This window comes from Talpa europaea (assembly GCF_964194135.1).
Source record: "Talpa europaea genome assembly, chromosome: 12".
In the NCBI taxonomy this organism is placed as follows: Eukaryota; Metazoa; Chordata; class Mammalia; order Eulipotyphla; family Talpidae; genus Talpa; species Talpa europaea.
The window spans coordinates 88626256-88870048 of NC_140079.1; the positions used below are offsets into that span (position 1 = coordinate 88626256).

Below are 243793 nucleotides of genomic sequence, written 5' to 3' on the forward strand. Positions count from 1 at the left end.
CTCATTATGGCAATCAATCTAATTTCTCTGGGTCTTCTTTCCTATTTCTAGCAAAAGTCCCCTAAGATCCTCCAGAATAATTGGGGCTTCCACTGTATATGGGATTGAGATTAGTGCTGGTTCCACTCTATACTCTTCACTCTGCTGTATGCCCAGAGAGGGTAACAGAGTCCACAGATGCAGTCACCAGGTTTTCCTCCACCCTCGCCTATTGGATGGGAGCTGCTAACAGGAGGTGACATCTAGGACTCAGGTGGTGGGAGGAGAGAGCCAAGTGAGGTATTTATTCCTGGCCCCGACCTGTGTTCTGGTTTGGCCACCTTCCACTGCCTCTCTAATACTGCTTCTCCCTTCCTACCCTTACCCCTCATGCGTAAGAGCAGTAAGGACTCCCCAGGCTATTCCTGGGTGCTTGACAAACTTCAGTTGGCTCCTTAATCCTTCTTACACCTTTATAAAAAGGGGATGTCTTCCTTTTCTGCTAGAACTCTGATGTTCACAAAGATAACACCAACTTCATTTAAATTTCTCTGTGAAACTAGGGTGCCAAAGGCCTTAGGAACACCCAGGCAGCTGACATCTGGAATACAAATAATTACTTCAAAATATTGTTATGAACAGGCCCGGAATATAGGAATTATGCTACACATATGGATCTGAATCTGAAAGAAATAAAACTTTTGTTTCAATGAGACATCCCAGCACTTCACATCTGTCCATTTTACACTTACTTTGAAGGAGCTGACTGTCTTGAGTTGAATTAGGCCATAAATCAAGGGTACTGAGGCACATTTTGAAAGAACTATCTTGTGGATTTCTTCTTGGCTCTAAAATAAGCTGAGGTTGAAGGGAATTTGATGTTACACTAAACTCCTCAGTATGTTCTTTTTACTTCCCTTAGAAGGCCTCCAAAATGGAGAGGGAGGTATCTGCGAAGGCCCTTCCCTCCCTGCAGAAACCTCATATTAGAGCACAGAGAATCACAGGATGTAGGAATCTAATCCTTCTTTTCTTCCCTCACTTCTGTCCCTTTGTCAGCATAAGTGAGATACCCAGACCTGTTTGATAAGATAAAAGCAGACTTGAGGAGCTAATCATTATCAAGTTAACGCAAGAAGTGATGCCAAATATTGACAGAAAGACTCAAGTCCACAGGAAAATGGGAAACTGATGCTAATGGGTGACAATGCGATATGTCAGGACACATAGCGACTCCAGAGGCACCATTCAAATAGAATACAATGTGAGTGGTGCCCCCTGGAGCCATGCAGTGCAGCGCAGTGTTCCTTTGTCCAGAGACCAGAGGCCAGCTCAGCAGAGATGACCCTGTGCAGCTCTTTGGAAAACCCTTGTGGCTACCCCCTCACCTCTCACCGCCATCCTCTTGTTTGATTTTAGAGGCATGGCCTTCTAGGCCAGGCTTGTGATGGGTTGGATTCTCCTGCAACATGGGGAATCCTAAGAGAAGCTGCCACACATTCAGATGGGCCATCTTGCCAGGGCACTTTGGCAGAATTTGCTCAAACTTGAGGCTCCCAATGTGGCCAGAGAAAGCAAAAGATTAGAAACTCTTCTCCTTATTGAGATAAGTGACTTTGTGATAGAATTTACCAACATATAATCTGATGTCTAGAATAACTCAGAGTTCTCTTTAGATGCAGGACTCAGACTGTTAACTGGCGATTAAAATCAAGAGATAAAATAATTTAAATTCAAAAAGTAACTTAATATTAATCCTAAGAGCCCAGGGGCTTTGGTCCCAGGTGCACAGCCCACAATTAGAGTCATACAAGTGTTTCTTATTCTTATCTCCATCATACACAAGCACACTCATGTAATCAAAATGAAACTCATCATTTCCTTTAAAACACACAAACACACTGTGTTACTAATCTTTTAAGTAACACCACCATTTTCCCAAGGACCAAAATCAGTCTCTTAAGACCTCTCTCTCCTCTTGTCCCCCACAACTGGTTACCAATATAGCTAATTCTGACTTAGAGACCTCTTTTTCCTGTCCCTTCTACTCTGTAGTCCTCACCTCAGACCCTGAACTGGATAACAGAAGTAACTTCAGAATTCATAGCCTTATTTTCAGCCCCATCCTATGTCCTCATTCCCAGTTTCTTCACACTACTGCCAAGATGATCTCCCTAAATCACAGATCTAACTTTGCACGTGCATGCACATGAGGGAGGTTAAGCTAGATGCTGCTATATAACAAATTCCAAACTTTGGGGTCTTAACACAATAAATAACACAATTTATTTCTCATTTATAATAGCCCACTGTGAGTTGGATGGCTCTTCCCTGCTGCTCCCCTCTACCACAGGGATGCAGGCTGCTCCCCTATGTTTATCTATGTACAGCTATTCTATCTGCAGCTCAAGGCCAGGTGGACTACAGTTTGACCTCATGAGGTGTTATCAAACTTTGATCTCCAGGCCTTGATAATCTTAAAGAAATCAGTTCATATGAATTAGCACTAGCAAATTTTACTATATTAGAAATTTTTTTTTTAAGATTTTATTTTATTTATATAAGAGCTAGGGTACAGTGCGGATGTGTGGGAGGGTGAGAGGATTCACCACAGACAGAGCAGGGAACAGAACAGGCAGACTGACAAAGTTCAGATTCAATGCTATTCCAATAAAAATTTCAATGAGGGCCTCCCTGGTGGCGCAGTGGTTGAGCACTGGGTTGCGAAGCTGCCCACAGCCTCTGCACACCGGTTCGATACCCGGCCACCGGCAAAGAGTCTCACATGGCATGCCGACCTCTCCTGCCACCTGCTGCTCCCCTTTGCAGTGTACTTCGGTCCTTCTGCCTGTTCAGCTCCTCACTCTGGCTCTGGTGAATTCTATCACCTTCCCACACTTCTGACTGTACCCAGTGCTTGTGTAAATAAATAAATCTTTAAAAAAAATTTCAATGACATTCTTCAAAGAAATAGAACAAATATTGATGAAATTCATATGGAGCCACCAAAAACCCTGAATAGCCAAAGCTCTCTTGAAAAAAAAAGAAGGAAATGGAGGTATCACAATCCCAGATTTCATTTTTTTTTATTTTTTTAAGATTTATTTATTTTTATACAAGAGCTGGGGTACAGGCCAGAGGCGCGGGAGAGTGAGAGGATTCACCAGAGACAGAGAGAGGAGCAGAACATGCAGACAACCAAAATATACTGCAGAGGGGAGCAGCAGGTGCGACAGGAGAGATCTGCCACACCATGTGAGAATCTCCCTGGCTGGCCAGGAATTGAACCCGCACTGCAGAGGCTGCAGACAGCTTCACAGTGCTGCACTTAACCCATTGTAACACCAGGCAGGCCCCAGATTTCAAACTATACCACAAAGCCATAATAATCAAAACTGCATGGTTTTGGAACAAGAACAGACACACAGACCAATGGAACTGATAGAAAATCCAGAAATAAACCCACAGATTTATGGTCAACTAATCTTTGACAAAGGAGCAAAGAATATGCAATGGAGCAAAGAATATTTGTTCAATAAATGGTACAGGGAAAACTGGGTCATTACATGCAAAAGAATGAAGCTTGACTACTACCACACACCATGCACAAAAAACAACTCAAAATGGATTAAAGAACTAAACATAAGGGGCCTCCCCGGTTGCACAGCGGGTTGAGCACCGCGCGGTGAAGCTGTCCACAGCCTCTGCAGTACCAGTTCAATCCCTGCCGGCTGGCAAGAATCTCACATGGTGTGGCAGACCTTTCCTGTCGTGCCCACTGCTCCCCTCAGCAGTGTATTTCTGCCATCTGCCTGTTCTGCTCCCCGCTCTGTCTCTGGTGAATCCTCTCGCCCTTCTGTGACTCTGGCCTGTATCCCAGCTCTTGCATAAAAATAAATAAATCTTAAAAAAAAAAAAAAAAGAACTAGACATAAGACCTGAAACCATAAAATATATAGAAGGAAATACAGGCAAAACACTACATGACATGCACCTCAAAAACATCAACCAAAGCAGTGATAGTGAAGACAAAGATAAACAGCTGGGACTACATCAAATTAAAGAGATTCTGTACAGCAAAAGAAACAATAACCAAAACAAAGAGAAACCTCACCAAGTGGGAGAAAATTTTTGCACACAACACTAATGATAAAGGACTGATCATAAAAATCTACAAAGAGCTGATGAGACTCAACAAAAACAAAGTAAATAATCCAGTCAAAAAAAGGGCAGAAGAGCAAAAAAGAAACTTCTCCAGAGGAAATGCAAATGGCCAACAGGCATATGAAAAAATGTTCAACATCACTTGTAATCAAGGAAATGCAAATCAAAACTACAATGAGATACCATCTTACACCAGTGAGAATGGCACATAATAAAAAAAAAAAAAACTAGCAACAACAAATGTTGGCAAGGATGTGGAGAAAAAAGAACTCTCCTGAACTGCTGGTGGGAGTGCAAACTGGTCCAACCACTATGGAAAACTGTGTGGAGATTCCTCAACCTGTTAAAGATAGAGCTTCCATATGATCCAGCAATTCCACTCCTAGGTATTTACCCAAAGGACATAGAAATATTAATTACAAAGGGCACCTGCACCCCTATGTTTCTAGCAGCACTATTTACAATAGCTAAGCTATGGAAACAACCCAAATGCCCAAAGATAGATGACTGGATCAAGAAGATGTGGTATATATACACAATGGAATATTACTCAGCAATCAAAAAAGATAAACTCATGCAATTTGCAGCAACATGGATGGAGCTGGAAGGGATCATGTTCAGTGAAATAAGCCAGAGGGAAAAAGAAAAATACTGGATGGTTTCACTCATAGCAGGAATTTAGAAAATCAGGAAAAAGACTAATTATAATAAAGAAAAAATCAAAATCAACAAGCAACTCTAAGCCAGAGACACACTGGGGGGGGGGAGACTAGGGTCATAATAAGGGGGGTGGGATTTGTATGGGGAATATAATCAAAATGAAAATGCATACATTGTACAAAAATGACAAATGACGTAAGAATTATATAAAATAAAAATTTTTTAAAAAAGAAACTATACCAAAACTTGACAAGTGTTTATTGTCTTAGAAGTTATTTGCAATGTAGAATATGAAAATCTAACAATGAACTATTTTTATGCTGCTACATTAAAATGCACTGATCAATCATATAGTTTGATGGATATTTTACCTGCATGATTTTGCACATCATGCTTTGGTCATTTGGATAATGTTGGCTCACTGAGTTATTCAGGTCTTCTAAATGTTGACACATTTCATTAGACAACATTTAAAAATCACATCAACTAATATCACCAATTTCATCAGAAATGTCTTTAAGAATTGGAAAGCTGTCAAGCTCAAACTGGCATATACAAGTTTTTCAACTCTAATTTTCTCCCAGAAGATGAACTTTATTATCTGCAACAAACACTGTCAGTTGCTTTCCTTAAAGTGATAGCCCCTTTCATTCAGTCTCAAGAAATTTCCACCCATATTGTTATACCCATAATCTAATTAACCATACTTCGTCAGTCAGTTGTTCTTTCAAGAAAAGATAGTGCTACATTTTAATAGCAGGCCAAATATCAAAAATAAGTATATTTTCCAAAACAAAAGGAATGGCATTGCCTTACATTTTAAAAAATCTCCTTGATGTTCAGCTTGCAACTCAATTGTTTAAGAGTCTAGTACCCCACACTCAGAACTAGCTAGTGTGTTTGGGAGTGGGGATCACAGTTTTCTGTGGTGTTTGGCTATTGTAGAGTAGTTATTACCCAAAGTCTTATCTCTTGCTAGGTTGTTCTTTCCTAATCCTTTAACGAGAGAGATCAGGCTTATATTGGGACTCTTGTGTCTGCTCCCATTGGCCTTTCTTGATTTTTGGCTTCCTCAGTTCCAAGTCTTAGATATGAGGTGAAAACAAAACCAAGTGAACTTACCAGTATGTAGTTCTCTAGTCCCGAGTCAGTGTGTCTTCTTCTCTCCACCATTCAGAGTCTTCCTAGGTTTGTCTTATATAAAACATCCAGGAGTTTTAGCTTTACTTAGCAGGAAACTAAGGGAAAGTACATCTATTCCATTTTCCCCAAAACAGAAAATTTAAAACCAGCTTTTAAGAGGAAAAATTTCTAAAAGTTCCTCTTATCCACCCCTTTACTACCTTCTTCCCACTAAAATTATTGTTAACAACCTTTTAATTTTTGCTAGTCTTCTAGGGGTGAAATAGTATCTCATCTTGATAAATATAAATTTGTTGGTTACTTAGATAATCCTATTCATACCTTATTCCATTTTTCTGCTGGGTGATAGCATATTGCTCATCAGTTTGTGACAGCTCATTGTACAGTTTTATCTGTCATATATATTGCAAATATTTTCTCTGTCTAAGTCCAAGTTATTGCCAGAGTATTTTGTGAACATTTCCCTTATCATATTTACCATATTGCATTGTGCTTTGCTGACAATTGCTGTCTCTGCTAAGATTATGTCCCTCAAGCTAAGGATCATTGACCCACTCTGTAAACCCCTTCCTAAGCAATAATTTGTACATAGTAGGTACTCAAAGGCTACTTAAATTGATGTTGAATTTCCATCTCAATAAAAAAGTCCCTCAATGTTCCCTTTCCTTCGTACCATCCTGACTGACATTAATTACAGATGCTCCATCAGGTGTCAAGCTAAACTCAAAATTACATTCAAGCAAAGCCACCAGTCAATGACAGCACCCTCCTCCCCAGAGCTGTGCTTTGGGCATAAGGAAAGTCAAGAAAACTGCACCATATGCTTGAATCTAGGTGGAAAGTCTTGAAGAGAGGGAGTGTTTGTGATTCCAGGCTACAAAGCCTATTTTCATGTTATGTGTCATTTGTGGAACAATCTGATGTTACAGATGGCTCAAAGCTTTTATGCTGAGTGATCTGCTGCAAGGAGAGGGAATGAGATAAAGAAGGAACAAGTTTGTCCTCAATCTACGGTCTGTCCCTCACTGTGGGGAACTGGGGAGCCTCATGGTCAGCCAAAGTCAAAAAAATAAAATATGACAGATAGTGGAGGGGGTGGGTAAATGATGAAAGGAAGGGTGGGGTGTGTGGAGGACAAGCAATGTATGAGGGTATTGAGGAAATAGGAAATAAGTGTGTATCGGGGACCGAACAGACAGAGGTATCTGGGAATCACCCAGACATAAGAAAAAGAACCCAGTCTCTGACATTAGACAAACATCAGTTCTAAACTTGCCTCTTACTTTCCTCTTACATTGTCTAAACTGACTGGTCACCTTCATGGCTTGAACACACAGATGTAGGTACCAACCTTTTACCATTTACCTTTCTGTAGTATTGCTATGCAAAATCTCCCTGGGTTCCATTCCACACCTGGTTGCTTCTGTGTGCTGCACTGCTATTACTGAGTGGAAGTTTTCTGCTAGGATGGTCTCTTACATACAAGAAGATTCATCCCTTGTCTCTGGAGGTCACCCTAACCTACGTGGGATGATAAGACTACTTCCCTGAATCCATTTCCATAGTTGATCCTTGCTTCTGAGATTCCAATGTCAAAAGCATGTCAATGTCTACATAATGCTGCCAGTCCAAGGGAGGTCACACCTGGTCATACAAGGCCTTCTCCCTTTGCCACATTAAATGCTCCCACGTAGCAAGATCATGTGGCCCTCATATGGCAGCTCCTGCAATGACCTTTGGTGTGGCAGGCAAACAGGGAAATGGCACTGAGCAGAATCACTGTTCAACAAGAATGTGTGTAGTAGCTCATGGAAAGCAAATTAAGGAGCTACCTCTACAATATATGTTACCTAGTAAAATGTTTCATTAAAAAAATGAAAAAACTATATAAAGAAAATATCAAAAGACAAAAAAGAAAACCTGAGCAAACTGAAATGAATGCCATTCTTCCAATTAAGAAAAGTCATATTTTGAAGCAATGTCATGCCTCCCTGCTGCAGACCAGATGCTTGTGTCACCCACACCAAAATATGTATGTTGAAGCTTTAATCCCTAATGTGATGACATTTGGAGATAGGATCTTTGAAAGCTAGTAAGGATTAAATGAGCCATGAGGTGGGCCTTCAGGATGGAATTAGTGCCTTTATAAAATGAAAAAGAAACATGGGCGCTCTCTGTCTCTCCATCACATGATGATCCAACAGGAAAGTGGTCATCTCAAGTCAAGAACACAGCCCCCCTGTCCAGCACCCCACCATGTCAGTAGTTTGCTAGTCTTCATAAATATAAAAAAATAAAATTTCTACTGTTTAAACTATCCACTATATGGCATTTTGTTATAGCAGCCCAAGCTGACTAAGCTATTCTGTAAGCCCATATAGCATTAAGCTATATGTAAGCCCATATAGCATTACAGACCATCAGAATTTACTTCCAATATTTTTGGAAGTTAGGAACTTGATCACTTCCTAAGGGGACAACTAAGGGAAGAGAGAGGTACACATGTCTAAGAACAGTCAAAAAAAATCTTGAAGGTGTAGAAACACAGATTCAGAGATATCAAGCATCTTACCTTAGGTCACACAAGGTCACACACCAACAGTTCATAAGAGGATCAAATACTTTGTTCCCCAAATGCCCCTTTTAGGTGAATTTAACTTAATTGTTCTCTTTCAACACAGTTTATCATTAAGCAAACTGTGAACTCCACATCTAGTCCCAAGACAGAATTCAAAGGAACCAATGAGGCTTTAAGTTTCAAAGAAAATCCAGGTAGAGACATCTAGTCTCACAATCTGGGACTCACTCCTAGGGAGTGTCATGCATTCCCTCAGCAGATGACATGGGAAAGTCCATTTGGGGAAATTCAAATAAAATCAGAATTACTGATCTTCTGGCATTTCAACAGCCAGGCTTAGTAACACAGTAGAGATATTCTGTGGAAGTCTGAACAGGTAGGTACCTCCTAGAGAAAACAGAAAGACCTTGCACACCAGCTCATTCCTTCTTAGCAAAGTTTCTCCCTAGGCAGTGGAGGCTCAGTCATTGTACACTCTTCCCAACCACATTCCAGATGGAGAGAGGAACTCACAGACTACAGGGGGCAAGAGACACAGCATTCAGAACCCACTGAGTATCAGTGTCTCCATTGGGTGCCACAGAAAACAGCTGCTCTTCCTAACTCTAACCTCTGCTGCCTTCCAGTTACCTCTAGTCCCATGGAATTCTTTTCCTCTATCCCCTCACATCTGCTGTAAAATCCTCCAAGTCTAAGTCTATGGCTCCCCTAGTCTCCTCCAGACCTCCCTATTTTCCCAGTGCCTTCCAATTCCCTGTTTCTCTTATTTGTCTCCTAGTTTCTGATTACCCCCAAGCTGCTCTGTTTCTTTCTCATACACACAGTTGGCCCCAGTCACTCCCCCTGTGTTTCACATCCTAAACAATCCCCTCACATCTCTTCCATCACCCTATGTAATTCATGAAAGAGAGAGTCCCTTTGGGAAGGATTAGAAAAACATGTATGAGTTTTCCAGGCAAAACTGACTTGAAGAGAATAGGGTGGCATCTATGAACAGTAAAACCTTCAGAGTGACCTGAGCAAAATGTACAGTGGCATAGAGTGATAGAAGTGGATGCTGGAGAGGGAGAAACTTCCAAACAGTGAAAAATCCGGTATTCTACACTAAAAATGTTGGACTTAACCCAATAGGAAATGGATATTCATTTAAAAGAAGAGTCCAGAAGGTACTAGTGCTCCTTTGTACTGGATTTATAAGATGCAATGGAAATCCATACCAACAGCCTCCGATCTTGAAGAGCCCACAATCTTCAATCACAGGTAACATCAAGTGATATAATAGTCACCCCTCTTGTCTGCAATTTCACTTTCCATGGTTTCAGTTACCCATAGTCAACCACAGTACAAAAATGTTAGATAAAACGAGATATTTTGAGAGAAAGATACCGCATTCACATAACCTTTATTAAAATATTTTGCTATAATTGTTCTATTTTATTTGGAGTTATTTTTCATCTCTTTCTATGCCTAATTTATAAATTAGACTTTATCATAGGTATACCTGTAAATGAAACACAGTATATAGAGAGGGCTTGGTATTTTTCTGTGGATTCATCCATTCACTGGGTGTTTTGGGACATCGCCCCACTGGATGGGGGCATTATGACATTGGTTATGTTACCAGAAATGTGTAAGGTTGCTGTTGCTTAGTTATCTCTGTTTTTGTAATAAATCTGGAGAGTCATAACTGGCAAGCAATGCCTTGCATGCTGCTTTCTAGATATTCTTGCTGGTTTTGACACTTCTTCCAGTCTCCTCCCTAAGGCTAATGAGGACCTCAGCTCCTGCTCTTCTCAGGAAAACTTTACTCTCAAAGCTACTTGATAATAAACATTGCTCTCATATCTTGACATATTGACCCCAAGGACATTTAAACTCTCACATACACCTGAGAGTTTGGTAATCAATGTCTCTCTCTTTCTCTCCCCACTTTCCTCTCCTTTTTTTTTTCTTTCTCTCTTTTAAACACACACAAACACAAATTTTTTCAATGTCCCATTTGTAAAAAAATACAAGGCATCCCTATTTTAATTCAATTAATAATGGATTTATTTTTAAATTACTGGCATACTGATAACATCTAAAACTGCACACAGCAAATTTTGCTATTGACTACAAATTGAAAATTCAAGCTTTATTTTTTGAAGTTCGATCCCTGACCAGCCAGGGAGCTACCTACATAGTGTAGCAGACCTCTCCTGTCTCGCCCACTGCTCCCCTCAGCAGTGCATTTCAATAGATCTACCTGTTTTGCTCCCCACTCTGTCTCTGGTGAATCCTCTCACCCCAGTTCTTATATGCATAAATAAATAAATCTTTAAAAAATAATAAAATAAAAATAAATTAAAAATTTAGATCTGCAAATTTTGACCCAGAAAAAAAAAAATGGACTTGATGGAAATAATGACTATCACATAAAGTCATAGCCAGGACCATTTAAATTTGATACAAGCAATAACTAATTAACATATCAAATTTTGTTTCAAATTTTACATGAAAAAGTTTTGATCCAAATGAAAATAATTTCAGTAGAGTTAACATTTTTGGAAATGGTTTAACTGTGCTATGGGGAAAACTGATCAAGGGATTAAATGGGCTTAATGGAATTCACTCCAGAAAACACTTTCTGGATGGAAAGTCCATCAGACTTGATATAATTCTAATTTAAAAAGTCTTGGATTCAAAGTGATCTCAAGGTAAATGAAGAAGCATGAATGTTTTTATTTTTTTTAAGATTTATTTATTTATATAAGAACTGGGGTATAGTCAGAGGTGCGGGAGGGCAAGAGAATTCACCAGAGACAGAGCAGAGAGCAGAACAGTCAGACGGAGCGAAGACACTGCTGAGGGGAGGCCACACCATGTAGGTTTCTCCCTGGCCAGCCAGGAATTGAACCCACGCTGCAGAGGCTGCAGACAGTTTCACAGCGTGGTGCTCAACCCGCTGCGCCACTGGGGAGGCCTGCCTGAGTGTTTTTAAAATCAAAACAGAGGTCAAAATGGTTAGGTCAAAAAGTTCAGTCCAATAACAAGTGTAAAGTGAACACCATGCTGGATGACTTCAGTTTGTCTTAAGGCAGAGGTTTTGATCTTAGGTGGGAAAAGAACTGTATGATGCTAAAACAATCAACAAGTCACACGGGAACATATGAGTCTCTTAGGTACCTATGATATTAGCAAGAACAGAAAGTAACATGTGAAAATATGTAGAACAACATTTCTAAAATTAGGATAGTAGTAAACCTATTCAGAGATGTTTTGAGACTTACTCCTAAAATACATTTAGCTCCCAACATAGAGTGCACCAAATGTGAGCGCTGTAGTAGTGGGAGTAGTGCTGATAGTAGCAGTAGTAGTTGAGAAGCTATGCAAAACATTAACGTGAGTCATGAAACTAGGTTAGACTTTGAGAAACTTTGTATATTTCCTGCTCTCTTCCTCAAAAATCAACTCCACTGGCTATCTATATGTCTTCTGTGGAGAAATGTTTGTTCAAGTCTTCTGCCCATTTTTTAATTGGGTTCTGTATCATTTTGTTCTTAGAATGTGTGCATTCTTTGTATTTTTTGGATAATAACCCATTGTCAGTTGTATGATTTGCAAATATCTTCTCCTATTGTGTTTTGTTTTGCTATGCAGAGCTTTTTCGTTTGATGCAGTCCTATTTGCTTATTTCACTTTTATTTCTGTTACTGTTGAACTGTTGCTGTTCCTTCTGTTACTGTTCTCTTACTATTGAAGCCACAAATATATATCACAAGATCACTGTCAAATAGTTTACTGTATATATCCATATATGTTATAGTTCTGGTCTTATATTTTGAACAAAAGATACTAACCACCACTTCTTACTAAGGAAATGCAAATCAAAACCTTTTAGAATGGCTGTTATCAAAAGACAAGAAACAAATGTTGTGGTAAAGATATGGAGGAAAGTGGACCCTCATACACTGTTGGTGTGCATTTCAACTGGTACAATCACAAATAGTGTACACATACAAACAATATAGAGGTTTCTCAAAAAAATTAGGAATAGCAATACCACACATGATCCAGTTATTCCACTTATGGCTATTTATCCAAAGAACATGAAAATATTACTTCAATATGATATATGTACCTCTATGTTCATTCAATTTACAATAGAATTATTTATAATAGCCAAGAACTTTGGAAACAACCTAAGTGTCCATTAACAGCAGGATGGACAAAGAAGATGTGGACTACTACTTGGCTAGTAAAAAGATGAACTCTTTCCATCTGCACAATATGTCTAGAACTAGAAAGTATTATGCTAAGTAAAGTCAGATGGAGAAAAACAAGTAACATATATTTTCATTCCTGTGTAGAATATTAAAAAACCAAGCTAGTAAATAAATAAAACAAAGCAAACACAAGCTCTTAGATGCAGAGAACAGATGGTGATTGTCAGATAAAGGAATTGAGGAGTGGGTGAAACCAGTAAAAGGGGCCAATTTTATGGTGATGGAAATCATAATATTGTATAATTCAAACTTATACAATGTTATAAAGCAACATTACCACAATAAATTGTTTTAAATATCACCCTGACCAGCTCCTACCCTTTGTCCAATGCATGCACTGATGCACACAAACACACACCCTACAAGAAAGGATGCGCCTTTGCTCCTGCTGTTCCTCTTCCTGGAATGTCCTCTTTCACTCACTCCCACCTAGAAAATATTTATGTGTCCTTCACAACACAAATTAAATGTCATTTTTTCTATGAATTTTCTATTGGCTCTTCTGCTATGCTCCAAGAGTCTTTTATCCATATTTTATCACCTTATATTATTAAAGTTTGTGACTATTTCTCTCTGAGAATTCCTTGAGAACCTTTTTCTCCTTGAGTCCTCAGTACATGGCACCCGGTAGATGTTTTTTCAGACCAGATTTCCTAATGACACTCATATTACGATAAATCTCCCTCTTGAGAAGCACACCAGTATGACCTGGCATACTTTGCAGAGAAAATTAGATTGTATTGCTTTTGAATAGGAACACTTCTGACTAGTAAAAAATGTTCCGATGAAATGGCAATTTAATGCCAAAAGAAAAGGTTTAGAACATTCCACAGAGCTGTAGAGACATTTACCTCCAAAGCTGTGTGGCTAATATTTTTATAAGTTTTCCTGATCAGCAGAGCACTCCTTACTGATACAGTCAAGGGATTGAGGAACTCTCACCCTGTAGCCACAGGAGTCTTGGGGAGGTACACATTGACTTCCAGAATGGTTTGGTGCCAGGAGATACATTCTATTCCAATTTACCAGTGTGGCAGAGTAACTTCTTGAAATATTGACATGCTGAAGAATTATAAGAACAAGAGTGCACTTTGTGCATTGCAATCTGTCTCCCCCTTTCAGTCTGAGAGAGTAGCCAGGCATTTCTCTTCTCTTTCTTCAAAGAGCAGAAAATCAAAATTCCTGAAACACGACATCTCTTTCTGGCTTTTATGAAGACCTAAGATCGCCAAAAAGATGACGCTAGTCATCCTGGAAGGGGGTGGGAGACTGGTGCTTGCCCAAGGATGGCGTGTGAAAGGAGGAAACACTAGGGGGAGAGAGCACCTACCACAACAGGGAAGAGAAGAGATTCTCAGTAACAGGACAACAAGCCCTCCCCCATAAAAGTTTGAAAGACTTGGCAGGGCTTTTGGGGAAATGATAATGTGGTACACATTATCCAAGGAGGCTGGATTTGGGCACACCCAAACTCCAAACCCCAGGGGAAATATTCATGCCCAAGAGCAGGAAAGCTGAGTGCCCCCATTTCAAAGTGTTGTGTGCTTATCACAGGTAAGGGGTGTGGACTAAGACTAGAAGGGACCACCCTTCTCAAAGGACTATGGTGGTGGACTGTGGTGCTTTTGTGGTGGGAGCACTGGAATAATGGCACAGAAAGGGGGGGAAGGGATCCTATTCTTCCAAACAGTATAAAACAGCATTACCTCAGTAAAGTAAATAATGGAAGAAGGGACCTCCCCTAGTATGTTACCCCACCTAAAACCCCACACCCACAGGGTGGGTTGGCAGAGTAGAGAGACTCCTGACAAAGATAATAGAGGGTTTCCCATTAGCTTGGCAGGTTGCTGGTTCAATCAGCTGTCTTTAAAAACATCCCAGGAGATAGTAATGTAAGTTCCAGCTGAGAACCACTGTCTGACGTAGATTTCCCTGTCCATTCTTTTCTCTCCAAAAGGGCTACTGCCAGTGCCCACCTCCAAGGGCTACCTTCTCATTGCAATCAATGTAACTGGTGCCCACTGGAGGTTCCTGGGGCAGCGCACTGGGTGGACTATCTCTGCTCAAGAAACTGCTCTCCAAAAAGCAGGAAACATCAATCCTGTCTCTTCCCTATTAAACACTTAAATGTCTTACCATTACATCAAAATGAAAATCCAAGCTCTTTCTCAAGGCTGAAGGTCTATTCCACCTAGCCCCTACCTATTTCACCTCCCCTTCAGCACCATCCTCTCCCCAAATTGACTTTATTCAGTTCCTCAGACCTGCGAAGCCCTTTCCTATCTCAGTGCTTCAAGCAATTTGCTCTCTCTATCCAAAAAGTACTTTCTCCATGGATCATGAAGCTGACACATCATCCCTTGGTTCTCAGCTCCAGTTATCTTTTCAGAGTCTCTATCTTTGGCCACATGATCCACTGTGGCATCTCCCTCCCCAGTTATGCTTTACCCCTTCCAATGGTTCTTGTCTTCAAAGTTCTTGTCATGACTTGAAATTCTTTCCCTGTCTGTTTACTCATTTCCTCTCAGCCTATCTCTCCTCCTCCTCCAACCCAGACTAGATTAGAAGCTCTATGGAGTCAGTTAAAACTTTCATTTTTTTTCCACCTTAACATAATACCTAGCACATCATATATAATAAAAAATTTGTTGAGCAATTTAATTATTCACAGGTCCAAGAATGGTAAAACATTCAAACAAGTCTCTAAGTCTTGTCCTCCACAACAAACACGTCTTGCAAATAAAGACATTAAGGCAATCAACGCAAAAGAGATTGGCCCAAGACTACGAAACCCTTTCATGGGGCTAGGATTTAGAATCAGGTCTCCAGTCTTAGAGAGGAAAATAAAACCCTAAATAGTCCAAGAAGAAATGTAGGAAGAAGGACCATAGTAAAATTCTAATCTTGTCAACTAGGGCTAGGAAAATAAGGCTTGATATTTTGGATACTGAACCTTACTGATAGAAAAATTGCAGAGGAGAACAAGGAAGCACAGCAACCTAGGGGACCACAGAGGCAACTGCAGGTATCCCTTTAGTACATGCCACAGGGACTTAAGCAACATTATCTCCTCATAACAGGAACTGTCTATGTCCCGGGATTGGTCCGGACGTCAAGGAGGTTACTAAGAACTGCTGTCCTACTGAGTTTCCCTTATATATATATTTACATTGAGCAACTTCTTCTACTTGCCAGGCACTGAGCTAAATACTGAGTTAACAGTGATGAAGAAAACAGGCAGCAAATGAGCTTAGAGTCTAACAGGAGAGTCAGAATAAACAAGGAAGTTGAGCAAAGCAAATTCAAGTTCTGTGGGACTCAAAGCTTGTATGATTTGGGGGGCAGGGAGAATGGTTAGGGAATATCTCCTTAAAACATGAAATTAAAAATACAAAATTAGATGCAAAAGTAAATGTCTATGATTAGTAAAACTCACAGAACTAAGCAACCCCAGATAGTATATGTACATTAAAAACTAAATTATAAAGCTAGCAAAAGTCAGGGTCTAGCACAGAAGTAATCATTTAACAAATGTTACATTGCATTATTATCACCAAAGCTCAAAGCAAATCTATATTTAAAAAAAATTGAGCATTCAAGATAACACCACAAAACACCACAAAATAAAAACAGACAATTATAAATCAGAGACATCCTGCAGGGGAAGAGGAGGGAGAGGAATCAGAGGGAGGGAGGGAGAGAGGAGCACAGGGGACTGAGGTGATGGTACACGGGGGCACTGGTGAAGGAAACTCTATGGGGACTACACCTGATGGGGAGGGAAGCAAATACTGTTTAAAAAATGAACAATGGTGTAAAAAATAAATTTAAAAATGAGTAAAGCAATCAACAAATTACGGTTTTAAAAACTGACAAATACCTTTGGTGGGGGGAAACAGACAAATATCACAAGCCACAAAATTCAGGAAAATATACTGTAATACTTGTATTTCTTTCCCCAAATATTTGGTTGCATATCCTTTGGTTGCCTCTTCATGTGGTGGCAATTCATAATACAATGATCCCTCCAATGCTACTGAACATGAAGGACATACAATGGAAAGAAAGGGGAAGTCAGAGTGAAAACTAACATCAATCTTAATGGATTGCACTTAAAATATAATACAACGGGCCTATGCAAGCAAGGGGCCTTGAAGCATTAAGCTTCATTAGCTTCATTGTATATAAAGAAAATAGGAAGTATAAGGTCTAATGGAAACAGATACTGCTGTTTGCTATGTTCAGCATCAGTCCCCACCCCCTTCCTTCTTTGGACAAAAGGACAATTCAGACAATAAAACATTCTTCCATGCTATTTGGAGCAAACACATGTCTTTGCAAACTCTAGACACAGGCAATCCAAGTGTACTCCATTCCCTGGGTTACAGCGATTGGCTTGGGCATGGGCACTTATGAGAAAGGTCAATTACAGTCTTCCCTGGAATGTGATGGATCTTGGAGAATGGTGACCTTGTTGCCTCGATGATTGTGGGTATAAAATTAATTAACTAGAAGGAGAACTTCAGTCATACAAAATGCTAAAAATTTTTAAAAGGAAGGAAAAAAAGAGAGGGAAGAAGGGAGGGATGGGAGAAGAGAAGGAGAGAAGGAAGAGTAAATGGAGGTGGTAGAAGAGGAGACAGCAGCAAAAGTAGGAAGAGACAAGCACTAGACAAGCTTCAAAACATAAATTCAGATCCTGTATCCATCAGGGCTCTATCCATTAAAGCTACATGGTCTTCTCAATTAACATGACTCAGGAAATTTCCTTTCTGCTTAAACAAGTTTGATTTGAGCACGTGCCTCACACAAGAGAAAGAGTCCTGATGAATTCAGAGAGTGTGCTGCAAGGGGATTTAACCTAGTCTGTGGAATTAGGAGGCAGGCCCTTAAAGAAATTACCCTTAAGCTGAGACTAGAAGAGAAAATGGGCAGTAACCAAATCATTTATAATTCTGAGAAGCCCTGAGCTATCTGGATGGTATCAGAGTAGAAGACATGTATGATTTAAAGAGACCTCTGCTCCTTTCCAGAGTAAGAGGCCCCATGATGGGCCAGGAGTTTTTCTTCTCCATATGTGAATCCTGGACAGGGGTTATTCACTAAGCCTGAGAAGTAGGAGAGAGAATGTACATCCCCCAAAGGTCAGGCTTGTGGTTCAATGTGACTTCTACGCTTCTCTGAGTCTCTGGCTTCCACCCTCAGGCACTGGGGAATCTTGGTCCTGAATCTGATATCAGATGCTCCAATTCAAGGAACATCACAGAGAATCATAAATGAATTGTACTACCACAGAAATAAACATGATACATACTTTATAACATCCTCATGCTATTCACAAGATTTCTCTTAAGTTATTTTTATTCTCTGAAAATTAATAACCCTATATATAGTTCTCATATTGAATTTGTATATAGATTTTGCATACAATTGTACCTCTGGAGGAAGAACTCAGGACCCTACCAAGATACCAAAATCCAGGGACATTCAATTCCCTTATATAAAGTAGTATTTGCACATAACTTATGCACATCCTGTCATATACTTTAAATACTCTTTAAATTACTTGTAGGGCCTCCCCCAGTGGCACAATGGTTGAGGGCTGGGCTGCGAAGTGCCCCCAGCCTCTGCAGTGCCGGTTCGATCCCAGCCGCTAGTGAAGGTCCCACATGGTGTGCAGACCTCTCCTGCTGCACCCACTGCTTCCCTCAGCAGTGTATTTCGTCTACCTGTCTATTCTGCTCCCTGCTCTTGCTCTGCTGAATTCTCTCACCCTCCTGTGCTTCTGACTGTACCCAGCACTTGTATAAATAAATAAATAAATAAATAAATAAATAGATAAATAGATAAATAGATAAATAGATAAATAGATAAATAGATAAATAGATAAATAGATAAATAAATAAATAGAAAGTTAATTTAAAAAATAAATAAATAAATTGCTTATAATACCTAATGCAATGTAAATGCTATGTAAATAGTCGTCCCATTGTATTATTTAGAGAATAATCACCAAAAAAATCTGCACATGTCTGATACAGGCATAACCACTGTAGACCTAAATACCAATAGTAGTATTTTCAATCTATGGTTGACTGAATCTGTAAATCTATGGATACAAACACCAACTAAAAAAAAAAAAAAAAAAAAAAAACAAGAATTATACTTCTGAGACACTTCCCTGTGACATAGTATCCCCCATTTTATTGATAATAAAGTGAAGGTACAAAACAAAACAGAAAATATGAAAAAGTTCATTATGAGACAGGAAATATCTGGCCTGTCATGGGAATCATTATCATTCAGAAGCTGGAAATACTCTTCGTCAGAATCACACTTAACAAAATTATACTTTTTAAGTAAATTTCAAAAATGGAGACAAGCTCAGGATTCAAAATGGAAACCAGATTAACCTCAATCCTCCCACATCCCACGCCTTCTAAGAGATCATGGAGGAGAGGACATACTACATAAATAAACTCAGTAATGATTTAATGGAGAGAGTGGGAAAGCATGAACACATGACAAAGGAACATTATGTGTCTGACACAAGTAAAGGAACAGTTAGAAACTCCAGGCTTAAAAAATGATAAAGAAAAGTGTGGTCTAAATATAAAGAAAGTAAATGTGATACAATTTTAAGCAACTGATGTAAAATGTAAAAATCTTTTAACCTTGATGCTTTTGACATTCTATCTTGAATGACCCAAGTGTTGTGACTTTAGACCTATAGAAAAGAAAATAATTCTAACTCAAATCTTGGTGAGGTGTGAATGATAGTTATATTATCATAATAACAAGAATACTGGTATGTATTCAACTTTTAGTATCAAACTATTGACTGTATTTGAAAAACAGAATGTTAAGCATGAAAATGAAAAACAGAATGTTAGCTGTTAAGCATCTTGGCAATATTAAAATAAAGGGATTGGGCCTCCCCTGGTGGCGCAGCGGTTGAGCGCTGGGCTGTGAAGCTGCCCACAGCCTCTGCAGCACCGGTTGGATCCCCTGCCGCTGGCGAGGGTCCCACATGGCGCACAGACCTCTCCTGCCATGCCCGCTGCTTCCCTCAGCAGTATATTTCGTAAGTCTGCCTGTTCTGTTCCCCGCTCTGGCTATGGTGAATTCTCTCACCCTCCCGAGCTTCTGACTGTACCTAGTGCTTATATAAATAAATAAGTCTTTTTTAAAAAAATAAATAAATAAAGGGGTTGCAGTCAGAAAAGGGAAGCTAGAAAGGTTAGTGCAAGCAGAAGGAAAAATGAAACATTCCTGTCCTAATCTTTCAACAAATGTAAAAAAATAATAATAATAACATTTACAAAATAAGAAATGGGGGGGCAGGGCAGGAATAGTATTTAAGCTATGTTGTATAAATCTCGAAAGATAATTTTAAAGAACTAAAAATAAAATGTACCAACTACTGGGAAGAGAATGACAGAGGGAAAGGCTTAGTATACTGAACTATTGATAAATCCTCATGTTTCATAGAAAATAAGAAATGAAAATTGCCTGCAGTAGATAAACCAAAAAAAATAGAACTTTAAGTATGTTATTCAGAGTTCCAGTGGAAATAAACAGAAATAGTTAAAAAGAAGTTGCCTCTGGATGAAGACTGCAGGTGGGTGAAAGTCTGTTGCTTTTTGTCAATAACTTGTGTCAATATTATATTACTTGTTACCATGTATATCCTTTTGATAAAAAAATAATTTTAACAGATAAAATTCTGAAAATAGATTCTCTGAATCAATGACAATGATGTGACAATATTTTTTGATGGTGTTGAAAAAGAATGGACCTGATTTAATAGTGCCTTGTGAAGTAATGGTATCCCACACAATTCAAATTTGTTAACATCTATTGAGCACACAGATTCTCGTGACAGGACCTCTGTTAAGCCATGGGGAGGACATGGTTCCTGCCTCCAGGAACTTATAGGAAAGTAAGAAAAAAAAACATGAACACACAAGACAAGGCAAGCTATATACTAAAGGCAGATAGTGCCACCAAGTCACAGTGGCAGCGAGAAGGAAGAGCTGGCTATAGGCATTCTGAGGTAATGAGGACACAGAGCCGATGCTGTAAGTGCCCCACCCAAAGCGCCTCCAGTCTCTCAATCCCAGTACACAGACGGCATCATAGTCAAACACCTGTAACTCTTCCCATGGGGTGGAGAACACCTCGGTAGAAACACCAACATCTTGAGTACTCTGGCGGTCAGCATCTCCTGAGCACCGACGGGTTAATACAGAGATCCCTTGCGATCACAAGATTTAGGTCTTTTAAATAATCTCCTGAGTAGAGAGGCCCTGAAGACTGGGTAAAACTTGGGGAAGCAAAGATCAAAGAGAAGAATACTGCAAACAAAAATAGAAAGCACAGAGGTAGGGAATGGGAACACAGTTTGTTTCTCTTTGGAATTTCCCTTGGCCTCCGAATTTCCCTTTTAAAGGATTCATCTATCAGTATTCTGTCTGCCTTCACTACTTGGGTAAACTGATGAAACTAGGAATTAACTTATTTTTTAATTGCATTCATTATTTACACGGCTGTATAACTTTGGAGTTCCATTTTTACTTCTGTATATGTGCACATGCCTCACACACTGCCACCAAACCTCCTTTTTCAGTGCCCTATCCTCTTTATTAACTTATCCCAAATAATATCTAACATCTAGGAGTTATTCAACAAGTCCAAGAAATGAGAAATCACAAAATAAGGGGAAAGATGGGATGATGGCCTAATGTACCAACCTACTCTTTCCAGCTACTCCCTACCAATAGAAACGGCATCTGGCATCCTCTAAGAGGCATCCTCTTCCAAATCTTTTGTCTTCAGTCATTTCTCCACCACCCTCTCCCCACAATCTGTTTCTGTTGGCACTGAATCTATTTCTACCCATCACTTCACATTTGATATATAAGACTGTCTCCGGCTGTAGGCTTACCTGTGATCTAAACTCAGATTTATCCATTTGATTGAAATATATTAATTGAGTGCTTATTGTGTACCAGGCACTGGGACATAATGAACAACTATATGGACATAATTTCTGCTCTCTCTGAATCTGAACCTATATTCCTGTGATAAGTAGATAACACACTCAAAAAAAAATATTACAGATATATGATGGAAAGGAAATGGTGTTATGACAAAGAATAATAGAAAGATAAGGCAGGGGAAGTTGTACCAAATCATTAAATCACTCAGAGCCTTACAGACAATATTAAGTTTTGCTGTAGTAATAAATATCAGTGGCTTACAACAGCAATCTATTTCCAATTCGTGTTATATGTCCATTGTGGGTCTTGTCTCCACATTGCCTTCATGCCTGATAGATCAGCCTTTATCTGGGCCAATGCCAATCTTATAAGAGGAAAAAGGAGAAATGAGGAGCCATATATCTAACTCTTAAAGCTCCTGTTTAGAAGTAACACATCTCACTTTGGCCTACATTCCATTAACCAGAGCAACTCATGTGGCCACTTTTAGACTCAACAGGGTAGGAATACATAATCCCCCTACATGGAGGATCCCTGCAAGTCATATTACCAAGGCTGACACTGGCAAGATAGGGAAATAGGATCAAATATTTTGAACACTAGCACAATTCCCTACATAGATTTTATCCTAATGGCAATGGAAAGCCATTAAAGGATCTTTAGTAGTGACAAGATTAATAATTTTAAAACTACCACTCTGTTTACAGTGTGGAGAATGGTTTGAAGAAGGTGAAAGTGGATGTTGGTTATCATAGTGGAAAATATGGCTTGGACTAGGGGAATGGAATTGGACATAGAAATAAATAGACAAAGAAGTTAAAACTTTGGAATGGATTTTGTAAGACCTGGTAATTCGTTGGGTATGGACTTTGGGGAAGAGAGAGGAACCAAAAATGATGCCCAGATTTGACTCTACCTTCACATCAGTTACCCACTCATTCCTGGCAAACCTCTTCTTTCACTAAATACTCCAGGCCCTTTGGTATACCATTTTTCCTCTCCATTCCAATTCTTGTCACTATCCCAGTGACTTCAGTATCCACTTGAGCAACCATCCACTACCTGTGCCTTCAAATCTTTTGCCTCCTCAGCTCCACGTTTCACCTCTATTTCTCTTTGTCCCTGCTCTGTCATAACCAAACCATAGACCAGGTATCCAACAAGAAAGGCCATGCCTCCAAGATCTTAAATTCTAAGCTTCTCTTTGATAGCAACTAATAATCCCAGCTTTTCTTTCGTATCTTTCAAATCTCTGTACCAATACTAATTTTACATCTAACTTTACTAACCTAGAAAAGTGCCATCCTGCATCAATCCAGCATTTACCTCTCATGCATCTTCACTAGTCCATGAACTCCTCTGGAAGAAATCACATCATCACAAAGAACAAAATCAAAAGGCCCCTAAAGCTGCTCCAAATTATCTTCCAGATTTCCTTTTTCTATGAATATTTTAGTTATACAGTCTCCTAAATTTTGCTTTCCACCTCTTCGCTGCTCACCGTCTAGTTAAAAACTCACCTTCGGGCCTCCCCGGTGGTGCAGCTGTTGAGCGCTGGGTTGCGAAGCTGCCCGCAGCCTCTGCAGCGCCAGTTCGATCCCCGGCTGCTCCCCGGCCACCAGAGGAGGGTCCCACATGGCGCGCAGACCTCTCCTGCCGCCCGCTGCTCCCCTCAGCAGTGTACTTGGGTCCTTCTGCCTGCTCTGCTCCCCGCTCTGGCTCTGGTGAATCCTCTCACCCTCCCGTGCTTCTGACTGTACCCAGTGCTTGTATAAATAAATAAATAAATCTTTAAATAAAAAAAAAAAAAACCTCACCTTCCACTTCCCCAAAATTCCACATGCCCTCCTCCCCAGAGTTCCTGCACAGGGAACCTTCCCCTCACAGTTCCTGCTCTAAGGGTGTGGGTTAAGACTCTGATCACATGATCCCATCCACTGTCCAAACAAGCTTGGATCATCTACTGGCTAGCCAGTGACCAATAATTTGTAAGCCTGGCTCAAAAAAGTATCAAATATATTTTCCTGAATTGGGAACTAAAAAACTGAAGCAGCTGAACAAAAGGGAGCTGGGCAGCCAGTATAATCTGTTGGTAAACAAGTTATCGAGTAGAAGCAAAATGTAAACAGAAGAAGCTGATCAGCAGAGAAAGGCAAACAGAACAGAGATGCACAAAGAGGATAACAATTCGCCACCCATTTTAAGGAAGAATTTTAGTTCCAAGTTCCAAACTCTAGAGGGTCTGCTCTGATATTTTCCTTGTATTCTTTCAAGAAAAAAAGGACTTTAAAAAAGTTTTATTGAGTTTTAATTGGTATACAAAAAACCTGCACAATTTAATGCATACAATTAAATAAGTTTGGACATATGCATACACCCACGAAACTATCACCACAATCAAGCTCATAGACATGTTTCCTTGTGTCCCTTCGGTGGTTGGAGTTTGTTTTTTTTTTTTTTCCTTTCATTTGGGTTTGCGTTTTGGTGTGAGAGAGAGAGAGGAGTCGGTTATAAACATGTACTCTGAGTCCCTCTCCATCTATCTCCCTGTCTCCCTGTCTTCCTTCCCCCTCCCTCTCTTCTAGAAACTACCAAGATTCTCTTTTTTTTTACTTAGCTTCATGGTTCTATAGAATAAAATTCAGCAAGTCTTGGAGACAATGCCCTTCATGGAATGTTTCACTAGCTCCAGGATACTTCATCAAACCAGGGCTCATTTTACTTTTCCACCAGTAAGTAGCTGCAAGCAAGGATTGCTCTCTGCTTCTCCAATAAGTACTGGTCCTCTGGGAGACTTGACATTCTCCATTTAATTACCAGTAACAGAGTCAGATTATTTCCCCTGGGCTTTACCCCATCCAAGCTGGGAAAGTCACTCACACAAGCTGAGGCTGGGGTGTGTTCCCTGCCACCACTGCTGCCCATTCCCACCCTCAAAAAAATAAAAGGAACTTTACTCTCAGTCTTCTTCCTCTCTCATGCCATTTCATTTTCTCAAATAAATGTTTCAGCTCTTTGGCTCCAGGTTACTTCGAAGAATAAGCCCTTTTTCAGCCTGTGGATAGATAGCAAGGAAACAGCCGCAAATTTAAAACAAGGTATTTACCTGCTTCAGGTCTTTCCAAACCTTGTCAGGAATGCAACACCATAGTGAATTTGCGAGGAGATATAGGGCAGTACCTCTGGGCTACCGGGGAAAAAATTGATGAGAATCATGGGTTATAATCTTCCAAGGTCCTGTCCTCTCCTTGGAGCTTCAAACAGCCCCTTTCATAGTGTGGTAGGATTTTCTGTCTATTAATCTTCCTCAGCTGCTGAGAAGACACCAGGCCCGGTTCTTGGTATGCTCCCAGATGATTAGTCAACAACTGACTCACTCTGGCTCCTTAGGAATGTAAGGTGCTATTCACCATAATTTGGTTTCTGTGAAATAGGACTAATTTCCTTATCTCTTATCTTTTTTCAGAGCAATGATTTAAGAGAAAAATTCAGTAAGATGTAGAATTGGTAATATTTCCAAAGGCTATCAAGTCCAGTCCCTCATCTCTAAGCTTTATTGCTCTAGGATTATAAAATTTTAGGATCATTGTTCATTTTTTAAGGGAGAAAACTAAGACCGAGTGGGGGGAGGGGGTGACTTTGTAACGACAATGTGTTAGGCACAAAATAGGATCCAGTGAGTCTCAGGAAACTCCATACTGGGCATGGACTCAGGCTGAAGCTAAGTCATAATAAAATAGAAAACAGCATTTTCTACACTGAACAGGTGAGGCAAGGTTACCTACCTACACTCTGCTAGTGACTGTCCCTGTCTCTATGAAGTACCCTTCCCCAATGCATACTTTAGATGATACAATGTTTTTATCACTCACAAACACTTTAGGACAACCACCCCTTAGGCAGATGATATCAAATCCATCATGAAGAGGTTTTGGGCACAAGGAGATCACGAGCTCAAGAGATGAAATGACCTCTTGGAAAGGAGACCAGATTACGGACACCAGATTATGCTTTGATTATGCTAGGTTGAAGCTGCTGAAATAAAGCTTCCACATGTGTTTTGCAGAGCAGCATACAGACCCCGTCCCTGATGCTGACTCCCTTCTGCTGAATTGCATAAGCTTTAATAAATTATTACTTGGTACCTGCAGGACTAGACTCTGTTATTTCTTTCTTGGAGAGTTCTATAGGCCAGAATCTGGTAATATTTCCAACAGTTTATAGGTTATCTCTTCTTGTATAGCTAGTGGGTTTATCACATCTAGCATGTCCTAGAGAAACTCTGGGTTTCTCCCATTATTCCCAAACTCCCTCCCCATGTAGATTTTCAGCTCCAGCATCCACCTGCCCAATTACTCGGGCCACACCAGAAAGAATGCTTGATTCCTCTCATTCATTCAGGTCCCACATTCAATCCAGCAGCAAATCTGGTCACTGCTACCTTCCAAATCCTTCCATTTCTCTCTATCTCCACTGTACTCCCTTAAACCAAAGTAACATCTCCATTCACCTGGAAAACTTACTGACACTATTACTACAAAAAAAAAAAAAACCTCATTCAGGGCCTCCCTGGTGGTGCAAGGGGTTAAGTACCGCACTATCAGGCGATCCACAGCCTCTGCAGTGCGAGTTAGATCCCCGGCCGGCCAGGGAGCAACCCGCATGGTGCAGCAGACCTCTCCTGTCTCCCCCACTACTCCCCTCAGCAACATACTTCAGTCAATCTGCCTGTTCTGCTCCCCGCTCTGTCTCTGGTGAATCCTCTCACCCCCTCCCCCCCACACCTCTGGCCTCTACCCCAGCTCTTAACCAAAATAAATAAATAAATAAAAATTTTTAAATTAAAAATCAATTCATTTTTCTCTCTGCTTCTACTCTTAATCTGCTACAACATAGTTTCCATTCAGCAGTCATGTTCTCTTCTGAAATGTAAATTCCATCAAGACACTCCATGGTTTCATCTGATAAGACTCTCTTTCATTTAGACTAGGCCTATCTCCTTTCCTTGGCCTATTACGCTATAGTCTTTTACACAGAGATCACGGTTTGTATATAGAGATCAAGGTTTCTCAACCTTGGCACTTTGAACTTCTGGATGATTCTTCTGGCTTTGGGTGTTATATGCACTGTCAGTTGTTTGGCAGCATCCATGGCCCTTACCTCCAGATGCAAGTAGTATATACCCTCCCCACTCTCAAGTGGTGATCTACCTTTCATTCCATAGTCTCCAAACTCATCAGAAGCCACACCTGACCTCCAACCCCTACTACACCCTGTTTTACTATATCCTACCCCACTTTCAAGTCTATTCTCAAATTTACACTTGCTGCTCTTCTGCCTGGAAGATTCTCCTGCACATGGCTGACTCCATCCCACCATCCAGGTGTCAATTCAAATTGTCACTGCCTCAGAAAGGTCTTCCCCAACCACCCTGTCAAAAGCAGTCCACCCTCCAACTACCCACTCTTATTCTCTGTCTCATTGCTCAGCTTTCTTTCCTTCATAGCACTTAAGAGAGTTAAAATTATAATATTCATTTATTTGTTTCCGTGTGTCCCTTTCCTAGACTATAAATTCTCCACTGTTTCCTCAGTACTTGGCTAGCAATTGCCTATAGTAGATATTCAATAAATAGTTGTTAAAGAATCACTCAATGATTGAATCATTGTGATTAGAACTCAGGTCTGGTAGTGCTTTACCCAGGACCCCTTTAATGTCTCCAATACAACTGGAACCATTTCAAAAGAGTGATTATCATGAGAAGCTGTCAGTGGTTTGGAACAGACTTCCTGGGTTCAATTCCCAGTTCTGCCATTCATCAGCCGTGTGATCTTTAGCAGGTTACTAAACACCAAACCTCAGCTTTCTTGTTTGTAAAATGAGAATAGTAATGTTATTTTCCTCATAGGATTGGTATAAAGATTGAGATACTAAGTATAAAACACTGGAAGTAGAACTTGACACAAAGTAAGTACCTTGTACCTGTCTGTGGCTGTGTTATGGTATGCTGCTTCACTGAAAAAGAACTTTTGGGGGGATATGACAAGCACTGCAGGATGTAAAACTCCAGAGCCTACTCATCAATCTACCCTGAGAAAGAAGAGCAGTCTCACAGAACTTTCTATCAGGGACTTTTTCTCCCTAAAGCTATTTCCCTCCAGTTAAAATAAATTTGATTTTATCTTGGGCCCAAGCAGAGAACTACTTATGTAGTAGTAACCTTTAATAGCCCAGAACAATATAATTGCCACCTCTTAGCATTCTCTTCTCCAGGGTAAATAATTCTAATGCCTTGAATGCCTACTTGCTTTTCCCATTTTCTGATCTTTTACATTCATTGTTCTCAGTTTGGAAATAGATCCAAATGAAGAAGGAGGAGAGCTGCTGTTGTCATAGCAACTGAAAAGGGATAGACAACTCAGTTCGAATGAAATAAGAAAAGTTGAGTTTGGAGCTTTTATTTTTTTTTCCCTTTTTCTTTCTGGTTGAAAACATTTCACTGCTTTGAAAAGGAGACATGTGGCTGACACTGCCATTCTTACACATTGCCTCCTGATTCTCCCTCCTCAACCCAGCTGTGGAGGGGGGATAGTCAGCATATGGTAAGAGGTGCTTGGTGACACGTCTCTTGAAAAGCAACCCCCATTTTAGCACCATTTTTAAAGCTTACTGTTGTATTCATTCAACACAGTGCACAGTTGCTCCCCCTAGTTTCTTTCTTGGTTTGGGCACCTGCCTATTCCCCAGCTAGACTGATAACCTCCTAAGATCAGAGATGATACTTATTTCTTATATTACAAAAAAAAAAAAACCTATTTCAATTACACAAATAAAATAGCATTATACAGTAACTTAAGCCATCTAAGTAAATATCCTCTTCATTCCTTGTGAACTGTTCTCAAAATTGTCTTATTTACATCAGGTAATAGATACTAATGCCACTTTTTATTTTTGCTACCATTTTCCTAGTAAATCAGTTTCCCACCCATTATTTTCAGATTTTATGTATTTTTTGCCTTGGATTATCTCATACAAATAACATTTTTTAGCCAAAGATTTAATAAGCATTGAAGAGTCTGGGCTTGAGTCAGGCTTCTAGACTTTAAGCAAGTGGTTTAATTTCTCATAAGCTTCAGTTTTCTTATTTTTAACAGAAGAGTAAAAATAGAACCTATCTTTCACAGTTTATCCTTAGCTTTTAATATATTATCTATTTAAAGTGCTTAGTACAATGCTTAAAACATAGTTAATATGCACTAAGTGGTAGCTAGAGTTTCTTCTTTTTTAAATTTTTTTATTTTTTTAATTTTATATATTTTTTACATCATTTTTCATTTTTGCACAATGTATGCATTTTCATCTTGGTATAGTCCCCATACAGTTGCCACCCACCCTTGTTTTGATCCCACTCTCTCCTCGCCCCCGTAGTGTGTCTCTGGTTTATAGTTGCTGGTTGATTTTGATTTTCACTTTATTATAATTAGTCTTTTTCCTGGTCCCTTATTTAGGTTTTCTAAATTTCTGCTATGAGTCCAGCAATTCCACTCCTAGATATTTACCCAAAGGACACAGAAACATTAATTCAAAAGGGCACCTGCACCCCTATGTTTATAGCAGCACTATTTACAATAGCTAAGCTTTGGAAACAGTCCAAATGCCCAAAAATGGATGACTGGATCAAGAAGATGTGGTACATATACACAATGGAATATTACTCAGTAATCAAAAAAGATAAACTCATGCAATTTAAAGCAACATGGATGGAGCTAGAAGGGATCATGCTCAGCAAAATAAGACAGAAAGAAAAAGAAAAATACCAGATGGTCTCACTCATAGCAGGAATTTAGAAAACCTAAATAAGGGTCCAGGAAAAAGACTAATTATAATAGAGTTTCTTCTTTTTTATAGAGAAGTTTAACTCATTTATATTTCATCTGTATACTAATATTTCAGTTTATTTTTGCCACAATATTTCATGTTATTTACTGTTTTACTTTCTTGAGTTTTTTTTCTTGACTTTTTATAACTTTTGTACAATTTATGAAATTTCCTTTATTCAATTGTTTCTAAATGTTTTGGAAATATATATCCAAACATATTTATTTTTATATACACAAATTAATTATATAAAAAATATGTATATATAAATATGATGGTTATCCTTAAGTTGACACAAGTTTAAATTGTATTTTCTTTGACAGTCAATCAATAGTTTCACAGTAATCAACATCTATCTCTTCCCTCTAATAAGACCCTCAGCCTGCTTCCACTCTCTCCCAACTCCTACTTTCTATATTGAAAGCAGCTAGAGTTCTTACTCTAAATTTTTCTTTTTTTGCATTATGCATCAAAAGTCTTCATGCTTAATTATGTGATTTCCTGGCTTATTGTGTAATCACTATAGGTTTCTTATTTATTTTTTCCAGGCCCCAGATATTTCTTTTTTTTTTTATTTACCATTTTGACTTTGCTGGAGTACATCCTTACATAATACTTTCAGAGAAGGACTCTCTGAGTCATAAAATTCTTAAATAATTGCATATATGAAAATGTCTTTATATTCCCCTGCTTAACAAAGAGTTTAACTAAATATTTCAGTACAACTTAACTTTCAGATTTTGAACTCTGTTTTCTCCTAGCATCCCAGGTTGCTACTGAGAAATCAGATAACAATCTAATTTTCTTTTCTTTCTTGAAACTCTGTTTCTTCTCTCGGGAAATAAATACAGGAAGCCATAAAAGAAAAGATTAAATAAAGTTAAATAAATTGACCTCATTAAAAAAAAAAAGGTTAATGTCTACATAGTATACCATCTTAATTTGTTTTTTTTTTTTCCTGTTTCATTTGTCCCTGTTCTATTCTTACTAACTTGAGCTATCTTTTTTACTTGGGCTTATTTGGATTTTGTTTTCTTACCCACTGCTGCTAAAGTATAGTTCAAGATTTCAAGTGGAAATTTAGCAGTATTTAAAAAAAAGTACATACTTTCTGATCCATAAATTTCACATCTCAGAATATACCCTAGAAAAGGACTTAAACATTTGTCCAAAAATGCTGTAAAATTTTTTCTTTGCACACTTCTGTTTAAAAGAGTGAAAGAAAAAAATCTAAAAGTACCTCAATATGAATACAGTTAACTCTGCTATGCTGAAACTATGAAACAATATATAGCAGATAAAAAAAGACATTGAAGTTGCACTTTGTGGATGTCACATTATTTCTTGTTTTTCTCCAAAATGCTATCCAGCTGTCTTTAAACCTTTTGTTGAATAGTCTGTCTTTTCTCCCGCCACTTACATATGTTCTCCCTGTAATGTACTAAATTCTCATTTTCTCTTGGACCTATTTCTATACTTTATTCCATGATATTATGCTATCAATCTACTTCTCTGTCTATATTCTGCTGCTATAAATTTTGTTGTTTTATTATATTTTAATATGTGATGGAACAGTTTATTTCTCGTTACTCTTCTTTTTAGAGACTGTCCCTGGTAATTGTTGCAAGTTCCAAGAAAAAATACTATGAAATTTTGATTGAAATTGCATTGAATTTTTACATTTATTTAGTGAAAATTGACATCTTTACAATTTTGAGTTTTCCTACCCAGGTGCAAAGTTTGACATATCATTGATTCAAATCTTCTTTATGTTCCTCAATAGTGGTTTATAGTTTTATTCACATAGATCCTTCATATTGCTTGTTAAGTTTATCCCTAGATATTTTATGAATATTGTCTTATAAGTTTATGGAAATCAGTAGATCCAAAACTAAACTTTTAATTTAACTCTTCAAATCTGTTTCTTTGCCAGGTTCTTCCTAGTAAACTAGGGTACCTATATTCACCTAGTGTAATTGTCAAGAATCTGAAGCATTTCTGAACCTTTCCCCAATCTTACATCTAACTCATTACCAAGTTTAACTACTGTCTCTAAAATACATATTTCAAACCCATTGACTTGTCTTCATGATCACTGCCATTTGTCTTGTCCAACTATTGCAATAACTATACATCTGCTCTTCTCATGTCCTCTCTTTTCTTCCTCGTGATCTACATCATAGCATCTTTTTTTAAAAGGTAAATTGGTCATATCACGCTCATACTGAAAAGACCCCAATGGGCATGCATCACATTTAGATGCAATCAACATCTTTAGCAAAACCAACAGGCCCCTAAATGATCTGGTCCTTATCTATATCTTCAAATTACTGAGTATGGTTAATTAGATTATTGTTTCTATTTCTTAACTTCCAGCATGTAATAGAATTATATATACATTTGTCTCACTGATACTGAATTTTGTCATGTAGTTTGTTTTGGTCAATGGAACAAAAGCCAATGATGCAAACAAGCTTTAAGTGCGCTGACATGGTTTGGTGTGACCTCCCCCCATCAGGCAGCAGAAAAGCATAGTATAAGTAGCTGCTGTTTCAAACTAAGACACAAGTGGAACAGACCTGAGTCTACCCCACAAGCTAAAATAGTGTTGTCCTAGGCAACCTGAACACTCTTAAGCAGAACAATACAAGGCAATATTGTATATACATTACCTCTCCTCCTTGCACACACTGTGAACAACTAAGAGAAGAAATTGTTTCAGTGTCTGTAGTACTCACAAACTTAGTACATGCACTTGGCCCAAACTAGGTACTCAATAAATATTTGTGAAATGGGTCTTAATTATTTAATAAACACTGCATGGTACATACAGTGTAAGTGGAACTATTTTCAGCTCTTTATAAATACACATGAATTTAATCATGGATTAGCTCAAGAAGGCCCCTTGTCTTAAAGATGACAAGAACAGCAAGATAAGTAACATGTCCAGAATAATACGATCATAAGTGATAGAGCTGATATTTGAACTTGGGCATGCATTTGACATGCACTTGGCACCTGTGATGCTGTCGCTCAGTTATGAATGCTGCCCTCACCCAACCCCCAGATATTCTTGTGGGAGTTGCTGCCAGTGCACCTTGTAAATGAGGGCAGGGGTTCAGCTTCACTGAGGGAAACTCAGGAAGAAGTATCTGCCAGAGACAACTGCTAAGTGCCAAGGCAGCAGCCAAGAAGGAGAGAGTAGAGAACCAAGAGTTATAAAGAGAACATCATATACAGCAAATCCAAAGGAACCAGGGGTAAGAACTGTTGCAGAACAGGTTAAGAATTCTAACCAGGAATAAGGAAGAGAGAAAAAGGTAAATGTTGAGGTAAAGAAATTAACAAAAGAAAAATATCAGAAAAATATCAAGGGGGTGGAGCTTTGAGTGTAAAGCACATGCTTCTGGCTCATATGACCTCTGAGTGCTGCTGTACACACTTCTCCCCAGAGCCACCTTCAATAATATCCCACTGGTAGCTTGAAATCAGCCACAGGGGGAGAACTTACATCAGGGAAATCGGAAAACTCTAGAGTCAGATTTTTTTTTTTTTTCTCAGCAAGCAAACATTTGCTCACACACTATCTGGGTCTAGCCCAAGTGATCAGCTGGTCTTTTAAACATCAAAATCTGAGTCATCTTTTTCAGTAGGCAGGTTCATAGTGCATAGATAGAGCAGGCCTGCTCAAACAGCTGCGAGGAGAGGGAATGAATGCATGCATGCATGCATGAATGCATGAATGAATTTCCTGGAGGGATTCCTAATGTGATCTCCTAAAGAGAGGCATTATAAGCAATTTTGGTAATTGCAGCTTTTCAGGTGGCAAATGAGAGCGGCATCCCCTACAGACTGCAGTCAAGAACTCAAGCATCATTATTCAATCATAGACATCTCTTCGTGAAGCACAGTAAATAGACATTTTCAGGGAATTTGGCAACAAGCCAATTTTTGCAACATCCTTCCCCTTTTAGCAAGGAGAGTGGGAAAGTTTGTGATGGGAGAGTCTCTGCTGAAAGAAACTCATGAACAAACGTGGATGGAACTTCCCCAGCTCGCCTGTTATACCAAGGTCAAATACACAAGCAGGAAGCTGCCACATCTCAGATCTCTGCAACCTCTGCATGTTATGTCTCCACCAAACCATCTCAGTTGGCTCAACCCAGGAATGTGTTATTAATTTTTAACATTTCAATAAGAGGAATAGATGCTGAGAACCAGAATAGCAGATGTCTAAAGGAAAGCTAGTTGGAAAAATCTTCTCTTCCACAGCAGTTTTCTTTGGGTGATTAGAGTATGTGATGACCCTAGTAAGGTTAAGGAGTAAAAAAGGATTATAAACATAAACAGGACAGATGTTGACTGAGGACATATTTCCCACCTATATGTGCATTTTGCTTAAACCACTCTGTTCCACCTAACTTCTGCAAGGTGATTATAACACCTGGCCTTCCTCAATGGCCATTGTCATTCTGATCTCTGTTTTTATTTAGCAGAATGATTGAGGAGGAAAGGAAATTAAATTCAGCAATTCTTGAGACTGGAGTAAGTATGGAAATAGAGGGCACTTGTGAAGTTATGCATGTGCTTGAACACAGGAGTCTCCTCCTCCTGTGCCCTCACTGTAGAGTTTCATAATGGGAGTGCCCACCCTTAGGTGATCACTCTAAGAGAAGAGAAATTATTACACTATGTGCAGGGAGACTGAATAAGAAGACTTGCCATCCTCCCTATATTATGTGGCAGGGAAAGGGGGAATGTTAGGGGGAAAGAACTGGGGTGGACCCAGCTCAGACTCTAGACAAAAATAGTGTTGGAAGTTGGTTGAATAAAGCAGGAGCTAGAGCAGCAGCTCCCAACCCAGGCTACACAGGTCATGGGACAGATCTAAGATGAAAGAAACATAAACCTAACTAATAACTAGCATACCAAGAGAAGGTGAATAGAAATAAATCCATTGCAGGAAGCAACATGGGTTCCACGGGCATTAATCCAGTTGTTTTTAAAACTAAAAACAGGGCCTCCCTGGTGGCGCAGGCAGTTGAGCGCAGCACTGTGAAGCAGTCCACGGCCTCTGCAGTTACGGTTCGATCCCCGCCGGCCTCGGAGCAATCCACATGGCAAACAGACCTCTCCTGTTTCGCCCGCTGCTCCCCTCAGCAGTGTATTTCGTCAGTCTGTTCTGTTCCCTGCTCTGTCTCTGGTGAATCCTCTCACCCTCCCGCGCATCTAGCCAATACCCTGGCTCTTGTACAAATAAAATAAATCTAAAAAAAAAAAAAAAAAACTAAAAACCAGGTGTGGCAAATGTGAGAGTCAGTCCCTATAGGTACTCCACACTCAAAGATAGAGGAATTAGCAAGAAGAGAATACACAGTGGAAGCTCAGTGGGTACATAGATGGACTCATTTAGATAATAATGGAACTCTGAATTAAGTCCAAGGTCATGATGCTTGCACATTGTTTCATAAATCTTAAAGATGTAGCCTTTTAAGTTCAACATCTGATAACCAATAACATGTTCCAAAACCTTCCTAAGTCCTACTCTTCTGGGGCCAACTTTATAGCCTGGTGTTGAAATAGTGTTTTTCAATGAATTCTTTATTAAACGTGTTTCATGACTTATGGCCTGTCAACAAAGTGGGTTGCTGTCTCCTAAAATATAGATCCAGCTTTTCAAAGGCCCACACCTTGACTGGGCACTCCTTCAGGAAAGGTTTCTCTTTGATGAATATTTTTTTCACTGAAATATACCATCAATTCTTTTAGTCTGTGTTCTTGTCATGCCTGAAGCATTTATGCCTTACTTAAGCCTTTCATTATAATCAGCTGCCCTTAACTTGCTAGGCCCTGCAAGGGCTTTGCCTCAATCATATATGCATTAGAACAATTGCCCTTTTAGCTGTGGATCAAGTCATCTTTGGGGTGCCCTATGTAAATGAGAACACTTCAAAATGCTAATTTATAATGAGCCAAAAGTTGAATAACAGAGTAATAATAATACTAATAGGAGTGGACTGTTGAGAAGGCCACCAAATAGCTGAGAGAGACATAGCTGAGGAAAAAAAATAAGCTGGCCAAAACCCTGGACAGAGAAAAAGAAAGAGGAGAGAAAAACACAAACAAGTAATAATTGCCATTTGGGGAGAGGGGTGGAATTGGCTGGAAGAGAAAGGCAAAAAGACTAATCTTTTTGTAACTGTCTGACACCCTTGCGACAGAAAACAGTGGAAGACTTGGAAGTCTCCGGGAGGAAAAAAAGTAGATTTGATTGAGCAACTGATAGGATGAAACACTTGGAAAAACTGTTGTATAGGAGAAAGGTGAGCAGTACAAGGGAAGGTGATAAGGAAATCTTTCTAGAAAAGTACAATATTCTATTGTACAAAAATACAATATTCTAAAAAAGTAAGCAATATTCTCTACTGGTATAAATAGCAATATCATTATCATATAAGGATGGAGATAGGGAGTATAAGAGAGCTAAATTTTCAGTCATTATTTCAGGAAGTAAATAGGTGATACCTAAAGTTCGTACATAAAGAAATAGGTAACGGAATTTGCTATCTAGAAAACAGCTCAAAGAGTGAAAAATGATTATATCCAGAGAATAGAAAAAGGGTGGAGTGGGAAACTGTTGCTTTTCAATATGAGTCCTTCAGTGCTACTTAATCATTTTTAGTAGCATGGGGCTTAGTGTCAGAAATAGTTTCATAGAGCATCACCCTATGCTTGGTATTAAACACATATTATTTCATTTAAATATCACAACAGTTCTCTAGTGCTTACTGTGTACAAGGTACTAAGCATTGACATTTATTAACTCATTCGATCCTTGCAACACCCTTAGGAAGTATTTGTTCTTATTTTACCCATTTAATGGACAAAACACAAAGTGTCTTTATGTTCTACAGAAACTGAGGCACAGAGAATGAGAAATTTATCCAAGGTCACAAAATTGGGAGTGGTGGGTGTGATCTAAGCTCAAATAACCCAGCTGCTAACCTCCTATTGGGAGTGGTGGGTGTGATCTAAGCTCAAATAACCCAGCTCCTAACCCCCTAACTTTACCACGCTCTCTAACTAACTCAAAGCATAAGTACACTCTCAACTTTGGAAATGAGGGAACATGGAGAAACATGAAGTCACTTTTCTAAGATCACACAAATAGTACCTTGTAGAATCTGGTTTGATTATGGGTTAGAATGACTCTAACATCCGTGCTCAATCTTTCCATTTCATCCTGCAAACTCGTGTTTAAAGTGATGAGCTAACTACATCTATTTGCTGGTACTACTTATAGGTCAAAATCATTCAAATTTTACTAATATTTGAATAATGAATACTTAACATTTGTTTATAACCCCTTTCCCTCTTTTTCAAAACTGTTAGAGTCACTATTATCATGTCCATTGACTTGAAGGCAGTTTAAATTAGTTGTTTTCTTGTTAGACTTGATTTATATAATTTATTAACTATTTTTACTGTATCAAAAGATATAACTAATACTAAGCCAGAGAGCAATATGCCATTTGTGCATTCTCATTAATTCTATAGTAAAATGAATCATGGGCCATATTAAAGTACATTGGCATTTCAAATAAAAAAAGTATGACTTAGCTGAGAACAAAGCAATGACATCCATCCTCATCACTGTTAGTCAATATAGGACTGGGGTTTCTAACCCACACAATAAAGTAAGAAAAGAAAAGGCATACTAATCAGAAAGGAAGAAATAAAATGATTCGTATTCACAGATGACATCATGGTCTACATACTAACAATTTATGAATTAGAAGATTCAATATAGTAAAAATGTCGATTGTTCCCAAATTGACATACAAATTTAATGTAATTTTTGTTTAGTCTTTTGTGTCATCTGCTTTGCGGAATCTGATAACACAGTAGTCCCTGCCCTCATGGAATTTATTATATAAGTAGTTAAAGGAGAAAACAACAAGTCTTCACGTCACAAAACAATAAAGTGTTTCTACGATAAAGATTATCGGTAAATGAATTTAGCTAAGGAAAGTCAGAAATGGCCTCTATGACAAGGTGTTATTTACATGCAACTACGTGAAAACTAAGGAGCTACATAAGACTGCAGTAAGAGTGATCAAAGCAAAAGATGCAGCAAGTGCTCTGATGTGGGGAGGTGGGGGGGATGTGTCTGGAGTGTTCCCAAAAATAAAAAGAAGGTCAGAGCAGTTGAAGCAAAGTGAGAAAGACAGAAAAATAGACTGAAGAGTGTTTAAAGGGAGAGAAGTAGGAGGTAAACCACAGGACCTTGATGAGGCATACTAAGGCATTCTATACCCTAGTATAAGGGGAGAGGAAATGATCTGATTCACATTTTTTGAAAATATCATTATGGACACTATAGAGAATGCTTTGGAGAGGTGCAGGATGATGGCAAGAAAACTGAGTGGGAGACCACTGCAGTAAATAATCCAGAAGAGAGAGAACAGTGGTGACTTTGGCCAAGGTGGTAATAAAAAAATTGAAAGAAATACAGGATCTTCTGTGAAACTGAAAAAAAGGGACAAGGGAAAGGGAGTGAGCATCTCATCTCATCACTGTTATTTAACATTGGAAGTCTTGGTCAGAACAATTAAGCAAGACAAAGAAATAAAATGTATCTGTATTGGAAAGAAAAAGCAAAACTGTCACTATATGCAGATGACATGATAGTATAAAGACTCCAGTGAAAACTATTAATATAATAAACAAATACAGTAAAGTTACATTGTTATATTTCTATACACAATGAACTAGCAGAAAGAGAAATGATGAAAATAATACCATCATAATAACAGCAAAAAGTGTAAAATACCAAAGAATAAATTTAACCAAGGAAGCAAAGGTCCTGTACATTGAAAACTAAAACTCAGTTGAAATAAGTTGAAGAAATTACAAAGAAATAGAATGACAGTCCATATTCATGGATCAGAACAATCAATATTGCCATTCTCAAAATGCCCCTCTACCTAAAGCTATAATAGATTCAATATAATCCCTATTAAGTTCCCAATGGCATTCTTCACAGAAATAGACAAAAATCCTAAAATTTGTATGGAACCACAAAAGACATTTAATAGAGAAAAAATAATAAGAATGAAAGCATCATGCTCCCTGACTTCAAACTATCCTACAGTAATCAAAACAGTATGTACTAGAATAAAAACAGGCACACAATCAATTTTATAGAATTGAGTGCCCAAAAATAAAATCACACAATACACTGGCAACTCACTTAGGACAAAATAGCCTCTACAATACCAAAAGGAAAATCTCTTCACTAAGTGGTGCTGGGAAAACTGGACAGCCACATGAAACCTAATAAAATTAGACTACTATATTATACCATATACGAATATCAACTCAAAATGGATGAAAGTCTTGAACATAAGACCTGAAACCATAGAAGAAAACATAGATTAAAAAGTTCTTTGAGGGGCCATCCCGGCGCAGCGGTTGAGCGCTGGGTTGCGAAGCTACCCTCAGCCTCTGCAGCGCTGGCTCCATCCCCAGCTGCTCCCTGGCCACCTGAGGAGGGTCCCACATGGCGCGCAGACCTCTCCTGCTGCCCGCTGCTCCCCTCAGCAGTGTACTTCGGTTCTTCTGCCTGCTCTGCTCCCCGCTCTGGCTCTGGTGCTCTGGTGAATTCTCTCACCCTCCCACACTTCTGACTGTACCCAGTGCTTGCATAAATACATACATACATACATACATACATACATACATACATACATAGTAAATAAACACAGAACTTATTAAAAAATTAAAAAATAAAAAGTTCTTTGACATCAGTCTTAGTGGTGTTTTTTGGATTAGTCTCTAACAGCAAGAGAAACAAAAGCAAAAATAAACAAACAGGACTGCATCAAACTAAAAAGCTTTTGCATGTCAAAAAAAACCCCATCGTTTAAATGAAAAGGCAGCCTAATGAATGGGAGAAGATATTTGACAAGGGGTTAATATGCAAAATATTAACCAAAGTGTATATCCACACAACTCAACAGCACCAAAATATACAACCTGATTTTAAAATGGGCAAATAAGCCAAATAAACATTTCACCAAGATATACAGATGGCCAACAGACATGTGCAAAGATTTTCTATTTCGCTTGCCATCAGGGAAATACAGATCAAAACAACAAGGAGGTTTCACTCCACACTGGTTAGAATGACTATTATCAAAAAGTCAAGAAATAATATTGACAAGGCTGTGGGTAAAAAAGAACCTTTGTCCACTGTTGGTGGGAATGTAAATTGGTACAGCCACTGTGGACTATTCAGTCATGAAAAAAAAATAAAGTCTCACCACTTGCAACAAATGGACAAACCATGAAGGGATTACAGTAAGTGAAATAAGTCAGCAGAGAGACAAATACTTTATGATTTAACTAATTTGTGCAATATTAAGAAAACAAAAGCAAACGTGTAGGTTCTGACAACAGAGAAGGAAGGAATAAATAGGTGCAAGAGGCTCTTTGGTTGGTGGTAGTTGATGAATGATGGTGGGTATGGCGAGAAAATGAAATTTGAGAATCTATGCAGTGTTGTGAACAAATACAACTTCAATTTCAAAATATTTTTAAAAAATAACCTCTATGAGAGAGTCATATTTGAGTAAAGATTTGAAGGAGGTGAAGGAATGAAACTTGTTGATATCTATAGAAGAGCCTTCTAGGAGAGGGAACAACAAGTGCAAACAACAAGAGCTTTCCAGGGTGGGCTGGAACCAGGGGAGAGTGTAGCATTGGCGGTCAGAGAGGTAAAAAGGGGATCAAGCTATGGGGAGAGAGGTGGGGTGTAATCCCTAAGCGGAGTAGGGGAGCCTTGTGGGCCACTATAAGCAGTCTTCTGTAAACTCTTATAGATTCTAACCTTTTTCCAACCAAGTGTATGTGACCCTTTCAAAGCAATACTTTTTTTTTTTTTTAAATGGGAAGGAACTTTAATACAATTAGTAAACAATACAGAAAAGACAAAGAATACAGTTTCTAGATCAAGCACCCAAAGTTACCCATCCCCTCATGGGTAAAAGTCCACCCAAATGGGATTGGCCCAGAGCAAGGCCCCAAAGCCTGCCACAAGTCTAAAACACCTTCTGGTGGGGACCCACAGAAAATAATCAGATACAACCAGACAAGTCTGGGAGGAAAAGAGCAAAATCAAAATCAAGACAAAAGCCACCATTGTCACCTCCCCATGGGTCTCTCACCCACATCTGTGTCACCCAGGCCATGACCAAAAGGCAAGTGCAGTTTCTTCACTTGTCTCTCTATTCCATCCATGTGCCTCCTCCAGGTCTCCTTCTGGCTCCATCCTGCTTCCTTCCTTTTCCAGTCTCCTCTCCAGCTTCTTCTCCTGCCTGCTCAGCTCCACCATCCTCAAAGCAATACTTTTAAATAAATATTTAGAGCAAAAACAATGAAAATCCTGAGCTACTCTCCCAGATTCCAACATTAATGTGTTCTACAAGCATCTTACCCTAACCGCTGTCTTCTTGGAGCTTGCTAGAGCCTGAAAGAGAGTTCTGTCATTTTTGAGCACAGGCTGCCCTCTGCTGTTAGCTCTTGGATTAGCACTGACTAGCATTAAAGGAGCAAGGTTACAGCCCCACTGAAAAGCAGATTAACTGGTACCACCAAAATGCCGTTTCCTTGTCAATAAACGTGAATGTCTCAGGAGGCCCTTGAAGGACAGGCTGGGAGAAGACACTTCCTGAATTTTCATACATTCATTTTCCCTCTGTACATTGCACTTTTAAAAATATTTACTCACTTGCTCATATGAGCCTCCTCAAACCCCTGTGGAGCAAGTCACATGGGCAGTTAGCCCATTTTGCAGGCTAGAGAATTGAGACTTTGGGAGGTTGTGAAGCTTTCACTCAATGTCATTAATCATGCATAGTAAAACCATAAGAGTTGGGAACCTTCCAGGCCCTGTTCCATTTCAGCTGAAGCACAAAAACAGGGAGATGACTTACTCCAAGGCACACAAATGTTATGCAGCAAATGCCAGACAAAAAGCCATGACTTCTCATCACTCCAGTCCAGACTCCTTCTCATGATCCCTCCTGCCCACCCCTGGGGCTTATCACAAACCCATAAGTAATTCTCTGGTTTTGTTGCCTTTTATTATTATGTTTTATTGCAGTAACATTAATTTACAGCACTGTATGTTTCGGGGCACAGATTCACACCTCTACAAATGTATGTTATCACCCCACACTCACCACCAAAGCACCAAAAATTCCACCATAGAATGCCAGGCCCCCTCGCCCCTTAGCTTCCTACCCTTCGCTCTCCCTCTCCCTCTGGTAGCCTCAGTTCTATAGTCAGATTTCAAGGGTTTGATTTGGTTAGTTTTTGTTCCTGTGTTTTGCTTCTGTATATTCTACATCTGAGTGAAATCATATTTGTCTTCCTCCTTCAGACTTATTTCACTTAGCACCATCCCCTTAGTTCCATCCATGTTGTCACAAATGGCAATAGTCTCTGGATGTGGATGTGCAGGCTTTGTGCTGGAGAATGGGATGGGACCAGTATCCTGTGTGGGCCCCCATCACTCTGCACATGCTGCATAGCATTTTCCTTTTTTTTTTAAGATTTTTAAAATTAATTTATGCAGAGAAGAACTGGGGTTCAGTCCAGAAGTGTGGGGGTGAGTGGATTCACAAGAGATAGAGTGGGGAGCAGAATAGGCGGATCTACTGAAATACACTGCTGAGGGGGGCAGTGGACGAGATAGGAAAGGTCTGCTGTGCCATGTGTGTCAATTCCCTGGCTGGGGATTGAACTATGCTTCAGTGGCTGGTGATGGCATAATAGAGCTGAGACTTTAACCCCTGCACCACCAGGGAGGCCCCCCGGGTAGCATTTTCTAATTTTAAGCTATGACTCTTTCCTCAGGGTCTCCTGCTCCACTATCCATCTTCCCCATTTAGAAAGCAGCAAAAGCTTTCTATACCCATGCCCTCGGGGTAGAGTTATTAAAGCAGAAATGCAAAGAGAAAGAAGAGCAGGGATGTTCAGCTTTTCAGTTTTAAAAATAGGCTTTTGAAACTCACAGCAGAGGAACTCATTTGACAGAAAGGGTTTCTGAGTCTCCCAAGTGCGGCTGTGGATATATCAATGGCCATGGCCCTAAAGAATTCAGGACATCAAGTTTAGGAGTAGACAATAACATTGGAGTAAGGTCTGTGTTCCTACCCTTAAGGAAAGACAAAGATCCTCTGCACTGAGAGAGGAGAGTGTAAAGTCAGAGAAAACTAGAGTTACTAATTCTTGTCCTAAAAGAAAGTGACTGTTCCTCCCCAACCTGTCCCGAGCTGAGCCTTGAGGAGAAAGGAGAAGGAAAATAGAAATCCTAGGGCAAGTGGGAAAACCAAAATAAACTATATGAGGCCTCTGTCCCTACTTTGTGGGTGAAGTCCAGGATGACAGTAAGCCTCCACAGTGGCTATACCCCAGTTCCATCACCACCCCACCAACATAACCAGTCTCATGAAGCAGCGCTACAATAGAAATGGTGGGAAGTCATCCTAGACAAAAGGGGTCAGAGATTTTCAAGCCCTAATGGGTTAAGACCCTTGAAAGTTTCAAGAGCCTGGCAGGCAGGTGCAAAGATCTGCTCTTCTTGTGGCCACTCAAGACAAGCCATATGTGTAAATGTAAAAACTGCCACTCACCAATCTGGAGCAGTCTGCCTTTTTCTTTGGTCTCTCCTTGTTCTCTGTATGTGGGAGTCAGATGCAGATTTCACCCAGGAAGCTCGTAAGGGTGCAAACCAACAGGCTCTGCAATGAAAGATAATTATATTATAACATTGTAGGTGGTGTTTCTCCATTTTCAATTTCTATACAAAACCTATTAGCAAAATGTAAACATTATAAATCTTGCAATGTACAGAAGTTGGGAGGCAGAGAGAAGCAGACAAATGGATCATGGATAAAAATGTAGGAGTATTGTTTTCCACATCTTTGATAGCATCAAGAGGTAATGTCTAACAGACGTTTAAGATGAAGAGATTAAAGTTCAAAGGTCATATTTAATCTATAGGAATTATAGGGTTTCTTTATTAAATTATAGGAATAATTTCTAGGACTACTAAAAATAGCAAATAATAAAGTAATTAGCTTGAAATATGGGGGTGAAATTTTAAGTAAGACTATTCTTTAATTTTCAAAATAGGGCATCAGTACACTGTCATATATGATAAATAAAAAATATATATATATAAGGCTTTAGTCTTATTTAAGCTGTGGCAGTAACCACTAAATAATTAAAAAGAGAAATGGTTAAAAACTACATTAGTCTAGAAAGTAGGAGAGGTGAGAAATCTGATTTTGAAAGACTTGTTTTTCATGTCATGTCTTTCTGTATTGTTTAACTTTTTTCATATTTGTGCTCTAATTTAATAACGGTTTTTTAATGTGTTAAAATATTAGGGCAACCACTGAAGAATAGAATCTATAACTTCCAAAGCCCAATATAGAAAAAATGAACCAAAGAAACTCAATCCATGCAACAACATGCAGGAGAAGGGGGCAGGGAGGCAGGAGGGAGAACAAGGGTGGTAAACAGAAGACATAAAATGTAATAGGGGGGAAGGCAGAAAACTCTTAAAAGGCAAATTAATAAGAAGGTAAATCTATTGTATTAGAGGAGAGAAACATTAAGAAATAGATTTATAGGGCCTCCCTGGTGGTGCAGTGGGTTGAGCTGCAGTGCTGTGAAGCTGTCCGCAGCCTCTGCAGTGCGGGTTCTATCCCTGCCAGCCACGGAGCAGCCCACGTGGCGCGGCACACCTCTCCTGTCTCGCCCCCCTCAGCAGTGTATTTCAGTAGATCTGCCTGTTCTGCTCCCCACTCTGTCTCTGATGAATCCTCTCAGCCCCCGCATGTCTGGCCTGGACCCCGGTTCTTGTATAAATAAAATAAATCTTTTTTAAAAAATAAAGAAATAGATTTACAAAGGGTTTGGATGTATTATGTATGTCATGTAATAGCAATTAAATTATATTGTGAATTCAGGGAGGGCCTTAGGAGAAAAAGAATTGAGCAAAATAAGAGACAACAGAGAGTTGTATATTCTTGGGGCCACAGGAGTGTCATGAGCCAAAACCACAGCCGAGTATAGCAGAGTCCAGCTGTGGCCAAATGCCCCCCCCCATTTATATGCCCAAGTCCTAAACTTCAGTACATCAGAAGTGACTGTACTTAGAGATAGGCTATTTAAAGAGATAATTAAGCTAACATGAGGTCATTAGGGTAAGCTCTAATCCAATATGACTAGTATCCTTCTACAATGAAGAAATTCAGACTCAGACATGTGCAGGAGGAAGACGATGTGAAGGCACAGGGAGAAGACAGCCATCTGTAAGTCAAAGATTGAGGCCTCAGAAGAAACCAACCCTGCTGACACCTTCATCTTGAACTTCTAGCTTCCAGACCTGTGCAAAAATAAAATTTTTTAACCCCTGGCCTGCGCTAGTTTGTTACAGCAGCCCTATCATAAAGGAACCATAGGTCTCCTGCCCATAGTGTTGGGCTCCTTTTTTAAAAGATTTATTCATTTATACAAGAGCTGGGGTACAGGTCAGAGGCGCGTAGGAGGGTAAGAGGATTCACCAGAGACAGAGCAGGGGGCAGAACAGGCAGACAGACCGAAGACACTGCTGAGAGGAGCAGCAGGCGAGGCAGGAGAGGTCTCCCACACCATGTGGGTTTCTCCCTGGCCAGCCAGGAATCGAACCCACACTGCAGAGGCTGTGGACAGCTTCACAGCTCAACACTCAACCTGCTGCGCCACCAGGGAGGCCTGGGCTCCTTTTCTTGATAATGATATTATAATTAGAACAACCACATGCAACTGAAGTAGACAGAATAAATAATAATTGTAGGCAGAAGAGCATATGGTCTAACCAGTTCCACTTTGGCAAAAGGTCTGGGGAGTAGTTTGGGAGGTTTTTGAGCAGCGAGCAGAGGATAAGAGTGGGAGATAGGTTTGAAACGAGAATTCAAGAAATTGAGCTGAAACTGAGAGTTCAAAAAATCCTTGGCTACCGCTTTCCTATTCTACCTTCACCGACATGGTCATAGCTTAGCTAGAAAATGTTGATTAATCCATGTTGCCTAATACTTTTATCTAACCACCATTGACACGTGGAAGGAAACCCCACACAAGTCAAAGCAAGGCTTGTTCTAAGGACTATGTGAATTGGCTTACTCACAGTCAGATAGCGCTCTGCCTTGTCTGCCTTTATTACCCCTTGCTGTAACCAAGAACGATTGAGCCTGATTAAAGATTGAGCCTGAAATTAGGCTACATAGAAGAAAGCCAACAAGCTACATCAATAATCTCCCATTAAAAGACAAAGACTCAAAGTAAGGGTAGGCAAATAGATCAATGGAACACAATAGGGTCCAGGAATAGATTTACACATACTCAATCCACTTATTTTCAACAAAGGTACCAAGTCAATGGAGAAAGAGAAAAAAATTAACTAATGATGTTGGAACAACTGGACATCCATACAGGAAAAAATACAGAAGTCTCTCCACCTCGGCTTCACTCTATATAGAAAATTAATTTGAAATGGTTCACAGACCAAAATGCCAAAGGCACAAAGCTTTTTTTAAAAGCACAAAACACTTGAATAGAAATGTCATGTGCTAATAAACAAATACAAAGGGACTCAACATCATTCGTCATTAGGGAAATGAAAAAGACAAATACTCTTTGTTTTTAAGTCCTGTCACCTGGTGATGGGCTATCTATTCCTAAAATGAAAATACCACCCTAAAAAAAGTGAGAAATAAGAAGTATAGAAGACAAATACTCATCAATCATTGTTAAGAATGCTAATTGGCACAGCTTTTTTGTAAGGCAATTAGGCAGGATTTAATATCACTTTACATGCAATAACCTTTGACCCAGTGATGTCAATGGAAGGAATAACCTAAAGAAAATCCACTCCTCTGCTCAAAGATGCATGTAGATGCAGATTTGTTTGGAAGAGTGGAAATTCAGATACTCTCTAAAATACCCACTGAATGGGCCTCCCGGTGGGGCAGCGGGTTGAGCGCAGTGCTGTGATGCTGTCTACAGCCTCTGTAGTGTGGGTTCCGATTCCCTGCCAGCCAGACAGACCCAGCAGACCTCTCCTGTCCTGCCTGCTGCTGCCCTCAGCAGGGTTTTCAGTCCACCTGCCTGTTCTGCTCCCCGCTCTGTCTCTGGTGAATTCTCTCACCCTCCCGCACCTCTGGCCTGTATCCCAGTTCTTGTATAAATATATAAAATCTGTAAAAAAAAAAAAATTAAATACCCACTAATATGGGGAGTGGTTGAGTAAGATATAGTGTACTCATTATTCATAAGATAAATGCAATTATAAAAATGATAAGGTAGATTTGTATTTAATGACATGGAGAGATTTCCAAGACACATAGACCTATTGATAAAAAAATGGGAAGTTACTGAACAATGTCATTGGTTCTAATTATATCGTTAAAGACTTATGTGAAGACACATATCTTTGTGAAGATAAATTTCTGGAAGGACACATGGGAATGTAAGTGTTTACAACCCTGTGCACATGAAGGAGCCAGGTTGCCCCTCATCACTTTTTATTCTGTGTTATTTGAATTTTGTGTAACTAGGATGAACTTACTTGTTAGCCATACAATTAAAAGAAAATAATAAGAGCTGCTGCTTAACGTATAGATATTATTACTGGAAGTAACAAGTGCGGGGTTATGGCCCACACTCCTGTAAAATTACAGTTCCTGTAATTTGTCAAAACTCCTGAAGGTGATTCTAAGGTGCAGCCAGGGTTGAGTACCACTAGTTGGCCTTGATGCTCATTGCTAGGTCACACTGCTAGTAAACAGGAGAGCAGATGCTGAAATTCAAGGTCCCACTGTCACTTCACATAGATGATACAGATGTAGACATAGATATACTTATTGAATACATGTTTTTGCAGCTATTGGTAAAGGACACTTCAAGGAAAAAAATGAAACTCTGAACTCTTTCCTCTTTTTGCTCTTTTCAATATGCCCATGTTTTTTCTGCAGTGGCCATGAAACTCCTAAGGGGTGATATCCCAAATATTGAGTAGCCAGACAGTAAAGACAATGACTTGGTGCTGAGTAAGACTAAGGCTTTAAGCCCTCTGATCCTGTAGAGTGAGGGGCTGTTCTCCAGGGAAAGCAGCCGTGGGGTCCATTCAGCGGGCTCAAGACAGTAGCTGCTTACTAGGTGGTGTGGAAATAACTCAATACAGTAGTGCCAGTGTCTGCCTGTGCCTAGACTGAGGCCTGAGCTTTGGTTTTGTGTTTTTAGTGTTTGTTAAAGGCTTCTCTAAGACAATCTGCATATCAGGCAACCCTTTCATGTCCTCACCAATAGACTGCTTCGTGGATGTTGGAGGAGGAGGTGGAGGAGGCTGGCAAGCAGTCTGTGATCCACACAGGGCCACCCCATCAGCCGCGGTGTGTTTAGCATGGCCCCCTCCCAGGCCCGCTCATTCCTGGCTCTGAGAGGGTTTGTCACTTTGCTGGTTGTTGCCACATTTCCATCCTGAAGTGGCAGCTCCAGTTGTGTTTCCCAGATAATTTCTAGGATGTTAATTGCCACCTGCTGATTTCTCGTAAACACTGTACTTTACACATGTGATTAATCAGAGAGCTGTGGACTGTTCTGAGGAAGCTGTGTGTGTATATGAGTGTGTGTGTGTGTGTGTGTGTGCATTTATTACTGTGGGGGATTTAAATCATAGGCAATGTTTGCTCACAGCTGCATTAGCAAATAGCAATAAAAACAAAACTACAAAATACAATAAACTGCAAGTTCACAGACCAGATAATCAACAACTCGAGTCAAGAATTCACTAAGTCAACCCTATGAATGTTAACCCAAGAATTTTTGCTGGAACTATTGAGTGCGGGGGAGGAGGTGGTGGGAGATACTCACTTTCAAAAGACCAGCAGCGACCATATGATGGAAAGAACCTTACTGAGAATTAGGCCAATTCCGAAGAAAACAGGGCAAAATGAAGGAAGGAGTCAGATGCCTACCTAATGACATCTGGCATGATCTGGATCTCTGGATATGGTTATCCCTGAATCTAAACTTTCCTTAGACATTTCAGTTATATTAAAAAATAAATTCCCCTCATCATTTTTCAATGAATATTTATTGAAGGTCTACTGAGTTCCAGGCATTGCAGACACAAGAATATATCAAATAACACCATTTTTAAAGACTTAATATGGTGTAAACTAGATTTTTTTCATCTGTAACTGCAATGGTCCTGGCCAATCAAGGCCTCATGTTGCTGATTCTTATTTTGTTACAATTTATTAATTGTAACAAAAAAAAATCCTTCATGTGGCTAGCTCTTAAAGTAAAACATAAATTTACTAATAATAGAGAACATAGATTTCTCAGTGCCACCAACTGTGATATGTACATAGTGAATAATTATATATTAAGGCAATAAAGGCTATGTGTATTGGGAATTGATACTGGTGGTGTTGATTCAAATGGCATAGTTCAGAATCATCCAAGGAGATTTGCTAGTGAATTCCGATTAAAATACAAACATGATATGATGATGAAATCAATATTAATCCACAAAAAAAGGAATATAACCATGACTGATTCAAGATATAAGAACATATGTCTGTGCCTGTCTTTGCTCTCAATTCAAATTCCTAGAAATGACCCAAGAAAATGCATTGTTAAAACACAGCAGACCTCTCCTGGCTCGCTGCTCCCCTCAGCAGTGTATTTCAGTCAATCTGCCTGTTCTGTTCCCCACTCTGTCTCTGGTGAATCCTCTCACCCCCCACACCTCTGGCCTGTACCCCAGTTCTTGTATGCATAAATAAATAAATATTTTTTAAAAAGAAAGAAAATGCATTGTTAAATAATAAATTCATAGTACTGATGACAACCAAGAAAAGGTACAGCAATGATCCATAAACTCCCAACAAAAATGCTAAAAATAGATGTGGGGGCAGGAGGTAGACTGGAAGATGGAATTGGTTCTGGATGTGGTCCAGAGTTAGAACAGGAAGTAGTGGGTAGTGAATGGAGTGAATGGAGAACTGAGTTCAGAGCAATTGAGTGGTCAACTCATTCACTGAGACACTTGCTGCTGGTGAGTAGGCAGCAACCAACCATCTTTTCTACAGAATATAGTGGTGTCATGGATACAAAGGAGAAAGACTCAGGACCCTGGAACAAGATCTTACAACTCCCAGGAGAGAAGGGGAACATTCAAACCAGAAAAGTAACTGTAATAGCTCACTCTACCTGTCAGCACACCCATCCCTTCTAACAGTTGAAGGTAAGATGTTATCATCAAAATCATCGATATGTGAATATTGAATGTCAATTTAAAATATGATAGATGGAAGGGAAAGAATTTTCAAATGTATTGCAAAACCTAATCTAATGGCTCTTTCTCTGTCCTGTTACTTCATCTCTCATCAGCCAAAATGAAAAATATGGCCACTTTCTTCTTGCAACTTTTTTTCAGCTGCCATGACATCAGAAGCTGGTAGTTTCACTTTTTTCCTGACTTCTACTTAGATTTTTCTAGTTTGCTAGTGCCGCTGTAACAGAACATCACAAACTGAGCAGCTAAACAGGAATTTATCACAGTCCTCAGTTCTGGATGCCAGAAGTTTAAAATCAAGGCGTCAACAGGGCCATGCTCCCTCTATAGGCCCTGGGGAAGGACCTGTCTCAGAACTCTTTCCTCGCTCCTGGTAAATCTTTGGCTGGTGGTGCCATAACTCCAATATTCACATGGAGTCCCACCCTTTGTGTGTGCTTATTTCCAAGTTTCCCCGTTTTAAAGGAAAACTGGTCATAATGGATTAGGGACCCACCCTATTCTAGTATGACTCCAGCTTAACTAATTACATCTGCAACAAACCTATTTCCAAATAAAATCCCATCATGAAGTAATAGGGATTGATTAGGATTTAAACATCCTTCAACACATAAATTGGGTGGGGGAGAACAATTTTTGCTCAGTGATGGGGTATTTCAGAGCATGAGTCTACCTTCTCGTCCCTTCTCTATACTCTTTCCTTCTATGTTTTTATCAAAACTAATGGCTTTAAATATATGCTGATTTACACTCTATCCTTGATCTCTCTCTTGTGGGATACCCAACCATCTACTTGACTCTAATATATCTAATGAGAAATATCAAAATTATTGCATCCAATGCAGAATTAACGATTTCCCACTACACCACTCCAACACACAGGCTTCTACCAATTATCCCCTTATCAAAAATTTCAGTGCCGTCAACCCAGTTGCTCAAATAAAAAAAACAAAAAAGCAAAAACCTGGAAACCATCCTTGATTCCTCCCTTTCTCTTATGCTTCATAGCCAAGCTATTGCGAGTCCTGACAGTTTTACATTCAAAATGCATAGAACACATCTGTTTCTCATCCCTTCTATTACCACATCCTTTGCACAGTTATTATCACAACCAAATCCATAGGTCCAGATCTGGCATCTGGCACTCTTTTTTCACTCTTGCCCCCTCTCAATCCATTGTCAACATCATCCAGAGCGATTGCATTAAAGCAAATCAGATCATGTCACTTGCGAGCTTAAATCCTACATGCCAATAATTGGAATCCATTATAAGGAGCCCACAAGACACATTCAACATGGTCTGGCCCCCACCTACCTCTGTGAATTACTCTGGTGCCATCCTCTCCCTTGTTTATTCTGCCTTAACCACACTGGTCCTCTATCAGTTTGTATAACATTTCACACTATTTCCCAATTTCAGTCCTTCATATACACTAGCTGTATCTCCCTCCCAGGAATGCTCTTCCACAAACTCTGCACATCTATGGCTGCTGCACTGTATCTTTCAGACTGCAGCTCAAATATCAAACCTTAGAGAAAACTTTCCTGGATCAAACTGTCTAAAGTAACACCTGCTACAGTTACCGTCTGTTCCATCATCCTATTTATTTTCTTCTAAATATCTACAACTGGAAATTATCCTATTCGCCTATATGTTTAATTGTACATAACTTGTCTCCTTAATGAATGTAAGCTCATTAAGGAGCTTACAGCTCATGTCTGACTTTCACCACTGTGTGCTCAGTATTTTACATTTTGCATGAAACATAGTTACTGGATGAAGCTAAAAATTAATTGACCTTAGAAATTATTTTGCTCAAATCCCTGCATGTTTCAAGGACTCTCTCAGCATACTATTTCCATAAGAGCTCTAAGTCCAAAGGTCTAGAAGGGAGATAACTTTATCTCAGAGACAGAGAGATACCCTCACTTTCCTACAGCATGTTCCATGGCCTTCGTCATAAAGTCCAAATTCCCTCCAACCTGTGTGAACAACCTCACCTTCCTCCATTTCCTTCCCCCATATGTTTGCACACACCCAATTTCATATCACTACACAACAATAAAACTAATTCCATGATATCACCTCTCTTTGGAAAGTCCTTCTTTCATGTTCCTGCTAAACATCCTGCAAGATTTCCTCTATGAAACTTTACCTGCTAGTCAGAGGGATTATTACTCTTTACTGTCACTTCATGCATACATCTACCACATTTATTTTAACATGACAATTCTATGCCTAATTTGGCCATTTTACTGCCATTTTACTGCCTTTTTAATTTGAGTAAAAGGGGCATATCCATTTTTCATCTCCCTACCATGATGCTTCATAGACATATGCAGCAAAAATTGTTGTCTCCTATATATGTATGTCAAGAAATAGTTAAGAATTTTTCATCATTTATATTGCTCTATGGAATGAAAAAAATTGGAACATTGTAAAAGTTGTTATTCTGTCACCTATTTGACCATTGGGGAAGCAATGGGAAAGGCAAGTTTTAATTTTGAAATGGATATTCATTTTAGTTATAGCTTGGTTAAGAAATAATATTTGAAAATATGTATACTATATCCAAAATGACAAATACACATCTATCGAAACTTTCCATTTTTACTTTTTAATTTTTAAAGAAGTGGATTGGTTTTTCAGGACACAAAAGAAAGGTAAATGGAATTACAAGGAAATTCTATAATTTGGATTTTTTTTTTAACTTAGCATAGGCATAGGTAGCACTTCCTGGGACTATGTAATGGATATTTAATGATTACTTTTATAGTGACCCTGCATTAAATCCTATTGGCCAAAAGCAAGTTACAGCTCCTCTTATTGGAGGATCAAATGGTTGATGGATCAGCACCATGGACAGAACACTGTAGAGCAGTCACTGTGAGGCTGCCTGAAAAATGACAACTGGGATATCATTAGACCTACTACCAAGGAAAGACTAGTGAGAATGTTCCTCTGGGGACCATGGGCTTGGGTCAACTCAAAAGACAGGGTCTTAAGAAACCAACTACTCCTCCAAGATGTTTCAGAGTAGCATGATCCGCTTCACTTACTGTTACACTACTCTTTCAACAATCTGCTCTTCTGTTCCCAAGGCATCAATATTTTCACACTAAAAAGAAATGTGGACTATAGTTTCTCCTTGTACCTGTCTACCATTTATAATCTTTTGCTAACTATATTTCAAATTAATAAGCTTTTTATAAAAGATGAGACTTAGAAATTGCTGATGCTATTGGGTAGGCTGTATGACAATATTGAAATTATACTTAAAACGGGAGACGTTAGCTTTTAGCAATACATTCTGATGGTTACAACCGAAATAATATGTCTAGGATTTGCTTCCAAAGGACCCATGATCAGGAAAAATGGATAGAGGTAAAAGGAACACAGAATTGGTCATGAATTATAATTGTTAAAGGTGGAGGATGAGAACATGAGTTAACTCTCTCTTCAATGTATTTTTATATTTTTGAAATTTTCCATTAAAATATATATATATAAAATATTTGTGTGATAGAGGCCACCAAAAAAAAATTCCTGAAGATCTTATTAGCCTACAGCTAAAGAATAATAAAGAGCAAGCTCTTGTAACCCCCTGCTCTAAGAGGAGCTATACACACCCTATGTAGATCTAAGATGTTTTCTAGCTCAAGACTGTGATGAAATAGGAACTGCAGATGTCTATGGATGCCTGGGTTATGTTCTGGAGCAAGAGGTCCCAGGAGTGCAGTTAAACTTGTCATGTATCTCCCCTGGCAAGCAGCAGCTGGGGGCAGCCTGGAGTTGCAGGGGATAGGCTGAGTACAAGGAGGAGGGCCTGCTTGTGATGGCAGGCCTAAGATCAGCATACTAAGGTTCTCTGTCAGAACCAATAACAACAAAAACCTGTTTAAATATAAAATAGGCTAGATAAATATAAGGAACCAAGTTATGATGCCACCTACATTGGGTTGGAAAGGAACTAAAATGAGAAGAGGGTGGATGGTAACAAAAATAATACATCTAAATATGTGGGGAGTCTATTGGAAAATGGGGGGCACTATTGGGGACTCTTCATGCAACAGATATGTCAGAAGCAAATAAAGAGCCAACAGAGAGACTGGTGGGCAAAATATGAAAATGAAAAATGCTTTCAAATCTGAAACTGTGCACACAGGGAAGAGCTGTTCAGAGGCTGTGGACAGCACAGTAGGTTGAGTGCCTACTAGGTGTGAGGCACTGACAGAAAGCCACCCCACCCTCTGCACTGAGCTAACATTATGTAGAGAATGCAGGTAAATGTTTTTTAAGTGTGTTCATTTCACCTGGTTTTTCCTTTAGACCAAAAATGTGGCTTTAGTTCACTACAGTCCCCATCATTCCCTACAGGTTTATGCTCTGCCACTTCACTCATTTATGGTATTTCCCTGAGCCCTGTAGGCTTTTGAGTTTGTGAACCCTGCTCGATAACATCCCCAAATTGCTTGTGACACTTGCTTCTCCTAAAACCTCCAAATAGCCCAAGGCGCCTACTCTTATTTGAACCTGAATCCTAAAATACCACTCATCTAAAGTAACTTCAAGCAGTTTAATCACCTGGCTGAGGTCTCAATGTCCTCAACTCCCCAATGGAGGCCATCGTATCTGCTTTGTAGGGTTTCTGTGTGAGGACTTGACTTTGCCTAGACAGCTCTTACTCCTGCTTAGATATCTCATCCCTGGCATCCCTTCTTCAGAGACTCCGTGTGAGACCCCCCAATTCCTAATTGCATCAAATCCCTCTAAAATACATAGATCCTCAGACTATATTCCCCTTCTTGGCAGTAACTGTCGTAGTTACCACTGTACATGGATTACGTAAGTGATGCCCGACTCCCACCAGCCTGAAAGCTCGGGGGTGGCTGGAGGGCCCATTTTTGCTCACCACTTCACACCGTGTCGGGAGCAAAACAGATACTCAGTAAATACTATTTTAGGAGGGGGTTATAAGTGAACGTTAAGTAAGTAAGCTGTGGAAGACAACCCTTGACACACCAGGTGCCCAAGTCTCTCTGCTCCTCCTTCATCTCGCCGGCTGTGCAACCGGTGCTCCTGAGACTGGCTCTGAGAAAGGGAGTCCCTAAACTGCTTTCCAACAGGCCGTCTACCCCTTGGCACAGGGGTTTTTGTTCTGCCCACTGACTTACCACGTGCCTAGAACACTGCCTGGCACCTCAGCAAAGGGAGGAGCGCACGGTAAAGATCTGGGCTTCACAAAAGCGAAGATGTGGAGATGTGGGCAGTTCCCCTCTCCACACACCTCCCAGGCAGCACACCCAGAGGGAGCAGGTGGGCTGGCGTATTGGCCTCCCTGCCTGAGGGTCTCCCCGCCTGAGGGTCTCCCCGCCTGAGGGTCTCCCAGCCTGAGGGTCTCCCCCGCCTGAGGGTCTCCCCCGCCTGAGGGTCTCCCCCGCCTGAGGGTCTCCCCGCCTGAGGGTCTCCCCCGCCTGAGGGTCTCCCCCGCCTGAGGGTCTCCCCCGCTTGAGGGTCTCCCCCGCCTGAGGGTCTCCCCGCCTGAGGGTCTCCCAGCCTGAGGGTCTCCCCCGCTTGAGGGTCTCTCCGCCTGAGGGTCTCCCCGCCTGAGGGTCTCCCCCGCCTGAGGGTCTCCCCCGCCTGAGGGTCTCCCCCGCTTGAGGGTCTCCCCTGCTTGAGGGTCTCCCCGCCTGAGGGTCTCCCCCGACTGAGGGTCTCCCCCGCTGGAGGGTCTCCCCGCCTGAGGGTCTCCCCGCCTGAGGGTCTCCCCCGCCTGAGGGTCTCCCCGCCTAGAGTCTCCCCAGCACATTCAGCCACGCCGGCTTCCCCGGGCCCCGGGCCACCAGAAGCCCCAGGGCGAAGAAGGGCGTCCCGCGCAGCCCCTTGGGAAGGAAGGGCCCATTGACTGAGGCGCCCGCGGGGGCAGACGCAGCGCTGCGCCCGGCACCCCCGCGAGGGAGCGGGTCCCTGAGGCCGCCCCCGCAGGACGCCCGCCCGTGGCCACGACCGCGCACTCGGCGGCCACCAGAACCCTCCGCTTGTCCCTCCGCGAGGCAAAGGAGTTCCCCTCCCGTTCCCCGTCAGAAAGGACTTGGCGCCTACTCCCCAGCAGGGCTTCTTCCTCCTCAAAGACGTCTCCCCGCCTCCCAGACGCCCTGGCTGGGGAGGACGCCCACTCCCCTTTCTCGTACTTTTGCACCGTCCCCGGCACAATGCTGCGGCTCCGCTGTGTCCCTACGCCCCGGGAACGCTCCTTCCTCAGCGAGCGTCCTCACGCCTCAGGACCCCCGGCGCGAGTCCCCCCCCCGCGCGCTCTCGCGAGAGCCCGCCACGCAGCCCTCCCCCGCCCGCCCCGCAGCCACCGACAGCCACCCCGGCCCCTCGCCGGCGACGAAGCCTCGGCCTCAGACCCCGAGGCGCGCGGTCGCGGCGGCGCATGCGTGACCGCGGCTCCCAGCGCCCCCCGCGCAGTCCGCGGGCGGAGCGGACGAGGCCGCGCGCGGGGACCCGGCGGCCGCCCCCCGTGAGGCCTGGCTTCCTCCCCGCGGCTTGTCTCCCCTCAGGGGCAGGACGACCGCGCGGCCGTCCCTTGGCGGGCGGAGGCTTCCTGAGGAAGCCGGGGACCGGGAAGAGCCCGGCGCGGGCCTCGAACACCGCCGGCCCCCTCAGCCCCCCGCGGCGGCCTGGGCGCGCCGGCGTGCCCCGAGCCTCGAACCCGGCCGGGCGGCGCCGGCACCTCCGGCCGCGCCCTCGCCGAGCCGCGCCGCGGCCGGGTGGCCCCGGTCCCTGCCACACCCCCTCCCGGCCCCGCCGTCCGCCCCCCGCCCTCCTGTCCTCAGTCCCGGGGATCTTCTCCCGGTCCGCTGGCCTCGCCGCTGCCGACATTGCACTAAAAGAGATGCACCCCGGAAAGGCAAATCGCGGGGGCGCAGCTTGTTTGGAGGCGAGGCCGGGTGTGTGGACCTTAGCGTGCCCAGCCACCTTGTCGAGGGCCTGGGATAGATCCGATTCATCAGCCTCGGAGTGCCCCTTTCCTGCCAAGTCTACCGATTTTTGCCTCCCTGTCTTCTCACACTTCCAAAAACGATAAGCGGGGAGCTCCCCGGAGATTTGTTTTATCTGAGTCTGCTTCGAGCTAGACGTGAGGGCGACCCCTCACATGCTGTTCAGAGCATGGCTGTGTCCCCTCAGATCGATACCCCCCTGGAAGTGGAGGGATGCCTAATAATGAAAGTGGAAAAAGACGCCGACTGGCCCTCGGAGCCCATTCTGGAGAGATCAGACAGCTCCGAGGCGGAGACCTTTCGCCAAGGCTTCAGGCAGTTCTGTTACTCGGATGTGGCTGGACCCCACGAAGCTTTCAGTAAACTCTGGGAACTTTGCTGCCGGTGGCTGAAGCCAGAAATGCGTTCCAAGGAGCAGATCCTGGAGCTGCTGGTGATTGAGCAGTTTCTCACCATTTTACCCGAGAAGATTCAGGCTTGGGCGCAGAAGCAGTGCCCCGAGAGTGGAGAGGAGGCGGTGGCGCTGGTCGTACACTGGGAGAAGGAGACAGGACGGCTAAGACAGCAGGTGAGAGGATTTTTTAATTTCGGAGGAAAAGAATGGGGAGGAACGCGCTGTAGGGTGTGCATTAGCCTTCGTTATGGAAATACATGGCGCGAATGAAAAACCTCTAAGGGAATCCACTTGAAAGGGGTCAGAATTTCATGATAAATAGAAAAAAAAACAGCTTTGGTTGAAATAGTATCTTGCAAATGAAACTATTATGTATCTAAGTGTTTGTTTTAAATCCTTGGTATAAAGCTCCCCCCCAAAAAAAAAAATTATATGAGAGAACAATATATTATTTGTTTCATGGGATTTGACTTTTGCAGGATGAGCCGTTCCCCAACCACCACCTCCCCCCAAAAAGAAAGAAAAGGACAGAATATCATCAGTTATCCCAGGGGCCTCTCTAATCCTTTAATAGTCCATCCCATGCTCTGAAGTGCCCTCAGTGCCAGCATCCTTGTCGCTCTTCTCCAGTTCAACTAAAAATGACTCTGCATGGTCTTCTAGTTCTTTGATTTCCAAGGGCCCTTCCATTAACCTCATGAAATCCTGCACAGGATTTCCATCTGTGTGAGGATCCAACTATCTGTGGGTTGCTGTGTTGGTCAAGGATAGACACTAGATGTGGAGATTATTTTTTAAGTTTTTTAACTGTCTGGTGTATTTGTGTTCTGATAACTTTTATTTCTTTGTGAACCTAAGAGATGTGAGAACTCAAATGTCTGTTCTAATAACAAAGAGGCTCTGTATTTCCCTGCTGACAGATTTTTCCCCTGCTGTATATTAATAAGGATCACTCTTCTATTTTCTTACACCCAGACTTATGGACAGTACCATTAACCCAACGACCTAAAAGACTCCATTGGGACTGGAGTCAAATTTCATACTTTCTCACATGTTCTGGCCTTCCTAGATATCTTTGTCAGGGGAATGTAGCCCGATCTGGCCTTCTTTTTTCCTCCTTTCCATTATGGCATTGATTTTCCCAGGTTAGCAGTCCTGTGCACTCAGAGAAGCAAGTCCCACTTGGAGCAGCATGGGAAATGGCAGATTTTCAGCTAGAGCAGGTGGAGACCCAGCCCAGAGTGGTGTCTCGCAATGAAGCTGGAAGCCTGCACTCGGGACACCAGGAGTTGCTGAACCAAAAGCGAGACCATCAGCCCTTACTCAGGAATGGTAAGAACAGAGCTCAAAGCATGTCCAGTGCAGAGATCATGACAGATATATTTTGGAGCCCAAATTCCATCACTTGCTCTGGGTAGAGCCCCTTGAGTGTATATATATATATATATATATATAGAGAGAGAGAGAGAGAGAGAGAGAGAGAAAATTGCATATTTGGGGAGAGAGACTTCATTTGCTTCAAGAGTTGGAAATATGTTTGTCATAAGTCAAAGGGTTTTTAAAGATGGGATCTAGGAAAATTTAGATTGCCCACGCTGACCTCAAGGTTTCGCAATGTTATTTAAAATCTTAATTCTGTCGGCTTATATATGCATTTTTGACTGATTATAAACAACTCAAGAAGATGTTGAAAAGGAAAAACATTGATTTTCAAAAATTGACTCAAAAATAAGGCATCACAGAAGTGAAATATGAGAGTGATAAATAATAAGACATCATAGAGAAGGAACCACTGATGTTCATAGCTGCCCTTGACGTTAGTGAATGAAGTCAAATATAAGGAAATAAACACCCTAACCTTCCCAGTCCACAGTGATCTCTCCATCCCCAGAGTGTCGTGTCAGACTAAAGAGAGGAATGAAAGATCACTGAACCTTCAGTAAAAAGACTTGAGTTTATACACAATGGAATATTACTCAGCAATCAAAAAAGATAAACTCATGCAATTTGCAGCAACATGGATGGAGCTGGAAGGGATCATGCTCAGGGAAATAAGCCAGAAAGAAAAAGAAAAATACTGGATGGTCTCACTCATAGCAGGAATTTAGAAAACCTAGATAAGGGACCAGGAAAAAGACTAATTATAATAAAGTAAAAATCAAAATCAACAAGCAACTATAAACCAGAGACACACTGGTGGGGGGAGGAAGGATTAGGGTCATAATAGGAGAGTAGGAATTGTATGGCGAATATAATCAAGATGAAAATGCATACATGGTGCAAAAATGAAAAATAATGTAAAATATATATAAAATGAAAAAATTAATAAAGTCTAGCAAAGTTAAAAAAAAAAGACTTGAGTTTATATCCAGTTTCTGCCCCTCTATTTAATCTTGGGAAAGTAATACAAAAAGGGACATGAATGCAAAGAGGAAGAGATTAGGCTTTAGAGGCAGACAACCTAGGCTCAAAACCTAGCTCTGCCATTTTTTGTCTGTGTGGCCTTGGTCAGGTTACCTAGCTTCTCAAACTTTCCATTCTCTTATCTGTAAATGGAAAATAGTAAGATTGTTAGTGTAGATTAAGAGAGGCATAGTAAAAGGGCCAATCATGCTCAGTAAATGTTAGTTTCCTTTCTCCCATAAGGGACTTTGATCTTTTAAATTCCAAAACTATTTAACCCCTCATCAAAAGGCAGGATTCACTACTAGGCACCCCTGCCTCCTTATCCCCCTTGAAATCCATAACATGGTAAGATACTTTGCAAATATTTATAGTTTCTGATTTTTCAGTGTGTGTTCATCATCAAGATTTCCTTTTACACATTGATTAGAGGCACACACTTTAGCAGTAAGCTTAGTTGGATAAATTCATGGTATTAAGGAATTCCCAGGGTGTTAAGGAATTCCTAAAGTAGAAAAGTTTGTTGAGGTATTTACTGGGGGAATGAAGGATAGAAAATGTGTGGAATGGCTATCTCATAAAAGTGAATTTATTCTAAAAAAGGACCAATAATTTCAGCTGGTGAGCCTAAAGGGAGATTATGTTTCCAAGGAAGTGGTTCCATTTGCTGCTGTAGAAAGCAGTGGATACGCTTTTGAATTCTCAGTCCACAGTAATATTTATTCTTGAAGTTTCCTCTAGATAGTGAGTTCTAGAGTAGGGGTTAGATTTGCTTCATCTAAATTTACATAGCTACTTTTCACCTTTTGAGGGGTGTATTTGCCCAGAGTATTCAGTACTGTGTCTCTGTGTATGCCATCCTCTTTAGAACAGTATACACTCAGAGCAGACTAATGTGAGAGGTTGCAAAGTGGTAATTTACATGCCAAATCATGCTTGTTTTATTTCACCTTGGTATAGCTGCTATACCAAAGCCATAGTCTCACAATGACACATCAGCTGGAGCTGAGCATTGGCTGTACACTCTCAATAGAATATGTGCACTTTAAGTTCCCCGTAGCCTATACCTGACCATTTAATGATGTCCTTACTTACTCCCAAAAAGCATCTGTTTATGAACCCTGCCTTAGGGTACTGTGGTTTTAGGCATTGTTCTGAACACATTGAGAAAAGATAAATTCATATTTATTAGTTTTTATACATGTTTATTTCTTAAAAGGAGAAGCAGCATGAATTAAAGGATCAGAGCCTGGAGCGCTGACTGTTTCTTTCTCTTCTTACAGCTCGGTCTTCTCCCTGGGTTCCTGCTTCTGCTGACGATTGGAACACTGTAGATCAGGAAGTAACAACCACGCTTCTTCCTGTTGTGTCCCAGGTTAGTTGTACTTGTTCTCTCTGGCCTTTCTTCTTAGGGTCACAAATATTTCCTTTGCCTTCTCTGTCCTCAAACTTGTAAAAGTCCAAGAGATGTTTTCCCCCTTGTTCCTTTTTTAGAAAAGATTAGACCCAGCCATCTGAGTAATGGGACTCCTCGTTGGATCACTTCCCTTAGGATTCTTTATAGTGTCTTCTGCCTCATTGACACATAACATACACTTGCTTCCTTAATTTTAATTCTTCTTTGGGGCCCATCTGTGCTTCGTACATAATCATTCAAAGACCTGTATGATTATCTTGGTAGTCACTGCTATTACTGTTGTTACAGGGGCCGATGAAAGATGTACACATGGCAAGAGGTTTTTCCTACAAGAAGAGTGTGCATCAGGTTCCTGCTCACAGAGACCTCTACTATGATACTAGGAAGGACAGTGTTGGGAATGTGGTCTCCCTGGGTAAGTATTCTTCACCTTTGCAAATAAAAACCATGGGGATTTCTAATATATTCATATCTGCTGATGATAAAATGGTTTTAAATGTTAATACTTTAAAGACCTCCTTAGGTTGTTCAGTCATTTCTGTGGTCATACCAGACATAATAATCACTTATCCATGTTCTTTTACCTCACTCATTCCTTTCTTCCAGTTTAAAAATATTTTTTCTTGTAATTTAGTGATTAAAACATTGGACAGGTGTTTTTATATTTATATTGCTTATCTGAAAACATGCACACTTCCACTATACTAAAAGTCACATTATGTTTTTAGGATATATTTTTACTTAACACAGTACCCTAATACTTTGTGCAGTGCCCAACATATGCATCCAGAAAATATTTGTTGGGATGGATATAAATCTTATAAATGGAGGAAAAGACGTAATTTCAATACAGTGCTTAAAATCATGTTGTGAATTATTTAAATAGCTACAATTTACATAACCACTGAAATGTCACTTTACAAGCAAATTTTTGAAGAATTTTATCATCCACATTAGTAGGGATAAATGTGCTTCACATGTGAGCTATAAATCAAAAACTACTTATGAATAAAATTATGACCCTAAAATGTGCATTAAGGCTTACTAAACATACTACAAACTTGTGCTGCTGTATTAATAGGGTTAGCCAGTAAATAACATTAAAAATTCCCTGGTGGCAGTAGCACATTTAAGAGATTCAGTAGCTGTACTGGACAGAACAATAATAGAACATTTCTTTCCTTGCAAAAAGTTCTGTTGAACAACACTGTATGTAGACGCTAAAGTATAGAGATGACAAAATAGACCATGTTAAATTGAATGAATAAACCAACATTTATATATAATTTTTTTAAAGATTTATCCACTTACGCATACAAGAGCTGGGGTACAGGCCAGAGATGTGGGGGTGAGAGGATTCACCAGAGACAGAGTGGGGAACAGAACAGGCAGATCTACTGAAATACACTGCTGAGGGGAGCAGTGGGCGAGTCAGGAGAGGTCTCCTGCACCATGTGGCCTGCTCCCTGGCCAGCTGGGGATCGAACTCGTGCTGCAGAGGCTGTGGACAGCTTCACAGGTTGTGTCTTAAACCCTGTGCCACCAGGGAGGCCCCAACAATTATATATAATTAGAAAACAATTTAAGCAGTTGGAGAAAACAACCAACTTAAGATAACACCGATGACATTCTGCCGGTAACAAAGCGTTCTTCTCAAGGTAGCAGACATCCCAGCCATCTGCCTAGCTGTGTGCATGATAGATGTTCCCTAGTGTGCCTTGAATCACTAGTAAAATGCTGCATTGGAGTCTTTAGTAAAATCTTCCACAAATGGGATGGGGACCATATTTGGCGATTTCAGCCTAGCCCCTTCATGTATAATTAGTTATGGAAAGACACATGTCCAGAATCACCTGTCCCAGTCTTTCATCATAGATTTTACAACAAACCTGTTGGGCACTGGACACCAGATGACCATCTATTTAATAGATAACCATCTTCTTAGTAGTCCCAGCACCTCTTTGAATAAAGGGTATTATTCTCCCAGAGAGATTAAGAAACTTCCCCTGGTTAGAAAGTTAATTAAGTGTAGAACTAGGATTAAAATCTAAGACATGTTGGTCTCTACAATGTTATAAGATAACAGAAATTCAATTTTCTTCCCTATTCTTACATCTCTTCCCTATTAACTTTGCCAGATGTATCCAAAACATCTTGATTTCACATCTCTCATAGCTTCAGTGTCTATACGTGTGTTAGAGCATGAGGGATCATGGAGAACATACATAAGTACATTTTATTTTATAAGTAACAAATATTGGTTAGGAGCACACTATGAATCTAATAAAATGTTAGATAGTGAGGGTAACTAACAGGTAACAAACTATTTCTTACCCTTGCAAAACAGGTAACAAACTATTTCTTAAGAAACAAACTGTTTCTTACCCTAAAAAATTTTCCTTTAAAAATTAGCAGTGGAGTGAAGCTGTCTGCAGCCTCTGCAGCGCCGGTTTGATCCCTGCCTGCTGGCGAGGGTCCCGCATGGCGCGGCAGACCTCTCCTGTCACACCTGCTACTTCCCTCAACAGTGTATTTTGTCAGTCTGCCTGTTCTGTCTCTGGTGAATCCTATCACCCTCCCGTGCATCTGGCCTATACCCCGGTTCTCGTATTAATAAATAAAATAAATCTTTAAAAATAATATAAATAAAAATAAAAATTAGCAGTGGAAATAAGTAGTACATACATGAGAAGTAAAAGGGCAGAGTAAGTTAGTGCCAAAGAACTTGTGTAAGAATAACTATACTGAGGCACTGTCACAATTCAAGAAGAGTTGATTTGGACAAGGCCTTTATTTTTGTGAGGTTTTTTCCATTATTTTTTAAATAGAAATAGCATTGTATGAGTTTCAGATTTATGTCTTTGAAAATGAACATAAAAATAAATCTACATCTACATTAATTAAGTTCACCACTAAAAAAATCCAATTCTGTACTTCACCTCAACGTCTAAGTGTGAAGAAATTGTCCAGGAGAGTACACTACAGAGACTGGAGTATGCAGTGATCACCTCTATGTCTAGCATTGACTGTATTTCTCTTCCTATAGGAAGTACAGTGTCAACATCTAACAAGATAGCCCGGTTGGAGCAAAGAAAGGAGCCATGGACCATAGGTCTACATTCTACTAATAAGAGGAATATTCTGCGAAGCAGCTACATCAAGGAAAAGTCAATTCATGCTGTTCAGATCCCTGCAAGGAATGCAGGAAAAACGTGGAGAGAGCAACAGCAGTGGGGTTTAGAAGATGAGAAGATAGCCGGTGTACATTGGAGCTATGAGGAAACTAAGACTTTTCTTGCAATTCTTAAAGAGTCTCGCTTTTATGAGACACTTCAGGCTTGTCCCCGAAACAGTCAGGTATATGGTGCTGTAGCGGAATGGTTGAGAGAATGTGGCTTCCTCCGAACACCAGAACAATGTCGGACCAAGTTCAAAAGTCTCCAGAAGAGCTATCGAAAAGTGAGAAATGGCCATGTGCTAGAACCCTGTGCCTTCTTCGAGGACATGGATGCTTTGTTGAACCCTGCAGCCCATGCTTCATCCACTGACAAGCCAAAAGAGGTTATATCTCTCCCCAAACTAAAGAGAACTGGTATCACTGCTGAAGAACAGGTCAGTTTGGTGGAAGATGAAGAAGCAGCAGAAGAATCTGATGGTGATGAAATAGGCGTTGAATTTCTCCGGAAACCTGAGATGCGTGGTGCCCCTGTCTTGTTTCAGAACCTGAGTGGTAAGAATTGTGCTTTTGTTTTTCTTGCATGAAATTGGATGGTGTGGGCTTGTGGTAAAGAAATAGACAAGAAGTGACCAAACCCAAGGAGTGCTGCAACAAGTGCCTGGACCCCAGTCACTACGATTGGCCACACACTATGAAAAAGTACTCTCAGGTTTGTTACTCTGAGTTACAGCACTGAGAGGCTGTGGAGGATTCTTTTCAGGTGAGAGCACTGCATGAATTGTGAGTACTTTTGTCCTGTGGGAAAAATGTAAGTGGAGTCAAAAGATTCTCAGGATTGAACATTATCTGAGAATTGGTATAAAGCCATCAGTTGTACTAACTTGTAATCAGTCAAGGGTACACTATTACTCTGGATAGCCAGTAAAAGAATGTGTAACTGACCCCAAAAAAAAGAAATGGAAAAAAAGAAATTCTAAACAAAAAGGAGAGAAAAGGGCATACAAAGTAGAAGACTCAAATGAGAAAAAAATACTAAGATGGTAAACATAAATTGAAATACATCATTAAACTACAAATCAAAAGACTAAGATTATCAAATTCTTAAAAAAAAAAAAAGTAAGAACCAGAGACATTGAAATCAAAAGGATAGAAAAGGATGCACCATATAAAAAAAAAGCTAGTGTTTAAATTTAGGGACTGGGATGTGCAGAACTACACTGCCAGCTAACAACAGTTTGACCGCAGACACATCATGTACTATCCTGAGCTTCAATTTTCTCAATTTCAATACAATATGTCTGAAATGTCAGAGTTGTTGGTGTTAAATGAGATCATATAGGTGAAGGCATTCTGCAGATGTTAAGGTGCAGTAAAACGTTGCCTAGTATCACTGTTATTAGTAATGTTTCTCTGCCTTATGGGAAAAATGATCAGTTCTTATAGAGAATGAGAAAAATAAATTGGACTAGGAGGGTTAGGAATGTACCCATGACTATATTCGGAAGAAACATCTCAAGAAAAAGATGGGAAGATGCAATGTAGGCATATACAGATATTCATAGCTTAGAAATCCAGCTCTTGGAGTTTGTGGGAACCAGTGATAGAACTAGAAGAGTAGACCCAACAACAGAGAGCAGAAATGAGTTTGTTTCTACTACAGATATAAAACACAAAAGCACACTTAACAGACTTATTCAAACACATCATGAGAAATTTTATTTTGCTATAAAAGCAGAACTTTCATCTCTCAAAATAGAGGACTCAGTGACATCAAAACTACTCTGTTCAAAGTTCTCTTCAAGGAAAACTGGTTAAAAAGATGATAGGAACTTTATAGGGAAAGTTCCTGCTCCTAGTCCATTTTTCTCAATTGTTTTTGAAAGACAGCCAAATCCTTAGTCACTATAGCAGTGAAGATTTGGGGGACTGCATATGTACTCTGCCAAGTAAATTCTGAAATCCCTATTACCAATTTTAATTTAAAAATCCAATAAGTATTTTCTCTGTATATTCATTTGAATTATTATCTGTACAACTTGGGTCTTCCTATTCAGAAACGAAGTGTCTCCATTTTTATAGTCTTTTATGTCTTTCAATACATTATTACAAAGTTTTTATATACAAAATGAGACCTTGTTTTTAGCAAAACTTATTCCCAGGCATTTTATAGTCCCTGTTGCTACTGTGAGTGGGATTTGTTTTCTTTGACCCCATCTACTTTGTAATATGTGAAGGCTACAGATTCCTTATACCTTTGAACTTTATCTTTGAACGGCAGGTGTGCACTGGGGCTATGAGGAAACCAAGACTTTTCTTGATATCCTACGTGAGACTCGGTTTTATGAAGCACTTCAAGCTTGCCATCGGAAAAGTAAGTTGTATGGTGCTGTAGCAGAACAACTGCGAGAGTGTGGCTTCCTTCGGACACCAGAACAGTGTCGAACAAAGTTCAAAAGCCTCCAGAAAAGTTACCGCAAAGTGAAGAATGGTCACGTACTAGAGTCCTGTGCATTCTACAAGGAGATGGATGCCCTGATTAACTCTCGTGCACCTGTCCCCTCCGCCAACACAGCAGAGCAAGTCCCATCACCCTCAACTCAAGAAAGAGAAGATATTGAGATTGAATCCCAGGAACCTACAGACTGGGAACCTGAGGACACCTCACAGGAGGCAATAGTAGAAGATTCTGGCAGTGAGAGAATGAGTGAGGATGAAATTGTGCAAGTGTCAGAATTCCAGGGACCTGCAGATCTACTACAAAGTCCAAGTGGTAAGTATCGTCAAGGGGTTGTAGTCTGAAAGAGGAAGAAGTGTGATTTACTGAAGAGTCAGTATATCTGGCACATCATTCGTAAATACTTGCCCATTAAATGGTCGAGGGTCCTGTGCTATTTGAGAGAATGAGCTGTAGCAATGAATGAAGTCCCCTTTCTCATGGTGGTTCTGTTTAAGGGAGAAGCTTACATTCTAGTGATTCAGTCTTTGGATCTCAGCCTCGATTTTTTTCTATATGGGTCAGACAATGTTTTATATCTCTTGAAAATACTGTGGGGAAGATCTTAGAATTATGCATGAGAAAAACGCAAATGAAGAAGATACTGTCATAAGCTCAAAACAGAAATATCTGTTATGTGTGATGTGCATGAGAAAATGAATAGGCAGAGACAAGATAAAACAGAGACTTTCTCTGGTTCTGAGCTTCACTGTGTATTTCCCTCATGGGCTTCTTTCCCGCAGTCCAGACTAGTATTACCACTTCACATACCATGGTTTTCTCTCTTTCATCCCACTTGTCCTTCGCACTTAAAACCATAGAAATATTTTTGACACCTTCTCTCCCATTGTTTACATACAGACAGATGATACTGGGTTTTTTTCAGCTGTTGTAGAACTATCTATTCCAACTCTAGCTACTATAGTCACTATCTTAGTTTAGTCTTTCTCTATCTCTTGCCTAGACTATTGTAAGTTCCCAAGCCAATTTTCTCCATCAGTCTTGTATTAAGGTTCCATGGCCATCCTTAATCTGAGCTCATATTTCTGCCCTTACCTATTATTATTTTCCTTCCTGCATTCTCCCCAGCCCATGCCACAGTCACTTGGGATTGCAGGACATCAACAGTTTCCACTTAATATGTGAAGGGAGATATATGTTTAGGGCAGGTATATCAGATGCTTAAGAATCAGGGTTTGAGAATAAAGCCTTCCTTTACAGCTTGTGAAATACAGATAAATCGAGGTGATGCCTCAATTTAGTTCTAAATGATCTGGGTCACGGGTGCAGGGAGTATGTGGCAGTGGGGATAGAACAAGATTGGCTATGAGTGGATGGTTGTTACAGCTAGGGAAATTTTTCATGGAAGGTCATTATATATACTGACCTTTTTACTCTTCTATATGTTTAAATTTTCCATAATAAAAAACGTATCCAGAACCACACAATTGATAAATGATCAATGTAGAATCCGAACCAGAGTTGTCTGATCCCTAAGCCTCCATTTCTTCACCACATTGTGTTCTCCAGCCATAAAATTTCCTGGAAAAGCTGGAATTCAGGATGTTCTTTGTAGTGAATGTGGAATGTAGATGAGAGAGTCAGAAGAAGATCATTTCAGTTTGAAGAACAGTGAGAATTTACATTTGAATTAGTATGGTCTGTGCATGAGACAACCAGAAAAACAAAGTGGCAGGAGTGTTTGAGGAGAAGAAAGAAGGATTCTTAGATGTGATGAGTTGTGGATGAACTTAGAAATACATTGAGGAATTTGCACATGATCACTAGAATCTACTCTCAACAATCTACTCTCAACAATCTACATCTGCAGTCTACAGAGAAAAGAAACAAGCAATTGAACTAAATAAAACAAAAACAGATTTTTTGCCTATAAGACCAATTAGTAGTTACCAGAAGGGAAAGAGGCAGAGGGTGGGTAAATCAGGCCAAAGGGGACAATTGTAGGGTCAAGGATAGAATTGAATTCGTGTTGATTCTCAATGAATACCTGAAACATGTTATAATAGAGTATTACTTCCATTAAAAAAAAATTTAATGTAAAAAAAATTTTAATGTTAAAAAATAAACACTAATGAATTATAGTATATCTTAGTATAAGTGTAGAATACTAGAAGTAGAATGATGATAGAATGGAACTTCAAGGAGATAGCATGCTAAGTTGCTCCTATTTTAGTTATATTGATGGAGAATAAATGGCTTCCATTTTAATTCAGAAAACATTTTTGAAGACCAGTTTTGTACTGGAAATTATTTGTACATTGAACTGAAAGAAAAGAAGACATAATGGATTATGGAAGAGCCACTAGACCTGAGGCCATTGAAGTATCCAGGGGTCATAACATAAAACCTTATAGACCGTGTTTATATCAATACATTTAATGGTGTGAAATTTTTATTGTCCTTTTTTTCAGATTTTGAAATTGGAAGTAGTGTCAAGGAGGATGCAACACAGGTAATATATAAGGACGTGGAGCAAAATAGAGCATTAATAGAAAAGTCTAAAATGGTTGTTTCCCAAAACACTGATCTCGGTAAATACCATAAAAGAGAATGCATCTCAGGAAGACAATGGGAAAATCTTCAAGGAATCAGACAGGGAAAATTAATATCTCAACCTAAAGACTTAGGGAAAACTATAGTACATCAAAGGTCCTTCATGGGAAAAAGACCCTACAGACTTCTCAAATATGGAGAAAACTTTGGAAGGAGTACTCGCCTTATGTGCCGGATGACCCATCAGAAGGAAAATCCTTATAAGTGTAGTGTCTGTGGGAAGTGCTTTGGTCGAAGCAGGAGCCTAATCAGACACCAAAGAATCCACACAGGAGAAAAACCTTTTAAATGTCTTGACTGTGGAAAGAGCTTCAATGACTCCTCAAACTTTGGTGCCCACCAGAGAATCCACACAGGAGAGAAGCCCTACAGATGTGGAGAGTGTGGGAAATGCTTTAGCCAGAGCTCAAGTCTTATTATACATCAGAGAACCCACACTGGAGAAAAGCCCTATCAGTGTGGAGAATGTGGGAAAAGCTTTACCAACAGTTCTCATTTTAGTGCCCATAGGAGAGTCCACACTGGTGAGAATCCCTACAAATGTGTGGACTGTGAAAAAAGCTTCAATAACTGTACAAGATTTCGAGAACATCGGAGAATGCACACTGGAGAGAAGCCTTATGGATGTGCCCAGTGTGGCAAACGTTTCAGCAAGGGTGCTGTTCTCGCCAAACACCGGGAGGTTCATATGAGAGAAAGGCTCTTGCCTCATCCTCCATCTATGTATTCCCCAGAGAACCCATATAAGGGGAAGACTGATGAATTCAGGAAAACTTTTTGATAGTGATCTCTTTTTTTCCTAAATGTCCCTCTAGCCATTTCACCCAAATCTCACTCTTGAAAGCAATCCTTTCTTAGCTATAAAGTGTAATGCCCAAGATTAGCTTGAGAATATACAAACTAAAGACTTGGATCCAATTCTTACCTCTCCCTCTATTTGGATCAGTCTGCTCCTCTCCTCCTGTGTGTCTCAATTTCTCCTTTAAAAGAGTGGGGAAGCTTTGAGTTTAGAATGAAATTTTCTTCAGTATGTTGAGGCCACGCTTGGATTTCTGAGTCCAGCAACATTCAAGATCCTTCAGTGTAGGCGAGAGTTGTTTTCAAGGAAATGAAAAATGCTGAAAGTTTTTTTGTTTTGTTACCTGCCATACGAGAGTCTGGATGCAACTTAAATCACAGAGTTAAGTGTTTGGGTAGAACTTTCAGTTGTCTGATTAGAACAACATCAAATCCATGTTGGTTTTAAAGATACGAAAGGAGACAGAAGATGTTATAGCTTCCTTCCGAAGCCTATTGCAGTGTTCCTTTTTTGTGTCAAGAAGTTGATCCAAATAGTGAGGTCGAATCCTTGTGTTGTCATTGAAATCTCGTTATGACATGCCTTGCCCTCCATAGAGAGGAGAAGCAACTGATCACTTGTCATCCTTTGTATCAGCCTCTTCTTTACCTGAAGACTGAAACCCCTTTGGGCTGCTGCTTCTTCAGCCTATATGTAATCCAGTTCCTTTTACTGTTTCTCATAAGTCCTACACTTACCTCTTAATTGTTCTGGGTGCTGTTGTCTGATTCTTCTGAACTACCATGCCCTTCTCAGATTGACTAGGATGCATGCTCTTGGTATGTCTCATCCAAATAAAGTAGAATTCCAGACATGTTCTAGTTCTACCCTCTAACTTCTCTGGTTCTTAGGTAGAGCATGACTGGTATGTTGCTGTATTTTATGCCCCCTAGTCCCATACTTCAATATATAATAGTTTTCTAAAACTTTCACTATGGGGGGTGAGGGTCCAGGAAGAAGTGAGGTAGATACCTGAAACATTTAATGTTTCTAAGACTCCATGGGCCTGCTTTAGATCAGCTAGCCACCTCAGTCCAGGCCAGCACCTCCAGAAAGGTTTGTTAAATACTCCATTCTCCTTTCTGAGGCTTCTAGTCCCTATCATAGGATCATAAACCTGTGTAATTTGTGCAACTCTATAGCTCACTGAATGAAAGTAGAGTTACAGATACTTCTTATCCAGTATGCCATTTTTGTTTTTCTCATTCCTGTTTGTCTGAAAAATCTCTTTGATAACCCCCTAGCACTAGCCAGATAAATATTGAAAGAAGGGTTCAGATAAGGGGATAGTCTTCTATGGAAGTTACAGGTAAGACCCACAAATGTGGCTGTCCACAGCTGGTTGCTTTAGAATGAGGCATTTATATCCTTAACATGGAGGTAACCTGGAGTGGCTTTGCTTTGGGGAGGGAGAAACCCAGAACTGAAACTGTGGTTTATTTTGAGCTTCTCTCTCCTTTGCTGCTCTCTTGTTTGAGGACATCTGGAGTTTGTTTTGTTTTTTTTTTTTTTTTCTTGAGTATGTTTGAATCTTTTGAAACTTGTTCAGCAGAGTATCAAGGAGGGTTAGACAATGTAGAAAGAAATCAACTGCAGTGTCAGAATAGGGTGTGGCCTGTGGGAAGGCAGGTGACTCAGGTAAACAGGGATAAATGTTTCTGATTTACATTTGTTGCAAATGTTATGATTGTCCACATCCAGTAGGTGGGTTTCCTCTGTGTTGTCTGAACTATGGACTTCTAATGGTAAGTGCGGTTTCATGTTGGTAGTGTGCCTACCACACTAAGATGTGTGTAGTGCCAGTGGGTGTGTGCTCATGTTATGTAGATTCTGGAATTCCAACTCTAGGGAAGATGAACATTAATAGAGGTCACTGCTTAGTAATATGTACACAGGATTGATAATTATATTGAAGCATGATTCAGGAAAGTAGATTATTTATAAATATTTATTAAGCACCATTGTGTGCAAGGCCATGTCTAGGCACGGTGAGGGAGATGAACATGAAAGGGGGCGTGGTGCCTGTACCCATGGGACGCAAGTGCAGTGGACAGTGGAGGATGTATTGCATAGAAGGTCCTGCCAGTTATGTTCATGCCAATCACAAGGGACAATGAAAAATCACCTTCACTTACAAGAATTTTTCTGCATTGCCTAGAATCATATTCTGAGGCGCTCTGACTTCCCCAATGGCAGGAAAGGTTCAGACCATTCCATCTCCAATGGAACAAGCTGGTTGTGTCTGAGATTAAGCTGAGGTGGAAATTGGGTTTCTCTAACTATTCCTAATTGTAAGTGAGCTGTCAGGATATGTATTAAATTAATGAACTTTGTCTCTATTCAGAAGAAATAGAAGGTCTTACCCACCGTTTTGACCAATGCTACTAGGACTTTATCTTTTCTCAGCTGAAGCAGAAAGTCGAAATGAATAATGTGTCTTTCATATAACATAGTATTGCCTTTATGAAAATTCATACAAAAGGATTTTTTTGTCTAGATCTTAGTAACAGGGAAAGCGCTTAGCCTACACAAAATAAAAAAGTATCTTAGGCTGATTTTCATAACTTACTATTCCTCTCTCTCTCTTTGTTCTGGCTGTTGGAAAGTGCAACAAAAGTTACAGCCCACCTCAACCAACTACCTTAAGCCTATATTTATTTAATCCTGTTTAATTTCTGTGAAAATTTTCCTAAATCTTATTTTTTTAAAGTGGTATAAACAAATGGACATTTTATTTTCTGACACCTTAACCATGGCACTTTGGAAACTGGCTTGTGTTTCCTACCTAGGCTTGCTTTGTTACTTCCACAGATACCTCCAGTTCTTACCAGTGATTATATTACACATACAACATAATTACTCATGGAAGGAAAGCTTAGTTTTTTAAAGAGGAAAACTTTACACATATACTGCTCAGGGCAGCCTACCGTGGTGGAATAAGCATTTAGACCAGAAGCCAACAGGGGCAAGTTCTTGTCACTGCCACTTCCTGAAAAATGTCTGGCAAACCATAGCCTCTCTCTGGACCTTAGTTCTTTATTTGAAGGGAAGTTGAACATGATTGCAAGACTTCTCCACTCTTATGTTAGGTGAGGCTATGGAATGAGTGGTAGCAGAAGAAGACATGATAGATCAAGCTACCCAGCCCGGCTCAATACTGCATGCAGCCTGCAGGCCAGACTGAATCCATGTCATCCTTTAGGAAGAAGGATGCTGCAAGCAGTCCAGAGGCTTGCTCAGGAAGGACAAAGGACAGATGACTGGTGTGCAGCAGCAGGCAGCCCCCAAGGAAGGCAGCTGGGGCCTGGAGTAGCACTCAGCAAGTGACTGCAGTGAACGAAGCATATTTTGTGAGGTCTGGTGCCTAATGACAGATAAGACTGAACTATGAGGGAGCTGGGAAAGCCCCAAATGCAAGGAGTGTGTCTGTGTCCTTGTGCAGCTGTCAGCCTCTGCCTCTGTGGGAATGCATTTCAAGTATAAATGTATGTCTGTTCATCGTTTTGTACTAATGTTCACTTAGATGTCTTCTTGAAAACGTGTATGTGAAATAAATGTCTAAAATAAATGACTCCCATTGGCTTTTGCCATAATTTGAAGTATGTCTTCTATTAAAGGAAAAGGGAACTTATCCAAGAGGTAATAAAAACAGATCCTAGCAGCCAAAGAATCTGTCTCATTCCAGTTCACCACTGTCCCCACAGCTAGCAGAGATCTTTCATGAGTCCACAGCTATTCCTGTGCATCTGTCCTCTGACAGTTGTCACTGCCATTGTCTCCAATAATGGCTGGCTCTCATTCTGGGGTAGAATTAGCCTTAGCTGCACACACTGCATGTATTCTGGGCAAAGCACTCACCCACAGCCTTTATGGTGAACAAGTCTCTTCAACTTCCCCGCATGACTTGGGTCATGAGGTCAATGTAGAGATTGTGCCACTTGCCAGAGATGTATTTCCAACTGTACTCCCAGGAACTATAGGAAGAGCCTTTTCCCCTACACATGAGGTAGACTCCAGACAAAGTGTCACTTGGACTTTATAAGCCAGTTGAAGCCAATGGCAGAGTCTGTAACAGTTGTAATTAGTCATAATCTGAGCCTGTAAGTTTTCTATATATTCCTTGAATAAGTGGCCATGACCTTTCTGGAGGGATAAAGACAGCATTTACATGTGATGTTATATTAGCGTTCTACAAGGTTACGTGTCCTCCCATTCCTTTACAAAAATTTAGATCTTTAGCTCACTCAGGTCTGGAAATAAGAGGAGAGACTTTCAATATCTAAGGGCACCAAATTTTCTATTCCTATAAACCAGTTAAGGCAGTAATACTTTAAGGGGGAAGAATGAATGTTTTGTGTTTCAAGCACTAAAAAGAACATAGCCAGTCATGTCTCCAATCTTTAGGATGGGTCCTGGGATGTGGCGGTGGGGGGATGGGGGTAGAAGCTTTGGATGTCAAGAAAAGTGAATGCCTAAACCCCCATGACAGTAAGGCTCTGATGAGAAAGGGATGAAGAGCAGGAGACCTGAAAAGACTCAGCCTGAGGATCACTTGGATACACAAGCATAAAGTCCATGGAGCAGGTCAGTGTGCTTGGTGTGGAAGTTGTGGAATTGTCAGAAAAGGACCCCCCTTTCAAGAAAACACATTGGCCTAGTTAAATGTGACCTAAGGACAGCACACACCATCTCTATGGGCCACGCCCAACTGCGGCACCATGTGGCAGAGAGGGGAATGGCAGCGGCGGAAGGCACAAAGCAAAAAGCTGGGATATGAGTAGAAAATGGGCATACTTCCCTTTCAGTTTGCTTAAGCTCTGAGTCCTTGGACAGTCTGGCAAAGAAGAGATGCAAGAGTGTGAAACTAGGCTTCGCAACAACGTGGCAGTAAGGACTCCAGCCAATTCTGGCAAATGAATCAGTACTTGTTCCCCAAGTGTTTAGACCAATGTGTTTAAACCTGTTGCAGCACAAAGGATGGTAGCCTGTCCCAAATCCTGGGTTATATTTAAGCACTACCACTAAATCACTGTATGGTTATAGTCCAATTATCTATCCTCCTGGGGCTTGGGCTGGCCCATGCCCAGCTAGTAAGAGGCACTAGGCCAGTGGACTCTGTGCTGGACTTTACGATATCTGAGGTCTGTGATCTGGAATTGACCTAGAGTTGAAATTGGACTGTGGAATCTGAGTTCCAGACAGAGCTCTGGACGGGTCTAGCTGGTCAGGAGACAGGCTCTGGGCTGTCCTCCATTCTAAGTACCTCCCACAGCCCCAGACTCTGATCTGGGCCTGAGGCTTCACTAGACTCTGCACAGAAAAGACCAACTCAGACTTTTGCTTTTTCCCAGCTATCACCATTTCTGAAATGAAAAAGCAAGCTAATGCATACAGAGGAAATACTGCACTATTTATTACAAAACTGAACTGACAGCTCAAGGGGTAAAGAAATTGCTCGCAGAAGGCCCTAGTGTAACAGGGGTCAGGGAACCCGAGAAAGAAAGTAAGTGTGGGAGGCCTGAAGTGATGTGCAGCCTCCTCTTCCAACTGCTCTTCTGCTCCTCAGAGCTTCCCTGTCAGGAAAATTTCTTCGGTTGTGCTGTTTCTGCCTCTGGGCAGTGCTGAACAACATGTCCACAGGCTGAGGTGTCAGGCGAGCATCCACATGACTTAGTAAGAGTCCCTCTATCTGAGAAGCCAGGCCCAGGTCAGAGGAATCATCCAATCACTCCTCTGGCCTCTGCTCTGGCAGGAAACACGAAAGCTGCCTTGTCTAGAGTCCAGGGGGTCCGCAGGGGGCACCTGGCAGCAGGAATTCCACCTGAGCTCAATGCCCCTTTAGGATCAGACGGGTTTTGGCATCTCCAATGAAGAACCTACAAAACAGATGGTCCAACTTCACAAAAAGACACGCAGATGGCCAACAGGCACATGAAAGAGTGCTCATCATCACTTATTTTTAGGGAAATGCGAATCAAAACCACCATAACCCACATCCAAAAGACCAGAAATAGCAAGCGCTGGAGAGGATGTGGAGAAAAATAAACCTTTCCACACTGTTTGTGGGAATGGAGACTGGTTCGGCCCATGTAGAAAACAGTATGGAGATTTCTGAAAATATTAAAAGTGGACCTGCCATACAACCCAGAAAGTCCACTCCTAGGTATCTATCTGATGAATACAAAGACACCAATCGGAAGGCAACCATTCACTCCTGTGTTCACTGCAGCACTATTTACAACAGCCAAACAGTGGAAATAACCTAAGTACCCACATACAGATGAATGGGTTAGGAAAATGTGGCACATATGTGTGTGTGTGTGTGTGTGTATTTTGTTTCACACAATCCCCTCCAGTTCCATCCATGTTGCCACAAGTGGCAAGTTTATCTTTTTGGATATCTGAGTAGTATTCCATCTTGTGTGTTTGTGTGTGTGTATCGTGTGTGTGTATTCCACACAACAAGATGGAATATTACTCAGATATCCAAAAAAGATAAATTTGCCACTTGTGGCAACATGGATGGAACTGGAGGGGATTGTATGAAACAAAATAAATCAAAGGAGAAAGACAAATATCAAATGGTGTCACTTATATGTGGAATATAGAAAAACCAAACAAAGGGTCCAAGAAAGCCAAAGAAACCCTAGGAAGCTGACTACAAAACTGAGGCAACCAGAGGGCTAGAGGGAGGGGTGATATAAGTGGAGAGGGAGTACGAAGCACTATGGGGATGGACCGTGGGAGGTCTGGGGGTGGGGGTGGTATAGTAACAGTACTTAAAGGGGAAGATACTATACCTTTAAACACATAAAATGATGCAAGCCAATATGTAAGCCAATGATGTAAGCTCAATAAAAATAAATAAGTTGGGGGGGGGGGTATGGTGTGGGGAGTAGATGGCCCAGCAAGATCTCTGAGCCTCTGGAGAGAGACCCAGCCCTTCATCAAATGGCTCCAGACCCAGAATTCTCCAGGAAGCTGCTTTCCTGCTCTTCAGTCTCAATAGCCCCATTCCCTTGGAGAAAGGAAGAGACTCTTCCCTTTTCTATTTGGTTTCCCATCCTTTTCCTAAAGGCACTCATCTCTGCCATTCTGAAAGCAGCAGAGGAATTATGAGTGATACTGTCGCTATGCCCTAGGCTAAGTAAGACTGCAGCTGGGCAGTGGTGCAAGAGGTCCAGCTCAGCCCAGCCCAGTGCGTGTCCTCTCCCAGACAGCAGGGACCACCCATGTGACCGGATGCAGACACAATCCCTGCACAATCTGGAGCCAAAAGAACAGGCCCCTACGGATCCATGAGGCCCACAAAAGAGAACCCCAGGAGAAACAGACAAGCAGCATTATCTTTCTGGTAATATTAACTTCTCCTTTGCCTTATCCAGGGAGTACTGTTCACATCTTTTATGTGAATAGTGTCTCCTGGCACCCCTGCTCTTGGGGGCACCTCTCACCTGGTTTGCTATGTGGACAGGACACCACCACCACCCCCCCAGAGTTGTACAAAACCCATGTGGAAAACTACTCATGCCCTATTCTTGTTTAGGTAAGATTGACCTCACCCCAACTCCAGGACGAGGCTCATGCTCCAGACACAGTCCCTAAAAGTGCCAGTATGTAAGTGCAGTGCAGTGCCATGACTGCAGGGGCTGATTCAGAGGTTGGCATCACCCAACCTGGGTCAGCCCAAAGCTGTTGAACATCAGACCCAGGACTTCTGCAGGAGTGGTTCTCTCTCTGGAGTCGTTAAGCTGTGAGGATAGAGGCCTAGAGGGCCTGCCTGGTGAGCACCTTCACCTCCACTGGAGAGAAGAGCCTGTCTAAGTGTGAGGCTAGCAGAGCTGAGAAAACCGACGCCCTCAAGTCATGGTATGAGCACTTACCTGAAGGTCCTGCTGCCTGTAAACTTTTTAATCATGTGAGCCAATGAACCCCCTTTATGGTGGAAGCTGTGTTGAGATGAATTTCAGCCACTGACAACCAAGAGTCCTACAGTCATAATCTTTGTCTCTAAAGAAGTCTCCTCTTTCCCTTCTCCAAACCCATGTGCAATCCTAGCCCTCTAGCTACCCCCCAGTGACCTGTCACACACCTACCTGATGAGCAGCCCCACAACCAAGCTGCCCAGGAACGGGCCCAGCCAGTAGATCCATTGATAGGTCCAGTAGTTGGCCACCACAGCAGGTCCAAAGGCCCGGGCAGGATTCATGCAGCCTCCAGACACAGCACCTCTGCAAACACCCAGACATACCAGTCACCTGGGTCCCAGCCAGACTCAGCTCACCTCATGCTTGTTTCCCCAACTAGGCCTAGGGATCCACCTAGAAACCATCTATAAGTTACCCTGTCATAGGGTTAGGGAGGAGGGACACCAAAGAAGACACAGGTAAGAGCACTATTAGCACTAAGAACTGAAAGGCTTGACTCCCCCGGATATACAAGATCTGCCACTCCCATACACCCTTCTAGAAGAAGGCCCAGCAAAGGTGTCCATTCAGAGATGGAAGGAAGAGAAGATGGATCTAGTCCTCTCCAACATTGCTAAAGCGGAGTCAAGCAGTTGTCCACTTCAGGAACTTTGGAGGCAAGCTGGTCTAGATTCAGAACCCGGGCCAACTATTTCTACTGTGGCCCCTTTGTCTAACCTCTCAGTTGGAGCAAAAGCACCTATATCTCAGGTTATCATCAAGAGTGAATGAGAAAATGCATTGCAGAGCCCTTGGCTCACATGAAATTCACATGCAAGTGTTAACTTCAAGCTACCTGACCCAGTTGAGGCCTGGCTGCCCCACAAGTATGAGGCCCAGGATCTCTGTAAGGAGAGGATTCCCAGGAGCACCTCTCTCTTTCTGGTGTCCGTATCCTGTCCATCCACCCAAGTTGGGGGCCTGCAACCTCACCCTTCCCAGTAGCCTTTGGCAACCCAATAGCCAAAGCCAAAAGGCTGTCAGTATTGTAAGTGAAGCCAGTGCCACTAGGGACAGCAAAGCATTGCCACAGCTTTATGCATATCCCCATATCCCCAGACTCTACCTCCCAAAGGATGACAGAGTCGGAAAGGAGAGCAGTGAAAAGACTAGACTTGGTTCTGTGTCCAAGAGAAAGGAAGGAATTGGACATTTGAAGGGCCTCCCCAGCCCCTGTAAGGAGAGACTAAGGCATTTGTGCCAGATCTGTCACTTAATGTGCCACTGCCCAATGCCCTTAAATAAGTCACAGTGTCCTCTCTGAGCTTCAGTTTCCTCCTGTGTAAAATGGGAGAAATAATCCCTGGCCCAACTTTATCTCTTTAATCCCTTCCCAAACATCCTGAGATACTCGCTATCAAAAAGATAATGGGGGGCCCTCCCTGGAGGCACAAGGGGTTAAGACACAACCTATGAAGCAATCTGCAGCTACAACAGTATGAGTTCGATCCCCAGCCCACCAGGGAGCTACCCACATGGCACAGCAGACCTCTTCTGACTCGACTGCTGCTCCCCTCAGCAGTGTATTTCAGTCAGTCTGCCTTTTCTGTTCCCCGCTCTGTCTCGGCAAATCCTCTCATCCCCCACACCTCTGGCCTGTACCCCAGTTCTTATATGCATAAATAAATAAATCTTTAAAAAAAAAAAAAAAGACAATGGGTATGGCAGCTCTTTTTAAGTCTGAAGTTAAACCCTGGCTGCCCACTGACTGGACAAACACAGGCTGCAGAAATGTTTGTTGACACGATGAAATTTGAAAATTTTCACATGAAAGTCAAGTTTCCTGACTTTCCTGGAGTGAAATTAAAAGTGTCACCCCAAGAGATTGCCAATATTCCCACCCAGCAATAATTTATCATAAGTGAATAATGACATCCCTTTAGATACCACAGTCTCCACCTCTCCCTGTTGTATGTTAGCCATGTCCCCCCTTTGCATTACTTTTGTAACCCCTAGTGGCAACTGAGTTTGTGACTCTCAGGTAAGTTCTGCAGGTTTGATCTTCAGAGATTGGCCTAGGCCTGGGTACGTAGTCCCATCCCCCAGGGGCACTCACCCTGCCAGTATATCTGCTGTGACAGAGAAGCCAATAGCAAATGGGGCCAAAGGGCCCTGTGTCCTCTCGTTGACGGCGCCCATGCATACAGACAGGGCCAGGATTGTGGTCATGACGAGCTCTGCCACCACTGCTCCCGCCACCTGCTCTGGCTCTTGGACTGTCGCGAAGGCCCCTCCAGACGCATTCCAGTACCTCTCTTCAGGACTCACTGCCTGCAAAGAGAAGCCACTCAGCCTCACAGTGGAGGTGGAGACAGTTGAGAACTGGGGGAGAGGGACTCAAAAGGCATGCCCCCAAATGTTAGTGTGCACAAAGCATTCTATCCAGCGCAGTCAGATATACCTGGTTCCCCATCCAGGTACTGGGTGACTCGAGATGAGCTAGCAGACTTCTTTGAGCCTCACTTTGCCCATCTGTGAAAGGGGGCAAACCCAGCAGTGGCACCAGGTGTTCTGGGCCTGAATATAATATCTTACTTTTACAAACTTTGCTAGTAAATCTGAGCAGGTGAGCACATGGCTAGGTCACTGTGCCATGAGAGGTTTCTGCACTCCCCACCCCAGTAGAAAGGACCCACCCAATCCCACTGGAGGAATCTGGAAAATATCTAGACAGTCTTCACTCCCCAACCCCCATCCAACAGCCCCAAAGCCAAAGCCACTTGCCCAGTCCCCTGGGGGAGCACCCACCTTGGCCAAGACGGCCCCAATCATCCCCCCGCACAGCTGGGAGATACAGTACGGGAGAAGCAGCACCAGGTTGAGGCCTCCGATCAGCGTGGCCGCCAGGGACACCGCAGGGTTAAAGTGTCCACCACTGTCTCCCAAAAAGGTAGAAGGAAGTCATGAGGCCAAGGTCCAGGCTGTCACCAAGGGAGTGTGTCCCACCCCACCCCCAGAGGGACTTGCGGTGTCAGGTCAGCCAAGGGCCCACTCCAAGTAGGAAACAGTATGAAACTATGTCCCCAAGGGGCCAGGTGGCGGGGAGAGGGATGTGGGGAGCTGAGAGGGGGAGCAGTCCCCTCCTGCCCTCTCTCTGGAGGACTCGGAAGAAAGATGTGGTAGGAGGCCAGCCCTCAACTCCATCCAGACTCCCTCTAAACTCCCTCCAAACTCCCTCCAGCCTTCAGAGGTGTGACCACAGGTTAGAATAAGACCCAGCGCTCCAAATTTGTAGCCCAATAAAAGGTGTCCTGCTCCACTTAGAGGTAACAAGACCCAGATGAGTGTTCCCGGGTTAACCAATGAAACTGAACTGGTTAACTGGTTAACCAGTGAAAACCCTGATTCATGTTGAGTACAAAATTCAGATTAGGGGTACACGTTAGACATGGGATTGAGAATCAGCCGTGTAGTTACAGTTTCATGATTGGATTGAAATGTGGGGTTTGGGATATGAAAGGAAAGTCGAACCTAGGGTCAAAGGGTCAAAGTTGGCCAGTTCCCCCCACCCCTTTGGTCTTGGGTACAGAACCTCTTAACCACAATGCTCAACCAGCCCAGGCCCCAGAGCCCTCCCCACCAGTGCCTGCTACCCGCATTGGCATCCCATCTGGTCCCACTAGGATTGAGGTGCTATCCTTAGAGGTGGATCCACTTGCTGCACAGATGGATATCTTCTCCAAGGGGAAAGTGACCCCAAGCCCCTGCAGAGCACACAAAACCCAAAGTACTTCTCCCCAGTGTTATGATCCCACCAATGAGTCTGCTCGCTCCCCAATGGAAACAGTGCACTGAGCAGGATGGACAAAAGGATTGTGTCCAACATGCTGACATCTGAGGACCAGCTGCCCCGATGGGGCCTGGCCTAGCTCAGACTCTTGGGAGTTTCCTGCATGATTTAGAAGCACCAGCTGAGGCTCCGGCTCAATAGGTGGTGAGCGGAGCAACCAGACCTACTTGGCCTTCATTTGGATCCATGATCAAGCTCAGCCTACGCTCTAGAGATGAAGTGCAGGCGGGCGGCCCCCAGGAGGCTGTGGAGTTAAAGCCCTCTCTACCCATCAGTCCCGCCCTCCACCACATCACTCCGAGAGTGACACAGCCAGGAGGGGCTGGACTATCCAGAGCACCAGACATGTTCCCAAGACTACACACTCACTAACAACAGAAAATCAAGACATGTTCTTCGTTGATTCATTCATTGTTCACCCAATCAGTATTTATTAAAAACCTACTATGTGCCAGATGTGGTGCTGGCTGTTTTATATTCCTTAGATTAGATGCATTCAAAGTCAGTGCCTGGCACATAGCAGGTGATGAATAAATATTTGTTTAAAAGCAGATGACCGAATAAGAAGTTTGTATTACAGATGGGCAATATACTTGCAATGGAGAAGGGTGGTCTCTCTAGCCAGCTGGCCTGCTTCAAACCCCAGCTCTGCCACCGAAGAACTGTGTAACCTTCTTCAAGTTACCTAACTTCTTTGTGCCTCAATGATCTCTAATTTACAGGAATGTTTTAAGAGGTTCTTAACCATAATTCTCAACCAGCCAAGCCCCAGAGCCAAGAAGTCCCCCGGACCAGCACCTGCTATGCCCATTGGTAATACATGTACATATGTCATACTACATACTAGTACTCAATAAATATCAGATGTCCACATTTAACTGCACAGAGAAGCTCAGTTTCTTGCCCTGCATACCCAGCTGGGAAGTGACAAGGACTGCATTCAAAGGCAGTCCACCCCAACAGAACACTGCATTTTTGATGCCACCTGCAGCCTCCATTGAACATTTAAAGAGATATGTTTGAGTTCTCTTTCATACTAGTTTTCTAGGGAACAGTATATTAATTTCAAATGAAAATAATATTTTAAGTTTTTAAATGAATTGAGTGTTCAGATTTACTTTTGAGATTAACTACAGATCCAACACATCCTAGGTCATCCAGGCAGGCACCCCTGCATATCTGGCCACCTCTTGACAGTCTAGGACCACTGCAGGTATGAATGTACCCAGGTGGGAATACCCCCCAGGGCTTTCCCTGCACCTCTGCTTTCCCAGAACCCCTTAGGCTGGAGTAAAGCCTCACCTGAAGTATCTGCTCTGGCCCAGCCACCCAGAGGGACTGACCACTTCCCATGGATTGAGCGCTTTATATCAATTCATTCTCATGCCTCCCAGGAGACTCTGGGTTTGGACCCTGGAACCTGACCACCCTAGCACTGACACTTTCTAACCATGGAGAGGTTATATAGCCTTTCTCTGACACAGCTAGAAAATGAGGATAATAATAATAATAATACTATCATCTCCCTGTGGGGTTGTTGCAGAATTAAACGAGTTACTAACCTGTGCAGTGCTTGCTTAGAGCATTGCCTAGATGTGCGTAGCATTAGACATGCTTTGGCTTGAGAAAAATCTTTCTAAAGATATTCCATTGTTACCACTTTATCGGTGGGGATATTTGAGTTTAAATAGTGACTTACCCAAAGCCACAGAGCTCAGGGCTGCAGAGCTAGGATTTGAAGCTGGCTGGTGCGTTTCCCAGCCCACAGTGCTGCTGGAATCCTGAGTATAGACCCTTGGGGTCCCTCCCCACAGCTCTGCACCCCACCCAGGCTGCCCAGGTAAGCAGCTGCCCAGGTAACAGGATGCTGGGGCCGGTCTCACCTGATGTTGCCCAGCGTGGCGATGAGGAGGCCCAGGGCCAGCCCGTGGGCGAGGGCCGGCTGCAACAGCCCCGTGTCCGCCCCATTCTCAATGACCGACAGGCACCCGATGAAGATGAAGAGGGCAGAGCCCAGAAGTTCCACCACACAGGGCTGCACAAACTGCTCGTACCAGGACCCACACCAGCTGCTCCTCACTCTGGTCTCCTGCCCCTTGCCACCGCCAAGCTCAGGGTCGCTCACAGAAACAGCTGCCTGCAGTGGGAGGAAGAGGAGATGGATATGAGTAGAGGAGCCCAGAAAGAATTGTCTGGCCTCCCCTTCAACCCTGAATTAATTCTCAGCACTCTCTGGATGCCAGGCTGGAGTTGGGGAGGCAGCAAGGGTGCTCACCTGGCCGGACATCACGGCTGAGGGGCAGGGAATTTGCTCTGCCTGTGCTGGCTGGGAACCCACATCTGCTCCCCAGACGCTCTTATCTCCCGGCCAGGGCTTTTAAAGGGCGGCAGAGGCTCACTGAGGGTGCTGAGAAAGCAATAAAGCCTGGTGGGAGGTGGCCCTGAGGCCCAGAAAAGGAAACAATTTTTTTTTTATCTCAACTGGGCAGGGCAGCGGGGGTAGTCAAGGATGGCTGAGCTTTCTGCCAACTAGTGGAAAAGGCACTGGCTGGGCTGCATCCCTGGGGAGCACTCCTGGCCTCCCCAGCAGAAGATGCACAGCCAGGCCCCCTACTCACTCATGGCCACCATCAATGTCCAAAGGAGACCAGCACCCCAGGGCCCCACCCCAGAGCAGGTTGGGACTGCTCATGGGAAGTAACAGTAAGCTCATCTTCAGTGATTTTTCCACAGATTCCCACAGACACAGTCTGGCATCCAGACCACCGCCCCTGCCCTCATCCCCCGGCTAGCCTGACGAGGACTTTGTACACAGGAAGACCGACCACAGATAGGCGCAGAGGCAACGTGGCATGCTGATAAGGACCATGGACTTTGGAAACACAAAGCCTGAATATCAACCCCAACACTGGGCTAGCAGTGTGACCTTGAGCAGGTCCCTCGCCCTCTCTGCACCTCCCAGTCCCATGGATTTCTCCACTGTCAAGAGTAGATGATGATTGTACCAACCACCTCGGTCCCTCCTGAAGCTTAAAGGAGCTCGTATAATAAAGTGCTACGACAGTAAGAGACACATAAGTGCAATGCCAGGCTCTACTCATTTAGACATATTGCTGCACTTTCTAGGTGCCAGACACTGGGCTAAGGACCTTATACTATTAGCTCATTTAGACCCTACAGCAACGCTGTGAGGTAGGCTCTATTATTACCACCATTTTATAGACGAGGAAGCAGAATTCAGAAAGGGTTAAGTTTCCCAGCATCACACAGCTTTTGTGATTGCAAAACAGGTAGACTTGGTTACAAAAGGACAAATACTGTATGATTCCACTTATTTCCAGTACCTAGAGACGTCAAATTCATAGAGACAAAAAAAGTAGCAGGAAGGCGGGGAAGAGGGGAGAATGGGGGTTCATATGCCATGGTACAGAGGTTCAACTCAGGAAGATGACACAGTTCTGGAGACGGATGGTGCTGACGCCATTGGAACTGTGCACTTAAAGATGGTTAACATGGTAAATGTTATGTGTCCTTTTTCACTACTGGAAAAGAAACTTGTGCGTTAAACCACTATATTCTACTGCATTTCTAAGATGGCTGCATGGATGGGTGGATGGCTGCGTGGATGGATGGATGGAGGAGGGATGAAACGATCAGCAAATGCACAGAGACGGATGAATGGATAAAAGTCTAGAAGGAACGAGAGGGGGTAGAGAAGGATGGAGCAAGGAAGGCAGGCTTTCCTGTAAGCCAGGAACAGTTCCGAATGCTGGCTGGAAATAAGGCGGTGAACACGACAGGCAAAGATTCTGTTCTGTACTCAAAATTATTATGTGAGCATTTATAGATATAGTAGCTTAAAGTCTGGGATAAATGCAGGGCCTCCCCGGGGGCACAGCGGTTGAGCGCTGGGTTGCAAAGCTGCCCGTGGCCTCTGCGGCGCCGGTTCGATCCCCGGCTGCTCCCCGGCCACACCGGAGGAGGGTCCCACATGGCGCGCAGACCTCTCCTGCCGCCCGCTGCTCCCCTCAGCAGTGTACCTCGGTCCTTCTGCCTGCTCTGCTCCCCGCTCTGGCTCTGGTGAATCCTCTCACCCTCCCGCGCTTCTGACTGTACCCAGTGCTTGTATAAACAAAACAAACAAACAAATAAATAAAACATGCCTCTATTAAAAAATAAAAATAATAAAATAAAATAAATAATTTCTACCATGCATTGATTACTCGCTACGCAGCTAACTCTTGTGCTAAGCACTCTGCATATATTCACAACAAGCCTTTGGGAGACGTCCAAATGCTCCTTATCCCCATTTGCAGATGATAAAAATGAGGCACAAAGATATCAAAGAACTTGTCCAAGCTTGTGCAGATAAAAGTATCTGCATCAGGACAGAAGCGGCCACATCCAGACGTGGGTTTGACAGTCTGCTGGCAGCTCTCTTCATCGAGAGGCCAGAGCGCCCCTCCGACGGACAGCTGCACATCTCAGGAGGTTCGGGGTCTGCTTGCTCACTGATTATCTCCAGACCTGTTCTCTCCCGCCTCCATCCCACAGCACATCGTGCTCAGTGTTCTCATGTCCTCCTCCTGTGTCCTTGAACATGCCATGTGAGACAGTCATCCAACCCTCCACTTCCCCTTCTCCCTCATTCTTTGCCCAAGTCCTGCCACACGCTGCTTCCAGAATATTTCTCTGTTGTTTTCACCTAGGCCTTCATCAGGTCTCGCTTTATCTCTTGAAAAAAAATAGGGCCTCCCTGGTGGTGCAGCGGTTGAGCGCTGGGTTGCGAAACTGCCCACAGCCTCTCCAGCACCGGTTCGATCCCCAGCCACCAGGCGAGGGTCCCACATGGCGCGCAGACCTCTCCTGCCGCCCTCTGCTCCCCTCAGCAGTGTACTTCGTCAGTCTGCCTGTTCTCTCTCCGCTCTGGCTCTGGTGAATTCTCTCACCCTCCCGCACTTCTGACTGTACCCAGTGTTTGTATAAATAAATAGTATAAATAAATGAATGAATGAATGAATGAATGAATGAATGAATGAATAAAATCTTTAAAAAAAAATATCAAGTATTCATGGCCCTGCACTTCACAGCCATTCTCTCAATTAACATTTATGATCATCTATTATTTTCCCCATGTCACCAGCAAGAACTTCCAGCTGGAATTTCTCTAATAACTCCTTATCTGGTCTTCTTGCCTCACCCAATTTTAATCCTTTCCTGTCATATTGACAGGGTCCAGTTGGCACCTGATCCAGGTTTGGGAATCAGGCTATCAGATTTCACTGCCTTTGTTGGTGTCTGCTCTTTCTGCCTCAGTTTATTCTCCTATAAAAATGGGTTAGCAATGGTGCTCATGGCAGAGACTTGTGTGGATTAAATGAACCAACACACCTAGCACTGTGCCTGGTTCACAGCAGGTATCCAATAAACAGCAGCTCTGATGAGGGTCTGGATGGGCCGGAGCAGCCTGACTGGTATAGCAAACCCCCATTCCAGTGGCTGAACATGAAACACATTGACTTGCAATTCACAGCATAGTCCACAGCAGGCCCCTCACTGTGGTGGCTGGGGAGCCAAGCTACTTCTATCTTGGAGCTCCACAACCTAGGATCTCAGATTTTTTCCACGAGCCAGTCCATGGGGAAAGAGAGAATGTGAAAGATTGTACAGGAGGTTTCTTGAACTAGACCTAGAATTGGCAACTACCAGCCTCATCCATATTTGATTGGCTAACAATCATCCCAGAGCTTGGGAAACATAGTCTTGCCATGTGCCCAGAGGAAAGAAAAAGACATTTAGGGAACATAAGCAATTTCTGCCACATGGTAGTTGACTCCAAGCCCTGGATCTCATCATATCCTCTCCTGGCAAAATGTCCAGCCCCTCTTATGGAGGGTGAAACCAAACTCCCATAACCAGCAGCACAGGCTACGCGGCCTACCCCTGAGTTCTGCCATCACGTGACCCCAAACAATTTGTCACATGAGCCCATCCCCTGCTGGTCTCTGTTTGCAGTTTTCTGCTCTCTTGGCCAACTTGTACCCCTCACTGAAATCTCAACCAGGTGCCCATCCTCCAACTAGCTGCCACTTCTCCAGATGTGCCCCTCGAGGGCTACAGCCAGGTTGGACTCAGTAGCTCCAAAAGCAGTGGATCTTCAGGAAAAAAAAAACCCCTGAATATCCTTGTGGAAGAGGAAATGAGGCAGCATACAACCTGATTCCAAGGTCTGAGAAATTGTACAGAGGCCCAAGGGTAAACACATTTCATGTCACAGTGAAGGATGAAAGTTCCTGAAGAACTGAATCAAATGGAGTTATTTTGTTACAGTTATTTATGAAGTGAAAATATAAATAAAATATTTTTGCCTTTCAATATATGTGCTTTTATTTTCCCCAATTGGCTATAGAGTTATTAGAATATAAATACTAAATCTTTCAGACCTAACTACTTAATAAACAGAACTGTTGGGAACTCCCTTTGGCTCAGGAACACACAAATCAAGAAAGCTGGGGAGCCTCCGAGACAAACAGTATATGTCCTCCTGTGTCAGGCACTGGGAGCTGGCTATCTGTCACTTACAGTAGAGTGCACTTCCTGCTGATATTTCAGAGACAGGGGGCGTTTGGTTTAACCATTCCTTCTCGAAAGTGGCCACTACGTGTAACGTAGATGCTTGAGCATTCAGGCTGAGCTGAGATTTGTGCCTGTGGAAAATCACAGAACTTAAAGAGGAACCTCTCACTCTCTTCTGAAACTGTGGCTTTATTTCTATCTGAGTTGCTCTGCAGTTGTTGGCTATGTGTGATCTCTTGGGGCTCAGAGCAACTTCGTTCTTGGAAAGAGTCTAGTTTCCACCTTCCTGGCTGCTCAAATTGCCTGTCTCATTGAACCTGAGCACATTTCTTCCTCACAGGCACCACCAGCACCACATTTTCTCCCCTACAGTGTCAAGTTTAAGTTTATATTTCTGATGAGTCATGGTAACCAGTCATCAGACATGTTGGCTATTTCAGAATGCTTCACAGTCAGAAAGTCACTGGATTGAGGAAGGAGTCCATGAGGCTCCTCATTCACAAAATGAATGTCTACTTTTTTTTTTTTTTCACTGAAGAGACATACAACATTATATTAGTTTCAGGTATATAATGATCTGACATTTGCATATAACACAAAAATGATCACAGTAAGTGTATATCTACCTATTCTTAGCAACATTTCAAATTTACAATTCAATCCTACTGCCCACGGACCTCATATTATCCTTGACATCCTCAAGACTTATTTTATCACTAGAAATTTGTACCGCTTGATCCCTTCACCATTGTGCCACACCCCCCCCCCAGAGTCCCCCTCAATGCACCCTCGCCTCTCTGGTAGCCACCAATCTATTCTCTGTATCTATGAATTTGTTTTATTTTGTTTGTAGATTCCACGTCTAAGTGGAAACACTCAAGGTCCATCCATCCACGTTGCTATCCACAGCAAGATCTCATTCTTTTTGACTGCTGATAATGTCTACTTTCAATGTCCTGAACATCCCATGGTTTTACCAGAGTGTGTATGTGTGTCTGTCTGTGTGTGTGTATACAATCGTATGTCAGTGGTCCCAATGGGATTGGCCATATAGCCTAGTTATGTAGTAGGGTGAGCCATCCAGGTTTGTGTAATTATGCTCTATGATGTTCACACAAGGACAAAGTTGCCTAATAATGCATTGCTAAGACTATATCCCCATCATTAAGCCATAAAAGTCTGTCTACACCTTTTTTATCTATACATCTACTGATGGACATGTAGGTGGTTTCTATATCTTGGCTATTGTGGATAATTTTACAATGAACAATGAACATAGGAGTACCTATGTCTGTTTGAATTAGTGTTTTAGTTTCTGTCGATTACACACCCACAAGTGAAATTGCTAGATGATAAGGTAATCCTATTTTTTTATTTTTTTGAGGATGGTCCATACTGTTTTTAATTGAGCTGTGCCAATTCACCTTGTGTGGATTAAATGTCAGATGTGCAAATGTGCAAATGTCAGATCATTATATACCAATAGTACCCGAGGGTTCCATTTCTCCACATTCTCACCAACATTGTTATTTCTTGTGTTTTTGATGACAGTCATTGTGACAGATGTGAGGTGATATCTCACTGTGGTTTTGATCTGCATTTCTGACAAGTTGAGATATTGAACATCTTTTTATGTGTTCCTTGGCCATCTGTATGTTAACCTTGGGAAAAATGTCTATTCAGATCCTCTGCCCATTTTTAATTAATTGCCTGTCTTTTTGTTATGAGTTGTAAGAGTTCTTGATATTTTTGGATATATCTGATATATGAATTGCAAATATCTTCTCCCATTCAGTAAGTTGCCTTTTTGTTTTGTTGATAATATCAACTACCCTCAGTGTCCTCAACATCCCATAGTCTTACTCACCCCCAAGCCTTTGAACAGTCTCTTTTACTGAAATTGCTCCCTAATTCTGGTGAAATCTTACTCCTCCTTCAAGTTCCAACAAAAACATAATATTTTTAAAGGGGTGAATGAGAAAGCATTTTTGAAAACTGTAAATAACATGCACTGGCTAGCAATTGGGTGAACCTCACAAAGAGAAAGAACACAAACACAACAGAGCACGTACTGTGCAATATAAAGTTCAAAAATAAACAAAGTTGAACATGCTATTTGCTTTGGGGCGGGGCACGTGGAGACTTCCAGTTGCTTCTGCTCCTATTTCTTGATCTGGCTGCTGGCTACATAGGTGAGTTCACTTTGTGAAAAATGCATCCAGCTGTTATGCTTTGTGTATTTTTCTGCATTTAGTTATACTTCAGTTAAAAATTAAAAATAAGAACAGTCTTTTTTGATGAAGTTAACTTCCAGGCATAATGTTAAGAGGACATTTTTCCAGGAATTTATGGTGCCCAAGAAGAGAACCCTGAATTCAGTCTCTGTATTGTCAATTGAAACATTTTATCACCATAAAATATAAATATATGCACATTTAGAAATTGCCTTTAGAAGTCAAAAACCTTTATTCTGCCCCTTTTCATTGCAGTAACTGAAACTGTCATGGATAACATAAAGGTCAACGTTAGCAAGACCCTTCCCAGGCCTCATGCCCTCATGCTGAATGTTGAACAAACATGACCCTAGGACTTTTCAAGACCATTTTGTGAGGCAAGTTCCGTTCTGCGATGAAGAAACTGACTTCCTTAAGGTCAAATTAGGCTAGGATCAAGATCAACTTGTTGACTTCAGAGTTTACGCTTTCAGTAGGTAAAATATCTCTACGAAAGGTGAACTATGTAAAAACAGAAACCAGAAATTTGTTTGGAGAGACTCTTGGTTTTTTTTTTAATGATTTCTTAAATAACTCTTCTGAGGAATGACTGGGAGACAATTAATCACACATATTGAATGTGTACAATTAATACATTTGACCTACAAACACACCCTTGAAACTAACACCACCAATATATGTATCATCCCCAAAGGTTTTCCTCCTATTCTCAGGCAATCTAACTACTCTGTTTACTGCCACTATATTTGGAATTTTCTAGAATTTCACATAAATGGAATTATATAGTATGTGCTCTTTTTTATCTGGCTTCTTTCAGTGAGAAAATCAGATGCATTCACTTTGTTGCATGTGTAAAGTTCATCTGTTTTCTGTGTAGTATTTCATGTAATATACCACAACTTGTTTATTCTATCCCCCCATGGATGGATATTTTCTAGTATTTTGATGTTACCAATAACATTATTGGGAACATTTTTGTATGTGTCTCAGTTATGACATATACTTCATTTCTCTTGAGTAAATAGCTAAGAGTGGGGTGGTAAGTGTGCATTTAACTTTTAAGAAAGCACCAAACTCTTTTCAAAAGTGGTTGTACCTTCCCATTTGCTACATACAAAACTTTGTTGCTCCATGTTCTCCCCAACAATGAAACATCCACTGTTGGATTTTAGACACAATTTGGGTAGGGCTGACACCCTCCCTCCAATTGTTCAGCACCCCACCTTTATATATGTTTGGGACTACATGGTCCCACCCACGGTTGGGCCAGGGCTTCCTGGGCTGGGGCAAGAATGGAAATCAATGCCTGACCCCAGGCATAATGGGGTAGAGGTAGACAGGAACAAAGCAACAGGTCAAAGGCTCAGCAAATGTACTATACAGCCAGGACCTGGCTTGTTAAAGAAGCATACTGAAACCAGGTGGAGGTTCAATGTGAGATGGAGCGGGGTAAACAGGTGCAAGAAAGCCAGGATGTCAATGACTAACCCCGGCACAGTGGATAATAGTTTCCCTCACTTCCTTTGGTCCTCCCCCAAAGATTGTGAGGCAGCTGTTATAATTATTATCTCCATTTTACAGATGAAGGAACTGAGAGGCACAGAGGGGAAGCCTGTGCCTGTGGACAGTGGAGCTGGAATTCAACCAAGACTGAGTCCAAAGTCAGTGCTTTATTCCTCTGTACTCTTCAAACTCAGTGAAATGTCATTTTACAATCCTTTTTCTGTTTGCTTTTTAACTCTTGAGTTTGCCAACTTCGCAAACTATTTTATTTCTATAATCACTATTACACACATATGCAGATAAAGTAAAAACATACAGCAATAGTATAGCTACATTTCTCAATTTTAAATAAGTTTATCCTTCTGCTCAAGGGAAATACAAACATTCCTATCAATCTTGATAGGTTAGTCAACCTGATAAAATAAGAATTTTATCTTTGATATACATATTGCTATCAGGTAAAAAAAAAATCTTTCAGTTGAAGATAAGGCATATCTTATTTTTTAAGGAATTCTACATTTAGGACTGAGAATAAATATTTTTCTAAAATCAAAACAGTCAGTTCATTTGAAAGCTGGTAGTTTTTTATGAGTACTTTAGATCCAAATATATGCATGGAAAGTTATTTTGGAAGTCAACATCATGGGTTAAAGATGCCTAAATAATATTAGGGAAACTGACTAGCCTTATTTAAAAAACAAATAAAGTCAATCTTTGTCTCATTCTGTACCTCAAAATAAGTTCCCTCATTAAGTAAATGAACCAGAAGTTAAATTATAAAAGAGAGGCCTATAAAAGCACTAAAATAATACATGGATGAGTATGTCTGTAATCATGGAAGGGGCACTTGACATGAATACTAGGTGTCTGTTATATAGGAAACATTCCTAGCAACTTGAACCAAGTGAAATCTAAAATGTCTAAACCAGAAAAGTGATGACCACAAATAAGACAAATGAGCAGCTGGGAAGAAATATTGCATGCCAAAGATAAAGTTTTACTATCCATACTACATAAAGAGCGCCTCTAAATCAATATGAAAAAATCACAGGTAATGGGCAAAAGTCACAACCATAAATTCATGAACAATAAATTGGCAATCATGTGAAAAGAGAACCATGCAAACTAAACAAAGAAATGACTATAAAAACATCATGAGATGCCTTCCCCCCCACTTACCTACTGGACTGACAAATTAAAAGATTAATAATGTTATCAGTGCTGATAAAGAGTGGTGTACTTACTGGATGAAAATAGAAATAAGAGTAAAATATATGTTCTGACCCAGCAGTTTTATTTGTAGGAATGTACCTTTGAGGGTAAACAGATAAATGTGAAAAAATTTACACACATGCCATTCATTGCCACACTATTTAGAATAGCAAATTAATATGGAAGAAACATAAATGTATGTTAACAGAAGACTACTGAAGCAAGTAGCTTTTCAATGATGATGTGGATCAGAGGTTGGCAAACTACAGGTGAGGGCCAGCTCTTCCTAGTTGCCCATTATTTCATTGACTAAAAACAAGGAAGGCTTTTACATTTTAAAAGTTAATTAAATACCTACATATGAGCCGCTTGGCCCACAAAACCTTTTAAAATATTAAAAATCCGGCCCTTTAAAAAAATTATCAGCCTGTATTGTAAATTCCTATATGTGGTAGAAATTTTGGAGTAAAAAGGTAGTTTATATCACTATTTGCAGATGATATGATAATATACATAGAGAACCCCAAAAACTCCACAGAAAAACTAATTTAACTCATCAATCAATTCAGTAAAGTGGCAGGATACAAAATCAACACACAAAAGTCAGTAGCCTTCCTATACACAAACAATAAATCTGAAGAAGAAGAAATAAAAAAAATCCCTTTTTTTATCAAAACAAAAAAATCAAATATTTGGGAATAAATCTAACAAAAGAGGTAAAGGACCTATACAAAGAAAACTATAAAACACTGTTAAAAGAAATAGAAGAATACACAAAGAAATGGAAAGACATCCCCTGCTCATGGATTGGAAGAATAAACATTATTAAAATGGCCATCCTACCAAAAGCAATATACAGATTCAGTGCTATTCCAATAAAATTTCAATGTCATTCTTCAAAGAAATAGAACAATTATTGATGAAATTCATGTGGAATCACAAAAAACCCTGAACAGCCAAAGCTCTACTGAAAAAAAAAAAAGAAGGAAATGGAGGCATCACACTCCCAGACTTCAAACTATATTACAAAGCCATAATCATCAAAACTGCATGGTATTGGAACAAGAACAGACATACAGACCAATGGAATTGAATAGAAAATCCAGAAATAAACCCACAGATTTATGGTCAACTAATCTTTGACAAAGGAGCAAAAACTATGCAATGGAGAAAAGAAAGTTTGTTCAATAAATGGTGCTGGGAAAACTGGGTTGCTACATGCAAAAGAATGAAGCTTGACCACTACCTCACACCATACACAAAAATCAACTCAAAATGGATTAAAGAACTAGACATAAGACCTGAAACCATAAAATACATAGAAGGAAATATAGGCGAAACACTATGTGATTTGCATATCAAAGACATCTTTACAGACACATCACCCAAAGCAGTGATAGTGAAGGCAAAGATAAACAGCTGGGACTACTCAAATTAAAGAGCTTCTGCACAGCAAAAGAGACAATAACAAAAACAAAGAGAAACCCCACCAACTGGGAGAACATTTTTGCACACAACACTAATGATAAAGGACTGATCACAAAAATCTGCAAAGAGCTGATGAGACTCAGCAACAACAAAGAAAATAATCCAATCAAAAAATGGGCAGAAGAGCTAAAAAGAAACTTCTCTGAAGAGGAAATGCAAATGGCCAACAGGCATATGAAAAAATGTTCAACATCACTTGTAATCAGAGAAATGCAAATCAAAACTACCATGAGATACCATCTCACACCAGTGAGAATGGCACATATTAAAAAAACTAGCAACAACAAATGTTGGCGAGGGTGTGGAGAAAAAGGAACTCTCCCACACTGCTGGTGGGAGTGCAAACTGGTCCAACCACTATGGAGAGCTGTGTGGAGATTTCTGGACCTACTAAACATAGAGCTTCCATATGATCCAGCAATTCCACTCCTAGGTATTTACCCAAAGGACACAGAAACATCAATTCCAAAGAACACCTGCACCCCTATGTTTATAGCAGCACTATTTACAATAGCTAAGCTTTGGAAACAGCCCAAATGCCCAAAAATAGATGACTGGATCAAGAAGATGTGGTACATATATACCATGGAATATTACTCAGCATTCAAAAAAGATAAACACATGCAATTTGCAGCAACATGGATGGCGCTGAAAGGGATCATGCTCAGCGAAATAAGCCAAAAAGAAAAAGGAAAGTACCAGATGGTCTCACTCATAGCAGGAATCTAGAAAACTTAAATAAGGGACCAGGAAAATGAATAACTATAAGAAAGTGAAAATCAAAATCAACAAAAAACTATGAATCAGAGACACTTTTTGGGGGGTGGGGGGTGGGAGGGGAGGGATTGGGGTCAGAATGGGGGGTTTGCAATTGTATGGGGAATATAAAAATAAAATTTATTATTTAAAAAAATAATAATAATAAATGAGGAAGAAGTTGAAAAAAAAATAAAAAGGTAGTTTATAAAATAGCATGTATCATATGGTTCCATTTAGGCAAAAATTAAACACATATATATATGACTGCATGGAGAAGCATCCGAAATATGGTTACAACAAATTAATTGTCACTATTTTTGAATGGTGCAAAATGTATTTTTTTATTCTACTGATGGCTATAAAAGAAGGATTAATTAAATGAAAAGCCCTCATAGCCAGTTTTGTTATGATGTCAGTACTTTTTTGGAATTATAGATTTAATGCCACTCTAAACATGACAGCTTGGGAAAACATGGTAAAATGATAGTAAATATACCAGCTGCCTGAATACATAATCCTTCCATCTCAGGGCTAAACACATCAAATATGTGGTTTGGGGTGGGTGGGTGGGTGGATTGGTTGTTTTGGGTTGTTTTATTATTATTCCTGAGTGTGCCACAGGGAGCTGTCTGTGCAGTGATTCAGGGACCAGCTGCTTCCACCTTGTATCCCCACCACTTTTAATAATTGGTTTCCCCAGTTGCCAAAGAACTAAAAAAAAAAAAAAGGTAGAGAAACAAACCCACTTAGCCACAGGTCCAGGGTACCAGTAGCCACTCACTTCTACTCACTTTCCATTGGTGAAAACTAGTCATATGATCACATCTTTGCTACAAGCAATACCGGGAAATGTAGTCTCAGACAGGGCCACAACTTCCCTCTCCTTACCCCAAAACTGTGGAAAGACAGAACAAATGTTTTGGGGGTACCTAATTAAATCTGTCAATGAACGTCCTAAGGAAAAATTCTCACATGTGAGAATATTCAGGAGAGTTCTGAGAAAGAAGAGAATTAGAGGAAACTAACTCCACCAGGACAAAATAACAATAACTAGAGTAAGGACGTAGTTTAGAACTGAAGAAGAATTAGACAAGCTAATGGAACTGAATGAAAAGCCTAGGAATAGCCCCAAATATCTTTAGGAATTTAGGTTATGATGAAGGTGGAATTCCAAATCAGTGGGAAGAAAGGGTTAGTAAGACAATGGGCTGAATTTGGGGGAAATAAAGGAAAACTAGACCCTTACTTTCTTCTTATAAGAAAATCACTTTCAGAAAGAGTATTATTAAAGAATGTGTATTATTAATTTTTACTTTTGAAATGGAGAAGTCCTTTGCTGAGCAGATCACAAAACACATAGAATATACAGAAAAAAAGACAGTTTTGACATATCTGCAAAGTAATCCAATGGAAGGAAGATAGCCTTTTTGACAAATTATGTTGGAATAATTGGACATCTGTAGGCAAAAAAAAAACCCATATTTTATAACCATATAAAAATTATCTCAAAATAGATCATGGACATATATATAAATTTCAAAGCTATAAAACATTTAGAAAAAAATAGGATCCAGGTTTAGGCAAAGCAAAGAGTTCTTAGATTTGACAACAAAGTATGAGCCATAAAAGTGAAAATTGATAAACTGAATAAAATAGAAACTTTTGCTTTTTAAAAGATTGTGTTAAGATGAAATGGCAAGCTATAGCTTGAGAGAAAATATTTTCAAACCACGAATTTGACAAAAGATCCATATCTAGACTATATAAATAATGTTCAATGATAAAAATAATCAGATTTTTTAAATGGGCAAGAGATATGAAAAAACTATTCATCAAAAAGGCTACAAAGATGGCAAATGGCAAATAAGCACATAAAAACATGTTGAACATCAGCAGGCGTTAGGAAAATGCAAATTCAAACCATAAGGAGTTAACCCTTATCGGTGGTCTTGCTCTCCATGGTTTCAGCGACTCAGAATCAACCACAGTCCTAAAATACTACCCTTACAATTGAGAGAGACACACAGAATGAAAGTCCAGGTACACATAACATTTCATTACAGTATATTGTTATAATTTTTCTATTTTTATTATTGTCATTGTTCATCTCTTACTGTGCCTAATTGATAATTTAAACTTTGTCATAGGTGTATATCTGGAAAAAACATAGTGTGTTTCTGTGTGTGTTTCTGTGGGGGGGGAGGGAGGGGACTTAGAACTGTCATGGTTTCACACACCCACTGGGGGGTCTTGGAACATGTCCCTTGCTAAATATACGCATCAGGCCTCAACAAGGAATGCCAGCAAAAATGCAGAGAAACTGTTATAGAGCAGCCCCAATATTGAACGGGTTCCTGGCTGTGGGTCCTCACCCGCACGCTTAAAAGGGACTTACTAATCCTCCACTACAGGCACACACAAAAGGTTAATAAGAGGTTTATTTACAAGGGAAAAGGAAATAAGGAAAATGTACAACTCAGGGAGAAAATAGGGAAATAAAGTCTTTAATGCGTCCTACCGACCCGCCGACCTGGAAACCCAAAGTCACTCTCAGAGCTGGCCTGACGCTGCGAGCTGGCGGAGAGCCAAAATGGGGGACCCCTCCAGAGCCCACGTGTCTGGCTTTATACCAACCTGGCTGCTTAACCCCACCCTCAGGTCCCAGCCACCTTCCCTTTGGTGGTGATGGGATTTGGAATTCCCAGTGTCTTTGGCTTTGGCCTGTTGTGGGGGTGGCGTCCACAAAGCCTGTATGGAATTAGCTTTAGGACAGCCTTTTCCCCCTAACAAAACCAGCTTACCCCTATAAGGCTGCTCAGAATGTTTATCCCACTGTCAAACTGGGGGGAACAGTTTGAGTTTTTTAAGAAGCTATACATGTCACAATGAGAAAAAAGAAGCAGCCTTGGGTTACAACTACAGTATAAAATAAATATCCCTGAATCCATACTGGAACAAATAACTGATGGAACAAATAACTAAATGAGAGAGAGGACACAAGTCTCTCTTTGGGGAGAATTCCAAGTAACTTTTGTGGAAATGCCCTCAGGGAGGTGTAGCTTAAATCCCAGTCCTTGCTTGGGAGCTGGCAGGATGACTTCCTCCCAAAGGGGAGCCTGGGGGAAGGTGAAGAAGAAAATTCCAGTGGAAAGACCTGACGACCTTGTTCTCAGCATCACAGTGGGTGGCCATGTTGACAGAATGAGGTGGAAATCACTGAGGATGCAACAACTTGAATCACCAAAGAATTACACTGAGCAAGAAGAGGCCAATCTGGAAAGACTATCTGATGTCAGCTTCTACATTTAAAACATTCTTGAGGGCTTCCCCTGGTGGCTCAGCGGTTTAGCGCTGGGCTGCGAAGCTGCGCGCAGCCTCTGCAGGGCCGGTTCGATCCCCGGCCCACATGGCGTGACAGACCTCTCCTGCCACGCCCGCTGCTCCCCTCAGCAGTGTACTTTGGTCCTTCTGCCTGCTCTGCTTCCTGCTCTGGCTCTGGTGAATTCTCTCACCCTCCCACGCTTCTGACTGTACCCAGTGCTTGTATAAATAAATAAATAAATCTTTTAAAAAAATAAAATAAAATAAAACATTCTTGAAATGGCAAAACTATGGAAATGTAGAAAATGCTTGTGGTTGTCAGGCTCTAAGAAGGAGATGGGGGTGTGGAGGGGAGAGGGATGGTTGTAAAATGGGTGCCATGATGAAAATGTCCTCTCTCTTGACTGCATTAGTGTCACTGCCAACAGTGTGAGTTGCAACATTGTACCAGCTCCACTGGGCAACATGCTGGCATTGGAAGATACATGGTAAGCATCATCTCTTCTAACAGCTGCCACTGACTTTGCAACTATCTCAATATAAAAGCTGCATTTATACAAGGTAACTAAGAATCATTAAAAAACACAAAACATCTCCAGCCACAGTGCATACACACAGACAAGAGACGAAAAATAAACTAGGAAAATATTTGTCACACTTGTGACAAACACAGGGCTAATTAATTTCTTAATTGACAGAGCACTCATCCGCTAATAAGAAAAGGACAACCTGATTTTTAATCAGGCAGAATATTTATAAACAAATGGCTAATGAACTCAAGTTACACATTCTCACTCATTATGGCTTATCCTTACTCATAGTAAGGTCAGTCATGTAAATCAAAATATGACTTTTTTTAACCAATTGTGCATTTTATTTTTTTTTTCTGGGCTGACAGGATGTGAAATAAATAAAAATAAATATCCCTGAATCCCTACTGAAACAAATAACTGATGGAACAAATAACTAAATGAGAGAGAGGACACAAGTCTCTCTTTCAGGAGAATTCCAGGTAACTTTTGTGGAAATTCCAGGTAACTTTTGGTTTTTTGGGGTTTTTTTAAAGATTTATTTATTTATTTATACAAGCACTGGGTACAGTCAGAAGCGCAGGAGGGTGAGAGAATTCACCAGAGCCAGAGCGGGGAGCAGAGCAGGCAGAAGGACCGAAGCACACTGCTGAGGGGAGCAGCGGGCGGCAGGAAGGGTCTGCGGCAGGAAGGGTCTGCGCGCCATGTGGGACCCTCCTCCGGTGGCCGGGGAGCAGCCGGGGATCGAACCAGTGCTGCAAAGGCTGCAGGCAGCTTCACAATCCAGCGCTCAACCGCTGCACCACCAGGGGAGGCCCTCCAGGTAACTTTTGTTCAAACCCCACTGGAGGAAAACACAGGCTTATTGGGGAAAATAATTGGAGAGCATTTTTCAAAATGTAAAAAGCACTCTCTAATCCAGCAATCCCACTGCTAAAACTTTACCCTTCAAATAAATGCACAAAAACTTCCCATCACAGGTGTTCAAAGATAGCGACTCCAGCGTGGTACGTAAAGTAATGAAACTACAAATAACTGAAATGACCATCAGCAGATAAATATATTCTGCTAGTTCTAAACTAAGAAATATGCAGCTAGGTAGATCCATAGCTACTCATGTGGAAAGACAGCTTAATTTTTTTTAGTGAAAATAAGTGTCTTATTAAATAAAAAAGCAGGGCCTCACCTGGTGGCGCAGGCGGTTGAGCGCAGCGCTGTGAAGCTGCCTGCAGCCTCTGCAGTGCCGGTTTGATACCCACCAGCCTCAGAGCAACCCACATGGCGAGCAGACCTCTCCTGTCTCGCCTGCTGCTCCCCTCAGCAGTGTGTTTCGTCAGTCTGCCTGTTCTGTTCCCAGCTCTGTCTCTGGTGAGTCTTCTCACCCTCCCGCACATCTGGCCTGTACCCCGATTCTTGTATAAAACAAATAAATCTCAAAAAATAAAAATAAAATAAAAAAGCAAAGTGTAATATCTGAGGTATATGCGTTCTTTAGTAATTTTTTAAAGGATATATTTGTATGTCTATGTGATCATGTAACTGTGTTACAATTACAAAGACTGTAATTTCTGATACAGTGTACTTTCAAGTGGTAATTATCATGTCATTCTGTTAAAGGTATATATACAATGGGATGCAAATCGGATATTGATTTTCATATCCACCCAATATCTGTTTTAAAACTATACAAACGAGGGCCTCCCCGGTGGCACAGTGGTTGAGCATTGGGTTCTGAAGCTGCCCGCAGCACCGGTTCGATCCCCGGCTGCTCCCTGGCCACCGGAGGAGGGTCCCCCATGGCACGCAGACCTCTCCTGCCGCCCGCTGCTCCCCTCAGCAGTGTACTTCAGTCCTTCTGCCTGCTCTGCTCCCCGCTCTGGCTCTGGTGAATTCTCTCGCCCTCCCGCGCTTCTCGACTGTACCCAGTGCTTGCATAAATAAATAAATAAATCTTTAAAAAAATAAAAATAAAAAATAAAACTATACAAACAAGCTCATCCTATGCCTTGAACTTGTATTTCCATTCTACTTAACCCATCCCAGCTATTTTGGCAAGTTTTTAATTCATGACCTATTGTACCTCTCCCAAACAAAATTATATATATGTGCCAATATACTGTGTGTGCGTGTGCGTGTGCGTGTGCGTGTGCGAAGATAGAGACAAAAACTGATAATTTTATAAACTCCCTGTGACCTTTGGCTCAAAATACCATTTTATTCCCTCTGGAATGAGTTATCATTACAATTATTACAGTAGACAATTGATCAACATAACCCCACTATACTACAAGTGTTGATAATTGTTAAACAAAGTAAATAAAATTTTATTGGAAATGGCTTTTTTAATGAGATGGCTAGAGCAGGCTTACTTGTTCCATGAGTTCATTTATCCCAAGATAATTTATTTCTACAATTAGACAGGGTTCATCATCAACTCTATTTCCATTTTTCATTTTTGTAGATGTTGGCATGGAGACACGTTCACAAAAATAAACAGAAGGGGATTATAAAAGGTTTTCTGTGGCAACGCTGCACAGATCCTTGAATGCAATACCTTTTGAGTCCTATGCCAAAAAGAATCCAGTGTCTATTCTTCTTTATAAAGTTTTAATCAAGCTGGAAACTTATTATATCCCCCTTTAACTTTGTTGAAAGGAAAGAATCTTCCTCAAAACTACGGAGACATCTAATATTTGGTCATTCCTATTACTCGCTTTCTCAAAAATACACCAGTATTTCTGTTTAGCCCATTTTAATTCCCAGGGCAAAACCAGTAACAATGCGGGATAAGGGAGAAGGATTCCCTTCTGTGAGCTAGAAGGGCCATGGAGAGAGGGATCAGACACATGAGGTGAGGAACTGAGGCAGAATCCTTTAAAAGTGTTCCTCAACCGCTTGTTCATTATCCCCCCTTTAAATCTTTTCTCCCAACCATCCCCTCCACTAGTTTTCATAGCACAGACACCCCGCATGTCTGTTTACAAACAGCAGCCCTTGGAGTAGCTCAAACCACCCTCCAAGAGCCAACTGTGCTCCCTGTCTCACTTCCACTGGGATGGGTACAATGGAAGCATCCTCACGAGCACCCCTGGGAATCTTCATGACTCCCCAGAGAACCCCTGTGGCGCTCACACTCCAGGTAAGTAGGTAAGTGTTCCAGGTCTCTCCCCGCCCAGCCCCTCTCACCACCCCCATGCAGCCCCACTCACCTGGCGCATCCTCAGGTCCCAGCTCACGCGTGGCCCTCTCCCCGCAGCACCACCCAGAACGCCTTCCTTCACTTGCTTCGAGACGCTCAAGTGGCCAGGCTCCCCAGCTGGGGCCACAGCAGGATGGCCCTCTGGGTGCCCCGAGCCCGTGTCCGTCTCGTCCATCGTGAGGTCTTTACACCTAGCACAGCCCAGGCACAAGATAAGCATCAGCACGGCGCCTATCTGTTGATAGTTTGCCTTCCTCCCACCACCCACAGAGACTAGGTGCTGAGGGGAGCAAACTGTCCCAAAACAGCAGCTGCAAACAGCAATCCCTCGTTTAGCTCACAATCCTGAGATTTGGCCGGCAGCTCGTGGGGTCAGGCTCACTCGCGCAACTGTGGTCAGCTGTGAGTCGGCAGGAGCCGGGATCCAGGCTGAGCCTCATCTGGGATAGCTCATCTCTGCTCCCTCTTATCCAGCAGGTGAGCTGGGCTGATTCACACCGTAGTCACCACATGCTGCCAGGAGCCAAGCAAGCAAGCAAAGCCCAGCGCATGTGCATCTGTCAAGTGGTGTCTTGTTTATCATCATATTGACCGAAGCAGATCACATGGTGTAGGGGCAGGACAGGCCACTGAGCAGGTTTTCTATGCTCCAGCAGACCGGGTAAAGGAGGAGTCAGAGTCCTCCGTGGCTTTTGCAGGTCTTTTATTAAGATTTATCAGGCACAGGGCAGGCAGGGGTGCTGGGGGGCCGGGAGGCTGGCAATCCTCCCAGCCCCCAGCAAATCCTCACTCTATCTGGGCTCTCTGGCCTTCTCTCGGCTTCCGTTCGTTCTTGGCTTCTGCTGGCGGCCCCGTGATGCCGCCCTTATAAACTCAGCCCAGGTGTACCCACTTCAGGTGCCCACCATCAGGCCTGCATTCAGGACCAAGGGTTCCCTCATCTATCCTAATGGCGGGAGGGCAGAAAAGCCTGATCCTTTTTTTTACTTTACCCTCCACATGGCCACACCCTATTCAAGGGGTGGAGAGCCCAGAGACTTAGCGCCATCCTCTGCACCCTCCCACGCCTCGTGTGGGGCACAAGGTGAGCGCGGGCCATCCAGGCCCTTTGCCTGTAAGTGGTTTCCTATGTTCCTTTTGGCTCCATTTCCCCTGGCTATTCCTAGGCCCCCACTCCTTGATTCTCAGCCCTCAGGACCACCCACCCCCTCACTCCTCCTTTGTGGGTACCAGGTCCTTACTACTGTCAATTCTCCCTTCTGCCCTCTGAATGTCCTGAGTCTTCCTCAGGCTTCAAACCTCTAGGATTCAAGCTCACCCACAATTGGGAAATGATGGGTGAGTTAAACAGGAAAGTGATCCTCCCCTGAGATCCCAGAATGCTCCCAGGTCACTTTGTTACCCACTTAAGCACTGAGTTTAGCAAGTTCTATTTGCAGACGGAGCAAGATGATTTCCCTGGCACCAAGTCTACCAGATCTGGGGTCTTGTCTAAGATGGTGTAGGGTAAGTAAAGTATCAGGCTTTTCTGCCCTCCCACCATTAGGATGGATGATGGATCTTTGTGGTCCTGAATACATGCCTGGTGGCGGGCACTTGGAGTAGGGTGTGGGCATGCATAGATGGTATTCACTTGGGCTGAGAGACTGGGCTTATAAGGGCGGCATCATGGGGACGCCAGGAGAACCACAAGAAGAGCAGAGGAGCAGAACCACGAGAGAAGCAGAACTATGAGAAGAGCAGAGAAGCAGAGGCCCCCAGAGAAGGCCGGAGAGCCCAGTGCCAGGGTGGGTGCCAGGGCACGAGCTGTACCTGATCCACAGGGAGTAGCCAAGATCAAAGAAGAACTCCGGGGTGCAGCAGATGTAGGGTGAACCCCAGCCTAACCAGGGGAAGAGGACTAGCAGCAGACAAAAGGAAAAGAACCATCACACAGGCGATTCTCTCAGCCCAGGTGAATCCCATCTACGCATGCCCACACCCTACCCCAGGTGCCCGCCATCAGGCTTGCATTCAGGACCGCAAGGATCCATCATCCATCCTAATGGCGGGAGGGCAGAAAAGCCTGATACTTTACTTACCCTATAGATGGGGTAGTAAGTTCCCCACAACCTGCCTTTCACTCCACGGGTTCCATAGGAGTTCAAGGTCTGGCTTTGGGTCCTCGGGGATATAAGGCGGGGTGTAGCATGGCCCATTTTACATTAGAATCAGCTCCCTCGAAATGAAGGTCTGCCTCTGTTACAGGTTTTGCTCTTTCTAGGACCTTGGCCCTACCCTCCTCCTGGCTGGCTTTTCAAGCATTTTGACCTCAACCACTCAGTCAATTTTATCTGCAGGTCTTTGTCAAAGATTCTGACATCAAACTCACCACCATTGAATCTTGTATAAAATGTCCTCTTTTGGGAAAAAGACGTAGCTCACGGAGTTCTGAAGGCATTTTTTTGGCCAGGCTTTCTAAAATCTGCTCATGCCCCAAAGCTATGTGATTGGACTGTATTGTTGGTGTTCAGTCATGGTTTGCATCCAGGGACCTCAGGCAGCTGCAAAAACCCAGGCCTTGAGCATGCGCAGGGCCCCCACTGAGGAGGCCCAGGGGAAGCTTCTCAGGGCTCCGTGTAGGGAGAGTTATGTCTCTCTTGAGCTGCAACTTTATGGAAACTGAATCATGTTTTGATCCTTGTGAGGACTTGGAAGGAGTCAAATTTGTAGCCCATTTCGAGTACATGCATGAGACAGTAAAATATGCACATCTGTGAGCCTTTTTCTTTTTTATAGATTCATGTTCCAGCTCCCCTAAGCATTTGTTTTACCTTCTGTGTCGATGTTGTTTTATTAGCCACCTCAATTCCTTTTGTAAAATAAGGAGAGATATAAAAAAAGTAAGCAAAAATAAAAATATATATCCTACCTACAAATGGCATTTTATTAATGGGAGCGCCCCCTCCCCAAAATAATTAAAAACTCCAAGGTAAAAAGATGTTTGCCTCTACTTTGAAATTCATAAATTTTCTGATATTAAGCAAACATTTCTCTGCACGGTAGATCAAACACAATCAAAATGATGCCACATGGGATGGCTGATGATCTAAAAGCTTCCTGGTTTCTCTTTCACTTCTCACATTACAAAAGCTGGGAAGTCAGATACTGTTATTTCCCAGGCCCTCCTGCAACTAGACACAGTTCTAGAGTTGCCAGATTTAGCAAATAAAAAAGTAAATTTAAGTATCAGATAAACACAGAATTCTTTTCAGTATGTCCCATGTACTACTAGTGACATAACTAAAAAAATGATGTTGTTTACCTAAAATTCAAATTTAAGTCAGCATCCAGTATCTTATCTGGCAACCCTACCCAGTTCTTACAATATGATATAGAGGGAAGTCTACTGGAACACATTGGAGATGATTTATTCTGGATAAAAAGAGGTAAAGGAGGAATCAGAGTCCTGAAGATCCATGCTGAAGATCCATCTTTTTACCTAATATGAATGCAGTTGTGATACCTGCCACTGCGGCAGCTACTTTGCAGTCACACGGCAACAAGCAAAAGGTTAAGTCAGTGCACTGAGGCAGAGCACAGAAAGCAAACCTAGGTCCCTGAGGTTTTTCAAAAGTACTATTACTGAAACAAAGCATTCTAGATGCCCACTGTTTTGAGGGTTTTTGAAAGCTATTTTTCCAATTAAATAAACACCTAAGAACTGTTGAGCTTTGGAGATAAAGGTCACTCTTCACCATTGACAAAGAAAGCAGAGCTTATAGAAAAGAGCTATTTACGAAAGAGATGTATTCGTTTTAGAGAGGCTAGTTTGGGTAGTCACTTCAGAGAGGTTAAGACACCTGGAAAAGTAATCTGGGAGACTCACTTTAAGAAAAGTTTTGGAGTCAAATGTGTATGGTGAGAATACATATGGAGGTACAGACTCCACATGGTGGGAGGAAGAGGGTCGGGGCTTCCTTGTTGCCCTTCTGCATATGCAGGTTCACAGCCCAAGTCATATAACCAAAAAGTTCATCAGGCCTGATGGTTCTGAGCTGTGGGGTGAGCACTCTGGGGCTCTATGAATCTGCATGGTGACTATGAGCTTCCTATTACTGCTCTAACAAATGACCACAAATGTAGAGGCTTAAAATACATTTCTTACCATTCTAGAAGTCAAACATTTGAGATCTGAAATCATAGGCTCAGTCAAAGTGTCCACAAAGCTGGCTCTTTCTGGTGGCTGGGAGGAGAGTCTGTTTTCTTGCCCCTTTCGGCATCTGGACGTCACCTACATTTCTTGTTTTGGGCCCCTTCATCTCTGCTGTCAGCCATCACACTCTCCCTGACTCTGACCCTCCTGCCACCCCTTGTGAGGGCCCTGGAATTACCTCAGGGTAATATTCCTGGACAGTCTCCCCAACTCAGATCCTTAGCTTAATCACACCTGCAAAGCCCCTTTTGCCACATAAGGTAAGAGTCACAGATCAGAGAGTCAGCGGGAAACATTTTGGGGTATCATCCAGCTGCCACAATAACCAAGGTGGAGGAGGGCTTTAGCAGGTCAGTCCAGCAAGGGCAGAAACTGGGACAGAGAAGGGCTCCAGCATCTGGGGGAAGTGGAGGATCAAGGTGCCTGGTGCAAGGTCAGTGCAAGGAGCACACAGGAGCAAATCCCAAAAGGGTGCCAGGACACGAGCTGTACCTGATCCACAGTGAGTAAGCCAAGGTCAAAGTAGAACTCCGGGGTGCAGCAGATGTAGGGTGAACCCCAGCCTAACCAGGGGAAGGAGGACTAGCAGCAGACAAAAGGAAGAGGACCATCACACAGGCAATTGGCAACTGAGATTTATTTAAACAACAATAGGTCAACAGGAACAACAACCGAGGCACCGAGGTTCTCAGAGTGTGGGTGAACCGGAGACCAGGCCCAGCCACCACTCGGGAAACCCAACGTGTCAATTCCAGGAGGGCTGGTGGCTTCAGCTTCAGGCTCAGCAGCCTTCAACAGATTAGTAAGTTATGTCCTTCAGACCTGCAAGGAGGAGACACCCAAATTCTGTTATGAGACTCTTGTCATGCAGGACAGAGGAAACAGGAGGGAGATGCCACCCAGCTGACCGCAGGGACCAGCTCCGGGGTACAGGCCACACATGCCACCCCTGCTCTGAAGACGGGGTTTCACAAAGAAACAAGAGGCTGAATGCGTTTGTGTTTGTGGGTAGTTTTAAGGGATTAAGAAAACCTTCCAGTAGTTTTGGGCACTATACAGTCAAGGCCTAACATTAAGGAATGAATCCTCAGCGAATGCAGAGACAGCCCTCCCCACAGCACATACAGGCACTACCCCCAAGGCAGTCAGATAGTAAGTGGGGACAAAAACAACCCCCTACATAAAAACATTCACTATGTTGTTAATGTGCAGAAACTAAATTAACTTGATTGCATTACTACCAACCTCTATTTCCAAAAGGGGGTAGAGCTAAGTAAATGCAGACATAGTCTCATGACAGAATCGCAGAGAGTCATAAAATTCTGCTGAGTTTTTAACGACGACATGCTCACGATATTATGTTGGCAAACTCAGGAATTAAAGTTACCTAAATATATAAATTCAACTCTGCTAAAAATGAAACAATGGCCAGAAAGAGAGCAGAAGGAAAAAGGGACGAGGTTATCACAGATGGGTGATTTTTCTTTTCCTCGCCATACTTTTCAGAAGTTTCCAAAGTCATTGATAAAAACTGAAGTGTTTTTAAAATTAGGGGGAGAATAACAACATGAAAACACACAAACAAGTACTTTTAAATCAAAAGCAAATTTTAGAGGATTTTGTAGGTTTAACTGCACAGCTGGGTAAATTTGTAACTACTGGAGCCTTAAGTCCAAAGGAGATGATTAACAACCTCGTGGCAGCCCAGAGCTTTCACACAAGGGACAGTCCTGGGCTCTGCCAAGTTGTGTGAGCTCCCTGCCCAAGGTCTATGTCATTCAGATATATCTCCAGGATGCCATCTCTAGTAGCTTGAACGGCTACTAGAATAGAAACTAGAATTAACTCGATTGCATTACATTTCCAAAAGGGGGTAGAGCTAAGTAAATGCAGACACAACCTCACAACAGCATATCACAAAGCCATAAAATTATGACACATTAAAGCCCAGAAGTGAAATCTATAACAGCCCCCACAGGCAGGAGAGAGAGAGAGAGAGACCCAAGGGGTAAATCCCCAGAAGAAACAAGATCAACGGGGGGGAAGTTGCAAAGGAAGAAATGGATCAAAAAACACTGAGGTGTGGATACACACCCTCCCCTCACAGGCCTACCCTGCCAGCTCAGGGAATGCACCTTACTCCTAAGAGATAAGGGGGAAAATTCAACCCGTGCTGCATGGGTCTGTGAGAGATATGATGACCTATGTGTTTGACATCTAGTAAACCTGGTTGTACATTGACTAAAAAGACAAACACTGGTTACTTTTATTAGGATCATTATTATTAAGACTCAAGGTCTTTTACCTCCAACTGAGGAAATTCCACAGTGGTCCACTCAAGGGAGTTGGCTGGCATGTTTGTTAGTTCTGCTACATGTGGTTTGTTTACACAGTTCTCCTGGTTTTTGTGCTATAAAAACACAGAGGATGTAAGGGCTGAGTCTCTGGAAAGGCTCACGGATGCATGAGCACCACCCTCTCGCTCTTTCAGTGCTGAAAGTTTCTGGGCTGAAAGAATGTCTTCCATTCTTTGGAGATGAAAGGTTCCCATTCCCAGGTCAAATCCACTAGTACAGAATCACATACCTAGTTCGCTGCCTCCTTTGGTTGCCCAGCAAAGGCAATAATGCTGCATGAGCTGCTCAAGGAGCTCCATCTCATCCAGGAACTCCAGCGACTCAATCCTGTGGCGAGGAAGAACACAGTGTGATGTAAATTTATACAACTGAAAATGAAGACGATGACCAGTTTACTTTGTAATACCATAAACAAAGTCAAAAGCCAAAGACAAACCAGAAAAGGTCTCTGCAATACAAAATGAAAAAGGTAGATTTGCTTGCTCTCTGAAGAACTACTGCGCCTCAAGAAGCAAAACTTAAAATTCATTTAAAAGACAGATAAGGGCCTCCCCGGTGGCGCAGCGGTTGAGCGCTGGGTTGCAAAGCTGCCCGCAGCCTCTGCAGCGCTGGTTCCATCCCCAGCCACCGGTCAAGAGTCCCACATGGAGCGCAGACCTCTCCTGCCGCCCGCTGTACTTCCGTCAGTCTGCCTGCTCTGCTCCCTGCTCTGGCTCTGGTGAATTCTCTCACCCTCCCGTGCTTCTGACTGTACCCAGTGCTTGTATAAATAAATAAATAATAAAAAAATAAAAGACAGATAAAAGAACATTCACCCAAAAAGAAAAAAGAGGTGGCTTTCAATCTCATTTATGAGAAAAGAAATGTAAATTAAAATACAAGATACTTTTTCAACTATCAGATGGGTAAAGACCAAGGCTACGTGCATTTTACTGGCCAGGGTGTGGAGAAGGTGCTCTCCTTTGTCACTCAGTGATCACAAGGTGGACCCGCCCCTAGGGAGGGCTCCCTGACTACCTCTATTGACGCCCAAAAGGTGCATTCTTTAACTCAGCAATTCTGAATTTACATGTAAATTTTCACAATTTACACACACAGATGTAAAATTACACAAAGATGTATTTTCAAGAATACTGACAGCAGCAGCAGAGCTGCCATGTACTAAGAGCAAGAACCACGAGGTCAGGGAGCTGGGTTAGACAAGGCAGGCTCAGACAACAGGACACTGAGTCACTTAGAAGATCAGGGTGAGGTCTATATGATTTCACATGCAACAGCCTGAGACACCCTGGAATTTAAAAAGCAAGTTGTTTAGTCAGTTAGTTCTGTATCTAGGTAATGAAAAAGTGGGGGTGCGATGCCTGTGTCGGTGTATGCTTGAGGATGCAGAGCGGGGCATGGCGGCCGTCTCGAGAGGAGGCAGTGAGTGCCCTACTTGTGATGGTGAGCAGGGTGGAGGGCTTCTGTCTTACTCCACGCTAATTCATTGTTGTTATTTTATGTGATGTGTTTATAAGAGTTTTTGGGGAAAAAGCATTTGAAATGTAAACTTTTAAATATATACAAACCCAGACAGACATGCACAGAGGAAAACAGTCTCTACATTTGTTTTCTGTCCAAATATGAGCACACTATGGAGCAAAATTCAGGCAATTCTAGAAAGCACAAGAAAATGTAGAAATGATCCATATTCCCACTTTCACGAGGGGTACTGCGAATATCCTGGTGTCACCACATGTCCAGGTTTTGTGTGTGTGTGTGTGTGTTGGGGGGGGTTATGGGCATGGGTGCACGCAAGGTGGAATGGGGGTGACCGTGAGCACACACATTCGCTCAATCACACCACCGTGCTTGTGTGTTCCAATCCTGCTGTGCAGGCCAAGGGCTCGCATCTGAAGTGAGAACAGTGATCCGGCTATCTCCCAACTAATCTTACCAGAAAACACCTAAAGCAGATTTCCTAATACCAAGTTCTAGAAGCAGCCAGCACCATATTCATAACCAAGGCTCCAAGACCATCATTACCAAGATCCACCAAGAGGAGGCCCTGGGATATGAGGCAAGTCACTGGGATGTGAATGCAACAAGGCACACACAGCTGGTGGCCTGCATTGCTCACTGCTGTCTCCTCTGTGGTTGGTAAACTGAGGCACACAGTAGGCATTCAGCATTTGCTACAGATAGGCCTGCTTTAGACTCTTCTTTATACAAAGGGCAAAAGCCCTTGGCAAATATAGGTATAAACTACAAGACACTCACAGCCTGGGAAAAACAAGCAAAAGCCTGCCCTGCTTCACAACTTACCTCGTCAGGGATACTTGCTGCTGTCTGCAAATGGCCGCAGCAGCAGAAGCCTCATAGAGAGCTCTGAGGCTCAAGACTCCTACTTGCGTACCAGAGAGTCGCTAGGAGATTCCCATCACACATGTCTGACCAGGACAATTCAAAACAGTTGTGTTGATGTGTCAATGAATACCAGCCCACGGGAGAGCAAGATTCTAGGGAATCTAGGAAGCCTGCTCACATGGGTCAGCACCTTCACAAATCTTCTAGGCTTTGACAGATGAATTGGAAATAATAGTGATTCCTCTACAAGTTAATAAGGAGTTCTGTACCTCCGTGTCTCCAAAGGCAAGAGGAAAGAAAACACAAATCAAGCAGCTCAGCGTAATCCTGAAAGAAGAATTCAAGCTGGCACTAACCCTAACCTGAAGTGTACACCTCACATTCCTCCCATGTTGGTTATGACAGAGAAATTAAAACAGAACAAAGCAAACAAGACACCACAACTAAATGCTCAGCTATTGACATTATTTAAAATAAGTATCAAGATAGCCAAAGAGCTGTGTAAATACTACACACCATTAAACAGGACACGATAAAACTCAAATGTTTTGATATACAAAGGTAAATATAATCTATTGGTAAATAAAAAAGAGTGGTTTACAGACCAATACATGAATACGAATCCACTGACTCAGAAAACAGAAATCCATATATCAATATAGTACTTACCTTATACACACACAGAAAAATCACACTACCTCACGACAGCTATCTCTGGAGGGTGTGACTGCAGAGAGCACTTGTACAGTACTTTACACCTCATGCACTTTCTACCACTTGAAAATTGTTTTAAAACAACAAGCACGTATATCTTTTATGAGAGAAAAAGCATATTTAAAAATCTGTGTGTAGACTCCTCACCCCCTCTTAAGAGGCCCTTGGGCAACATGATTTTCCTTGGCCTCAAAAAGACCAGGATTGTGTAAAATTTCCACTGCAGAGGTTGCTCTAGGAATTTTCCAGGTGCAATTGCTTATTTTGACTGAGATTATCTGTTTTGGCATAAACCCTATCTCAGACAGTAGCTAATGAGTTACTCTGAAGGTACTATTGATGTTTAATCCATATTAGCAGGCTACCTTGTTTCAAAATATGTCTCATTAGAGTGTTGGTTTTCTGTTTTTGTTTTTACAATAAAGGATACAGACAATTATGCCTTTGATTCACAATTGACAGCCACAGAGCTCAGCTTGCCGGTCCACACCTGCTCACTTCACTTCGCGGTAATCTGCTGTACAATTCCATCATGTCCACTGCCGACGCCGTTTCCCACCCATTTGACAGGAGCCGTTCCTTCTGAAAAGTGGGGCGGAGAGAAGGGAGCACTCCAGATACTGTCTGCAAGCCCGCAACACTCTAAGCACATGAGACTTTCAGACGACTCTTTCTTCCAAAGCCCGTTCCGGCCCTGTCTGTCCTCTATTTTCCAACTGTTTTACTAACAATGTTGTTACAACAGTGGGAACACTCATCCACGTATATTTAAAGACAAATACAGTGCCCCACTAATAATGTGACATTAGCTGTGTAAAAACTAACCTATGAGGGCCTCCCCGGTGGCGCAGCAGTTGAGCGCTGGGTTGCAAAGCTGCCCGCAGCTTCGGCAGCGCCGGTTTGATCCCCGGCCGCTGGGCAAGGGTCCCACATGGCGCGCAGACCCCTTCTGCCACCCGCTGCTCCCCTCAGCAGTGTACCTCGGTCCTTCTGCCTGTTCTGCTCCCCGCTCTGGTGAATCCTCTCACCCTCCCATGCTTCTGACTGTACCCAGTGCTTGTATGAATAAATAAATCTTAAAAAAATAAATAAAAGGCACCTTTAAAAAAAAAAAACTAACCTATTAAAATGGCAGCAGAGGGGACTTTTATAAATTCCAAGAAATTTAAAGGACTTATATTTAAGTACAAAGTATGGACCATGATTGGATCCTGATTCAAACACACCTATGTAAACATTTTTAAAACAATTGAGAAAATCTGAACAAGAACTGGGGATCAGATGGTGAAAGGAGCCACTGTTGATCAGGAAGGGTGGGATGGTGATATCATCCTGGGGGAAGAAAGTCCTTATCAGTAGGAGAGTCACACTTAAGTATTTATGGGTGATGATATACTGTTGGGATATGCCTTAAAATATTCCAACACTAACAAAATACTGGGGGGGTGAGTGGGAGATAAACAGTAGTAACAAGATGTTTAATAATTATTGCAGCCGGCATCATCCACTGGTGGTCCCTAGCGGCCTGGGCAAGCACAACTGCTCTGGGGAGCCTCTCACTCTCTTATTGTCAAAGGCAGGGTGCGTTTCTTGGCTAGGGGCACGGGAGGATGGCCCAGTCTCACTCTCTGACCTGCGACTCCAAGGACTTGCAGGTTTCCACGCCCGCCAGGTCACACTGTCGTCTGCGCAGGTTTTCAATCATGATCTGCCCAAACCGGTCGTCCATGTTCACCTGGGAAAGGGAAAGAAGCCTGGGGATAGCCATAAGGGTTCCTTTGTTTCTTCAATACACAGAATAAAACAGCATCCTATTTTTAGCACCCTGGGCAGGTAATGGAACCCGGGGGGGCAGGCACCAGCTCAAGGTGCTACTGGGGCATAAGATGGTGCGGTCCCTGCAGGGGCCATGGCAGCACAGTCCCCATAAGCGCTCAGCCCATGAGCCTGCAATTCTGCCGCCAGCAATTTATCTTGCAGATGTACGTGCATAAGGATGCAAAAATGCAGGCATCATGTATAACAGGAAGAATCTGGAAAAAACAAATAACCATCAATTGGTGTTAAAAAATCCTGGTGTGTTCATATAATGAAATATTACATAGCCATGAAGACAGGAAAAGAAGATCTATAGAGGCACGGATGGTCTCTAAGATAAGACTCTTGAAAAGCACGGTTCATAGGAATGTGTATAAGATGAGCCCATCTGCCTTTAGACAAAAAAAAATCCTCCCCATTTATATCTGCAGAGAGAAATGTGAGGATGCTGCAGTGTTGCTTCCCAGGCTAGAAGACTAAGGTCTGGGACAGGAAACTTACATTTTTTATCTACATGTTTGTACTACTTGATTTTTGGGCTCTGCATGTGGTATCAAGGTTTTAATCAGATTTAAAATACTAATATCAAAGAAACCATTATTCATCTATTCATGTGCACAAATGCCACAGAAGTACTAGCACACACTAGTGTAGCACATCCACTGTCACTTAATTATATATAAAGCATCACAAGTTCATCACTTCAACAATATAGGAAATGCTGCCCGGGGTTCACAAGACAAAGCTGCAAGACAAGACCCAGCACTTCTTTCCTGGCAGATCTGGAAGGCCTTGTCTGCACCGCCACGAGCCAGACTGCACTCTTCATTCTGGAGAAAGGGGAGTGGGTGAGCACACATCCCTTCCTCGTACTGCCTAGGTTTGAATCCTGCCTTGACACTTAACAGTTGTGGGGTGTGGGCAAGCTCCTAACTGCTGACTCCCTCCCATGCTTCACCCCCTTACCTATTAAACCGAGACAGTGACTAGTGAGAGCACCTGTGGGCTGTGTGATAATTAAATCAGTTAATACAGCTGACTCTTGAACAACCATTCTGACACCTCTTCCCATGGCAGTTGAAAGTCTACATAGAGTTCTGACTCCCCCAAAGTTTGCTATCCTGCCAAATAACCCACGCCTTACAATAACATAAACTCAACAAACACATATTTTGTATGTGTATTATATACTATATTCTCACATCAAAGTAAGCTAGAAGAAAGAAAATGTCACTAAGGAAACCCTAAGGAAGAGAATAATCTCCAAAAAAGCCTTTCTGATTTATTTATTGAAAAAACCCACATATAAAGAATTTACACATTCAGACCCATGTTGTTCAAGGGTCACCATATATGTAAAGTTCAAAGGACAGAGCCTGCTTTGTAATAAGCAAATTCTAAGAAAGTATCATCATCCATGTGGTTTGTCATTTTAAACTGCTAATTAGGAAATACTGTAAGGCGTGTGAGCAAGCAGCTAATACGTGTGAGGATGCTGATGACTGAATTAAGTTAAATGTTATTCACAAAATGAGGGTGATGGGGATAACATGGATAGCACAATGAAAACGGGCACACGAGGGGGGGAGAAAGAGAGAGAGAGAGAGAGAGAGTGTGTAACAAGGCTCTCGCCAAAGCTCACTTAATTCACTGTCTCTACATTATACTGAACAAAGGGTTACTAAATAAGACACATGTGAAACAAGACAAACAAAGTAGCACATATCTGACATCTGGAAACAGGGGAAGCAGAATTCATTTTCTCCAGGTTTGGTAACCAGAAGCAACGACAGATTTCCAGGATTTATTCTCATCAAAAGAAAGGCCAATGAGGCCAGCTACCATTACATCCATTCACCGGGGCTGAGCCATGCCCATAGTTAAAGAGACGGAAAGAGGAAAAGCAACCAACAAGAACCATCCATACAGGAACATAGACTAGGGCAGGGCGGTGGGTCAGGAGACCAACTGAACCATAACTATGGCCACAACTATGTGACACTGGGCAAGGCCCTTCTGCTCTATATGTGATAAAACTTAAAAATAAAATGAAAGCAAAATAGACAATAAAAGTTTCCACCATATATTCAGTGCTGATCATGTGTCCACCAGTACAGCACCTCAGGAATTCCCATAACAGAGGTAGGTATTCTTATCCCTTTACAAAGAACTAGGACTCAGAGAGGCAAATAATAGCTAGTGCTGACTTAACAGCTGGGAAGCACCATAAATGTTTCTGCAATCTTAATTCCTTCACTCCTCACAACAACCTTATGAAAGAGGTACTGTCGTTATTCTCATTTTTCAGATGAGGAAACAGGCACAGAGGTTACACATTGGTCCATGTCATCCAATGAAGCGGTTTCCACCTCCAGAGCATGAGCTACTACCAGGTACTTCTGCCTCAGGTCACAGAGCCAACAGTCAGAGCGAGGGCCAGGATTCAAACCCAAGCTGGACAATTCTGTATTTCTAAAACTTAACTCTGTGTGCTAGATCAGAGAGAAATAGGCAGGCAATGAACCAAACTCGATGATTTTAGAAATTAGGAAATTTTATATAAAAGTCCTACATCTCTAATTTCCTAATAACTGGGAGTCCTGGCACCTCTAGGCTCACTGCCCACATAGTAACGACTCACAAAGTTGAGCAGTGGAATTCCCCCCAGTCCCCACCACCACACACACCATGATACCTGGCCACCCTTCCCCAGGGGTAGGACCTGCCTTGGAAGGTATGTGAGCTTGCTACTTCTACACGATGGCAGTCAAAACCCCTCTGTCAAGGTCTATGACTCCAGAGTAAAAACAAAGATAAAATAAAAATTAAAAAAACTTTCATAGAGGCCAAAAGAGAAGTTCCAAATTTTCTGACTAAAAGTGTGCAAGAAGTCAAGGAATCACGAGTACTGGGATGCTGGAGTTGATTCACAAAGGAGTTATGTGAGTGGCTGGAGGCAGAAGGAAAGAGTGGAAACATGTATTGAGGGTGCTCAGAGGGAAAGCCTTCACAGGAGCCCTGTGCAGAATGCAAATTTCTTGTGCTTTCTTTTACCTGTTCGTAGTTTATGAACATGGCAGTTTCAAAACTGTTGGCTGCCCACTTGATAAGGTTTGCAGACTGCTCCGGGGTCATGTAAACCAGCACACATTCAGTTATCAGAAGTGTTGGCAATCTTAAAAGAAGAAAGAAAGGCTCGTAAATGTGTCTTCATCAGATTGAGAATCTAATTGTACACATGCTGCAGTATTGGCAGGGCAGTTTCCAGGAAAACCAGAAGCTGGGAACAAGCACAATGTCACTGATGCAGTAATACCCACACAAGTCCAACGTGTCCCAAGTCTCACACTGTAAAAGGGTGAGCAGTGAACAATGTTATGTCTGGCTTATGAAAATAAACAGTGTATGTTAGCTACAAAGATGGCTATCAATTCTCCCATGCCATGCACCACAGGGTGGTATGTGACACTGCAGATTTTCCCATTCAAGAGTGAGATTTCTCTTGCCCTGGAATCTGGTTTAGTTATGTAACCTACTTTGGCCAATGGAACAGCAGTAAACACAATGCATACAGAAGCCTAACAATCACTTGCACACTGGCACAGGTTCTCCTGCTGCACTAGGAAACCTGAAACCATTATGTGACTGACCCTAAGTCAGTCTGCCCTAGGAGGGAAGGCCCATGACAAGAATGTCAGCCCCCAGCTAACCTGCCTGCCAGCTGTCCACACACAAGCAAACCCCAGGGAATATTAGCTAAACCTGGCTCTTGGCAGAAGAACCACCCTGCTAAGCCCAGTCCAAATTCCCAACTCATAGAATCCAGAGCAATTAAACTGTGAGCTATTTCAAACCATTGAATTTGGAGTGATTTGTTACACATCAAAGGCTAATTCATACAAAGTAGAAATATGATTCATTCAACAGAATCTAATTCCTCTTATAGACACCTTTACCATCAAAAATTGAAATCAACATGAACCATTTACAAGGAAATTAAATTACTGGTTAGTACGTACTGATTTACCAGGCCCAAAGTAATGAACAAATTATGAAATAGGAAACCAAAAATCTCTAGACACATTCAAAAGTCTTCATTATTGCAAGGGTACAATGGCACTCCTAAATTACATAAGCCAACTGGATATAATTCGTGGGCATTCTCTTTTTTCAGATTGCTTAAGATTCTTCAACTTACTTCAAAATTTGGGGGGTAGGGAGTGATTTTCTTGACTTTCCCCCACCCAACTATCTGGGACAGGCTCAGTGCTGACAGGACTGGTAAAGTCTGGAGGAATTCTCCCTCTCCAGTTTCTAGAACTCTACACCATAGGTTTATAGCTGGGTTTATAACTCTGCTCCTTCTGACAACTTCCCTAGATCCCCCTTTTCCGTTCCAATAAACACTGGTTATCCTCTTGGCTGCTTGCAATTTCTCCCACAGTGTAAATTACATAAAATCAAATGCCCAACATGAAATGTCTTTGAAATGTGCCTTGAGCCTCTGTCCTCTACCAAATATCCTCTGTTCCCCACAAAATGAGGGCCCGACACCCTCCCTGAGCAGGTGGGTCTGCTCTGTCTACATAGTCAGGACCCCATTCACCCTTCTCCTAGGACCCTGTTCTAGCAATGATTTCTCCAGTTGCTTACTTTTTATTAGCACTGAACCTTTGTCTTCAATTTATTCTTTAAAATAATATTCTTTCGACCCTTCCCCCCTTCAAGCCTTTCCCTCTTGAAACTGTCTTCTCCGCCTACAGTAGGTTGTGTAGACATGTCGACCTCTCACTCTATAATCTAACTTTGGCCAGCATCCCTGTACTAAAGCATCTCCCCACCTCTCCTTCCCCAAAGGAACCCACTCTCAAAACTTTGGTGTTAACCCTCTGGTCTATTTTTAAATACTTCTATGATGTGTATGTGTGTGTATACATATAAGCATCTATATATAATCATGAAAACTTAGTATTTGGGGGAGTGACATTATACATTTGGGATTACAGTGTGCATAGTATTCCACAATTTGAATTTTTTTTTTTTTTACTCAAGTTTGAGCTCCCCTCATGTTCACCGAGGTCATACTGTTACATGTAACTCATTCATTCTCTTCCTGATGGTTGTTTCCAATTTTCTGCTCTAAAAGCAGGGGCTGCAATGAACGTCCCTCTTGGACATGCATGCAGATCTTCTCAGGGTGGACACCCCTGAAATTGGAACTATCATAATATACACATATTTACAATGTTACTAGACACTTCCAGATTGTTCCTCACAATGGCTGTGTCATATTCACTGCCAACAGTGGTGGAGGACCATTCCTTCCCCCCACACCCTCGCCACAGCCTTACCAGACTTTCATGCTTTTGCCAACTTGGTGGGAATGAAACAGAATTTCACCCGATTACTTCTGAGGTTCTAACGATATCCATTGCCTGGCTACCTCTTTTGCCCATCTTTCTAAGGGAACTTTTTTTTTAAATATTAACTGTTCTTTATATATTTGGGATGTTAATCCTTTCTTTGCATGATGCAATAACATGTCTATACATACAATTATCTTTTCTCACCCTGTGTTTATATTAGGCATCAACATGTTCAAAACAGACCTGAGAAAGATTGTTTCTAAAGAATTTCAGAACTATTCCAAGAAGCAATGAATAAGATCTACGGAATAAAATAATGGGTATATTGCTGCATTTTCAACTGGCTTTATCTCATATTAGCATGAAGTCACAAATGTGTAAGAGGTTAAAAGCAAATCTCACTGTGTACTCATGTTACATTTCTTTAGTTTCTCCTCCATTTCTGGTATATCTCGGAGATCTGCTCCAATAATGGCGAATCTCTGTGAATCCAATATGTGCCCATCTGCAAGTACAAGAAAAGATTAACATTTCAATAGAAATTAACCAGGAAGAGATGTCCATGGAAATGGCTGTTTTAAAAACAAAGTAAATTTGCTTTACTCCATTATAAAAACAAATGTCATTATTAAAAAAAAAAATCAGATAAGAGGATAAAAAAATAACAAATCACACCTTCCAAAGAGAACTCAGCGTTGGTGTGTAACATTTCAGTCTTCTTTTCTATGTGCTTAAATTCATATATAGCTGAACACATTTATATTCTCTTGTCTCCTCCTCTTCTCCCTCTCCCTGCCTCTCCATCTCTCTCTCACAGACACACATACACACACATCACAGAAAAAAAGAAAATGGGGCCACCCAAACTTTTGAAATGGCTTTCCCTACTCAACAATACATCGAGGACATCATTCTTGTTCGTGACTTCATAGCATTCCACTGAGTGGATAAAAGAGCTTAGTTGGCCAGTGCCCCAGTTATCAGGTGGATCCCCAAGTTGTCTCCATCTAGGTGCTGCAATGAGGAGCCCTGTATGTACATCATGAAGCACATGTGCAAGTCCTTCTTTAGGTTACCATGAGTGGAATTAGAAGATCGAAACATAAGCCTATTTAAATACTGGTTCCAGCTGGCAGGCTGCTCTGAAAGTATTGTGCCAAACTGTAAGTTTAAAAGAAAAGAGTTAAATTACCTCCACCGACTCCTATGAAAAGAATGAGAGTCCACATCCCCTGTCAGAAAGTCATCCACAAAGGACTCAGGCTGTGGATTTTAATTTTATTTGAAGCCCCTGGAATTTTTTCTGGCTTTTCTTGGCAAACGTGATAGGGAAGCTAATTTGTGAATGTGATAGCTGGAGTACCTTAGAGATGACTGAGGTTTAAAGAGACAAAGAGGCTTGTTTTGAAAAAAAACTTAAAAAGCATTTACTCTCAAATGCCCCAGCTGAACCTGGGTAGAATGTACATACAGTGGGCCTCAAGCTTAACCAGGCACCGGAAGGACTTGTTAAAACACAGATCCCAGGCCCCAAGTTTCTGGCTCAGCTGATCTTTCAAAAGTAGAAATATGCATTTCTAAAAACTTCCATATGTTGTATTAAAGCTGCCAGTCTGGGACTATCTTTCAGAACCACTGGTCCAGATGCAATGAGACAAGTAATAGTCTCAGCTAAGTAATGGGCACGTGGACGTTCACGGACCAGTCACGGTATTTCTATGTATGCTTGAAAATTTTTAGTGCAAAGTTTAACAAAATAGAACAGCAAAAAGAAAGAAAATCACTTGGTTGTTTAACCAAAACATGTTTACTAGGTTCCTCAAGGGTACAAACCAAGGAAAGAGCTAGAACCCTCAAAGCCATCCTAATCAGGTTCTCTTGGCTCTGAAAAGGCTGCACTACAGCATGTGCGCACCCAAGCACGCTCTTCCTTAGGAGCTTGATAACTCCATTTGGCTGATTCAAATACTCTGGCCACACACCAAAAACTAAGAGGAACACCTTCTAGGACACTGCTAAATATCAGGAAGCACTAAAGGGCAAATGGAGAACCCAGAAGTCAGCCTAGGGGTGCCATAATCATGAATCGGGAAAATATACAGCACATGAAGGCAGTGGGCAGCCCTCCAATGAAACAAGTAAGGATTCCCAAGTGCCTGAGTGCCTTCTTGCAAATAACATATGTTACCAAGCACATTTGGAAACAGTTTCTCCAACCCCAAACCCTCCACCTCACCCAAACAGAATTTTGAAGCAGTTCTCTCAGACCATGCAGTTCAGGGGAGACCACAGGCTTTGACATTAGCATTTAAAGCAAAAGTCGCAAATGGTCACAATTACTTTTTTTTTTTTTTTTCAAAAAATTTATTTATTTATTTATTTATACAAGCACTGGGTACAGTTAGAAGCGTGGGAGGGTGAGAGAATTCACCAGAGCCAGAGTAGGGAACAGAACAGGCAGACCAACAAAATACACTGCTGAGGGGAGCAGCAGGCGGCAGGAGAGGCCTGCTCGCCATGCGGGACCCTCGCCGGTGGCCGGGGATCGAATCATCGCTGCAGAGACTGCGGGCAGCTTTGCAACCCAGCGCTCAACCACTGCGCCACCAGGGGAGGCCCACAATTACTTGTAAAAATTGACCATGGGGGGCCTCCCCGGTGGCGCAGCGGTTGAGCGCTGGGTTGTGAAGCTGCCCGCAGCCTCTGCAGCACCGGTTCGATCCCTGGCTGCTCCCCGGCCACCACCGGAGGAGGGTCCCACATGGCGCACAGACCTCTCCTGCCGCCCGCTGCTCCCCTCAGCAGTGTACTTTGGTCCTGCTGCCTGCTCTGCTCCCCGCTCTGGCTCTGGTGAATTCCCTCACCCTCCCGCGCTTCTGACTGTACCCAGTACTTGTATAAATAAATAAATGAAAAAAAAAAAAGAACCTTAATATTCATTTAAAAAAAAAATTGACCATGGGCCTGCCTGGTGGTGCAAGGGGTTAAGATGCAATCTATGAGGCTGTCCGCAGCCACTGCAGCACAAGTTCGATTCCCCAGCCAGGGAGCTATCCACATGGTGCATCAGACCTCTCCTGACTCGCCCGCTGCTCCCCTCAGTAGTGTATTTCAGTCAATCTGCCTGTTCTGTTCCCTGCTCTGTCTCTGGCAAATCCTCTCACCCCCCACATCTTTGGCCTGCACCCCGATTCTTATATGCATAAATAAATCTTTAAAAAAAAAATGAGCATGAGGTAGAGCAAGATGCTGGTGAGTGGCTTGAGGAGTTCCCACTGGTCCCACAGTGGCGCATAGGAAGCTCTAGACAAGACAACCTGAGGCCCGTTTCTGACAGACTCCAAGGACCCTGACAGTACACACCCCATCCCCATCGTGATGCCAGAGGGGCTGATGTCAGGGGCTGTGCAGGCTACGTAGACAGAGCAGACCCACCTGCCCAGGGAGAGTGTCAGGCCCTCATTTTGTGGGGAACAGAGTATATCTGGTAGAGTTCAGAGGTTCAAGGCACGTTTCAAAGAAATTTTACTGTGGGAAAATAACCATTTTTATAAAATCCAACTGGCAAGAGACCATGGGAAAACAGATAAACTGGTAGACTTCATAGACTTAAGAGCTGGTAAGAAAAGTAACTTGCTCACCAAAATAAAATTGACAGCCCCCACCCCCTTTTTTCCCCTATATTGTACTTGGAGAAAAAAGGGAAGGAATGGAAGCATTAGTGTAAGACTCACATAAGACCTTTCCAAAGGAACAGACCACTGACTGAATTCTGGAAAACCAATTAACATTGACTTACAACCTCTACTGGTACTAATCTCTCTTTCTGTGAGTACTACTTCTTTAGAGGACAGATTTCTAAGAGGATCTAAGAGAAAGGAGAGGTTTCAAAAATATAACACCATCATAGTGTTTAAAAAATAAAAATTTATACTTGGCCAGAATCAACAGGTATGAAAATCCTATTCCCCAGGCTTGGGCATTACTGCATTAAAACAGTGGTTCTCCATCAGGCCATTCTCCCAAGAGGACCCTGGGCAATGTCTGAGTCACCATGGGAGGGTGCTACTGGCACCTAGTGGGCAGAGCTGGGGGATGCTGCTAAACACCCTTACAAGGGGCCTTATACAGGACGGCCCCCTACCCCAACAGAGAATTATAATTATTCAGCCCCAAATGTCAATAGTGCTGAAGCTGAGAAACCCAGCAGCAAAGTCACCCCACAAAAGTTCAATGGCCATTTCTCCATATTAAATAATTTTATTTGTTTATTTTTAAATAATTTTAAATCCTGAAATAGTCCAAATTATTCTCTGGTAGGGAAAACTTAACAGGTGGTGGCATTTCTCCGGGACCTCATTTCTAAAATGAAAACTCTGCAGTGTGAATCTGCAGCAGCGTGGGCTTGGGTCGCAAACAGTCCTGATGCCAAATTCCTACTCAGCCAGCTCTGGTCATGTGACTGGGCAAGTTACACAACCGCACAAGATTTCCTCTTTTAAACACATAAATGTGGACAATGCCAACTTTGTGAGACTATGGTTATGATTAACAGCAACGTTAACAGCAGGCACCACGGTTCCCAAACTATGTGCCACAGTGTCCAAGGGTGGCACAGCAAACTCAGGAGGGCACAGGAGGATACTTTAAATGTGTGAGGGAAATACAGAGCTATTCCACATGACAGACTGAAGCAAGTGACCAGTACAGTCAGTTTCAACAGCTGACTTCTCTGTATTCCTTTTGATGGCAACATGTCTCTGCATAGCTGTCTTCTCAGACGTGGCTGCTTGAGCATCACTGTCAGACAGGTGGTGGTGTGCTACCTGGTTCCAAGGTGAGCTTGTGAAGTGCCCAGTGGGGCGCACATCCCATTAGAAGTAACTGGTTATCTCAGAGCACTTGTTCTTTCAATTTATGTGTTTTTTCCCCCAATGACTAGTAAGTTGTTAGAAGATAAATACTAACGTGTTGGAACCCAATTCATTAACAAACAGAACTGCTGGTATGTTTGTTGGCCTCGGGGCACTATGGAAAAAATTCCTGAGACACTTAGGACACCGTGATCCAAGAAAGGGGGGCCCCTTGGCCTAGCTCACGGGTTCAGGTGGAGACGAGACCGCCGATGATGAAACCCTGGCAGGTGCTTGAGCGAGGCCAGCTGAGAGGTTCCACCCAGATAAAGACAACCCAACTGCCAAGCTGGAGAACTGTGAGCCAAGGAGATGGGTGTTGACTGAAACCACGTGCTTTCAGTGGTTTGTTACAGAGCAAATGCTCATACAGGCTTTAATTATCTACCTCTTGAAGCTCATGCCTAGAAAAAGCATAAGTGGAAGATTTACATGTAACACAGCAGTTAAACACAAACACACACACACACAACCCACCCTCACATATCCTAGCCTCACTTCCAAGTGAGATGTTCCCATGGGCCGATGTGAACCCCATCAATCCCATCTGTTAAATGTGTTCAGTGACAGGATGACAGCCTGTTCCTTTTAAGCCATAGACTTTCCTAGAACACTTTGTTTAAAAAAACAAACAAAAAGAGGTGTAAAATGGAGACAACAAATGACCAGTACTTCTGGACCACACAGAAGATTCATTTGTCCATCTGTTCACCCTCTAACCTTATTGAGCACTACTGTTCTAGTTCTGAGCCAAGTTCTGGTCTCTGCCCTCCTGGGAATTACAGCCAGCAGGGAAGATGAAACATGAACAATGACAGGTGTGGGGAAGGCTACAGAGTCCCTGCAGGATGCAGCCCCTGACACAGCTTCGGCTCTCATGAGCCATGCACCTCCAGCCCCGGCTGCACTGGCCTGCAGAGCTCCTTGAGGGCTCCTTCCTTCCAAAGACCATGCTCTCCCTGGGTCATCTCCTCAGGGCTCGGCAGATATGCCTGATGGCAATCTGAAGTGCTTTTATTTGTCATTCCTTTTACTTTATATTCATGTGATTCCACAAAGGAGCGGAGATGGGTTTTACACACACACAAACACACATACACACTCATTCAAACATCTAGGTGCATATTTACTTCATCAACAATCGTGTGCTTGTCACACACAGTGACAAACTGTACCTGCTTGTATGACATGTGCAAGCAGGGAAGGGAAACAGTGACTCATTAAACAAAATAATGAAGATAACATCAGAGTGTCCATGTCATGAAGAAATAAAATCAGGGGGTGAGAGAAGAGTGTGTCAGAAGAGGAGAGAGAGGGGACTGGTCTGCAGCCTGTCAGTCAGCGCCGGCCTCTCTGCAGAGGTGGTAGCTGAGCTGAGGTGTGGGTGATGAGGAGCCCATGGAGCAAAGAGGGGGAGAGCCCCAGAGAGAAGGAAGAGAAGTGGAAAGGTCTGAAAGAGAGCAGGCTGGGACATTCAGAGGAGAGCAGGCGGGTTGCGTGGCTGAGGCTGGGGGAAAGTCACAGACAGACCCTGGGGGTGCCCTGCAGGTGGGAGCAGGGAGTAGTACAACCTGATTTGCATTTTAAGAACTTAAACTCTGACTTTTTATTGTGCGCCTATTTGCACACTTCCTTTTTTACCAAACTGTGTATTATTTCAGCTAAAAAAAAATCATCAAAGCATTTTTTTCCTGAAATCAGGATGTACCTAATAGTCAATAGCTACTATAAAAAAGATAAAAATCAGCTTTATTTGCCAGCACTTTCTTTCTTACTGATAAATAAGTAATGGCAATCCTTTCAATCACAGATTTGATGAAAAAGGTAATATTTAAATTAAATTTTTGTCAATTTTGTCACCATTTATATTATTTTAATTCACATTTCATTTTTTTGTTATGGTTTTTATTCAAATTCTCCTTTTTCAGTATGATGGCACAATGAAGAACGAGAATGCAAATTAATCTAGGGCATATATGCACAAAACTTGAAAAACTAAAAAAACTAATGTGAAAAATATTTGTTATAAAAGGTTCTTATAAACCAAAAAGGAAGCAATATAACTAAAAATAAGGAAACTTGCAAAATAAGTCTCAAAGACCAATAAAATTCATGAATGGTATCAACAGTGTTGAAAGTTATACGAGAGCAATTATAACTCATAATGTGCAATTCTTTGAGTGGGCAATTCCTGTAGATATCCACATTATATGTATTTTTTTCTACAATACTGTTTAATGCAAAAACACTAAAAAGGAAGCAATCTAAGAGACCATCAGTGGAGAAAAAAACTAAATAAATGGCATTTTTGTGTAAAGAAGTACTGTAAGCCATTAAAATTAAAGAGGTAGATCTCTATATACTGACATAAAAAGACAGCCATGGGCCTCCCGGGTGGCGCAGTAGGTTGAGTGCAGCTCTGTGAAGCTGTCCGCAGCCTCTGCAGCGCCGGTTTGATTCCCGGCCGGCCAGGGAGAGTCCCACATGGCGCGCAGACCTCTCCTGTCTCGCCCGCTCCTCCCCTCAGCAGTGTATTTCAGTCCTTCTGCCTGTTCTGCTCCCCACTCTGTCTCAGGTGAATTCTCTCACCCGCCCCACCCCCCACCATGCCTCTGGTCTGAACCCCAGTGCTTGTGTAAATAAATCTTTTTTTAAAAAAAAAAAAAATATTTATTTATACAAGAACCAGGGCATAGGCCAGACGAGCGGGAGGGTGAGAGGATTCACCAGATACAGAGCGGGGAACAGAACAGACTGACTGACTGAAATATACTGCTGAGGGGAGCAGTGGGCGAGACAGGAGAGGTCTGCAGCATCATGTGGCACCCTTGCTGGCCGGCCGGCCAGGATCAAACCCGCGCTGCAGAGGCTGCAGACAGCTTCATAGCGCGGCACTCAACCGCCTGCATCACCAGGGGAGGCCCCACATAAATCTTAAAAAAAAAAAAAACTTTAATTGGAAAAAAAAGACAGCCATGAATTACTAAGAAAATGAAAAGAGCAACTTAGAAAAGAGTATGAAAACAGTTATTCACTATTTTTGAAAATTACATATAAATATATATATGCAAATACAGATCCACTCACTGAAGAACTATATATTGAACTGTATCATATATCTATTCAAATGTCTATGTCTATTCATTTAATAAAAACTGACAGAATCTCTTCCACTCTGGGCGCTGGATTCCCTTGTGTGTACACATATCCACCTGTCTCTAGGTGGACAGTCCATCCGCAGGTGAAACCCTTGAACAGTGGTTACCCTGGGAGGTAGGTGGGACTGCAGAGGGTCTTCCTTTCTACTTCATTTATTTCTACACTGATTGAAAGTTATGCAAAAGGTCAAATCTTTCATTACAGACCATTATTCTGACAAAGATATGAACTAAATATATAGAAAATCATGATCGCAAGAGTGTGGAGAAAGCAAGTAGGCCAAAGATGGCAAAGCTTGACTAGATGTACTTACAATTTCTATGAGAGAAACAGAATGGGAGAGGTACTTTCCACTGAAACTCATTTGGGAATCTGAACATGGGAGGAAGACCGTGGCATCACAGTTTATGTAAAAGGAGGCTTGTAAGTCATCTGAGGCCGCTGTGTTCTGTCGACGCTCTGAGAAGATCATCCTAAGTGCTTTCTGATCTCAATTATTATAATCCCCTAGAACTTCCTTGTCATACACACTAAAAGCAATGGAAGGTTCTGGAAGAAGTATGCCATAATTTGCAGGGCTTAGAAATGAAGTGTAAATGGAAATATTCATAATTAAAACTGGAGAGGAAAAACTGACAGAAGTGAGGGAGGAAGACAAACCAGAGAGGCAGGTCAGGAACAGACAACAGTGAGTGGCGGGTTCAGAGTCAGAGGCTGGCTAAGGGACCTGGCTAAGGGAAGGAGCTACTGCTCTGCTACTGCAATCTAGCAGTTAGGGACTAATTTTCCAAGGAAAGCCAGAAATTGAGATTTTTTTGAAATGCTGGCAACTGATTTAAATTTTCTGAAAAAAAATAATTTAAGATTGGGGAGCTATGGTCATCTAAGAAGTCACACAAAGTGTTTTTTTAAATTCCTTCACAGTACCTCTGACAGGCTGTGTAAGTGGATGAGAAGCGTAGGCTGAGTGACATCATATGTGTGCAGAGGCACTCACGCATGTTTAAAAAGAGGGATGAAAAGCAAACAAATAGTTATACAATCCATATCAAATTCTTAGGTTAAAAATACTTGCCCATTTGGGCCTCTCTGGTGGCACAAGGGGTTAAGCACCGCACTATGAAGCTATCCGCAGGAGTTCGATCCCCGGCCTGGCCAGAGAGAAACCCACATGGCAAAGCAGACCTCTCCTGATTTGCCCGCTGCTCCCCTAAGCAGTGTATTTCAATCAGTCTGCCTGTTCTGGTCCCCACTCTGTCTCTGGTGAATCCTCTCACCGCCCCCCTCATCTCTGGCCTGTATCCCAGCTCTTGTATGCATAAATAAATAAATCTTAAAAAAAAAAAAATACTTGCCCATTTGAAGTGTGTCCTCTGAATGTAATTCTATAATGGGATTTAATAGGAGAGATTTGACTCTGTGGAAAGACGGGGAAAAGGAGAAAGGTAAGTCAAGTAATTCACTTACTGCAAAACTGTAGACACCGACTATAGAAATAGCCAATGTTCAAAGCCAGGGCTTCTAAAAGGCTTTTTTCCCATGACATTTGACCCTAGGCACATGGAGTAAAAATTCAGCAGTGGTCTCAGGTTAGGTCTCAGGTCAGCTAACCATTACACTCAGAATCTGATGTCAAATCACAAGCTGATCATGAAATACTTAGCGGTAAAGATAGGCTAGCAAGAATTTCCACATGCTTACATATTTTCCAGACCATCTCTAAGTTTCTTGCCTCTTCTCAAAATTTTTAAGATCACTATTACTTCTCATAGGTAACTTAAAAATTGATTCTTACTCAGTCTTCAGTACCACTTACATGTAACTCCTCCAATTCAGAATAGGCAATTAAGGGAGTCAATCTCTCTCTCTCTCTCTCTTCCTCTCTCTCTCTCTCTCTCTCTCTCTCTCTCTCTCTCACACACACACACACACACACCCCTGCTCATTCTCATTTTACTGAAAGTTCTAACAAGCTTGGTCATACTTTGGCGTTCCAAGGATCTCCATCCATCATCTAAAAAGCACACTTAATGTAAAATATAATTTGATATTTGGAAAGGGTAAAAAAACATTTTTATAGGATAAAGTGAAAAAGAAAACTTGAAAAACATTTCCAGTCTGTGAGATTAGAAACCCTAAAGGACAAGCTGAACTGCTTCTGTTTATTAAAATCTGCCTGAAATACAAGAATTAGGATTTTATTTCAGCGACTAACTTAAAAAGAAGGGAGGGAGTATAAATTAGAGCTATTAGGAAGCCTTGGCCTTGGGCAACGAGTCAGGGTCTAAAGCTCAGCCCTATTCCTCCCAGCCAATTAGGCAAATTCTTTGAGACTTGGTGTCTCAACTTCAAAATAGGGGCTAATAATAGCACTAAATTCATAATTCTTTTCTGAGGACTGAAAGTCAATCTGACTGAACATTTAACATGGTGCTCAGCAAAGAAAGCTCTCAGCAAAGACTAGCAAATGCACCATTTACAAATTTGCAAATGCCCTAAAAACTACACTCAGCATAGCTTCAATTTCTCACGTCTAGCAACCAAATTCTTTTCAGTGTCCCATTCATGCACTCAAGATATATTTACTACACATCCATCCCAGGTCAGGTACCCTTCCATGCTCGCGGGATAAGCAGTAAACAAAATACATGTAAAAATTTCAAGTCCCTAAAATACCATAGGCATGGGATTTTTTTTGTTTGTTTGTTTTAATGTTCAGAGAAATAATGGATAGAAGAGTCACAGGGGAGGGTTTATTTCATTCTGAAGCCTGCAGGACATCATGGAATGAAGGCCCCAGAGCAAGTAAGTGGGTAGGGGGCACAAAGGGAAGCAGTGGACAAAAATGAGGTCTCTATCATTTAAATCTGCCATGTACTAAGTCTGATTTGAATTCTATCTACCAGATTCTTTCTTCCAGACAAAGCCACACTTACTTGATACTGTGCAACTTTCTTGTGACTATCATTGGAAAGTCGACTTCAAAATATTTCGTTGGTAAAAGATCTTCATCCTGAGAAAAAGCACAGATAAAAAAAATCTGTAACAAAATATATATAACATATTTTAATTCTATAAATACAGATACCTCATATGAAACTAGACCACTATCTAACACCAACCACAAAAATTAATTCACAATAAAGACTTGGATCTAAGAGCTGAAATCATAAAATAAATAGGAAAAAAAAAACAAACAGGCCTTAGAGGTGTGTTTGGGAACTTGACTCTACGACCAAGTGAACAAAAGCAAAAATAAACCAATGGGACTACATCAAACTGAAAAGCTCTGTACAGTAAAAGCAGCTTGCAACAAAACGAAAAGACACCACTGAGTGGGAGAAGCTGTGCACCATACATCTGACAAGGGATAAATATCCAAAATATATAAAGAACTCATAAAACCCAACAAGAAAACCAGATTAAAAAATGGACAGAGGGCCTCCCCGGTGGCGCAGCGGTTGAGCGCTGGGTTGGGAAGCTGTGCACAGCCTCTGCAGCGCTGGTTCGATCCCCGGCTGCTGGACAAGGGTCCCACATGGCACGCAGACCTCTCCTGCCACTCGCTGCTCCCCTCAGCAGTGTACTTCGGTTCTTCTGCCTGTTCTGCTCCCTGCTCTGGCTCTGGTGAATTCTCTCACCCTCCTGAGCTTCTGACTGTACCCAGTGCTTGTATGTATAAATAAATAAATAAATAAATAAATAAATAAATAAATAAATAAATAAATAAATCTTAAAAAAAAAAAGAAATTATTTTTAAAAAAAAAAAAAAAAAAGGACAGAGCAAGATATGAAAACCTAAATGCCCCCAAACAGATGAATGAAGATGTGGTGTATTACACAAAATGGAACAGATCAAGAAGATGTGGTGTATTACACAAAATGGAATATTACTCAGCAATCAAAAGATTAATGCAAGACATTTGCAGCAATACGGATGGAGCTGCAAGGAATTTTGCTAAGTGAAATAAGTTAGAAGGAAAAAAGATAAACTATCAGATGGTTTCATTTATATGCGGAATATAGGGAAAGCGAACAAAGGATCAGGGAAAACACAAAACAGGCAAGCCAACCGTAGATATGAGATAAACAGTAGGAGAGGGAAAGGAAGAAGAGTCAAAACAGGGGAGGAAAGATCACAAGGGACTATGGCGATGGGTCACAGGTGCTGTGAGGGGGGAAAATCAAACACTGTCCAAAAATTAACAATGTAAGAAAGTAAATTTTAATAAATGGGCAGAGAATCTAAACAGACACATTTTCTTTATTAGACACAAAAAAAGATGCTTATCATCTCTTATTAGAGAAATGCAAAACAAAACAATCACACAACACCTCACACCCGAGAGAACAGCTATTATCCAAAAGAAAAGCAGCAAGTGTTGCAGAGGATGTCAAGACGGCAACCCTTACACGCTGGTGGGAGTGTAAAGTGGTACAGGCCATTAGAGAAGCAGTATGGTGGTTCCTCAAGAAATTAACAGTAGAAATTCCACACAAAATGGCTGTGGCAAGTGCTGCTTCCACTTTTAATTCTGTGCTTATCTCTGGCCCTTTGACATTCCTTTCTACTCCCCAGTAGCTCAGCCAAGGCTGGGTATAACCACCAGAGGGCAGCCGGGAACGTCAATGAGCCCAAGGTCTCCCTCAGGCTCAAAGAGGACCCAACATGGCTGACTGCTTCACAGGCCGCTGCATGGAGAAGACCCCTACGCAACTGATCCTTGGTGTGCGATCAGTCACCAAACAACTGAGACCCCTAAAAGGTTCCACTTGCCCTGAATTCTTTGTTCGCCACAATTCCACCTATCTTTCCCTTGCTATTTTTGCTCACTGCCTCAGATGGGATCTTCTTAGTCTCAGCCTTCTGAGGTCACAGAGAATGGTCTCAGGCAGGGGCAGCAGCAGAGATCCTGTGACTTGAAGCTAAGCCCCTGCTGGTGTGGCCAGGGAACCAGCCCAGGTGGAAGGTGCGTGAAGCACAAGACCGATGAATAAGACTGTCCTCATTATAGAAGCACATTATCTCGAAAACAGGGATCAGCAAACTTTGTGTAAAGAGTCTAAAGTGTTTGAGCATTTGTAGGCCAGAAGGCCTCTGTTAATGTCTGTCCTAACGACACAGCTCTGCTGTCACACTGTTAAAGCCACCACAGGAACATCAACAGATGGAGGTGGCTGCCTCCCAATACAGCTTCAGTCAGCCCAAGTGGCCCATGTGACACCTACTCTAAAAAGGTAAATAAGCAATTTTTTCCCCAAAGAGGAACTTTAGACTAAAAAAACCCAAAAAACCTTCAGACCAATACAGTTATCAAACAAACAAAAAACTTCCACAAAGGACTTACAGACACTGTGTAATTCTCCTTCCTCATAACAACAGATTATTTTTCTTGCAATGGGCACGTAAGACTCAGTGTATCTTTTCCAGAAATAAAAATCTCAGATTTATTTATTCCACCCATGAGGGGGAATAAATAACAATCACATGATCAAGTCACAGGATGTCAGGCCCAAAGGAGGGGTTCTCCAGCGGCCCCTCTTTACCTTCCTGACAATTCAGCCACAGCTCTCATCTCCTCACCCCAGTCACTGTGTTCCAGGGCAAACCAACCCACAGAAAAGACTCCCCTGAGCAACTACAGGGCCATGTGCAGAGGAAGGAGAAGGAATTTGGAGTTTGTTGAGCTGCAGTCCAGTGTTTTACCATGTTCCTAAGCCACTGACTGTCCCATTTTGGGGAAGATGAAACCTCTCACAGCAGCACTTCCCCCTCAGAGCACTCATGTGAATTCATGAGGTCCTGGACATAACAGCATGTCCAGAATGAGGAAAAACCGAGGCAAACAATTAGTACTAAGGCCACATTGAGGTGACCAACTTGCCACCTGAGTAAGAGAGGTTGGGAGCTCTGATAACCGGACCTTCTCATCAGGGGAGCTGATTAAGGGCATAATAGATATGCAGGTGGAGTTATGCCCCTGCGCTCGAATTTCTCTCAGTCTATCTCTGTAGCAAGTCTGGGGAAGTGCACATACCTGTCACTGCTACGTGACTGACCTGATAGGAAAACCAAAAAACAACCTGTACAAACCTACAAAAAAAAAAGGAAAGTGTGCTCAGTGGGATCTCTGCAGGGCAAAGGTTTGGTGATAAATTCCATGCCAGGAGTCAAAGGCCAGTGCTTTAGCCCATTCAGCCACAAACTAGACCCAAGTTTCCTTTCCCAGGTGTCAGTGCAGTGAGGACGGCAACCAGAGGACACAACTGATTGTCTGTTGTCCCACGGCTGCCTCTGTGCAAGTGGGGGCTGTCCACCCTCCCCTTCCTTGGAATGTGCATTCTGCTTGCTCTCCCAGTTCCAGGAAGCTGCCCAAGGACATAGCCTTGAGTAAAAAGTGTTGCTGAGACCAACTCAACAATGTAGACGTGACTCAACCCACTAAAAGCCACAAAATAAATTTTCAAGACTTGGGGCACAAGTGCAGAAAACTATTGGTTCTACAGCTGCCTGAGACAAAGCTTATCAAGTTCCCTTGGTAAGGATAACTGTCACCTAAAATATAGAGCTACTCCCTCTTTCTTCAGTCTCTCCTTGCCCTCCGTGTAGGAGGCAAGTTGCAGATGACATCCAGGACCCTCCTGAGGTTACAGAGTGTGGTTATACTGCTCCAGACCCCAACACTGCAGCACAGGGATCAGACCAGAGAATGGCTACCAAAAGCTTTGCATCATATTATCCAAATCTCCAAATTTTACCTAAGGCACTGGAATCTTAAGCCAACAATAAATCCTCAGTTATCATCCAAATTGTAAATGCGTGAGCTCTTGGTATTTCTGCACACACAGAGGAAAATGTATAAAAGGATTCTATTTTATAACAGCACAGGATGAGAAACCACCCACATCTCCACAAGGCCCTGGTGAGATGAAGTATGTGGCTGAGGGGAGCGGTGGGGGGTGTGCAAGCAGGTAAGACAGGAGAGGGACACATGCTGTCACTGCTTCCCTGGTCAGATTGTTCTCTTAATTTGTGAACCTGGTGAACATCTTCGAAAGATTAAATTTAGACAACTGGAGAAAGAGGAGAGGAAATTTTAACTTACCTTTAATGTCCAGAATGTGGTATCCATCCCAGCCCCAAGATTTAGAATTTGACAGTGACATTGTGTCTTCTGTAGAAATGCCCTGATGAGCTGACTGACACCATGGACTCGAGCAAAATATCCTAAGAGACACAGAAACAAGTTATCCCTTTATGATGACAGAAATAATCCCTGCAAAGCCCACCACTCAGATCAGAAGAGCACAGCCGGCCACTCTGGTCCTTCCTCAGGATCAGCAGTTTACCTTAGGCTATGTGAGAGAAACAACTTTGAAATTCTCTTCCTTTTTTTCTTTCTTTTTTAAAGCTGTACTGTATGAACCACAGTACAATCTACTTAGTGGTGGAATTAATCATGTTATGAAAATTAAATGTCCTCTATGATTTTATTGATGAAAGACAAGTGTTCAAAACATCTGATCTAAATGTTCCTCTTGGAAATGACCTCTTGGAATTTGACCTCTTGATCTTTATGACTACAGTGAAAGCTACGCAGATTCTGGGGAAGACAAAACTGAGAGCACGGATGGAAAATAATATTTTTAGGTCAGGAAGTTGGACAGATGAATGTCAAAGCAAAGAAAGACATCCTTTTGCCATGTTCCTTCCATCCCCACCCTGGAGGGTTTAGAAATTCCATCTTTACCAAATGGCATCATTATTGGGGAAGGGGAGGGCAAAAGATAAAGCGATTGCCTCACAAATCAGTGGTGAAGTTCTTGGGTGTGGAGTTGGGGCAAAGGAGACAAAGGAGGAAGAACGTAAAACCAAGGCTGTGTTCTGAAATCCTGGTACTCAAAGTGGGACTACTAAAATAAGATTAAAATTAGAAAGTAGCATTTAGAAACTTATTCAGTTTGACAAAGGAATTTTATATCTGTTGACTCTATCTACAGGATCCACTTAAAGGCCAAGATTCTCTGCACATGCAAGAATTGTGGTCAGCTGGTCAGTTTCCATTTCTCAAATTGCTGATAAACTCAGTCACGCTCCTGTCTGAAACCCTTTGGCTTCCTTGGTGGAAATTATTTACAGAGCCTGATGGTATTACTAAGACTTTAATAAAGAAGCAAAATGAATCCCTTATATGGACAGTTTGTTCACAGTAAAAGATACACAGATGGCTTTAAACATATACCAATGATAGTCAAACTCATCTGTAAATAAGAGGAATAGAAAGTGAAATTACCAAGAGATACTGTTTCTCATGTATCAGATTAACAAAGATCTAAAAGTTTCCATTATTACACAGTGTTGGTGAGGATGTTGGGAAATCAGCACTTCCGTGCACTACTGGAGAGAGTGCACACTGGACTTAGAAGGAATCCTACAGACTCGGTGTAGGGTAAAGAAAATATCAGGCTTTTCTGCCCTTCCGTCATCAGGATAGATGATGGATCCTTGTCCTGAATGCATGCCTGATGGCGGGCACCTGGAATAGGGTGTGGGCATAGGTAGATGGGATTCAGCTGAGCTAAGACTGTGCTTTTAAGGGCGGCGTCACGGGGACGCCAGCAGCAGCACCAGCAGCAGCAGTAGCAGCACCAGCACCAGCAGCAGAACCTGAAAGAGAAGCCGAAGCAGAAGCAGAGAACGCCAGAGAGCCCAGATAGAGTGAAGACTTGCTGGGGGCTGGGAGGCCTGCCAGCATCCCAGCCCCCCAGCCAGCACCCCTGCCTGCCATATGCCTGGTGAACCCCAAATAAAAAACCTGCAAAACTACTGAGGACTCTGACTCCTCCTTTACCCGGTCTGCATGGGATCAGAAAACCTGCACTGTGCCCATGTCCTGCCCTTACAATTGGCGTAGTCGGCAGGATCCATGCAGACAGGTATGGAGCCCTCCGAAGACCTGGAGGGACTAAGGAGAACAGACTGTGTGCCTGTGATGACGCTGGAGGTGCCATGGCGGTACAGAAGGTAGACACGGTCCGGGAGCTGCAGGACAGGACCTGGCATGAAGGAGACGCCCAAGAGGACCAGCCAACGACACTGGAAAGGACCAGCCAATGACCCCTGAGGCAGCAGGCCGTTGCTGACGCAGGGAGAGGCCAATGGACTTGAACTGATGGATTGATGGACTGACATTCCCGCCAGAAGGTGGAGGACCTTGGCAGGTTGTTTTTTTTTTTGAGAATCTGGGGGTGGCCAGTGGGCCTAGATGGCCAAAAGCAGCCTGTGCATGCCCAGCAGCCAGGTGGAGGAGAAAAGCCAACTAAGAAGGCAAAAGCTGGTGCTGATGATAAGTTGAGAAGCCCTGAGTGGCTGTTAAGCAGCCTGGGTATGCTGAAGCCCTGTGAGTCTCGTAAAATCACCTGTGGGTGATGCCCTGCTCATTCTTGAGTGAGGGTGAGGAGCTGAGGTACCTGTCCTTGGGGGACGGGTGGGGAACGTGGCTTGGGGTGGAGCCCAAGCCGAATGCAGAGTTTTGATCCCCAACCCATGTGCTTGTGTAGTGGGTTGGCTTGAGTGCAGGGGTCTGCGAGTCGCATGGATGGCTATGAAGGCCGAGTGTTGGAGCGACTGCAGACAGAAACCCTGAGGGTTGGCGATTACCCCCAACAGAATGAAATTGCCAATCCCAGAGCTAGTGCATCCTGGGGGTGGATGCTGTGTGTGCCTTGTAGCCGAGACTACAGCCAGAGAAGGCCAGGAAGCCTGACGGCTCCTGGTGTGTTATAGTAGATGCTGTGAGTGATTCCCCTCCCTCGTATGAGCAGTGCCTTCGGCAGCAGATTTGGTGGCTTATCTGCTGGTACCAATAATTGTCTTTTGCGCTAGGTTGGTGCCCTGCCTGGACTTATTTGTGTTCTGTTGTATTTTGTTATATTGTATTTTGTTATATTTGATGTATTTGCTTTTGTGGGCCATGGCTGCATTGTTTGTTTGCTTAGAAAATTGTGTGTATATATATATATATATATATGTATATATATATATATGTATATATATATATATATGTATATGTATAGACTGTATGGCAGAAAACCCTGAGGGGGTGGACTGTAGGGTAAAGAAAATATCAGGCTTTTCTGCCCTTCCGTCATCAGGATAGATGATGGATCCTTGTCCTGAATGCATGCCTGATGGCGGGCACCTGGAATAGGGTGTGGGCATAGGTAGATGGGATTCAGCTGAGCTAAGACTGTGCTTTTAAGGGCGGCGTCACGGGGACGCCAGCAGCAGCACCAGCAGCAGCAGCACCAGCACCAGCAGCAGAACCTGAAAGAGAAGCCGAAGCAGAAGCAGAGAACGCCAGAGAGCCCAGATAGAGTGAAGACTTGCTGGGGGCTGGGAGGCCTGCCAGCATCCCAGCCAGCACCCCTGCCTGCCATATGCCTGGTGAACCCCAAATAAAAAACCTGCAAAACTACTGAGGACTCTGACTCCTCCTTTACCCGGTCTGCATGGGATCAGAAAACCTGCACTGTGCCCATGTCCTGCCCTTACACTCGGGTTTCCCAGCCGAGGAGATTCTGGGGAGAAAGACGGTCACTTACCTCTGTTAATTTCGGGGGCCTTCCTCTCTTTACTCAGTCTCACAAAATGCTGGATGTAAGGGTCATGCCAGTAGCCAATGCTTACTGCAAACCTGAAAGGGATGAAAAAGGAGGCAGGTGAGTAGAGATTAGTAGGTTCAGGCCAAGTTCCCATGGTCAGACCCTCAGGAACCAGGTCAAATAGTCAGGGGAAAACATCTCTCCGTACACTTAGGGCTCCAGCACCGATTTCACAGACTTACCTGCCCATCTTTATATCCACGTCACAGTGCCCACACCTTTCCTACGGTGGCCATTTCTCACCTGTCTTTCCTCCTATCACTAATTCCTTTCTCAGAATACTAAACAGCAAATAACCTCACCCATACTCCATACTTCATACAGAAGACCTATAACCATTTATTCACTCAGCAAACTCCCTGGCCAGAGCTAGTCAGATCACTCTACTCAGAAATATTTGGTAAGCATCACTAAACCACTTCCCTAGGTGTGTCTCCCAATTCTGGGTTGGGTGCCAGTCATTTCACGTCCCTTAACGAGGTCACAGTGGGGAAACCAGGAACAAACAAAATAGCTACAACTTGGAAAATGCTATCCTGGCCGACACCACAAGGAGTTAAAGTTTTAGTGTTCCAAGGCCGGGAGCCACAGCTGGATTACCACTGGAATTCTTCTGGCAACCATGAGTGGAAAAGTCTTAGGACACCTGAGAAGTCATGAAAGGAACCTGGATCCCCAAGGCGAAGCCACACCACTGTGGGCCTGACAGTAGCTATCCTGCTCAGGGGAACATCATCTCAGTGAGATGATGTCTTACCCATTTAAGCCAAATTGAGCCAGGCTTCCATTACTTGCAGCTGGAAGCATCCTGACCGATATCCTGAGTAAATGCTCATTTCCATATTGCTTGACATGAGATGAGATTAAAACTAGGGGTGTATGTTATGTGTGACTTTTCCCAAGTAGGTTCTGCTCTCCAGAAGCAGATACAGTATCTTTTCTTTAGAGTTACAGACAAGGCTCACAAGCTGTCCTGACTACAAAAGGTGCTGAATTCTGCACAAACACATCCCTCCCTGGCCTCTCACATTCATTTTTACACAACCGCAGACACTCACGAAGAAGCATGTATGGTCAGCTACTCATCAGAAACAAAGTCCTCACTTAGGGACATGATTTTCTGGAAGTCCAGACTGTCCAGGTGGGGAACAGGATGTCCTAAAGCTAATTCCATACAGGCTTCAATATCGGGGCTGCTCTACAACACAGGCACAACAGTAGACCCACCAACTTTCACAACAGTAACTTGCTCAGCTATCTAAAATAGCGCTCCAAACAGTGACCCAGTGATATAAAAATCAATTTAGTTTATAAATATTTATTTTTTAAAGTGAAGTAGAACAGAGTAAAACAGAAAATACCTGCATGTGTTACAAACAGTAAGGGTTAAGACTTCCATGAAGCTTTTGTTTCAAGAGTGTGTTGTAGTCTGACTGTGGATGGCAATTTGGAGAACAGCTAGTGCCATCTCGTGGTAAAAGCCACAACTGCAGTGGAAGCAGGCACTGTGGGAACACTCATCAAGAGTTAAGGTCAGGGGCCTCCCCCGCTGGGTTGCGAAGCTGCCCGCAGCCTATGCTTGGCCGGCTCGATCCCTGGCTGCTCCCCGGCCACTGGAAGAGGGTCCCACATGGTGCACAGACCTTTCCTGCTGCCCGCTGCTCCCCTCAGCAGTGTACTTCGGTCCTTCTGCCTGCTCTGCTCCCCACTCTGGCTCTGGCGAATTCTCTCACCCTCCCGCGCTTCTGACTGTACCCAGTGCTTGTATAAATAAATAAATAAATCTTAAAATATATATATATAAAAAGAAAGAGTTAAGGGTCAGAAGGGTCTTAGAAACGATGAAGTCAACCCCAGCATTCAGTCCAAGAATCCTTTCAAGGATCAAGATTCCACCTGACAACTCCCCACAAAGGTGGCACTCCCTCCACCGCTAAGCACCTGCCAAAAAGCTGAGCAATTTGCCTGCCTCTAAGCACTCTTTGTTTGACATATTGCTGCCCTCTTAGAGGACAAGGGACAGATTTGTTCCTCTCAATTCTGTATTATTTAATACTATTGATTTAATACTATTGATTCACTCAAGCAATATTTAGTAGGAATCTGCTAAGTGCCAGTACTTAGAGTGGTGAAAAGACAAAGAAGGAACCAAGTTAAAGATAACTAAGAGATTATGATGGAAAGGGAATGGAGAAAGTCAGGGGTGCAAAGCATCCTGGACAGGAGATACAGCAGCTAGAAATGCTCTTGGAGTATTTTAGCAGACAGTAGGAGGAAGGACTGGAGAACAGGAAGAAGACAGGAGAACCCAGACGTGGCTGGAGAGGGAAGCTCAGTCCCACAGGGCCAGGCAGCACACTGGCCACAGTCCACGAAGAGCAGCACAGAAAGCTGGGGAGACCCTCACAGAACACGACATGACAAAGCTGATCACTTATCCCCACGACTCCTCCTGCTAACATATCTAACATGCGTCTCTTTCTCCAATCCTGATGACCGCAAGCGGTTCTGTGTCTCTGATGAAGATGCTACTGCTTTGCCTATCAGAGTGACTAGAGGAAAAGATCTACAAAACTCTGTTAAGAAAAGTAAGGCTGGGCCTCCCTGGTGGCACAAGGGGTTAAGCACCGCACTCTGAAGCAATCCACAACCTCTGCAGCATGAGTTCAATCCCAGGCCAGCCACATGGCGCAACCCACATGGCACAGCAGATTTCTACTGTCTTGCCCACTGCTTCCCTCAGCAGTGTGTTTTGGTCAATCTGCCTGTTCTGTTCCCCGCTCTGTCTCTGGTGAGTCCTCTCACCCCCAACATCTCTGGCCTGTACCGCAGCTCTTGTATGCATAAAGAAATAAATCTTTAAAAAAAAAGAAAAAGAAAGAAAGAAAGAAAAGTAAGGCAGAAAGCGCTGCTTGGTGCTGCTGATGGAGAATCGGAAGGGAACAGAGTGTCCTTTTTCACAGCCATCAAGTGGAGACTGGCTGAACAAATTGAGTGTATCCACACGATCATTTTAAATATAAACTAGAAGAACTGGATGTGGTAGGTAGGACCAAAAATACATGTAGCAGGTAGGGCGTGTGTGTGTATGTGTGGGTGTGGGTGTGGGTGTGGGTGTGTGGGGGGGGGGGTGTGAGTAGTGCTGGGGGATTGGAACCACCAAAATATAACAATGTTCATCTGAGATTTCTGGTTTTTTGTTGTTTTTTTTAATTTGTTTTAAAATGTTCTACACTAGCCATATGCCTTATTTCCTTATATCTAAAACACCAGCAATTGTGAGACTGAAAAAAGAAAAAAGACACACTGCCAGTTAGTTCACATAATGTTTTTCTTATTGCTTAGAATTTTAACATAAAGACTATCAAAAAAAGCTCATCTGGGCTTATTTCAACAGACTGTCTTCGTATATATTTCTGGTACACAAATAAAAAGGAAAGAGGATTCAAACAAGCCAGTTACATCTTCACTTTTCAGGATGTCTTTGATTTACACACACACACACACACACACACACACACAGATCTTGATGTCGTCAAGGTCATTGGCAATGGGGCAATTCTGAGAGAATTTCTTCCAAACTCTAAGTTTTGAAACTGGTTCTTTTCTGATCATTAGGTATCCACGCATGGATTTTCAAACAGCAATCAGGATTTGCGCTCCTTTGTCAGATGGTCTTTAAATGGCGTGTGCAATGAAGCAGAGGGGTCTGCAGCTATCCAGCCTGGCACGAGGAATAAAGACCATGTCTTGCAAAGGTAATGACAATTCCAACACAACAGTGACCCAGGATACATGGAGTTAAATAACTCACCTGATATCAAAGAAGGTTAAAGCGCAGGAACACGGATCTCCTGAATCTACCCAAGACAGAACTGCCCCATAGCATGAAGAACAGTCAGTCAGTGTGGGAAGCACAAACCAGTGTGAAAGCAACTAGAAAAAGTATCTGTGACCTGTCACAAAATAGTAATATCTGTACAATGTAAAGGGCTCTTATAAGTGAATAAGAACGAAAACCTATCTCGGAAGGAGAAAAGAGACAAAGGCCAAAAATGGGCAACTCACAAAAGAAACAGATCTGACTGATGTACAGACAAAAAGCTCAGCCTCATCCACAATCCAAACCCTGGAAAAGGCAGCACTCCCTCCATCAAACTGGCAACAAAACTATTTTTAATAGAACCTAGCTTTGGAGAGGGATGAGGACAAGGGCAGATCTGGCTGGGCACTGAGGCAACTAGTATAAAAAGCCAGAAAAACATGCACGTGCGTGACCAAACAAGCGCATTCCAGGATTTCATCTTCAAGAAAGAACCAAGAATAAGCCAATACTTTTCTACAAACACATGCAATTTGGTGTTAAACTGTCAAGAGAACAAAGCAGGCTGCAATACTGCCCCCACAGGATGTTCCCCGCACTGTCAGAGTGAAAACATGCCCCGTTGCCAGGGGCAGCGTGAGTGAAGTGTTGGCAGTGGCTACCTCGGCATCGTGGTGGCCTGTCTCAAGTTCTGCTGCCTCTTTCCACCACAGGCCTCCATTTCCAAAACCCAGAGAGCGTCCCTTCTGTTTGTACCTCCTGATTTCCTGGTTAAAACCCAGATCGAAAGAATCGAAGCTCTCAAACTTGCATCTTCAAGATGTCCCAGTCTTCATTCAATCCACGACTGTCTTCACAACGGCCTTGACATGCACACACCACCTGTTCTATTTAATGTCTTTTCAACTCTGTTTTTAATACTCGGGTCTGATGTGCTACCTAATATTTTCTTCTAACGCACACTGTAATAAGACCTAACTATTAAAATTTAAAGCATCTGTGTACCGCCTGAAGTCTGCTTGCATCCCTCCCTTGGGAAACACTAACCGGTTCCAATCACCTCCCTATTCACTGGAGAAACACTTGCTGCCTTTGTCCTATTTACATAAATGTCAAGAGCAACAATGGGCCCCTCATCTCAGAGGAGTGAAAAGCCTCCAACAGGCATTTCAGTGTGGGATTCCCGCAGCGCTCTTCCCTGCTCTCCCAGCCAGGAGGAGCAAGGCCGCCTGCCGGCCTCACCAGGGCTTAACTTTGTGCCATCAAATGCTTGTCAAACAGGAATACAAAAGACCCTCCTACCCACCCAGTGAGGAAGCCACCGCTTCACAAAGGGGAAGGTCCTTTCCCCAAGTGGTGGTGCTTCGCAGGGGCTTAAGTGCACTGGTTTTCAAACCCACTCCTACGTGGAGCTACACTCTCCTCCAGCGCTCAGTCGCTCCAGTGGTGTGTGTGTAGGAGCAACCGCAAAAGAAATTGGACGTTCAGCATTGGTTCTCAAGTTCGGAATTGTAACTGCTTACTGCCTGTGATCTTTATAATACGGCGCTGCCCTATTTTTAAATGTTATCCTCTCAGCTTCATTTTTTTTTCAGTTCCTATTTTCTATTGGTTTTATTCTTGGTTTACAAATAGAAGGTAGGAAGGAAAGCCTCAAGAGCAACAGGATCTGCCCCTAAAAAGTTTGGACTGGTTTCCCTTCTAAGTCCATCCACAAAGTGGTATGGGTGGAATCAGTGAAAAAAACAGGCCTCAATATCTAACTACAGTTCCCTCCCTACTGGTATTGCCTCTGGCTTCATACAATACATAATTACCTTGCAAGTATTGAAATGATTTAAAATCTATTCTCTCTGCTGTAAGCAGTCACTGGATAGTGCATGAAGCACAAGTGAACAAGGAACTGATATTCACAGACATGAAACGAGCAAAAGAATGAAGTTAGAAGGTTCCCTGGGTTCAATGCCTAATGGGACAAAAAAATCAGTAAATAGGGCCTCCCTGGTGGTGCAAGGCGTTAAGCACCGCACTGTGAAGCTATCCACAGCCTCTGCAGCACAAGTTCGATCCCCCAGCCAGCCAGGGAGCACCCCACATGGCGCAGCAGACCTCTCCTGTCTCACCCGCTGTTCCCTTCAGCAGTGTATTTCAGTCAGTCTGCCTGTTCTGTTCCCCATTCTGTCTCTGGTGAGTCCTCTCACCCCCTGCATGTCTGGCCTGTACCCCATCTCTTGTATGCATAAATATTTTAGAAAAATAATCAGTGACCACAGACTGCAACAGCAGGATGCCAGAGACCTGAGTAATGCAAAGTACTTCTGGAAGAATAAAACATTTAAGGACATGTATTCTGAAATATTTTCCCCCAGTCTGTGATTTGCTCTTCATTTTCTTAGTCTACTTTTCCTTCAGAGCTTCCTGGGCTCAGTGTCTGCCTGCCCCAGGTGGCCAAGGTATTCACCTGTGTTTTCATGCAGAAGCTTTATAGTCCTACCTTTAATATGCAGGTTTATGACCCATCCCAGAGGAATGAGGTAGAGGCCAAGGTTTTTGTTTTTTTTTCCACTTGAATATCTAGTTGAGCCAGATTATTGATTAATAGGCTTTCCTTTCCCACAGTGAACTGACTAGGCACTTTGGGCAAAAATCCCCCAAAATTACTTGTGTAAGTATTTAGGGACACTCTATTCTGTTTCACTGATTTATTGTTATGCCAAGAGCACACTGTTTTTTCTTACTTTTTCAAGTAAGCCTTAAAATTAGTAGTAGGAAACAGTGAAAGATATGCAGCTTCATCCTTTTGAAGATTTTTTTGGCTATTCTAGATCCTTTGTGTCTATTCTAAAATAGACATTTTAGAATCAACTTGTTAATTTCTTTTTTTAAAAGATTTATTTATGCATACAAGACATACTAGAAGGGGTAGAGGCCAAAGATATGAGGGGTGAGAGGATTCACCAGAGACAGAGTGGGGAACAGAACAGGCAGACTGACTGAAATACACTGCTGAGGGGAATAGCAGGCGAGACAGGAGAGGTCTGCTGCACCATGTGGGTTTCTCCTTGGCCAGCCACGGATTGAACTCGTGCTACAGAGGCTGCGGATTGCTTCATAGTGTGTTTCTTAACCCCTTGCGCCACCAGGGAGGCTCCCAACTTGTTAATTTCTTCAGAAAGAGAAGACCACACTGTGGTCTCACATCACTGTTTATTTTTGGACAGTATGTGATTTCTCACCTCCAGTGTGGACTCCATAGTTGTCCCACCACCACAGTGCCCAAGATCCATCACCACAATCTCTGTCCTATTCCTGCCTGTTTTGACCCCTCATCCCCAACCCTGCTGTATGAAGAGATGGCTAGGGTTTTATTGGAATTTCACTGAATCAATGTGGGGAGGCTCTAAATCTTAACATCAATCTTCTAATATATGCACATAGTATCCTCCACTTACTGAAGTCATCCTTAATTTCCTTCCTACATGTTTCACAGTTTTCTGTGCAAAGGTGTTTCATGTCTTCTAATTTATCCCTAGTTTGCTTTTTGATGCTATTATAAATGAGATTTCAAAATTTCATTTTCCTTCACAAGTGTGTATATTTACAACATGTATAATTACAATCTATCTGACAAAGGATTCCTATCCAGAATATTAGTGGAAACCCTAATGAGTCAAACTAAAATCACCACCACCACCAACACAGACAACAGACTTAACAGTTCACAACAGATGCAGGGATGGTCAGGTCCCGGGCGGGTGTCTTCTGTTCCCTCTGCCTGAACGTGCCTTCCCCAGATATCCACTGGGCTCACTCCCACACCCCCTCTAACTCTTTTCTCAGCACTGACCTTCTCAGAAGGCCCTGCCCTGACAGTCCACCTCAAATCACAAGTCCTTCCAGCATACCCCCTGCCTCTCCACCTGCTGACAATCCAGGTGGTGTGCTGGCTGCTTCCTCCACTGGAATAAAGTCTCCAACAGAGCACCATGTTTGCCCTGATCACTTCTGTATGGACTCTACAACTGGGCTCTAGGAGCTATAAAGGCAGACCAGGAGGATCATGAGTGAGTGCGCTGGTCTGAGAGGTGGCCTGAAGAACTGGGCAAAGGAGGGTGGGAGAACACTTCCAGCTGAGGGGACAGTGTGCCCAGCCTGGTGGGAAACAGACCACATTTGAAGAACTGAAAGGATCCCACAAGGGAGAGGGGAGGCACAGAAGGGGGAGGCTGAAGAAGTGGGGCAGAGAAGGCAGGGCCCAGCAGACCACATAAGGGACTCTGTGGTCTTTTTCAAATAGCATGAAGCCATTAAACCAAGAAATGACATGTTCAAATGTGCCTTTTACAAACCTTGGCCTTCAGTGTGGCATGTGGATGTGGGGGAGCATTGTGGGGGGGCTCAGCTTGCAGACGAGGGCCACAGATGACCTAAGCTTGGGATGAGAAAGCAGAGCAGAGTTAGAGCAAAGGAGGCAGATTCCAGAAATATTTAGATAAAATCAACAGGTCTGGATGACACAGAATAAGACAATGAATGAAAGGGCAGTTCCAAGATGAATCCCACCTTTTCAACTAAGAATTGAAAAAACAATGGCACCAGGGAGTTTAGGCAAGGAGGAGAAAGGATAGAGTGATAGAGGTGATCTGGACCCACTGGCTTGGAAACAATGAATTCGAGATAATTCTGAGCTATCCAGATGGAGACTTCCAGGTGGCAGTGGGTATTCGGAGCAGCATGATCAACAGATGAAAGGTGAAGGGTGTCACCCAATGTAGATTTTCACCTAGCAGCTGATGGGGAATCAAAGGTTTTAAGTAGCGAGGTAACAGGTTAAGGTTACCTGGCCACAGCATCAACACCTGGCTGGGAGGGCCGCGAGACTAGAAGCTGGGGGACAACAAGGGTGTGATGCACTAGACAAGTGAGTGAGGAGGCCCGAGCTAGGGCGTGTCCGTGGGGAAGGGGACAGACTTCCCCTTCATTACCATACATCTCCCACACAAGCCACCTCCCACCCAGCTGCCAGGGATTTTCCTAAGCACTAACTCAGATCATGTCACTTTTCCACTTAGAGCCTCTGGAGACCTCCCATGGGCGTCAGGACCTTTCACAATTCCTTCTCTGATCTCCTCTCCAGAATCTTCTCTTATTACACCTGCCCACCCTTCCCTGCCCCCCCCCAACCCGGCGCTCCATGTCAAAGTTCCCCTTAGACCACACTGTGCTTCCATCTCTATGCTCTTTAGCTTGAGCTATTTAAGATAAACAAACACCTATTTATCTTTTTAAGACTCATCTCCTCCCTGTGAAAGAAAGCACAGCAGCCCTGACATCTGAGAGCCGGCCTGGGACTTTGAGCCAGTTTTCACTGTGGTTGGGAGCTGGCCTGGCACTCACAGCAAGGCCACCTTGTCTCCTATCAGACAATCTCAAAGAACATCAGACAAGGTCACACTGCAACGGTGATGAAGTGAGACAAAACAAGACTGCTTCAAAATCTGAGGTAAACACACAAAACAAGGCCATCGCGCCACCCACAACCTACCATCCCTCCCTCTGGACTGATACAAAAGATGGTGGCTTCCTTACAAAGAACAGCCTCAGTCTCGCTCTATTCTCACCTTCTAGAAAAGATTGATTGAGCTACCCCATCATAGATTTGTCTCCATTGCCTGCTAGCACCAAATTCACAGCAAATTCCTGCTTCCTTGCCTTGAAACCTCCCCAAATTATCCAAGCAAACCCAAATCCTAAGTCCTTTCTAACACCCTCTTAATGAAAGCCCCCAGAGTTTCCCATGCAGTTAGAATCTCCTTGCAACAAGTAATTAAATGCAACTTGTTTGGGCCTCCCTGGTGGCACAGAAGGTGTGACGCTGTCCACAGCCTCTGCAGCAGGGGTTTGATTCCCGGCCGGCCAGGGAGATACCCACATGACAAGGCAGACCTCTCCTGTCTCGCCTGCTGCTCCCCTCAGCAGTGCTTTCAGTCGTCTGCCTATTCTGCTCCCTGCTCTGACTCTGGTGAATTCTCTTACCCTCCCGTGCCTCTGGCCTGTACCCCAGCTCTTGTATGCATAAATAAACAAATCTTTAAAAAAAGGAAAAATAAATAAATCCAACTTGTTTAATTACAGGTGTGCTTCCGGTGGGCTTTGCAAGAGAGCATTGACAATTGTAACAGGAGGAAAGAATAATTAAGCTTTTTGAGAGAAAGTTAATGGAGTTCCAATTGGGAGACTTTCACAGTCTATGTAAGCAATACCCATAACATCACCCATGCTATCTTGAGAATGACAGGGTAGAGGCAATCAGAAGTTAGAGGAAAGTGGAAAATGTCTGATTTAAGTATTCTAGAGAGTGGGAAGCGAGCTTACCAGAGAATCACACGAGTCTGTTTAGGGCACAGATGAGATTGGTTGACATGAATTGACAGCAGTACCAAGCTTCCCTGCCACTGGTATTGTAGGCAAAACTGAATATTCGGTTCAGGCTGGGTTTGGGGCTTACTAGGGTAAGGGCAAGGGAGACAAAGACATTGCCAAGAAAATTGCTGAATGACAGACTATGACCTCTAATCTAGTTTCAATCTGTGGGAAACACACAGAGGACACAGCAGACACGACTACACGCTGAAGGAGAGATGGGACTGGAGGCCAGGCACAGCCCAGGGTGTCACGCGAGAATGGTGGAGTCCCAGAGGTGGGTCAGAATAATCACTGCACATGAGGTGCTCAGGAAAATCCGTGCTTCCTCAGGCTGTGGGTCCTGTACACACACACTGAAGTCAACTAGGATGATGGCACGAACTGAAGTAGAGAAGAAGCTGTAGGCCAGGAGCCTAAGTCTTCTATTAATTAGGGGAATAACCAGGAGCTGGGAAAAAACAGTAGAGGAGAGGGTGCTCCAGCTGGGCCTGTGGCTCTCAAAGAAATGGGAGGTGGAGGAGACAAACAGCAGAGAAGACACAAATCTCAACCCCCCTGATTCTGAGACATGCCAGGTGTGAGAAAACAAAGGCGCTACAAGAGAGGGATTCAAGAAAACGCTCTCCGTAAGTGTCAGTCCAAGCCAAGAGGAGGGAAAGGCTAAGGAGAGATGAAGGAAGCGGAGGCGGCTGGTGACTGTGGAGTGGTAATTCCAGAGAATACAATGAGGGTTTGATGGAAGGATGGCGGCCACCAAAAAACATGTGAATAGAGGACTGACTGAAGAGCACAGCATGATGGGGAAGATAAGGAGGAGAGAAAATGGGGAGTGGGGAGTTAGAGATCGTGGTCAACACCAAGATCAACGGAATAGGTATCCCGTGGATCAAACAGACTAGGTATAAACCTAGCATACATCCAATGAGAAGAGTTCTAACTACAAGACAGGAGTGCTAGTGGGAGCCCATCATGATGATGATGTTTTGATGACAAGGAGGGTAGTGATGAAGACAATCACTACCAACTTTGAAGACTTACTGTGTGCCAGGCACTGTTGGAAGCACTCCACATTTCATTATTAGCCCAAGCAGGGTTCTGTGCTTAGGAGGGAGCTAACTAACAGAAGAAACAGAACTGTAGGTGTCCCAGGAAGTTAAGGGTTTTTTTTTTTTTTAAAAGATTTATTTATTCATGCATACAAGAACTGAGGTACAAGGCAGAGATGTTGGGGGGTGAGAGGATTCACCAGAGACAGAGTGGGGAACAGAGCAGGCAGAATGACTGAAATACACTGCTGAGAGGAGCAGCGGGCGAGTCAGAAGAGGTCTGCTGCACCATGTGGGTAGCTCCCTGCCAGGGGATCAAACTCATGCTGCAGAGGCTGTGGACAGCTTCATAGGATGCATCTTAAGCCCTTGCGCCACCAGGGAGGCCCCAAATAAGGGGCTTTTAAAAAGTTACTTTAGGAATCTATGGCTATTACTCTTGGCGGCAGGAACCTGCCTGACCCACAACTGCTACACAAGGAACCCATGGTCTGCTACTATCCACTCAAACCTGGGGAAAATGAAAACTAGTCAGAATAATTTCTTGAAGGCTTTATTTTATGCCAGATCCTGTGCTTTGCACTGATGATCTCATTTAAACTTTACATGCAAAGGCTGGTTACCATTATTAATACTCACTCTAAAGACTGAGGCATGAAGAGTAATTTGCCGATGATTCACACATGAAATCCCTACTTAGTAACATGACTTTTTAACAAGATTTAAGGTTTTACTACATTACAGTGAAGATGCAAATCACGATATCGCAATGTTTGAAAGATACTGAGTCCTGCAAAGTCTTAAAACATAACCTATAGGTTCTCACAATTTCTCTGCATGCTTTTACAGATGAGGGGAAACTGCAGAAAAGCTCTGATCAATGCATCTAGATGGTGAAATGCCTGTCTTTATACCCAGCACCACCCCAGAAAATTCTGATGCAGGTGGTCTAGAATAGAGGCATCTGTATTTAAAAAAAAAAAAAAAAGAAAGAAAAAAAAGTCCCACAGACTATGCTCTTAGTGGGAACTACTGCATTAGATTCCCTGCAGTTCCAAACCCAAACTTCCTCTATATTGCTGTCTACAGGAGGTCTTGGAAGGCAGAGAAGAGGTGTAATTATAAAAACTACCCAACAGAGAGTCAAGGAAAGGCATGCTCTAGATGCACTAATTCTCTGTACTTTGTGTCTAAACCACTTTATAGCCAATTCACTTCTTTTAAGTAAGTTTGCAAAAAGTATTAGCAACAAATATTCAATAAACCAATTTTACCAAGTAACATTAAAAAAAGTCTAGCCCTCATGGCTACTGAAAAGTATTTGATTTCCCTCAGATAACCTGACACCACTATGGTTCTCTAGCAAATAGCAGTTAACATTACAAAGATTTCCTTCCTTTCCCCCTTGTTTTCAAGGAAGACTGTAGGTATTAAAAACCCTACCGAACCTTGAAAGAGCTTTGAGGAAATATTTCCATAGCTATATCATTAACAGGTAATTAACTTATGTTCCCAAACAATTTAAATTGACATCAAATGCTGAGTTACTTGATTACATAAGTCAATTTGAGTCAGGGAAAACTGGAGTGTGTTGTCTACTGTACCAAGGGCCAGTTGCACAAACCAAGGAAATTCTAGATGTTTTTGCCTAAGATCACCAATCGTTCAAAGTAAAATTTCAATCAGAAGAAGTAATGGCAGTTGATTTTAAAATAAAAATACTGTGCAGCTTAACTGTCTATGTTTTTCCTGGTAATGAAAAGACTGTTTCTTTAAGCAAATCAATTTATCTCTGTGCCCCCATTTTCTGTAAAAATGAGGGCAGTGATCTGGAGCAATGTGTTTCAAAGAGGTTCTACAAAATGTTAACAGATATTATGCCAAAAAAAAAAAAAAAAAGAAAGGATTCCATGGTCAAGCACATTTCAAAAACATTGGGTTAAACAAAGTTACACTTGGTTCTTACCACAGAATTTTTTCAACCTTTAATATAATCATATGAATTGTGAACAGGTACCATTTCCCAAACTTATCTGACAACCTGTTTCATGAAATATCATGTTGGACTGTGTCCTAAAAACTAAATTTTGGAAACACTGAAAGTTTTTCTGGCTTAAAAAATGCTATGATTCTGTACAGGTCCATTCAAGGTATAACTAAGATTTCGATGCAACCTACTCATTTTGCTAGCGCTAATTACACTTAGAACTTGTAAGAACTGGGCCTCCCCAGTGGCGCAGCGGTTGAGTGCTGGGCTGCGAAGCTGCCCGCAGCCTCTGCAGCGCCAGCTCCAGCTCGATCCCCGGCTGCTCCCCGGCCACAGGAGGAGGGTCCAACATGGTGTGCAGACCTCTCCTGCCACCCGCTGCTCCCCTCAGCAGTGTACTTTGGTCCTTCTGCCTGCTCTGCTTCCCGCTCTGGCTCTGGTGAATTCTCTCACCCTCCCGCGCTTCTGACTGTACCCAGTGCTTGTACAAATAAATAAATCTTTAAAAAAAAAAAAAAAAGAACTTGTATGAACTATACAATTTTATACACTGGAAACCTAACGAACACATTCCTCTTTTCCCCCCTGGTAACCCAAACCAAATTCCAGTTATGAGCAAATCTATATACACTAGAACACTGAAGTGCTATAAATATATAATTGAAGCTCAAAAAATTTTGTGTACTAATGCTATTCTGTCTTGATTCTCTAGAGGAGAATTATGTCTAATTCAACAGTGCTATCATGTGGTCAGTAACAACTGAAAGCTGGAGAAGATATAAAGTTGGGTATAATCCAACAAATGTCACTGGGGACTATTCCAAACCTTTTATACTTTCATATTCATCTATTTATGCAATCAATCACTAACACATACTACATGCCAGGCACAGCCTTAAGTGTTTTACTATCATGGAAATCATTTAATCTTTACAACTACCTGTGAAGTGGATCTTACTATCATCACCCTTCACAAAGCTAGTATGTGGCAGAGCTAGAATAAGTTTGACAGAATCTGAATCTAGAGTCCATGGTCTGAATCACGAAGGTGGATCTCCAAGGACCTACAAAAAGTGCAAGCCTTAACCTAAAACGTTTGTTTTCCCCACCCCACAACCTCTACATGGCCCCAGCTTTGAGGGTATTCTTTCAGTTCTTCGAGCAGTCTATACTCTTCCCTATCTCTGCCTGATCACTCTCCTAGCTCTCCACCGCCCCCGCCCCCAGCTTTTTTTAAGTCTTTTGTTCTCAGCATAAACATTAGTGCCTAAATTACAACTACTTCTCAGTGTTCAACACAGAATTGTAATTACATACTTTATGGGTAATTATTTGCTTCCTGTCTTTTCCAACTTGGCTGTGAGTTCCAGTATGTCAGATACCATGTCAATATTCTTCACTGTGTGTTTCAAATTACTGAGTACCCACCAACCAGCACCCCAAAGGTAGGGCCTGAATCTCAGTTCCCAATAATTTCTGTTGAAGAATAATAAATGAATGGACGAACGCTCAAGCCTCATACTTTCAGGTGTGTGACACATACTTACGCTCACCACAAACACACACACACACATTCCCTAAATGTGCAGACTCGTATAGTATTCAGGCAGAACTAAGGGAAGTACTGGCTCTGCACATGACTACTTTGTGGCCCTCACCTCTTTAACTGATCAGTTTCAGGTGCTCATTGAGGAGCATGACAAACCCCGATGGTATATAACCTATAAACAGGAAGAACCCGTCCTTCTCATCATCCCCCCAGACTGTAGTTACTATTTGCTTCACGTCTGTCTTCCCAGGAAGATTTTCTTCCAAGAAGGCCAGGACCGCAACTGCGGGGCTCAGCACCATACCCCAATTACGGTCACTCCAGGCTCGCACCGAGCCTGGTACTCGGCAGAAGTCGGGTTATCAGGAGTTAAAGCCACCCCAGTGCACTTCACAGGTGTGAAGCGAGGGGCGCAAGAGTTGACTGCTGCCTCTGGGGGAGACAAGCGGAATCCCCCCACCCTGGCCCGCCTCCCGCGTGCGCCCCCGCCCCGGGGAAGCAGCGCCCGCCCCGCGCCCTGCAGCACCTCTTGCAGATTGAAGCATCTTCGCAAGTACCGCGCACGCCCTCGTCGTCAGTGTCGGTCGAGCAGGAAGGGGAGGAGTAAGCGGCACTCCTCAGGCTAGTGGCCATGGGCGTGGAGGTTCCATGCGCCCACCGGGCACATGGAAGCCAGGTCGACGGCCGCCGGTGAGGTAGGAAGCTCCGAGACGGCTGGAGAGAGGGGCTGGGCTCCTCCGGGCACAGCTGGCGCGGCTCAGTGACGCCGCCCACGACGCGGCCCCAGCAACCTTCCCGCTTATTGGCGCCTCGGCCCAGACGCTCATTGGGCAATTTCCCCGCCCCCTCATCCTGTGGAGACGCTCATTGGTGAACCCCTTTGGCCCCGCCTTCACAACCCGGAAGGAAAGGTAACTGACAAGGACGCAACCGGCATCCCAGTGCTTTCTGGGAGTTGTAGTCTTGATAGTTTGTCCAGAGGCCACCGTTTGTGACAGTTGCATCCAAAATTTTATAACTGTAACTAACCCAGGGCTGAAGAGCGACCTGTATCTTCAGTACTGGGCGAAAGGTAAAGACTCCAACGGGAGGAAACTATGTATCAGGTGTTACTGTCAGGCTTCAGTCTCAACGATTGCACAAATAGTTTATTGAGTGCCAAGAAGTAAGCTAAGAGCTTTGCACACACAATCACCTTTAAAATGTATTGAAGGGGGCCTCCCCGGTGGCGCAGCGGTTGAGCGCTGGGTTGCGAAGCTGCCCGCGGCCTCTGTGGCGCCGGTTCGATCCCCGGCTGCTCCCCGGCCACCGGAGGAGGGTCCCACATGGCGCGCAGACCTCTCCTGCCGCCCGCTGCTCCCCTCAGCAGTGTCCTTCGGTCCTTCTGCCTGCTCTGCTCCCCGCTCTGGCTCTGGTGAATTCTCTCACCCTCCCGCGCTTCTGACTGTACCCAGTGCTTGTATAAATAAATAAATAAATCTTAAAAAAATAAAATAAAATGTATTGAAGGAAGGAATGAGTGCAAAACTAATGCAATAGAAAATTATGTCGCAGTGAAGATAATGAGCTAGAGCTACCAGTTACATCAGTGACTCAATTTTAGAAACAGTATTCATGAAAAAGAAGGACATCTTTGTAGAGTTCAAAACAAGCAAAATTTATATTCAATATGTTCATTACAGACATTTTGCACTGGATTTATTATAAAACATTTTCTTGATAAACTTTGAAAAGCATGTTTGTATATTTCATTTCATTAGCAAGTGTTGGGGAGAGGAAACAGGTATATTCAATTCTCATTGAAACACACACCCCAAAATAAATAAATTATAACAAAAATCCAGTACACGTATCTTGGGGTAAGATCATATAACAAATGCTTGCTTAGTATCCAATGGAGTAACAAGCACTTATTACCCAAAGTAGAATTGACAGTGGGGGAAGGCAGTGATTAGGAGAGTTTTTCCAGGAGAAGCGGTGATGAAACACACCACTTTCTTTGAGTGCTCCTCTGTGAAGAGGGTAAAGCAAACAATGAGCAAGCATAGTCTACTAGCTTGGCAGTGTACACATTCTATGGGTGTTAGTAGGTAATAAGTGTTAACAGCAAGTAGTACAAGGTATTCATCCTTTAGGTCTGAACGTTGAGGTTGAATTTTACTGGGGGAAAAGGTGGAGCAGATGTGTTGATTCACCTGTTTGATGAGCAAAGAACAATTGTCTTCTTTGCTGAGACTTTGATTCAGACAAGGTGGTGAGGGCACCCCGTGGCGCAAGGGGTTAAGACACAGCACTATGAAGCTATCTGCAGGCATTGCAGCTCGGCACAAGTTCAATCCCCGGCTGGCCAGGGAGCTAAGCCACATGGTGCAGCAGACCTCTCCTGTCTCGCCTGCTGCTCCCCTCAGCGGTGTATTTCAGTCAATCTGTTCCCCACTCTGTCTCTGGTGAATCCTCTCACCACCCCCACCACCCCCATCTCTGGCCTGTACCTCTGCTCTTGTGTGCACAAATAAATAAATCTTAAAAAAAAAAAAAAAAAAAAGGAAAAGCTGGTGATTCAGAGAACTTTGGTCAGCTTTTTCACTGAAGTCCACTCCAAAGACTGTCTGCAGGCAGGGCCAGCTCATTGCATTGAAGCTCCTGGTCAAGGGACTGGAAATTTATGACATGGGAGTGGAGTCTGGAAATGTTAAGCTTAGTCATCTAAGGCTGTATGACTACACTAGGGTAGTTGTGAACAATGTCCCGGCCTATAAAGGTCACAGTCAGTTAATTTGCCTTCTCTGACAAAAGAGAAACTAGAGCTTAAAACCTCTGCAAACATTAATATTAGGAGCAAGGGCCTCCCTGGTGGCACAGGGGTTAAAGACACAGCGCTATCAAGCTATTGCCAGCCACTGCAACATGAGTTCGATCCCCTGCCAGGGAGATAACATCCACATGGCATAGCAGACCTCTCTTGTATCATCACCTGCTGCTCCCCTCATCAGTGTATTTCAGTTGATCCACCTGTTCTGCTCCTCACTGTCTCTGGTGAATCTCTCACCCCCCACGCCTCTGGCCTACACCCCAGTTCTTGTATGCATAAATAAATCTTTTAAAAATATATATTGGGAGCAAAACTGGTATTAACCATGAAACTTCTTCCTGAGAAGCTTCAGTATAGGCATTTATTGCTATGGCTAGCCAGTGTCTGTTTCTCCTGTAAAAGCTGGAGTTTATTATGGAGAACTAAACTCTTAGCTCGTGTGGATCAGGTGAGGCTCTATGCATGACATTAGGGTGGAAACTTACTAAAGCTTAGCCACTCACAGAATTTCTCTAGCTATACTTCAGGAGTATAAAGAAGTAGGAGGGTGTGATCAGCTTAGTCCAATGAGAATGAATCTGAGGAATTGAATGAGAGGTGCTAAATATAAAACAACTCTCTTTTCTGCCAGACTTTCATATGGGAGGATGTACCTTTACAGCTACTGAGAGCCACCTTGCTATTTGTATAGCTTGAGATTGAAGCCAATCAAAATGCTGATGGAGTCTGGAGCATTTATGCTCAGTTAGGGTGAGCTGAGTTTGTCATGGAGGAACTGATGGGAAAACCACTAGAGACTGAGGAGCTGAACAATCAGAAGCTATTGCATTCAGAAAGATGAAAGAAGCTGTTAGCTGTTGTCCAGTGTTTGCAGTTTTCATCCTGGGCTGCACACTATCCGTCCCTTCCTTCCCCTTCATCACCTGGTAGTACCTCAGTCAAACCATTCTCTCTTCTTGCTGGTCCTGTTTTACAAGTGTTCTGGCCTGTGATTTCTTCATAAATTTTAAATAGCAATAATCAGTTAAAAAGGCAACCTTTCCTCCACTGAAATGCATTTGCACCTTTGTCAGAATCTCTTGGACATAGTTGTTAGGACAATGTAGGGTAAGGAAAAATGCCAGGCTTTTCTGCCCTCCCGCCATCAGGATAGATGGAGCCTTGCGGTCCTGAATGCAGGCCTGAGGGCGGGCACCTGGAATAGGGTGTGGGCATAGGTAGATTGGATTCACCTGGGCTGAGACTGTGCTTTTTAAGGGCGGCGTCACTGGGACACCAGCAGAAGCCAAAAGAGAAGCCGAGAGAGAGAAGTAGAACGCCGGAGAGCCCAGATAGAGTGAGGATTTGCTGGGGGCTGGGAGAACTGCTGCCTCCCGGCTCCCCAGCACCCCTGCCTGCAATATGCCTGGTAAACCTAAATAAAAGACCTGCAAAAGCCACTAAGGACTCTGACTCCTCCTTTACCCGGTCTGCATGGGATCCTAGAAAACCTGCTCAGTGCCTGTTCCTGACCCTACAGACAATTTCTGGTGTTCTTTGTGTTGTGTTATCTCTCTGCAAATACTGGAGTCTTGGTTACTATACAGTAAGTGTTGGGACTGTTTATTCCTTTTTTGCTCCCACTTAATTCTTTCTTCAATTGTTTTGGCTATTATAGTTTTGTAATTCCATATAAATTTTAGAACAATTTTATCAATGTCTGCAAAAAATCTTGCTGGATTTTATAGGAATTACATTAAATCTCTGTCAATTTGAATTGACGTCTTTACTATGTATAGTCTTCCAATCCATGAACATCTTATGCATCTCCATTAACTTGGATCTTGGGTTTCTCTGCTCAGTGTTGTGTAGTGTTCAGCTTACAGGTCCTGGACTTGTTTGTTAAAATTACACCCCAGTATTTAGTTTGTGTTAATGATAGTAAACATATTTTTAAGTTTTGTTCTCCACATGTCGTTGCTAGTATATAAAAATAGAAATGATTTTTATTTTCTATCTGGTGACGTTAAATTCAACTATTCATTCTAGGACAAACTGCCTTTTAACAATGTCTTGTGGTATAAGCCCTGAAATGCTGATTTAGCGTTAGGAGCTGACTTGACAGCTGGCAAAACCAAGGAGGTCTCAAATGGCTTCACTGCAAGCTCCCCATTCCCCTTCCCTACAGATAAGGGCTCCTAGCCAAACAATCCTGATCACAGGGTCCTAACGGTGCCTGCTCATTCCTGAGTGACAGGCTTCAGTTCCCGATCAGTCTAAGACCTTACTCAAACAAGCCAACCACACTGTAGGGGCAGGAATGGGCACAGGGCAGGTTTTCTATGATTTGAGCAGATGGGGTAAAGGAGGAGAGAGTCCTAGAGCCCTCAGTGGCTTTTGCAGGCTTTTATTGGGATTTACCAGGCACATGGCAGGTAGGGGTGCTGGGGGCCGGGAGGCTGGCGAGCCTCCCAACCCCCAGCAAGTCTTCACTCTTTCTGGGCTCTCCGGCATTCTCTGGTGGCCTTGTCCTCTGCTCCTCTGGTTCGTTCTTCTTATGGTTCTGCTTCTGCTGCTTCTCATGGTTCTTCTGGTGTCCCCGTGACGCCGACCTTATAAGCCCAGTCTTAGCCCAGGTGAATCCCGTTTACATATGCCCACACCCTACTCCAGGTGTGGAGTAGGATATGCATTCAGGACTGCAAGGATCCGTCATCAATCCTAATGGCAGGAGAGCAGAAAAGCCTGATGCTTTTTTACCTTACCCTACAATACCTTCCTGCAGGAGCCAGGGCTCACTTTGGCCTCTTTACTACAAAATCTGCCTCCCAAGCCCCTGCTTCATCCCTCTATTCCTAAGTGCATTTCCTGCGGCCCAACATGGTGTGTGAGATCCTTCTCCCCTGGGCTGTGAGTGTATGTGTTAAATAAACTGCTGTGGGTCCCCCCCCTGGCTGGTGTGGCATATCCTATGTTCCACCATTCACGTAAGTCTGGGCCAGGACTCTCACTAATGGAGTGAAGAAGAGGTGAAGAAAATAATTGGTCTTGCAAACAAGATGGCCCAACCTCAACTGAGGACACCTGGTCAGCTTTCTCTAATTCCCCTTTCTGGGATGTAACTGCCAAATTGCTGACCAGCTTGTGCTTTCGTTCAACTTCTCTTCTCTCAGATGGGTCTGCCATCTCTTCCCAGCCTAGTGGCACATTCATACCAACAGGTGAGAAACATTGTTCATTAAATATTTCCCCAAGGGAAGTACCCTTATGTGTCACCTGCAGCAGGTGGTCACAGAGGTCGCACAACACAGCATTCTAAAGGGTGGGTGCTGAGTTCCACTCACTGGATGCTGGCTGGTGCTCTTTGGTCATTGTGTCTACCTGATGACCATCAGGGACTGCTTGGGACAGTGCTGTGGGGCAACCAAATTCCAGGGGGTCTGGGAGACCAGGAGTCCAGCAAGTCTCCTAGCCCCCAGTGAATCTTTACCCTTTCTCTGGCCTCTGGCTTTCTCTCATGGTCTCACCTCTTCTGTAGTCACTCCTCTTGTAGCTGTCATCCCCTAGCCGTTGCACGTCTCTGTCGTCTCCCTTACATCCCTGACCTCTAGGTGCAGATGTGCACACTTACTCATGCATGCACACCCATGCTACAGGTGTCCAAAATCAGATATGCATGCCCAGTACCCATGCTCCCAAGTGCCTTCTGCATTAACACCACAGAGGCCAGTGGTGCAAAAAGCCTGATTAATCCATTTACCCTATAGACAGTCATGCAGACTTTTGGGGAACATGCAGCCCCAGCACAGTCAAGGAAGGAGACTGCTACCCCAGGAACATTGAAGAATGGCTCAATGGCTGCCTCCTGGTCTTGTTTGGGCAGAGGTAGTGACTTGTCTCCTGGGCTTCCTTTGTTATAGCTGTGTGCTCTCCTCATCCCTAAAGCTTTCAAGAGGCATATCCCATGCACAACCACCACACCAGTCCCCAGTCCGCACTGCCTTGTCTCTGCAAGGGTCAGGCTCTTTGTGGCCTGGAGCTAATGTGTCCAAGAGTCCCTGCATGAGGGACACTGAGGGATGGCTGGGACCAGGCTAGATAACGGCAGGATAAAGGTCAAGTCATTTGGGAGTGTGGTTGGGGGAGGGCAGAGAGGACCTGAGCTATGGGCAATGATTTGAAGAACAGGGTTGGGAATAGGGCTATATATTTAGTGCTAAAATGGGTCTTAAGAATCAACCACTCCTAATTTCCACCCCAACCCCAACAATAGTTTCTTGTCCAGTGCAATCTCTTCCTGCCTCCAGCTCTGTCTCAGCCTCCTCCCAAGATTCTGTCTTGTCTTTGGGCTGGGGTAGGGGAGAGAGAACAGAGGAGAGGGTTTGGGAGCTAGAGGATCAGCTGGGTACCTGGGCATTAACAGGATGATGTTGTTTTGTGTTATTTGATTATTTAAAAAATGAAAGGGGGGATGGAAGTTTGGAGCAAATACAGGTTAACAATAGAGAGGTTTCCCAGGCAATGGGAACAGGAGCCAGGCCATGCAAGTGTCCATTTCTAAAATGACATGCACCCTGTACTTTGATGCAGTTCCTCTCATTTCTTACACAAAAGTGGGGGGGAGCTTGTATATTTTATAATTTTTGAATATTAACACAAGTTGTTGTTCTCATTACCCAAGGTATGCACAAATATCTGCTCTTTGTAAAAAATTACAGCGGCACAAACAATATTTGCAGTATCTTTTGACCACAGCTCCCATCCCACCAATGCCTACGCTGGTCAGAAGTTACCACCCTCAATTTGCTTTAAATTGAGTGAAAATATTTGTGGCTCATAAAAACTTTTCTTAAGCTTTGGGAATATTGTTATAAAACAAAGTAAAACTGCAAATATGTGTAACATTTTCCAAAAACTTATTTTTACATGCATATTGAGACTTGGTTTCTTTAAAAGGCTCTCTCTTCTAACTGGAAAATCTTCTACTGCTTTGCAAAGTCTTTCAGGGCAGCTGGGGTATTCTTGCTAGGTGACACCAACAAATGTGTGTAGATGGGGAAGGCATTAGCAACATTATGTAAAAGATTTCCAGACCCACCAGCTTCATGCCCTGGTGGGCTAACAAGGGATACGATTGCTAAACCATCTGTTTCCTTGGGTGTGGAACCCACGGTAGTTTTTAGACTTGGTGGCTCCTTTTTCACTGTTTTCTTTCCTGCTGCCTGGGGAGTCTTGTCACCATGAGCAGGTCTTTTCGGTGCTGCCAAAGGCTCAGACGTTTCTGCTTTTAGAAAGTGAACAAAAAGTTCTGAAAAAGAATTCTTCTGCGTAGATGACTCATTTGGTTTGCGAGGGGGGTTGGGGTCATTTTGTGACCCAGGCTGCTCGGTCATCCATCTTTTAATGCCAACTGGATCTTCTCTCATCAACGACTCCATTTCTTCCTCTTTGATATCCAGAGTGCTTCCAATTAATTGTAATACTTGCTGCCGCTCATCTTTCTGTGTTTGGAAATAATCCAAAAAGAGCTTTTTCATTAGGCTCTTGTCTATATTCCTTTCGGATATGGTTACCAAATCCATCCATTTTTTTTGTACAGCATCCAACATTTCCTGTAGGACGTCATTTTGTTTTTTAAGGTCTTCAATTTGTCCTACCGTCAGCTCCACAGCAGCATTAGCTCGATCTAGTTGCCCCTGTAATGATGCTGCTTTTTCTTCTAGATGGACTGTCTTTTCCATTGATTCAGCGAGGGCCACCTTTGTGTCAGCTAAGGCCCGATTTTCTTGTTCCTGCCAGGCGCTGAGCTGGGCGGCAGTTTCATCTTTCTGCTTGTTGACGATATTCAGTTGGTCCTGCAGTATCTTGGCTTGATGGCTTGCACTTTCTGTGGCAGTGCAAGATGAACTTAGCTTTCCCTTCAGTTCCATGATCTTCATTCTTAAGTTAAGCTCTTTGTCATCTGCATCCCGAGCTTTACAGAAGAGAGAGTTTTGCAATTCCACAACTTGCTTCTGAGTATTCTCTAGCTCCTGCTTTAAGTGCAATTCTTTGTTGCATAGATACCGAATCTCATTCTGTAGAGCCTCAATGTCCATTTGTTTGTTTTTCAGAGCTACTGTCAGCTCATTTCTTTCCTGTTGAAATAAAACCGTCTTTTCTTGCATCAAAGTGATTGTGTTTAAAAGCTGATTTAGTTTCCTAGTCTTCCCCTGTTCTTCTTCGTTCGATAGTTGCTCCAAAACCTTCTTCACTGGAAGGTACTTCAATTCTTGCTCTTTCAGGAGCTGCGAAAGTTTCACATTTGTTTCTTGAAGTGCTTGCATTTCTCCCGCCTTTTCCTGAGATGTTTCTATTATTTTTTCATTTTCCTGTTTTAGTTTACATGACTCTATTTCAAAATGTAATACCCTCTCCTTCAGGTTTATAACTGCCTGCCTTAAAATTTCATTTTCATCCACTTGGCTAATCAAATTTTCTCTAAGAGAAAGTAACTCATTACTTTTGGCTTTAATGAGGAGCTCTTTTTCCTGAAGTAAGTTTTGTAAAACATCTTGTTTCTCCTTCAGCTGCTTCATTTCTGAATTGGTTTGCTCATGTTGTTTTCTCTCCAGTTCTGAGGCGGCAGCGATGGAGTCAGACAATTTCTGGTGCTCTACCTGGAGCATTCGAATGGTTGCATCTTTTTCCTGCATTAATTTTCTTAAGTCTTCCACTTCCTCTTGAAGCAATTTAGAAGACTTATTCAAGGCAGCAGCGGGACTGGCCATAAGACAGTCCTCAGACTCTTCTATAAGTGGAGATTCAGTCAAGGGCTGTGTCATAAGGAGGTCAATTTTAACTAACAAAAGATCCTTGACATTGCAAAGCTGCCCTATAACCAGTTGGATTTGTGTTAACTCCTGCTCCATACTCTTAAATTTCATTTCATCCCCTTTACAATATTGTAACAGGTCAACATAGTTCATCAGTAATTTAGAATTATTGTCTCTATAAGCCAAGATTTGCATCTGAAGCTGCAGCAGTTTTTCTTCACGGTGAGCTGAGTCGCTGTGCATATTTTTCACCAGAATCATTACTTGCTGTTTCCACTCTTTCAGTATCCTAACTTGCTGCTTTAATTGATGATGTTCCTGTAGAAGTGCCTCCAACTGATTAGAATCGACACCAACAACCTTATTCCCAGTGCTGGATATTTGAAAAAGTGTCAGTGATGCTTGACATTTCTGACTTAATGCATCGATCTCCATGTCCTTTTCTTCGTCTACGTCTAATAGGTTGCTCACAGCTTCCTCATCTAGGTCTTGAAAATGACTTTCAAATCCAGGGGACAGTTTATTATCTTCATCTGGAATTCTTAAGTTGTCTGCTTCTTTTGCAATACTGATAGCCATCATTTTGTGATAATCTCCTCGGAGATTGTTATTTTCCCGAGTCTTCTCAGCCAGTACTTGTTGTTCCCTTACCAAACCATAAGCTTGTTGCTGCTGCAGATCCCCAACATCCTGCCTGTGGGAAATGGAAGTTATTTTACTGTAAAGATCTTGAGTTTCCAAGTATTTCTGCTCAATCATTTCAGTTGGTCTATCAATCTCGTCTTTGGATAGTTGATCCATGTCGGAGGTAGTCTGGCCAGTGAGCTCTTCTATCTCAAGCTTTTTGATTAATCTTTCAGGTTTGGTTTGCGAGAAATCGTCTTCACTTCCATTTTCCAGATTAACAGAATTTTCTGTTTGAATGTCCTGGTTTTCTTTAGGAGAATATGTTTTTACTTGTTCTGGAGTGTTCCTCAAATTCTTAATTTCCTTATTTCTGGCTAAAATGAACTGAATATTTGCCATATTCATTTGCTCACATTGGTATGTGAGATCATCCATTTCCTCCTCCTGCTCTCGTAAAGGTGGAAGTAGTTGCATAATTTTCTGGCTTTGGTCCTCAGTTATCTTTGGATGAGGATTGATGTCTTTTTCAAGATTATCGTCCTTGCTTATGTTCAGTTGATGTATCTCAGATTTGAGTTCTGTCATCGTGTCTGGTATTTTGGGTTCAACCACAGGTGCAACTGGACTCTGTCCCTCCCGTTGCTCCAGTTCTTCTTTCAGAGTCTCTTTGTCTTTCAGTGATGTACTGATGTCTTTAATAAGTGGTACCAGTTGCTGCCACTCTTCTAAGTGAGATGACAAAATGGCCTTAGTTGTTTTCTGATTGGCTTCTATCCTCTCCATATTCTTTTTGAGTTCTGCTATTTCCAAGTCTTTTTCTCGATTGATTCTAATTAAACCTTCCTGCTCCTGCCATAAGGGAAAGCTATCCAAGTTACAGTTACATGACAATTCTTGAATGGTTTGCTCACTTATTTTCATAACTTCTGACAGCCCCTTTTCAGCTTCTCGCAGATTGGTCTCCCATTGTGCTTTTTTCATCTGGAAAAGTCCCACAATGGTACTTTTCCCCAAAGAATCCTGATGGTTCCAAACAATCTCCTTTTCCAACATAAGTCTCACATCTTCATATGCCAAAACCAACTTTTCGTATTTCATTTTGAAAGCCAAAACAGCTTGTGAACTGTTACTTAGTTGTTCCAGTTTTGAAATTATTTGCTTTAAGTTTCTATCTTCAGCTTCCCTTTCTTTAAGTATGTCATCCTCAAAATGATTATTATTAGTATTTTGATTAAGAGAGTAACTTAAGTCATTCCTGGCTTCACAAAGTTCTTCATTTTGTTTACTATGTTCTTTATGGTTAAGATCTTGCTGAGTGTCTACATTCCATTTTTGTGACTGATTTAACTGATGTTCTAAAGTATCAGTTTCATCCTCAAGATTCTGCATGGTTAAATCCAAACAATTAACATGCAATTCACTTTGGACTAACTTCAATGCAAGGCGATCTCCAGAATTGACTTGGAGTAGCTACAGCTTCTGCAATTAATTGCTCTTCTAGCTGTGCTGTCTTACTTGAAGTGTTGGGTGTCTGTTGTAGTTAAATTTCAACAGTGTGTGAGAAGGTCTGATGTTTTACTCTTCCATATCACTATAGAGAATTTTTTTAGGTCTCTCGTTTTTCTAATCTTCGCGATGCCTGAATGACTTTGATCTCCTTTCTGAGAGATCTACCTGTGCCTTTCAGCACATCATTTGCTAAGTTCAAGATGGATACAGTGAAGATTAGTACACTATTACCCAGTCGCCGGGGTAATGGTGATCGTGGGAGCTGAGGCTCCCAAACTAGGTGCACTGCGGGTGATTGAACTGACCTGAAGATCTCAACGAAAATCCCGCGGGCACAGTCGGACTACCCAGCCGAACGTCCCCGAAGGGCTGCAAGCACAGGGCGAAGCAGTAAGGCGCTGCTGAGGGCACAATGCCAGGCGGCCTGGAAACGCTGAGGTCTGGCTGGAACGTAACAAAGGACGCCGGGGGCGGGAGGGGGGGTGCGGGGCAGGAAAGTGGGGGGTGTTGAAGGCGGCTTGGCTCAACCCCACCATGCCCTAACTTGGGCCTCTTCTCCCGTAGCTTCTGGGACTTTCCCAGGTGCCGCCCGACCCCTGCCCCCTCGACGGCGGCCTCCCGCAACACACCCTGACCTGGAAGCCTTGGGGCGCGGGTGATGAACAGGCGCCCGCGCCCGCCTGTGAGTCTTGCAGCCAGTGCCGGCGCCCGCAACACCCGGTCTGCAACTGGGGGTTTTCACGCAACTTTTTTTGGGGTTGGGGTAAAACGCACACGCCCCCCAGGGCGCCTGGAGCCTTCATCCTCCAAAGATTCCCGGCACCCCGGGCCCGGCAGGGCCTCCCCTCCCCGCCCGCGCCGGCGTCCCCGGCCCTTTGTGTCCGCCGCGGCCGCGAGTGCGCGAGCCCCGCCGGGAGCCAGCCGGGCCGTCGCGGGGACCGGTCAGCCCCGCCCGAGGCGCGCAGGCCCCGGCCCCGAGGGCGCGCCGGGCCGGGTCTCCCCGACGGCGCCCGCGGGCGGCGCCTCAGCTCAGGTCGGCGCGGGGCGGCGGGGCGCGGGGCGGCGCCGCTGGAAGTGACGCGGCGAGGGCGGAGCCGCCGCCCGGGAGCCGCCGCCGCCTGGGCCGGGAGGCGATGTAGGAGCCGCCAGGCCGAGCCCGTCCGCCCGGCCCGAGCCCGCGGGCGCCGCCGCCGCCATGAAGAAGCAGTTCAACCGCATGAAGCAGCTGGCCAACCAGACCGTGGGCAGGCGAGTGCGCGGCGGGGCGGGCGGGGCGGGGGCGGGACGCGCCTCCCGGGCCCCGCGGATCCGGCCGGGCCCGGGGTCTGGAGACACGCCGGCCGGGCCGCGCCTCCCTCCGCGCCCCCCGCGCGGGGCCCCCCGCGAAGCCTCTGCCGCGTCCGGCATCGTCCTCCGGGCCCTGGACGCGCCCGACCCTTCCGCCCTCGGACCCGGCCGGGCCGCGCTGCGCCCTGGACTCGAACTCCGGCATCTGGCGCCCGAGGCTGCGCGGGGCGCTGGCGGGGTGGGGGGGGTCGGCGGCCTTCGCGCCCTTCCCGGGGGGCCCCGCGGGGGCAGCACCTCAGGGCGAGCGCCCGCGGGCGGCGGCGGAGCGGGGCCGGGAACACCCGCCGGGGCGGCCCCGGGAGGCCCGGACGCCGGAGGGAAGGTGGAGGTGGTGCTCGCTCGGGAGCGGGGCTGTCCCCGGACCGCGGCGAGTTCCTGACATTTAGAAATTTGGAATTGGGAGAAAAGGATTGTGGAGACGCCTTGTGGCGAAGGAAGAAAAACAACTTGTTTTAAGAAGAGCCTTGCTCCCTTTGGATTTGGGAAAACAGCCTTCTCTGAGTTTCTTTGCCATTTTCACGCTTGACAGAAAACTTTATTGATTATGAAATGACAGAATAGGCCAGAGTTTGGAGAGGACCAGGCTGTCGGGAGGGGAGTGATTTGCGGGTTTGCGAGCTGCTCCAGGTGATTGTCATGTGGTGTATTATCGGGAGCAGACAGTTCAAGGTCTTCAGGGTGGTGAGCTGTGCGGTACCGATTTGCTGTTTATTCTAGCATGACTTCATGGAAGTGTGATTTTTTTTTTTCACAGTTCTTGCTTTTTTAACAGTTAAATAAAAGGAAGAGTTTGGTTGACTGAGCATGTGGCACACTTCTTTTTTTGTGTGTGTATGAGAATACTTTTACTTCCTCTTGAGTTTTCTAAATTTGCTTTTTACTGTTTCGTTTCCTTCAACTTTTTGCTTAGTTTCATTGTTCAATTTTTGGGGGTACCCCACCCTGTTGTCTTGGTGTGTCTATCCTATTTCCAGAGTTCATCCCTGTCCAATAGAGTCTGGACAGGCACACTTTTCTGTTATTTGCAGGAAAATTCTAGAAATAATGCTGAGAGGCAGGTGGACAGAGTACTAGTGAGGGCTAATGTTGCCAGCTAGAACCTTCTTTTCTCCTCTGAGCCTTCTCAGAAATGTGCATTGTGGCATTAATGTTTAGTGAGTGGCAAGGTGCCATTTCATAAAATTGTCATTTAGACCTGTTGGTATATTGTACCAGGCAAGGGATGTTGCTCTAAAAAAACAAAACAAAACAAAACCCCCACTAAGTTCTGAGACTTTGAAGGCTACACAGCCCTTCAGGGTCTCTGGCCTCTGCTTCCTCTTCTCTCTTTGGGCTCTCAACTTCCAGCCATACTTGTCTGCTTTCAGTTTCCAGGAGAGTCTCTGCTTGCTTATTAGCCTCTTCCAGGAGCTCTGGGAGGCCTCTCACGGCACCTGCTCCGTAGCCACCTCCAACTCATTCTTTAGGTTTCCCCTAAAGGTCTCTGGCCATAGAAGCTTTTCCCTGATGCTCCAAGGTACACTGGAGGGCCCTCCCTCCCTCACCTTCCACATAGCACTAGTTTTTCCTATAATGTAATTAGCTCTTGTCAGTGTTCTCCATTCTACTAAACACCTCGACAGCACTTGTTGGTGCACTTACCTGTGATCTCCAGTTGCCTGTGGTTCCTGTAACCTGACAGGTGATCAGTAGGTATTGTTCATCAGCTGTAAATCTAGGTCTTAATGGATCACCCAGGTGGTGGGCTCAAGTGTATGGGACACGTGAACTGGGTAAATGGTGATTCATCCAGGGTTGGTAATTCTGGCATGACCTTTGACTCTGTTTGAAATCTTTATTGCTTGATGCCAGTGGAAGCTACAGCTATTATGGTGCTATTAAGGGTGTGGCAATTATGCACCCAAAGTCAAAACCTTTTACTGAGGAACCTGTTGCTGTACTGCTGATTTCCTAGATCTACTTTTATTTTTTCCAGTTAAGTATTTGTAAAAATGTGGGAAGGAAAATACAGGCAGGAGAGAGCCGGGACTTGTTATTGCTCAAAGCAAATGGTTGTGGGTATCAGAATTGGGAATCTGGGTATATTTCAGTCAAGACAAAGGCTAGAGAAAGCAAAGGAGGCCCTCTCCCTCCACTTCTGAGTGAAGGTGTGTGAATGGCATGGTCTCCTAGTTTTTCCATTTATAGAGTTCTGGAAAGTATCTTGCAGTGAAGTCTTCTCTTCCAGACTAAGGACCTCATGAGCAACTCCACAGAGAAGTTGCATGGGAGGGACATGTGGGAGAATTAGTAATTGCTGGAAGGAGCGAGTTCTCATGATGCAATTTGCTTACTGTGGGTGGAGGCGTCTGTGTAAGAAGATGTTTGTGTGTCACAGGGCCTTGGGATAACGGGGGTCCCAAAGGAGAGGACTAGGATATCTCTGTCCTTTTGTCCACCTGCCTCTTGTTGCTTCCTGCATTCAGCAGACACTGATGGAGTCCAAAGTATGTGCCATTGTGCAAGGTACTAGAGAATCAGAATGTGACACAGTTTCTGCCCTGAAGGAGCTCAGTAGATCTGCAGAGGAGATAGGTTAAAAAAATATATCTATATACCGTGAGAGAAGGAAGAGCTAGTGCACAGAGCAAACCTCACTTTTATTGGATGAAGGGAGATAACCAAAAAAAAAAAAACAAACAAAACCCAAAACAGGAAAAATGTGAGCGGAGCTTTTTATTTTTTTCCATCACCAAGCACTTCTTTCAGAATTCTCTTTTGGTTCCAAAAAAAAAAAAACCATTTCAAGCTGCTTTAAGTAGAAATGGGAATTAAATGAACCCACATGAATCCAAAAGTTGTCTGGCTGCAGGTTGGGCTGGATCCAGGGTCAGCTCTTTAGGCAGCTATCTTCAGGGATACCCTTGTCTTCCATTGTCTTCAAGTAGCAGAGGCTCAGAGAAGACTTTCCTCCCAGCCGCTGTGTCCACAGTCCCAGGGGTGACTTTGCATGCTTCTGACTGGATCACATGCCTTTCTCTAGAAATGGGAATGGAGTCAACCCCACCCAACCACATGAACTGAGAGTGGGGCATTGCTGGTCCCCCATGGGAGGCTGGGGGCCCTCACCAGCAGAGTGGGGAAGGAAGGCTGGTGAGGCAAACTGTCATGTCATGTCTTTTGTAGCCCTGCTGAAGACAAAGATGTTTCTTGCAAACCTTTGATGCTGATAATCCATCTAGTAGATGCAGGTGGTGATTTGGGGGAAGGTAAGGTCCTGAGTCCAGGGAGACATAAACCAGGGTGAGGAACTTGAGGAAAGGAGGTAGAAGTGTCCAGAACAGGACTCTGAGGGCTCCCTGGGAGGGCTTATTGCCTACGTGAGGCACTGTCAGGGAGTGTCTCCTGGGTGTTGGTCTCTGCCAGGAGTGAAGTACTCCCTGGAGGTCTGAAAGCTTTCCCAGATAGTTACCTTTAGATAAGCCAAGGTTACAAACTCCAGTGCCTAGAGGGGTCAGGCTCATCCTATAAATGAGTCACCTTAGGGCAGGTGAGGGCTGAGGCGATCTGGAAGGAGCTTGTCTCACTACTGGGCCAGGAGAGATTAGCCTTTGGAATTTTCGAGAAAAGCCTGAAGTTTGGATTTTAATGAAAATTATATGACCTTTAATTCAAATCATATAGCCGCCCTGACCCTGCATGGGGCTAAATAAAATATGTCTGTGGCTAGATTTGCTATTGGCTGTGTTTGTGTATAAGGACCCGGAGATTTATGATCCCTGTTATTATTGTGTCCTCCCCTTACCCTTTACCGTACTCTGATATTACTACATTCTCAGTTCTTTGGGCTTCTTGATCAGCTCATCCTTTCCTTTACCAAAATCTTGAAAAGACTGGAAAGTAATAATGATCAGCATTTCTATAGTGGTTTAGTTCACCAGGTGACATGCTAAACTACCTGGCTGGCTCCGCACCTCCTGGCAATTGTCATTTTGTTGTAGAGCAACCCCGATACAAAACAGGGTGCCTGACTGTGGGTCCTCACCCGCGCGCTTAAAAGGACTTATCAATGCTCTACTGCAGGCACACGCGAAAGAGAACTAGTGCGCTTATGGTGACCAATGCAAGGAATGTTACTTTGGGCTGGTCAACCGCGGGTGTAACTTGGAAACCATTGGGCGCCAAACTGTTGTAGAGCAACCCCGATACAAAATGGGGTGCCTGACTGTGGGTCCTCACCCGCGCGCTTAAAAGGACTTATCAATGCTCTACTGCAGGCACACGTGAAAGGTTAATAAAAGGTTTATTTACAAGGGAAGGGGAAATGAGGAAATGTACAGCTCAGGGAGAAAAGTGGGAGACAAAGTTTTAAATGAGTCCTACCCGATCCGCCGATCAGGAATCCCAAAATGGCACCCTGAGAGCTGGCCGCAAGCCAGGAGCCGTGAAGCAGGGAGGCGAGCGATAGCGAGCCCCCCAAGGCCCACGTGTTTGGTTTTTATACCCAACCTGGCTGCTCAACTCCACCCTCAGGTCCCAGCCTTCCCTTTGGTGGTGATGGGATTTGTCTTTCCCAATGTCTTGATGACTTTAGTCTGAACTGGGAGTGGAGTCCACAAAGCTTGTATGGGATTCGCTCAGGACATCATTTCTCCCTAACAATTTCATTTTGTAAAGGAGAAATGACTTGCCCAGTTTGCACAGTTACTAAGTCACCAAGGCAGGACTTGGCTTCTGGCTCTGCATCCCCTGGGCTGCTCTTCACCAGGGCAGGATTCATGTTTATTAACCATCTTTGGTGCCTGTGAAGCTGCTGGGCCAGGTGCTGTGATAACTTCTCTCTCTGCCTTCTCAACAGGAGGTGAGAGCTATATATTTTTGTTTTAGCAATGAGGAAGCCAGAACTCCCAGCTACTCTCAAGCTAGTAAATGGCAAAACAGCAGGTTCAAACCCAGGTTTGTGATCCACAGTGTCTATCAGCCTGCGCTTCATGCGGACAACTCTTCTGGGAGAAACCTCTTGTTTGAGGTAGAGGTGATGCTTTCACAACTCCTGGAGGCTGAGAGTCCAGTGACTTGTGGGTGGCGTGTCCTCAGGGGACATCTGGAGATCTTCTGATTGTCATGACTTGGTTGGGGGAGGGGAGCAGTGCTGCCGGGCCACATGCCTTTCCTTGGAATGGAGTAGAGAGAAATGGGAAATCCAGTAGCGAGAGATAGGGGTGCTGCTCACACCCACCATGGCCAGGCCGGCCCCCCAGACACAGAATTGCCCAGTCCCACACTTGGAGAGCACTCACTGAACGTCCCTCTAGGTCTGAACATGTGAATTATCAAAACCAGAGAGGCCACCTACGTGATTGGTTTCACCTATTCAGTATTGATTAATTGATTGCAATCATTGGCCCATGCTTAAAAGTTAGGAGTTTTCACATGAAAACCTGGATTTCCGCTTCTTCAAAAATCTCGGAAGAACTGACAATATCTGGCTTCCTCCCTCTTCCCCCATCCCACTACCAGTAGGAGGACCTGGGTGGACATCAGCCCTTGTGCCCTTCTGGCTTCTCGTATTCTGCTCTGCTCCTTGCAGCCCCTCCTTGATCACTGAACCCTAATGACCCTCTCCAGGAATAGAAGGCTCATGAGTTAGCCCCTTCCTTTTAGGGGTAGCGTGGATTCTCACGCTGAGTCAAAATGTGCTTCTACCTGCCGACCCAGAGCTGTCCTCTGGTGCCACATGGAGTCAGTTTCATCTCTTCCAAGAGAGAGACCTTCCTAAAACTGGACATCACCAATCTTGTCCTACTTTGCCAGCTATAACATGCCACATTCCTCACTGGCTCGCTGCTTCCTTTTGCTCACACTGACTTCCTCTGTCCAGAAAAATAGGGGCACTCAGAACTGTATATTTGGGCTTTGCTTGGGTCTGAATAGATGCCTGCTGGTCTCTGCTTAGGGCAGGTCTAGGAAGAAATCTTGTATCTTTGCAGCTTCTTCTGAATCCACTCTTCCGTGACTTCACCTTCTTCACATATTGTGAGACCTTGGAATATCAAACAGGGCATTTAAAGGTGAGTGAAAGCTCATTGTTCATTGCAGAAGAAAACACCCTAAAAGGACATTAGATAGCACCATTCTTATAAGTGAAGACAGCACGTCGCTCTAAAATGGAACCGCCCTCATGGTTGAGTTCCCAGTGTATGCCTGAGAGACCCTGGAGACTGACAAGGGGTTGGGGGTGTTCTCGGGAAACTGCGTGTTCCACGTGTTCTCATCAGACTGTAGATGTCTTGCGACATCATTCTATTTTTCTCAAATGTAGGTAGATGCCATAGTAGTTAATCAAGTACAAATCCATTTAAAAATATCATTACCCTCCTATCTGCTTCCCACTTGTGTTCATGTTCTCATCCAAGTCCTTGGGGGCCAGATGAGTTTCAGAATTCAGAATTTTAGATTTTAGAAGCGCAACAATATGTATATTGTGTTATGAAATAATAATAAATGAGGTCTGGGGCAGCAAACGCTTCATCAAAAATATTAATATTTCTATAATGAAATTAATTATTTCATACTAAATGAGGTACATAAAGATTACATATAGCTTCATTTTAGCTCTCCTCAAGTTTTGTTGCCAAAGGACTTCCAAAAACCTTGTTTTTTAGATTTCAAAATGGTGGATTAGGGATTGTAGACCTGTCTTACTTTTAAAATGTTCCTATTGACCTCTTGAGTCCATGGAGTTTTTTGTTGTTGTTGTTTTACTTTAAGGAATGTTTCCCTACTCCAAGAAGTTGGAAACCACAATTATATTCTGTAAGCAGCGGGGGTTACGAACTCAAATGCAAGGCAGGTGAAAATAATAAGTGAAATAGGAGATGGGTATAAGGCAATAGGCAGTGGTGAGGTCTGTGATGAACTAGTGAGTAACTGTTCAAAGAGAGAGTTGCTCTCTGCTCTGGTTACCTGCTGCCATGGTGGATATGCACACAGTGTAGCTACAGCTTCTCATTTTTTAATGATATTGCAGAATATCTGGTTTCCATGTGAAGTTTCTTAGTATTTGAATGTTGGCAATTGCAAAGAAAAAACTACAACTACTGTATAGGCCAAAGAAAACATATTTGTAAGATTTATCTGGTCTTGGACTGTCTGCTTTGTCCTCTAGTTTAAAGATTAATTCTTATGATAAGAAAAGTTGGATTGTGGTGATTTGGTAATCAGCTCCTCTTGAGATGGAGATAGGAAACTTGTTTTATCATTATTCATCATACTTCACATATATATTATGTTGTATATTTTTTGAGCATGCAATAGTTCATCATTAAAAAAAGTTGGCTCTGTTAGAATTGCCTTGTTTTCTGCACAATGGGAATCTTTCATTTATGAATTGGAAACTCTGAAGTTTTTATCTTGGAAAGGGCATAAAAGCCCCAGATTAAATATAGGATCCTTGGTCTCCTCTCTTCTCAGACCGTTTCCCTGGGTGATCTCAGCTCCAAAACTATTATCTTGTGGCTGATGACCACCCAATTTTTGCCTCCAGCCCTGGCATCTATCTCTTCATCTCTAGATTGATGTTTGTCTTGAACGTCTCCACTAAAATGTCTTGCTAAAATACCACTCATGAACTCTTTCCTCAAGTTGGCTTTCTTTCCCTGTATTCCCTAATCTGTGTGTCTGCAAACTTTGGCCTGCTGATCAAATCCTGCCTACTGTCTGTTTTGTGAAAAGGTTTATTGGAACACAGCCACAAGCTGCAGCAGTGGAGGTGAGCAGGTAACAGCAGCTGAGTGGCCTGCATGTCCATGCTCTTAACACTCTGGCCCCTCTGCAGAGTTTTCTGGCCCCGGCCCTCGTGCACTAAATGGGACGTTCCTTGCCTGACCTCCTTGCTCCCCTGGCAGCTTCCCACCCTGCCACCCATGCTCTCTGCATCCGGGCTCTCACCATGACCTGGCAATTCTGCCCCCTTAGTTTCTTGTGACTTGGTCTTTACCTCTCAGTGACTGTTCTTTCTATGACCTTAGTTCAAGCTCTCATTTTTTCCCCCATTGGAACACAGTTTGTCCTCTGGCTTTGCTGACTGGAACTGGATTTTATTCCTTTTGTGTGACACGTTGGTCCCCTGCTTCCATTTGACATGGTTGGTCAACATGTTTAGATTATAGTCATCCCCTTGAAAGTATTTTTTTTTTTTCTAGTGAATTCCCTGGTGTGTAGAATCACCACCTTGTGGGAAGTTAATACTTACGTAGCTGTCCTATTGCCAATTTGCCTTCTAAAGTGATAGTGCTGGCATTTAGTTTACAGCACGGCAGGTAATGTAGCCCTGGGATGCACGTCACTGTGTGGCCTCATGAGGGTCCTGTTTCACCATCACCTTAGTAGATCATGTCTTTCAAAACATTTGCTATCTTTTTTAATTTTTCCCACTAAGGTTGACATGAATGTGTTCCAGTATATGTATTTCCTTACGTGAGCTTTCTGCATCATTTATTTAGCTGTATTCAGGTGTTAATTTTATTGTTCAGTCACCAATTTGATTAGGAGACTCTGTCAAGTATTAGAGGCTGGGGTTAAAAATACCATCAATTCCCAGGAATTTGAAAGGGGAGACACACACACAGATGAATTGGGCAACAGCCAGTCGTACACACATACTAGCCGATCTTAGGTGTGAATAATGAAATATTAATGCCACATTGTGATCTATTCATGTATTTTAATGCAAGCAAGTAAGCGTTCTTGTTCTCAGATGCATTACTTAATGACTGTGTGATGGCGGCTCGAGAGAGCTCATGCATGACTGGGCGCCTTTCGATACAGATTTCACAAGATAAGGAGACTCTGGAAAATCTGACCTGGTGATTTGTATAATTGCTTTTGAATAGGCAGAACCTATTGGTAGCAAATGATAAGAGAACAATATTCAGTTGTCTCAGCCTTCCAGGTGGTAAGGCTTGTTTCCTATGTCTTGGTATTTCAAGTTAATTATAGCTTATTGGTAATCTGCACAGACTACTTTCTTTTGACTAGTCCGAAGATTTTTTTGCTTCTTTTTTCCCACAGTTCTTCCTTTTAGGCGTTTTCCTTATCAGAGATACCTTTTGGTCTGGTAGTCAATTTGATCTCTCCTTTAATGTTTCATTAGCATATCTTCTATAGTTTCTCAGAGTTTCCCCCTGTGGTTAGCCAAATGTATCCCTCCTCAAGTGTTTAAATCATAAGTAGTAGACTAAATAGGAGCTCAAATGAATACAAGTATTTGAATATGTAGATGTTCAGAACTGCACAGAAATTCTTCTAAGCACCTACCAGCTACCTGTCCCGTACAAATCACCTGTCGTTTATAAATCTACCAGCTTGGCTTTCATGTGGTCATTGGATACTTGCAGATGCAAAGGCTGGAGTGGGCCCTTGAACCCGTGCCCAGCTGGCCCTCGGGGAAATACACCAAAGCATTTCTGCTTTGCTGCAGGTGGTGAGTGCCAGGACAGAGGGAGCATGGGCACAGCACAGGGGCTCAGCGCAGGTGTCTCTGACATGAGACACTTACACAATAGGCAGGGAGTGGGCACAGCAACAGAGAAGTCCAAGAGGGGAGAAGAATTCTTCTGGGAACCCCACACATATCCCAATTTTATCCTTTTACTCAATATTGCCTACAAATTAGAAAAAGACAATCACTTAATTCTCAGCAGTACACAAAACTATTTCACTTTCATTTTCAGATCAGCTGGTTAGAGAGTGGCTGTATGTAGACCCACATGTTCTCAAGTTTAGTGAGATGGTGGTGTTTAAATTCACCAGCCCCAGGATGCATTTCCATGTAAAAGCCAGAGAACAATGGTTCCCTAAACCTTTGAAACCTACATACAGGCAAACCTCATGGTTGCTGTGTTTCTTACAAACAGAAGGTTCAAGGCAGCCATGCGTGGAGTGAGATGTGGGCACACCTCTCCCAGAGGCAGGAGCTAACTTCTTGTTTGTTTCACATTTAATTAGGTATGTACATTGCTTTTTTTAGAGTAATGCTATTTGCACGCTTTATAATAGACTACAGTACAGGGTAAAAACCTAGCCTTTACATGCACTGGGGAACCAGAATATTGAACCGCAGTACCTGCAATACCTTTGAGGCATGCTTGAGTTCTTTTTCCTTTGCGTAATATAAATGAATGGCCACCTTTCCCCCAACTAGACAATTTGGTTACACATTGAAAAGCTCCAGAGCCATCATTTCTCAAAGGATAATATTTACTTTCATTTTCGTTATACTTGTTCACCTCCTCTTACCACCTCTTAAGTAACCTCATTTAGTAATAATCTCAGTTTTGGACATCTAGGATTGATAATTACCTCCCAAACAACCCCAAGATGGCAGGACTAAAATACAAGGCCTATGACTACCACCTGTGGAGACAGGCAGAATTGACTGGATTTTGCTCTTACCTGTGGGAGACCATCATTAGTAAAGCTTCTGTTCCAGCAGTTTTGGGGGGACATGGTTTGAAGACTGCTGTGGTAGAATTTGGAGAGCCCTGATAAGCATAAGGTTGAGAAAATTAAGCAGGTGCTTTAGAAAGACAACTCCAGTGATAGGTATACTGAGGGTTATGGAGGAAGGGAAAGAAGAGACGGTGAAGAGATTAGATGGGGAGTATTGCAATAGGAGAAGTGAGAGGTGCTGACAGCCAGAGTTTAGATAAGACATTGGAGACTGAGTTGAAGAAAAATATTTGACACCAAATGTTTGGGATGAAGAAAAGAGAAAGGGAAGTGATGAGATTTGGGTTATTGTTGAATGTTATTGACTGAAATAGAAACACCGCGATTCTTCATTTTTCCAGGCTTTATAATGCTTCTCTTTTTAAGAACATACAGTTATTATGTCCACTTTGATATTGTTGAATTTCTCTTCCATTGATTTATGGCTCTGGGGGCGGGGGGGGGCGCGCATGTGTGCACCAATTCCGCTGTTGGTGTTGTGACATGTTGGTATTGTGACCCTGTTGATCTGTAACGTGTTTTAATATTGGTAGAGCTGGTCTCTTCCCCTTGTCTTTTTCAGTTACTCTCTATTTTTGTACAACAAATTTTTGTATCATGTCTACTTCCTAGAAAAGTTCATTAATGATTTTGAGTGACTTGCAGCTCACTCATTCAAATAGTATTTATTGGGTGCCCACTGTGAGCTAGGTCCTGAGGAAACAAAAATAATTAGACCCCAAGCATTTATGGGCTAGTAAATCTGCAAACTAGATCTTGGGGAAAAAATGCTGTATTTACAACATGAGCATGGCACATCTCTATGTACATAAAGCTTTTATGTACTTCCTAAGTATTTCATTGGTGGTGGTGGTGAGAATAGTGCCTAATTAGTTTAGTTGGTAAACATGGGCAATGCTGATGTTTATGTGTATGTTAATTTATTAAACTAGTTACAACTGATAATTTTGTTGCCTCTTTGAATTTCTATGTCTATAATATTATCTGTGTCGTGTTTCTATTATTTACTTCAATGATTGTTTTTCATCCCTTGTTTAATTGGCTAGAGTCTCCAAAATAATATGTAGCTATAGAATTGTTCATAATAATATTGTATAAAGGCCATATGATTGCACACTTATTAGGCATTCCAGAACCATGATGAGGAGTGTTTAAGACCTGCTCAAGTGTAAATGTCCTAATCTAAATAGTTACCAGTGGAAATCAACAAGCATCTCTCTCTCTCTCTCTCTCTCTCTTTTTCTCTCTTTTAAGTCATGCACCCCTTTAGTATGTCTAATATGTGAGCCCTTGCTGTGTATTTTAGTCATAAGATTGGCAGGTGATCTTAAAGGCAGAATACTGAATTTGTGGTCCTCCAACTGCATGGAGAAAGCACTTAGACTTGGGAAGGAATTGAAAGAGAATGTTGAGAAATCATGAAGAGTTTAAATGGGGCATATTTGGCAATGCATTAATAAAACTTGTAAAGAAGTGGTTAGCAGGTCACAAGGCAATAGACTTAATTGTAGTCTTGGAGTCTTAGAGCAGACTTTAGGACTAGAAGCCCTGCCCCTGTAGATCTAGATGGAAGTTGTAATAACCCTCTCCCCAGAATTGTATTCTGGGTGTCCAGGCACACAAATTTGCATATAATTTTATGGGCTTCATGGACATCTTCAAATATCCCATGGAGAAGAACCCCAGGATTATAGAAAACCCGTCTGTGTGGCCAGCAGCTCACAAAACTTGCTAGTTACTGGCCAGATGTGTAGCTGCAGTTCCCAGCTTGTGAAGTGGTCTCTGTAGAAGCACTGTTCACAGATGTGCCCATTACACATCTGTTTGTGTTTGTTCTGCTGTTCTTCAAAAATCCACTCAAGGTGTATATAAGAATTTTCGCTGAAAGAAGCTTCTTTGGGGCCTCCCTTGTGGTGCAGCAGGTTGAGCACAGCACTGTGAAGCTGTCCACAGCCTCTGCAGCGCAGGTTCAATTCCTGGTCGGCCAGGGAGAAACCCACATGGCATGGCAGACCTCTCCTGCCTGGCCGGCTGCTCCCCTCAGCAGTGTCTTCGGTCCGTCTGCCTGTTCTTTTTTTTTTTTTTTTTTTTTTTTTTATAGAGGCATGTTTTTATTTGTTTGTTTGTTTGTTTGTTTGTTTTGTTTATACATGCACTGGGCACAGTCAGAAGCGCGGGAGGGCGAGAGAACTCACCAGAGCAAGAGCGGGGAGCAAAGCAGGCAGAAGCACCAAAGTACACTGCTGAGGGGAGCAGCGGGCGGCAGGAGAGGTCTGCGCGCCATGTGGGACCCTCCTCCAGTGGCCGGGGAGCAGCCAGGGATCGAACCGTCGCTGCAGAGGCTGCGGGCAGCTTCGCAACCCAGCGCTCAACCGCTGCGCCACCGGGGAGGCCCCCGTCTGCCTGTTCTGCTCCCTGTTCTCTCTCTGGTGAATTCTCTCGCTTTCCCGTGCCTCTGACCTGTACCCCAGCTCTTGTATAAATAGATAAATCTTAGAAAAGAAAAAAGAATAAGTTTCTATCTAGATAGGATGCTGGAATAAGCAAATAAAAACAAAAAAGAAGCTTCTTTGGTTCTCTTGGTGAGATTTGATGATCACGTCAAATTCCTTCCCCTCAATAATTGACTCTTTTGGTATAATTCATTTATGTTTTCAAACCTTTTTTAGATGAGGGCTTAAAAAAGGCTGAAACTGCTCTGGGGAAATTGGGAAGTAGCAGGATGTGCTTGAGTCTGAGGAGCTGAGATTCCTGACTGTGTTACCTTCTCTCTCTTTCTCTCTCACCTAGGACACGCCCCTCTGTGTCCCCACACTGTAAAACAGGGTTCCTGATACCACACAGCACAAAGCCCTGGTAGGTTGAAGAAGGCGGTGTGTGATAAGGAGGCCTCACAAGACAGTAAGGAAGCAGTGTACACAGCAGATTAGTACTGGGGAAAACAGGTTAGATTTCACCTCGCCACCCAAAATAAACTCCAAACAGATTAAGAGTTTCATGTAAAAAAAAAAAAAAAGTAAAATAAACAGAATAAAATATGGAAAGTCATTATGTGGCACAGTCGTGGAGAGAATGAACAATAAATGATAACTTACAAATTTAACCATAGCAATTAAACCTGTTTGTCATAGATCATAATTAAAAGGATGGCAAGTGAGCCAGGAAAATGACAGTATGTATTCATAAAATATTTGTCAAGGTTCTTTCACAAATAAAATGGCAAATTGGAAAAAAGTGAAAGGAGCCACAAGAGAGGATTAAGATCCCTAATGCAGAAAGCTTTCTTACCACTCTCAACCAAATACCAAGAACAGAAAGCTCACAGACGCAATATGGTTGGTCAGTAAGCATGTGAGACTCTCCCAAGTTAACAAGTTAACGGTTCTCGGAGAAGCACAAAGCTTTGAGACTGCGTTTTTCACAAATTGGCCAAGTTCAAAATAATGCCCAAATTCAGAATAATAATATTGCTGTCTTGGGAGAGGTGAGGAAGGCTGTGTCCTGTCCTTCCGCTGGGGATGTCAGCTGGCCTTCTTTTCTGGAAAGAAACTTGCCGTCGTGTTCCAGTAACCACTTCCAAAATCATAGCCCTGATTCTCTGTCCAGCATCTGATGGCAGCCTTGTCCGCTCAGAGTCCTTTTGCCCAAACAGTTCCGCTGGCCATTCTGTGAGTTCGGTCATGTCAATCATGTCACTTTCTGACATCACTGTCAAAACTGTCTACCGATCTTTTTCTTCACCTGTTCTGCAGAATAAACCACCTGGCTGCTTCCCCCTCCACCTGGGATGCAGGGCGTGGCCCAGAAAGATTGTGCAGGCTGGGGCTGCCAAAGTTCTATGGCCTTCGATCTCAGCTGGGCTTCTAATACTGCCTTCCAAGCTTTGGCTAAGTTTCCTATCCCATTTTCCTAAGTGCTTTGGCCAGACTTTCACTTTTCTCCAACCTACTCCACCCTCCTCCACACACACCCACTCTCCTCAGATGACCTGCCTCCTAATTTCCAGAAAAAACTGGATGCTGCCACCATTTCCCGGCCTCTGATGTTCACATTTGTCTGTCCTCCTGGCCATCATGACTTCCTCCTCCCTGGAGGGTAACTGCAGCCTGCCCTCTGGGAGGCCAGACCTTCCCTGGGGCGGCTCCCCTGGGGACCAGTCTTTGATCTTCCCTGTCAGCGCTGCACAGTCAGCTTCTCCTGCTCCCTGGCTTTTTCTTCTTAGGTGCTGAGAGCGTTCAGGGTTTCCTTAGCTTCCTTCTTTCTTCACGTGGCTTGGCTTCCTCCTCTCCCAGCAACGCCCTCGTCTTGGCTTCCGGGAACCATTCTCCTCTTGCTTGCCTGTCCTCTGCCACAGTTTGCATTTGTAAACCTCCCTTCACTGACCCTTCCCGGCTTCATCCTGCCCTCCTTGGGATCTCCTTACCATTCCCTGCTCTGGCTCCTCTTCCGTTGTGTCCCCAAGGCTTTAGTCTGTGTCCTTCTTTGCATTCTGAGTGAAAACCCCCCCCCCGCCCCCACCAATCTTGTATGCTGCTTAATTACAGCATGCTCTGAGTTTCCTATCCAGATGTCTCTTCTGTGCTTCAGAACCACAGAGCCAAGCTATGCCGGACATCTCCACCTTCAACAGGTCCCTTCAGCCCAGCATCTGGCCTCGCCCTCAGATCCTCCCTAGTTTCCTCTCTAGGTGAGAGCCTGATTATCCAGTCATTCAGGATAGGATCTGGGTGATGGTTCTAGGCTGTTTCTTCTTGCTTCCCATTCACGTCAAGTCACCAAGTCCTGTTGGTTGTACTTGTCATCTCTCTCTGTCCCCTGCTTGCTCACCCGCTGCGTCAGGGTTCTTGCTCCTCCTTTCTCACCCGCATCTCCTGTAACGTTCTCCTTGGTGTCCCTGCCTCCTGTGTGTCTTTCCCCTCACACAGTTTCCTCACTGTGGCCAGAAAATAAGAGATCATTTGTAGTTTCCAAATAACAACTGTATTTGAAATAATAATTCAACAAAAACAATTGTAATAATGGTAGCTGACATTTATGTGGATGTTTACTGTGGGCCAGTCTCTATTCCACTATTCCACATGTGTCCTGGCTCCTGAGAGCCCCACCTAAAGCACAGGTACGCGCTCTTTCCCAGGTGAGAAAAGGGAGGCACAGGGACATGCAGCAACTTGTCTGATGTCAAAGAGCTCAGTGAGTCTCTCACCCATTTACGTCATAACATCAAAAACCACTTTTTGAGCTTTCTAGGAATTAGTACTTTGCATATATTATCTCAATCCTTTCAAGCCAAGAGGTTAGAAATTCTTAATACCCTCATTTTTACAGAAGAGGACATAGAAGCACAGAGACATAAAGTAACTGGCTGTAGCTACAGCTTTCAGGCAGTGGGCTGGGCTTTGACGCCCGACAGAGTTGGTCCAGCCTCCGCCTTCCCCACCGCGTCCAGCATATTGCTGGGCCAGGAATGGGGTCCCTTCTGAACTCATACTTTCATGGGTAGTTTCCTGTTCGGCCTTCAGAGTTACAAGTGGCAAAGAAGATAGGCTTGTATAAGATGTCCTCACTAATAAGAGTGTTTGTGGTAAGACCAGCATCCTGTCTGAATCATATTCAGATATGATAGATGCTAGATTTGCCTAGTAGTGCTGTAGAAATTTCCGTGCTGGTTTGAAACACTCTATTCTGATTACCCCCCTCCTGCTATCATCTCAATTGATTCTATATTTGGAATTTCGGCTAAACTGTCAGGAACACGGTGATCACTATAACCTGTTAGAGCACAGCAGATTGAACTTCTGTGTCCACTGATAGATTCCGGAAATTGTCAGTGGTAGGAAAGTTGTCAGATCAGGAGAGGAACTATTTGTTTAAGATGATGTACACATGTGTTTATTTCTTCTCTCCGTATAAGCTCACAGAAATGTTAGAGATTTATTTTGAAATTCTTGGAAATTAAAATGTATGGTACTGAAAGCCATTCAGGAAAGCCCCAGATGACTTACTAAGAAGTAGCTCTGTGAATGACTAAGGCAAGTGCAGTTTCATTGTTTGTCCCCTGTCCAAGGCAGGACCATAGGATGTGAGGAAATTCCTCAGCAAGCCTCTTAACACCTGTTTAGGAGAAAAGGCTATTGAAGATACAGAACTCTTGGAAATTAAAAAATATAATACTGCAACCAATTCATCACAAGTCTCAGGGGTCTAAAAAAAGAAATAGCCTGTAGATAAGAATTGAAACAAGATTTTATGTTCTTTCATCTTCCAGTGTATGGAATCCCCTCCAAATTCACACTGTCAGGAATAGAACTAATTAAAACAAAGGAGTTGTTTGCTAGGGCATCACAGAATCAGAGGTGCGTCCTTTCTGTTTTTTCAAACCTCCTGTCCCATTAAAATAAATAAGCTGCATTAACCTTGTACAGAAAGACCTTTTTTTTTTTTTTTTTTTTTTCCTTTCTGGATATCATAGTCTTTCCATTTACCAAATGACTCTTAGTTTTGTGTGCACACACACCCATACCCATTCTCTCTCTCTCTCTCACACACACACACACACACACACACACACCCTGTTTAGCAATATCTCCAGTTTGGGATGGCACCACCGGGGTAAGGGAGGAACATTGCCTCTGACTCCCACATCTAGGAGCTGGGAATGCTACTAATCATTCTGCAATGCTCAGCGCCCCCATTCTTGCCCCCAAGAAATTATCTAGACCAAAATGTCAATAGTGCCAAGGTTAAGAAATAGTTAATTCTAAATTATCCAGCAGACTCACAGCCAAAACTTACCCTTTATCTGTTAAGACTTCAGAGACGTTAAGAGTTTAAAATCTGAAAGCTGAGAATTAGCTGTCCCCTTTATGTGAAACTCTCCTAATACTTTACTAGAAAGTAGATAAAAGTGCTAACATTTCATTGTGGCTAATCTGTCTGCACAGTGAAGAAGGTGTGGAAGTTAGCCAGGCTCAGAAATCTCCAGGCCATGTCCATCCTTCTGCCCCTCTCTGTCACTGTCCGGCTGTCTGGCTCTCGCTGCCTCACTCAGGGAGTTTGGATCCAGCCTCCCAGGCCTCCTTGGACCATGCAGATAGCCATGACTAATCAGAGTTGGCTTGGGAGGTCAGAGCTGTTTGCCATCCTTCCCTGGAGCTTCCCCCACCCCAGGCTGGTTCTGCGTAGACGCCACAGGCCCAGCTTCTCCTACCCCCACTCCCACCCCAACCTGCCACACTACTGTAGTGAGGACTCCAGGAGATGAACTCTTTTTAACCTTTGTCTCCCAAAAAAAAATGTTTCTATTTTGCCTTTATTTTTTTAAGGAATGTTTTCATTTTAATGATGAATAAAAACATGTTGACTCTCTGCTCCTAGCACTTTAAAGCTGTCATTCCACTGCCGGCTGCGCCAGTGTTTCTGGTGACAGGTGAGCCATCACTCCTTGTTCCTCCCTGCATCTAAAGTACTTTTTTTGGGGGAAAAAATCATCTGCTTTCAAGATTTTCCCTTTAAATCTTTGGTTATCAAATTTGACCTTGGACTTTTTAGATGTTTTTCTTTGTGTCTATCCTCCTTGAGTTCTCTGAGGTTGGGTAGGTGGGCTGATGTTGTTTCTTAATCCCAGAAGCTTCCCAGCATTCTCTCAGAATTTCTTCTCCCCCGAGTTCTCTCCCTTTTCCCTCTGGTGCTCGGGTTACATGGGGGACCGGCTATTTTATATTGTCCCTTGGATCTTAGATATTCTGTCCCTATTTTGCCTCTTTGTATTTTAGTTTGGATAATTTGCTTCAGTTCCCAAGTCTCTGCGGAAACCTCTTACCTGTCCACGAATTCGCGTCCACCTTTTCTTCCAGACCCTTTAATGTACTTATCATAGTTGTTAAAAAATCCCTGAGAGATTGTTCCAGCACACTGCTGCCTTTCAGTACTGGACTCTGGCTTGCTTATGCATCCAATTTTCTGGGGTTGGTTTCTTGTTGTTTTGGTGGAATGCCAAATGTGGGCAGAATCTCAGAGTGGTGTGCCTCTTCCACCAGGCCACTCCCGTGAGGATGAAGGTTGATCTCGTCCATGCTTGCCCGAGTCTGGCTTTGTTGTCACTTTTGTGCATTTGTTTTATTATAGCCTCCAAGTAATTTGAGGGTGGTATTGAAGTCTTCCCTCTGCAGGTCTGGTTTATCTCAGTTCTCTAGCTAACCCTTGAATACGAGTAGCCCATTGCACCTGCACCAAGAAAGTGTTTCCCAGGCGTCCCGCCCCTCCTTGTGGTACAGGACTACTACCTGGTTTGCATCCTAAGGCTTGAAGTCCGGCAGGATTTCTCTCAGTTTCTACCACTGTGCTTCAGCAGGCTCTGGATGTCCTGGGAGGGGGCCTGTGTATCTCAGCCTCCTGCTCCCTCCCTCAGAGGGAGAGTACCACTGCCTTCCCAGAGTGCGCGAGCTTTCTCAGTTGTCCTCATTGGCCCTCAGACTTCAGCAGGCCACATGCCCCTGACCTTCAGGGGCAAGGCTGTCCGCCCCCCACCCCCTCCTCCACATCTCTGTTCTTCTTGTGCTCTTTCTCTCTCATGCCCTGTTCTCACTGCCTCAGTGTGCCCTTCTGCTGTCCGACATCCAAGCTTCTCACTTCAACTCATCTATTAGGTCTCAGAAGCCTTCATTGGTTTCCAAAAACCTTTCTGGTATCCCCAGCTGCAGTGTGTGCCTTCTGTAACCTTTGGCAGTTAAATTTTCCATCCTGGATGTCTGGATGTCTCATTTCTAAAATGGGTATAATAATAGGTTTGCTCTCATGGTTACCTTGTGGATTAAATGACTAATTACGCGTAAAGCAACCGGAAAACACAAGTCAAGAATAGGATCTGTGATGCAAAATTGCCCCGATTCAGAGCCTGGCTGTGAGATCTTGGGCAAGTCACTTCATTTGTCTGTGCCTCGACTTCTTCCATATATAACATGGAGGCAATATTTGCCTGTGGAATTGTGAACTTCCAGGGAATTAACTCTCACCAAGCACCCGAACAGTCCTAGGCCATGGCAGGAGCTCCATAGACACTGACTGTGGTGGTGATGGTGCCCCCCCTGCCTGGGAGCAGCCTGTGCCCCCTCTCAGAGCACTCTCACCCTGTAGGGCAATCACTCGTTTCCTCGATAGTCCCCCAGCTCTGTCAGTGCAGGGCCCCTGCTCTGACTCACCACGGCGGCGCATGGAAGGGAACCCAACAAATATTTGTTCTGTGACTAATCAGATGGGAAGGTTAGTGGTGAAGTGTGCAGGGCGGCAGCCGGCAGCTGGATGCAGGCATCGCTGCGTAGCTCCACGCAATCCACATCTCCCTATTCTAAACAGTCTTTTGAGAAAAAACCTCATTTAAAAAAAAATTGATTTTCTCTTTTGAGTCATCGCCAGCATTCTTTCATCCATCCAGCCTGGGTGTTGGAAGACTTTCTTTAACCTTTAGAAAAGGCCAAGTGAAGATTTATGGTGTTCTCCACCCAGAATCTAGCCGTCATCCCTCCAAAGCAGCCTCACCCAGTTTTCCAGGTGAATATTTTTTTCCTTTCAGCTTGTGCCCCACACTAATCATAGAACTTTCTGGCCTGCGTCTGTTATGTGTTTCCTTGCAGAAACATAGAGGGCCCACAATTATCCAAATTCTTAGTGTTATATGCCTTTTAAAAATGCATCACATTTGTTGTTCACGCAGATACAGCCTTTCAGCATTTGTAATGAATGGGTTTGAAGGTTTCACAATATTCTCTGGTTTGCTGTTTTATTGTAGTCTCTAAAAATTTGTGTGAGATTGTTGATGCACATATAAATAAAGCGAGATATGGGAAGATCAAGATGCATATTTTTAGATCAAATGGCTGGTTTGTGGTGGCCACAGGCCAGCAGCTAGCATGAAAAGCAGTTGAGAGGCTCACTTTTGTTCAGTGACCTTGAAATTGCTGCCTTAGTCAGGACCCAAAGACCTCGGTTCACATCATGTAGTTTATTTAATGGGTGTGTGCCTTTGTTTCCATACCCACAAATTAGGGATAAGAAAAATTGCTCCCCAAGAATACATGTAATATAAGAAAATGAAGCAACACATTGAAAGAGCTTTCATGAGGGCCTCCCCGGTGGCACAGCGGTTGAGCGCTGGGCTGTGAAGCTGCCCGCAACCTCTGCAGCGCCAGTTCGATCCCCGGCCGCCTGAAAGGGTCCCACATGGCACGCAGACCTCTCCTGCCACGCCTGCGGCTCTCCTCAACGGTGTATTTTGTCAGTCTGCCTGTTCTGCTCCCCACTCTGGCTCTCGTGAATTCTCTCACCCTCCCACATTTCTGACTGTACCCAGGGCTTGTATAAATAAATAAATCTTTTTAAAAAAAAGAAAGAAAGAAAAAGAAAGAGCTTTCATGAAAGAATACACAGTGCAAAGTATTGCTTAAACAATTTTTTAATATTGGAAATCTGGTAAGTAGCTCATCCATGAATTCTAGTTTCTGTGTTTCTTTCTTTCTTTTTTTTTTTTTAAAGATTTATTTATTCATTTTACACAAGAACCAGGGTACAGGCCAGATGCGGGGAGGGTGAGAGGATTCACCAGAGACAGAGCAGGGAACTGAACAGACAGACTGACGAAGTACGCTGCTGAGGGGAGCAGCAGGCGTGACAGGAGGGGTCTGTCGCGCCATGTGGGACCCTCGCTGGGGATCAAACCGGTGCTACAGAGGCTGCGGACAGCTTCACAGTGCAGCGCTCAACTGCCTGCCCCAGCAGGGGAGGCCCTAGTTTCTGTGTTTCTTGACCAAAGAGAGCTCCATATTTTATAAATTTTTCTTAGCTCTAAAGGATGTATTCTGAGTTGATTGCTCACAGCCAGTGATTCTGCCACAGTGTTTCAGTTAACATAGCAGCTCATGGTTGGCCAGGAGGGGCCTGTGGGGGCCTGAGTGTGTGTTCCTGTCTGGCCCGGGTACTGCAGAGGCCCCCTGGCGTTCTACCCGCCTCATCCTGTACTCTGCTACCGGATTAAATCCTAAAACTCAAATCAGATGCCGCTCGATTGTTGAGAAGCCACGGATGACCCTGATGGCCCCCTTGTTCCCCTTGCTCACAGCTCTCCTGTGCCCTGATGCAGGAGCTCCCCCAGGCTCCCGGAGGTGGGGGTGGGGGTCTATCTGATCTGAAGTGGACCTGCGGCTTCCCAGCCTTTCCTGGCCTTGCAACCCTCACTCTTCTCTCGCCCCCAGAACTCTGAACCAAGTTTATTATTTACATTTTGATCTTTCCATTCAGCTCCCCAAGGAAAGGGACAGGGCTTCTGTGCACTCCTTTCTTCCTGCCCAGCTTTTAAAACATTTCCTGAGAGCCCCTTAAATAGTGACTGGATGAATGAAGACCTAATACCTTGTAGCAAGGCCATCCAAAGATGGTTTCTAACTAGAGTTCTTTAGGCCTCCATGAAAGCACGGGTGAGCACCGTGGTTGCTAACATTTTTACAGCCTTACTACTAGGGCTGTGAGGCCCAGCAGCTTAAGACTTGATCCTCTGATAAAGGGCCTTCCTCACTCACCATTCTATCCCGAAGTTTCTGTGTATTGTGTGCCTGTGATTCTTGCTGGTGGCCTCCAGCCCCCTCGGTATTATCACAATCAACCCTTTGTTTTCCCTGAACAGCCTGCCCTGCTCCCCTTGCAAGTTTAACACAGCTTTTTGTCTCTGTGTGGTCTGGGTGCCACCATAACTTCTTCCAGAAGAAGCTAGAACAACTTGATAACTGTGGAAAGGTCGTTCTTAGATAAGACTGATTGCTCGGGCTTTATCTGAAGGTGCTTATTATTTGGTATCATCCTCAGAATAGCTAGCACTCCATGAACCCTACCCTCACTGCGGAAGGAGACTTGACATCGTAGCTTCCCCAGTGACAGCACGGGGCTCCAGCACCAGCTCCCTGCCGGCTCAGCCCTGACTCTTCCTCCTCGCCCTATGCATAAATGACACTTAGAATCTTCTGCCCGTCAGTTTCTTAGCACTCAGCTGACTGCCTACGGAAGCACAGGGTAAACACAGGTGTGAGTCACATCACAGTCTGGAGTCTTATCAGGAGCCCCGAAGGCCTGTCCCCCAGGCTACTGACCCTCTGCTACTGCCCTCTCTCACTGCAGGTGGTGTCTTGCCACATGCCAGCTGCTGGCACCCAGGCCCTTCTGACACAGGGTCTCTGCCGGGCTACACTTTGCCAAGACCCAGGGAGCCTTCAGAAACTGCAAGCCCCCTCCCTCTCTCAGAGGGTCTCACTCATTCAGGGTGGGGGCCCAGAAATTCTTTATTTAACAACTTTTTGAACTATCCTTTATATATCACGACAGTCCACCATTTTAAGTGTATCATTTGGCGATTTTCAATAAATTGACAGAGTTGTGTAATCGTCACTCCAGTTCAATTTGGTCACCGTAACTGGCCTCCTCAAGCCCCTTTAGTTACTCCTCATTCCCACCCTTACTCCCTGCTCACTCCTAATCTGCTTTCTGCCGCTGTAGATTTGCTTTCACTGGCCACTTCATAGAAATGGAATCCTCCATATTATTTTGAAAGCCCCAAGACAGTAACACGTGGCCATGCCTGAGAGCCACAGTCACCACCCAGGTGGCTTCACTGCTGTTCCCTGGCGTCACCGTGGCCCTGCTGGAGCTGGCTTTTAGAAAAGCCTCAGTCCTTGTAAGCTGGACTGAGAATTTCATGGTCACTTATAACCCACTTTCTGCAGGAACATGCTTTGCAGAGTCCGAATGTGCTGACTTAGGAAGAGGCACCTGGAGGAGAGCCGGCACAACCTGTCTTAAGGTGCGGCGTGTACCTTGCCTGTGCCAAGCCCTGAGTCAGAGCCGAGCCCTTGGCTCTGTGTGGCCTTGCCACTGGCACTTTCACTTTAGATTTTGTGTGCGGCTTTCCAGCTCCTCGTGGCCTCTTGTGCTGCCATGACAGTGACCCGGCCCTCCCATGTCCTCCAGAGGCCTCAGCTTCCTCCATCCTGTCCCCATTGCAATATTTTACAAACTATTTCTCTTGTATTTCGCTGGCTGTATTTTTAAGTTGCAAACTCAGCTGCCCCCAGGTCCTTGCAGGTCCTGATTGGAGCAGGCTGGGAGAGAGACTGTGGAAAGGAGGCCAGAGTGTGGTGAAGGTAAAGCACTTTTCTCCTGACCCTGCAGGAATTGATGGAGGTTTAAGACTTGCACCAACCTATAGCTGGGATCGCGAATAAATTCTGTCTCAGGTGCCAGAGGGCAAACAGGCCGACTGACCCAACAGAAACCCGGAACAAGCTCCTTGTTTAGGGAAATGATAAAACACAGGTCTGTATTTTAAAACATGACAATTCACCTTGATCATTAATTGGAATTTAAATAATATGGGAATTCAGTTAAGATTGGCAAGGGTGGTGTTATCACTTACATGTTACTGACTTTAGAGGAGCTGTAAGTGTGTGGTGAAATGCTGTCACTTGGGGAAATAATTCAGGCTGTGGCCCTGTTAGAGGTATCTCGCCCAAAGTACTGTTCGATCATTTTCCCACTGACACACATCCTTTTTCTTTTCAGTGTCATATGCAAATATCATTTTTTCCCTTTTCCCATACCATTCCTTTAGTGTTCTGTAAACTCCCTAAGACTTTTGAAGCTACTTTGTGGAATGTGTGACAAATTGTTTCAGTTATGAATGTGTCAGGGTCCTTTATTTTAAAAATCCCATTAAGTCCATTTCAAATTCCTTCCCAGAAAGTTCAGAGGACAGGTAATCCATTGAGGTAAAGAGGACACTCGCAGCCTTCTCGGCTTGCGGATGTCAGGCAGGGGCACCCACGTGCAGCACAAGGCCCGGGTGGGTTTGCGGACACTTGCTGTGGGAGATGCAGTGCCCCCGGCCCCCTTCCCAGCAGCTGGAACATGCCCTCCGCTGTGGGCCTGGTGCTCTGACCTCCCCGCCAACACCAGCTCTGCTGCGCGCAGGGACCAAGAAGGTGGTCCCTCCCGTGTGCCACACTGAGACACCGTGGCGGGCGGTCGTGGTTTAACCTTGCTATCGAAGGTGGACCTGGGTATTCGCTCATCAACAGGATTTAAAATCAGTTTCTTGAAAATTCTCTCCATGCCCTCTTTCTTTTTTCATTTTAATTGTTATAACAGTGAATGTGTAAGTAGCAATAGGACAGAACAGCGGCTCTGGGATCTTGGGAGCAGAGGGGGGGCTCTGGATGCGGGGTGGGCCGCCTGGCTGCCCTTCCTGAGTGGCAGAAGGGTGAGCTCCTGCTCTCAAGGCCCCAAGTGGCTGAAAGGACTGAAACGGAACTATTTGGTGACGTCTTGAAAAGGCAGCATCTCCTGACTTCAGAAATGCAAGTTGGGAAAGCGCAGAAATCCCCATTCAAAATAATAAGAATTTGGAAGTGATTAAACAGGATTGGAGTTTCATGGGAAACTGTCCTTAACTTGTACAGAGATCAGGAGTGGATAAACTGCTGTGTGTGGGCCAAGCCTGACCACAGTAGGCTCAGAACAATTCTTGCATTTAAATGGCTGCAGAAAGTTCAAAAGAAGAATGTTTTGTGCTATATAAAATTTGTGCAAATTCAAATTTCAGCTTCCATAAAGTTGTATGGCACATAGCCAAGGTCATTCATTTGTAAATCGTCTGTGGCTCCTTTTTGATGCCACTGCAGAGAGAAATCATTGCAGCAGGGACGATGTGGCCTGCCGCCTAAAATATTTATGATGTGGCCTTTCCAGAAAAAGTCTGCCGACGCCCAACATAGAGAATTGTATTTATTTAGATCTTGTCCTGAAATGTTTATAAGTAGGGGCCAGAAGGGAAACAATGGTTCTATTTCAGTGTTGTTTGGGGAGGTGAGTGGGTGGAGGTGGATGGGGGAGAGACAATTTCTGATTTCTGTCACCAGCTCACTGGCACTAGCTGTGCCTGCACATTTTGGCTCTATTATCAGAGTCAGCCACCCCCTTCATTTTGCTAGGCTCTTCTTGAACGTGAAATAGGATATCCAGGAAGAAAAGGGACACCTCCAGGCCAGCCTCAAAGTGATTCTGCAAAGCCTTTTTGCCCTGTGAGGATCCCTGGGGTAGAGGCGGGTGGGCAGGCTTTTTCTATAAGTGGCTGGATAGCAAGTATTTTGTGCTCTGCAGGCCATGTGGTCGCTGTTGTGGCTGCTGTATTGGGCTGTCACAGCAATAAATAAGGCTGACTGTGTGCCGTAACTATTCGTGAACAGTAAAATATGAATTTCATATAGTTTTCATGCCTTCTAAAAATAAAAACTATTCCTAGCTTGCTGGCCATGCAGAGCCAAGCAGTGGGCTGGATTTGACCTGAAGGTTGTAGTCTGCTGCCCGTTGGTCCTATGGTTGGCTTGCTTTTGTCTAGCAGGCCAGACCTCACTTTCATTTTAGTCATTGTGGACGGGACTGAAGAAGCAATACTTCACATATAAGATTGCGCTTTTCTGACTGGTTAGGGGACTTTTTTTCATGCTACCACTTTTGAAATCTTTTTTCAAACCTTTATCAATGTGCTAGATAGCCCTTTGTTTGTTCACTCATTCGGTGTGTATCTGTTGGGGCTGCTGTGAGGTAGGCAGGTGCTGGCTGGGCACTGGGTGAGGGGGGCGCCGATCAAGGCTGACTTAGTCTCTCTCCCTATAAGCTCTGTTGGGCAGGGAGGAAATCGGTCGTGCTCAAGGCTCGGAAGGCCCTAGGATGTGTGGAAGGTGTGGAGTGCAGCATCTATTTTCAGGGCTCCCACAGTTCCTGCCTTATGACGGTGGACGTGTCCCGAGTGAGGTTGTCAGAATCCTGGGGAACTGTGGTGGTTGACAGCAGTGGCGTGTGGCCCTTGAGGGTAGTGATGGCAGAAACTCATCCAGAAACCAGTGTTTGACTAGAGATAGAAATTGTGGGCCAACCGGAAATTTTGAGCATATCCTGTCATTTTGGTAGATGAGCTGCCTCAGTTTGGGGATGTTCCTGTTTTCTCCTGCTAAATGAGCTGAGTGAAACTTCCTTTTTGCCACAACTGAAAAGTTGGACATTCCCACACCCTGTCAGGGGAAAGCGGGCACTGCTGCCTTTGGGCTTTGGAAACCAGGAAGAAAAAATAAATCAATCTTGGGCTTTACCCAGAAGTGACAGGGTAAATTAAAAACCTTGCCTGGTGGCAGCCTTGCTTGAAGGACTTGTGAAACTGCACAGAGACTTGCATAGGAAAAAACAAACCCCAGAGTAAAATGGCGAACAGGAGGTTCCTTCCTGCTTCGTATTGTTTTTCCAGTTACAGACAGGAAATAATCAAGTGTGTTTTCAAGCACAGAATGTCGAGCACAAAGAAGGCTCTGACAAAGCAGAAAAAACCCATATGTGAGACATTTACATCTGTGTAGCAAAATGTCTGATTGAAAATAACCTGAGCTAGCAAGTAGTAGTGTTATTGGATCCTTTTGTCCATTGTATTTTTTTGTCTTAGGTGATTGATAGATTTAATATGTTGTCCCCATCCTTTGCTTTCTTTATAATTAAAGAAAACTAATAAAAAATAACATACCTTAGTTAAAAAAAATTCTGTGACCAATGTAAATGCCTTTTGAATGGAAATCTTGATTGGTATTCTGCTTAATCACTGGGATTTCCTTGGTTAAAAGTCCCCTGTCTCTGGTAAGGACAAACACTCCCACCGCGTATAGGTGTAGAAAGGACTGAACCTTGGGCCAGTGATGTTGAGGAGGGAGATCAAGCCTTTGGACTGCATGTTGTGGGAGTTGGGGATACTAGTGGTCCCTACAATTAAGGTGGGGGTAGCACAGCCCAATGAGGGAGTCTGTGTATGGAGAGGCACCCTTGCATGTGTGTTATATTCTGCAATCATGATCTGTCACTGAAGAAGAATCTTTCCTAGATAACCCATATTCATGGATTGGAAGCATTAGTATTAAAATGTTCACACTACTCAAAGCAGTCTGTAGATTTAATACAGTCCCTATCAAAATTCAAATAGCATTCTTCACAGAAATAGAAAAAATTTGAAAATTCATATGTAACTTGTAGTTACAAAGGGTGCAGAATAGCAAAGCAGTCTGAGCATGAAGAACAAGACTGGAGGTATCACATATCAAATTTCTACTATAGTTTGAAAGTATAGTCTTTTTACACAGCTCACAGATATCAACATAAAATAGATTAAAGACGTAAATGTGAGACCTGAAACCATAAAACTCCCAGAAGAAAATAGGGAAAAAGCTTCTTGACATTGGTCTTGGCAGTAGTTTCACAGATAGACACCAAAAGCACTGGAAACAAAAGCAGAAATAAACAAGTGAAACTACATCTAACCAAAAAGCTTCTGTACAGCAAAGGAAACCAGTCAATGGAATGAAAAGGCAAAATGGAATGGGAGAGAATATTTGCAAAGCACATATCTGGTAAGGCGTTAATAGCCTAAGTACATAAGGACTTCATATAACACAACAGCAAAAAAATAAATTCTGATTTTAAAAACAGGTGAAGGACCCTAAACAGACCTTTTCCCCAAAGACATACAAATGGGCAACAAGGACATGCAAAGGTGCTCAGCATCAGTCACCATGAGGGAAATGAAAATGAAAACCATAACGAGATAGTGCTTTACCTGTTAAAATGGCTATCATTAGAGTGACAAGAAAGAGATGATACAAGCCGGCAAGAACATGGGAAAGTGGAACCTTTGCACGCAGCTGTTGGTGGAAATGTAGATTGGTGCAGCGATTGTGGAAAACAGTGTGGCGTTGCCTCAGAAATTAATAGTCCCTTCTAGGTCTGTAACCCAAGGTCTCTTCAAGAGCTGCCTGCACGCCTGTGTTCATGTCAGCACTACTCACAATAGTGAAAATGTGGAAAAGAACCCAAGTGTCTGTCACAGATGAATGGAGAAAGAAAATGTGCTGTGTACACACACACACGCACATGCACACACACATGCATGTACACAAGCACACACACGCGCGCACACACACACAGTCTTCCTCAGCCTTGAGAATGGAGAAGTTCCTACCATTTGCAACAACATGGATGAAGCTCAAGGATATTACGCTTAGTGAAAGGAGCCAAACAGAAAAGCAAGTACAGTGTGATCTTGCTTATAAGTGGAATTAAAAAAGAAAAAATTCGAACTCATAGAAACAGAGTAAAATAGTGGCTACCAGGAGCTGGAGCGTGAAGGAGGAAGTGGGGAGGTGCTAGTCAAAAGTCATGTCTTTAGGTTTAAGATAAGTTCTGGGATCTAAAGTCAGCGTGGTGGTGGGAGTTAGCAATGCTTCAGCATGTATGTGAAATCCTAAGCATGCTGACAACAGTAAGTACAGGTAGCTGCGCAGGTGTGATGGATGTGCTCATGAACCTGCTGTGAGGTACAGGTGTACCAGATCATCGCGTTGTGCACTTTATGCAGTTTTATTTGTCAGTTATGCTTCAGTAAAGCTGGGCTGGCGGGCAAGTGGTCTTTCCTGAATAACCAGGAAAGGTACTTTTTAATCGTTTCAGTAAACTTTAAATTCTGATTAAGAATTTAAAATGTTATCAAGGCACTAAAATTCACAAAGGCAGGAAACACAGGGGTGACCTTATTTTTGAACAATGTTAACATTTTCATATAATACATTCCTTATATTTCTCAGCCTACAGATACCATTCCAGGAAAAGTGATTCTAAATTTCAGGCAAAGGGTCTCATCATTAACTAGAAAGAGGTGCAGTAAATCACTGGGCTCCCTCGTGCTGGGGACCCAACCAGTGTGTTCTCTGTGCATTGGTGCAGTTGGTTGCTGGGCCTGTTGTTTCAGTGTTAAGTTAGGCTTCACATGAAGCTTCTGCATCGAAACCACATCAAGTGTGCCAATAAAAATGAGGCGGACATGCTGTTTTTAAAAATTGGAAACTGGGCCTCCCCTGGTGGCGCAGTGGTTGAACACTGGACTGCGAGGCTGCCGGCAGCCTCTGCAGCGCTGGTTCGTTCCCCAGCCGCCAGCGAGGGTCCCACCAAAATAAAATAAAATAAAATAAAAATTGGAAACTGTACACATAGTTGAAGAAGCCAGACAACGGGAAAAGGCTCATCACAGAGAGCACCCACCCTGCTCTCCCAGCTGAGATCTTTCTATCCCTGAGGTAACTCCTTTCAAATTTAGCTGCTTATTCTGGTGTATACTCATGTCCATATTTATAAATACTTATTATTTATAATTAATATGCAAATATAAGTAATATGCAAGCCAGAGGCTACTTGTACCAGGTATGTCCCTGCTGGGCTGACTCTTGGATATCTGTAGGTCTGGTTGCTTGAGCTCATAGTCCGCTGGGCCCGGCTCCACTTCCCCAACTGGCACACCAGCCTGCACCGGGTGCTCCAGCATTCCCAGGGACTGTGTGCCAAGCAAGGCCTGGGGTGGTGTGGTCAGACCTGCTGCTTAAGAACTTGTTCATGGGGTTGACAGTCAGCTTCTGGGAGCTGGGCCTTGATCTGGTCTCCAGGCTCTGCTCCTCTGGACCTGGGAGACATTGAGTCACACCAGAGTCCTGCGTTCCTGCAGAAACCTGGGAGTGAGCCACTCCCACAGCCATCTCCCAGTTAACCGGGGCACTGTGTGACGACGGTGCTGGAATTCTCTGGGGCAGTGCCATTGCTGGAGCGTAGGCTGGAGGCTTGCACCGCCCTGCTCCTGTGGCTGGTGCTGGTCTGGGCTTAGCAGAGTCTTGAAGGGGGGCAGAGGAGGGTGTCCCATCCACGTCATGGCCAGCAGTTCAGTGCTGACCGCTTTCCTCTCCACGATACAGCAAGTGTTCCAGTCATTGATGCCTTCCCTCGAATGTTCAAGGCTAAACCAGACTTTTCCCTTTAAAGCTGTTCTTGTTCATTTCGATGGGAATTTGGAGGGGATGTTAAATGGCTTGACTTAAATTGCTGTTCGAAACAGAAGTCCAAAGTGGTATTGTGATTACAGTGATTCTGGTATATTGTGTGGCATGATGTTCTCTCTCCTACTGAACTGCAGAGCAAAATCTTAAGAAATTATTGTGTTCTGGCCATGGAAACTCAAGCAGCTCAGAATGCTCATCTGCTGACTGCTGGCCAACATGTTGATTTTCTGGAAAGGTCAGCAATGTTAGGAGCAGTTCTAAAGCAATAGAAGAGGGAAAGTTGTGAAAATATTTTATATCTTTTTAACATAGAGATGGAAAATCTGAAGTTGGGGCTACGCAGGTGTTCTTATTGTATATGTGTGATTGCATAATGTGCCTGGACTCATAGCAAACTTCCTTCAATAAGGCTGCGAAGCTGGGCCTCCCCAGTGGCACAGCGGGCTGAGCGCAGCGCTGTGAAGCTGTTCGCAGCCTCTGCCAGCGCAGGTTCAATTCCCGGCCGGCCAGGGAGATACCCACATGGCACAGCAGACCTCTCCTGACTCGCCCGCTGCTCCCCTCAGCAGTGTATTTCATCCATCTGCCTGTTCTGCTCCCTGCTCTGTCTCTGGTGAATCCTCTCACCCTCCAATGCCTCTGGCCTGTACCCCAGCTCTTGTATAAATAAAATAAATCTGAGTTAAAAAAAATAAGGCTGAGACGCTCAGATGTGACCCTTTTAAGAACTGAAGTTTGATCTTTTCTATAGCAATCTTTTCTCAAAGTCTGGCCTGTAGGCCTTCTGCTATAGAATCCTGGGCAGGGAGGAGATTCTTAGAAATGCAGGCTCTCACTGCAGGCCTGCTGATTTAGAGTCTATTGAGGTAAGGCCTGGAAAATGGCATTTTAGCCCAGCACCTCCCCCACCCCAGCCCCTTGTGAGTCTGTGCGTGCCAAGTTTGAGAACATTGGTGGAGATCTTTCGTTCTTGTCTGTCTGGAGTTGCTGTCTCTGCAAACTTTTGTTTATTTTTCTTTGGTTTTGTTTAAGTTGCCCTCTGGTGTAAAAATTGGTTATTTTTCTCCCCTTATCATTCATTTCTACCTGTTTTCTTTTAAACTTCAGGATAATATTTATTACATTTCCTGAGTTGCTTTTCATTTCTGGATTTCTAACTATGAACTTTTCATTTTTCCCACAGAGCTGAGAAAACAGAAGTACTCAGTGAAGATCTTTTGCAGGTAATGCTCTGTTTAAAGGCATATCAAGCAAAAAATCCATAGGCAAGAACCAAAGCTTGTGGTTTTTATTTTTCACCTGAAACAAGAAAATTGATTAGCATGGTTTTGATCAGGAAAGAAAAGCAGTAGGGCTGCACAGTCATTCAAAGAGGATCTGAAACTCTGGTGTCACTGGTGTCACGTTGTAAAGTTCAGATGGGGTTCATCCTGCTTCCAGCGCCAGGTGGAGGCTGGGGCGGGGGAGGGGCCCGGCCAGTAGCCCATGGCCCTGTGTCCCTGTCACTGGTCCTGGGCCGGCCAGGGACTAGGTTCCCTGCTGTGGTGAGGCCCCTGGTGAGACAGGCCCTGCAGCTGCAGCGGAGACCCCACAGGCTCCCATCTAGTTTTGTCTGTCACTCCCTTTCTCGCTGCTGTTCCCCATGTCTGGCCTGAGTCTCAGCGACAGTGACCATCTGTCAGATCCCCCGGGTGGTCTCAAGTCATCAGCCAGGGGGTGCTCACAGGCATGACTTAGAAAATGCTGCTTCCACCAAACCCTAAACACACTGCCTTCTGCAGATGGGAGATTTGCTGAACAATTTTTTTCTTTTTTTTGAGAACTAGAAGTTTTTTTCATTCAGGATTAGGGTATTTTTAAAAATTTATTAAAGAATCATTAACAGTGTTTCCTCATTGGCTTACATATTCCAAATTCGCTTTCAGAAATATAGTTTGTTTATCAGCTCTCACTCCATGGAGATGTCATGTGGGCAGTCTTCCTCCCCCTGCCCCCATCACTGACATATGGGCTCTCGCTTCGTGCAGGAAGTGCTGAGAGGAGGCCAGGCCCTCGTGGGCAGTTTGGGGATGCAAGTCTCATGGAGCCCAGGCCTCGACTGTCTGTGTCCCTTTGTCCAGATGTCCACTGGGGCCTGAAGAGTTAGCCAATTTCTAGAAATTCCTGTGTCTGCCATCGTGGCTGCCATGTCTTCCTGCCCTGATTTCTGGCCTTTTAACTATTAAGAAGGGAAGTAGTGGTTAAAGGAGTGGAGTCCAGTGCCCAGCTGCCTGCTTGCCCATCAAAGATCTGCCCGGGGGAGGGATTGGGGTCAGAATGGGGGGGCTGCAATTGTATGGGGAATATAACAATAAAATTTATAAAAAAAAAAATAAATAAAATAAAATAAAATAAAATAAGAAAAAAAAAAAAAAAAGATCTGCCCGAATTAGCTTTCTGGTCTCAAGGATTGTCTTGGCCTCCCTGTGCCTCAGTTTCCAGGCTCTAGCATGAGGGCGGTATTCATCCCTAGGGTTGTTAGGAGGGTTTAGAGGTAAGTCTGGAAAGCACTGGAAATGTGTCATTTTGTTTTGGAGTGAAACTCCCATAACTTGCTAGGTGTCTCCTACCTCTTTTCTGTGATCTCTGTTAAAGCAGTTCAGGAGGCTGCCTGTTGATTCTGCTTGGATGGAGTTTCCCCAGGAGGCTGTGAGCCCCAGGGGGTGGGAACCACAGCGTGTTTACTGTTGATTTTTTAATACCTTGCACAAGGACTCAATATAGGCTCGTCCTTTCAACAAATACGAAGGAAATACCTTCTGTTCCTGTGCCAGTGTTCCTGCCATGCAGGAGACATCAGTGAACCCCCAGACCCAGGTTCCCATCCCCAGGGCTTTACATTCTAGTGGGAATGGGAATCAGAAGGTATGGAGTGTCAGGTTGGTTCTTTTTTTTTTTCCCCCTTTGGGCACATGTCTATTCGCTTTCCAGTATTATAAAGTATGGCTGTCCTAAGGTTGGGAAGGGGACATGCTCTGCTCCTTGGTGTAGATGTGCCGGGCAGATCTCCTAGATCTGAGAAAAGCTGGGCAGTGAGGACCTTTGAGAAAGAGGCACAAAACTGTCTCCAGGACTGAGATGTTTGGTGAGATGTTTGAGGGTAGAAATGCATTCTGCTTTGAATTTGTTGATTTTTCTTTAAAATAGAAAGCATCCCTGAGGGCCTGTTCTCATCCTTAATGAGTCATCAGAATACACATTTTTGGCATTCCTTCCTGTAAAAAGCAGGGGTTTTTTTTGCCATAAACAGCCATATCCCAGCAATAATATTTTGGGAAGCTAATCATGATGCGTGGGGTCTGCTAAATCAGTGTTTCTTAGTGCTGGCCATTCTGCCTTAGAGGGTTACTTGCAGGATTAAAAAAAAGAACAGAGTCAAAACAAAAAGCCATCCTACACCAATAAGGGATAATTTTTGAAGACTCTGGTCTTGAGTTTAAATTGCGGAACATTTATTTTGACTCTTCTGGCTGATGTGCTGATGTTTGGAAGGATCCCCGCTCAACTGGGTCTGGTTCTGGGCCCAGGCTGTTTCTTCGCAGTTCTGCTGGCACTCTAGCACGTGACTCAACTGCCCCCACACTCTGATAGCAGGTCTCAGGACCGTCCCCTCTCGCCGCACAGATTTGGCCTTTAAAGGCCCTGAGCCCCTCAGTGAAAAGGCAGTCAATGGTTTTCAGCTAGAACCGGGGCAGCTTTGACCCTTGGGAGCATATTTGACTATGTCTGAGGACAGTGCAGGCTGTCACACCTGAGGGAGGGGATACTGCTGACTACTGTCCGGTAGAGAGAGGCCCAAGACATGTGAAAAGACCGAGCTCTCCCCACAACTCAGCATGATCTGGCCTCCAACATCAGTAAACCCTGGTTTGGGAACCAGTTCCACTGACACCCAGAAGCTGACAAGTTAAGCCACGGGACGCCACTCCTGCCGGCTTGCAGGCTGCCCGGGGAAGAGGCTGCGCTGTCGTGGGCACCACCAACCCTCTAACGTCTGTCTCCCCAGATTGAGCGGCGCCTGGATACAGTGCGGTCAATGTGCCACCAGTCCCACAAACGCCTGATCGCCTGCTTCCAGGGCCAGCATGGCACGGATGCCGAGCGCAGACACGTGAGTGCGGGGCATTGCTGGGGATGGGGGAGCTTTCACCCGGCCAGCTGGCTTTTCCCAAGAAGCAGCAGCAGAGTTGCCTGCAGGTTAGTGCCTTGTATCTCTGTTCACACCCACGACACCGGCCTGACCAGAACATTCTTCTGTGCTTAGCACACCACGGAGCTGGAAGCTCTGCTCACATTGACTTTTCTCCAGGTTCTCTTAAAGCCATTTGTCACTGATAAGAGGAATGGACACATCGATTAGGAATCCTTTGGCAAAAGCTGAAAACTCTGTCTTAAATTGACGTAGAAAGTAGAAGCAATTTACTGATTTTCTAACTGAAAAGTCTAGAAATTGGCATAGAGTAAAGTAAGACTTGGTCTAGCATTTCAGTGATGTAACCAAGAATCCAGTTCCTGCCCTTCCCTCTCCTCTGTCATCTTCACTGTTTGCTTTCTCCTTAATGGTTACCCTTCTGGGTAGCAGCTTGGCTTCCGGCAGCTTCCCGGGCTGCGTGTCTCTTTGTGTGTGTCCAGCAGAAATAGAGAGCACACTTCCAGTAGGTTTCTTAATGGAATGGGAAAACATCTTTTCCCAAGCCCTTGGCAAGAAGAAATCTCCACCTCACTGATCTGTATCGTGTCACATTCTCATCCCACCCTTGTTACCATGGGCAGAGGTAAGGATCCGGCGAGGAGGTGGGCTGTGCTGACATGCTTAAGCTAATACAGGTGCAGCCTCAGGACACAAGTATGGGCCTACCTCCATTTCATAGGCTCTGTCAAGACCAATAGATCCTAAGGAAAACCAGGATACTGTTCTAGAGAGGAAGTAGGATGGACACAGGGACTGTCTACTCTGCATTTATTCAGAGCACCCCGTAGACTACCAGTAGAGCAGCAGTTCTCTCTCCCGAGGCAGTACTGGCCTTGGTTTATAAGTTCCCAGCTTGTCAGCACACACTTGCCCTTCGAAGCCCGTGTAATATTGAGGTGATAGCTTCAGTGGCACACAAGGAAGCTATGACTTGCCGTACTGTTTTGTTTGTCACCAGATGTCTCAAAAGGAAGACGTGGCATGCAGGTGATGGGTGCCCCCTCTCCTGTATACTTCCTACAGGCATGAACGAGGCATCTTGACCGCAGGGTTACTCCCTCTCTTGCACCATACTTAAGATTCCACAGTTGAGTGTATCAGAGAGTGGAAGTTTACATACACCTACGGTTCCAGGAAGGTGCTCTGGGCCCGTCCATCAGAACCGGACCATCCACTGGGCCTGCCCCTGCTGCTGCTGCTGATACTCATGCCCCGGTTTCTCCTCTGCCTGCCTTTTACGTATTGTTTCCTAAGGTTCTGTCCTTCTCCTCTTTAGCCTTGCATCCACATTCCTGGGCCAGTTCTCTATCCTTGAGGCTTCTAACTGGCATGTTTATGACAGAGACTTACGAACCATTTTCAACCAGGCAAAAACTTCCTCCCCTATCCGTCATTTTAGCATGCATAACCAGTTCTTCCTTCTGGGTTGACTCTTGAATTCCACCCGATTATGCAAGATAGAAACTGTGGGGTTAAGCCTTTCATCCTCATCCTCTCATAGCTATTTGATTAGTTAGCCCCATGTTTTTCTCTGAATCCCTCACTCCATCTGTTCCACCTTTGCCCTGATGCAAGACCTGATTACCTCTCACCTGGGGTGTTTCTGTCACCTCCTGAGCTGCCTTTCCTGTCTCCATTTCTCTCTCTTTTCCAGTCTGTCTTCAACCTAGCCACCAGACTTGGTTTCCTGAATACAAATTAATTCTTATAGGCTCTTGCCTAAAAAAAAAACAAATCTTAAGTGGTTTTCAACAAGGACCTGAATTACACTCCTAGGGATATCTGGAAATGTTGGAGACATTTTTGGTTGCCCAAAAGACTGGGGGACGATATTGGAGGGTGGGCACCAAGATGCTAAACTTTCTGTTGTGCCTGGAAGAGAGAGCCCCACAGAAAGTATCCCCTAATGCCCATGCCACCTCTTTTGAGGGATACTGACTGGTTCCCATTGCTTGGGTTGAAGTCCAAGCTCTCCAGCATGACTGAAGCCCTGCATAATCTGATAGCATTGATGATGAAAGCATCATCAATCTCCTTGTCACCCCCTGCTCCCAATGTTCCTCACTCACTTATGTGTTGTTCCTTTTGTCTGCTGAGGCCCAGCCCAGATATTATGTATATTCATTTAAAACAAATAAATTTTAAAAAAGTTTATGAAAAACCTATGTACTAGTGTTGGAGACACAAAATGAGTGAGATAGGGTCTCTGCCTTAAAGGTGCTCGTGTAGATGAGCACAAGTAGATATTAGAAAGCAGCAAAACATGCACAGGGTATTATGGGAGGACCCAGAATGGGCACCAAGAAGGAGAGGGGTATCAGGTGAAAATTCTGGAGGAGGTGGTAACCCAGCTATAAAGGAGGGAAAAGATTGGCAGGTGATGGGTATATTCCAGGCAGCAGAGACCTGGCCCTTATTTCTAAAATCTAATGCCTTAACCTTCTTTTCCAACTTCAAACATGAGTGTCAAAGACGAAGCTCTGAGAATGCCTACACTCTGCATGTGGGAAGAGCAGTCGCCATGGAAACAATAAGAGTTGGATGATCACAAGAGGCTCTGTAATATAGAGAAAATCACATAGTCTCTAGGACTGTAGAACCTAGAGGGGGAGCCTCCCAAAGGGCCCACTGTGCAAAGAGGCGAGAAGCGAAGGGAGGAGAGATGGAGCAGGGTGGCTTTCCCTGCCCAAGCCATCAGCATGGCAGAGCCTACATTATGGATCATATTAGACCTGCTGTTACTTTTTTTTTGTGCATGGATTATATAAATGATGGCTTTTTAAACGAAGCCCTGGTGATACATCAGCCCTTTCTGTGGAGTTGGAGGTTGGTAAACAATGTCTTCATTAATGGACACATGTGTTGAGCAGGAGAATGTCCTTCCTTGTGGCATTAAGACACAGAGCTGTTGTGACTTGGGCTGGGAAACCACAGGCTATTAACTGTGGGACCTGAATCACACTTGTCAACAGACTCCTTTTTTCCTGATTTTTTCTTCCATCAATTCATTGAACTCTCCAGAGTTGCACAAAGCATATATCTCCAAATGATTGCATTTATCCTACATTTAAGTTCCCTTAGAAAAGCAGCATAACTAAAATGTGCAAATTATCCTCCGTGATGATTGACACGCACTGCCCATTTTCTGCTTTCTTTCTAGTCTAGAAGTGTAGAAGCCTGGAATGATTTCCAGGGGCCAGGGAGGAAGTGGTGTCTGTTAATTATTTATTTGTAAATAACTTGGGGGTGGAAGAGATAGGCAAATACATTTATAGCTATTTATATTATTAATTTTTAAATTTCAGTTTACTGTTTTGAATATGCTATACATTGACGTGGCCAAAATCCAAAATATACAGAAGAGCAGACAGTGAAGTCTCTCTCAGTCCTCTTCCCTGGGGACCCTGGTTCCCTCTCCAGAACCTCCAGTGTAGGCAGTTTCTTGAATACCATCCACGAATATTCTCTACATACAAGCAAATACATGTGTAAGTATCAGATGGAGCCCTTTGAAAGCAAGAAAGACAGCTGATGGGCCAGAGGTCAAGGCTGTAGCGGAGGGAGAGGTGTCTTTGGCATGGGTGCCCTTTCTACTGGGGTGCCGCGGCATGGAAAACAATTTTTATTTGCATTATGGTATTAAATCCAGCTCCCTTGTTACTTTCCAGGCCTCTTCTACCCACATTCTCAGATAAGCCATCAACCAGTGACAAAGAGACACTGAACTGGGGCTCAGGCCTCAACCTGGGGCTGGCTCTGTCGTCCAGTTACTAATTACTAATTAGCATCACTGATGCTAATCAGATGATCCTGTGGTCATTCCCAGCTGGATAGCAAGTCTCTGATAGGAAAATGGGTGACTTCGTGGTTAAAGACTTTAGGGACACTACTTTTGACATTCAACAAGATCTTTTTAGATATTTAACTACAGCTTTCTTTCGCTGATTACAGCCAAACTAAGAGCTGATAGAAGAATGAGTAGTCTATCAAGTTCTGTAAATTTTTTTTCATTTATTTGTCATGATAATCAGACAGCAAGATCTGTGTCTTACGTCCCCAGTGCCTGGGACAAAGCGTATACAGTGGACTCACTCATAATTATAGTAACAACAATAACAGCAACTAACATTTACTGAGGACTTGACTTTGAGAGTCTCCTGTAGTTGGCAGCCCTAGAACACACACTCTCCTTCCCCCAGTGTCCAGGAGTGAGGAATCTGACACAGAGACCCAGTTACACGCCCCACACCTTCGAGGCCAGAACCTGAACCCACATGGTCCGCCTCTTCCCATGCAGTTTGCTGAGAGGAGAAAATGTTGAGTGATGCTCTGAATCAAGTATTTAACAGTGGGTGTCCATAATAATGAAAACACACTGTTTTCCACCTTTCAGAAAAAACTCCCCCTGACAGCTCTGGCTCAGAATGTGCAAGAAGCATCGACCCAGCTGGAAGACTCTCTTCTGGGGTAAGAGCCGCCCCTCTCAGAAAGAGCCAGGTGCCTGCAGGCCCGGAGGGGTGGATGGCTGGGTGAGGAGGTGGCCACGTGTGATCAGAGGGACCGTGAGCACGATGGGGTGGCTCATCCGACAGGAGAGCAGCTCAGGCTGGGGGCTGGAAGACCTCCCCTTCAGGGGACACCAGGATGGAGGCTACAGAGGGCTGCCAAAAGCAATTGACAGGCTCCATATTTACCGCCCTAGGCTTGGGTATGAAGAGCTGTGTCCCTAACCTGTTCCAGGTGTCAACTCAGATTTATGAGCTCCGACTAAGCCCCTCCGGCCCTTACAAGTCTCTGCCCTTGTGGGAGGCCACCAGAGTGTCAGAACAGTGTATTTTCTGAATCATTTGGATTTTTTTCCCCCACAGTGGGCATGTATTATAACTTAAGATCTAATGACAAAGCTGTTTTTTGTTGTGTGAGGGAAGATTTACCCTTCCTTCCTGCGCCCTTCAACGCTGTGTGCTCTCTCCTGCTGTCCGTGGGCCCGCATGCCCCTGGGCACAGCCCGTGGCCTCTCTGCCCGTCCCCTGGGTCTCCCACATGGTGTGTCCTCCTGTTCTCCCTGGTTCTTAGAAGGATAACAGTTTCCTCTTCTTCACTCTTCCCCCTTCCATATTTGGAAGAGGAGGGTAGCATGGATGTGTTTCCTGTTCCGAATTCCTCGTACTGGTGCCCTTATCACCACACTTGCGGGCACTGAGCTTGCACGTGCTGCCACTCTTCTAAGTGTTTTCCAAGTAGCACCTTATCGAATCCTCAGAACAACACAGGAGGGGTAATAGTCACACCCCACTTTACAGATGAGGAAATTGACAGAGAGGCTAAGTAAATTGCCCAAGACCACGTGGCTGGTAAACAGCAAAGCCTTTTTGCAAGCTCACGATCACTGGCACCAGAAATCATGTTTATAACTACAGATCTCACAGCCACCCGGGCCAGCACCACACATGTCTCATCCCAGCCCCATGGAGAGGGAGAGGGGAGGAAGGGAGAGTGAGGACGAGGAGGACGGCAGAGATGTGCAGTGGCCGCATTTGCTTGTGTCCTTTATGTGACCTGTCCACATGCTCACAGGAAAGCAAAAGGAAACGTGCTTTTCATGACACGTGGCCTTCACAATGGCCTGCTACTCTCTGTCCAGTGGAAACCAGCCCTGTCCGAATGTGGGAGGAAACCTTGCCCAGGCCAGACTCGCTCACAGACAAAACACACAGCGAACTTGACTTAAGAGCTTTGAGGGTGCTTGTGAGACTTGGTTTCCACCTGCCCTGAGAAGCCCCTTGAGTAATCTGTGCTCACATGAGCCTGCACACAAGTGCTAGGTGGACCTGAGACCATCTTTCTCCTCTTAGAGCACAAGGCTGTGGGCTCAGGTTCTGGGTATTGCCCCAAGCACCCTGGTATGCTCCCCTTGCACTGGGCAGAGCTGGCTCAGTGTGGTGTTGAGCTCCTGGGGTCAGGAACACGTGCTTCTAGTAGGTCATCTTGTCTTTAAAGGAAGATGCTGGAGACATGTGGGGACGCTGAGAATCAGCTGGCCCTGGAGCTCTCGCAGCACGAAGTCTTTATTGAGAAGGAGATCGTGGACCCACTGTGCACCATCGCTGAGGTGGGTGCTTTCCCGGGGCAGCAGGGAAGAGCCACGACGCGCAGATTGGACCAGGAATTGTTCACTTGTGTCCAAAATTTGAACAATAATAGTGGCTTTGATAGTGTCTTTTTGGGAATAAGGGAAGGAAATTGAGGGCATAAAATCTTTTGCCTAAGGGAAAAAAAATGTAAATAAATGTCACACCTTCAAGCATTAAGCTCAAAACCTCAGAGCTGGTCCCATCTGGTATGTGTATGTCCCTCTTTCTAGGTGGAGATTCCCAACATCCAAAAACAGAGGAAACAGCTTGCTAAATTGGTGCTGGACTGGGATTCGGTCAGAACCAGGTAAGGTGGAGCTGTAAAATTAACCAGTAACTAACTAGTATTATGCCACATCCCCAGCAACCATCCCTACCTGCATCGCTGATGAGGGGTAGACCGAGTGGACAAAATGGGAATTGTCAGAGGGTCACGCCCTTGACCCGGAGAGCCAGCCAGCCAGACACCAGTTTTTAGGCCTCATTCTCCCAAACATGGCAGTGGGGCTGTAAGAACATCTGTTCACTGTGAACCAACAGTGAAAGCAAATAGGAAAAAGACAACCTAAGTGAGTATTTTAAAGGCAGATCTTTCCAGGAGCCTTGCTGTTGGCAGAGTGCAGTGTAGGTATAGATGTGTGATCTCAGCCATTCCCCAAGCCCTTTGTGTCAAAGACCCCATGCGGTCGTGACTACCCTACACCATCAAGAAATGCTTTCAAAAGGGATGAGCTCCAACAGCAAAGGAAGCGTCCCGGAGGACTGCATCTTGTGGTTGTCATCAGAGAGCCAGTCTGTAGAGCTCCTTGGCAGGACCCCAGCCTCCCCTCCACCCTCAAGGGCATTTGTATCAGTGACCTAAAGTGGTTGTATGAGAGTTGGGAATAGGGAGGCGGTCGCCATTGGCTAGCCCTTTCTTCTACTTGGTCACAAGGGCTGACAGACTTTGTCTGTTAAGGGCCAGTTTGTCAGTATGTTCATCTCTGCCACCCACTGCAACCATTCAACTCCGCTGTGCTGGCAGGAAAGCAGCAGACACTGCATAATGAATGGACATGCCTGTGTGCCAATAAAACTTTATTTACAAAGACAGGCAGCTTTGTTGATCCCTGCTTTGTTAGCTCTTTTAATCCTCATTGTAGTTCTGTGAAGTAGATATGAGTATGTATTTGTCAAATACAGGGAGATGCAGCTATCATTTACTGACTACCTTGCAGATTTAGAAAATCTATGAAAATCCTGCATTTCCTTGTTTTCAAGAGGCCATTGATGCAGCACTGATTTCTGGGGTAAAAAAGAAACACCACTCCATCAAATATACAAACCAATTGTTAAGACATGTTCTGATCTAAGTAACGTTGAGCTGATAGGAGGGACATCTAGCAATAAATGTATGGCGAGGTGATGGTTACCACCACTTACTGGCACATGCCACGCATCCAGCTACGTACAGGTTGGGTCAGCTCATCGGATTTGCTCACCAAACCCTAGTCACGAAACAAGCTCATGCTTGATTTCAACAGATAGCATTTGGGTGCTCACTGTGCACAAGTGCTGGATACCAAATGCAGCAGCCCTTGAGTGAGAACTGGAGGGGGCATAGGGCTCAGGAGGTGCTGTAACATCCCCCACTTTTGAGAGGAGACTTGCTTTACAGATAAGAGAGGAAACTCTATAAAGTGGCCACAGGACTTGCTTCATGCCTTAGAGATAGCAAATGGCAGGGTATGATTCTGACTAGAGTCTAACATCTCCTGATTACATGTACCCTGTGATTAGCTCTTCTGGGCAAGGACCAAGGCCAGAGAGTAGAGGCCACCTTGAGGTTTGGTTTTTTGCTCAGCGCAAGGAAGAGTGTTCTAATGGCTACTTAAGCAAGGCCACGCCTGCTGGCGCATGGTGAGCCTGCCTGCCTGGGGTTTTATATCTGCAGTGCCTGCACCCCTGGAGGTTTCTGCGTTGCAACTCCGTCCTGCATTACTGGTCTCATTCACTTCAATACTCAAAGTAGGCACTGGAGAAACTGAGACAGTTGACTGTTTCTTTACTTTTACTTATTCCTGTGACTTTTCCCTGGAGGAAAATGGTAATTGCTAACATTAAGTAGGAATCTGTTATCTGCTAGACATATGCACACGTGCTGCAGGCCACACACACACACACACTCTCTCTCTCTTTCTCTCTCTCTCTCCTCTTATGACAGTTCTGCAAGGCAAGCAGGTGTTACCTTAGTTTTCCAGGTGAGCCAGCTAAGGTGCAGAGAAGTTATTGCACAAGGTCCCACTGCTAGTCAAGGCAGAGCCCAGCTTCACACTTGAGCATGTCAGACTCCGAAGTCACATTCTGTCTGCTACACAGCATCGCCAGTATTGCCTTGGCGGGCATGCTGAAGCTGTTCTGCAAGAGCGCCTTGCTACAGGACATGGATCAGGGCAGATAGAGCATTGGGGGCAATGCAGCAGTCAGGGAGCTTGCAAAGTTGCTGCCCGGGGCTTTCATGCTGCATCTCGATGATATCCATGTTTAAAGCTACAGTGTTGTAATTACACAATGGCAGACATGCCTTATTCAGGTAGGTCAAAGAACACATGGAAACAGAAAATGTTTTAGAGTATACCCCAGGGATTCCCTCTGTGATTGCTACAGTATGATCCCCCACACCCATCCTTTGACTCACTCAAAAGGGAATGTAAATATTCCTCATTATGTTTCAGATTTGCTGTAGATATTGTCTTTAGAATATTGGTTCTTACAAGTGTTTTTACTGCTTAATGCACTTATATAACTATTGATTGCTACCTGCGTGGCTGCAGCTCTGACTTTTTCTTGCTGGTAGTAATTACAGGTCAGGAAGGAAGCAGGAAGGGTCATAAGGGGTCCTCAGGGTCAGGGACTAACTCCGAGGCACAGGATTTGATTTTATTCTAGATCAAAGCAGGGAAGCAAGGGATGGCTCATAACAAGGATTCCATGATCAGACACTACAGGAAGGGGATTTCATGGATTGATTTTAGCAGTGGAGAGCATGTGAGACAAGATGTGGTTGATTGTGCTCAACAGATAGGTGCTCCCAGCACTATGAGAGTCCTGAGTGGCGGCAACTAATGCCTCTTGTGTCCTTCCTTCCTCAGAGGAAAAACTGGCGGGAAGCAGGTGTCTGAGGTCATATCCACCCAGGTAGAGTCCACCTGGGGAAAGGAGTCCATCTCCTCTCAGTCCAGGACTCCTCAAGGTTGACTATGCACAGCTGGTTCTCAGATACTGACCCTCCCCCGTGTTTTGCAGGTGGAACCAGGCCCACAAATCTTCAGGAACCAACTTTCAGGGGCTCCCATCAAAAATAGATACGCTAAAGGAAGAGATGGATGAAGCTGGAAATAAAGTAGAACAGTGCAAGGTACAAGAGTTCCCTAATAGATGTGTATTTGCATTGATAGCTTGGTTTTGCAAATGATGACTGTAAAGTCAAATTTTGTAAATTATTTATAATGGTCTACATAATTCCTATTACTGTACAAGATTTGATTTGACAGCGGGTCAAAGGTGGGTTTTCTTTTTTTTCTAAGACTACATTAGCTTATAACCAGAATGAAACATTTTAAAAAAATTCAAGTATAATAGATTTTAAAACGTGGCAAAAATGCCTGAGTGCCCCAGGGTATCCCAGGCTTCCACTCAGGCTCTGCCTCCCTGCCCCCCATACCCCCACTTTTCTCTCTTAGAGTAAGGTGTGGGGGACGCCAGGAATTTACTTACTTGCTTTCGCATTTATTCTGAAAGCATGTTTGTTACTCCTAACTAGCATTTCCAGATTTTTTTCATAAGTGAGAGGGACTTCATGTTCGTTTCTGTCCTTTCATGTCAAAAACAGAAGGTGGTCTGCGTGTGTTTACATATCTGTAATTGCCTGATCTGTCACTTTTTAAAAAACCTTTTCTATAAGTACTTCATTGACACCAGTTCAGATAGCAAAAGTATAAAGCACCATGCAGTAAAGTCCACACTTATCCTCCTCCTGCTTAATTCCCACTGTCCCAACAGGTAACCACTGCTACTGATTTTGTGTTTTTGCTTTCAAGGTATTTTTATACAAACAGGGCAATGAAAATATAACTTATTTCATACTCCCTTTTTGACCCAGATGGTAGCATGTCAAGTAGTGCTCTGTTCTTAAAAAGATGTATTGCCAATATACCTTGGCAGTCTTCCCATGTGAATCCATAATGAACTTGCGTATTCGTTTTGTTGGCCCAGAATATGATTTTACCAGTGAATTGATGGACATTTAATCTGTCACCATCACATTTTGCTCTAAAAGCTCATGGAGATGTAATTCTCAGAGGCCATGTTCTTAGACATATCTTCTCTTCCACACACCCAGGATCAGCTTGCAGCAGACATGTACAACTTCATGGCCAAAGAAGGGGAGTATGGCAAATTCTTTGTGACGGTAAGTTCTTTGACTTGACAACATGTCAAAGCATTGTAAAAATTGAGACATTTTAGCTTTTTTGGCAAAGATTTCATTTTTTTGGTTTTGCTCAGCCATTGTGTGTGTGTCCATCTGATGCTAACGTTACTTTTGTTTTTGAATGTGGGTCTGTTCTCAGTTATTAGAAGCCCAAGCAGATTACCATAGAAAAGCATTAGCAGTCTTAGAAAAGGCCCTTCCCGAAATGCGAGCCCATCAAGGTAATGTAACCTGTGTGCCGGCTGGTGCCTCTTCTCGCCTCTGCCACTCTGCCTCTGTTCTTCGCCCTGACCCCTTTGCATGCCTCTCTGCTTAGGAGGGTACTACTTCTCAGCATAATTTCATCTTTCCTTGCTGCATTCTTTAATTCCTTCCAAACCCAAATTAACATACTAATGCGATGTTTTAATTTCTTCTGAAATCTTCAGATATCTTTGGGGGAGTAGCTCTGTTTTTTCTCTCTTCTAAATAGGCTTGAAAAATCCTAGCCTCTAATTATCTTTTTCTAAAATAAGCCACAGGGCTTATTCTCCCCCTGTGCCTCCAAGAACAGCCGTTTTAGGGAAGATATTTTGGACTTTCCAAAAGGAATTGAGAAGCAAGTACTTGATACCCCATCATCAGGCATTTATTTGTTGTGATCGATGGTCAGACTGTGACCACTTCTTCCAGATCTCCCCTCTCTATTCCAGCACATTGCTGATATTACCCACACTTTACCAGTGGGCTGAATTTTCCTCTGATGTCTAGTCTTAATGGAATATTGAAACATTTGATTCTAATTCTCTGATTTATCATCAGAGAGCAGTAAACCTTGCGGGGGGCCGAAACCCCTCTGTCCTCTTTGGCTCTGTTATTTGGCTTGTGCCGTAGACCTGCTTTTGGAGTTTGGGTCCCCCTGCAGAACCATTGTCTTGCGCTGAAAGAAAACCCAGCCAGGTGCTGAGTGTGATGACCCCGAGGTGGTGAGAGAGCAAGAGCAAGGGGGTATGTGTGCTGTGGACGTGCACACTGCCCCCTCAGGAATGCCACTTTCTCCGCTGAATTTTAGGAAAGCCCAGTAGGTTCTGGCTTGGTGCCTGAGAGTTTTTGGAGTATGGAATTAGAAAGTTCTCTCTTGTTTGATCACCTGCCAGGTCTTCAGCAGCCTCAAGTGCAGTGTCCGATTTGCTGGCCCATTCTTTCTAGGACGAGCTGCCCACCTGCCCTCGTGATCTAGTTTCCTGGTTGATGGCGGGCGGGGTCACGACACAAAGGTTCAGCCTTGACAGGGCAGGCTCTTGCTGGGGTGTTCAGAGCACCGAGAGCTGGCATTTAGTGGATGCCTACTGTGCGCCGCATAGGACGAGCTCCTGCCCATAGGCATCTTGGCCTGAAGTCTGGCTGGGAAGGACTGCCTCACGGGCACGCGAGGAGAGAAGAGGCTTTCTTGTGCCGTCCTCTTTGCTTTTTCCTTCCAATTCTGGTTTTTTCTCCAAGGCTGCTTTTCCTAGAGACTCATGTCAGAAAGTCATGGGACGCAGCCAGGGAGGTAAATGGACTCTATCATTCTTTCTCTGTGAGCTGCTGCCGGCACCGAGCCTTGGAACCTGTCCCTTCCACTTCTGCCTGTCCTCGTGTCTACCTCCACCCCGTCTTCCTTTTCTCCTTCTCTCCTTTAGACTCAGCAGCGTGTCTGTACCGTAACAGCGGCAGCCCAGCATGACCCGCTGCCCCCGCGACCTGGCCCACCCTGACCGCACACTCGGTGTCTGGTCCTCCTCGGCACAGCCCCCGCTGGCTGCTTCCTCCGTCACTTTTCTGGCAGATCCTGTGAATGTCTCTTTCCTCAGGTGGCCTTCACTTTTTCATCACTTTCCACTCAACACTTTGAAGTCTGCGTTCTCCTTCCAGTGGCTCTGCTGTTAGAAAGAAGCACCGCCATCCTCGGGCCCTCGTCCTGTCAGTCCCCGGCACCGGCTCTTCTGTGGGAAATCCCCACATTCTGCTTGATCGTGGCCTTTGATGTAGGGCTCTGTTCTCCACCTGTGCCCCTACCCCTGGAGTCAGCCTTCTCCGAGGCCCAGTCCTGGCTCCTCTCTCTTCCTCCCCCCGGCACCCCCGTCCCTGAAAGGCCTCATGTTGACCCCGTCAGTTCTCAGCTGCGGCTTCATCCTCGCGGCCACCTGAACCTCAGGCCCCTTAAGCTCATCGTATCTCACAGATAGATTCTCTGCCTGCTTGTACTTTTCTCCCTTTCCAGATGCTCCAGGTTGGAAACCCTGGCGCCCTCTTTCCTGCCTCCTTGTACTCCGTCGCCAGGGTCCCCACGCTTCCCGTCCACTGCACCTTCCTCCCCGCCCCGCTCTTGTCCGTGTCCTCGTCACCTCATGTGCGAGCCGTGGAATGAAACGTAACTTCCCAGACTCAAGCTCCCTGGGCTCTTCTCAGCGTGCCTTCTGTGTCTGTGTAACCCGCTTCCGTCCTGTGAGACCCCCCCCATGCTCCCCTCATTTGACGAGCCTTCTCAGATAGCTGAAGCCAGTGAACCCTTGTCTGCTGAGCTGCTCCAGCATTTAAGGTCTACACTGCAAGTCACAAACATACCTCATTAAGAAAGATTTTTTAAAATGACTTGCCATCATTTAAACACCAAACTCTTTCACATAACAGCCCTAATTCCTGGCTTCTCTTGGAAGTTCAGAGCCTGGCTGGCTTCCTGTGTGGCCGTGTGGGTCTGGCACGAGTTGCAGCTACTGCCTCTCTCAGACCACAGGGCCCTGGCTGACAGCCCCTGTGGTGCTGATCCAGCCCCGGGCACAAAGGCATTTGTGACCCTTGTCTACACCGCTCGTACCATCTCTCTGCCATGACTCAGCGACCATGTCTTGTTAATTACGTGTCATACGCGTGTGCCTTGTATCTCCCTCACAGTTTGAGTGCTCTCATCACCGGGGCGGGGAGTCTCCGAACTTCGTGCCTGCTGCAGTATCTGGCACATAGTAGGGCTGCTGTTTGAGGCCAGCAGCTGGGGTGGGGTTGCCTCAGGAGTTGTCTCGGGGCCCAGATTCTCACATCTACCCACTGCCAGTGTTACACCAAGGTGGGGCACATTCTTCACTGTTTACTAGAAAATTCCAGCAAGGGTTTGGAGAACACCTGGCTCTCCCCCCGCAGGGCGGAGCATGTGGTAGAGGGGGACGGGTGCCACTGGTGGAACTCCCAAGGGGGATTTCCATGTGCCCCAGGGGAAGGGTCTTGGGCCATTTCTGCCTGTGCTGAAAATCCTTGTTTCAGATAAAGGGAATACAGTAGTCAAGGTAAGACCCGCCTCTGAGAAGGGCCAGGTCCTGGATGCCATTTCCACTGCCCGGGGCCCCAGGGTCCGAGACAGGAGGCCTCCCCCAGCCCACTGCCCCTCCTGCCCTGGTCTCCCGCCTCTGCCGCGCTTGCTCTTCTGTTTTCAGCTTGTCACAGTCCTCGGATCTCTGGATTTGTGGCATTTCACTTTTCTTCCTTCCCCTTTGTGCAGACAACCCTGCATCTGCTCTTACACGTGTGTGTGAGTCAGCGTGTCACACACTCGAGAGACACTGCCTACTTTGAGCCCAAGATTCTAGTAGCAGTGTGGCTAATGGACAGCTGTCTGCTGACAGCCTGGGAAGGGTGTGAGCCCTTCCTGGTGCTGCAGGGAGTAGCCTCCCATGCCGAGGTGGTTTCACCTTTGGTTTTCCCCCTTTGCTCCTGTGTGCCTCCCCGGCAGCGCCAGGTCTCAGCCCCTGCAGGCAGCCTGGCCCACCAGATCCTTCTCCCCCTCATCTAATACATCCACCTTCTAAATTCTTGTTTCTATGTCACTGCTTTATTGTATGGATTTCACTTAGCTGCCTCAAACCTTTTGTGGAATGAAGCAGCGCCCGTGACCTAGAAATGATTGAAGGTACTGCTTTGCTGCCGAAGCTGCTTGGGGGCTGCAAATGTGTGTCCTCTCCTACTCAGAATGTTCTGGGCCTGTTGGGGCATGAGGCTGCATGTGATGGAGATGTGGCACCTCTCACCCGGTCACTGGGCCATCTCCATTCTAGTGTGAGGGTGCTTGGCTTGTGTTTAGAATTTAGGAAATTCTTTTCTTTTTCACATTGAAGGAGGCTGTTTCTTCTTTGAGAGAAAAGCCAATGCTGCTTTGCATGGCTAGAGTAAATTTCTTGTCAGTGAAAACAGGATGCTCAGGTGAATTCCTGTTGTAGCTGGGGCTGTGGAGTGTGAGTGGGCCCAAGCGGGGCGGCAGGCCTGGCGGGGCTTCTGGGCAACCACGCGATGTCTCTGGGTGTCTTCAGGGCTTCGTTCTGCAGGTGACACCCTGGCGCAGGCCTGTCTTCAATGCTCTAGTGAAGGGTGAGGACGAAAGCAAATAGGGCAGATGTTGCTCCTCTTCCCAAAGCCTCAAATTCCAGTGTGCTAAAAAAGGAAAAAAAAAAAAAAAACAATTCCTTTTGGTGGTTTGGGAGTAAATAGCTTGGTGATGCTGGGTGTCTCACTGGGGGCTTTGCTGCTCTAGATAAGTGGGCAGAAAAGCCAGCCTTCGGGACTCCTTTGGAAGAACACCTGAAGCGTAGCGGGCGTGAGATTGCGCTCCCCATCGAAGCCTGCGTCATGCTGCTCCTGGAGACCGGCATGAAGGAGGAGGTGAGTGCACCTGTCCACACTATGTGTGCTGTGTAGACCCAGCCTTCCCAGCCAGTCACCTGCCTGCACTGTGCATTCCACCCTTTGGAGGTGCTACTGGTGAGACCAGCATCACAAGACCGTATTCACCTTCTTCTGTGTGGTGCATGCTGACTTTTTTAAGTCCCATTTGATTATTTTGTTTTAAATTGGATTGTAGTTTGTGAAAATGAGTTTAATCAGCTTTAGTTGTTGACTGAATCTCACATTTGTGTAGTACTCAGCAACTTTTAGGAGACACTTACGTACTTTATTTCACAGAATGTTTACCCAGAAAACACCCATGAATCAAGCAGAGTGGGATGGTAACTCTGTGTGGCTATGGAAATCACACACTGGGGCTTGGCCAGACTCGAAACATGTCTTTCTATTTTTCTTCTTTAGTACTTTGTATTTTATTTTCTGTATTACATACATACTGAAAAATGTGCATATTTTAAGTGAAGGACTTTCACAAACCGAACCTACCATGTCCTCAGTACCCAGATCAACAACCACCCCCGGAGCCCTCCTGTGTTAACTTCCAGTGTCTGCCCCCAAAATGTAACCCTAAATTTTACTATCTGAGATCAGGGCTCCCCAGTCAGGGCCACTTTTTTTTTTTCTCCTAAATTATGGTTATTGAGGCAAAGTGGGTTTCCACTGTTGCATGTGCTCTGGGGGTTATAGGCTTCAGCCTCGACAAATGTGTGTTTCACCTGCCAGGGCCACTCTTTGCCCCTCAGGAGACTTTGGCAAGATCTAGAGACATTTCTGTCACAGTTTAGGGAGTGTGTTCTGTCACCTAGCAGGTGGAGACCAGGGATGCTACCAAGTACCCTTCACTACACAGGAAAGCCCCCCTAAAAGGAGTTGTCTAGCCCCAAATGTTGAGAAACCCCACCTGACTGATTTTGCATAAAACCCCATCTTCTGACTCCAGGCCCAGCGTCCTCACTGTCCTGCCTCTTGGTCGACTCTTCATGTGTTTCTCTCTGCTCCCTAAGTGCCACTTAGGGCAGTGAAAGTGACAAGCAGCCTAGTCTAGCAGTTTTTCTTAAGATTCCAACTAAAAAACAATTCTAAATTTCAAAAATCTATAGCAGTCACCTGTAAAAATAGAAAATATTGCTTTTAAATAGGTTTCTGATAGGCATGGGTGTTTTAGCAGCAGGACAGGTTAAGTAGCACTGACTAAACATGGGTTGCTTTCGGCTGTCATTGCCCAAGGTCCATGCTTGTCCTGGTCATTCGCCCTGACCACCTCACAGACGAGGCTGGCTGGAGTGAGAGGGAGGTGGAGGGGGGCCATGTCCCGGGGCTCCGTCATAATTTGACTGCTGCTCGCATAAGGCTCACAATTTGAACTTAATGCAAATGGCTTTTCCTTTAGGGTCTTTTCCGAATTGGGGCTGGGGCCTCCAAGTTAAAGAAACTGAAAGCTGCTTTAGATTGTTCTACGTCCCACCTGGATGAATTCTATTCAGACCCCCACGCTGTAGCAGGTGAGCTCCAAGGAGTGGACCTTAAGGTGGGGGGAGAACATACCTCAAGCAAATCATTAGCTAAATATCCAATTTTAATTTTAGCTTTAAGTAACAGATAAAACTGGAAAATTATATATATGTGTATGCACACACGTCTTTTTTATTCCTGTTTTTGATTCTCGTTATTAAGTAAAGGTGAATGTACATATAATCCAAATATTGGGGATGTGCTTCTATTTTCTTTTTTTCTTCCACCTCCAAAGTCTAGCTCCACCTGGATAAATTACGTCTATTAGGAAGATGGATTTGAAGTTAATTTCATTTTTGATGATCTCAATATATTTTGCAAGGACAGAAATTTCATTCTCTAACTACTTTCACAAATCATGAATTGTTCTCGCTATCTTGGAAGACTGTAATTGAGATTATTTCAATTTGCAAGCTATATGATCCAAGATTCCCAGCCTTTGCCCTTTTCATACTAAAAAAAAGTGGTAATAATTTCAGGTGCTTTAAAGTCCTATTTGCGGGAACTGCCTGAACCTTTGATGACTTTTAATCTGTATGAAGAATGGACACAGGTTGCAAGGTAAGTTTAAAGAACATTGGATTTTAAAAGTTAAAAGCAATAATCTAATACTGTGTCCCATGTGTAAACCATTATGCTCTCAGGAATCATAAAATGAACATAATTTTTAAATTATTTGTTAATTTCATTAATTATTTGTTAACAAATACTGCTCTGGTTCTTAAACTTAAGATACAAATATTGAATATTATAATTATCAGTGTAGGAAGGTCACCACACATGCATTGGTTTAAATTTGTGTGACTCGTATGGTGGAAAATTTATAGTGGTACCCACATCAATACCCACACCAATCAGCTGATTATAAACCCCTTTCATGTGGGAGAAAGTGCCATCCCAGCCAATGGCAGTTGGCCTCTTGAGCTGTATGGAAACTCAACTGTGCAATAATATCCTGTTGTCCTAGTAACATTAGTATTAGTGTTATTATTAATAATAGTTAACGCTTACCTAGTATTTACTGAGCTAAGTTCTGTACTGACCTTTACACCTATTATCTTCTGTAACCCGTAATCAGTGACATGAAAGGCAGCTGGTGTCTTCATTTTACAGACGAGACATCTGACACCGAGGGAATAGCAAGCAATTGGCAAAGCTGGAATTCAGACCCCACGGTCTTTGTCCCCCCCTCCACCCCCAGCTTCAGCGTGACTAGGAGTAGCTTACTCCTAGGACTAACAGGCACTTGTGTTAATGCAGCATAGTAACACAGGCATATTGATGCATATGGAAATAAATGGTGATGATAACATTTTTGTTCTCAGAGTTTTAAGCAGTGTAGGCTTCTTTAAAAAGTCCTAGAAGTTTCTCTTTTTTGATTGCTGAGTAATACTCCATTGTATACATGGACCCCATCTTCTTGATCCAGTCATCTATTTTTGGGTATTTGGGTTGTTTCCATAGCTTTAGCTATTGTAAATAGTCTCTTAGTCACCCCTCCTCCTCGTCAGCTTGTCCCATCACAGTTCTGACTCATTTCCTCTCATGGTGCCTGAGTCCTCACTCAAAGGCAAAGAACAGATCCCTGCCCCATGCACACCTTCAGCCCCTGTCACCCATTCCCATCAAAGAGGCTGTGACTCTGATCCCTTGACTCATCACTCTAACCAGCCATTTGCCTTTGAACTTGTCTCTGTGGCGTTGAAATGAGAATCTCTGTCCCTGGTTGATGGAGAGGATTTCAAAGTCCCAGTCAGTTCTTAGTCATGGTTGTGTCCTTGGTCATAGTACGGCCCCCTTAAGCATCATGCTTATGGGCCTGAATAAATGGGCCCTACCATCAGTGTCAGGGAGGAAAGGGTTCTGGGATTTCTTCTGTTAGGTAGCTGATGGAAGGCTACATAGGCTCCACGTTCTGTTCTGCAGCTCACAAACTCAGCCCTACAAGGAAACAAGCTTTTGAAAGATGTCTGTCTGTCCGTGTATTGACCCTGTACTTCAGCGCAGGCCCCCCTCCCATCCCAGTGTCACATGGATGGTCCCTGAGTGTAATTATGTGTAACCCCTATTGTCACTCTCCAGATTGGTCCAGGGTGGAGAATGTGTTGCATCAGCCACTTGTAATGCTCTTGCCTGCTGCCGGGCAGAGCTGACCCCGCTCTGCAGGTGCTGGTCTGGCCCTTGTGAAAGTTTGCACGTTAAAACTGTGAAGCAGAAGGCTCCTGGAATCGCTTCATAGCAGAAATGTCCTTTTATTTTGTTTACTCTATATGTTTTACTAATTGTTTTTTAAATAGGGAGTATTCCCAAGGTGCATAGTCCAGGTTCCTGGCCTAGAGCCTTTGGACTATATGTGGAGGGGAGGGAAAGACCAGGGTCTAGATGTCGGGGCTCAGCCCGCTCACCTCTGGCTGAGCTGCACTTAGGACAAGATCTGGGCTCCACACGCAGCGGTTGAGCGCTGGGTTGCGAAGCTCCCTGCAGCCTCTGCAGCCGGTTCGATCCCCAGCTGCTCCCTGGCCACCGGAGGAGGGTCCCACATGGCGAGCAGACCTCTCCTGCCGCCCGCTGCTCCCCTCAGCAGTGTGCTTCGGTCCTTCTGCCTGCTCTGCTCCCCGCTCTGGCTCTGGTGAATTCTTTCACCCTCCCGCGCTTCTGACTGTACCCAGTGCTTGTATAAACCAAACAAACAAACAAATAATAAATAAATAAGACATGCCTCTAGAAAATTATAAAAAAAAAAAAAAAGATCTGGGCTCCACAAAGATACGCATGACTATCCACTTTCCTGACGGAGCTTTTGGTGGTATCTTGTCCTGTGTGCCAAGCATTGGCCTCAGAGATGACTCCCCTTACTGATGGCACAAAACCTCACTGTTATTACCAGAGTCCACCTTCTTACCCCAGTCTTGCGCATCAAGGGAATAAATCTTGGCCATATACTAACTGCACATATAATTAGTTGGAATTTGACTCCAAATCTGTTTATTTCCAAAATCTTTGCTGTTTTCCACCTGTGCTTTCCCCTGTCGATGGAGGCCCCTCTGTTAATGGAGCACAGTACACAAGTATTATTAGTATGCGTTGTACCAACTGGCTATGAATTGTATCTTTTTTGTTCTCAGTGTGCAGGATCAAGACAAAAAGCTTCAAGATTTATGGAGAACATGTCAGAAGCTGCCACCACAAAACTTTGTTAACTTTAGGTATGTGCGACTGCCGTTCTGAAGATCCAGCCTCTAAGCAGCAGTGATCTGGAGTGAAGAAAGGTTTTGCCCTAGTCAGGGGCCATTTAGCATAGTGTGCTTGGATTTGGGGTAGCTGGGAATGGGAGTTGATGTGTGATGCCGTGATGAACCTGAGACTTCAGCTTCATGTCTGCCCTAGTAAATAGCCTTCCCATTTGCCCTGCGGATATTGGGAAAAAAGTCTCGTGAAAAATTGGGCTGACTGTATGCTGGATTTGGAGACTAAATGGCCCAATTTGTAAAAGGCAAAAACTAATCAGTAGTTGTGCTTTCTGTAATATCTTTCACATAATTTATTTTATTTTTTTTTTAAATGGATTTTTTTTTAAAGATTTATTTTTATTTATTTATACAAGCACTGGGTACAGTCAGAAGCGCGGGAGGGTGAGAGAATTCACCAGAGCCAGAGCGGGGAGCAGAGCAGGCAGAAGGACCGAAGGACACTGCTGAGGGGAGCAGCGGGCGGCAGGAGAGGTCTGCGCACCATGTGGGACCCTCCTCCGGTGGCCGGGGAGCAGCCGGGGATCGAACTGGCGCTGCAGAGGTTGAGGACAACTTCGCAACCCAGTGCTCAACCGCTGCGCCACCAGGGAGGCCCCACATAATTTATTTTAAATAGAGCATAAATCATCCTCTTAAATAAGATTTCAGGAGACGGAGATTATATATTACCTTTTTAACATGTCAGGTATCAGCGTGACCCATGTTTGGGTTGATACTTACAGTATCTTTTTCTGCTTCATTTAGCACTTTAGTCCGGAATTGCAGATCTCCCTAACATAGTCGTGGTCGTACAGTGGGGACTGAATTATGGTTCCCGAGACTTTGGAATTTGACCTTTTATTTTGTTTATTTTACTCTTTATAATTTCTACTAATCAATAGGAAGTACATTCCCATGATTTGAAATTTAAGCGACTTCAATGAAAAGTCTCTATCCTGTTCCTATCTCCCAGCTACCTGGTTCCTCTCCTGAGAGGTACACGTGTTTTCAGTTTCTCAAACAGCCTCTTGGCAAGAGTTCCACTGGTACAGGCAGGCATTGCTTAGTGATCTTTCAAGATCATCAGCAATGGGCTGAGTATTCAGTGGTGGTCCCAACAGGCCATGCGCTGGAGATGGGGCACATAGTGGATTGTATCATCTACATTTGTGTGACTACACTCTGTGACATTTGCACAGTGATGAAATTGCCTAGTGGGCATTTCTCAGAACATGTCCCCATCATTAAGCAACACATGACTGTACAAGCAAATACATACACATATATGTGCGTACATTTTTTTGATCCTACATCCCCCCCCCTTTTTTATACAAAATAGTATAGTATACATTCTCTTCCTTGCCTTTTTTGTTTACTATACATCTTGGCAATTTTTTTCATTTCATCGTAACTTTTCATGACTGTAATACTCCACTATATATATATATATATATATGCACACACACACACATACATATATATGGAGTAGCTTTTTTAACCTGGCCCTTATTGATAGTTAAATTGTTCTTAATCTTTTCCTGTACTTGTACATCAGAGAGTGTATCTATGATAAATTGGATGATTTCATAATTAAAAAGAGCATTTTCAAATACAGTTACCTTTATGTAATATAGGCACATATATGTGCACATATTTGTGTATGTGTAAACATATACTCTGCTTACACTAAAACTATATTGGGCCCACTGTTTTTCACATTACCTAGAATAGATAGGGCATAAAGGAGAAATTGATTATAAATATACAGCAAATAGAGATTGAATCATTGAGGTTTACATTTTACTTGTTTTCCTCTTCCTAGTCCTAAATTAGTCTGTTTTCTTTTAAAAAGAGCACATGAAATTTATGGAATGCTTATACTGCATCAGATTCTGATTTAATAACGCTTCAGGTAGCAGCTGGGACTGAGCACTAGGCATGACGACAACATTCCTGCAGTCATTTCAGAGTCAATGCTTCCCCCCCTTGTCTTTATCCCATAGGTATTTAATCAAGTTCCTCGCAAAGCTTGCTCAGACGAGCGACGTTAATAAAATGACTCCCAGCAACATTGCAATCGTGTTGGGCCCTAATTTGTTATGGGCCAAAAATGAAGGGTAAGTGATCTTTTACCATAATGTGTCATTTCAATTTCTTCTTTCCACCTGATGGGAAAAATAGAAACATAACTCAAGATGCTCAATCTGGGGTAATATGCACTTCAGAGTGCTCTGCAGTGATCTTGCCATTTAGCCCACATTCTCGAACACCACTGTGAGGCTGGGTTCTATCCCAGGTGCTGGTCACACAGCGACAGTGCAGCGAAAGCACCACACGTGTCTGCCTACATGGCAGTGATATCATAGACATTACAGAGAATGAGGGTGACAATACTTGCTGAAAGGACATAATCCAGGCTTGGAAGTGGCACTCAAGCTGTACCTTGATGAATGTGATGGGACCTGAGCAAACGAAGACATTGTGGGCTTGTTTCCAGGGATCGCCTGGTCTCCTAGAACTTGACCACGGAGGCTGTGAGACTGTGGCTGGCAGGCAGAGCCAGGTCATGAAGGGCCTTGTATATCTTGCAGAGATGCTTGGAAACTTAGTTTCTGAGCAGAAAAATAACTTGATCAAGTTGCATTTAGGAAGACCCTTGTTGGCATTGAGAATGTGCATTGAATAGAGGAAGGAGATCAGAGAGATCCTGGGGAGCTTCTAGGAAATCACTAGTGTTAATGTTCACTCTGTTGGTAGCAATATGATTATCTCATTTCATCCTCATATAAATAACCTTGTGAAGTATAGGTGCTATTTCCTCATTTTTATAGGTGAGGTCTCACAGACGAGGCTTAGAGAGGACAAGTAACTTGCTTCACGTTGCACACAGGGAGGTCGTGGCGCCCAGGTGCTGGCTATGGAGCCTGTGCCCTTCACCCCCTGCCTCCCATCACTGCCGCTTAGCCTGACACACAGGGAGGTCGTGGCGCCCAGGTGCTGGCTACGGAGCCTGTGCCCTTCACCCCCTGCCTCCCATCACTGCCGCTTGGTGCCTGACGTCCCACTAAAACATGCGGTGACTTCTCTTCAGTCATTGACTCGTGTATGCCCAATCTCGTTTCAGAAAGTGTAAGATTATTTAAACAGATCCAGTGTCATAAAGAAAAATGAAAGATACTGCATCTACAAAGTTAATTACATATGTCTGTTTCATAGCATCTAATTTCCACGTAGACTAAAGAGTTACATATAAAAAGTAATGACATAGATATGGCAAGTAAATATTTGTTAGCTTTTGGAATAGGGAATACTTTTGTAGATGTAAAAGTAGTGCAAGAAATAAATTTAGCAGTCAAATAAATTTGATTAGTAGAATTAGAAATAGAAAGCTCCCAAGAAAAGATCCAGAATATATAAAAAGAATCAGTAGATGAACAAGTAGTGCCTTGTTAAAAAGCAAAATTGACCAAGAATATGCATGAACAGGTCCTCACCAGTCCACACCGGTGCTCAGGCTTGTAGTACTTTCAGAATCCACATGGGAGGAAGGGTGAGCAGGGAGATTTGCAGGCCGAGCTTGCATTTTAAGCTGGAATTTGAAAGGAGCTAGAACCTTGGTTGGGAATTGGGGTGAAAAGATTCCTCCCAGTGGGAATGGCAGAATGAAAATAAAGAGGAGGTGGGTTTGAAGTAGTGAGACCTGGGATCTAGGGTCTTAGGAATCCTGTGTCCTCGTTTATGGAGTTAGCATCATGACAGTCCCCAGGTTGTAGGTTGTAAAAATTAAACTCCGAAGTGTGGTGGAAGCTGGGTGAATGTAGGCCTCTGTGGCCTGGCTGCTTCTGAGGTGCTCTGAGCAACAGCCAGGGGGATGATTCCTACTTGTTTTCTTCCTTGTGAGCTTTGACATTCAGACCCTTGCGACGCCTGACACTCATCTTGGGACCAGTCCACATGTGTGACAACCGTGTTCATGTTAAATGTGGGGGTGCAGGTTTCCTGATAGGGCAGGAGACACATGGAATCACTCCTGGGTACATTAGTGGCAAATGGTTTTTTGGCGATCTTGAGTCCTAAGATGGTAATTACCACAGGTCACGCGTTCCGGACCAGTTTACAGCCAGCGTCCTGACCACAGTGTCCGGCCCTCGCTCTCCCGCTCTCGTCACTGTGGGCTCTTTTTCTCTGAGTGGTCACTGCTACACTCATAGGCCAGGGCCTTAGGGCCTTAGTCTTTGAATTTGAACTTATTTTATCTTTTCAAAATAATTGAATGGCCTTGACACGGCCTGTAGACACCGGGGCCACCTGGGGGAGGCGCTTCATCTCTGTGACCTTCCTTTGCAGGACGCTGGCCGAGATGGCAGCAGCCACGTCTGTCCACGTGGTGGCTGTAATCGAGCCCATCATTCAGCACGCGGACTGGTTCTTCCCTGAAGGTAATTACCTCTTCAATTTCATTGACTGCCAGAGCTAATCGTCTCATAGTATCAAACATTGTTTCAAAGAAGAAAATACATCAGGAGTTTCTTCATGGTTCTGTAATTGGTTTCACTTTTTCACGTTTTTTCCCAGACTGTGTGCACTCATGTTTTTGACATAATGGCATGTTAGCTTGTGTTGTACTTCATGTCACTTCACACTGGCATCATCCTCTCAGCCAGTGTGCATTAAATACCCTGGAGGTGCTGCATGCTTGCTAGCAAGACCTACTGTTTGTTCCTGGAGGAGCGCAGCCGCTAGAAAAGGCCACATGCCCCGTGATAGTGGCCGGTCAGAAGGCTGGGCGACCAGGGATGATGTGACAAACTCAAGTGTTGGACACAAAGAGGGGCACTTCATAGAAGAGGTGGCGCTGCACATGCAGGAGGTTCCCACTGGCTTCTTTTTCTTCTAGGGAGATAGTTAGATTCATGCAAAGATAAGGTTGGGGCTAGTGTGTGAAGGTCTGAGAATTAGGGTTTCATCCCGCAGGTGCTAGGTTTTCAAGCCGCGTGTGTGGCAGTGCTGGCCCCTTTGGGCGTGCTGATGGGCGAGTGTCGGGAGTCTGGACCTCCCACCCCCACTTTGCCCAGAGAAGCGCGGCTGTCACGTCTGCCAGAGTGTGAGCGTCACAGCCCAGGGACACCGCATCCTGTTGTCCAGAGTCGTTGGCCCTCCTTCACGCAGACTACTCAGTACACCTGCGAGGGATCTATGAATATTGGCTCTCTGCCTAGGATTCCTTTGAGAAAACCCATCTCGCAAAAACTGCTATAAACAGTAGAGTTGATGTTGCCTTTTATTTCTTTTTTTATATCAAACTGTAAATAGCTTTTTTATTTGACAGGTGAGTAATCCATGCTCATTTTCTCTTCTGTATTCCATGATTTCTTTTTTTTTTTTTAAAGATTTATTTATTTATATATACAAGCACTGGGTACAGTCAGAAGCGTGGGAGGGTGAGAGAATTCACCAGAGCGGGGAGCAGAGCAGGCAGAAGGACCGTAGTACACTGCTGAGGGGAGCAGCGAGTGGCAGGAGAGGTCTGCATGCCATGGTCTGCATGCCATGTGGGACCCTCCTCCGGTGGCCGGGGAGCAGCCGGGAATTGAACCAGCGCTGCAGAGGCTGCAGGCAGCTTCGCAACCCAGCGCTCAACCGCTGCACCACCAGGGAGGCCCATGATTTCTTTTTTTTAACAAAAAAGAACACAGAGGAATTGTGTAACTTCTGCGTCCTATCCCACCCCTACTTCCAATTTTCTTATTTCCCCTCCCTTGGTCCAATAGGAAGGCAAGAGCACCCCAGGCTTCTGCTCGTGGCCGAGTGGGGCCTTGTGGACTGAAGAAGGAGACTCCCATTCAGTAGCAGCGTAAAGCTCCCTCAGCCCCTGTGCTGCGTGTGTCATGTGTGTCTGTGTTTCTTCTTACAGAGGTGGAATTTAATGTATCAGAAGCATTCGTACCTCTTGCCACCCCAAATTCCAATCACTCACCCCACACTGGAAATGACTCTGACTCGGGGACCCTGGAGAGGAAGCGGCCGGCCAGCATGGCGGTGATGGAAGGGGACTTGGTGAAGAAAGAGAGGTGTGTTCAGGGCTGTTCCCTTTCAGAGCCACAGCAGATACCATGTAGAAGAGTTGTTAACCCCTCAGTATCTGGTACTGCCTCAGTGTCCCTGCAGGATGAGCATGGCCCAGCACACCCACGGTTGGGGGAGTCCACATAGTTTCAGGAAGTCTGCTCTAGCTCATTCCAAACAGTTATCTGACCGTAAAGTAGGTATGTAGCTTGCCAGTTCCCACTCCCACCCTGTGCATTCAAGCCTTGCTTGATGGTCTGTGAAAAGCCCTGCCGTGGAAGAGCATCACACACACAGCAGTTTCCTCTGAGTGTACTTAATTGGGGGCGGGGGAGAAAGAAAAGGGGAAATGAGTTATATCCTATGGACTTGTGTCCAGAGCTGAAAGTGAGAGCAACCCACCTCTTGGTGAGTTGTGCGATTTGGTATTTGGTATAACTTGGCCCCTCCGTGGAAGCCAACCACTGAACTGATGTTTGGCTGAAGAAACCTCAGTGTTGGCCAGTTCTGGAAGAAGTGGCTATGTGGGATTCACTGAGAGATGGCAAGTCTCTGTTCTGTGCTCCACGGGAGATTTGTGGAATTTCCAATGGTTAAGGGAACTTGGAATTTTTGCCTATAGACAACTGTCAAGTGTGTGATGAAATGCCACCCTACTCACCAGTAATGCTAAGAGTAAGAGGGGCCTGTTGGGACGCACCTGCTTTTCTTGCATACATGTCATAACATTAATTGGAAATAGTTTTGCCTTAAAACAAGCAACAAGCGCTTGTTTTAATTGGCCAATCTTAAAGTAGAGGTTTTGTTTTGTTTGTTGTAACCCATAACAGAGGAAAATGTTGTCCGATTCTGTCGTTCTGAAATCTACACTTACGATGTGAAGTTTTACTTGTCTGAACCCCCTTCACACACTCGGTCGTGCCTCACGATCACAGCCCAAATCGGTCCTTGTGTGTTGTGATGCGATGTGAATCTGCTTAGCACATAGTGGACAATTCTCAGTTACCTGCCTGGTGGATTTTCCCCACTGGCTCACCCAGTAAATTTGAACTTGGGGAGCTGTTTAGCATTTGTTTTTCAAACTGAAAAGTTTGAAAGTTCATGCAATGGTCGACTTACATGAAAAGTGAGTCTTCCTTCCAACCTCTCCTCCAATCAACCACCATCTCCTTCCCAAAAGCAACTGCTTTTTCCATTCTCACGTATCTGTTCAGATCTAGTCTTCGCACACACACTTATGTTTCTATTCCCAGCTTCAGAGTTAGTGGCGTGTGACGACCTCACACGCACCCCAGTAGGACCTCTGGACTCAGTGTCTACCTGGCCCCCAGACTCACAGAGTTGAGCTGGGCAGTGGGTGGGTGGTGTGGAAGAAAACATGCTGACATGATGCCACTCACCCGGGTAGGGCCGTCTGTTTGTTCCCAGCTGCTCACACCCGTGTGAGAAAGGGCATTGATCAAACAGGGTCCATCGAACCCCTCAGGTTAAAAGCCCAGTTGAACTGCTTGCCCTGGTGATAGGGATGGCCACTGACTGGTCCTAGCTTCCTCACTGCATGCCAGGCAGCTCGGGTGGCTACCCGTGTGTGGGTTCTCACACGAGTGGACCAAGGGGCTTCTGTCTTAATGGTCGGCTTGCATGGTGTGTTGACTGTTTCTTCTCTCTGTGTAGCTTTGGTGTGAAGCTTATGGACTTCCAAGCCCACCGGCGGGGTGGTACTCTAAATAGAAAGCACCTGTCCCCCGCTTTCCAGCCGCCACTCCCGCCCACAGATGGCAGCACCTTGGCGCCAGCGGGCCCAGAGCCCCCTCCCCAGAGCTCTAGGGCTGAAAGCAGCGCAGGGGGTGGGACTGTCCCCAACTCTGCGGGCATGCTGGAGCAGGGGCCAAGCCCGGGCGATGGCAGGTAAGGAGGCTGGTTGCTGCTGACTGAGAGCTGGATACCCCAGCGTCTTGCAGGTGCCGGCCTGTGGGCACGGCATCCACATCTGAAGAATCACTGGGCATAAAGTGAACCAGATTTGCCTTCACTCCTCCAGTTGGCAAAGAATGGATCAAAAGACCTCAGAGTGCTTGCTTCCTTTCTTGTTTTCAAAAGAAAGCAACATTGTTTGCTTTCTTTACCATACTGCTTTGGTGTTGGAAGCTGGAAGCCAATGGGTGTCTAGCAGTATCACAAATCTCTTACCTGTTTAATGTGTCCTCGGCATTGATGTACCATTTGCTTGTGTCATTCCACTAGTAAATGTTTGAATGTAGCAAGTTAGGTTACAGTATTTCTGGCATCCATTCATTCACAGGCTTATTCACTCATCATCACTCATCCAATCCGATTTACTCTGTGACTAATAGGTACTAGGCGCTCTAGGTGATTTAACTCGTCCTCCCACCCCTGGCTCAGTCTTATAGGGGAGCTGATACACAGTACAATAGAGGAAGCCTTTTTGTTGCTTAACCTTTGACTAACCGCCTGGAGTGGGCTACAAATACATAGCCACTTTAAGTAAAATTACCTTTGAGCTTGAGAATTTGGTTGAATTTTCATCCATTCCATTCTCACATTGACCTGGGCAGATGACCACTCAAGGTGGAGCCCAACTGGCAACTGCTGTAAAGATGAGCCTCTGCAGAGTAGATGCTACAGTTTTGATTGTTCTTTGCTCTACTTCGGCCATCTATAAAGCACTAACTGATAATTTATAAAGTAAAAAAAAAAAAAATGTATAAAACAGGGACAACCTGTTTAGCCATGTTTTTCCATACAGAGAGATGGATTTGCCTTGGGAAAATGCCCTCACCTGATGTTGGACCGGGGCGGGAGGGCCCCATGGCTCAGCCCCGGACCTATGAGATAAGAATCTCACAGTCCTCATAGCTGCACTCCAGTGCTTTGTGCATCCCTGCATTCCTGTTTACTTGAATAATTTGGGGAAGTTCACTTTTTGGTTACAAATAAGGCTTCAAACTTCCGAGGGCTTCATCTCCCCATCGTAAGCTTCGTGTTGTTCTCTAAGTAGCTGCTACTCTATACGTGTATTTGTTTTACTTTCAAGTTTTTGTTTGAGGAAAGAATCAGCTGACTCACATTTTCATTCACTTGTGGCACTCCATTTGTTTAATCAGGACTGAATATATTATTTAAGACAATAATTTGGCTTCATTGCACAGGACAAATGAAATGTCAGGCATCAAATTGCTCTCAGTATTTCATGTTCTGTAGATATTTTGTGTCTATTTCACTAATGACCTGCATTCTTTGGCATAAGAAGTCAGACATAAGAAGTTCTGGGCCAGGAAGTAGGATACCTGAGTACTAGGTTCCACTGTCTGTGGACTCTGGGCTTTGTCAAGTGACCATTTGCTCCTATCGCCCCCCTCCTGCCCCAAATCTAAATTTTTTATTGTAACCAAGCATTTTATAATTCAGGGTATTGGGATTTTGCCATAGATTTTGCTTAGTTTCATACAATGTATGTGTCAAAATCATATTATTTTGACGTCTCAAAGCCCCTTCATGTGTTTTAAAATACTGCCAATTTAAGTACAAGCAATAACTTGAAGTTCCTATAGGTGGCTATGAAATGGTCTGTATCATATCTGAGGGGCAGAGTGTATAGAGGACAATCTGATACAATTTAAGTCTCATAAAATATGTAATCCATATTAGCTTTATAGGCCCAGAATGAATTATGTAAAATTTCAGATCACCTCCTTGCCTATGGAGGTGAAAACTCTGATTGAACCTGGTATTTTGTAGTGTGCTCAGCGTTCTAGCTGGGAATGCCAGATACCTAACTTGACTTCTACTCCCCTTAGTCCTCCGAAGCCCAAGGATGCTGCGCCTGCACCTGCACCTGCGCCGGGGAGGAACAGCAGTCAGATGGCCACCGGCCCAAGCCAGGCCCAGCCCACCACTGGCTCTCATCAGCTCTCTGTTGGTCCGGCACACAATTCCGCAGGCCCCAGCCCTCACACTCTGCGCAGGGGTAAGTAGTCCCTTCACTGCATGCCCTAGGGGAAGGGTGTGCAAGGAAGGCTTCAGGCTGAGAGACTTTGGACAGATCATCTCTACATCTGTTATAAAATGGCAAGTGGGAAAATTTTAAAGTATTAAAGAGAAATGAAAAAAAGTGGAGGGGCAGGCATTTGAAAAATATAAAAATTAACAAACCAAAAGGCATTTTTCCAGAACCACTCCCAGCTTTCCAGAAATCTGGTGCTCCTAGCCTGAGGACTGCTACGGCCACTGTACTGGCCAGGCTCTGCAGCTCTGCAAACCACTGTGCCCTCTGGCCAGGGTCCCGGGCTTTCTGATGAATATAGCATCTGAACAATTCCCACCTGTGCCCCTTCATCCTCTTCTCCTCAGCCTTCCCTGAAAGCCAGGGAAACTGCTTTCAAACGCAAAGCAGATCGTGTCCTCTCTTAACTGACAATCCCCCATAGCTCCCATGCAAACTTCCTGCCATGGGCCCACTTGGGGCCCAGCTGTTCCTCTCCCCTCTCTTAAGGGGAGGCACTTGAACCCTGCTGGTCTGCTCCCTAGTCCTTGGAGGCACTAAACCCATTTTCTCTTAGGAGAACATCTTCATATGTTTATGCATTCTATTCTTTTTTAAAATTTTATTGTGGTAAGAACACTTAGCATGAGATCTTAAATTTTTAAGCATACAATTCAGTATTATTAAGTGAACTACTGTACTGTAGGCACGTTGTTCTACAGTAGATCCCTAGGGCTTTTGTCTAGCATGACTGAAGCTTTATGCCTGTTGACTAGCAGCTCTCTGCTCCACCTCCTTGCTGCCCCCCTCTCAGCCCTGGCAACCACCATTCCACAGTCTGATTCTTTCGGTTTGACTATTTCAGATACCACATGTAAGGGAAGTCATGCAGTACCTGTCACTCTGTGCCTGGCTTATTTTACTTACTTATTATTTATAATAGACTCATCATATTGTCATATAGCAGAATTTTCTTCTTTATAAAAGCTAAATATTATTCCATTGTGTATAAATATGTCACTTTTTCTTCGTCCAATCATTAGTTGATGGACATTTAGCTTGTTTCCATAATGTTGCAATGAGCAGGGGAGCTGAATATCTCTTTGAGATCCTGATTTCATTTCTTTTAAATACCCAGAAGTGGGATTGCTAGAACATATGGTAGTTCTATTTTCGATGTTTTGGGAACCTCCACAGTTTTCCACAATGGCCGTACCATTACCTTCCCACCAGTGTGCACGAGGGCTCCGATTTCTCCACATCCTTGCCAGCATTTGTTGTCTCAGTTTTTTGATAATAGCCATTTTAACAGATATGAGGTGATATCACTTGGTGATTTCATTCCTTTGCCAGCCCAGGATATTTTGGTTGTCACAACTGGGAGGCTCGTGCCATTGGCATCTAGGGGGTAGAAGCCAGCGGTGCTGGGAACATACCGCAGCACTCAGGACAACCCCCGCAACAGAGAATTTATCTGACCCTGAGGGTCAATAGGATTAAGACTGAGCCCTGGTCAGGGAGGAATATGATGCATTGATGATGTTTTTAAAGTCGGTTAAGGTAGTATGAACCCAGATGTCCCTGTCACAACTCTTAACTGCTTTTATTAGAGTACGGGTGATCCTCACTGTAAAAAGCGTTGTGTTTTAAGTCGTTCTAGAAGTAGTGAATTTATTATAGCAAGTGCATTCTGAATGTGGCAAAGAATATATTTGGTTTGTATTTTTAATTAAAAAATTTAATTTTGTATAATTTCAGACTTACAGGAGAATTGCAGAGATAGTACAGAGAAGCTATGTGATCTTCCCTTGGCTTCTCGTAATGTTAAGAACAATTATTGAAATCAGGAAACCAGCAATGATATACTGCTATTAGCTAGCCTTCAGGCTGTAACCCAGTTTTTCCAGTTATGGTTTCTTTCTGTCCCAGTATCAATATAGAAGTCCACATTGCATTGTGTACAATGCGATGATTTAATGTACGTAGACACTGCGAAAAGATAACCACAATCAAATTAAGGGCTTAATATCCAAAATGTACAAGGAACTCATACAGCTTAGTAGCAAAAAACAAACCAAAAAAACCAAACCAATAACCCAATTAAAATATGGGCTAAAAATATTTTGAGTTCTTATTGTTTTCATTATCTTTTCTGTAACCAGAAATAGAATAAGCTCTGTCATTGGAAAAACGTCCAGTTATTTGGAAAAATTAATGTCTAGACATGATGAATCCTTAGAAAAAACATTCTAAGGCCACACATGTAACTCAGCATGTGATAACTATATGAAGAAGAGTCACACAAGCGCTAATGTCAGGCCGCCCGTGCAGAGAGCAGGTTGCTCGGGAAGAACTGGGAAAATCCACCCAGAAATTAGCAGCAGCTTTGTGCAGGGCAGCAGATCTCCCTGCACGGAGCCAGGGCCTTAGCTCAGTGCCTGGTAGAAATCAGGTCTGAGCAGGCTTGCGCTGAACACCTGGCGGCTCAGCCAACCCCAGAGTGCTGGGTCTTTCCCTTCCTAGATCTCAATTCTTCATTTGTTGGTTTGATTTTAGGGGCCATGCTGCAAAACAAGCCCCCTTACCGGCCCCAGTCCCTGCCTCCAATTGTGGCTGCACTCCTGTTGTGAGGTCTCATGAGTAGGCTTGTCCCTGGTGGTGCACTCTAGCGGGCAACAGGGAGGACACAGGGTCCATGGCCTGTCACCACTCTCACACTTCCTCTCTGCACCCTGAAATGTCAGGAGTGACCTGTTGTTCAAAATAAGTTTATAATTAATATCGTTTAGAACAGAAAGCTGGGATGGGGGTGGGGTGGGGGTTTCAAGTGATTTATGATAACCAGAGCACTGTTGAAATTCCCACGTTCTTTCCTCTGTCAGCTGGCAGGTTATTTCTGTGGGAAAGGTGTTTTGAGGCCCCAGCAGAGTTTGTTTTGCTCTGCAAACTTTATACAAAGTTTGTTTGAGTTCTGGGCCCTGTGAACAGCCATCCCAGCAGTGTGAGGAGGAGGAGGAAGAGGAGAACTCTGAGGAGTCCAGTGGACAGGGATGTGAGTCCGTTCGCCACCCACTAGCATGTGATCTTGCACACTTGCCCTCCATGCCCAAGTCCTCCCCACCATGAAATGGATTTGGCAGTGCCTGTGAGCAGCTAGCTTGTCAGGCTGGCATGAGGCAGTTTACGCCAAGACCCAGCTCGGTGCTGGCAACATGCCGGGTGAAAGGCAGGAGTATTTCTTTCCTTCATTCCCCGCTCCTAGCTTAGGGGATGGTAAGATGTCAGCAGGATTTGAAAACTATTCGTCTCTCCTTCCCACCTACCCCCTCCTAGCCCCAGAGCAAGCTCTCAGCCCCATAGTTTTTCCATACCACCCTCCTCACAACCAAGTTGTTCCTCACGACTGATTCTACCCCGAGAGACACTGGTCTCAACTGGGAGACGAGTAATGCAACTTATCTTGACTTAGAGCAGTAATTCTGAGGTGATCTCCTGGATTTTTTGATAATTTTATCTAGAATGTGTTGATTCAGTGATTCTGGAACTGGTAGAATTTCTGTTATTTAAAATAAAAAATCAAAACAAGGGGCATGGTATATATAGGCAGACCAGTCGCCTGGGCCACCGCCAACTCTTCTTGCTTCTCTCCGTCTCCATCTCTCCCCATGCCCTCGGGTGGTGAGAGAAGACGGTGGGGTGTCCAGTAGGGTTAGAGCATTCTGTGTAGGTGGGCTGCCGCTGGTCACCAAGTTTTCTTCTTATTGAACATGTCACTAGAGGAATGATTAAAAAAAAAAAACACTTAAATTTGGAGTCATTTTAGATTTGTAGGAAAGTGGCAAAGTGCTGACAGATTCCCATATACCCTCACCCAGTCCCCCCACTCCACACACCTGGTTAGCCAAGGTACATTTATCACAGCTAAGAAAACTACGCAGGTACATTGCTCTTAACTAAACTCCAAACATTGTTTGAATTCACCAGTGTTTCTTGCACTGGCTGTGTTCCTGGAAAGGCCGCCCGCCAGGACAGCACCTGCCTCAGTCACCAAGTGTCCTTGGTTTCTTCTGGTCTGTGGCAGTTCCCCAGCCTTCCTTTGTTTTTTCATGGTCCTGACATTTGGGGAGTGCTGGTCAGGCGTTTTAAAAACAATCCCTTAGTTTGCATTTGTCTGATGTTTTTCTCACTGGCAGACAGACTGTGGGTTTGGGAGAGGAAGTCCACAGGGGTGAAGTGGGCTCGGGCGGTGGCATGGGGCGCGTGACATCACGGTCTCCCGGCGGGGAGTGACCCGCCCCCGGTTCAGGCCGTTGGCCATCACTGTGCTCTTATTACTGAAAGGCGTTTTCCCCTTTTGCGCAGCTGTTAAAAAACCTGCTCCGGCACCCCCAAAACCAGGAAACCCACCTCCGGGCCATCCCGGGGGGCAGAGCTCTCCAGCAGCATCTCAGCATCCCCCCAGCCTGTCTCCGAAACCAGCCACCCGAAGTCCTTCTCCGCCCACCCAGCACCCCGGCCAGCCCGGCCAGCCCGGCGCGCCCTCGCAGCCCGCGGCCCCGCGGAGGCCCTCCAGCAGCCTGGCCCCGCTGCAGGCGCCCAGCCACCCGCCGCCGCAGCCCCCGACGCAGGCGCCCGGCAAGCCCGGGGCGCAGGGCGAGCCCGGCCCGGAGCCGCCGGCCCCCACGCCGCCCCAGACCCCCACGCCGCCCAGCACCCCGCCCTTGGGGAAGCAGCCCTCGGCGGGGAGCGGCGCCGAGACCGCACAGCCGCACGCGGGCACCTTGCCGAGACCGAGACCAGTGCCCAAGCCGCGGAACCGGCCCAGCGTGCCCCCGCCCCCGCACCCGCCCGGCGCGCCCCCGCCCGCGGACGGCCCCCTCGCCGGCGCCGCGCCCACCGCGTCCCGCGTGGTCACCGGTAAGTCCCGGCGCCCGCCCCGGCCTGCTGGCGCCGCCCCGTCCCGAGGCCGCGGTGTGCGCGGGCCGGGGGCTCCCGGGGGCACCCCCCACCCGCCTCGTGCGGTGCCGGAGCGTGGGGGGAGCGTCGGCTGCGGGGCTGACCCCGCACCCTGCTTTGTGGGTTCATTACGCGGTGGAGGCTGACCTGCATTTACGGTTTTCAAGTAAATTGAAATCATTTCTTAATGAAGTCCTCATAAAATGCTTATTTTCTCTCCAAGAGTAAAAACGTTCACGTTAAGTGAAGTATTTCGGATGTGACTTTAAAAAGCCTGATTGATGCCAAACTCGACGCCTTGGGAAGAGGGTCTGGGGCACGAGCGAGCAGAGCGCTCCCCTCTGATGGCGCAAGGGAGCGTTTTCCCCTAATTCCCGCCAAAGCCTGTTTGGCTGGTGGACTATACAGATTTTAGTGAGCTGCCGAATGGAATATTTTTTTTTATAGGCACGCACATGGCCATTTTACTAAATTATGATTTAGAAAGAATCCACTCCGAGTGCCCTAATTTACTATTTGATTGAACAATGAAGTGGGTGGAGTTTTTTAGTGTTTTTTTTTTTTTTTTAAGACGGTAATTAGGAGCTTCGAATCATTTCTTACAATAGCCTCGTTTTAAATTTTCTAAGTGAAACTCTTTTCAGAGAAGCTGAAATCCATCTGTGTGCGCCCCAACTTACCGTGTGACTTCTCTGCTGAAAATGAGCCCTGGGTACACGCCAGCCTGGGACTTAAATAACTAGTTGATCTTTTGCTAACCCTCCACCCCAGGAATGTAGTGCATAATTTGCAAGTGTTAATAAATGGTTCATGACTTTTTTCTTGATGACACCTCAGCATTTGTTTTTAAGAGAACAAAGTCACATTGTCTGTCTGTTTGTTTCCCACTAGATGCCCTTCCTAGTGCCCTCACAGGTGGGGAAGGTTTCCAGGACTAAGGTCTGTAACACCCCCCAGCAGCTTGCACCTCAGCCCCAAAAGCTCCTGCTTAGCCGTGTTTTGTATTTTGTGCTTTTGACTTTGTGCTCAGGAGCAGCCAGCCATTTGACCCCAGGCCACCCGTTCTGGAGCCTGCAGGCTTCACTTCTCTTTTTATCAGAAGCATTTTGAGCTGAGAGCTCCCACTTCTAGAGGTAGACATTAGTAGATTTGAAGCCCCTCAGATGACATACTAAGAACAAATTCTTTCTTTTTGGTAAGCCTTTCCACAGCGGTCTGCTCTTCGCGGTGTGATTTAACTGTCATTGATTGGCTCATCAGCATTTAGCCAAAGAGGACTCGGGAAATCGTGTCCCTCATGTCTTAAGCTTTCATTTTTAATTTTACATCTAAGTGCAAGTTAACTGCATGGAGCTTCTTAATTTGATGCTCAAAATTCTCAGGACCAAAATAAAAAACACCTTCCTCCAAAGACCCACACTAAATTCCTTTGCATCTAGCATGCTTACATTTTGCTTTCCTAAACCACATGAGCTTTTTAAAAGGCGCTGAGGCTCATCTGGCTCCTGCCTGTAGGTGCCCATCTGCACGGCATACGGCTCTTGCTGTACATAGAGTTGCTCAGCTACTGTGGGCCTCGAGCCTTCAGTGGGCTGCGTGGCCAGTGTTCAGAGCTTTGCTCTGAGGAAGACTTTCTGTAGAAGCCAGAAGGGGAAACAAGAGCACAAGCTTTAAAACACAAGGAGGGTTTGGAGTGATGCCACCTTCCCCACTCCTTGGTGATTAACCCAAGATCTGGGTTTAGCCCCTTAGGTGGAAAGTCATGCACAGAGCAAAAAAGACTAACCCCTAAGTAAGGCCAAGCCTTTTAACTCTTAGGTACTTGCAACACCCCCAAATTTTATTCCCAGATCTTTCCTTATGTAGATGACAGATGCCAAACCAGGATTATGTCTGTCCTTGTTACCTGGAATGTATTTATTCCAGGAGGTTATTTTATGGATCTGCTACAACTCTGTAATGCTCTGTACTTTATTTTATAAAGAACAGAATCTTCCTTAAGATATTAGTTGAACTTTAAAAAAAAAAAAATCAACAACCTGTTCTATGAATTCTCCTAACTCAAGAAATATCAGACACCACAATTGTCTTTCAGTTTCTTAAAATCCATGCACTGCCGTGAGAAGTGCACAGGAAACCAGCATTTCGAATGAATGGATCTGCTGGTGCTCACCATGCTGCTGTTGACCATTCTTGGAGACAACCATTGTGTATTTTGAAAAAAAAGGGCATAACTTCCTTGGACAGACAGACCTTATTATGACATCTTTTCACTTGGAAAACCTTAGACAAATTGCTGAAAACAGATTATTCGTTTAGAGCATTTGACCTTAAGAAGGGGATGAAGATCAGCTCTCGGGGGACACTGCAGCTGGGGAGTAGGTCTGGCTGCCTGCTTCAGGCCACCAGGCACCAGCTCAGGAGAATGGAGGGGCTCTGGCGTCATTTTGCATCTCTCAATTGTTACTCTGGAAAGCACTAGGATTTTTAGCTTTGCAAGTCAGAGCTTATGTCTTGCTGTTTTTAAAGTGATAGATTTTAGCAAAGAGTGTTCTAATTTAAACATTTTATTAAATAATTTAGATGTATGACCTGCCATATTCAGTAAGAACTGAAATTGGAATATTTAATGGTAAGGAAAAGGCACCTGATTGGCCAAAGCATTTTTGCTACTTTATGATCATATTTGTGCACTAATGCCTGTTACTAACCGTTCACCCTAACCCTGCCGCTTGCATCCCTACTAATGGTGCACGTACTAAGGAGGCTGGCTTCGTTTGTGCTTGCTGTCATTACTCTTCGTACTAAGTGTGTTCACGGACGTGTACACTGGGGCGCGGGGCTGGGCTTGTTACTTTCATTTCCGTTTTCTGTACTGAACAGGCTTGAGGTGTAATGGAAAGAACACACTGTAGAGTTGGACCTGCCTGGATTAGAGTTCCAGCTCTCTGTGTGACGCCCCATCTGTGAAAAATGCAATGTGAGAATTATTGGTGAAGGGATTAAATTAGATAAACTAAGAAAAGCATCTTAACATACAGTGGGTCTAAATCAATGGTAGATACTAAATGTCATTTTTACCTAGAAAAGAAATACCAGAGTTATGCATTAGATGCATTTGCAAACATTAAAAACTAAATGAAATAGAAATATATAAATTAAAAATGGCCGGAGGCTATGGCCCAGGCATCCATCCTCCAATTTGACGCACCCCTGGATTTCCCTCGTATCGGTTCCAATGTGGGTTAAAAAGACAGTGATCTAGGTGGAAGCTACTTCTTAATTGCATGAGCATGAGAACCCCTGAGCCCTTTGTCCACTGTGGGGATCGGTCCCTCTCAATGCCGTGAAGCACAGTGACAGCCGTTCCCACAGCTTTCGTTGAAGCTCATCCCTGAGTTGTGAGGAATGCATTTAAAACAAGTAGGTATTAAAGAATATTTGGGGACTAGCAATACTAAGTCGCCCTTCTACGAGTGAAGTAGTCTGCGATTCATACTCTACTTTTTTCTTCTAGTTCTTTCCCTAAAAAGGATGTGTAGGGGGGGCCTCCCCTGGTGGCGCAGCGGTTGAGTGCTGGGTTGCGAGGCTGCCTGGGCCTCTGCAGCGCCGGTTCAATCCCCGGCCACCGGCGAGGGTCCCACCAAAAAAAAAAAAAAAGGTGTGTAGGGGGTGTGATCATAATTATGTGGCACACACAGATTTGATCTTATATTTTAATTTTTCTTTTACACCACATGCACTTCTCCATGCTAGAATGTGGTTTTTATAACCACCCTTTTCAATGGCTGCTAATATTTCATTAAGCACATGTATTGTTGCTCAGAGTAGGACATTGAAGTGACTTCTGCTTCTACTTGGAGTTTGTTTTTAATAAATATATGGCACATCCTATCAAGATAAATAGCCAGTGAGAGGTGAATAGACTCTCTCCTTTGCCTAAAATAATAGAATATGGACTCAAAGCCCCTCACGGCCCTGAAAACTGATGAGGGCTAGGAGGCAGTCATGCCCTCCGACTCTGGTTTACAGAAGGACGGGGAGGGGTGTTGTCACCCTGCAGTCGTGCCTGCACTGTCTAGTTTCCAGGATGTATTTGGGTTGTTACCTATCAAAGTGATCCTCATAGTGACCTTGGGCTTTTCGAAGTGTAGGCTTGCAACCTAGGGTACACCTTCAAGATCATTGACAGGACAGATCTTGTAGGAATACACCCACTTTGCAGAATCAGCTCTGGCCCTCGCAGGGCCTGCCTCTGCTAACGATACTCAAGAAAAGAAGGAATTTGGTTCCATGTGTCCAAGCCCCAGACCAGAGGTGAAGCACCTCACATTCTGCCTCTGAGCTTCCTGGGCCCCCTCTCTGCCTGATTTTTTTTCTTTTTAATATAATAACTGTCATACAAACTTAGCTCTCAGCAGCATGCCCAGAGACCAGCTCTTCTTAGAAAGTATGAAAAATGCTGCCTTATAGAAATTCATAGCCAGAAAGTTATAGAAGTGTTAAAAGAATTCCTCCAGGTGTCTTTCTGTAATAACCTTTTTCTCCTTTTTACTAAAATAAACCAGAATGTTTTGAACCCAACCTATTTTCCCCTCAAATGCTGCCTTCCCTGAGGACCCTCACCCAAGGCCATGCAAACTCCCTTGGGGAGGAGGGCCACGCGAGCTGCTTGAGAACCGACTCCAGAGCCCAGCGGGTCTGGCCTGGATCTGTGTCCAGTGCTGGCTGTCACCTGGGATGAGGAGTTGAGCCTGGCAGAGTCCGCGGTTCTTACCTCAACAGTGGAGCTCACACGTGCAGAGAGGGGCTAAAAGGGGCTTAGTGAGCCTGTGTGGAGCACGTCACACCATTGGTGGGGATGCCGTGTTGCCGGTTACTGTGCCGGAGAGTCATCTGTTTCAGAAGCTGGCTCTGCACACGGGCTGTGATTCTCGTTGCTTGCATGTAGACAGATTGGTGGTTTTCATTCAAGAAATGGTCCGTGTAAGAATGAGAGAGGGTCCAGGGAAGGAAATGCACCTGCCAACCCAGGCCAACCAGATAGAGCGGCAGGGGCCGGGACTGAGGGCCTTCCCCAGTGCGCCCTCCACAGGTGTTTTCCTTGAGTATACAGGCAGTGTATGTTTATCGTACATTATTGGGGAAAGTCAGAAAAGTACAAATCCAGAAATTATTAGTATGTGATATAAAAAAAGAAAGATATTTCTTTCAGAGGGAGGTTTGCCCTCTGACGAAGATCTGTGGCTGGTAGGCAGCAGTTTGCATGTAAATCCTTGAGCAGAGGTCGGCCTGGTCATGGCGGTGCCTTTGCCTCCTGCTCCCCACTCCCCCCGGGCATGTCAGTTCCACGGTTCCTTGGTAAGACTTTGGGCTGAAAAGAGACTCTGCTGGCCACCCCATCTGTCTTGTTGGGCTGGGTAATGGCAAAGAGATCAGGTTTGCCATGAATTTCTTGTACCAGGGTTGTCTTCCAGGCATGGCTGCTTCTTTACTTGAGGCTCTGGGAAAGGATGGTTGGAAAGATGGTTGGGTTCGGTGACTCTTCCTCCCTCCCACCACCCATTTACCCACCCAGCCCATGGCCAGCCACAGAGTTTATTGAGCATCTGCCATCAGCCTAGTTCTAGGTGCTGGAGATATGCTGTGAACGAGACAGACACGGCCCCTGCCCTCATCACTTCCATTCTGCTGCGCACAAATCCAGGACCTCCTCTTTTGTGTACACAGGCCACTGATACAACTCACACGACTGGTTGGTCTTACAGCTATCTGGCCTTACAGAGATTCATAGCCAGAAATTTATAGAGGTGTTAAAAAAAATGAATTCCTGCAGGCATCTTTTTACAATAACCTTTTTCTCCTTTTTTCCAAAATAAACCAGTTTAGGATCCAACCTGTTTTCCCCTTAAATTCTGTCTTCCCTGAGGACCCTCACCGAAGGCCATGTAGAGGGCCTGATAGTTTGACATGGTATTCTGCACCTGAACTCCTTGACACCTCCATAAGCCTGGGAGTTCCTCAGTGGTGCATGGGAAACCTTGAGGGACAGGTCTGCCAAGCGTGGGGTCATTTCAAGAAAAGGGACCTTTTAGGAAATAGATTTTGTAACCCAGAACTGTAGGGGCGCATGGGGCCAGGGCCAGCCTCAGCGTGGGGAGCCTCCCAGAGGTGCGCCTGTTCCTGCAGCAGCAAAGCTGAAGTCCTCTCAAGAGCAGCTCCTCGCAAGGGAAGACCTGGGGTGACTGCGCCCCAACTAGCACACACCCGCCTCCCCTTCTAGTGCCCTCTGCTCCCCACATGACAGCTCTAACCTGGCAGAGTGAAGCTACAGCAAATCTGAGCACTCCCTCCACTCTTGGGCCAACTCAAGAGCTCTCAAGGGCTCTCGCGTGCTCTGGAGCCCCGGGTATGAGGGAAGCAGAGCCTGCCGCCCCCACCTGGGCTGCTCCCCAGCCGGGCGAGGCTGCCTCAGAGCTGTCTGTCTCGTTCACTGTGTGTCCTCACAGCTAGAGCCATGCCTGGCACGCGCGGGGGCTCAGTAAATATTTGTTCGTGAATGAATGATTTTGAGACTCACTGGAGTGAGTGAACAAGGTGTCTGTGAGCATGGAAAGAGGGAGCACAGCCTGGGGCCCTGCGTGCACTCTCTTGCTAGAGGAGAACAGACAACACAAAAAGACATGTGGAAGGAACCAGAGGTACAAGAATTAAAATATTTTCAGATTCGGGGTTCTGCCTCAGTTGTCGACCAGGGGTGACTGTGCCCCAGGGGACGTCTGGCAGTGTCTAGAGACATCTTCGGCACCCGTGACCCAACACGATCAACCCAATGTCACTGGTGCCGAGGTTGAGGGCATCGTGCAAATAACAGGATACATCAGCCTCGGGGGAGAGGGCGCTGTTCAGTGAGCCCACGACTGCCCCGTGCCCAGATGTGGTCAGGAGGTCCTGTTAGTGCCTCAGAGGCCCGGCCCAGAGACAGGCCCCCAGACCCCGAGCGGGCGTGCCACACGGCTGCCCTGGTCTGCCATGGTGAGGGCTGGGGGTGCTTCTAGAGAGGGAACGTGTGTGCATGGGCAGCTCCCAACTCTCCAGCTTCTGTTCTTCTCAGCGCGCCCTCCGCGTCTCCACGCACTGATCCCCTGTCTCCTCGTGTCTCTGTCCAGACGCCAATTCTAGGGCTTCGGACACGCTTCGCAGCATCTTTCCTGACATGCATTCAGACTCAGCAAGCAAAGACCTGCCGGGCCGCATCCTGCTGGACATGGACAACGACACGGAGAGCACGGCCCTGTGAAGAAAGCCGCCGCCCAGCCCCTCCTCTCCCCCGGGCGGGGGCCGGGCGGGCGGACTTGACCTTTGCAGACCAAACAGCGAAAAGCTTTCAGAGCGGGGGAGAAGCAGGCCTCTACCACGCAGGACTCGGCCTGCCCACGGCCACAGAGGACGTGGAGGCTGACCCCGAAAGCTGCATGACCTGTGTCTTGAAGTTGGCTTTCTTCACGTGGGAAAGAAATCATGCCAAAAACAAAACAAAGAAAGGAACACCCGGAGAGTGGAAAGAGCGTCGCTGCCGAGACGCCCCCACTGTCGTGCGCGGCGCGGGGTGGCCGGAGAGGTGGCCGCCGTGCTGACCGCTGA

The 243793-nt window shown here is 44.0% G+C and overlaps 4 protein-coding genes across 7 annotated transcripts; 2 read left to right on the top strand and 2 right to left on the bottom strand.

The window, feature by feature from the left end:
- Nucleotides 1-57262: 57262 nt before the first annotated feature.
- ZKSCAN2 (zinc finger with KRAB and SCAN domains 2) lies at nucleotides 57263-70334 on the top strand (the record flags this gene model as incomplete). The annotated part of the gene is made up of 7 exons (XM_084250212.1): nucleotides 57263-57661; nucleotides 58633-58819; nucleotides 61174-61265; nucleotides 61596-61722; nucleotides 64354-65037; nucleotides 66764-67255; nucleotides 69412-70334. 7 exons carry the CDS (start codon nucleotides 57263-57265, stop codon nucleotides 70332-70334), a joined length of 2904 nt encoding a protein of 967 aa, XP_084106338.1.
- Nucleotides 70335-76218: 5884 nt separating this feature from the next.
- AQP8 (aquaporin 8) lies at nucleotides 76219-84435 on the bottom strand (the record flags this gene model as incomplete). Its single annotated transcript, XM_084250213.1, has 6 exons — nucleotides 76219-76267; nucleotides 78488-78622; nucleotides 80415-80629; nucleotides 81107-81233; nucleotides 84032-84285; nucleotides 84424-84435. 6 exons carry the CDS (start codon nucleotides 84433-84435, stop codon nucleotides 76219-76221), a joined length of 792 nt encoding a protein of 263 aa, XP_084106339.1.
- A 23343-nt stretch (nucleotides 84436-107778) lies between these two features.
- Nucleotides 107779-153967, bottom strand: LCMT1 (leucine carboxyl methyltransferase 1; the record flags this gene model as incomplete). The annotated part of the gene is made up of 11 exons (XM_084249797.1): nucleotides 107779-107987; nucleotides 109752-109849; nucleotides 113073-113164; nucleotides 114216-114317; nucleotides 117455-117575; nucleotides 120169-120271; nucleotides 129194-129255; nucleotides 130775-130851; nucleotides 134945-135066; nucleotides 138444-138535; nucleotides 153861-153967. 11 exons carry the CDS (start codon nucleotides 153965-153967, stop codon nucleotides 107965-107967), a joined length of 999 nt encoding a protein of 332 aa, XP_084105923.1. The 3' UTR covers nucleotides 107779-107964.
- A 12304-nt stretch (nucleotides 153968-166271) lies between these two features.
- On the top strand, nucleotides 166272-243449 carry ARHGAP17 (Rho GTPase activating protein 17; the record flags this gene model as incomplete). Of its 4 annotated transcripts, XM_084250378.1 has the most annotated exons (21): nucleotides 166272-166324; nucleotides 198044-198083; nucleotides 200906-201010; nucleotides 205485-205558; nucleotides 207092-207203; nucleotides 207456-207532; nucleotides 210511-210622; nucleotides 211607-211675; nucleotides 211836-211917; nucleotides 216234-216361; nucleotides 217773-217884; nucleotides 218374-218455; nucleotides 221020-221100; nucleotides 223128-223241; nucleotides 225472-225563; nucleotides 227039-227195; nucleotides 228865-229098; nucleotides 231009-231178; nucleotides 235556-236110; nucleotides 237041-237064; nucleotides 243319-243449. In XM_084250378.1, 21 exons carry the CDS (start codon nucleotides 166272-166274, stop codon nucleotides 243447-243449), a joined length of 2604 nt encoding a protein of 867 aa, XP_084106504.1. The 4 variants fall into 4 exon arrangements, with proteins under 4 accessions (XP_084106504.1, XP_084106505.1, XP_084106506.1 ...); XM_084250379.1 differs by lacking the exon at nucleotides 237041-237064 and having other exon boundaries at nucleotides 211824-211917; XM_084250380.1 differs by lacking the exon at nucleotides 237041-237064.
- Between the last annotated feature and the right edge of the window lie 344 nt (nucleotides 243450-243793).